Below are 288,358 nucleotides of genomic sequence, written 5' to 3'. Positions count from 1 at the left end.
AATGACACACATGCATGGAATCACATTTTTTAAACAGTTGTTTCAAGTTTATTTTAAAGCAGTAAAACTTTTTTTTTTCCTGGAAATGGAGGGAGAGAGGGTGAGGGAGGGAAAAAGAAATTATGGTTACTGCCTCTGAGAAAAAGTTCAACCCTTTTCACCTAAAGCCTTTAAAAATTCTTAGGTTAGCCAGTTTTACTCACCTGCATCTTCATGCCAAAAAGATTTTAAGAAAAATATTTGACCTGGGGTGCCTGGGTGGCTCAGTCGGTTAAGCCTCCGACTTTGGCTCAGGTCATGATCCCACGGCTTGTGAGTTCCAGCCCCGCGTCAAGCCCCCATAGCGCTCTGTGCTGACAGCTCAGAGCCTGGAGCCTCTTCAGATTCTGTGTCTTTCTCTCTCTCTCTGCCCCTTCCCCGCTCACACTCTGTCTCTCAGAAATAAACATTAAAAAATTTTTTTTCTTTAAAAGAAAAATAATTGACCTAAATAATATAAAATTTTCTAATTGTAATAAGTGTAATAAGCCAAACTAAATAGTTTGGCTATGAAATCAAGATTCTTCACATGAAAATTGTCAAGATTTCCTGTGCCTGATATTTACATTAAAATGCTGTTTAAAATTATAGAGCCCATTTGTTGTACCTTTTGGCCTGTCAGTGTAATATTCACATGAAGAGGGAAAACAATATTTTAACCTAACCAATAAATAAAATCACCTCTTATTGCAAAGTCAATTTGATTTGGATTGAGAAAATCTGGTTTCAAGTCTATTCTCTTCCCATTGCCAGTTCTGTGACGGAGTGGGAAGGCAGGGACTTGCCTCTTTCCGTGTCTTAGGTATCTCCTGGTTAAATGTAGATGGTAATATATAATATACTGGGTAGCCAATAGAATCAAATATGAAATTGTATATAAACATTTTCTAAATTTTGGTGACCTATAAAATATTGTTCACTCAATTATAGATCATCTAGAAAGTTTATAAGTCTCCACAATATGTTGCTGTAGAGATATATCTACAAAGTAAGAGATAGTAACAACATCTAAATGAAAATACTGCTTTGTCATAAAAGCAGATACTATTTTCCCCAAATTCTGATGTTCTAGAACACCAAGACTTTTGTGTTGAAGTTATTATTATGAGTATTGCTATTATAAAAACACTCAGAATCATGAACTGGCTGTGGTTGGATTATACTAATTTTTCAGTTTTGTACCTTTCCATTTGATAGAAACAAACTTAGCTACTCGATATGGTAGTTCCATTTGTTCATGGTTTTTAAAAACTATTGCCATTAATCTGACTTTCCTCAAGGCTTCTTATACCTCACATCAACATTTCACATTAATAAATTAATTTGATGGCGACTACTGCCAGTAATTTAATTTCTCAAACTGCTGGGGTTACATACATAATGTGTGGATGGTGCAACATAAGGCAGCATTGTAATAGTTTCAGATTTATGGAGGTGTAGTCATTAGGGCGTGTCTGCTTATCAAAACCTCCCCATGTAAATTTCTTTGCATGCCATGTTTTTTTCTTAATGCACATCTAAAGTGACAAAATGGTAGATGAATAAGCCAACAGATGGTTTTCTCTCAATGGCTGCATCATGAGATGCGTCATTAGTTTCATGCCTGTGCTACACTAGGAATGCTGGCTTTACTGTGGGCATCTGGCTGGCAGTTCCTTGGGGGGTTGTCACACACATAACCTAAGCATCCCAGCTGTGTTTTCAGTTCCCTGGTGTTTAGTCTGGCATGAAAAGGTGTTCATGAGCCAACCTAATCCTCGTGTTAATTCTGCAAGCAGCTAGCTAAAAGAGGACTTTTAAATCCTAAACCCCTAATATCTATCCTGACTTCCTTCTTTCATTTAAATTGGTTTATTTGTCAGTTTTTTTTCCTTTAGCTTGATCAATGATATCAGGATTATTGCAAAATAGAAGATACTTTATTTCAACTAAAAACATTGATTTAATGAGATGAACATACAGGATAATTAAATAATGAGACCACCACTACATGTAATTACAAAGGGTTTGTTTAGATCACCAAATAAAAGTAACAGCTAATGCAATTTTTAGCAGTACCTTTCTAACTTGCCATACAGATTAAATGTCTATAAAACCTATTTAGGGAAATAACAAGGTTGACCTCATGAGCTCAACAGTTTATGAAATCTCCTGAAACTTCTTGAATGTCCTAGAAAAGTATGGTTAAACAACAGGCACCAACAAAAAAGTATGTATTTTTTTGTAATAAAAAAGTTTTAACTGTAATAAAATAACAAGAATTACACATATCAAATATATAAAAATGGGAGAAAGGGAGAACGCAAGCAGGTGAAATATCACTTTTGCTCTCTCAGGATTATAGATTACTGATTTGACACACATTGTTATGGACTTTTATATTAGTGACATTTTTGGTGATAATAGTCCAATGGCTTACATCAAAAAACATTTTTCCCTACTCACAGGTTGACAAGATAGCTGAGGCATTTTTTCTCCGGGCTATGGGTGCATTTAAATGTGTTCATTATAGCTGTCATTCTGAGATGCAGGCTAACTAGGGCATGTTCCTCTCATGGCAAAAAGGAATAGATAAAGGCCAAGCCAAAACACATAGTGTGTGTTTAAAACCTCTTTATCAATAGCTTATATGTCACATCCCATTATATTTCTTTGATCTAGGGAAATGACATTATCAATCTGAACATCAATACAGTGAAAATATATTCTCCAGTGGTGGAGTGGGAAGAATAAATATTTGTGGTGTAATTATGCAACCTACACATAATTTTTTTTTCTTTTGGTAACAAATATTAACTTTCTTTCACCCACAGAATGTATTCAGTACTATGCAGTGAAGACACCTTCCTCCCCTCAAAGTTTAATGCTTTTATGGCATCAGACTTGAAGTTCAAAATCTTGAGATAATCTCTATATCATATCTGCCCCTCCCCTCAACCAACTTCAGTGGTGGAGTTGGGATATAATAATCTCCAAAAATGTACAGTTTCTTGGCCACCCACATCTGGCCCCAAAGCCAATGTCATAAATTTAACATTTTTCTTCAGGCAACTACCTACTTCTGGTATCAATTTATGTATTAGTTTGCTTTTGCTGTATTGATGATGTATAGCAATGGATGGAGCATGCCAATGATTTACAACACATAGTTCTCACAAATGGTCGTATAGATTGGTTGTGCGGGCTTTGCCCTAGACTCTTGATAAAAATCAAATTGGTGCCACATGTCTGTTATCTTGTGACGCAGGCTGAAGGAATATCACCACCTGGCGAAAATCTTTACTTGTGGAGCAAAACAAGGAACTTAGAAGCATTTTAAGTTTTTCCATGGGATGTGGCTTATGTCCTACCCTTTCACATTCTGTTGGTCAAAGTAAGTCAGGTGGCTGGCCAAAATTGGTGAAGTAGGGAATTCTACTCCTCCCAAAGAAATGTGCAAAGGAAGAGTAAATATTTGTGAAAGTAATACAACCTACCTCAAATGGTTAAGTTGAATACAAATGGTTGTAGCTGAATAAAATGTAATTGTGGACTTCAGGGGGAACATATTTCGAAACTTACCCTGAGAGGAAACTGTTACCTTTAGAATAGCTCCCTTTGTTCTCTTGAATAATTTTCTCAATGCCATCCAGGGTCCTCAGAGTTCTAGTTTCATACAAACTTTGCTTTGCTAGAAGATTCCTTGTAGAGAAAAGAGCTGGGAAGAGGTAGAACCATACAAATGTAAATCACTCAAATTGTAGGCCACAGGTAGTTATTCTTTTATTACATTGAAAAAACTATTTTCAATGAGGCAATCATGCATTTTAGAATTCTAAAATTAGCATTATTAGTTCCTTGGGAGATTATGACCTTTTAAATAGCTTTACATTTCTGTGATTATTAGAAAAGGGAAAGGATATAAAAACTAAATAGAATTTCAAGTATTAGGCTTGTGATTACTTAGATTTGATTGAATCCATATAATATGGCTTTATAATTTATTATAAAATATTAAAAGACAAAGTAGGAGAAATACTAACAAATGCAAAGAAATTAACTAAGTTTGTCTAGTATCATTCATAAATAAAAAGCTTGGTTAAAGAAAATTGTTTGGAGTTTAAAGGTGGGTTAGTATGCTTCTTACTAGCAGCATTATATGTTAAAATATCATTCAAAAAGGTAAAATGTATCAATCATTGAGTAAACAAGGTTATAATTTTGGCATAATTTTTGTCATTATTGACCGAAGTTATTTTTTCTGAAAATTACGTTCTCAAAAGATAGCTGTAAAAGAAGATAAATACAAACCGCTAGAAACACAAATGTTTTTATCTTACGATTTTTCTTTCACTTAAACTTAGAGGAGGTACGTTTATTTGCACATATGTTCCAACCTTTATGATGACTTCGATTCAGTTCAACAAACGTGTATAGCCTCACACATGGACAAGACACCATGGAAATAGGAAGGCAAAAAAAAAATACCTCTTTCATTGATGATATTAAGATTCACTGGGGAGAGTATGTCTGCTGTGGTTTGTCTTCAAAGAAACAACTTTACCCAGCTTTTAAGATTTAAAAAAGTGCTAATCTGTGTCAGAACAAAGTAGCAGTACTTCTAATAAAGATTCTGACAAGCTAACTGCCAGCTGCTTTCCCTTCCTGCCTACTAAAATACTCAATATTTTTGATTCCAACATCATGAAATGACACTGCTTGGAGAGTTCCCTGCTTATTTTATAACCTATTCAGCAGAAATTATTTCCATGGCTGCCGGCCATTGGGCGTGTAGTAACTCTGTGACTTGGCACAACAATGCTTCCTTCCATTTGGCCTAATTTAAGCATCTTTTCCAGCTACACCTTCCAGTGAACCCCCGCACCTTTCTGCAAAGGGTGCTAGAAAGAGCACCCAAATGATCATTTGAATATCCACGTTGTAGCTCCGGGTGCATGGCCATGCGGCTCTGCTTTACTTTTGAATCTATTAAAATGAGGATTTGATATATATCTTTTCAAGGTCTCTTTCAATGTTATTCATCCTCTATGATTGCTTCCCTTCGTCAGTCTCTACTGCACAGTACACAAGTCCTCCAGCTTCAGAATGAAGGAAGCCTGCATATGCACACCCTGCCTACCTTGTGGGTTTGGATTTCCTTGTCTGTTAAAAAGAAGCAATGACCTTCATCTCAGAGTTATTAGGAAAAGCAACCAAGTGAAGTTATTACAATACTTAAGATACTGGTTAGCACAGAGCAGTACCTTCCCTTTCCGGCCCACAAGTGGGACAGTTCTCCATTTTTTTCAATCTTTGTGCATGTTTACTTGTTTGCTCCTGGGGTTTTTACAAAAGAATGTGGCCAGGTGTTCTGAGGACAGGAGGCTCATGAGATCCACTGTGCTCTACATGGGCTTTTGGTTGGTAAGACTACAGCTGAACAATGGCTATAACTGCCTTGGTGCCCCTGCGTTGTTGTGATGGGAGAAAAGTTGTGGTTTTATGTAAGAAAATGGTGGGGAAGTCTAGCTACACTGGCACGGCTAGAATAATTCTGCCTTAGTTTTGCTGAGATACTCCAGGGCTGGTCTACAGGATATTTAGCTTTCTGAGAAAAGCACTACTTGGGTTAAATTTTAGCAGAATTCCATCAGTCACATGCAGTCTTCATGGATTTTGCCCCATTTGTTTACCACCAGTCTTACTATTTTTTTACTTTAAAATGACTTGAATTATTCACTATTTTATGCAGTCTTGTTGAAGCACTGTCAGGTTATATTTTTGATGTGGTAATTATGTTGATTTTTTTAACCTTTTGACCCCCACCCCTTCATTCATTTCTTCCTCCACCTCCACCCCTCGCCTCTGGCTACCACCAATCTGTTCTCTGTACGAGCATTTTTTCCCTAGTTTTTTTGAGATTCTACATATAATTAAGATCATATGGTATTTTTTTCTCTGTATGACTTATTTCACTTGGCATTATGCTCTTGAGGTCTATCTATGTTGTAGCAAAATGGCGAGATTTCATTCTTTTTATGGCTGAATAATATTCCTTTATATAAATGTGTCTCTCTGTGTGTGTATTATATAAACTTAGCATATATATGCTTAGCATATTATATACACACAAACAATTTCATTATTCATTCATCCATCAATGGACACTTTGGTTGTTTGCGTATCTTAGCTATTACAAATAATGCTGCAGTGAACATGAGGATGCAGATAATCTTTTCAAGCTAGTGTTTTCATTTTCTTCAGATAAATACCCAGAAGTAGGATTGCTGGATTATATGGTAGTTCTGTTTTTTAATTTTTTGAAGAACTTCTCTACTGTTTTCCATAGTGGCTGCACCAGCTTACATTCCCACCAACAGTTTATAAGGGTTCCTATGTTAATTTCTTAATACACATACAAGTAAACATATCCATATTTCACTTAATATCATCTCAATCACCTTTGGGAAACATTGGTTTAGTTTTCCATGGAGTTGGCCAATGGGTGGGTGATGGATGAAGAACTAGGTATATGAAGTGGGAGAAAAAAAAATCTACTGTCTTAAGAAACTAAATGGATGCTGTAGTCTTTTTACTTCTGTAGCACAAGAGAGTGTATTCTTGAGAAGTGGCCTGATGTTGTGTTTAAGAGTTCAGATTCTAGAGCTTGACTGCATACATTCAAATCACATCTGTCCTCTTTTAGCCATGTGTGACCATGGGCAAGTTACTTAGCATCCTTGTGACTCAGTCTTGTTATCTTTAAGAATGGGGATAGCAAGAGTGTCATAAGACCTTTGTGAGGATAAACGGAATCATACATATAAACCTTTCAGAAGGTAGGGGCACGTAGTAACTGTAACGTGGTATTATTCTCCTAAGAAAGAGAAGAGCAAATAAATCTCAGCATTTCCAATAGCATCCAGTGGGAAGACCTGAGTTTAACTTTAAAAACCCAGCCAATATTTACTAAGCACCAAACTGAATATTTTGGATCTTTTCTTTCTTTTTTTTTTTTACTAAGATAATTTGGCCTTAATTCATAATGGTTAGGCTGCTTCTGGTAAAACTTTATGCATTCCCTTTTCTGCTCCTCTAAAGTGCCAGTGTAAAGATTTCATATTTAAAATTGCATTCTGTATTACTTCATATTGTGACTTAAAACAATAAATCTATCAAGGTTTAAAAGTTCACGTCCATAAAATACTGTCTGTATTCCAACCACAACTTTTAAAAAACACATTATGCTGAATGCCTTATATTTTAATTCTTTGGTGATATATTGAAGGATGATATTCCAAATTATATTATTTATAAAATGAATCAATAGACTCTAACTTTTTAAAATGCTGGAATAAAGAAAGAGATTTACTATGCTCTAAGCTATTGGTTAATTGTGTGCATTAATATAAGGGCAGGAAAGCAAATCACACCTTATTTTTTTAAACTTTAAAGACAACAAATAAGCTACTTTGTGTGAAAATTGATGTGTGTCCTCATTCAAACACTCTACTTTTACTTTGTGATTGCTGTCAGAGTTGCCCTGTGAGTGAGGGTGGGCATTTGCCATATAAATGTAGATATTTATTCTCCACAGTGGGTTACCTGCTTAGGTAAACCTGTTCGTAGAAGGATATCAAGTGACTTCTTAGGTGCGTGGGGGAAAAATGGGAGTGTAGAATATTTTCTTTTCCTTGCCTGGTCATGAAATCTCAAGACAGCATAGCTGATCGTTAAGCAGGGAAGAAACACCTGTTTTTGTAATTGTTTCTTGATCTTTTAGCCCCTTTGCACAGCTTTCTTTATGTGCACATTTTGAGAGTATGCTAAAGTCTCTTGATGGACAACTCATGAACTAAGGGATTTTTATAACATTTATGCAATATTTGGGTTAAGAGAAGATAATACAATTAAAAGAAAAGTCAGGGAGGGGCACCTGGTGGCTCAGTTGGTTGAGAGCACCCTACTCTTGGTTTCGGCTCAGGTCATAATCTCATGGTTCATGAGTTCAAGCCCCACATTGGGCTCTGTACCGACAGCATGAAGCCTGTTTGAGATTCTCTCCCTCTTTCTCTGCCCCTCCCCCTGCTTGTTCTCTCTCTCTCTCTCTCTCTCTCTCAAAATGAATAAATAAACTTAAAAAATATATTAAAAAAGAAGAAAAGCCAGGGAACAATACATTTCATCTTTCACTCCCCATAGGGTTTCCATACATATTGTATGGATATAAAGTGAATTAACAACGTGTCTCACTGGAAGGCAGTAAGTGTCTGGAATGTGAGTTCTGCTCTGAAGGCTTTTTTTGTTTGTTTGTTTGAAAATTTTTATTTGTCCTTTATTTTTTATTGTTATTATTTTTTAAAATTTAAATCCAAGTCAGTTAATATACAGTGTAATAATGATATCAGGATTGGATTTAGTGATTCATCACTTACATATAACACCCAGTGCTCATCCCAACAAGTGTCCTCCTTAATGCTCCTTGCCTATTTAGCCCATCCCCCACCCACAATCCCTCCAGCAACCCTCAGTTTGTTCTCTATATTTAAGAGCCTCTTATGGTTTGTCTTCCTCTCTGTTTTCATATTATTTTTGCTTCTCTTCCCTTATGTTCATCTGTTTTGTTTCTTAAATTCCACATATGAGTGAAATCATATGATATTTGTCTTTCTCTGACTGATTTCGTTTAGCATAATACCCTCTAGTTCCATCCACGTTGTTGCAAATGGCAAGATTTCATTATTTTTGATCACTAAGTAATATTGCATTGTATATACCTACCACATCTTCTTTATCCATTCATCAGTTGATGGACATTTGGGCTCTTTTCATACTTTGGCTATTGTTGATAGTGCTGCTATAAATACTGGGGTGCATGTGCCATTTGAATCAGCACTCCTGTATCCTTTGGATAAATACTTAGTAGTGCAATTGGTGGGTCATATGATAATTCTATTTGAGGAACCTCCATACTGTTTTCCATAGTGGCTGCACCAGTTTGCATTCCCACCAGCAGTGCAAAAGGGCTCCCCTTTCTCTGCATCCTTGCCAACACCTGTTTCCTGAGGTGTTAATTTTAGCCATTTTGACAGGTGTGAGGTGGTATCTCAATGTGGATTTGATTTGTATTTTCTTGATGACGAGTGATGTTGAGCATTTTTTCAATGTGTCTGTTAGCCATCTGGATGTCTTCTTTGGAAAAGTGTCTATGTCTTTTGCCCATTTCTTCACTGGATTATTTGTTTTTTTGGGGTGTTGAATTTGGTAAGTTCTTTATAGATCTTGGCTACTAACCCTTTATCTGATATGTCATTTGCAAATATTTTCTCCCATTCTGTCAGTTGCCTTTTAGTTTTGTTGATTGTTTACTTCGCTGTGCAGAAGCTTTTTATTTTGATGAGGTTCCAATAGTTCATTTTTGCTTTTATTTCCCTTGTCTCCAGAGACATGTCAGGTAAGAAGTTGCTGCAGCTGACGTCAAAGAGGTTGTTGCCTGTTTTCTCCTCTAGGATTTTGATGACTTCCTGTCTTACATTTTGGTTTTTCATCTATTTTGAGCTTATTTTTGTGTATGGTATAAGAAAGTGGTCCAGGTTAATTCTTCTGCATGTTACTGTCCAATTTTCCCAACACAATTTGCTAAAGAGACTGTCTTTATTCCATTGGATATTTTTCCCTTCTTTGTCAAAGGTTAGTTGGCCATATGTTTGTGGGTCCATTTCTGGGTTTTTATTCTGTTCCATTGATCTATGATGTGTCTATTTTTGTGCCAATACCATACTATCTTGATGATTACAGCTTTGTAATTACAGCTAGTAGTTTTTTGGTGGAGTCTTTTGGGTTTCATAGAGTATCATGTCATCTGTGAAGGATGAAAGTTTTATTTCTTCCTGGCTGATTGGATGCCTTTCATTTCTTTTTGTTGTCTGATTGCTGAGGCTAGGACTTCCAATACTATGTTTAATAACAGTGGTGAGAGTGGACAGCCCTGTCATGTTCCTGACCTTAGGGGGAAAGCTCTAATTTTTTCCCCATTGAAGATTATATTAGCTGTGGGACTTTCATATATGGTCTTTATGATCTTGAGGTATGATCATTCTATTCCCACTTTCTTGAGGGTTTTTATCAAGAAAGATAGTGTATTTGCCAAATGTTTTCTCTGCATCTATTGAGAGGATCATGTGGTTCTTATCCTTTCTTTTATTAATATAATCTATGTATTGATTGATTTGCACATATTGACCTAGTCCTGCATCCCAAGAATAAATCCCACTTGATTGTGGTGAGTAATTCTTTTAATGTATTATTGGATTTGGTTTGCTAGTATCTTTTTGAGGATTTTTGCATCCATGTTCATCAGGGAAATTGGCCTGTAGTTCTTCTTTATAGTGGGGTCTTTGTATGGTTTGGGAATTAAGGTAATGCTGGCCTCGTAGAATGAGTTTGGGAGTTTTCCTTCCATTTCTATTTTTTGGAACAGCTTCAAAAGAATAAGTGTTAAGTCTTCTTTAAATGTTGGTAGAATTCACCTGGAAAGCCATCCAGCCCTAGACTCTGGTTTCTTAGGAGATTTTTGATTACTGATTCAATTTCTTTACTGGTTATGGGACTGTTCAAATTTTCTATTTCTTCCTGTTTCATGTTTGGTAGTTTACGTTTCTAGGAATTTGTCCATTTCTTCCAGATTTTGCAATTTGTTGGCATATAATTTTTCATAATATTCTTTTATTATTGTTTGTATTTTTGCAGTGTTGGTTTTGATCTCTCTTCTTTTCATTCATGATTTTATTTATTTAGGTCCTTTCCTTTTTCTTGGGGGATTTATCAATTTTGTTAATTCTTTCAACGAACCAGCTCCTGGTTTCACTGATCTGTTATACTGTGTCATTGATTTCCATATCATTGATTTTCTGCTCTAATCTTTATTTCCTTTTTTCTGCTGGTTTTGGGATTTATTTGCTGTTATTTTACATCTTTTAGGTGCAAAGTTAGGTTGTGTATTTGAGACCTTCCTTCCTTCTTTGGGAAAGCCTGGATTGTTACAAACTTCCCTCTTATGACTGCCTTTGCTGCATCCCAGAGGTTTTTGAGCTATTGTGTTTTCATTTTCATTGCCTTTCATGTACTTTTTAATTTCCTCTTTAATTTCTTGGTTAACCCATCATTCTTTAGTAGGATGCTCTTTAATTTCGATATATTCATGGTCTTTCCAATTTTTTTTTCTTGTGGTTGATTTTAAGTTTCATAGCATTGTGGTCCAAAAATATGCAAAGTATGATCTCAATCTTTTTGACGTATTGAGGGCTGGTTGTGACCTACTATGTGATCAATTCTGGAGAATGTCCTATGTGCACTTGAGAAGAAAGTGTATTCTGCTGCTTTAGGATGAAATATTCTTAATATATCTGTTAAGTCCATCTGGTTCAGTGTGTCATTCAAAGCCATTGTTTCCTTGTTGATTTTCTGCTTATATGATCTGTCTGTCCCTTGCTGTAAGTGGAGTGTTGAAGTCCCCTACTATTACGGTATTATTGTCAATGAGCTCCTTTATGTTTGTGATTAACTGATTTATATATTTGGGTTCTCTCATGTTGGGGGCATAAATATTTACAATTGTTAGATCTTCTTGGTGGATAGACCCTTTCATTATGATATAATGCTCTTCTTCATCTCTTGTTACAGTCTTTATTTTAAAATCTAGTTTGTCTGATATAAGTATGGCTACTCCAGCTTTCTTTTGATGATCATTAGCATGATAGATGTTTCTCCATCCCCTTACTTTCAATCAGCAGTTGTCTTTAGGTCTAAAAGGAGCCTCTTGTAAGCATAATACAGATGAGTCTTATAATTTCTTATCCATTCTGATACCCTATGTCTTTTTATTGAAGCATTTAGTCCATTGACATTTAGAGTGAGTACTGAAAGATATGAATGTAGTGCCACTGTGTTGACTGTAGAGTTGGTGTTTCTAGTGGTGTTCTCCGATCCTTTCTAGTCTTTGTTGTTTTTGGTCTTTTTTGTTTTGTTTTGTCTTTTCTCTACTCAAAGAATCCCCCATAAAATTTCTCACAGGGTTGGTTTAGTGTTCATGCACTCCTTTAGTTTTTGTTTGTCTGGGACACCCTTTATCTCTCCTTCTATTTTGAATGAGAGCCTTGTTGGATAAAGAATTCTTTGGCTGCATATTTTTCCGATTTAGCACATTGAATATATCCTGCCACTCCTTTCTGGCTTGCCAAGTTTCTGTGGGTAGGTCTGCTGCAGACCTGATCTGTCTTCCCCTATAAGTTAGGGACTTTTTCCCTTGCTGCTTTCATAATTCTTTCCTTGTCTCTGTATTTTGTGAATTTGACTATGAGATGCCTTGTTATGGTCGGTTTTTGTTGAATCTAATGGGCGTTCTATGTGCTTCTTGGATTTTGATGTCCTGTCCTTCCCCAGATTTGGAAAGTTTTCTGCTATAATTTGCTCACATAAACCTTCCTCTTTTTCTCTCTCTTTAACTTCTGGGACTCCTATGATTTAGATGTTAATCCTTTTTAATAAGTCACTGAGTTCTCTAAGTCTTATATTTCAATCTTTTGCCTTTGTTTCCCTCCTTTTTTCTGCTTCATTATTCTCCATAATTTTATCTTCTATATTACTGATTTCCTGCTCTTTGTCCATACTTGCCGCCATGGCATCCATTCAAGAATGCATCTCCGTTATAGCATGTTAAATTTTGTCCTGACTAGATTTTATTTCTTTTATCTCTGCATAAAGGATTCTATGCTGTTTCCAACCCCAGCTAATATTCTTATTATCGTGGTTCTAAATTCTAGTTCAGTCATCTTGTGTATATCTTTGTTAACTGAGTCCCTGGCTGTCATTACCTCCTGTTTTTTCTTTTGGGGTGAATTCCTTTGTTTTGTAATTTTGGAGGAAGAAAAAATTAATAAAATTAAAAAATTAAAATAAAAAAATTAAAATGAAACAAAAAATCAAATAAAGGAAGCTAGATCCTAGGTGTGTTTTGGTCTGCTTGTTGAAAGAAGCTTAATAGAATAGAGAAAAAGGGGAAAGGAAAGAAAAAAAAAACAGAAAAACTTTAAAAATTATATATATTAAAAAAAATAAAGTGAAATAGAATTTTAAAAATTTAAAAATAAAGTAAAAAAAAGAGTAATGTTTTTTTCTCTTTCTGTGGCCAAGAAAGAGGGAGAAAAGGAAGAAAGAAGGAAACAATTTAAGCAAAAACAGAAGCAAAGAAAATTAACAAATAAATGAACCAGCAAACAGAATGAAACCCAAATGAAGTTACATCCAGTTTCCCCTAGAACTGAAACTATGAAGCCCTCTATAGTCTGTACACTAAATAGGTGGAGTGTATTGTTCTGGTCTTCTAGGGGATGTGCTTTGAGGGTGCAGTTGGTTGGGGCTTGGTGTAACAGCTCCACTCCCCACTAAGCAGGTGCTGCTTAGCTTCCTGGGGTGCACAAGAGAGGTGGAAATGGCTTCACCCAGCTCCTGAGTCCCTGGTACAGGAACTTCGCTCTCTCACTGTCCCACAATCAAGCCCCTCCTTTGTCTCAGGCATCTGTCCACTTTCTGCTTCTACCCTGTCCGTGTCCAAGCTGTCCACCTGCCAGGTGGCACCTCTCCCAGCCCCAGAGTTTTATCTCAGATAGAGTTGTGTTTCAAAACCCCACACTTCAGAAACCTCTGCGGCTTGGACCCATGCCAACTCTCTGGGGGAGGGTGTCACTGAGCAATTGTCAGGGGCCAGCTTGCCCCAGAAAACATTCATGTGATTGCGCAGTGGCAGAAGTTCAGAGATTATAGAAAATCATAAAACACAGCTGGAGCCAGGTTTCACCATACTCTGGCATCTTTGTCCCAATACTAGCAAACATGGCTGCTCTCTGGGGTTCCTGGGACCTTTGCCTGAGGGGAGATTGTATGGCCTCTACCAAATGCTCTCTCAGCAGGGGAACTGCTTCTCTCCATGTGGCACATGGACCCTCTCACCCTGCTGCCTGCCTTTGGGGATTCGCCCTACTTCTTCACCAGAGCACCAGCAAGCACTGAGCTCTGAAACTTTAGGCTCTGCACTCCACTCTTTATAGAGTCCTCATGGTATCAAAACTCTCTCCTTTCTTCCTGTCAATGGTTGTGGGGAACAAATTTCTTGTTGAGTCCCCTGTGAGTGTTTTCACCCTTTCTGTCTCTTTCTCTTCCTTTCTCTCCAGCTACTTTTGGAGGAGTGTTTTTCTTGAATGATCCTGATGCACCACACTCTCCCCCTTTCTCTTTCTCTGCCCTTTCTTTGCAAAAATGGCTCCCTACCCTCTGTGGCTTTTTTTCTCTATCAGTATGGGTTCAAGCCACAGGGGTCTCTGAAGTGTGGGGTTTTGAAACATAATTCCATATGAGATAAAACTCTGGAGGGAGGTGCCACCTGGCAGGTGGACAACTTGGACACAGAAAGGGTAGAGGTGGGTAGTGGATGGAGGCTTTTCTCTCCGCTGTTCACCTCTCTGTGCCATGTACCTGCCAAGTTCTGTGGCTCAAGTTATGCAGATTGTTGTGTTAATCATCAGATCAATTTCCTAGGTGTTCAAAATGGTTTGGCACTGATCTAGCTGTGTTTCAGGGATGAGAGAAGCTCAGAGTCTCCATGCCGCTCTGCCATCTTAACTCCTCCACCTGAAGGTCTTTTTTTAAATTAAATGAAGTCCATTTAATTTAAGTTGGTGTTGGGTTAAAAAAGATGTACCAGACATAGTTCTGTTTATCAATGAACTTAGCTTCCAACTGTGGAGGCAAAATAGATACATGTAAACAGCTGAGTGATTTGTGACAATTGATAGCATGAAACATCTCATAAAGTAATAAATATACAAGATATATTCATATAGTAATAAATATATAAGAACTCTATATTTTAGGCGAAAGAGTGTGGCAATCATGGGTGGGATAATTGGATGAACTGAGGCTGGGGAGCCTAAAACCTAAATCCCAGTCAACCCTTTGGATTAATTACAGGCATGTCTGAGTTGAAGTTATTCCTTTTATTGCCTATGAACCTTAAGAGTTGTTTTAAGTCATAAAAGGGTTAAGAAGTAGTAGTCATCAGGAATAATATGATCCCATAATTTTTGTAAAAATAGAAAAATCTGTCATACATATAGCCGACTTACCATATTCCACTTATAACAAATTAGGTGTTCTAAACAGGTTTTCTACCAAAACTTATTGAAAATAACTTTGTTGCTATGACAACTGAGAACAGCAATTGGAAACTAGAATGTTAAAGGTGAGACAGAAAAGACAGACAAATAGTTCATATTTAGCTAGATGGTATTCCTTTTGAGTTTTTATAAATCCAGGGAGGAACTTGAAATTATCAGGGGTTCAAAAATGAATAGTTTTTCCCCTTAAAATAATATAGATTTAGAATGTCCACTTATATTTGCATCATATGTTGGTTATTAAATAAGATGAGTCAAATCTCCTTCATTTTTTCAGAATCTCAAAAGCCTTCTCCATATTTGAGCTATGATTGCCTTTGGTAGATTCTGAACATTTTGACCCTTATCTAGGGCTTTATAGCTATTTATTGATTGAAATTCTGATTTTCAAAGTGTGCTTTGTGAATCCCACGGGCTCAACAAAATATCTCTGAGGTTTCTTTGGAAAGAAATATGGTCATAATGGCCACTTTATTTGGATGTTTTTATTTCTTTTAGGCCTCACCTCAATACCACACTAAATTTTTTTTTTCAACGTTTATTTATTTTTGGGACAGAGAGAGACAGAGCATGAACGGGGGAGGAATACCACACTAAAAATGGCAATTGTGGAGTTCAGCAAATGAGCAAGTAGCTTCATAATTCAGAAAGGTTGTGGCCACTTGATGAAAAATTATAAAATATTTTAAATCCTAATAATTTTGACATGAATTTCAGATAACATTTGAACAATAAATGCATGTTCCTATTTCTATTTATATCTTCAATATCTGACAGTCAGATAGTGAACATTATATAAGAAAACATTCAGGTAAAATTTTATTCTACAATTACCATCTGTAGGCTTTTGAAAAATCTTAATTGATGTCAACATGTATTGAATTCCTAATACTGGGTACTGGGATACAGTATCTTTTATAATGTGGTATCTGCCCTAAAGTGAATTGATGTGTGCTAACGTGGTATCTGCCCTAAAGGAGACTGATGTGGGCACATAAAGGGACATAATGTACTTGCCTGACTACTGGAGGAGAAGTATAATGTGATATTTTTAAAAACCAGAGCAAGAAAATATTCTTTTCTGGCTATTAAAAAATAAATTTCAGGGTGCCTGGCTGGCTCCATATGTTAAGTGTCTGACTCTTGGTATGGGCTCAGATTGTGGTCTTGTGGTCCTGAGTTCAAGCCCTGCATTGGGCTCCATGCTGACTGTGGATCCTGCTTGGGGTTCTCTCTCTCTCCATTTCTTTCTGCCTCTTGCCACCCTCTCAAAAAAACAAACTTAAAAAATATACAAATAAGTTTCATATAGATATGAGGTGATAGTCACATGCAACATATCAAGGTGTAGGTGGGCACTGTTTGGGGCAAATTAAAAGTTTACCAGGAAAATTGGGACATGTGGTCACTGTATTCGTGGAAGATGTTACTGACAGGAGCATATAGCTGTGTGATAGTAAAAAACAAAATTTAGAGTGTCTGACACTAAATTCAGATGTCTGAATTTTGGACTCATGTACACACCGTCTCATTAAGAATACTTACAGCTGAAGTCACATTGATTCCACATTTCTGCGGAATAGGAAGATATATTTAAACTAAGATTCTTGAATCCAAGTGACATGGATTACACTTGAAAACTTCCCCCCCTTGCAAGTCTGACATCCTTTACTCTTAGTAAAGGAAAGGAAAGTTTGGAAATTTAGAAGACTTTCATCTCTGCCACAGGAGTAAGCAAGTGTGGAAGAGAGGAAGGTGTCTTGTGCTGGATGAAGTTATCCAAGTTTCCTCCCTACCCGCCATTCACGTAAGCAGGAAAAGAAAAAGGAGAAGTTACAAAACCTGACTTCAGGTGAAGGTAAAAAACTTAATTCAGAGATTCATTCATTCTTTCAATTATTTATTTGATAAATATTTAACAGGCACCTACAGGTAAGGAATAAAATCAGCTCAAATCTCATACGATCTAGTGGGAAAAGGCAAACATTAAACAGGTAAACAAGTATACCCCCAGTTGTAACAATAAGTGCGATATGTGCTCACTAAATGTATGTTGAATGAATAACAGCTGCAGTCATAAATATAGACTGAGAGACGGATAAGCAGGGGAGGATTTGGATTATGTGGTCAGAGAAGGTCATTCTGTAGATGTACGCAGAGGTAGAAGGACAGTGTCATCTTTTCTATCATGATCATCATAAAGAGAAGAATTCTTAGTGCCCTGAACTTTTAACTTGAGTTAAGGAAAACAATACAGAGTGTGGGAGAAGATTCCAGGGTTCCGGTGGCCCTCAACAGGTTAGAATAAGCCATGCGGAGTAACATGTTTAGGGAGACGTTGAAGAGTACAGGTGGGAGGATTGATTAAGGGATTAAGATATTGAGGCTTTCATTTTATTGCCATTAAGTGTTTTTTCAAAAGTCATTAGAATTACGTGGTAATGAGCTCTAGTGGAGATGAACTTGAATTCACAATGATTACCCCAGTCTTGTTTAGAGAACTTTATATCTTTTTGTAACTGTTGTATTACTTGACTTCATAAATATTTAAAAATATAATCCATTCTTCATCCTTTTAGTTTCAGATTAAATGACTCCAACCCGTTAGGGACAATAGGAGGTACTTATCTACCTACATTCATGATGATTTCTTGTCTGTCTGATCTTGAAAGCTCTTGAAAGTTAAAGCTGCCTTATGAATCTTTGTGTTCATTTCTAGACAGCAATCTTATAGCATCATTTTTTTTAAATGTAATATGATAATTAATTAATTAATTTTTGGGGGGTATAAAGAATTTCACAATAGAAATGTACTTACTTTTATTTTTTTTCCCTTTCTTCAGGTTTCTTTCAAAGGGGTTTCTTTGGAATACAGAATATATAGACTATCTTACAGGTAGATGATAACTTTTACATATAAAAAAGTGTAGTCTAGAAGATAAAGAGACTTTTATGGGTGCTGATATCTATGAGTTATCTGACACCATGTTCCTTGCTGTTCCCCAAATTTCCATTTTGCTGTGCTACAGTATATGCACACATTTGGCATGTAAGCCATTTACCCTTAGAAACAGTATATGAATAAATAGTGAAGTGACAGATGTACCTCCAGAAGGATATTTAAATTGATTTTTTGTCCTAATACCTTTGTTTTCTTTCCCAAATTCCCTCTAACTTGATATGTAATTCTACATTCCCCAGATTATTGCTATTATGGTTGCTTTGACACCAGTGTTTTTTAGTTACTTGGTATTTTTGGAGAAATGCTGAATATTTGTGAATATCATAAAGGCATATTTTATGTTTTCTAGGTCTTTAGCTATTTCTCTTCCTGACGCACTTTCCTTTTCAATAAAGTAGAGCACTTTTATGGAAAAAAATCTTGGCTTATCAAATATTCATTCATAGTTTTATGGTCTCTTAGCTGGATTTTCTTTCACTCAACCTGACACTCAGTTTCAGTTTGCTTTGTTTGAATTTTCCATTTATATGGCATTTGTGGATATGTTGATCTGTTACTCAAAGGACCATAGCAGATTTTCCAGGACTGCTTTTTTCTGATGTATTTGGAAATCAAATAAGAGAGTGTACCCATTCATTATAAATTGGCATAGTCTTTTTTATAGAAACAGAGAAAGAGAGGGAGGGAGGGAGGAAGGTAGAAAAGGAGGGAAAGAAGGAAGAGGGGGATGAAAAAAAGGAAGAAAATTGTTAGTCTTTCTTAATGTTAAAGAAATAGAACTTTATGCAAAGATGAAAAGGCTTTAGAAATAACCTAGCTTAGTGCTTCCCAACTTCTTTGAGCATTTTAACATGCATATTTTTCCACGATACCTACATAATAACTATTGTTTTTCAGCAAGTTTTAATAAAAAATGTGGAAAAAAGTTTTATGAATTTAGTGACATTTAAAGATTTAATTTTCATCTGTATGTATTTGAAAAATTAGTGAATATATGCAGATAAGACTTATTATGGCTGGGGATGATTTAGTGCATGTAAAGATTAAGATTTGAAAAATTTGTGAAATAACAATATTTCTGGGGCAGAATGCCATCCAGTCAGGAAGCACAGCACTTCTCCAACTCATTCTTTTTATATTTTATTTATTTTAACTTTTAATTTTTTTTTTATTTTAGAGAGAGAGAGCATGAGCAGAGGAAAGGGGCAGAAAGAGACAGAAAGAGAGAGAGAGAGATAGACAGACAGAGAATCTCAAGCAGGCTCCGTGCTTGGCACAGAGCTTGAAATGGGGCTCAATCCCACTACCCTGGGATCATGACTTGAGCCAAAATCAACAGTTGGACGCTAAACCAACTGAGCCATCCAAGCACCCCTGCATTCTTTTTATATTTTAAAAGTAAAAACTAAAAAAGTGAAGAAATGTGCCCAAAATCATATTAACTGAAAATTTAGATTATGATTCTGCCAGCTAAGTAATTCTTCCATAGCACAATACTCAATGAAGATTTTGTCAACTACATACCTAGATAATTCAGGCCAGACTCTTGAAGTAAGGATGACCACGGTTTATCCTTTCTTTTTTTTTTTTTCAGTTTAATTATCTCACTTTTGTTCACTTGTATACATGTATATTAACACCAGATTCAGTAATTGAGAAGTATTGGTTCATGCTAGATTGATAGCAATGGTACCCAATTGCATTGCTTTAAATTAATAAAGAAGTGTTAAAAGGAAAATTTAATTTACTGAGTTGATATTTAGTTAGACATTCACATAAATTCTGGTAAGATATAATTGAACTTTACAAATATTTTTAACTGCTCACCTGAATGGTCAGAGCACGTAACAGACTCAGTAGTTCCTAAATTTAAACTTCAAAGGATAGGAAAGCATGTTTTTGAAGTGTATATAATTCTTCATTAAATCTCTAACAACCTTATGAACATTAACGCTGTCTTAAAAAGCGCTGTCAAGGCTAAAACTTCTACTGGAATTATAAAGAAGAGTCGGACTGGCTCCTGAATGAGGTAGGTCATGTATCCTATCGCACAGACGTGTTTTGAAAAGAACGAGTAAATCATAGGGGAATTGGTCCAACTGTTCATTCTTGCAATGAGCCAATTACATGCCTGCACAGATGTCAAGGTGTCATTTCTGAAGAATAGGGAGGATAAACCTTGGATTCAATGCTGTCTTCCTGGAAATGACAACTATTATTTAGAAAATAATAAACTGTTTTTGCCTACTGCAAAAATGGTTATATTGTAGTCGTTTTATTTTTTGACTTTCAAACATTTGTTTTATTATCTCATGGCAATATTTTGATAGTTGTCAAGAGAGTTATTAACCATCATTAAATAAAGTGTAATAGAATGAATAAATTAGTTAATTTTGGATTTCAATACCATTTCAGATATATTAGTTATAATAAGTTTAAGCATTCTAATAAATCTCTTTTGTAGGCCAGTGCTCTGGACTGAATGTTTATATGCTCCCCCCAAATTCATATGTTGAAATCTAACCCCCCAGTGTGATGATATTAGGAGGTGGGGGCTTTGGGAGGCAATTAGATCATGAGAGTGGAGACCTCTTGCGTGGGACTGTGCCCACAGAAAACTCTTTAGTTCCCTTTTCATCATATAAATATCTAACCGCAAGTTGGCAGTTTGTAACCCAGAAGAGGGTCCTCAATGGAACCCTACCATGCTGGTACCCTGATCTCTGATTTCCAGCCTCAATGACCGTAAGAAATAAAGTGCTGTTGTTTGTAAGTCACTCCGTCTATAATACTTTATTATAGGAGTCTGAACTAAGACAACCATATTTGTCACTTTTTGCTGTAGAACACCTATGAATGAACCCTGCTGTGGCTGTGGCTAAAACCACTGTACAGAGCTGCTCAAGTGAGAAGCCACTGAATGCAAATTGGTGCCTGGAATTCAGACTGTCTGTCCTTGAGGCTTATTAATGGACATAAGAAACAGATGCTCACCGGGAGTTGCAAACATCTGAAAGGAAATAGGGACAGTGAAGGAGTAAGTTGTATATTTGGGACAGACAGATTCCACAGCACACTATTAAGAGGCCTGATGTCACTTTTCAAAACTTTGGATGTTGCTTACTTGATGTTTTAGAGCCTCTGGAGACTCAGTGGTTGAATAATGCCTGAGATTTCTTTGGGACCATTCTTATTGAGATTACCTGTCTATTTTGGGACTTGAAAAGACACATTTTAAGTTGTTGAGTCAACGTTGAACTTTTTAGCTTAAACGGTTTGAAGTTCTTGTTTGATTTTTTTTTTTTTAAGTGGGCAGAGAATCTTAACTTGCAACCTCTCAGGATTGTCACTGATGTGGTGTTATCACACCTTGGTTCAGGAAATCTGGAGGCTGAACTCTACACATGTGCAAAAATTCCTCACATAACCCTAGCTTCTCTTGGTTGCCCTTAAGGGAACTCTTATCTCCTGATTGATCGGAAAGCAGTTCTTAAATTTCTGGAACTGAAATGTGTTTGCTATAAGAAAGTCCTTTGTCTTTTATGATAACTTATGCATACTCACAGGGAAAAACAGCCATTTCTTTAAAAATTAATATTTGTTGCTGTCCCCTAAACCCCAGGTTTTTTAAAATGGAATTTTGTTGAAAATTTTAAATTTATATCTCCCACTTTGCTATATAAAAAAAATTATTTCAGAGAGATTCCCCCCTCCCATACTGTCTGAAGAGAATATCAGGTGCCACTAAAATTCCATATTTATGACTATCCAAAATGTGCTCTCTGAATTTATTTTAATGATGATTCATCCAGATGTTTTCTGGTGATGGAGAAACAAAGAAAAAAACTGGTATTATTAGCCAATCCCTTTTAAAAACATTACATCTAAAAAGACCTTTTAATGATTTGTTGTCTTGATAAGTCAGACAGCTCCTAGGATAACTTCTGAGCAGCCTTAGTTAATGGGTGCAGCCACTCTGAACCGATATAATCGTAGCCTAAAGATAACAAACTATATTTTAGAAGTCTGTGCAACCATATTGAGGATACAGTTTTTACTGTAATTTGGATTTTCTGGAGTACTAAAACAACAGAGCTCCCTCTTGCCAATAGTAGCTTCATGGACTGGCTGACTTTTTAGGCATCTGAGCCATTTAGGACATTGGGGTGTATGGATATGTAGGAAATCCACTGGTATTCCTTCCCAAACAGAGAACTTTCCATGACAGCCCTGGGAGACGTGAATATCTGGGAATAGGATGGCACAGAAGGAGAAACAAGCCCCTGTTAAGAATCCTAATTCCGTAGGCATGTGGGGCACTCAGGTAATCAATCAGCCATTGAGGGTTATCATGCTCAACCTGGACAAATGCTAGAGAACGCCTACGAAAATACCTAATTCCTCATTCCTCTATGCTAACGATGACACTGCATTCAGACTTCCACTCCAGTCATTATTACATTTCTTTCTCCACACTGGACTCTGAGTCCCTGGAGCAGCTTTCTGACCACAGCCACACCCAGTGACACTATGACAGGATTTACAGGGCTGAGCTATATACATCTCCATGCCTTTGAGGATTTATATTTTCCATTTCCATTCAAAATCCCAGCAGTTCCTGCTTCTTTTGGACATCCAGCTAGTAGTGAAACAAGATCCATACTCTCTGTAAGATTTATTAATTGCCCATGGCCCTGCGACAAATTAGTAATTTAATGGTAATACAAGGAAAAATAAAGTGATAGACATTATTATGATTATTGTGAAATTACACTTTCTTGAGTAGGGTGGATTTAATAATCCTTAAGGTCTTTATAAGTGCTGAAATTTTTATTCTGCAAGACTTATTCTTACTGTAGCAAGATTTACCTTCTTTTTCCCAAGAAAGCCGCTCAATAAATGTTCAGAGTGTACTTGTGGCTTATGAAAATCAAAGACAGGGAGGTGTTATCGGAAAATGCACCACCCATTAAAACCAAAGGATTTTATTTCACAAATCTTGGTGCATTAATTTTTTTTATTTTTTTTTAACGTTTATTTATTTTTGAGACAGAGAGAGACAGAGCATGAACAGGGGAGGGGCAGAGAGAGAGGGAGACACAGAATCTGAAACAGGCTCCAGGCTCTGAGCTGTCAGCACAGAGCCCGACGCGGGGCTCGAACCCACCGACCGTGAGATCATGACCTGAGCCGAATCGGACGCTTAACCGATCAAGCCACCCAGGCGCCCCAAATCTTGGTGCATTTAAGGCATCCTAATGAGAAAATACCAATTCTACCGAAGCTCATTATAAGAGTATCCTCAGGGTTCCTATCAGGGACTAGATATAGATGAAACACCTTTTTTTAAAAAAGTTTGTTATTATTGAGAAAGAGAGAGAGAGACAGAGAGAGACTGCAAGTGGGGTAGGGGCAGAGAGAGAGGGAGACAGAATCCCAAGCAAGCTCCACACTGTCAGCGCCGAGCCCCAATGGTGGGCATGAACTCACAAACTGCCCAGATCATGACCCGAGCGGAAATCAAGAGTCCAGTGCTTAACCAACTGAGTCACCCAGGTGCCCCTCGATATAGATGAAACTCTTGGGAACTTCTTTCCAATACTGCAGGTTAAAATCTAGCATCCTTGGCGGGACTGAAACAATGAAGACCAAGTCAGGTAAGGGAAAAAAATGTCTTTGCGGGTTTTAGAATGCTTTACTTTTAATAGAAACCACAGGTCAGGGAGAGATGAGTGCAAAGAAATACATACATTTACATCCAAGAAATTCCCAAGTATTCAGAATATTTGCGTTAATGGTTTTCTCTGGAGCTGCAAATACTGAGATGGAAATCAGTTGGGAAAACCGTGCTTTAAATATTCTTCTCTTCAATTTGCTCCTGTGGCAATTTAGTGAAACAACCTGCTTGGAAGTAATCTATTTGCAGAACCTAGGTGGGGAAAAACCTGCCACGTTATATAATTCACCGAGCAGGTTTTGGCTCCCGCTTCGCCAATCCATCTTGAATAGTGGCTAGTGCCCTGAATCTAGCAATACATATGATCAAGCAATTTAGCACAAAAAGAGAAAGGCCCCACAACTTGGCATCCCCGTGGACATTAATCTTTGAGAAAACCAAATGGATCCAACTTTTGCCAGAGTTTAATAGCAAAGCTGTCACATTTCACACAAATGAGTATCGGGTCTGTTAGCGAATGGGAAGAGGGCACCCGGGGAAGCGGAGGGGAGGAGGTGGGGCTGCTGACTGCACTCTTTTTCAAAGTGGCTCTAGTTTTTAGGGGAGGGGCTGGGATGCTCCGCATAGCGGGAGAGACGAAGTAGTTAAAAATCCTTGCTAGCGAAAGGGGCTGGAACCCTGGGATGTGGGTATATAAGACCGCGCCGCCAGCACAGCGCCGCCGGCGCTGCTGCTGCTGCTGCTGCCGCTGCCGCCTTGAGAGCCGGGACTAGGCACACGGGCTCATCCCTACGCTAGCCAGAGGCCGGGGAGAGGAGCACAGGGCGCGAGTGGGGTCCAGCCCGGGGGTCCAGCCCGGGGCTTCCGCTTCACCTCTGGGGCAGACGCGGGACCCTCTAACTTGTACTTCCTCTCCTTCAACGCGCACCCGCCGTGTGGTGCGCTCTAGTCCATCACACCCGCGCGCGGCACGAGCGCGCCCGGCTGCAGGCCCCGCCAAAGGCAATGAGTGCAGGCGGCCGGCCAGCTGGGCTCCGGCGGTGGGAGTAGGGCCCGGAGGGGAGGCAGGGAGGCTCAGAGGTTAGAGCTACCGCTGCGCGGCGGGCAGAGGCCGTCTTCGCTCCGCGCAACACCTGCTGCTGTCGCCGCGCCGCGATGAGCCGCGTGGTCTCGCTGCTGCTGGGCGCCGCGCTGCTCTGCGGCCACGGAGTTTTCTGCCGCCGGGTGGTCAGCGGTGAGTCAGGGGGCCGCCCGTCGGGCGGATGAGCCGGGAGAGGGGACCGCGGGGCGCGCGGACGAGGGTGGTGCGGGACCTCCCGTCCTGGGGTGAAGGCTCTCCTGGAGGTTGGAAACCTGTGCAGGGTACGGGGCCGAGATGAGCAGGGGGCGTGGGGGTGGGGGGGAAAGATCGTATTCCGCTTTCTTCCCCTCCCCCACAAAACACGCACAGAGAAAAGTTTCAATTTTTTTGGAAGTGCCTGGTTCCGTAGCTGCGAAGCGAGCTCTGCTTCATCATGAGCACTACAGCGTTTTCCAGGAGTAATTTCCACCTTCTTTGTAAGGGAGTTGGCCACCGGGCAGGGCTTGGCACCTGCAAAAAGGGGTGGGGTACCATGGAGCAGGCAGAGGAAACCCAAAGCCGTAAGAACCACTGCAGAAATGTCACCCCCTGTTGGTCTGGCTCGACTTCAGTCCCTGCACGGTGTTCACTCGGATGATTTCCCAGCCCAGACCTGCTAGCTGTGGGGCGCTCACAGACTCCCGGGCGCACAGCCTTTGTTCTCAGGGAGAGCTGACGAAGAACGGGGGACTGACCGATCCTTGTAGACTCCTTTCCTTTGCACGCCTTATTCCAACTTAGGGACTTCTCAGAAAATGAAGTCAGCTCCAGTTGGGCAGAGGTGTACATGGTAATGACCGCAGGTCCATGCACACAGTAGGTGCCCATTTAGGTGGATTGAGTCAGTGTCAGGGAAATGGGTCAGAATTGGCAAGCTTCCCAGCATTCGCTCTGATTTTAATTTTTCTTCGACTTCTGTTCTGTTGTTGAGTAATTTATATCGTATTCACCCTTCCTTACTTTTGGGCAAAGACTCTTAAAGAAAACACGAAGAGTCTCAAAAGCTTAGGATGAATGAGTCGGGCCTTACAGGAAACTTGAGCATAACCATCCTTATTGAAATTTCTTGAGATGCTGATTAAAGTGTTTCTGTAAAAACGGGAACCCTCTTGCACTGTTGGTGGGAATGCAAATTGGTGCAGCCACTCTGGAAAACAGTGTCGAGGTTCCTCAAAAAATTAAAAATAGATCTACTCTATGACCCAGCAATAACACTGCTAGGAATTTACCCAAGGGACACAGGAGTACTGATGCATAGGGGCACTTGTACCCCAATGTTTATAGCAGCACTCTCAACAATAGCCAAATTATGGAAAGAGCCTAAATGTCCATTAACTGATGAATGGATAAAGAAATTGAGGTTTATATACACAATGGAGTACTACGTGGCAACGAGAAAGAATGAAATATGGCCCTTTGTAGCAACGTGGATGGAACTGGAGAGTGTGATGCTAAGTGAAATAAGCCATACAGAGAAAGACAGATACCATATGTTTTCACTCTTATGTGGATCCAGAGAAACTTAACAGAAACCCATGGGAGAGGGGAAGGGAAAAAAAAAAAAGGTTAGAGTGGGAGAGAGCCAAAGCATAAGAGACTTAAGAGAACAAACTGAGGGCTGATGGGGGTGGGGGAAGGGGAAAGTGGGTGATGGGCATTGAAGAGGGCACCTTTTGGGATGAGCACTGGGTGTTGTATGGAAACCAATTTGACAATAAATTTCATATATTGAAAAAAAAAAAGAGAAAGAGAAACCAGAAAAAAAAAAGTGTTTCTGTAAATATTTGTTGAATGTAGGTGAGCATGTGTTTTAAGTGTGGAAGTTTTTTTTTTTTTTTTTTTAATGTAAAAAGCACAAATTCCCTTTCACATTCTGTGCATCTGTATAACAGGTGTCACTAGAGGTAGAGATAGATGACAAATGACATGTACTTAATCAGTAGTGAAGCCAGACCTTTAGAAACTGACATATTAAGCTTAATTGTTGCTGATCTTCCCCTCAGCAATATGTGATGTTCTGCATCTTAAGAATATAATTCTTAAATGTCTAGTTATCAATCATTCTCCACTAACTTTTGGCCCTCTGGAGACACTGGAATTAAATACACTGTGAACTATCATTTGGACATACATGCTGCTTATATGGGGCGTGGGGGAGGAGAAAATCAGAGTCTTTATATTTATAAAATGAAAACTTTACAGTATCAGGTAAGGATGTCACAGGAGCCATAATATTAGATCCTTTCCCCCTTAATTTGGCTTTGAAGAAAAAGTGTATTATATAGACCTGAGTGTGTCAATTACATATTTGGCTGACTTTGTGTTCATTAGAATTACTCTTACAAATAAATGAACAGCACAGACCAGGCTTTTAGCATATGGTGTTTTTTAAACACATAGAAACACTCCATTGACTTAAATAGTATCCATTTGGCATATTCTTGTTTACATGCCATAAACTTTGTGGAAAGAAATATATAAAGTAAAAACAGAACTTAAAAGATTATTGATGAGAAGTTTATTTTGTGTTGTATTATTGCATAAATTGTTGCAAACCTTTTGCTGTGTTTTCCTATTAAATATTTATAAGCATATTGTAGGTGACATCTGGAAAATTTCTAATTAACTGAACATGATTTATTTGATTTAACATAAATGATGATGTTTACTTGATATCAAAACAATTATTTAGTTATGTTTTTCTTATGACTATTTTAATTGCCTTTGGCCCTAAAAATCACATTAAAATTCGATCATTATAAACTTGTGACTTTATCCTTTGAAGACAAATTTTTAAAAATATATTTTCGCCATAATAGCATGAGTGCAGACAGTCTAAAACATGACATGTTGAAAGTTGTAGGTCTACTGTCTGCCTGATCAGTGTTAAGTTTTGAGGTATGCATCAACTTTTTCCTGCCACTGGGGGCTATTTACCAAAATTCTAATTGAGTGTCTGCCCAATGCAAGAAGCTTTCAGGGCCATTATTAGGAAAATACTTATATTCTATTTGCTAAATATCAGTACAGCTATTAGTAATTAAATACTACTAATTAAACACCAGAAAAAAGACAGGAACTTGCAAAATAATCCTCTATAAAAATTTTCTTTGTTTTAGCACTTTAAAATATTCAATAAGATACTCTCCAATACTTTTAAATACATCACTGTTTTAAAAATAGAAAGCATTATTTATAAATGAAGTTAAGATATTTTAATAAGAAATTACATTTCAAACTTCATCATCATAATCTGTCCCATAAGGGTTAATAGCATCAAGCAGTAATAGTTAAGTGTTTTTATACGTTAGTGGTCATGCTTATTCTGATGCACAAATATGTAATAAAAATAGATAACCACGAGAGTAATTTCATGAATTAAAAAGTATTTAATGCAAGACTTAATGAATTTATGAGTCAAAGTTGTGAACTACTTTTAGGATTTTAGATTTGTACTGATTTGTTGCTGAACACAGATGTGTAGAGAATATTTGTAGGAAGTACAATCATTTAATTCTGTGACTTTACTGGTAGATAATGACATCTTCTTTAGGGCAAAGATAGGAGGATTTTACTTATGGTGACATGGATACATATGAAAAAGAAGTGTTCAAAACTCAGGTTTCTAAGATGGGAAGATATGTCTGAAGAGCATGTGGATACTTTTAAACATTTTAAGTGTTTTAAAGTAATGAATTTTTTTTAATTCTTGCTTTTTCTTTTTAGTACACATAGCGGTGATCCCCAATTTGTTGATGCAGCAAAATGGCACTAAGTGTATTTCATGGTACCTCAAAATTTCTGCAGAAAAATGTAATATGTATTAATTTGAACTCATTAAAATTGGCATGCATTTTACATTGGAGACTGGGTGATTTAGACATATTTCTTTTATTGTGCAGATGCCACAGAATTATGCAAGTGCGTGGGTGGTGACCAGTAGTCCGTAGATTATTATGATAGCAAAGGAGATACAAAAAAAATCTGCTGAGCATATCTCAGCCTGTGGTACTATTGCATGACATCATCAAAAGCATAAAGTGATGACAGAGCAGTTTTCAAAGATGCAATTACTTTAAGTATCTCTTGGGCAAGAAAGGAACACATTAATCTTATTACTAGTCAATTACTAGTCATCTAATAAATTACACATCTATCGTAGCCATTACTCCTTAACTGCTATTTTTCATTATTTTATAGTTTTGTTTTTATAACTCTTCTTCCTGAGGAAGGTAATATCTATTACATTAATGTTAAAAAAGAGGTAGTATCATATAAAGGGGTCCAGGGTGGAAACCCAGCTGATGTTCTCACTAGATTTTATAACAACTTTCTGTGCTAGGCATTTGACATACAGGTGGATGGCTGCACACAACTTTCAGGCGGAATTGTTTCTTTCACTGTGGTAACATATTACTGGTAATAAAACATGCCTGACAACTTGACTGAAGTTACACTTTTTGTAATTGGGAAAAATTCATTTGGGCTTTGCTTTATTTGGAAAAATGAAAGAACTAGATAAAATAATTAAGGCTGCATGTGGTTTGAAAATATGAGATAGATGTCCCAATATTAATCCCATGTCTAATTGTAGAGTAATAGAAAACTCACAAGCTGCTCAGAAAAGCAAACTCTCAAGGCACAAACCCTTGCATATAGTAGCAGTGCTAATCAATAACAGATCAACGCTAATAATTATAACAAGGAAAACCCGAATAATGTGTATATTCATCAGTCCCTTTATTTATTCATTAAATATTTCACTTTAGAAAAAATACTACACTTGAGACATATATGGAGGCAGCATAGACATCTGGGTGAAGGCATGGACTGCGGGGCTAGACTGCCTGATTCACAACCCCGATTTATGAGCTGTGTGAATCCGTCAAATTATCTAACTTTTCTATGCCCCCTTGCCTCATTTTTAAAATAGGATGAGATCTACGTGATGAGACCAACAGCACAGGATTGTTGGAGGGTCAAGGGGTTTGAAAAGATTTGTGCAGATTGTGTCATGCACAGAGGTGTGTCCCAAGAAGCTGAGAGGGAGCTCAGTATGCAAGTTCTGCTCCTGGAGCTGAGGCCACCTAGAGGAAAACACTACTTTTTCTAGCTCAACAGCCTGTATCACCAGGAAAGAACATCTTTTCCTAATTTACCCAAAGGTGTGGATTGCGCTAGCAGTGAGAACATCCATGCTAAACTACTGATAAATGTCTGGCTATTATTATTTATTATTTAGAACTCCTAACCACGCTCCCTTTAGGTAAGAAAACTGAGGCCAGGAACATTTAAGTAATGTTCCCAGTGTACCTACAATTCAAGTATAGCTCTGGGATTCAAAACCAGTTCTTTCTGATTGAATGCTTGAACTTTTAAGTCACAAAGTTACTTGGTTTACCATTTGCTATTTAGACCTCAATTTTAAATATGCATAGTAGGGATGCCTGGGTGGCCCAGTTGGATAAGTGTGAGTTTGAGCAAGGAGTCCCGTTACCTTCTCAAAGCTTGTGGTATTTCCCAGTGGGAGAGGTAGGACCTTGCAAAGCTGGCACTACCATTCACGAAATGACCCAGGGTTCCAGTTTTGAGTTTGTTTATTAATGTAAGAAAATAGATTCCAGCACACTCATAATAGCACATTATGTATTTAATTGCACTATAAAATCTGTTACAAAAATGAGCGTTTATTATAACAAAACTTTTTTTTAAAATAAAGAATAGCTCTTAAGAAGTAGGTGTAATATTGAACACGGAATGCTTCAAAGAATTTCTTTTTAGTTCAGAAATGTTGGTATTGTTATCAGAGGTCATGTCGCTCTGTATAATGTGGGATCTACCCATTTACCAGTTTGATTTTGAGGAGGGGTAAGAAAGAATTAGGAAAAACAAATTATTTTGTGGGATCTGGTAACATGTCCAAAGTTCAGTCAGTCTGCTTTGGGAAAGATTTATCATGTAGATCCTCTTTTGTACAATTTTTTTTTCTTTTTGTAACAAAAAGTAGATCATGATTGAGCCATAGGAATTCATACAATATCTTCTATATTTTTATTAAAAATTATGATATAAACTCAATACTCAATATTGATAATATATGATGCTAGTGTGAGGTATAAGAAAAATGTTATTACTTTACTAACAGAGGACTCAACTGTCAGAAAGTTAATAAACATAAGAAAAATAAAACTAAATCATAGATCCTTTCTATTCAGAAAGAAAAAAGTAAACTGCCATAACTTTATGAGTTTGGCTCCACTTTTACATCAAGGTCAAAAGCATTCACTGCCAATATTTAGCTCTAAAGGAATTTCATGACTATAACAGAAGACAAAACTATCTATTCATGGGAATAATAGAATAGCAGAATCTTAGCTGTGACCGTGATAGGAATGTTTACTCTAGTAGGCAGTCCTGAGAATTATCTCTAAACAAAAGTGCATGTGGATACATGTAGTTCTGTATGCATGTATGTATAAAATTAACAGGTGCAGAATCCTAGGTGGAAAGTCTTTTGTCATGCTTGTATATAAAACAACAATCAAAGGATGTTTGTCCTTGGAGATGCTAGGTGACATTTAATAAATTATTGTTAGTATCAGTGTTGCCTTGTGTAATAACACTGTGATATGGTTATTTGAATATTCATCTAAATATTTTATGGGTAGTAGAAAAGTAGATGGAAGTCAATGTTGTGGGTGGAAGCTTGTAGAATTCTTATTGTTCAAAACAGTCAATGACAGATTTTATTTGAATGTAACATTTAAAGATCAGAGAAAAGGATTCTCCACGTGATCTCACAGAATGAGAAGAGAGGTCATCTCGATGGTTCTCTACGAAGATGAGCCTTTACAGAAGTGGGAAAAGTTGCTTCCAGAAGATTTGTATTAATGGAACTTTTCTGGGAATTAGGGCAACATTTGTTTCCCAGCTGTTGGAGTTCCACTGCCATGACAGCCAAATGTGACCATCTGAAATGGTGGTGAGCATTCAATAGCTGCTTTCGCTGGTTTTGCTACAGCTTGGACCAAATGTGCACACAGAAGCCGTAGTCCGTAGTGAAATAGAATTGGATGTAAAGAAATTCACACTGTCAGCTTTACTGATGATATGTAAACGGTAGTAAAAGTGGACAATGTATGTGTATCCTTTTGTGAAAACAGACTTGGTAGATCTGAACTGCTAGTGACTTTTCCGTTCAATGTCTGAGGACACAGCTGATATTTGGTGGATACTTTGGCATGAATATCTGCCTGTTCCAGTACCTGGCCCCTGTTCTGATCCCCTGAGGGTCCCTCTGTTGTGCAGCCACCACAGTCTCTACCCCCTCACCTACGACCCTGGACCACTCCATCCTCCACAACTAAAGAGAGAATACCTGTCATAAACAATGCCATGCCAGCTACCACCTAGGGCCTGTGCAGTACTAGTAATTACTTTAAATATAATCCCTACCTTAGGTTTTTCTTATATCAGCATTATTTCTCTGTGGACTCATGTAGTGGTGTTAGAAATTTCCACATTGCACTAAAGTTCTCTTAAGCATTTTATTCAAATTACTATCTTTTTAAATTAATTAATTAATTTTTAGAGAGAGAGTGTGTGCACATGAGCAGAGAAGGGGCAGAAAGAGAGAGGGAGAGAGAGAATCCCAAGCAGGCTCCATGCTGACAGCATAGAACCCGATGTGGGGCTTGACCCCACGAACCATGAGATCACTACCTGGAGCTGAAATCAAGAGTTGGCTGCTTAACTGAGTGAGGCACCCACATGCCCCTCAAAGTGCTATCATATTTTATAAATGAGTTGATTCTTATCATCATTTCTGTCCCCTCACCATAAATAAATCTGTGTTGCACTTATATTTTAATACATTAAAGATCATGAACAGAGACTTTTAGCATATCAATCCCACGTAGGCACTCTCTGAATTTGTGCTAACCTTGTTACATAAATAATGTTTACTCTTTCAAATTTCTGGTGATTTTTTTTTTAATTTTTTTTTCAACGTTTATTTATTTTTGGGACAGAGAGAGACAGAGCATGAACGGGGAAGGGGCAGAGAGAGAGGGAGACACAGAATCGGAAACAGGCTCCAGGCTCTGAGCCATCAGCCCAGAGCCCGACGCGGGGCTCGAACTCACAGACCGGGAGATCGTGACCTGGCTGAAGTCGGACGCTTAACCGACTGCGCCACCCAGGCGCCCCTGGTGATTTTTTTTTTTTAAGTCAGCTTCTTTTTGACATCTTGCAAAACAATCTTGTTGGACAAGCTTAATATTTCAGAAATGCTGGAGTCAAATCCAAGTCTGAGAGTTAATGGAGTGAAAAATTGAGCAAGTTGAAAACTCAAGGGAATGCAGTTACGATATATTTTGAGACTTAGAAATATGTAAAGGATGTAGGAGATGAAAATGGAAATAGCTTGCGTTAAAAATGCAGGCACAACACTCACTGGGCTTAATGACATTTTTAGAATATCATCAGGAACAACCATTTTAAACAATGAAGTCATCACAAAATCTAATAATAAATTAGGAGAAATTAAAATAAATAATTGTATTAGAATCAGCCACTGGGACTTCCATGATCATCTCTCAAGGATTATTTATCTGAGACTGATTTGTCCTCTTGAAGTCTCTTTAATTCCATTTTCCTATGGTCAATCATACTAGCATTTTCATTTTCATTAACAATCAGTTGGGGAAGTCTGTTAATTTGTTCATATTATTCAGTGTGTTGCTTCTGGGTCCAGATCACAGTTAATGAGACAGAGAGGACTACTGGGTGTTGTGCTTGCGTTGTTCCAACTGCTATTTTATTAGATGGCTGTTCTCAGCTTGTGTCATGATACTGAATGCCTATCACTCAAACACCGTTGTGAGTTTAATGGCCTCTGGATTTCTGCTCCCTCCTGACTTGAGTGTCATCATAGGTCATTAATTGCTGATTCTGGGGGAGAATGGATGTGGTACCAATGTTGACTCAGTGTGGTGTACTATAATTAAGAATCCAATGTTTGAATGCTGTAGTTTTTAGCCAGTGTTTAAGTACAATAACACTCCCTCCCTCCACTACTGACAAATTTTTTTCATCAGCCACAAAATTAAATATCAAGTGAAAAAATACCTTCAATCCCAACAAGAATAATGTTCATGAAGATGATCTTAAGAAAGCAGTAAAGCTATGCCTTAATTTCTTAGCCTTTGACTTTATTTTACATTTACAGTTTGACTTTATTTTACATTAAATGCTTCATAGTCTGTTTTCTGAGGCCAAATCTAAACTGAACTCAGAAAAAGACTAAGAAAGGAGTGGAGGCTATGGACAGTGGGTTGGGATAAAGAAATAACAGAGAGGGATTCGTGGCGGTTTTTCAAGTTGATAGCAGAGATCAGAAGTGACCCAAAGAAGCTAATGAAAAACAAAATGAAACAGGTTGGTCATTCTGGAGATTGTCTATCATTTGGCATACATGTCTGGTGATAATAAGGGGGCAAATCTAAACAACAGAGCGATAGGACTTCCCTTGCTGGTGGTTAGCTGAATCCTGTACACTCTAATATCCCTGATATGTAGGTGGATTTATTGTGGCCTGATGTTATTATCATCCATAGTGTAGTTAGGAGAAAGTCATTCTGCTTCATATGTAGACAAATGTGAAATTCACATGTACAGGTGTATGAAATTTGATTCTGAGAGATTTTTTTATTTTTATTTTTATTTATTTATTTTTTTATTTTATTATATGAAATTTATTGTCAAATTGGTTTCCATACAACACCCAGTGCTCATCCCAAAAGGTGCCCTCCTCAATACCCATCACCCACCCTCCCCTCCCTCCCACCCCCCATCAACCCTCAGTTTGTTCTCAGTTTTTAAGAGTCTCTTATGCTCTGGCTCTGAGAGATTTTTTTAAATCAAACTTTTGCCTGTGTCTTTAAGTCTTCACAGATGTTGTTAGAGCAGAAGTAAACTAGTGATGTCACACAATGAAGTTTTATAAAAGATGATATTCCATTAAGAAGTCTCAAAAATTATTCTAAGCTTCATTTGTTGTCACAAACACATATATGACTTAAAAATATATGTATATATGTGTATATATGTACACACACATATTTATGTATATACTGACTTTGAAAATCTTTAGAGATATCAGAATAGGTGGCTTAATCAAGTGCTGTAATTCATAAAAACCTTTAAAATACAAGTATAAATATAAATTACATTTTAAACTTCCTTTCCAAATTCTGATTATTCTATTTATTTATTCATGGATTTTGGACATTTTGTGGTCCCCAATCTTTATTCCTAAAGAAATATGCAATAAAACTAGCAATAGTTAAGATTAACTGTAGGGAAAGGTAAATTTAAATGAATTTGGATTTGATTTTAATGAAATTCTAATTTAGGAAAAATTTAAAAGAAATGCAGTGTTACCCCTTTCACACTCATAAAGGAATTAATCTCAACCAGTCTAATAGGGCATTTTTTATAATAAATTTGAAGAAGTCATTTTTATTTGGTGTGTGTTTAATACATAAATGGAGACTCTAAAGCTGAAAAATAATTTGTTCTCAAGTCTGCTAAATATTTATCACCTAATTTGTTTTTAGCTCATTGTTTAACCATCTTTGAAAGATGAGTTTCAACAAATTTGAGCTTACTCTGCTCTCTATCCAAGTTATAGAAATTGACAATAATTGCAATTGATGAGATTTTTATTTTTTTATTTTTTATCTTTTTAAACTTTTTAAACATTTATTCATTTTTGAGAGACAGAAACTGAGTGTGAGTGGGGGAGGAAGAGAGAGATGGGGAGGCACAGAATCCCAAGCAGGTTCCAGGTTCTGAGCTGTCAGCACAGAGCCCGACGTGGGGCTTGAACCAACGAGTTGTGAGATCATGACCTGAGCCAAAGTCAGATGCTTAACCAACTGAGCCACCCAGGAGCCCCATCTGATGAGATTTTTAATAGCTCCTTTATTTCCTGATGTGTTTATTGCAACCCTAAGCCATTTGGCTTTTTCATATTTAAAATGCACTTCTTTTCTGTTTGTTTGTTTTAAGTACTTGATTCTCTAAGTTCAAATTTGGGAAATTTTATTTGGAGTTTATGACTCATTTGAGCTGCCTATGTAAAAAGAGAGAAGTCATTGGCTGAGCAATTGACACTCACACATAGCATGTCCTATAAAACCAGAAAATATTCAGAGAATTGATAATGAGAATTTTTTCAAAGAGTACTCTAGAAATCTCTCCTGTCACTTCTAATGCTGTATATTAATAAGTTAATTATTACTAGAGTTACCTTCATTCTGGTCTCTATTAACTTTCAATTTCAGTGTATTTGCTTTCAGATATATACAATAAAAGCAAATGTTTACACCTTAAATTTTGCCACCTTGTATCTTTTTTATGATACCTTCTATACATTGGTTTTTACTTGTTTTAAAAATTAAGTTCTTTTGTGAATTATTTTTCTTTCATAACTTTGACCTTTTAGCTCTCTTTGCTCTAAAAGAAAAAGCAATTTCTTTTGCTAGTTTCGTTTGCTATGTAATTGGTTTGTATCTAAGCCAGAAGAATCATGAGTTCTCTTAACAAGCGTTTTTTTGGAGTCCTGTGTTTAAAAGTTCATATTACAAGTTTACCAGGGAATCATTTTGCTTTTATAAATTGATAATAATAATTAAAAAATAAACTATAAAATGATTCCATGGAGGAATCATTCTTGGGAGAGTGTATCCTGTTTTGATTGGTTCTTTTTTTAAATATTTATTTACTTTTGAGAGAGAGACAGAGAGTGACCAGGGGTGGGGCAGAGAGAGAGGGAGACACAGAATCTGGAGCAGGCTCCAGTCTTTGAGCTGTCAGCACAGAGCCTGATGCGGGGCTCGAACTCATGAACTGTGAGATCATGACCTGAGCTGAAGTTGGAAGCTCAACCGACTGAGCCACCCAGGCGCCCCTTGATTGGTTCTTTAATCCTAATTCATAGTAGCATTATGAATATAGTTCAAAGAATCAATGCATGCTATCTTTTTTCCAGGCCAAAAGGTGTGCTTTGCTGACCTCAAGCATCCCTGCTACAAAATGGCCTACTTCCACGAACTGTCCAGCCGCGTGAGCTTTCAGGAGGCACGCCTGGCTTGTGAGAGCGAGGGGGGGGCCCTCCTCAGCCTGGAGAATGAAGCAGAACAGAAGTTAATAGAAAGTATGTTGCAAAACCTGACAAAACCAGGAACAGGGATTTCTGATGGTGATTTCTGGATAGGGCTTTGGCGAAACGGAGAGGGGCAAACATCTGGTGCCTGCCCAGATCTCTACCAGTGGTCTGATGGAAGCAGTTCCCAGTACCGGTGAGTAGGGATCTTGAGGAGTTAAATGTGCTGTGGGGGACTCGAAAGGGAGGAGGGAGATTTCTGGGTTTTTTTGTTTTGTTTTGTTTTTTTTTCTTTTTTTTTAAAATTCAAATAATTTCTATAAATTGAAAAAAATTAAAATTGTATTTACAGTCAAAACCCTTTAGTGATGAAAATCACAAGTATTTCTAGGTGAAGGCAGAAATATTTCTAGGTTAACAAGACCAGATTTGACTTTGGACTTTAAACAAATTGTAAATAATGGAGGAAGAAATAGGTTATTTACAGAAAATATCTACATATGTCCTGAGAGGTACAAATTTGGTGACAGAAGAGACTTACATACATGCTGGCATCTCGGAAGCAGTTCTCGAAGAGCTTGATTTTATTTTGTTGGATTTTAAGAATGCCTAAGGTCCTTCTTCCTCCTCAATTTTGGGAGCCAAATAGAGCCTTACATGTACCATAGCAGCAATTTTATACTCTACAACAAGGGGTCCATCTGCAGACGTACTGAGTGTTACTGTAGGAGAGAGTGCTGGGCTTTTGTAAAGAGGTTCGGGTATCTCAGTGCAAAAGTCAGCTGAACTGGCTCATTCATCTCTATGGTAACAGCTTCTTCCTCTTTATGGACATTACTTGGTTGAGGATGTCAGAATAGAATGGGCTAAATGGGTGATGGATATTCAGAAGGGCACTTGTGATGAGCACTGGGTGTTACATGTAAGTGATGAATCACTAAATTCTACTCCTGAAGCTAGTATGGTACTATATGTTAACTAACTGGAATTTAAATACAAAAAAAACTTGAAACAAAACCAAACCAAAAGAATAGGATGGTTGAAATCACTTAGAGGTGTTCCTGCTGCTCTGTTTGCAGAAACTGGTATACTGATGAACCTTCCTGTGGAAGTGAAAAGTGTGTTGTGATGTATCATCAACCAACAGCCAATCCAGGCCTGGGGGGGCCCTACCTTTACCAGTGGAATGATGACAGGTGCAACATGAAGCACAATTACATCTGCAAGTATGAACCAGGTAGGAAGTCCTGTAAGGAGGTACAGCAGATGTTGGGCGTATTTGCTTCTATTTTTATCTTCACTATTTGTATTTAGGCTTCACTTCCTTTGGATCCTTTTGTTTCTCTGCTATGAAACGTGGAATTACTTTGTACCTTGTCACATCACTTCAGTGTACTGAATTATACTTCATGCTCTAGAGCAAACTGTCCAATCAGTCAAATAGAAGGGAGTAACTAGACACATCTGGAGACATGTCTTTAAGAGAAAAGAACATTTTTCTGTGAACGTCAGAGTGTTTTGGAAATAGGTTTTACAAAGAACGTGTATCTATTTTTAAATATTGTAAATAGTTAGTGTAATGTGTGTGAAGTAGGTATAAGTCACCAGAGCACCTATAGATTTACACACGTGATCTTTGGGTGATTATCTGGTGAGTTTAAGGGAACAAAGCAACTTTCTCCTGGAACATTAGCTTATCATTTGTTGGCATGTGCTTCTCAGTGAAAGTCAGACTGATTATGGCTCATTGAACCACAGTGGAAACAAAAGTGGGGACCTGTGCCATGTTCCTCCCATGATTGTCATTCTTTGGAAGATACCTCCTTAGATGGCTTTTGTTTGAAGTCTCCACCTTCTTGCCCGTGAAGCACGTGGGAAGATTGCATTGACCTGAGCTACACTGGTGTGTTTTCCTGTTGAAATAGTAAATTTGAATTAGTGTGAAGAGGACAGATCGACTAAATTAAAATTTGACCAAAAGTAGACACTCAGCAAAAACTATGTAAAGTAATTCTTTTTAATGACCTAATAAAGTCAAACTAGATACTTAGGCTTTAAGATTTTTTTTTTGATGTTTTTCTCCTCCTCAGTGTTGGGAAGTATCATTTTAAATCTTTTGAGGGGCTGTCTACTTGACCTCATAATGTGTTCATGGAAGGCAATTACCATCAAGTACTGCTATTTCCATTATTCTCTTGAAATTACATGATTCCTTTTCTCATAAGACCTTAAAGCCCAAGGGATTATTTGGATTAGATTTACCCTTCTCTTATATTTATCCTGCTCTTGAGTATATTAGCCAGCTTTCTATATCCCTGGTGAGTTTATTCTTTAAAGCCGTAAATCCATCATTACCATCCTAGAAGCCTTTGCAAAGCCAAATCTGTTATGCACTTATGTTCTTTGTCTTTATTTTTTTATTGGAAAAATATAAAGTTGAAATTCTCTGAAGTTTTAAATTTGTGACACTATGTACTTGAATGCAACAAAGTATGTTACAGAGCATTCTTTAATACAACATCTTTTTCTCCTTTCTTTGAGCTTTTAGGTAAACTATTTGACCCTTTGTACATTTGTCTATTTTCTTTTATTTTGCATTCATACTTGCCAAATTATTCAGGACACTATCAACCTCAGAATCTTCTTTACTTGTTTTACATTAGGTAATTTAGGTTCATATTACTCAGGAAAGAGCATTTAAGATAAAAAATATTTTCTTCTTTATCTTCTATATTCCACCTAAATCTTCAAATAACCTGTGCTTTGTGAATAAGATTCCTTTATGTATTTTTTTGTTTTTGATGCACATGTACAGTTTTATAGTTACAAATATATAACTATGTGTATAGCATTTTTATTCTTTATTTTAACTGGAATATTTTCATCTTTGTTTATTTTCTATTTGTTAACCTTCTTTGAGCTTAGTGTTTTGTTTTTAGGGGATGCTGGTTTGATGAAATTTCTTGCTTATATGGTCAGTGCTTTTTTAGTGGAGAATGATTAATTTCTGGTGGCGAGGGATTAAAGGAGTAAGCAGTGGGATTTATTAAAATTTGTGAATTAGACCACTTATTTTGAACTTTATTCTCCAGTTACACCTGAAGTACTGTGTGATTTGAACTTCATCTCCTCTTTCTGCCCCTGCATGCCATCTAATATGAGCAATGATATCTGAAATAATAAACAATTAACCTAGTAATTAATGAAGAAACTGAATAACTCACTACTTGATTTTTTCACTCTTCTCTATTTTTTTGTTATTGTTCTGTGAGTTACATATCTACTCTTTGTGACTGTCAGTGTTTTCCTAAGACATTTTTAAGGGGATACTGCTGAATCTAATTTTTGTATTCATTAAAATTGCATTATGCACTCTTGTTCTTAGACATTAAATATAGTATACATGGGATTAACTTTTTAAAATTTTGTTAATCAGAAATTACATCAATTAAATATTTTTAAGAGTATTTTCAAAAATAACCAGTTCTGGGTTGCCTGGGTGGCTCAGTTGGTTAGGCATCCAAATTCAGCTCGGGTCATGATCTCATGGTTCACAAGTTCAAGCCCTGAGTTACGCTCTGTGCTGACAGCTCAGAGCTTGGAGCCTGCTTCAGATTCTGTGTCTCCCTCTCTCTCTCTGCCCCTCCCATGCTCATGCTCTCTCTCTATTTCTCAAAAATAAATAAAAATATTAAAAAAATTTAAAATAACCAGTTCTATGTTTAATAAATAGAATAATATCTGTATTATTTATTCAGCAAATACCAGTTGAGCACCGCCTGGCATAAGGTGCCTCAGTTCTGTAGAAAAATGAGTGTAGGATAGGACCATATCTAAAACCTCCAGGAGGCTATTAAAGTGTTAGGGTGAGATATGTACACAAGGGTAATAAATATTATTACAGGATGGTGTATGGTAAACTTCCAATAAAGAGAGACTACGTGGCCAAATAAAGAGTAGCAAATATGGTATTAAAAATAACTTAACATTATAAACTAATTTAAAATGTTGCATGTGTGTTTTCTTTTCCATCATTTGACAAACATAAACAAAGAATTATATTTTTGAAGCAAAAGACAAGTTTACAGGTTTTTTTCTTACTAATTCAGTTTACTTTCACTGAACTGTTAATTTAACAAACAGTGCCCTAGGGGGAAAAATAGGTGGCACAGCAGTATCAGATCATGGTAAGAAATTTTGACACTTTTTAATTGCATGGCCACTGAGGAGGTCTTGTCTCATAAAACCAGGAAAGAAATAACCTGCAAGCCTTAATTTATTATTGTTTTTTTTAAAAAGAAATAGACACTACTCGAAAGCAAATCTAAGTATGGCATTGTTTTTCTGGGACAGAAATGTGCTTTAGAATGTTGTTCCTTGAATCATCAATTCCCAGTGCAATCCGTGTAGTCATCTGCTGATTATTACTGCAAGGAGAAATCTAAATATTATACTGATATGCTTGTCTTTTGAATTGCAGTTAGCGTCTCACATTCTTTTATTATTTTTTTTCATGTTTATTTATTTTTGAGAGAGAGCGATAGAGCATGAGCGGGGTAGGGGCAGAGAGAGAGGGAGACTCAGAATCCAAAGCAGGCTCCAGGCTCTGAGCTGTCAGCGTAGAGCCCTACACGTGTCTCGAAACCACGAACCATGAGATCATGACCTGAGCTGAAATCAGACGCTTAACAGACTGAGCCACCCAGGAACCCCAGTGTCTCACATTCTTATGCTCTCAATTCCTGCTTCTCTTTGCCTTTCTTTGTACCTGCTTGGTTTCATTACTGCCAAAGCAGGCTGTCATCAGTATAGATGCGCTGTTGATTCGTAAATGCAGATTTGGGTTGCAAGGATTCACCAAGTAGATCCAGTTGCAAAGATTCACCAAGTGGATACTTTATTCAAAGATAATTAAATGATGACTTTACAGTTGAATAATTTCATGTACCTTTTTTACTCTGAAATAAAAGCTATGATGTTTACATTGTTTTATAATAAACTTTTATTTTCATCTACATTTGTATTTCTTTTTTTATCATTGTATATGTTGTGTGTACTTATTATTTACAGAGATCATTCCAACTTCTCCTGTAGAAAAGACGTATTTTACAAATCAGCCAGGAGATACCCATCAAAATGTGGTTGTTACTGAAGCAGGTAATGAATTCACGTGTTTTTAACTCCTCTATCAAGAGCAGAAACTGTAGTTTTAAACTCTGCTTCATGTTAGCCCTAACTTTTCTTATTGCTTATTGATGGGGGCAGTAAATTTGGCCTCTGGAATTTACTTTTGAACTAGGTTAAAACAGATAATGCTAAGCTAGTTTTTTGAATAGAAGAATCTATTTTGTTTCCTTTTGATTTTTCACCTCAGGTAGATGTATCTAGTAATAAACCAAGTAATCCACATGGAAACCTGGATTCACAGGGAACTTCCCCAACAACATGTAAGCGTTATGATGTACATCAGCACATTCAGCGGCCGGCAGACAGTGGTGTGCTGGTAAATGTTTAGGGAGAGACCAGTGTGGGAGTGGATATAAAAGAAAAAGCCTGATTTGTAGCCTTTGCAGATTCCTGTGGTGTATTATACTCCCACCATGGCTGATTTCAAGCTATCAAGGTGACATCACTGGTGAACAGGGTGGACAGAGTACGTATAATTAGCTCTCAACCCAGCTGCCCTGAGCACACCAGTCTGCAAAAGAAATCATGAAATCCCAGTGCAGATTGCACATTCCGATTAGGATTTGAATCCCAGTCAGAAACTGCTCTAAGAATTAGTTTGGTGCTCCTTTTTGCATGGTCCTGTGATTTTTGGACAGAAATCTTGATATTTCCTAGTTGCTTTGTGAAGATTGAGCCAAAGAGCCAAAGTCTCAGAGTCTTTCCACAGGTGATCTAAAATGTGAGGAAGAGTAGGACATACTTTCTCTTTTTCTTTACTGTTCTATATAAAGGATCATGATGGTATTTTGAAAAGGAACGAAAATATTTCCTGAATCCTTAAAATGCTTGAAGTTTCATGTCAGGGGCTCAAGAGTAGGTAAAAGCATAGCAAATTACTCTCAAAATACCCCATCACTGGACCTCAGATAATAATATATCTTTAGTTAATAAAGGACGTGCTGTACAGTAAAATGGATAGTTTGATCTAAGTCTGGTCCATTTTGAACAGAATTATTCAGATTGGTAATGATGACAACTTTTGATTTGCTAGCTAAATGCACAGTTTTTCAATTTGCTTTTCTTGTATGAACATGACATTAAACCTTAGTGCTTTTTACTTTTCAGGTGCCTGATTTTAAAATCATTCAGAACATCTAAACCTAATTAAAAATATTAGTAAATAATTATATTAGGAATATTTTCCCTTTTATGACATTGAAAAAATGTTCAATAAAGTCATTTTAGTCTGTATGGGACTGAAGTGTGGCAGTTTTTACTTTTCCAAGAATACTTAATATTGTGTAATGGAACAGGACTAAAAAATGATTCATTTTAGAATTTAATTAAGATCAAGTCTTTATGCTTCTGGGGTCTTGTGTCTCTGGTTTATGACTGTATCGTCAGTTAATTTTTTTGTATTTTGATTTAATCCCAAAGTCTTAAGTATCATCATGGCACTGACCTTATTGGTTAGGATGATTATATGACCAATAAATCAACAATTATTTTAATAATCAGTGCTTGTTTTTCTAAGTAATAGCTGAGAATTAATGAAGTGAGATAGATAAGATTATTAATTTGTTATGAAAACTAGCCTCTATCTGAACTGTAGATTTAATCGTAGTTTTAGAAATATAGACACTGAATTGAAGCATGGCAACCAGTGAAATATGATTTTGTTTTTAATTTTTATTAAACCTGAATATATTAGTTTATTAGGTTATTTAATATTTTGGGAAGAAATTTATTTGTAATTTAATTATAATAATTTTATTTTACCTTGAATTTTTGGGCAATTTTATATAATGTTAGTGTGAGAATTCTGCCTCTGCCATCTTTTTTACTGACTGTTTTATTTCTGTAGGCATAATTCCCAATCTAATCTATGTTGTTATACCAACGATCCCACTGCTTTTATTGATACTGGTCGCTTTTGGAACCTGCTGTTTCCAGATGCTGCATAAAAGGTAAATAATTCATGTATGCAGAGACAACTTAAAAAGTTTTGTGTAGGTTTTTATAACTCTTTAAAAATATTAGTGTAAATTATAGTTTTACTTTGTCTCAAGAAAGTTCTGAATTTTGGAGCACCTGCGTGGTTCAGTCAGTTAAGTGTTTGACTCTTGATCTCAGCTCGGGTCTTGATCTCATGGTTATGAGTTCAAACCCCAGGTTGGGGCTCCACTCCCACTTAAAAAATAAAGAGAGAAAGTTCTGATTTTCCTGTCTGTCAGTACACACCCCGTGTATCCAGTCTAATAAGATAGGCCTTGAATACAGGTTTCATGCATTACCTCACTTAATATTCACAAGTCATATGAGGTAGGTGCCCTTTTGTTTCTGTTTTTCGGTTGAGAAGATGGTGGCTTAGATGGGTTACACAATTTTGCTTTGGTTCTCACAGCTTGTGTGGGTGGTGGATCTGAAATTTGAATCTTTGTAAGCTTACAACATATGCAACTACTCTATACTGACTCTTGTTTCTGACATATAAGCATTAATGCTAAGCCTTTCAATCTTGACCCCAAGTTGTATGCAAGACTTGATTTTTGTAAGTGCACTCTATAATACTTTTTCAAAAATTTAAGTCATAGGCTTTTGTTTATTTCCAAAGGGTCTTCTGAGTAGAGGAAATAAAGTACAATGGTAAAAGTAGGTCACTTTTAGTATGCATCTTCGGCCAAAATGATATATCTTAACAGCAAGATTCTTCGGAGTATTCTTTTATATCTATTTAGCCATATACCCTTGAGTTAGAAGTGAAATTTTTTTCATTTTAATATATGAAATATATTGGTGCGCCTGGGTGGCGCAGTCGGTTAAGCGTCCGACTTCAGCCAGGTCACGATCTCGCGGTCCGGGAGTTCGAGCCCCGCGTCAGGCTCTGGGCTGATGGCTCAGAGCCTGGAGCCTGTTTCCGATTCTGTGTCTCCCTCTCTCTCTGCCCCTTCCCCGTTCATGCTCTGTCTCTCTCTGTCCCAAAAATAAACGTTGAAAAAAAATTTTTTTTAAATAAAAAAAAATATATGGAATATAAATATATATTAAAAGAAAAAGGAAAAGATGTTGGATTTAAATAAGAACATATTTGCTAGAATAAACTAGCCATCTTTGTCAGTATTTTAAACAAGAACTGATCGAGACAGTGCCGTCATCAGGGAAGGACTGCAAATGAAGTCATTTTTCTCTTTGGATTTTAGTTTATCTTCATCTGTTCTGAAATAGACCATAAAGAATCCACTAAGTAAAAAAAGCCCCAGAAAAAAACAATTAAATAGATATAAACTGTAAATGGTTCACATAAATTGTTTAAAGGATCCAAAGTGTGATGTACAGGCTGTTTAAATAAGACATTTTGAGTAATGATAAATAAAGCCTGGCAAATTAATACTACACTTTGTATCCTCTGGGTTTTCCAATATATATGTGAAACACAGTTAGAAATTTTGTAATATTTTGTACAGAAAAAAGATGATAATAAATATCTCATATCTTTCTTCACGTCCTAAGACGAGAGATGAAAAGATGATTAGTCATTGTGAAAAGCAGAGAAGTAGAGGAAGGATGTGATATAAATCCCCCCTTAACCCAGAAAACTGTTAAGGAAGAGCTGTAAATAACAAATCAGCTTGAAAAACCGATTTTAGGGTGTCTCAGTTGGTTGATCATCCTACTCTTGGTGTCAGGTCAAATCATGATCCCAGGGTGATGGGATCAAGTCCAGAGTTGGGTTCCGTACTGTGTGTGAAGCCTGCTTAAGATTCTGTCTCTCTCTCTCCTCTGCCCCTCTGCCCTGCTCATGCTCTCTCTCTAAAAAAAATTTATATATATATATATATATATATATATATATATATATATACACACACACACACACACACACACACATATACATATATACACACACACACATATATATAGATAATAGATCTATAGATAGATCTATAATATCTATGGATAGATCTATTATCTATGGAAAAACATTTATAAAAAAAGAAAAATTGATTTAAAAATATTATGCAGGCATTGTCATCTCTAAAATAAAAATTACTATAGTGCCAATAACTGAGTTTTCTTTAAAGTTTGTTTTCCTTCTTCCAAATAGTGTATTATTGTGGAGATTCTATTCATGCAAAAGTCTTCCAGGTTTTTGAAGATCTATGGAGTTTTCACTTGTTTGAAATTCCCAGAGTGAGAAAATAAACCAAAGTAGGGTACCTCCAGATGCCCGACTTAGATGTAGTGCTTAATTCATTCGTTCTTAGATCCTCCCCTTTTCCTTTCTTCCAGGAAAGCAAGGAGAACCTTCATCAAAGACTCAACTCCATTATCATCTGAGTGCCTTGCAGAAAGTTTAAATTCCAATCTGGTACACATGATGGTTTATATCATTCCATGTCATGTTCAAAATAGTAACTCTTGTTTCCTTAACTGGTAGTAACTCTTAAATGAAATACTAATGCTACACAAAAAAGTTACCTTCATAACTTAACTGCCTTTATTTACCATTTAAAAAATGTCATGTTATTTATAAACTTTGCTTTATTTGTTTTTTTCCTTCATGTTAGAGGACTTCATAGATAAAGATGTGTTGATCTTACTTATTTGGAAGCAAATCTCCAAAACATATAATTTGGACATATTTTATTAGTAGTAAAATTACAGTTAAACTGAAGTCAATTAATATTATATTGTATTGTTCAGGCTTGTTAGGAAGAGTTCTTTTCTTTATTTGAAGGAGTTCTGCCCTCCCCACCTACACTGAGAGTAACTGGAATGCAGTACCTGTGGGGAGTGGGGCAGATGCGGGGGAAGGGAGGTCTGTGTGGGGCAGGAAGTGCATGACACAGTGTACAGGGACCAGAAGTGGTTACTTGATCCAGGTGAGGGTTCATTCTCTGGAAACTAGACCCAAAGGAATCTACATCTTGATAAGTAGCCTAGAGGAGGATGACTTACATAAACTCAGGAATGGGCACTTCTGCAGGAGCCTGAGCAGTGGCCATTTTATGGAAAGAGTGAGGAGACAGCCAACTCTGATACAGGGGCTGGAAATGTGGGCTCAGATTCCACGTCCAAGGAGAGTGAAGTTCAGTCTCAGATCTAGAGGAACAAAGTTATCAAGGCCTGAATCTACTTTGAACTACATTGGTTGCAAAGACTGAAGTCAAACCAAACTTTCAGGGATTAAGTGACTTAACTATAAAAAAGGAAAACTGAGGGATGGAGATTAGGAAGGTCTTTATACTTAGGACAAAAACACTGTTTCAATCCTTTAGCATTAAATGCAGCATATGTGAATGGAAGAATATCCACAAAGCAAAATTTCAAAATCACTTATCAAATAAAATGAAGATTTATTGGTGATTATAATGAAAATTGTTGGTATTGTTTCAGACATATTTGTGGTGTGTGTGTGTGTGTGTGTGTGTGCATGCGTGTGCGTGTGAATGTGTCTGAATTCTGTACTACAAAGGGTCAAACAGAGATCATTCTATTTTTTTCATTATTTTACATGGTCTATTTACCATCTTCACATTCTGGAATAATCTGGAATTTTTTGTAGATATGCTGGTGAGAGAAGAAAGACCCTTTCATAAGAAGGGTTTGCAATATCTCCCCTGGGACCAAAACATGCCTATTTCAGTAATAAGTCTCAGGCATTGAGCTTACTTCTTCTTATGTTTTTCAGTAAAGGAAGAACAAAAACTAGCCCAAACCAGTCCACCCTGTGGATTTCAAAAAGCACCAGAAAAGAAAGTGGCATGGAAGTGTAAGAATCCATCGACTTGGCTCCAGCACAGAAAATAGAATTTTAGAATTCTGGATCTGCATAAGGAATGGCATCTAGAACATTCGCTTGGAATGGCTTGAAATCTCAGAGGATCTGCAAGATGAACTGTAAGCTCCCCCTTGAGGCAAATATTAAAATAATTTTTATATGTTGGTTATTTCATTTACAAAATACGCTGTGCTGACAATGGAGTGAGACATGCTTATCGCTAAAGGATGCACCCAAACTTCAAGTAAATGGAATGGACCATGCAAATAAAATTGCTGTCAACACATTAGAGAAATGTATGTGTTGGAGGCAGTTATTTTTGTTTCTTTCACCTTTCATAAGTTGTAATCTAGTTCACGTAATGTAAATTGTATTAAAGTTTACAGTGTGCAAAAATATTTTACCTTTACATAAGTGTTTGATAAAAATGGACTGTTCTAATATTTATTTTTATGGTGTTTCATTTTTCAATACATGCTGTTTTGATTAAAGAAATTTATCACTATTTTCAGCTGAATCCACACACACATAGATATATTGTCACAGAAAATGTTTCTTTTCTAGAAATGGTTCATCTTCTTTCAGTTTCTCTGCTCTGGGGTCAGACAGTGTTTAGGAAATCTCTTCAGAAATAAGAAGCTATTTCATTAACTGTGGTGTAAATTTACTCAAATATTTTACTTAGAGGCAAGAACTGTCTAATTTCAATTGTGCAAGACATGTGCCTTACAATTATTTTTAGTTTAAAATTCAACAGATTTTGTAATAACTTTGTTAATAGCTGTATAAACAATATTATACTCCGTCTAGAACAAAAACATGGCATACACAATATAAATCATATGTCTTCACATGTTGCCTATATAACCACAAGTAGCTCTCTAAGGGGTTCTGGAATCAAGTTGGTCCTTCCCTTGCCCACAAAACAAAGACAGTTGTTTGGGGGTGGGGATTAGCAGTGAAAGCAGCTGCAGAGTGTGCCTAAGGTTTTCCATAGCTCTGTTCAGCCTCCATTAGCATGTAAGGTGGTCTTATGGTTGGGACCAGGTGCGTCGTCACCACCGTCCATGTGGAGGTAAGCACAGCACACCGACATTTCATGAAGGAGAGAAACTATGATTTAGTGTGAAAATGGGTTGGAGGGCATCAGTGATCAATCATGTGTTCGTGTTGAGGATTCGTCTGAGAGAGTGAACTGCGGCTCCTCTTGTCTTATCTTCTGCTAGTTTCTTCAATGCTTGTGTCTCCTTCTCAAGAGACTTGTAACTATCTGGTCTTCAAATGTCCCTGTGTTCCTTTTAACTAAATAAAAAGTTCTTGTTTCTGACGAATGGCCGTGGGTGTTGTCTAAATCTTTTAAGTGAACAAAATATAGATCTGTTTGCATCAGCACATGAAGATGAAAACAAATTACTGTTAAAGTATGGTATGAATGGAAGTTGGAGTTATAGAGCATTTTAAACCCCATCTTTGCCCTGTTATACCTTTGGTGTTAGAAAATAAAGAGCTTTCATTAAGGCAATCATGACTAGTGTTGGTTGGTGAAACTTAAAGACAAATAGAGATGAGTGGGCATTGGCCCCCTTTCTGCTGCTTGGAGACTGAGGGCATGGACAGCTGTATTGTAAACTTCCATCTGCCCACACTTAGCACCCCCTTTCTCTGCTTGGCTACCCACATTGACTGGGATCTACCTCTTCCCTCCAAGCTCCCGCTGTGCACTTCTTCCTTCAGTCAGGACTTGATGGGAAGGAGACAGCGCTTTCCCCCACTTCTGTGCCACCCATGACTACAACAGCTGCAGGTCAGGAGAGGAAAGGCAATGGGCAAGGGCTGTGGTTTTGCTTTTGTCTTGATCCAGATCCGCGTAACTGTTCCAGTATCAATTACTAACCCCATACATTACGAGGAGTGGGGCAATCAACTTCCCTTTTTTTTTTTTTTTTAAATTTTTTTTTTTTCAACGTTTATTTATTTTTGGGACAGAGAGAGACAGAGCATGAACGGGGAAGGGGCAGAGAGAGAGGGAGACACAGAATCGGAAACAGGCCCCAGGCTCCGAGCCATCAGCCCAGAGCCCGACGCGGGGCTCGAACTCACGGACCGCGAGATCGTGACCTGGCTGAAGTCGGACGCTTAACCGACTGCGCCACCCAGGCGCCCCTCAACTTCCCTTTTATTAAAAGATGACAGTGACACTGTGCTTAGGGGTTCTTAAAATTTTAGCTGACCTTTGAAAAATGAAAAGGAGTACATGATGTATCTGTTGTGTTTGTATTTTCAGAGCATAGTTCTCATACGTGTTTTGGAATGTAGGTGAATTGTGGAACAATATCCAGGTAGTAAAATCAAACAATACCTGCTGCTTCATCCTTTCCAACTGCTCCTAAGATCAGGTCATTGGAAAGGTCTTAAAAAGAGTAGTGTGTTCAGAGACTCCTGACTTTTGTCCTAAGAATAAATACCATGATTGTTTACCAGGAATTTGTAGTCCCCAATTATCTGGCCACACCTTTTTATGTGACGTTGTTTTCTGTTTCTCTGTTCCCCCCAAGATAGTGACTTTTGGTACAACACCTGATTATCTGAACTTCCCTAAACCTCCACCTACACAGAGGCCCTAATTCTCTTCAATACCTCAGTAAGAATCATTCCTTTCAGATGTAGCCCCATCTTGTTTCTTGTTTGGTAGGGCCAGTCTACAATCCCTTAACCTTATTCTTTCTTCTATTACTTGTGATTATATAGACGTGTGTGTGTGTGTGTGTGTGTGTGTGTGTGTATTAAGTAGGTGTGGATTTTGTCTTCCCAAATAAATCAGTAGATTTTGTGTGGAAAGCTAAATAGAAGTTTGCACATACTCTGGAAATGATCCAAGAGATTAAAGCAGTGAAGCAAATTCATTTATTCCACATTTTTGGCCTTCTAATGGGTGATTCAGCTGCGTCTAAGTAAGTTTTGCTCATGTTAAAAACATTCACTGTAAGACACATAGATCAGAAAAAAACATTTGTAATAGTTGCATTTTTTGGATATGTCTGATCACTTTTTGGAAACTTAAAAAAATATTAGCTTAAAATAAATGGACGGTGCGATTAATGCAGGTAAAAAATGATCCAATAAAAGAATGGAAATATCATTTAATTTCCTTTTTATTTTGATACAGGGGTGATCTGTAGACTTGCACTTGTTTGCTGTTTAATTATCTTGAGAGGAATGTGTAATCAATTTAGTCCAGGTCTGTGACATGAGCCTAAAGTACATATTTGTTATGAGTGGGGAAGATATTAAGGATATGCTCAAGATGAATTGGAAATTGGAAATGCATTTAGATAGAAAATCAGGAAGACTACTGAGATTCTGAAAATAGCAAGGTGGAACTAGATAATTTACAGCAGTTTACTTCAAAAAATAACATACTGTGCAAAATAGTTTATTTTACTTCTTTTCTTAATTTTGCCAAAACTTTAAGAATGCAGTATATGCTTTAACATAGCATTCCTTTAAATAAGAAGAGTATGATAAAGATAATGATTACAGAGGAAAGATTGTAAAATCTCTGTGAAAGATTAACTGTTCACAATGAAAAAGTTATTTTGTACGGTACAGATTATTTTTTTGTCTTCACCCTTAATCCTCAGCATTTCGATGGCTTAGGTAAGAATAAAGCCTTTTGGAAATCTTTTTTGTCAAACTCTCAATTCCCATGCTCTTTAGAGTGGAATGGGAAAACCACATGGCTTTCATGTTGGTTTAGGAAACACTCTACTGCAGAAAGCTTTGTATCCATTCTGTGAACCTCGGGGCCAGGGCATACACCCCTGGACGATTAGGCCGTGCACATTGGTATCCAAATGATGTCACACCAGCCAGGAACCACCTGTTGTTTTCTTGGCACATCAATGGTCCTCCTGAATCCCCCTAAAGAGTAAATTGCAAAAGAAAATTATAGATGTGTTTTCTTTTTTTTTTTTTTAATTTTTTTTAACGTTTATTTTTTGAGACAGAGAGAGAGAGACAGCGCATGAATGGGGGAGGGGCAGAGAGGGAGACACAGAATCGGAAGCAGGCGCCAGGCTCCAGCCATCAGCCCAGAGCCCGACGCGGGGCTCGAACTCACGGAGAGCGAGATCGTGACCTGAGTTGAAGTCAGACGCTTAACCGACTGAGCCACCCAGGCGCCCCGTAGATGTGTTTTCAATTGATAAGATTATTTTTTAGCAAATCAATTCAAAACTACATGTCAAAAATATGCTTTAATTGAAAGTCATCTGTATACATCTTCACCAGCACTCTCTGTCAAGAAAGAGAACCTTTTGCTGCTTGGTAAGGACCCAGAGAAACTATGAGAACTAAAACATAATTTATATGTAATTCTTCATGATGTACTTTCATAGCAAGTTTCCTTACTTTCATTATGGCATTTTGATAGGGACTAAGAAAATCTCTAAGGCACAACTATGAGGAGCATCCTAACCAAAATATATATTAAAATCTGATCATTTAGTAAAGGAGGTATGACGATTTCATTCATGTAGAATTTAAACGAAGATGAACATGGGAGGAAAAGGAGAGAGGGGCAAACCTTAAAACAGACTTACTACAGAGAACAAACTGAGGGTAGCTGGAGGGGAGGTGGACAGGTGGATGGGTTAAAGGGGTGACGGGTATTAAGGAAAGCACTTGTGATGAGCACTGGGTGTTAGATGTGATGAATCACTAAATTCTATTCCTGAAACTAATATTACACTATATGTTAATGAACTGGAATTTAAATAAAAACGTGAAACAAAAAAAAAAAATAAAACCAAAAAGAAGTATGTTCTAAGTATTAGGGGTGACTTTGCAGAAAAGGCACTTATTACACACATTGTGTGTTTACAGAAACTAAAAACTCACACATGAAGTTGATTTTAGTTCTTTCGGGTAGCAGTAACTTTTGGGCATTAGACACCATCCGAATTGAAAAAAATCTTAACATTTCAACTGAAATTGGCCTATGATATAACCTGTAGTGATAGGCACACATATTTTCATAAGAGATTTTAACTGATGAGTTGTTTTTAATTTTTGAAAATCTTAATTATAGCAGTTTCTAATAGAGTTAATTACATATATTTGATTTGCGCATGAATATTTGTGTGTAATGCAAAAGAACATGATACAAACACATAGTGCCATTATTTAATGATGGAATTGACAAATATCTCTCTTATACTAATTGTGCGATACTTTTAATCTTTTCTTATATTTAATATTTTCTTATATGAAGGAATTAAAGCCTTGTGTACTTTGGTTGCAATCATTGGTACAATAGTTCATCCCAAGTTTGTCTTAAACATTTTCCTGAGAGACTTTTTGCCTGAATCTTTATTGTCTTTGGGATCATATTTAAGGGGAAAAAATGCAGTATGTGGTGTATAAAACACCTTTTCTTGCTTGGGTACAGAGGAACATAAATTGTACTGGCAAACACAGGTTACCTCTTTTCTAGATGTAACAAATGTGTTCAAACTGTTGGAAGGCCAGGACTGGGGGTTTTATTTCTGTACCCTAAGCCCTTAGTTTATAATATGGGTCCAGAAATAATTATGGAACGATTAAGGATAAATACAGGCTCAAAGTTATATGTAACTTAGAAATTATTAAACAATAAACTTTAACAGTTTGGATATTTTTTAGAGGAGTCATTTAGTTTTCTTCATATTTTCTAATATATCTTAATTTTTAAAAAGACAATAGAATCTAGACCTTGATTCCATGAACACGGATTTTAAATCGCCCAACATGTCAGTTGGAGGTTATTTCCAATGAAGATATTTCCTTCTTCCACTATCTGAGGGGTATGTATGTACTTAAAAAATATGAGTGACTGTCCAGAAAATAAAGCATTAACCTAAAATTTATGTTTCTATACCAGTGGTTTTAGTATGCTAAAACACACATTGCTGGGCCCCAGTTTCGAGTTGCTGATTCAGCAGGTCTGTGCTGGGGCCTGAGAATTGGCACCTAGAGCAGGCTCTCAGGTGATTCTGATCTGCTGGATTGGAAGCTGTGCTTTGAAAACCCCTGGTATATGGGGTTCAATGGGTTAAGTGGCCAACTTTGGCTCAGGTCATGATCTCATGATTCACGAGTTTGAGCCCCGTGCCGGGCTCTGTGCTGACAGCTCAGAGCCTGGAGCCTGCTTCAGATTCTGTGCCCCCTCTCTCTCTGCCCCTCCCTGGCTCATGCTGTCTCTCTCTTAAAAAATATACATTGAAAAAAAAAAAAAAAGAAAAAGAAAACCACTGGTACAGAATAAGGCTCTACATAGCAAAATGAGTTTGCTCTTTGTGTCATTCACTTAGTTTTATAGAGAGAGGACCTCTACAGCCACTTGTGGTGCCTTAAAATCCAGACATCTGCCCCCAAAACACAAGCCCTTGGTAAGCCAGAAGATATTTAAGAATATATGGAGGACTAAAAAGGCAAATTCTTTGCAACTATAGGGAGAAAATAATGCTTCGTAGAGCTTATTCAAATGATATATCAGTAATGGCATATTCATAATTTTAATGTATTCTAATTTTTAAAAAAATTTAATGTTTACTATTTATTTTTTTAGAGAAAGAGTGTGAGTGGGGGAGGGGCAGAGAGAGAGGGAGACACAGACTCAGAAGCAGGCTCTAGGCTCTGAGCTGTCAGCACAGAGCCCCACGCGAGACTAGAACCCACAGACCGCAAGATCACGACCTGAGCCAAAGTCAGATGCTTAACCGACTGAGCCACCCAGGTGCCCCACTGTGTTCTTATTTAGTTAATCCTCTTGTATAACATAGTATTAAAGTTGAACAAAGAATATCATGTGACCCTCTAGACTACTGATTACTCAATCACGATACCATGTTACACAAGACATTTCCCTGTGTGGGAGCTTCCTTACTTGCTAATGAACAACATACTTCGACTCCCTAGAAATCAGAGCCAAATATAAGATTTCAGAGATTTGGCATGAGTTACTGACTTAATATAACCCTAATATCAGTAGCATCGGCAGCCCTATTTTTTACCCGTGCATGAGGCTCCTGCCACACAGCCCCCATTAACTGTAATTGACGTTGTACAGCTGATTTCCCTCCTGAATGATAATTCTATAAATCTCCCTCTAAGTGGCAATATATCTTACCTTTGCACACTTTTCATTTTAAAACGAATAAGATCCAGAGATAAATTTTAAACAAGAAGAAAGCTATCCTATCTGTCTTAAATTTGCAAGTGTTCATGCAAGCAGAATAAATGCAAAACCAAGCTGAAAGTTTAACGTGATTTGAGACACAGACTTAACTATATAGATACATATAAGATATATATAAAGATATATATAAAGATAAAGAAGATATATATATTCATCTGCTTAAGTGTATGTGAAAAAAAGTCTTGTATCAAGTCGAATTATGGGTGACATATGTGTGTTAATATCTGTAACAAGTTGTTTACACTTTAACAAAGTGAAAGATTTTCTCATGGTATAAATTACTACGTTTGCATTTGTATATTATTCATTTGCTCAATACTGCTATCAGGTTTAATTTAATTCAGTAGATGTTAATGCATCAATATCTTATTAATTTTCAAATACAAAAAAATGCCAGAAACTTTATTTACAAAGTCTTATAATGAAAATTGTTAATATTTTTGAGTGCTTACTTAAATGCCTTATATGTGTTACCTTATTTTTAAACCTCTAAAGAAAACTTAAGTGACTTGCTGAAAGTCTCACCCATAAGTATTAAGGCAAGGGTGAAAAATAAGTGTAAGTGAAAAATAAATCTGAGCACAGAATCTACGCTCTCCGTGACTACTTCATGCTGCACCTAAAAATTAATAATTGTTCTAAAATCTCACAGAATTTTGGGGCACCTGGGTGGCGCAGTCGGTTAAGCGTCCAACTTCAGCCAGGTCACGATCTCGCGGCCCGTGAGTTCAAGCCCCGCGTCGGGCTCTGGGCTGATGGCTCAGAGCCTGGAGCCTGTTTCCGATTCTGTGTCTCCCTCTCTCTCTGCCCCTCCCCCGTTCATGCTCTGTCTCTTTCTGTCCCAAAAATAAATAAACGTTGAAAAAAAAATTTTTAAATCTCACAGAATTTACTTTTTATGTTGAGTGCATGTGGATTGCATGGTGCTAACAGATAGCTACATTATTTCTAGGTGGTAAGATGTTTTTGCCCTCGATGAGGGTAGCTTGTGGGTGGAAGTTTCTCTGATGGTCACACAAGTCAAAAGCTATGGATACTTCAAATATATTGCCCTGTTGGCATTCAGTGAGTTCATGTTATTACATCTCTAAAATGGCATGTAAATAAGATGAAAATTCTACCATAGGTGTTCCAGATCCAGAGTTATGCCAGGCTGTTAAGTTCTATTTTTTAACCTTCCTACAAGTGGTTAGCTGCAAACTAGCTCTAGCCAGGTTATCCAGGTTGGTTCTTGTGCAGAAATTATTTCTTGTCACTGGAGGGGCGCCTGGGTGGCTCAGTCGGTTAAGCATCTGAAATTTCATTTCACTCAGGTTGTGATCTCTCGGTTTGTGAGTTTGAGCCCCATGTTGGGCTCCACACTTATACTGTGGAGCCTGCTTGTGATTCTCTCTCCCTCTCTCTCTGCCCCTCCCCTGCTCATGCTGTCTCTCAAAATAAATAAACCTAAAAAATTTGATTGTTACAAAAAAAATTATTTTTTGTCACTGGACCTTTGGCCTATATTCAAAAACAAGAGTTGAAAATTAGAAGCCATTAGGTGATATTGGCCTTCAGATTTACTTTTTGTTTGTTTTAAGTTTGTATAGGGTTTTAAAGAATTAGAATTTGATTTAGCTAAGATGTATACTCTTCAGGTTAACAGTGGGCCCAGCACTACATATTTCACCTATCTCACATATTCAAATTTTATGCCTCGTCTCTAAAGACTCTATCCGATTTTAATACTTGTTTAAAAATTAATTTTATTTGTAATGCTCACATCCACCCAGAAGTTCTATGCTAGTAGGCCACAAATAAAAAACAAAAAGTCACACTTTCGTAAAAGAAGAAATGACGATTTCTTTATTCCCTAATCATTGTGAAGCAATCAAATGATTACATAGCAATGCTTTCTGGAAAGGTAGGATGAGCAGTTTTACATATTTACCTGACAAGAATCTATTCCTCCTTCTTCGTAGCCTGCACATACCATGTTTTCTGTAATGTTATATTCTGGCATCTGTTGCTGGCATTTCTCGTTTGATAGAAGAGGAACATTAGCTTCTTGTAATATGTTTGCAGTAGGACCTGTTCAAAATGGTAATGCAGCCAGCCAGTCAGAAGTGATCGACATGCATCACTGAATGAGCCACCATCAGTCTTATTTATTCCAACAGTTCACTCTCATTATCGAGTACTGTGTGTATATATAATGGAACTAAATGCTAAACCTTAGTATTTTAAAGCACATAATAAAGCCCATCTGTGGATCTTGCCAAATGGATAACAGTAAAGTACTTCTTTAGTGCCCAAGGGCTAGCAGGAATGGTGGATTGGACTAGACAGTCTTTAGGCATTTTCAGTATTTGTAAATGGTTACAGTATTGCTCATGGGGAAAAAAAGCCCACCAACACAAAACGTTTCATTTACAGAAATTAGCAACAACTCAGAAATCCAGGAGGCTTTTCATTTGGCACCTGAAGAGGTGCTCCCTCATAATGGCATTCAGCAACTTTGTGATGCTATGTGAATGAGCAGGTGCACACTGAGCAAAAGACAAAGCTCAAATGAGCTGTGCCCTGGTCTAAGGGCAATCAGCTTGTCATCCACGTGCAGGTGAAGAGAAAGGAGGCGTTTTGTAACAGAGTGTATTTCCATGCTCTTTATAAAATGACTCATCTACTGCAAGCATGGATCTCTGTTTACTGAAATACTACTCCCAAGAGGGATGTGAAACAAGCAGGTGTCTGTCTAGTGCCTCAGAAAAGGCACATGATAAGCACTTTCTACTAATTAGCAATTCTATTTGGTTCCTCAAGAAAGGCAGAAGGTTGATGATAACTTAGTGCATATGACAGCTAAATGTATGTGACTTCATATGTTGCAGTAAATGTTGCTGCAAAAATGTATGTGATTTCATTTCCAGCTAAGTTTAAGTTTAATCCACACACTAAAAAGACAGGAAACAAATGTGTGTGTGTGTGTGTGTGTGTGTGTGTGTATGACTCAGTGGTGTGTTTAATGTTTAATAACTGGTTTCAAGAAAAAAATCCCTGATACGTATCATTTGCCTGATGTAAACACTCCAACCATGGCCATTTTCAAGGTACCAGCATGACAGTGAACAGGAGTTGGGAGGAGATATGCACAAACGGCAATTTCCAGCTGGTGCCGGTGACTCCAACAGCATACAACTGGTTGACTTTTGAAGTCTGACAATGGGTTTTGAAAGGTGAAGATGGAGAGGCACCTGGGTGGCTCAGTCGGTTGTGTCCGACTCTTGATGTTGGCTCAGGTCATGATCTCATGGTTTATGAACATGGAGCACTGTGTGGTCAAGCCCCGTGTTCTGGGCTCTGCACTAACAGCACGGAGCCTGCTTGGGATTCTCTCTCCTGTTCTCTCATTCCCTACCCTGCCTGCTCTCTCTCTCTCTCTCTTTCTTTTAAAAAAATTTTTTTAAATGTTTATTTTTGAGATAGAGAGAGACAGAGTGTGAGTAGCGGAGGGGCAGAGAGAGAGGGAGACACAGAATCTGAGGCTCCAGGTTCCGAGCTGTCAACACAGAGCCCGAGGCAGAACTTGAACTCACAAACCACGAGATTGTGACCTGAGCTGAAGTCGGATGCTTAACCAACTGAGCCACCCAGGCGCCCCTCTTTCTTTCTCTTTCAAATAAACATTTAAAAAATTAGTAAAAGAGGTGAATATGGAAGAGGAAATTCAGCATCTCAATGCCATTCATTCATTGAGGATGGACCAGTAGTTTTTATTGTAAACTATCATAAAGTCAAAGGCAATTTTGCTACTTGTCAAGGAACAAAACATGGTTGGGTCTAGGACAAACTCTTCGGTAAAGAAAAATTTGAGCTGTATTTTTATATTTAATATTTATTTGTCAACGTGAATTGCCATTAGGATAATTAAGAATGCACACAAAAAGACATACATAAAAATATCAGTAAAGTTATTTTAAGTTTACTAATTGCCTTAATTTAGTCAACTAATATCACTTCATTTCTTCCTAGTAAAGCAATGTTCATGGTTTTCCTAGATGATTAGTGTAATATATTCAAAAGGTGGAGGGGAACTGGGTTTTACACAACTAGGTATCTGGAAATCATAAGGCAAAATTCATAAAATTCATTAAAATTTCCATTACCCAGGAAGTATTTAATTATGACCTGACCATTTATTCCTAAATGAAACTGATCACAAATGCAGATTTCCCTTGGCTCCATACCACTCTTAGCGACCTTTCTTAAGCCAATTAAATGCATGTCTTTAGTAACAATAAATAAATGAGTCAAGTTTACTCAGCTCTTAAAAGAAATACCCATTTCCTATGGAATAAAGAGTCTTAAACTTTGTTAGTGGATAATTTGTTTTTGAAGAGTCTACATCATGGTCATAAATGTCTTTTAGTTTGAAGTCTGATAGAGAAAATATCTATCTAGGAATCATTTTTACTCTGTAGCCTTCAAATTTAATAAATCATGGCATTTTTCAAGTGAAGGAAATACAAGAATATACAGTCTTTGACTTCAATATACTTTATGGACAGAAGACATGAGGCATTTCAGCAACATAATGTAATTACAGTGGAGAACCTTTGTCGAAATCATTAGGCAAAGATTTGACTTAGAACATCATCCTTTCTTTTACAAGGAATATGGGAATTTTAACTCTGGATGCTTTGCTTCTGGTATCTGCATCTCTCCACACGATTCTGTGACTTTTCATCTTGTACAGTTAAGATTTTTAAATATCTTGGCCATGATCTGTTGGGACTCAAGAGGCCTGGTTCTTCCACCAGAGTATATAGTGCCTTTCCTTTTTGCTTAATATTTAATAAGTTGCCAAAATTCTGTCCTAGAAGGAATAACTCCTATTAGGAATCCAAAAGCAACATGCCTTGTAGTTACATTTAGAGAGAATAAAGTACTGGAATGTTTAAAAAATATGTTCAGTTAGTTTTAATATGCATCTTTTCTGTGTTTGGAAAACATCTTATTAAATAATGCTAACGAGTCAATTTATAATCTTCAGTGTAAGATTTATGCCACATCTGAATCTGCTCATCAGTAGAGTGAGTCAGAATGTTCAAGTTAAAAGGGATTCTTTTCTCATTTCTTAGGGAATGTGAGTATGAGGACTTTATGTGATAAATGAAGATAGTTTTATTGATTTGGAAAATGAAACAGGTAATAATTTGGCTTTTGATCAGACTTTATCTATGTGATTTACAAAAATAAATTTTATAACCTTTGTAATATTCATTTAAATAAATGTATCTTTTCTCTTTATCAGAGTATTTATAATACTAAAATTACATACTAAGTTTGGGGAATGCTTAAACTCTCTTCCAAAAAATATCATAGTTTTATAATATGTTCTACACAACCTGGATTAAAATATATATATATATATATATATATATATATATATATATATACACACACACACACAAATAGATACCATATGAATATAAACCTGACAGTGCTTTTAAGAGCTATTGCAAAACTTGTTATAAGAGTTGCAAAAAATATTGAAAATATTCACAGAATAGTGCAATAGCATACTTCTTAGTAGTAGACATTTTCTTTTTATTGAGTCTGATAATTTACCTTGATGTATAAGCCTCCCCCAGCCAGCAATGGAACAAATTCTGCCTGGAGGAAAAACGTGATTTTCTTCCAGTAAACAAATAGGTTGTATATAATCTGGAAAAACAGAATAAGAATAGACACACATGCATTTCTAACAGATTTTAAAAATCAATTATTTTCAGCACGTTATCTAAAAAACCTGTATTTTTGTTTTTGTTGTTTGAACATTTTTTAGACATCAATTGCTTGAACATTTTTTAGACATCAATCTTACGGGAAAGAGGCATCTCCAGGAGGCACTCTTTGATAATGGACTAGGTATCACTAGTGGTCTTTTTGGGATCTTTTTCTACATTGTATCCTAATTACTCTTTAATAATGTAAACAAGGTCTTAGTTCTAGAGTTGGTCATTTATATTTGATTTTAAGTAATCATGGTATTTACAGTGTCGGTTCTGTAAAAATCTTGGTATGGCTCTTCTTTAGGGTCAATTAAGACACTTGGACAAATGTTCTGATTTTCCCCAGTTATCTCCACATTTAAAAAAGCTTTTAGGTGATTGTTTTACAGGGTACTTATGGAAGCATTAGCATTGGTCACTGACTTTTAAAGCCCCTTTCCAACAATTTACAAGCTGCCTGACATTTATTAAGCACCCACTACATGTAAGACCCAGGGCAGACACAAAGATGAGTAAGATATGGTGCTTACCTTCAAGGACAGGGCTACATAATTAATAGTCTGCCTTTAATAAGTGCTCTAATGTGTGTGTAGACCAAATTCCAAAAGAGCACAGAAATGGTAGCACTTTCTCTTCACTGGGGGTTGGAAAAGTCTTTGGAGTAAAGGATGGAGTTGAGCAGAACCCTTCGTGTAAAGTTCACTGCCTCAGATGATTTCTAGCATGTTATCTAGGTATTTGGAGGAAGTCTTCCAGCTGCCACTCTATTAATATTGTTAAAACTCCTTTAAAATCTTCATTCTATGGATATTTTAATTTTTACTCACTTTACTCTCAGAATATATGTTCTTCTCTGTTTGTCCTACACTGCCCTTTGTGGTAGATGGACCTGCCTTTCTTTGAGAAATACAGAAGGCATGCATCGTAATGACCTATTTTCTCCCAGCTGCTCCTTTGAGTTTACTATTACAGAGAGCTTGGAATGTTTTATTCTGCTGGCCAACTTTCTAGAAAGTTGGATTTAGACACCTTGATGAAGATAATTGAATATGTTCCACTCCATTCCCCAATTCCATTTAAGTTATAATGATTTCTATAACAAATTATCCAACTTTTATGCACTATTAATTCATTGGTACTAATAATATTTCAAATCTAACTTTGAATGCATTTGGCCAGATAAGATGACTAAAACTGATTTCTTTTACCTGTGTAGTTCACTTTAAAATCCAGATGCATCATGGCGATGTCACTGTCCTTTATTCGTTTATTGTAATGTGGGTTTATGACAATTTGATCTATCAACCGAGTTACTATGTGAGGAGAAGTCAGATTCGATGTCATCTGCAGTCCTAGGATTGCTTTCCACTTAGATGGCTCTACATTTCTCCTGAAGATTATGAAAAAGACATATAAGGAACTTTCCATCCACCACAGTTACTTTCTACAGATCTTCGTAGTAGGTATTTCAGAACTATGTGTGCCCATCCTAAAATATGCTTGAATTTCTCTGAACCAGTCTTTAAAAACATTCCTTTAACTTTTATTCTTCTGATCAGATCATAGAAAGAACCTCAGTTAGTGTTAATTTCTATCAGTTATCTTAAATCATCTCGATCTCTAGCTCGATTGTGGTTCTCAACTTCAGTTTCACAATAGAATCACCTGGAGTATTTTTAAAGAACACTGTCGCCTGCTTCCCTTTCTCTATCTCTGATTTTATGAGTCTAGAATGGAGAGAGGACTTTAAAAATATATATTATTTTTACATTAAATCTCTAAGTTTATCCTAACATATGGCCACGTTTGGGAACCATGCCTTAGATCACATTCCACTGTAGAGATTGCATCTTGGTCCAGGGTTTCTTCAGGCAACCACAACAGCTATGGTAGTAAGGGAAAGGGGTTTCAGGAGAACTCTCCTGTTTAGCGGCTCACTGAATTTACACAGAGTTAAAATCAGCAAATAAAACCTATTGTGATGCTTACAATCTAACCTAAAAATTTGAGTAATTTTCATATGCAACAAAGTTGAAAAATTTTCCATACATAATGTCCTTTATTAATGTATTGGTCAAGGCTAACATTTGTGTTATATGCAGATGAAGTTACAGTTCAAAAGTGCGAAGGGCCTTCTAAATGTGCTTTTGGCCTGCAACATCTTCATACCAAGAAACTACTAGTGAATAGCTGGAATTAAGCCATTTAAGCCATATTCACAATGAAGTCAAAATTCAGTAACTGCAATTTGAGCAGAGCTAGTGATTTTAATTCTTCATAGTTACAAGTGCCTCGTTTAATGTGGCATTTCAACTGTTAGAATCCAAATCACTTACAAATACACAAAGGGCATGAAGTTATTTTAAGTCCGTTTGTTCACCTTTTTACCTGTCTATTCATTATTTTGTTTAAATTAAACAAAGGATCATGTTTGATTAAGTCACAGTCATCAGTAAAGCCAATGAATGCCCAATTATCCAGGCGACATCCACGGATAACCACACTGCATTAAAATAGCCTAACACCCATTTATGGACAACTTATTTTGTGCCAAGGCCAGTGCCCTGCACTTCACATCAACTCTTTTCATTTTTGCTTCAGTGCTATGGATTTTACAATGAGAACAAACTGGGTACTGACAGTTTACGTGGTGGGGCAGAGACTTGAACTGGGGCTGTCTGACCTCAGAGGCTGCATCTGCACCAGCATACTGGGGTGCCTCCAGTGGCCATGGGTAGGGTTCTGTGGGCAGGGTTGAGAACATGAGGGTAGGGTTGGGAGAGAGATAGGATCTGCCACTGAATTATCTGGGCTCAGGTAGGGGGGACGTGTCTGCCCTTAGGGGCTGGTGATAGCTCCTTACGTGCCCAGATGCCGGGCCAGGAGGGTATTATGGTGCTGTAGAGGCCCTGTTTGCTTGTCAAGAGGGCTTTTTGATTCTTCCTGTCTGGGTCAGAGGAATCATCAGTACTGACTGGACTGGTCAAACTGGACACATTGATGTTTTCAGACATTCTGCCTACATGCACTCCCACCGTACCCTGGGACTCCCCTGCCCACACTGGCCTACTCAAAGACGGGATAGAATGAAATCTCTTTCCTGGTGTCCTATCTCTAAACTTCTTGTCGTATCACATATTTAAACATGTTCCCTAAAGCTCAGCTGGTCATGGTTGTCTCTTGATTAGTATACCTGTTACGGTTGATGGGTAACAGGTAGCTACTCTTTTTTAAGAATTGTGTTTTTTATTAAACATTTAATATATACCTAATATTTACAAAAAACTGATTTTACAATTACCACACCATGTTTCTTACTTTACGTTCAATTATATCTACTTATACGCTTTACATTTTGCATTATCATTATATTTTACATAAACAATGTGTAATATTAATATTTCATATCATAAATAATATTAATCACATTAATGGTATCATGTTGAAAAAATAACTATCAAAATCTGCTCAAAAGGCGTATGAGCCCATTACAGAGGTTCAATTTTAAAGTTGCCAGAATGTATTTATTTTCAAAAATGATAGGATTGTCTTCTTAAGTGCTTTCTACATATTTTATCTTCAGCAAAACTTACATGAAAGTTCAGACAGACAATGCAGTTATTCGCTATAGGTTTAACTCAATGATAAAATAATGCAGTTCCGTAGCTAACCTCCCAAATTCTGTTCTTTTTTTTTTTTTCTTTTGAGAACGAGAGAGAGGGCACAAGTGAGCGAGGGGCAGAGAAACAGAGAGAGGGAGAGAGAGAGACAAGAGGGGCTCACCCAAAGCAGGGTGGGAGCTCACCTGATGCAGGACTCAAACTCATGAACCATGAGATCATGACCTGAGGCAAAGTCAGATGCTTAACTGACAAAGCCACCTAGATGCCCCTAACCTCGCAAATTCTTGTCTTTTATAAGTACTATACTCCTTCTGAGAACAATAAATATTAGTTACTGATATGAGGGAGCTTGCAGGCAGCACAAAGCTTAGTAATCACCATTTTGTCTTGTTATTTTAAGGTTTGAAGTAGAAAACCAATCCATGATGCGTGAACTGTGAAAATTAAACATACATGCTTCAAGCTACTGGTCTAATTAAATACAAGTTACAGCAATATTAATCTGACACATTCTTAACGATTTCTGAAGTTGTTATAGCACTACACGGAAAATAGCCTTTTTTTCATGTTTTTATTTCTCCTGTATCTATAGACTGTACCATAGGAAGGAGATACCCCTCCAACTTATCATTTGCATTTCTCCCTCAAGTCTTACTCCACATAGCTTTTCATGTCTATGTGCTTAGCTTCCCCACCACAAGCCAACATCAGCACAAGCACCATTAGAACAACTACATCCTATTGCAATCTTAGTGCCTTCTCTCAGAAGAAAGGCTTGAGAATACAGAAGTTATAGCCAATGGTACTCAATTTTATGTATCACCTGAAGAATTTTGCTAAAAATCTTGATTCCTAATTTCCACTTCCAGAGATTCTAATTTGGAAAGTTGGAGGGGGACTCAAGAATCTGCCCTTTGTTATTACTGTTGGGATAGTGAGCAATACAGAATCCTCCCCGGCTTATCCATTCACCCAAAGCTAAGACAGAGAAAGAAAGCCCTCAGAAAAATCAGTGTAGATGAGGAAGGGGTACTTATTATGTTTTAAAAACATATTTGTCTCAAAATATCTGCATTCTAGTGAAACAAGAAAAAGCTATAGGACAGAAGACAGGTGCGGATGAAACAGGAAATAGCCCATTGGATAGGCAAGTCCCAATCTGGCACAGACTAAAGAGGGCAGAAGTGAGTACCTTAAGGTAGGGGACATTGGTTGAATTTCTGCTGCATTTCGCCTGTGCCTGCCTTGTTCAAGCAAAATATGTTTCTTAGTAGCAAAAGAAAGAAAGGCACAGGTTTGGGGGCAACAGAAAGGCATGTATTCTTGACTTCTATAACCTCAAAGACTAGCACACTTCCTGGTGCACAGTAGGTGCTCCTTCAATGCTGCACCAGATGGGAGGACTAGCACTATGCCCACTCTAGGTTGCCATGTGCTGGTGTATAAATAAATTCCCTACTCAGAGTATGGGACTTTCATTGTGGTAAAAAGTAAATATGGTAAGACAGTTATGATAGAGCAAGATGATATGCCGAAAGGAAGAAAAATCAGTGGGAACCTGTAACTCTGAATTGCAATATTTTTCTGTTCTACCATTAGCAAAGATGGTACTTTAGTCAAGTCCACCCATGGCCAACCCCAACGTTTACCCCCAGCACAGCATTTTAGGTCTCTATTATTATTCTCCACTGAATGGAAAAAAGATTCCCATGAGGATACCCAATTCCATTTTTTAAGGCAAGGAAAAAGTAGAATGCCTCTGAAATATGGTGCTGTCAGAGAGTAAGAAAGTCTTCAAGGAATGGAGCCCAAAGGTCCATCGACTGATTAATGGGTAAAGAAGATGTGGTAGATATATATGCAATGGAATATTTCTTAGCCACCAAAAAGAATGAAATGTGATCTAGATGGCATAATGCTAAGTGAAGTAAGTCAGTCAGAGAAAGACAAATACCATGTGATTTCACCCATATGTGGAATTTAAGAAACAAAACAGATGAGCATAGTGGGGGACAAAGAGAGGCAAAGCAGAAAACAGACTCAACCATAGAGAACAACCTGAGGGTGGATGGAGGGTAGGTGGATGGGGTATGGGCTAAATGGGTGATGGGCATTAAGGAGGGCACTTGTTGTGATGAGCACTGGGTGTTGTATGTAAGTGATGAATCACTGAATTATACTCCTGAAACCAATATTACACTGTTTGTTAAATAACTGGAATATAAATAAAAACTTGAAAAAAGAATGTTTTCAAGAATATCAGGGGTAATTTTAAAAGAAAAGAGGAGCTAGATTAAATGGGATAATACTGGTCAGTTTTAGTACTTTAAGTATCATATGGTATCATAGTAATATTGAATAATGATTTATTTCAATAAGGAATGAAATAAATGTATTTGGTCATCTCTAAAGAGCTAAATTAAAGAATGGGAGATTGGCAAGAGGCCTCTCTATGGATAATTTCATTATTGATGTATGTCAATTTAATAGCTGTGATCCAGAGTATAAATCTATATATACCTGTCCACCCAAGAGGCTGAGTAGTGGTTGCTTCTGGAAGCAGGGATGGTGATTGGGAAGGGGGAATAAGAGAATTCTGCATGTGATGGAAAGTTTCATGTCTTGATAGGAGCGTGGGTTACACAGGCATATGCCTTTTCAAAACTCATCAGATTGTGCACTTAAGATTATGCAGTTGCTCTCTGTCAGTGGGAAAAAACAAATATTAAACTCTAGGTGGTGAGTTTGCTTAACAGCGGCAGGGTTAGCAATTCTCAAACTACTTGTGTTCTAAGCTTGAACAAATCCATAAATATTTTGTGGATGGTAGGAACAGGTTTCTCATTATTGGAGATGAGCTAGAATGGATCTTGTGGCAATCTATTTTCATTGGAGCTGCCACTTTGAGTTCATATTTATAGGTATATGGCTGTATCTACTGAGAGGGTCTAGGAGCTCGACACACCAGCAGTAGCAAGGAGCACACAAGACCTTGATTTGTAAAATGTAGAAGAAACTAAAATTACCTAAACAGAACTGGGGTTTCTTAGAAAGTTTGATTTGAGGACTAGGGGGGAAGAAGCACAAAATGAACCTGGAACATCTTATTTTGCAGAAAGTAAAGAAATTCTCAAAGAATGGACATACATCAAGGCCAACGCGGGGGCAAGCTTACAGGGTTTCACCAAATATGAGGACTTTCTATAAAATAACTTGCCGTAATAAAAAATATCAAAGACAAGAAAGACATAAAGATAGCAAGCCTGGCAGAAAGTCTATTCCAGATTGAAAAAGATGAAAGTGTTATAGTAACTAAATGCAGTGCATTATCCTGGATTGGTTCTTGGGTGGCAAACAGACAAACAAACTAAGAAGGTTATAAAGGGCATATTTAGGACAGTAGACAAAAATGAACACATATTATAGATTAGATAGTGGTATTGCATTAATGTTAAATGTCCATGACTTTCTGTGATTATGTAGGAAAATATCCTTGTTCTTAGTAAACATACAGAGTAAAGGGGCACAGTGTCTAATACACTATAAAGAGATTCAGAAAATAAATATTTATCCAGATTGGAGAGAATGAAAGAATATTTCTCCAGATTGGAGAGAAAGATAAGAAAGTTTTCATTGCATAAAATGTAAGCAATTGATGAATCTCAGTGAAGGCACATAAGAGTTCTCTGTGCTAGTATTTGCAATTTTTGTTTGTGTTTGAAATTATAGCACTATAAAAAGTTTAGAAAATAAATATGCTGAATGTCTCCTGGGCAAGAATCAGACTCTGGACCTTTTCTGCACAGGAACAGCAGGACAATAAAATTTTTATTGCACATTTATGTAATTCACAGTACGCAAAAGTATTGCATCATCTTACTTTTGTCCTGATAATCACTCTAGGGGGTGGGCATCCTTAGGAACCCCCTGTGGGTGAGGATACCTAAACGGAGATACCAAGTCACATGAAGTCAGTAGCGTAAGTAGGATCAAAATTCTATCCTCTGGTTTAAAGTCAACCTTCCTTTTAAGGCACAGTAAAGTTGGTCCATACTCTCCAAATCTCTGTTTTAAGGTTGGAAAAGAAGACAAGTCGGTGACAGAGAAAAAGAACAGGCATAAGGAAGCTTAATGACATCCAGGAACACTGTGGCTGATAGATGGGAATAGGAGTGTGGACTGTGGTAGACAGAGAAGAGCTGTCCAATTAAACCATTTAACCACCTGCAGATTAAAACGCCTGGACCAGGTTTACATTTTTTGGGAAAGAAGAAATAATACAACTGAATGGGTAAGGAGAGCAAAATGCAAGGTTGGTGAGGATGAGTTTGAATTCATCACAATTCTGTTACAGTTTACACTTGTTTGCTTGGGTTCCGATTGAAGCTGTGTGAAAAGACATTTTATGTCCTATATAACTAAACATGCGTTTATAGTAGACCAAACTGCTTTTCTATTTCGTTTGAATATTTGTGGTTTAAAAAGCTATGATATTGGTATCATTGACCTACAACAAGTACATGTGTAAGGTAGATAAATGAAAGATGCCACTAATATTACTGTAAGCCTGGTTGACGTTTAGAAAGCATATGTTCTGCAAGAACATCAAACGGACTAATTTACCAAATCCAAGGTTAATATGGGAGGTTGCTAACTTAATAAGACCCATCTTTGTGCAATAGAAAACAATGAATCTGTAGGTAAAGATACCTTTCGCTTGTAAATTGGGATATAGGTAACCCACCTGTGGCATCTGAAGGTATAGGTTATGTACAGGTAAAAGTTAAATTCATGTTTAGCAGGGGATGGGAAAATATTGACTGCTATGGACATTTTTTTGTGGTGTGGCTGAAAACAGATTAAAATATTATTATCAAGAAGCAGCAGAGTAACGAAGGTGCAGTTTAGCTATGGGACAGGCTGTAGTTTACTCATCTAGATACAGGGTGTGATGCATAGAATAGAGAGCTTGGATGTAGATGGGCAGTAACTTGGGTAGTCCTTTTGGAGCCCAGGTGATTAGTCCAGCTCTGGCTATGGGTCCTTATTTCAGATTCCTCGGGTTCTGAGTTCAAGTTTGCCCTCACACTGGTCCAATGGGATCAATCCTTTAATACTCTGCTCCCCGCCCCCGTCTCCCAAACAACTATCATAACCTGCATCTGACAATTTGTCTCCATCCATCAAAGAACTTTCACTATCTGGGTTGGTAGGGAGTTAGTCTTTTGATCTGATTATAGCTATATCTTACATTCCTGAGCACACATACTTCATTTCTCAGAGATTCTGGACACTGACCACAGAGGCTTATTCTAATCCTCACAACTCAGGCCATTCTCTGGAGGTTCCTTTTACTCAATTAAGGTCAGTAAATTACCTTAGGATCAGGGCTTATGAATCTTCTATGAGGAAGCTACCTTTTACTTGGGCCTAATTCAGAAGTGTCAGAATAAGACTGCCTAAGAAGGTGCCTTCTTTCAGGCAGAAGCAGAGAATTAACACGTTCTTGGGCCCAAGAATAGTTCTTTTCTCCTCCTTTTCTCCCCGTCCCTCCACTCTCTCTGTTTTTTCCCTGTGGCACTGCTTTGGAAATGGCTGCTTCTAGAAGGAGAAGGCAGATCCTAGAATTCAACATGTATTTTGTCATACTACATAACAAAAAAAGAGTTAGATACGGTTGATATTGTTTCTAAGATTCAGTTATGGGTAGCATCAAACTAGATGTGACTTGAGAAGGAAATATTTTTATTCTAAGTCACAACAAAGTCCTTACCCATGAATTTCTAGAACACAGTTTATTAGTCACTTAAGGGCTATTTGAACGTGCTTTTTTTTTTTTTTTTGATACTGACAATTTCTGGCGCTATTGGCCTGATTGAACGATAACCAGCACAATTTATGCATTAAATACGAATTTCATGCCTTTAAAAGTGCTTACCTTGTGTAGGTATGAATTTCAATTTTCATGTATGTAGGAAACATAATGCTTGATGCAAGTATCTAATGAAGAATTGATTTTTAATTTAGCGTTCTCTATGTTTATATATGATTTTAATGGGAAAAATGGTACTATATAATGTCAGAATGGCAGGAACATTTCCCTGAGGGGATGATTTTGTGAGGCTGCAGGAAATGGCATGCAGAGTGTCTGCTGTGGTCATCTCATCTGGGAGAAGCCACTGTGATGTCACACTCACCCATACACACAGTGGGCGGCCGACACCAGCCAGTCGTCGCTGACGAGAGATGCACCACAGAGCAGTTGGCCGTTGTAATAAAGGGCGACGACCCAGGGCCAGGCTCCTTCTTTGGCATTATTTCCTCCAACAATCTTTGGGCTGACTCGTGGAGTCACTAGTTTTTTCCCACATGCTATTAAAATAAATGAAGAAATAAAATAAATGAAGACATAAAATAAGTGAATTAAAATAAATCTATTTTATTTTGGTGGATTTCCTTTGCTTACGAAAATTTAGTGGATCACTACAAAATAGTGATAGACCAACTCCATTCGGAATTTTAAATGGAAGGCATGAAGGAAGAAAACATGACAAAATATTTACTTACGTTTTTGGTTACATTGTAACAGAATCAGTGAATCCTGTAAACACTGTTTACTGTAATAGAAGAACAATTATATTTCAGAAAGTGTGCACCTAACATTTTAAAACAAAGTATAGTGTATCTATTTTAATCTTATTATCTTATTTTTTTAGTAGAATTAACCTTCAGATGTAAGTAGGTTATATGAAATGTGGGGACGCTGACATGCACAGCAGGAAAATCCTCAGTTTAAAGTCAAATAGAACGGAGTTCGAGCCCTTAACTCTCTACTACTTACATTTTGTGATTTTGGATAAGTTGTTTAGTGTCCCTGCGATTCAGTTTTGTCATCCATAAAATGGGAGCAATAGTAGTTACTTTGTTGGAGTTTTGTGAGAAGTTAAATAAACTGGAGTTATTGTGCCATACACACAATGAACATTCAATAAATGATAGTTATTGTTAGTTTGCTTGAACCAACCTTGGATATCATCATTCTATAATACAGAACATGTCTCAGTATTGCTAATCAGGCAACTATAAATGCCTCGCATTGTGTGTGAGGCTGTGTATCTCATTCAGAAAATTCACTGATTGATGAATCACAGGCCCTGCTTTCAAGCGAGATAAACATATAAACAGCAAAATATAAGACGAAGTATAGGCATAAATACTTTAAAAACTCACTATCTGTTTAAATACTTGGATACCAACTTTTTTCAAAGCCAAGAATTCTATGTTAAACAAAAATTTAAACAAAGGAAAAGAGTTAAAAAATGTGTTATACCTATTGACCACTAGAGATCAGTATAATACAAGGCATTAAAGTACTTTCCCACACTGTTTCCTGATTCTGCCAGGGCAGATAGTGGTCACATTGAAACAAGCACATACACACATATATAACTTTAATAATTTCTATTTATATATTTAGCTACATATGTTGTGCATATTAGTTAGGTGTTTGAAATTTCATGTAAAAACAAAACAAAAACACAAAGCAAGACCCAAGATTTGTATGCGATCACAAGTACAATCAAAGCAATTCAGTGTTTCTGGAACATACGTGATAAGGCTTATTTGAAAGCACGTGCATTCATACTGTCCAATTGACATATCACTTAGAATAGAAGGTAACTTCAATTGAAATAAAAGAAAATATACTTATATTTTATTAATAAGCAATGTGGATGTGATGTGGGAAACCAAGGCAGAAGGAAATGGTAGATAAAATAAATTTCCTTATAACCTGCAGCCTATTGACAAATGCTTGAGGCAGGGGAGGACAACATTTCTCCAGGAACTCCCTAATATCTTAATGTTAATGCTTTGCTAGAGACTGACAACAGCTAGGCCTCCATATAAAAGTCCTTTTGGAAACTCCTCATTGCCTTTACTTCCCCCAGCTCCCAAGTATATAATCAGTCACCCTTCACAATCCTGGGGAAGCTCTTCCTGCTCATGGGTCCTGTCCCCATCCTTTTATAAAATTACTGTTTTGCCCCAAAGAAGGTCTTAAGAATTTTTTCTTGGTCGTGGGCTCCGAACCACCCCCTCCCCACCAAATCCACAACCACATCACATGCATGTATATCCATCTAAATATGGGTATATCAATATATAGTCATAATGAACTCCCCTTCTATTATATACTCATCTTTGGGAGAAAAGCAGTTTCTAGAATGCTTTCCAACATACTTTCAAGTTCATCCAAACTCTTTCTATATCTATAGTACTCATCAGTGAAAATCCATATTCAAAATGGTTCAGCATTCTTAGATATTAAAGATGCCTAATACTCTGTGGTATGGACAAAACTGATGAAATTCTTTTTAGCAAGCATAGAAAAGCTTAAATAAACTTTTAAAATAAAAAGTAACTATTAAATTAACCAGAAAATGGACCTGAACTTTGCCCCTCATTCTCCATGCATTTCAGCCAAACTTTTCATGCATAAACACACACATGCAGTTTCTCAGTGTAGAGGAATAAATGCCTTAGTCTCTGGTCAGAATGAGCAGTGACTCCACACTTTGCCCAGGTATATTTAGAGAGACTGGAGGGAAACAGAATTATTGTCCCGGCCTTTGGTCCTGGAATCAGAGCTAGGTCAGCCCTCTGGACAGGAAGAAAGACGAGGGCAGGATCCTATGTCTTTCTCTCAGCCCCATTAGTTGAGGGGCTATTGTGATATAAATGGATGGGTTTATATCTAATGTATTGACAAAATAAATGTTTCTCTCCCATATATGCCCATCAACATCGTCTTTTTTCTCGTCGATTGGCTATGCTTTCTCTTTCTTTCTCCTTTCTAGAACTGCTATTTATTTATTTTTTTTCTTTTTAGTTTTTTTTTCTTTTTTTTATTATTTGAGAGAGAGAGAGGGAGAGAGAGAGAAAGAGAAAGAGAGAGAACAGGGAAGGGGCAGAGAGAGGAAGACAGAGGATCTAAAGCTGGCTCTGCTCTGTCAGCACAGAGCCCAACCTGGGACTTGAACCCACAAACCCAAAATCATGACCTGAGCCAAAGTCAGAGGCTCAACAAACTGAGGCACCCAAGCGCCCCTTCCAGAATTGTTATTTAAAGTGAGCTGTTGACTTTGGCAATTTAGAAGATTGCAAGGTAGAGTGGAAAATCGAGGAATGTGGGGTTGCCTATGGATTTGTGAGCACGTCCAGGTCATGCTTTAGTTTCCTAGGCCTTAGAGTAGAGTAATACTAAGCATATATATGATAACATAAGCATACGTACAATAACATAGCATATGTAAAATAACATAGCACGCATACAATAACATAAGCATACACACAATAGGGACATCAATGATACCGTCATTTTGTTGATAAGCATGGAATAACAGACTTCTGCTCTGAAACATGCACATAATTGAGATGAATTTTTAAAAATATTTTTTCCTGGGGCGCCTGGGTGGTGCAGTCGGTTAAGCGTCCGACTTCAGCCAGGTCACGATCTCGCGGTCCGTGAGTTCGAGCCCCGCATCAGGCTCTGGGCTGATGGCTCAGAGCCTGGAGCCTGTTTCCGAGATTCTGTGTCTCCCTCTCTCTCTGCCCCTCCCCCGTTCATGCTCTTCTCTCTCTGTCCCAAAAATGAATAAACGTTGAAAAAAAAAAAAAGACCAAGGCTGCTTGGTATTCTAAAAAAAATATATATATATATATTTTTTCCTTTGTTCTTTTTCTTATCCTTAAAGTCTATAAGATATAAACAAAAGAAATTTTCGGTGTACAAATTGCTTTTGATCTACAATGCTAATGTAAATTTAAACATGCTTATAGAAGGAAATCTAGAAATCTGCTTTCTCATTTGAAAATGCTTTGCTTCACCCCTTATGAGACTAATAATATCAGTCAAGGCCCAGCAAACATTCATATAAAACATTCAATTGCAAAGTCCTTGGTACTGAAAATACTCCTTTATCAATTTGTTTTACTGGTTGAGCTCACAGATATAACGTTTCATGAATAGCTGAATAATTACATAATTTCATTTTTTACCATTAAGTATGTTATACAAAAAAAAAACTGCAAGCTAATGTACCAGCAATGACATCTTAAATCTTTGTCTGTAGTTATGGCTTCTTCTTGAAGTTACTCTCTTCCTACCTGCAGCTGGTCTTTAATGGAACTTTAAAATTCAAAAGCCAATCTCAACCAAAAAAAATATCATGAATGCCTAAACAGGAGAAATGACATAATTTAAGATAAAATAGACGTTTGAATACAGGAAGGAGGTTGCTTTTTAAACAGTAGTAAAAATTATAAAAATGAACCTAACTTAAAACTTTTTTTAATGTTTATTTATTTTTGAGAGAGAAAGAGAGAGAGACAGAGAAAGAGAGAGAGAGAGAGAATGAGCAGGGAAGGGGCAGAGAGAGAGAGAGAGACAGACAGACAGACAGACAGAATCCAAGTGGGATTCAGGCTCCAAGCTGACAGCATAGAGCCTGACAGGGGGCTCAAACCCACAGACTGTGAGATCATGACCTGAGCCGAAGTCGGATGCTTAAGCTACTGAGCCATCCAGGAGCCCCAAAATAACCTAATTTTAAAGAGCATAAGAGAATATGCAGGCACAACTAGAAGTCAAGACTCCTTCCCTCAATATTCATGTTCTATTTGCTAAATACCATGACTTTCGCCCCTCTCTTCTCTTTTCTTGATAACTAATTTGTGTCACCCTTTTTAGTCTGACTAACATTGGACCAATTTATCCCAACTCTCAGAATTTTTTTCTTTGGGATTTACTTGTTACTGAATTTGAAGGTAAGGATAGAAAGGGTATAGAAGTAAACTTATTGAATCTCTATGTGCTGCACAATTTTATATGCAATATCTCATTTGACTGCCTTACCATATACATGAGGGTTAGATGATGTTATCAAGTAGGATCAGTTAGGTAGTATTTGAGATTACCTGAATAATACAAAAATTAAATAACTTTTAAGATTATATGGCTAGTATGTGGTGGCATTAAAATCTGATTAGTTTTAAAATCTATCTTCTTTCCAGTCCATGTACAAATTAGTCCAAGAACAGATTTTGGGACCCACCTTGGTGTTAGTATTAAGCTGCCATTGGGGGCTGTGTTTAATTTTACAAATGGTCCACTTCCAGTAGAGAAGATTGGCATCGATGAGTTTCCACTCCTAGGGAAAAACACATAGAGACAAAACAAAAACACAAAGAACCAAAACCTTAATTTATAGTTATTTATTGCTGTGGACATTGAAAGAAATGATGGGATTCCATACAAAAAAAGATGAACACTTTAATATAACCCTTCAAAAGTTTTGCTGTCTAAAAGATGGTACAAATCAGAATCATCCATAATAACATAAAACGTAATTTAAGTTTTTGTGTAATCCCTCTAGTTCTTGTTTTCATGCTCATATATTATTTAACAAAGTTAAAATTCAGTGCATGTATCACCTGAGTATCTGATTTTTTCATTTGACTCTTCTATGTTCAATAAATTCCATAATGATCAATTTTAATAACAACCTCATAGAATTGCTGCACCATAATTTATTAAACTTTTTTCCTGTTGAGGGTAATCCATCTTTTTAAAAATGCATGTTGCCTGAGAACAACCTAGAAAAAGAATGTCTTCAGTGTTTACTTTTCCAAATGTTGCTTTGTTCTCGGTATCTCATTCAATTTAAAGTCTAACAAGCCCTAATTTAAAGCCAGAAGCTACGTGATGGCTCTAAAAAGGGAGTCTGTAGCCTGGTCCTCTAACTCTAAACTCATGGGCCAGCATGAGATGGAGAAAGAGACATTCTGCATGTAACAAAGACATTAAATTTCTAGTCTTTCTTATCCCTGAAAACATGTTATATCCACGCTCTCCACTGTGAAACTTAACTGAAGATTTCTCTCAATCATCCTGACCCTCTTCCGTAGGCTTAGCTGGAAACATTTAGCTTCTTACTTCCTAATCTTTTTTTCCTGACTTTTATTTATTCCAGATTTTAATCCTCATAAAAAATACGCTTTTTGATTGGAAACATCCTGATTCCTGCTAACTTCTGCCAGTTGGCAAGGAGAGGATGCAGTTCTTATCTTTTGGAATAACATGAAGTTTCCACCAACTGCATCTTCAAAAGAAGGTCCAATGTCTTGCCTAGACAGTCCCCAACACTGGCCCTTTTCTGTCTGTGTGTAGGGAATTTCCAAGGGAACACCCATGACTGTTGTGATCAATAAGAAGAAAAGAGGTTGAGAGTGTTTCCTATCTCTTTCAGATGGGACAGCATCTTAAAAAAAACTGAAAGTGTTTGTTTCGTACCTTTCATCCACTGAACAGAGAACCGGAACAATGGAGCCTGTATTTAATGTCCCAGAATTCAGCATGTTGCACTTTAACTTTATAAACAGATAAAAGTAACTCTAGCACACAAATCAATGACTATTCATTTAATAATACCCGAAATGAATTTGCCAAAGGGAGAATAAGTGCTGTTACTGTTATTGTTAAAGATTAAGATATTCCCTCTAGAGAAGCAGAAGCATCATCTTATTTAAGTATTTGTGTAAAATGTATTTGTTATAGTTCAGAAAAACCGAATAGGCATAAGGACTTCACAACAGGCAGGGGTGTAGAGGTCAGAAATGCTCTGCTCAGGAAGGACAATAATGCAAAAACATTATATTTAAGGACTCCCATATTTAGAGAAGACAGAGTGTGCATCAAAACAGATCTTAGAGGACTTTGAATCTACCATTGTTGCAGCTTTTTGGTAGAATTCATCACACCAGTCTTGGCTTTTCAGACTATCAAGGAATACCTATCCAATTTGAAGAGGCTCTCATTGAGTTGACTTTGCTTGAGGCTTCAGAAACATCCTTAGTATTGGTTGATTGTGCTCATCTTTGCTGCAAGGGTGGGTCTTAGTTACTCTCTGTTCTCTCTTTTAGACTTATCTCTTCTTTTATTGTTTTTGGTCATATTGCCAGTGTCCTTATTCTGCTGAATTCCTACATGTGTTGGACATTCTTCTAGGTAGTTTTATATGTTCCTGACTCTCCATGACCAAGGATTTCCAAAGTATGTTCTCCAGGCAAGCAGCAGAGAATATATTAGAAATGCAAATTGCCTAGCTCCACTCCAGACCTACCGACACAGAAACTCTGGAAGTAGGGTCCAGCATCTATGTGTTAACATACCTTTCAGGTGATTTTGACACTTGGAAGTCAGGGACCCCCTGTCAAAGCCAAATATAATATCTATTTTTACTTGTTCAGGGGGTCTGCTTTTTAGCTTCTGAAATGATTTCTCGTTATTTGATAGGCAATTCATTTTAAGGCACTGATGAAATTAATTCGTATTTCAGGACCCACAAAATGGAGCCCACTGCAGTGGCCCAGTCCACTTCACAAATCTCAACCTGTCAGCCCACACTGAGGAATGGCCTCATTGTCAAGAAACCCTAATATACACCAATCACAATCTTCCAACTCAGCTTCTGCCGGCTTGCTTTACCCTAAAATAAGACCTGCTAGGGTTAAGAGGAAATCCTGATCTCCTAGCCAGTCATGCCCCGTTGCCTCTTCTAACAGTCCGTAAAACTCTCTCTCCCCCAGATCACTCAGGAAGTCTGCTCTACTGCTTGTGAGACACTGCACTCCCGCAATCAGTGGATCGTTTTCCCTTCAATAAAGGACATCAAACTCAATACTAAATTGTTTTAGTTTTGCCATTTGACCATATTCATAACTATGTGGGGGAACATCCTCAAGGGTAATTCATTAAAAATACATCTCAGAGACGTGGGTTTAACACTTTTCCATTTTTTCTACCTGTTTTTCTTCCATCCCTTAACTCTCTCTCTTTTTAATTAAGTAAGCTGTACAAACCACTCACGACCCTGAGAGCAAGAGTTGCATGTAATCTTAACGACTGAGCTAGCCAGGTGCCCCGACTAGCTCTTTTAATACAGACCCCGAGAAGATGCATTAGTATCTCTGGAACTTCAAAACAAAATTTGGACATAATTCTTTTTCTTTTTCTTTTTTTCCTTTTTTAAAAATTCGGACATAATTAAAGTGAAAAAGTATTGAGGTGTTATTTATAAATCAGTTTTTTTAAATCTGGTGTCTATTTATTACACATTTACAACTGGCATTAAACTGTGATGGGATTGGCAGGTAAATTTTTAAGCCTATTCTAGGAGAAAAAAAGACTAGAGGCAAAGCTTTCAAGAATATCTAGTGAATGCCAATTCTTCTACTCTTGGAGTCTCAAATGCAGTCCCACAGTGATGTTTTCACTATCTGGCAGAGGAAAAAATAAAGATTATGCGTGCATATTGAAAATAAAAAAAACAGACACACAGTTTATATTCTGAGATCGTCTTCTCTATATTTTCACTCTCAAAGTTACATGAGGAAACAGACTGCAATTAATACTACAGACATATTGTTTGGAATACAGAATATAGAATAGAATATATTAAATGCTATACATAATATATATAGATATATAGTATATAAATGCTATATATAGTAAATGTAGTCTATATAGTATATAGAATATATTACAAGCTATAATATAAAATAATTAAAATGCTCTTTTGGAAAAAAAATTATAAAGTATTAACATTATTAATTTTTTGTCGCTCATACTGATGTCAGCAGCCTGAAGTGCTATATAGAGGCTATCCGTTCATACAACTTTCCAGGTGTCATTGCTGGATGTTAGAATTTGGAATTTAATTTGAGAGTGACTACTTGTGCTTCAAATCCTGCCAAATTCAACTCAACCTTTTCTGGACTGAACACAATTTATTCCAGCTTGTATTCACAGTACACAGAAGATAAACCGCAGAGAAGGTTTACAACAAACTATTTATTATTTTAAGAAATGATGGAGATAATAAAAATATATTAATAATGTTCTTGGCAAAATAACAGGCTAGCAGCCTTTTATTATCACATTTATTTTCGAAAAGCAAAATCTCGTAACAGCGAAAAATTGAATTGTTGAGAGAGAATAAATTATATTAAGTTCTGCAGTTAAAGCATGTCACTGAGTCTCTCCCTGCCTCGGTTTCCTTTTCTTGCAACAAAACTAGCTTTTAATTTTTAGAGAGGAACTCTGGCAAGATTATGACTGGGGTTTGCATTTTTTAAATCCTGAAAATTTTAGCTCTGCAGATTTAGATAACTCTACCCACACATTTGCACAGCTGTCTGAAATCTGTACAAATTTGGTATCACATAGAAACATGCCCATATAGCATTACCTTGTTGACATGCTAATGCCTCCTGACTACCTATTTCTAAACCTTTATTACCATTTTTATAGGTTATGCATCCTGAAAGGGCTCCCCTGGCTTCAGGAAAACCTTATTCTATGTGAGAAAAGAAGCATACAAATGCAACCCACCATCATTATTTTTAAGGTCATATATGGAGTATAAAAATATACTCGGAGATGAATTCTAGGGAGAAAAGGAAGGATATCCTGGGGCGTCTCGTACAGTATTAAATCTTCTGTGTCTCTTCTCAGGCCTGCTTGGGTTTCCCCTCTTTTGTCTTGCTCCTCAGACTGTATTTGCTGTGATAAGAATTCCTCCCTGAAGCAGAAGCTTAGGTAGGGATGTTTGAAGCTTTTGGACACACTAAGCTAGAAAGAATAATAACAAATGTTGCAAATACTGCAGCCAGGCACTGTAGCTCATTTCACACCCCAAAAGGTTTAAGTAATGAATGGAGCCAGGTGGGATTAGTTTGAAAAGGGTTTTAGAGAAGGATGGACCTTCTTTTTTTCAGATTGGAGGGAAAGAAGGGGATTGATTTGGCAGGACAGAAGGTGAGGAGAGCACTTTAATAGGCAGGGGAAGGGCGAATGAAAGGAGTTTGAGGCAAAGGATGGCAAAGCATCCTACTAGAAAAGTCAGGACATACAGGCGGTTAGGTAAATAGAGTGGCTGAACTGGACACACTTCAACTACAATTGCTTATTTCTTATCACGTTTATAGTAACACATGTAGGCACTTCCCTAGAACTATGGTAGCTCTTAGCAAACAGGTAACCTGAATTATTTTTAGATTTTCTGACCTCGACTCCTAACATTTTGTGGTATGCAGAAGGAAAAAAAATGCCACTAGGAAAAATTATCTTCACCTAATCAATTTCCTCCTCTGTGCAAGCTGCTGTATTAAGAACAAGAGAGAAATTGATGGGTCAGCCTGGTAGCTGTTCTACATTATCCTACAAATGTAATGGTATTAGAAAGGAAACAAGGTCCCGGCATTTGGTACATCAAATGCGGCTGAGAGAAATAATACTTAGAGGAGATTGTCAGAGACAGGATCCTCATGGTTAACATCTTGGAGAATGTGGTCTTACCCCTTTGTAGTAAATCCTTGACTCATTCCTAACTTTATTTTCTTAGGTGCCATTGGAGTTTGTTTATTTTTCAGGAAGAAGAGTATGACATTCACCTCTACATTTACTATGAAGTTTTCTCTGTGCACATATTTTTTCAAAGCATTACTACCTTATAAGGACATGCATGCAAACTTTCCTTTAGAATTTAATGTCAGGAGAAATGTGTCTTCTCTATGGAACTGGTAGTATTTATCTTATCTCATAATTAAAGTGATGCCCTTATTGATGTTTTCCTTTTTTTTTTTTTTTTTTTTTTTTTGCGTAGGTTTCCAGGAATCTCAGACACAAATATTAGTAATTATGTTGATCCTGTATGTTTTATAGATTTGCCTCCTTATTTCTTCAGACCTTATTTTCATTTACTATTCTATTAATGTTACTATACATACTCTGTTACAAATCACCTCAGATTGTTTTGAAAAGGTAAGGGTATAAAGAAAAAAAGAGAATGGAAGACAATAAAGGAGAAAAGAAGGAAGGGAATAGGAAAGTGAGAAAGGAAGCAAAAAATAAGGAAGAATGAAAATAAGGACAGGAGGGAGAAGGAAAAAATATTTCTATTTTTTAAATTTTTTAAATGTTTATTTATTTTTGAGAGAGAGAGAGAGAGAATGAGCGAGGGAGGGGCAGAGAGAGAGGGAGACACAGATCTGAAGCAGACTCCAGGCTCCGAGCTGTCAGCACATAGCCTGACGTGGGGCTCAAACCCACGAACTATATCATGACCTGAGCCGAAGTTGGATGCTTAACTGACTGAGCCACCCAAGTGTCCATCTTATCCATTTTTTAAGTTTATTTATTTATTTTTGAGAGAGAGAGACAGAGAGACAGAGAGGGCAAGTGGGGGAGGGGCAGAGAGAGATGGAGAGAATCCTGCTCTGTTGTCCGTGATAAGAAGTTTGTAGGTAGGAAGGAAATAATTACATACTAACTTTTACTAATCTTTAATTGAAGTTTAATATTTCCTTCTTATATAAATGTAAATGACTAATTGCAACACTGATAGCAACACCTATAATTTTGTCACCAAAACGAACATTGCAGTTGCTGCATACACCTAAAAATATCATTTATGCTAATTTTTTATCTTACAATAATCATTAGAACCACCAACATATCTTATTGAATACTCCATAAAGAAATACATATTACCATATCACATTTATAACATTTTGGTAATTATTTTTCAAGGTGGTTGTTATTTTCCTTTCTAATCACGTGTATTTTATTTTATTACACTTAAATATATGAATCTAAGAAGAGGTTGGTAAGTTTCAGCAGACCACCAAAAGTGTTCATGACACACAAAAGAAGGATATGAAAGCCTTCCCTGGAGTGCGGTTCTCAAACTTGGCATCAGAATCACCTGAAGGCCTGGTTCAAACACAGACTGCCGACACTACTCTGGACTTGCCTCTGGGTAGGACTCAGGTGGGGCACTCAGGTGGTGCATTTCCACGCTTGCATCCCAGGCTTTGCAGATGCTGCTAGTTTGATCTTAAAAACACACACGTGAAAGCCATGGACCTAAACCCTCCTGATTCCAAACATCTGGGAAAAAGACCAGGTGATTCTAACGTATAGCCAGGTTTGAGAGCTGCTGAGCCAGCCCTTGGATTACAAGTTACTGGTATGCTTGCTTTCAGTCCCTCGCCCATAGCAGACAGAATTTCCTAACCACTGTGCTTTTCATAACCTAGTAATATGAATCTTGGAAAGTTGTAAATTTACTATGCATTGGTATAATTATTTTCTCTTTACCTGTTTTTAGTTAATTCATTTCTAGTTTGAAATAGGAAGAACAGGGGCACCCGGGTGGCTCAGTCGGTTGAGCGTCCGACTTCAGCCAGGTCATGATCTCATGGTTCATGAGTTCGAGCCCCGCGTCGGGCTCTGTGCTGACAGCCTGGAGTCTGTTTCAGATTCTGGGTCTCCCTCTCTCTCTCCCCATTCCCCACTCACACTCTGTCTCTCTCTCTCAAAAAAAGAATAAACATTAAAAAAAAAACAAAATAGGAAGAATATGAGAGTTACAGTTTGTATATCAGGCAAATGATGAACTTTTTAGGTTGGTCAATTAAACTAAGTAAAATAATTTTTTTCCCACCATCTTTCCCATAACCTGCCCTCCCCATACCATCCCACCTAGGAAAATAGATAAGAATACTTTTGGTGTTGAATTTGCAAATTAAAAATAACAGAAAATAGTATTTAATTATTTCTGTATAAAGTTAGCAAATAAAAAGGAAATCATTTAAAGTAGAAAGTAGTAGTTACATTTTTTCTACTGATTCCCATATCTTATCTTTGTTGTTGTTTTATGTTAAGGCTTTTTCCACGTAGTTGAGAATTTGAGGACAATGACTGGAAACATGGGCAAGAACAGGAATATTTTTTTGCCTACCAATTTTTAAAACTAATATGAAACACTGGTTCTATATTTTCTATGTTTCAGTTTTCTAAGACCCAGTGTCAAATTGTGGATACAAATTTGTGGTGGTACTTACACAGGATATTAAATCATTATGCTCCGTTTATTTGGAAGGCTTATTAAAACAATATTCCCTCCCCATCCCACCCCCAACATTTTCAAAACCCCTCTGAAATGGAAGACCTTGCAATAATTCCATTTCTTATTTTGGATTTGAGAATGAGAGGCTCAACATGAGGTTTCTGACATTTGAATTGAGGGCATCTTGCACAGGACTATTGTGGGATTTAAAAATTACCAGCAACTCCTCACAAGCAGGCTAAGAGGGGTATGTATAACCACCTCTATTTTAAGACATTAGCCTTTCCTAAATTCTGCAAAGCTGCACAGACCTGATGACTTCTAGTTTTTAATGGCTTAGTGGGGCAAGTCAACCACATAGTTCATTTATTGGGTTAGTAACGAGGTAGTGTGCTTTCCTAGGAAATGTTTTAAAAATCAATACTCTCAGTTTCTTTAACATTTATTCTTTCATCAGTGTAAAATGTTTTCTTTCATACTTTGATCAGAGACATGAAAGTGTTATTTAAAGTACTTTTTTACTTACGCATGCTATAAATGGCAGGGAATGAAAATGCTTCATTTAAAAGAAGGAAGGCTGATGAAATCCACCTCATATGATTTACTAGAATCTTTGGGGAATTGCATTTTGTACCCTATCTGCATAAATAATCTTGAGAGACCACAGTGCTTTTTTTAATAAATTGACTCCTAAATTACTTTCCACTGTACCAAACACATCATTTTAAAGTCACTAAGTTCTCTTTCGGGTACCATGCGCCAGTCTAGACACATTCTCATTAAGGCTATAACTTTCGTTCAATTACTAGGGCACTGTGGAGACTATTTGATAAGTGCAGGCCCAAAGATTAAAGTCTTTGAAGAGATTACCTGACTCATTTCTGAAGAAAGCAAGTGCCTGACCTTCATCAAAAATATTGTATCTAAGGCAATGGGATGTACTATTTGCTTTCTACACACTAAAAAGTCTAGTTCTTTGTCCCTGTCTCCTGCTGGAAGGGCTGTGATTCATAGGAAATGAGGTCAGTGAACTAGACAGTAAAATCTGGCTGGGAGAAAAACATGTAAATAGATAGTATACAGTTGTGTGGAATTGGCTGTCATCCACTCAGCTCAAGCCATTTTCTAGAAAGCCTTCCTTGACATTCCCAAATTGAGTGGTTCTCTAATAGCATATTGCATTTATCACGTTATATTGTCATTATCTACTTACGTGTCGATCCCCAACATATCTGAAGTAAAAACCATGTTTTACTCATCCATGGAACAGACACAACATTGTTGCTAACGCTTCAATTTCTGATCCAGGAGTAATTAAAATAATACATTTATATTAACAACTGTTAAAAAGTAATAAGATATATGTTCCCTTTCCAACACATTCTCTCGTGCAATTGCAGGAATCAGTATTGTGCTATCCCTCAACATATTTCACTTAAATTTTAAAAACTTCTGTCAAAGAGGATGTTGATCCTTTGGTCTTTGTAAATGATTCATCTTGAACCCATATATCTCCCTGGAAACTATTTTAGTTAAGATTCACAACCAGAATGAAAACACACTCCTGTGTCTATAACCATATAATGATGCTTGGCTAGATGGTGAATTGGAACACAAGCTCCTGTGCATTGAGAGCTCCATCATCTAGATCATTTGGATTTGTCACTTGTGGAAATAAGGTCAAGTTACCAATCTCCTTAGCTTAATCTTTACTAAATTCCTGAGTCTATAAAAGTGTTCCTAAGAATTACTGACAACTTCAGTAGTGACAGCAAACAACTTCTTCGGGCCTCACCTGTATGAACTCACTGTTGAACTAAAATCAGAATTAAAGTAGGAATCTGGAATCAATGCCACTTACCCAGTGCTTTACTTGAAGTGGGAATAAATCAACAACTGTCAGTTTCAGTGTTCTGTTGAGTCTTCATCAAAAAACATTATTCCCTCTACAGCCTACCCTCCTCCAAGACCCCCTATGTCTCAAAGCCTCCCATTTTGAAAAAGTTTTTGTTAGAATACAGGCTATGATGTATTATAAAAACGATAATATATATAAAGTGCAGGAAGCTTCTGATTAATGCACATAAATCAAATTGATGATTATTTACATAATGGGCGACAAATCACATCCTCCCTTTGCTCGTTGTAGGAATTGTCTTCCTGATAAGGCTGACATCACTTGAATGAGGCTTGAAACTGGGGAGTTCGCAATCTTAATGACAGCATTTTAGGAGGTAAAGGGAGTTGAAAACTCTCAATTCAAACTGCAAGAAATTATGGGGTGTATCTGATACCCTGAGTAGGACCTCACACATTTTCCTATGGTAAAATCTGGCTATGTGGTGGTTAGATGCTAGCCTGGCATTAGTATACAATGTAACTCTCCCAGTCAACTAGAAATGAAACAGCTCTTACAGATCACACCAAGACCTAATCACTCATTAATGTTATTCTTGTGGAAAATATGTCTTGGGCTAAAAAAATAAACATTTTGAAATAAATTTTGAAAACCTGTGTATCGCATGAAGACTATATGATTATTAATCAACTAAGGAGGAGTCCCCTTATAAAGAAAGCACTCAATTACTTTTGATTTTGAGGAGCTAGGAATAGCTGGGATAATTGCCAAATGCTGAGGGTATGTGTGGATGTGGACTTAAATTATTTTTAATTTTATACAAAATTCCCCAGTTCAGGACAGAATAAAATGATAATGAGTTATAGTTGGGCAACTTTGGGCATTTAGATAGGTAGGTATTTCTATATTTATATGCACACATATATTTATATATAATGAATAATTTATTACTTCAAATGTTTATTTAGTACCTATATTTGGAGACAATGATAAGTTTGGGTGTTAGCAATGAAGTAATGGATAAAATAGGCATACTTCCTACATTTAGATTTTATAGTTTAATATGATAAAACAAAGTGGTAAATAATATAGTGCTACCAATGACCAAATAACCATGTGTAATCTAAAATGGTTAAATCTCCCAAATTATGATTTGGTAAATCACAAGTACCAATGGATCACAATGCTGAATTAGAGTCGACTATACAACTAAAAAGAAGCAAATTATTGCTACTGTTCCTTTCTATTTTAAACCTCATTACTTTTGAGATTACGGGAAGGTAAAAAATGAAATTGTATATTTGATGCAACATGTTATGACAAACTGAAAGTATAATAAATTTTAGTTGAGTCATTGATATGGAATTGTCATTTGCACTACAATTCTTGAAAAAGTCTTGAAACTTTGCATGTCTTTTCTCACAATAATTATACTGTTACAGATTTTCCAAAGGAACTATTGTAGAAATTGTTATAGCTATTTGCTATAGAAAGATATAGCAAAAGCATGTTCTCTAGGGACCTTTGTGATCAGTTATATATATTATGATATAGCACAAAATAGAATATTTTATTTTCTTAAAAATGATAGTCTATAGAAATTTAATGACATGAGAAATGCTCATGTGTAAGTATGCTACAAAACAGAATAGTATAATAATTTGTATGATTTTATAATACAGTATTTCTATATACTTATATTTATATCATATTTATAAAAAGGATGTTAAGTGGTTATTTTTGAGCATAGCATTAATCAATATTTTTATTTTCTTCTTTTTGCTAACATGTATTTTCTGAATTCATAACTTCCATAAATTTTAAATGTCTTAATAAACCCAGTTTCATACCAATAAGAAAGTTCAAGACTTGCTTAAAACAGAGCTGAGTAGAATTACTTACCCTAATCCCAGCAACTGACAGACATCATTTGAAATCTGTGTGGTCCAATTGTCAGCACAAGCTTCATGCCATGTGCTCAGGATTCTGAACTGCACCAAACCATTGTTGTTCCTGGTGCCATTGAAAAGACGCACTAAAGAAATTAGATCACACACAGGGTCATTTTGACCTAAGTTGTTAAAAATAAATGATGGGTTGTAAACTACATGTGCAATGTTCTTACTGTTTAGAGTTTAGAGATTGTAATTTTTTTAAAGAGTGTGTTAGAGGGCGCCTGAGTGGCTCAGTCCATTGAGCGTCCGATTTCAGCTCAGGTAACGATCTCACAGTTCTAAGCTGGATCCGTGTGTAGGGCTCTCTGCTGTCAGTGCTGGGCTTGCTTCAAATCCTCTGTCCCCCCACTCCCGCTCTGTCCCTCCCCCACTCACGTGCACTCTTTCTCTCTCTCTCTCAAAAATGAATAAACATTTAAAAAAGAGGATGTTAGAAAGCTTAAGTTGAAAAATATAAATGTGATAGACTTTACATTGCTCTTTTCACATAACTACAAAAATGAAAAAGGCAGAGAGATATGGAAGTTTAGTGCATATCAAAATAGAAAATAAATGGAAAATAATATTTATTGTGAGGAGTATGTCTCACAAGCTTGGTCTCTCAAACAAGGACGATTCAAGTTCATAGGCACTTTTTTTCCTACTTCTTTCTCTAGAGGCTATTTTCTTTGGCCTTGTTCTTACGCTATTTGGTTTCCATCTCTTCCCCACCATCTTACAAGCATTTTGGATACAGTATAGATGCTATTAGTGGCTAGGTAGGGACTGGGCCAAGCTAAGCTAGTTTATCAAACAGGTAAAACATCAGAAACAATAGTTTTACCCACAATGGGTAAATTTCATGTTATTGTTTACATTTTTCCCCCTATTCTGAGAAAAGCAAGAGCGTTGTTAGAATTAGACAGACTTAGGTTGAAAATGCAACTCTAGCCCCTACTATGTATGTGATCTTTGACAACCACTTAACTTCTCCAAACCCGTTTTCTCATGGCTAAAAAGAGCTAATTCTTCTTCTGTTAAGATTGTTTTGCAGCAATCAGATATAGTGCATGGCATGTAATAAGCAGCACTAAGTATCTGCTTAGAAATAAAAGCAAGATATAGTGAAAGTAGCCACAACTCATTATAGAGGTTCAGAAGCAGATGAGACTAAAGACTCAACTAAGCAGGAGGAGAAGTAGATACTGAAGAACCAAGAATGCAAAGGAGCAAGTGTAACATAGTCAGTTATAAGTAAACATGAGGGTGCCTCCATATGCAGGCAAAGGAGTATCATAGTCAATATGGGCGGTGCTAGAGGGCCTGGTGTGGGCCATTGTCTCCCAGTACTACTTTATGCTTCCTACCTGAATATGGGTTGTCCTAGACTTAAAGTTACTAAATGTAGTCAAATTTAAATAAATAAACTAACAATAAACAGGGGTCTGCTTGTTAATTTTTCTCCTAACCAGAGTGGCATCCAAGGTGCGGAAGTCACAAGGGGAATGATGATACACAAAAGGAACAAAACACGTCCTGATAAATACATTTCTGATCTTTCTTTTACATTTGGAGGATCCAAGTGTAGAGGCTAAAGTGATGAGTGTTTTCTTAAAATCAAAACATACCGCAATGTGCTTCATCTGAGCCATCCTTACAGTGTAGATGACCGTCACAGAGGTTCACCAGTGGAATACATTCTCCATTCTTACACTGAAAATGGTCTTCCTTGCAGGGCTCTATGGGGAAAGAATATTAACATATAGGATAAAAAGGTGACAAATAGATGATCCTGTAATATCCATCCCATTTCTGCCTCTTTACACATCAACCTTTTACTACAGTGCATTGTTGACCTCGATCTAATATCAAGTGAGACTATATACACTTAGTTGCTCAGAACGCCTCCACAATAGTAGTGTCAAAGCCAGAGATGTGGCTTGAGGAAAGGGTGGCTAAAACCTTAGACATCTTCTTTATTTTTGTTTTAATTTTTCTTCATACTTCTTTATTTTTGAGAGAGAGAGAGAGAGAGAGAGACAGAATGTGAGCAGGGGAGGAGCAGTGAGAGAGAGGGAGGCACGGAGTCTGAAGCAGGCTCCAGGCTCTGAGCTGTCAGCACAGAGCCTGACACAGGGCTCGAACTCACAAACTGTGAGATCATGACCTGAGCTGAAGTCAGACACTTAACCAACTGAGCCACCCAGGCACCCCTAGGCATCTTCTTTACAGCAGAGCACAGAGCAGTTCCAAGGGATGGCTGAGAGGTCTAGGATATACCCCTCCCTCATAAACTCTGTTAGTTTCTCTTCAATAAACTCCTCCTCCCATATAAATATTCAAGCCTCAACCTTTGGAATGTTACACAAGCATAGAAGATCTGTTGATTTCGCCCTCCAAATGATACATCCAAACCTACATGATTTAAAAATGTGTGGGGCGCCTGGGTGGCTCAGTAGGTTAAGCATCTGACTTCAGCTCAGGTCACGATCTCACGGTCCGTGAGTTCGAGCCCTGCGTTGGGCTCTGGGCTGATGGCTCAGAGCCTGGAGTCTGCTTCCGATTCTGTGTCTCCCTCTCTCTCTGCCCCTCCCCCGTTCATGCTCTGTCTCTCTCTGTCTCAAAAATAAATAAACATTAAAAAAATTTTTTTTTTAAATGTGAAAGTTGCCTTTTGGTGGGACCAAAGTTGGATGAGGCTGGATACTGAGTTCAATTAAATCATGAGTCAGGTGGGGAAAAGTAGTCACAAAGACATGGAAACTCTGCAATAACAGTCGTTTGAAAGGAACTTAAAGATGGGGCCCCAAACAAGTAAATCAGGATTGGAATTGGGAGAATATAATTTGCATGTGAAGAAATAGAAGGAAAATGAAGAAACTGGACAGGGAAGAAACTGAATGGATCTGCAGGCAGTTGGTGGTTTCCAGGATTTGGGTCATGCAAAAATAGGCCAACTGGAAATATTGTTTGAAGAAAGTGGTGCTGCTGTTTCCTGGACCTGTTTGTTTGATCTTACAGGGTTTTGCCCTGGGTGACTCCTCATGTCACAGGGAGAGAGGGGTTTGCTCCCTCAATGTTTTGTAATTATGGCTTAGGAGGGATAGCTACATGGCAGTACTAGGACCCTGTTGAGGCCACATGAGATTTGACTTCCCTGAGAAGGGAGATTATAGTGGCTGGGTATGGAGAGGCTTAATGTTTCTTCCCCTACATTGTGTATGGATAAGCATAATGGGGAAGCAAAAGCACTTGATAAAATCAAGGAAGAGGGAAACCTGTATTTTGAAAGCTATTATGAATATTAATTATAAATGATTATATTATTTTCAAGGAGCCACAATTCATGTTAAAGTAGGTTCAAAACTGAATTGTATTAATCTCCGTAGAGACTTTTTCAATTTATGATGACCACATGTAATAGTACTTGAAAGGAATCATTCCTGTTGTTTTAGAATCTAGGTTGTAGCCCCAAATCTGAGAGTACTGATAAATATTGTTACACTCTAAATAGAAGTACTAAATATATCCATACTACACTTAACTAAAAAATAGATCAAAATTGGTCTAGCAACTATTAACACCCATCACCTATTTCCAGCTCTATTTTTATATAAAAGAAGATTAAAGTTTTTTTTCTAAAAGAAGACTGTGTAATGTTCCTTGAAGAAGAGTGGGAGAAGGGAATATGGTGCCATCCAGCGCACCAGCTGAGGAATGCTCCAAGGCAACCATTCATATTGAGTTGACTTAAAGGGAGAAGGCCATCCTATCACTTTCAGCCTGAAATTTTTTCAGCCTAAAGAATCACAAGGACCAGTGTTTCCATGGGATTAACGCAGGGACTTTCAGATTTTTTTTTCCAACAGATGTGTGTTTCTGTGTGCTTGTGTGTGTGTAACTGAACACAATTATTTAGTTCTATTCTATTCTAAATTTTATTCTATTCCATTTTATTCCATTCCATAGTAAGAAATGTTTATCGAAACCAAATAAATTGATTTCATGATCCACTTTTTGAAAACAATCAGACTAAACTGAAGTATAGTGAATGACTTCACAGAAGACTGTGACTTTAGTTTCTTAAGGTTTGTGGGCATATAACTGTATAATTAAAGACCTGTGTTCTCTTCCTATGTAATGAATTCAAAGTCAGAAAGTTAGGCTGGAGCATCTCTTGATGGTAATTAGGGGCCAGGAGAGAGAGTGGCAGTGGAAAGAACCTACATTTTCTCCATGCGAGAAAAGTGTGTAAGTTTTTTTTGTTTGTTTGTTTTTTTTAATCAGTGGACACTGGACAATGTAATGGAGGGACAGCTGCCTTACAGGACAAGCAGGCTCAACACAAAGAAGTGGAGTGATGGAATCTGAGGTGGGTTAGGAGCTCAGCAGGGCTAGAGATTGGCTAGGAAGAGTACCACCCATACCTACAGTGCAGTAGGCCTGGGGAAGGGGGGTGGGAGAGGAATGCTCCGAAGAACTCACAGTTCTGTTCTACAAAAGAGCTAGCTAGCATTTGGCCAGGAGCCACTGTAGGCCAAAAGAAAAATACAGTGATGGTAGATTTTTCTTGCTTGCCTTTCCTCTGACACTACAGCTATAGGAAAATGAAAGGGAAAGAAAGTGAAAAATGAGTCAAAGGCAATATTTCTACCTCCTCTACCTTAAGTTATTAGGTTAGGTTATTAGTTTACAGAGTTGGGAGGTAAAAGAAACTTTGAACTAGATGATATTAAAGTTTGGATGCTGTATTTGACAGTATATCTTAATATCTAAAAGTGAATCTTAATTAACCAGTTAAGAAAAGTTAACACCTAAAATAACTGGAAAAGTGAAGAGATCTGTCTGAAATATCCAGGGGCCAAAAGAGAGATTTGAAATAAAGTAGGTGGAGAAAAAGAAAACGTTTTCTGTTTACACTCTTGTTAAATCCATTCTTTAAATTGAATATATAGTTTACTAGCTACAATATCTATATGCTTTGTTTGTTCATCTTTACATGCCCAGGGCTTGATCCAGTGCCTGGCACATCTGATAAAGTGAATTAATTTATGTCAAATGAGTGATATGCCTCAAAGATCAGTATGAACCCCAGTAATAGAGTTGACACAATATAAAGCAATCTTTAAAAGTACAATTCAAAAAATACATTTTTAAATTGGGCAGTTGATCTTCTAATGGTAACTCTATTGAAATGTAAAATAGGAATTGATTCCATGAATTACCAAGATAAAATATACTTGTTTGTTTTTGAATGGTGGCTAAAACATAAGCTCTGGAATCTTATGACCTTGGTTTGATCCGCAGTGTAGCTATTTTCTTTATGTTTATTTTTAACCTTGAGCAAATAAGTTAATCTTTCTGAACCTTAGTTTCTTTGACTGTCCAATGGGAATAAACAATATTATGTCTTAGGTATGTTATGAGATTCAGTTTAAAAAAAAAGAAATTTAGTATACCAATATGAATATATTGAATGCTCAAGGAATAATATTAACAGCAAAAAGAGTAACACTTAGAAAGCATCCCTTTCACTAACTTTCAGATAACCATATAAACAACAAGAAATCATACCTACTCTCTTTCTCTGGGTATCTTAAAACAACAATTTTGTACTTTGTTTTGAACTTTGAAGAATTCTATACTTTGCAACCCAAATCTAAGTTCCATTAATAAGAAATATTTTAAGGAAGACATGGCTGGTCTAGTTGTTTCTGTAAATCTTTACCCCATGAGAGAAGTACGTTACATACATCAACCATAATACTATTAAGGATGTTCTTGTAAATGTAATTATCAATTTGTTTCACAAACACGTATTTTTTAACCAGATTAGTGAGATGATAAATGGGCGAAGACAATTATATATTCTACAAGCAAGCGTTAATATTTTAACTGACTTTATATTTTATCTATTATTGATTTTCCTTTACAAAGCAGGAAGGCTTAAAACTATGTATACATGTGTTTGTATTTGTATATTCTATTTTAAATCTATGCTTTGATACATATTATATTTATTTAAAAAGTTGACAGCCTAATTACATATCCCTTATTAAATACCTTAATATAGAAGGGTAGTCAGCATGAGTTATTTTAAAATTATCTCATTACTTTGTTTTCATAGCTTATTAAAATCATTATGTAAAAATTGAGTTCTCAATAGCAATAATTTATTTCACAGATAAGTTTATTGATAATTTTACTCTTTTACTAGGGTAGTCAGGCTACATTCAATTGGAAAAGCACATGTTTGCCAAAAGGAAATATAAATTTCTGAATGAAAATATGAGTGAATACATGCATAGAGATCTGAAATTATAATTTATTTTTGTGCTGTAGCCTGAAGCTGTTAGGGTTATACCCCGTGAATCCAAAAAACTAACTTCTTTCTGTAAAATGGATGCATTGAATGAAAAAATACTGAATGGGACAAAATGATGTATTGTTGCTGACCTAAGTAGAAATTATAAATTCTGAAGAAAGCTGTGAATAAACTCTTTCAAAATTTTCCTTACATGCATGAACTGGATTCTGATTCTTTGCCACATATAACAGTTCAGCTTCATTAAGAAGTCTTTAGTCCCAAAGTGTAACTCTCTGTGGCCTCTGAAATCTTACGTCTGATCATTTTATGCCCATAGAGAGAGAGGGAAAAAGAAATATCGCTAAGAATTGAATTTTCCCATCTTCTTTTTATGAAGTCTCCAGTAGCCCTGCCTCGTTTAGTCAACATATGCTTGGCTTTAAATGGAACTGAATTGATCTCTAAGGCACATGCCACACAATCTGGGGAGGGCTCTAAACCCCTAAATGTAATCAGCTGCCGCTTCCACAGTTGCCTGATAAGCACTATTGAATTCCGAATTAAGACTCTGAGTATGAGAAAAGAGCAATAAGGGGACGTTTATGGGAGACACATCTTAATAAATCTATATTTCATATGCTCTAGTTTAATTTACAGGGAAATGTTAAAAATAGGATAAGGAAAAGAGATACAAAAATGTGTTATACAATTGTTTTATATTTCAGTTGAATGCATTGGAAGGTGCCCTTAAAATATCACACAAGATAAATGAAGTACATAAATGCTGAAAATTTGTGATATCCCTTTCATACTCCTTTCTAAAATGATCACCAAAGCAGGGCACCATATAAACAGATAAGTGTGCTCGAGCTCTCTTTCCATTATCAGCTTGATTATCTTCCACTGCCAATTCCCTGTTTCTATAATTGCTTTTCAGTCTTTTGGTGTAAAAATCTCTCTGGGAGACTGTGCTGATGACGATTCATTCACTCCATTTTCTACTCCCCAACAGCATCTGTCCTGTGTCCAGGAGGGATGAGAAATCACATTCCCAGCATATTCACCACACAGTGATGGTCATGGAAGATTCCATTCTAGCAACGATTGGGAATTCTCTCTAAATGATTTATTTCTTAAATATCATAACCACAGTAACTGAAATCTAGTGAATGGGCAACTATGAATAACCCCTTCACCAAAAACTTGGTATCTGTTTTGTGTTGAAAGTAACAGATTGTGCTCTTTAGGCTTTTATCTTGAATAGGATTACTTGTAATATTTTTCAAAATCCTAGGTGTTATATTTATCTCATTATACAAATAATGATAATGATAATGATATACAAATACTAATAAAAACCAGTAACTAATATTGTTGTTGGAAGAGATTTGTTACCATATTCCTTTTCATAATTTATTCTCTTTTCACTTTTCTCCTCTCTTAAATGTTTTTTAAAAGACCTACATTTGTCTAAAATTTTGTTGCAAGATGATTTCTTTTTGCAGACGGTGGAATGCCCAATAATTATTCTAATTGTTTGGAGACATGAAAAAAATCCATTTCCTTATTGATAGAGTTATTAGTTATTTTATCTCATGAATTCAGTTGGTTTTACAGTTCATCTCCGTTTCTTTAAAAATATACGATTTATTTATTTATTTATTTATTTATTTATTTATTTACTGATTTATTTTCTTTCCGTTTCTAAGAGTTTGGCTTTTTTAGATTCCACCTATGCAATATGCTGTAGTATTTGTCTTCCTCTGACTTATTTTATTTAGCACAATGCCTTCAAGGTTTATCCATGTTGTCACAAATGACAGGATTTCCTTCCTTCTCATGGATAAATAATATTCCACTGAATACAATATACCACATTACCTTTATCCATGTATCTGTAGATTGGCACTGAGGTTGTTTCTATACTTAGGCTATCGGAAATAATGTTGCAATGAACGTGGAAGTACAGATATGTCTTTGAGATTCTGATTTCATTTCTTTTTCATTCTTACCCAAAAGTGGGATTGCTGGATTTCATGATATAGCTTTTTTTTTTTGTTCTTCTTTTTTTTTTTTTTTTTTTTTTTTGGAGAGAGAGTGAGCACAGGAGAGGCAGATGAAAAGGGAGAGAGAGAATCTTAAGCAGATTCCATGTCCAGAGCCAACTCGGGGTTAGATCTTCACACACATAAGATCACGACCTGAACCGAAATCAAGAGTTGGTTGCTTCACCAAACAAGCCACCCAGGCACCCCTGGGTTATATGGTAATTCTGTTTATTTTTTTAAATTTTTTTGGAAGTTCTATTTTTAAGTTTTGGTGGAAACTTCATGTTTTCCACAGTGACTAAACCAAGTTGCTTCTCATCAGTAGTATACAAGGGTTCCCTTTACCTCACATCCTCCCTCACCAGCACTTGGTTATTTATTACTTGTCTTTTGAATAATAGCCATTTTAACAGGTGTGAGTTGACAGCTCATTGTAGTTTGATTTGCATTGCCCTGATAGTGAATGATGTTGAGCATCTTTTCATGTATCTATTGGCTATTTCTATATCGTTTTTTGGAAAAAAAAATGTTTGTTCTGCTCTTCTCCTCTTTTTCCGAAATTCAGATTGTGTGTTTTTTTTATTAAGTTTTTAATTTTAATCGCAGTATAGTCAACACACAGTGTTTTGTTAGTTCAGTGTTGTGTTAGTTTCAGGTGTACATTATAATGATTCAAAAAATATAATACTTTTTTCATAAGTTTTTTCCATGACATCATTCTTGGAAAAAATTTGGGAGGCCCTCTTCTCCAGCAGAGTAGTTATTGGGTATTTTCTTGCACTATTTTAAGATACTTTGAAGAATTGAGCACTTAATTCTTTTGCACTCAAATATAGATGATATTGATGCTTATACATTTAATTATCCACAAATCTTAGAAATATAACCATATCGTTTTTAAGTATCATCATGAAATGAGTAATATATTGTTGAGAGTGCTGCTATAAACATTGGGGTACAAGTGCCCCTATGCATCAGTACTCCTGTATCCTTGGGTAAATTCCTAGCAGTGCTATTTCTGGGTGATAGGGTAGGTCTATTTTTCATTTTTTGAGGAACCTCCACACTGTTTTCCAGAGTGGCTGCACCAGTTTGCATTCCCACCAACAGTGCAAGAGGGTTCCCGTTTCTCCACATCCTCTCCAGCATCTATAGTCTCCTGATTTGTTCATTTTAGCCACTCTGACCAGATGGATGAAGAAGATGTGGTTTCTATATACAATGGAATACTACTTGGCAATGAGAAAGAATGAAATCTGGCCCTTTGTAGCAACATGGATGGAACTGGAGAGTGTGATGCTAAGTAAAATAAGCCATACAGAGAAAGAGAGATACCATATGGTTTCACTCTTACGTGGATCCTGAGAAACTTAACAGAAACCCGTGGAGGAGGGGAAGGAAAAAAAAAAAGAGGTTAGAGTGGAAGAGAGCCAAAGCATAAGAGACTCTTAAAAACTGAGAACAAACTGAGGGTTGATGGGGGAGTGGGAGGGAGAGGAGGGTGGGTGATGGGTATTGAGGAGGACACCTTATGGGATGAGCACTGGGTGTTGTATGGAAACCAATTTAACAATAAACTTCATACATTGAAAAAAAAAAGAAATGAGTAATATATGAGGCTGATCTGATTTTTAACACATTTGAAAAATGATTATATTTATTTTGCTTAGAAATTTGCCAAAAAATTTTCCTCTTTAATTTAAAAATGTAAATAGGAAATTTTATAATACTAATTACTGCTTATTAATATTTTACAGACAGCAGTAAGACTTTGTGATTTTTAGTCATTTAATCAGATCCAAAAGTTTTTTTCCCTTTATAGCTTCCCCTATTAGTTTCAACTGGTTCTTTCCCTTTGGGAATGTTCATTATTTTTAAATTGTAGCTTGGTGTTTTTTCCTGCATCCTCATTCTAGACTTTCACATCTTTCCAACTTTTTATATATTGTTTTTGCATTCTTTTTTATTTAAAAAAATTATGTTTGTTTTTGAGAGAGAGAGAGAGAGAGAGACAGAGAGAGAGACAGAGAGAGGGGGACGCACAGAAACCAAAGCAGGCTCCAGGCTCTGAGCTGTCAGTACAGAGCCTGACCAAATGGCAAGATTATTACCTCAGCTGAAGTCAGACGCTTAACTCACTGAGCCACCCAGGCACCCCTGTTTTTGAATTCTTGATCACGCTTTTGTGCAGCAATTATTTGTGGAAATGTGGATATTTTGGTGCTAGAGTATTTGAATTGGTATGCAAGCAACCAAGAAACTGTGCCTTTTACACCATTAACAAAGACTTCTAATCAAACCAGAAAAAAGAATTTGGTTGTGCTAGAGTTTAAACAGGAAATTCCTCTGCCTCAAATAGAAATGGTTTTCCAAATATCTTAAGGGGCAACTAATTTGTAATATCATTTTTGGGGGGCAGTGTTCACCAAGATATTAGGAGCTAAAATTAAATATTAATATTTTGTAAAAAATTACAAGTCATAATTTTAGGTATAAAAATAATGTTGAAACCATTTTGTGTCTTCTACTATTAGCTAAAGTTTTTTATTATATCATTTGCTTTCTATTAACAGTAAGAACCAATTAGGTTTTATCAATAATACACATTCAAAGTCCTTTTTACCTTAGAAGGACTAAATATTATATACCAAAATTTCCTTATCCATGTCCATTATTCATCTACATCAGATGTATCATCAGAAAGTCAAACTATTAACCTAAGTTAAATCAAATGTTGGATTAAATTAAAATATTAGGTTCACTCACAAACAGAAAAAAACTGGAATAAAATACTGGCAGACAAATATAGTTACCATAGTAAAATCAATAACAACAGAATTATCAGAGAACAGAATTAGTAGCTTAATTCAAAATGATGGTCTCTTTTCATAATTTGGCTACAGTTGATAATGCTGCTATAAACATTGGACACAAATGTCCATTGATTGATGAATGGATAAAGAGGATGTGGAACACACACACACACACACACACACACACACACACACATACACACACTGGAATATTACTCAGCTATAAAAAAGAATGAAATCTTGCCATTTGCAGTGATGTGGATGGAGCTAGAGACTATTGTGTTAAGTGAAATAATTCAATCAGAGAAAGACAAATACTATATGATTTCACTCATATATGGAAGTTAAGAAACAAAACAAATGAACATGGGGGAAAAAAGAGAGAGAGAGGCAAACCATAAAACAGACTCTTAACTATAGAAAACAAGCTAAGGATTGCTGGAGGGGAGGTGAGTGGGGGGATGGGTTAAATAAGTGATAGGGAATAAGGACGGCACTTGTGATGAGTACCATGTGTTGTACGTAAGTGGGGAATTACTAAATTCTACATCTGAAACTAATATTATGTTGTATTTTAAATAAATAAATCATTGGAATTTAAATAAAAATCTGAAGCTAAACAAACAAAAAATAAGACAAAATGTTAGTCTCAAAATTGCCTTGATTAATATTTTTCAAACAGTGATATGATTCTTTACTAAGTTAGTTCCTTATTATATGTATGTATATATCATACAAATATATGTCATAAAAATATATATTTATAAATGTATACTTACATAAATATATAATATCTATTGCTATTTTCATGTCACTATATTTTCTTTTTTACTCCTCTGAAAAATAATTATAAGTATGACTTTAAAATAGTCTTAATTTATAAAATAAAAATAATTTAAATCCTGTCATTTTCTCCATTTTCTCCTTTGTCATGGACTGTATTTTAAGATAAAAATCTAATTTTCAGTAGATCTCAAACTCTTTATTCCCATCATTTTATATTACATATTTATCATAGGTTGAAAATATTCAAATCGCACTGCAAATATTCAATTCACTAATTGAATATTTTGATTGATGCATGTCACTGTTGCTTACAAGTCACAAGTCGCTGTGTCTAAAACCAGTCACAAAATCCAGAAGGGCAGGTCAGTTGATTGGGCTACCACACACTCCTACCTAAGTAGGTTGGCTAATAATTGATGCGGCTTATTTTCATGGCAGGTTGGTAGACAAGATACAGATCAACTTTGCAGTAAATCTGAAAGCATTCAACTTTCAGAGATGCAGTCAAAGGTTTAGGCCAGTTGTAAGTGGAGGAACAGATATTTGCACAGCTGGATCTGAGATTAGATAACAAGCCAGATGAGGATCAGTGCCTTGACCCCTACCTCTTTTCTAGACATTATGGTCAAAGACAAACTGACCACAATCTCCTATGGAAAGGAAACATAGATAAAGGAAATGACATATATTCTGTCTTCCTGACATATTATCCCCTTGGAGAGGACCACAGAGTTGTGGGCGGGGGTATAAGAAAAATCACACTCCAAGGGGAGCAGCAAGTGATCACAAATTCACTATAAATTGTCAAATGCAAAGAGTTATACCATATCCTCTATCTGTGCTTATAGAGATACAGATACATGATAAGCAGGCAGGCAATTTTGTTTTGGCCTGCTGATTATGTTATGGTCTAATAAAAAATGTAGGATTAGAAGATTATATATGCCAGTAATATCAGCATCAAATTCCTTCATCCTTCACGGCAGCAGCTTTACACTGGTTTGTCTTTAAGAAGTTAGTGATGTTAATTTTTTAATTGGATGTTGTTGGAATCCAAACAGCTCACTTGCCTGACTCCCCGCTGTTCTCTGAAAATGCTTTTGGCAAATGACGTGACAGATAATTCTCCTTCCTCATAGTCCCAAGTACCCTGCTTTTAACATTTAAAATGGTCCTCTTCAGTGAACAAAATTCACGACTCTACACCCCAGAGAAGTACAAGTAGGTCTGCTGAAAATATGGATTCTTTCTTTGAACTGACTTAAGCAGCAGTTATACAGATGTAAAGGCAGGAAGAAAATCTCTGATAAAATGAAGACAGATGAATGTATTTGAATGCAAACAATGAAGTCGTATTTAGGCTTCAAAATACTGTCTGGTTGTATCGTTTTGCTCCAAAAGTTACAATTTAACATGTAACCCTAAGTGCACATACCTGGAATCCCCAGGTAGTAGCCAGTAGTGAAGTTTGCTTTAAATCCCCCTTTTGCCAACAGATCGTCAGTGATGAAAAGCACCGTCATTCTACTGGTGGTTGAGAACACATCCTTTACTGGACCAGGCCCTGTGTACACAGCTGCTCCAAATGAAAACAAGATAATTATTGAGGGGATTCTTTGAATCTAGAAGAAAATAGACTCGTTTCTGTCAGTTCCACCTTCTAGATGTATGCTACATGCAGCGTAGCTTGCTTGGGAAGCGACCACATATAAATAACTATGCTTTTTTTTTAGATTTTGGACACTGCTTCTAGGAAAGCCAACTTCTCTATTGATCTTTTCCACTATTGCTGTGGCTCTATAATTTAACGATGAATTATTTATACTATCTGGCTTAGCACCACTACTATTCAAAGCTCATGTTATCCCAGAAGAAATGATTATATGTCTGTTTTAAAGACCTTTGGAAAATAATGGAGATTATAGCTTCCCTTAGTAAATTTTTGTCCAAATTTATTTGGTTTTCTTTTGTGTGTGTGAGTTGAATCATTAAACTAAGCTGAAGGATTAGATTAATTAGAGACAGATAATATAAACCTAAGTTATGTTTTCAAAATGTTTCCCACTAACCCCTGGGCTATGGGGGTTTCACAAATAATGAAATACTCTCTACTGCACAATAAAGACTTAAGCTAATTAAAAATACGTTCATATTATTAGATATTTTATGTATTAGAATCCCCTAAAGTGACTGTTTCAAAACAACTTCTTGCCTAAAATTTTGAAAATTATGATTCTGGGATCCTCTGGAATACTTATTTACCTTTCAATAATTAATGTAAATATTAAGAGGTGAAATGACAAAAAATAATTTTTCTTAGATCATAAGAACACTGAAATTTTCATTAGAGGGGCAATATAACCTAAACATGGGAAAATAACTCAAAATGTGTTCATAACTATGTATATAAAAATCAAATTTGAAGTTCCTCAGTTCTTATTAACACTAGCCTCCCAGCCCCACCGAGATTTTCATTGTTGATACGTTCTTTGTGTGGCTCTCAAAATCTTCTAGGAAGCCTGTACGTCAGAACTTTGTGGGATTTTGCTGAAGAACACTGTGTAAGCAGCAATGGATTAGTATTGCTGGGAACCCTCCCCACCACCCTGCACCTTTACTGTAGAGAAAGTTCCCTCTGGTCTTCTCCATTGGTTGCAGTGTTCATGTGATTGCACCCTGATTGCATAGTTACCTGGTCAGACTTTGTAGGAAATGATTAATATGAGTCCAAAGCACAGTTAGATAAAACATTTTTACTTGTGAAGTGTGTTGTTTCATGCATTCCAGTTGACTCTATAAGCATTTTCATAATTTAATATATCACTTATCAAGAGACACTTTCTTAAAATATTGGTAGTAGTTAAGTAAAATAATAGCTATCACATTTGACTGATAGATTTTTATTATGTTACCATATATTTTATGACCTACGTACAAGAATTTCCTCTAGAATAGTACACTTTCTCCCATGTTTATTAAAAAAATAGTAATCAATAGAAGTTAGGGAAAAATCAACTTTGATCAATATTCGAATCATTTTCAGATACTTATATAGAAGCAGCTGGTACTAGAGACACAATCAGAGTAATAATGAAATGTAAATAAAAAATCATAAAACATTTTTGCATAAAAACACAATTTGTTCCTTTAGTTTGAAGTGAAACAAAACTGGATTTAATAGCTACTTTTGGAAATATGATGTATACATAATGCATATTAAACTCAGTAATGCATGTTTTTAGCTCTTAGTCTCCAAGGTATAATGCTCACTGTAGTGAATTAATATAGCTGGTAGAAACTACTCATGCAAAAATATTAATTCTGGTTTGCCAAGAATGCTCAAGAAGAATATTACTCTCTCATTATTGCAAACACTCTCATTTTGGAAGCTCCACATAAAATTTGACATGTTACTCTGCTGTTGTAATGTCATTTTGCTTGTTGTAAAAGACTATTTTTATTGGGAAATGCTTTCTCTATCATTCCAACATCTTGAGCCATACAACCTTCACAATACTTAAATTGCAGACTTACCTAAGAGCAAAGAATCATCTCCTCTACCATCTCTGATTTCCACTACATCTGCAATATTTTCTAAGTCAAATTCTTGAAAATGAAGTTGTATATTCTTTCCCTTTTGTGCATTTAAATTCCAAATACCTTAAAAGTAAAACATGACAACACAGTTTAGAACACACTTCTTTTGATTTCCCTCAAAAGCTTTACTCCCTTGAGAATTTCAAATTTCTCTGAACTTTCGTATATTAGGTAAATATCATGTCCCTCCACAGCACCCTGCCTTTCCTTTTATTGTTACACTACCTTGGGTATTTTGTAAAGCCTGATAATTTATCTACATCTTCATCTAGACTGTGTCATGTTTGTTTCTTCTTTTCTCATTTCAGTGCCTAACAAAGTGCCCAATAATATTTATTTAATAAATCAACAAATTTAATAAATTTATTCAAATTGTTCTTTTAATATTCCACTGATGTTTCAGAAATTTTGGACCATTCCTTTGTACAAATGATATGTTTAAAAGATGTCTTCAATGTGGAGTAGAGATGATAATCTCTGGTTCCCCCTACAAGTCAAATGAGATTCATGGTTGTTTATTTTTTTGGATCAGATAAGCCCCTGGAATAGTGACTTTATTCTCCTATGAAAGTGATATTTACTTATCTCTGGGTCATTTCAAGGAAGAAAAGCTGACATTTTCTGACAACACATTTTTCACTGTCATTAGAGCATTTCTTTTACTGGTAGATTTTCCCATTTAGATTGGTGTTGCTATCTTAGATGCGGCCATGTGAGGAACATATCTGTTTCCCAGGCCTACTGAAGTGGAATATTTGTAGGATGGGCTGGAGAATTGGCATCTTTAACATAATTTCTATGCAGTTTGAATGAGCTACTCTACTTAGAGATATTGACCTAGATATAGACTCTGTTCAGTTTTAGCAAACTATTCTTCCCTCTACACTTAATGATTTTCTAGTGAATCCTCATTATTTCATCTTTTATACTGAGAAACTAGCTACCTGACTCTAGCTGCCTGCTTTATTGACACTGGTCTATATTTACAAAAGGTGTGGATGTCACAGTTGGCCCTTTACTTTTTGCACTTTCGCTGACTTTATTCTATGAAATTGCAAACTTGTTATATATAATATAGACACTGTATGTATAATCAAGATGAGTGATTAAGAGAACAGTATCTGGAGTAAGGTACTTCTACTTACTGGTTTTATTAAATTTTTAAATTTTAGAATTATAATAATAACACCTGCTTCAAAGAATTATTGTAAGAATTGACTGAAACAGTATATTAAGCACTAGCACAGTGCCTGGCATGAAATAAATGCTAAGTAAGTTAGTAATCATTATTGTTATTGTTGCTATCATTATATTATGCAATACTATAGATGTGATAGTTGTAGTCAGGTTTGGAAAATTTCTAATCCACTTTGCTGTGTCAAGGTGGGAATCTAGCCTTGAGATATATATATATATATATATATATATATATATATATATACACACACACACACACACACACACACACACACACATCTGTTTCTCATGGCTTGGGAAAAGAAACGACTCACAAAAAGCCTTATTAGGGTAGCTGTTTGGAAAGTTCATAGAAGTGAATGTTGTATTTGGCTCCCACAGTTCAAAAGGTCCTCCACAGTCCGCTGAAAAGGAAATAACAAAAAATCATTAGTAACGCAATGCTTATTTCAGAGAAATAATATTATATCTTAGCAAATTTCCAATTATATTTCTTGGAATACTGATTTTGACAGATAAAATGCATAGTGTGTATAAAAGAAAACCTTGCAACTTAAGTAATGAAAAACTACAGGTAAACTGGTCTCCTTACTGAAGAACTTCTCAAAACATTAAATATTCTTATGTTATTTATGAATCTCCAAGAAGGCATAATAGTATGCAGCATTTCCCAAAATTATTTGGGTAAGGAATAATTTTTCTGAGCATCTTTTATAAATAGGCTTCATGAAATAAGGTATCAGATACTCCTTGCTATAGAAAAAAAAAGAATCTTTATAATAGAACAGATCTTATATCTGCCTTTCTGAGAAGGGCTAGTAAATGACTCATTTGGCCATTTTTTTACTTTTTTTCCTTCTTTTTGTTTTTCTATTATTTTTCCTTTCTTTTTTTCTTCTTTCTTTCTTTCTTTCTTTCTTTCTTTCTTTCTTTCTTTCCTTCTTTCTTTCTGTCTATCTAGCTTTCTTTTTTTCAGTAGAGAGGAAGCCTCACTGTTCTGTATCCTGAGTTGTTTTACTGTCAAGAACGGGAGACAAACTGAAACTTCACTTGCTAAATAATTGGCCTAGAGTGATCTGTACTTAACATTGTCTAGGAGTCAAGTTGAGGAAACACTTATTAGAAAAAATAGAGCACAGGTATCCTAGTGAAAACTAAGATGATTTAAGTAGGCATATTAACTTTATGAAATTCTTAACCTATTTTAAATTTATCCTCCTGCTTAGGAAGAAAATTCTAGAGTAATATAAAATTTTACCAGCTAGTTTAAGTATCCTTATTCTATCTTATTTTTATTAGCATGTTACATTTAAAATCAAGAGGATAAAAGTAACCTAATTCTAAGGATATAGGAAACTGAGATTAAGTATATATTTTTACTGTTATTAAAGGCAGATGATACTGAAGTTATTTACTCCCAATATGATAAAAATCAGATAATAGGAGGGATAATTAAATGTCTCTATATCTATAGCAGTGCCTTCAGTCATACCCTCTTCTTTGGTCCCTCTTTTATTTCTGTTTTATTTTTTAAAATTAATTTTATTTATTTTTGAGAACGAGAGAGAGTGCACATGGGGCAGGGGGAAAAAGAGAGGAAGAGAGAGAATTGCAAGCAGACTCTGAACTGTCAGCATGGAGCCTGAAGCAGGGCTCAGTCTCAGGAAGCATGAGACCATGACCTAAGCTGAAATCTAGAGTCAGACACGTAACCGACTGAGCCACTCGGGCTCCCTGGTTCCTCTTTTATATGTTATCTATCTCATTTATGTAGATCTTTACAATTCATGTGCTTCTTCCAAATTTGCATGCAATGAGCCTCTTAGGTTTGCGTGTCATGACGTATACGACTGGGCGGAGAGGGGCAGTTGCTGTGGCCCAGTAGTAGTGTTGCCATCCCATCCTGTTTTGTAAGGTGTGGAGCCTGGTCTACCTTACACACTCTCCTGGGCAGGCTGGGCCAGATCCGGATGAGCTTAGCAAGAGTAATATAATCTCTTATAAAATATTACCATTTGCACATTGTTTCCATGCACATCGTCTCATCTGGGAGGGAACATGATGTATAAAAGGAAGATGTGCTGGAGCTGGTGGATTAAATTTTTGCCCTGAGTTAGCTACTTGACTTTTGGAGAGTTGGTTTTCTCATACATAAAATAGATATATATTAGATATTTTCAGGGTTGTTTATAAAAATTAGACATAATTATGAAAAGTGCCTACACATTACCTGGCATATTCAGTACTGATTTCCAATACATACTTGTGGGTTAGGTAATAACTTTTATTATTTCAATTTTAAGTGGAAATAAAAGCATTGGAGATATTCAGTTACTTGCTAATACTGTACACATCCATTTAGTGTCAAAGTCAAGACTTCAATTCAGTTCATCTCAAGCTCATCCCTCAATATGTCTTCTGATTAAGTTGATTAAACCCTGCATTATTTCCACTGTCTGGTCTAAGCTATAGACAGGGTTTGACTGTGTCTCAGTAAGTGCCACTTGATGGTAGGTGACATAAAACTTGTTGGGTATAGACAGCAAAAAGGAGGGTAGAAAGTAACATAGATGAAAGTACTAACAAGTAAGGTCAATGATGGATAGATCTAGAAGAAGGAAAGTACTGTACATAGGTTGTTGAAGAAAATACTTAAACCAAAGAAAGAGTGATAATGGGGAATAAGAGTAGGTTCTCCACTGGGCAGGAGGAAGGAAAGGCAAGAGGATTGTGTGCTCCCATCTCTGAGGCTAATACTCTCCTTGATTATGTGATTAATTGTCCAGTAAAGATTTCTGAAGAAGGATCTATGGCAATCCCTCCAACCCCACTAACATACAACTCATTTAATTTTAATAATTCTTGGTGCCATGAAAATCTCCCATAAATCTTCTGTGAAACTAATGGGAAAGGGGGAAGTATAATTGCAGGGGCAAAACTAACATTGCAGGTTGCAGATTGGGGAAAACCAGTTCTTCCCATTTCACAGATTTAGACGTGGCCAGTGGATTTGTTTTTGTTTTGTTGTTGTTGATTTTAAACCGTCATTCATATTTTCTTTTCAAGGAATAGGAAAATCTCAAAATGTATTCTTCTAACGGAGTAAAAAGCTGACATTTTGGAGAAGGTATTGAATTTTCACATAACTGAACACAACAGTACGTTATATTAGATATAGATGAGTAGGTAGGACTTTAATAAATACACAACTAGAACTAAAATGTTGTCAAGCGTAATTGTGAAGCCTGTCAAGGCAGACAGTTCACTTAGCATTTCTCCACTAAACAGAAGTCTTAGAAATTCATTATTCTGAAATACTTAAAAATCCCTTTTTTGAAATTCATCTCACATATAATTTCATATCTAATAACTCAGTAGTAAGATATCTCTGACCCTTGGCCTGATATGATATGTCAGTGACTCTGTATACATATGATAGTAAGGAATTGGAAAAAGCACTTTCAGCCATTCTAAATATGAAGAAAATGTATTTTAAGAGTGGTGTTGCTATAGTAAAGACATAGCTTCTTAATAGAGGGGCTGAAGACTCATAAAACATACTTTTGGGTATCACAGTCATACTGTGTCATTAGATAAACTCTCTCCACCCAGAGACTAAAGAGTTAAATTGTCTGGTACAGGGAACTCTATTCATTTACAGTTGTTAAATTTTTTCATTTTTCTTTTTCTTGAAGCCGTTCTCTCAAAGATTTGTATTCTGATTAATTCCTTACTATGCCAGCAGGGATTTTCACTCCATACAGTATGTAAATAGCATGCAGTATTTTGCAAAGTGGTTGTCAAGGATAGATATTTTCCTTGAGGTATGTCATTTTTAATCCATGCTGAAGCCTCTGACGTTCATGAGATATGTGTCAGTGTGGGGTGAAAAAAAAAAGCCCAGCTCTCACTTACAAGAAGAAGGTTCAAATTAAAGGTATTTGTGGAAAAACAATAGATGCACCTTGAGAAATAGTATCTCTCATTGATGTTTAAATAATGTTAAAGTCAGCAATTACTTTTCATCATCATAGTAATAGACAAGTCTTACACTATTACATATAACATTTAAAAAATTTAGGTTGTAATATAAAATGGAGTCTCCCATGAAAATTTTGTGTTTGGTTTCTCAAAATTTATATTCCATTCATATATTCTAGTGACCTATGAATGCATGTGAGTGCAGTTAATATGGAATTTGCTAGGGATTTAAATATCAAGTCATACTAATGGTATAAAAGGCAAGTAGCTCTGCTAGAATATGAGCCTCATATAATTATAAGACAAGTAGATAGGTACCGATTCATTTCTATAGAAATGAAGAATTTAAGTTAGATTATTTAACTCAAAGTATAACGTCCTGTCTATGAAACTTTCCAAATTAACTTTGATTTGGTCTTTGGACATGGAAAATGGCCTAAATGATGGCCAAATAGAGCAAAATTGTGGAAATAAAGAGTGACTATTAAAATAGCTGAAACTATGGCTTATAATTTTTTTTCTTAAGTAGTTTTAACAGTTGCAGAAATAAGTTAGGGACCTGAAGTGTGGATTTCTTTTTGTTTCTTCTTATTCTATTTAGTAGGTATCTTGTCACGAATCACCCAAATTGTGTTGCAAGTTGACATGATATTTGTTTAATGGAATGTGTACTTTTTAAAAGTGTTCTCAATACAATCCCCACGCTTAAATTATTTGTGTTAATGTCAGAGGGCAACAATTGTAGAGCTAATGCAACAGCAAGTGATTGAAGCCACAAAATGGAAGAATCCCTGTACTTACGAAAACTGAACTTAACAATTCTCCAAACTAGGCACAATGTGGATGCCTAGGAACAAAGGAGGAATTTTGCTAGTCAGCTACTGGTCTGGGATTATTTTCTTATTTAAATGCTCTATAAGAGCTAAAGAAAGGCTATTAGCCAGTCAGCCATGGTTTCCTTTTATTCCTGCTTAAACAAATCAGTGATCTGGAACCAGAAAAGCTCTGCTCAAATAAGAATTTCACTGAACCAATTGCAAATGGCATTAGAATGAAATTGTTCAGAATGCATTTGATGGTAATTAACATTTTCTGCTGTGCTAAATATTGCCCTGAAGTGAACCATTTGGAAACTGGAACAAATATACTTTGGGAAAATTCTAAAGTTTATATTTTAAAATCAGATAGGTCATTCTACCGTTATAATATCCCTATTGTTAAAATATGCAAGGATATGCTTCCTTGACATTGAAGTATTATTTTTTCTCTTTCTGACTAGAATAGATATGAGGACTGAATGGCTTATGTAGTTAAAGTTTTAATGTGGGAAATTATAATGAAGTTTTACTTGTATGTATGGTATTATGAACAAAAGTTATCTTGCATTTTTGATTTCAGATAATGATGAAATTATTATTTTAAAAATACCAAGCCTATGAAACTTAATTCCACTGGAAAATTTTTCTTGACCACTTATCTATGAATAGAGAAACACACCAGCAGAAAGGATTATGAAAATTGTTTTTAAATGATTGAAATATCAAAATAACAAGATGTTGGGGCACCTAGGTGGCTCAGTCGGTTAAGTGTCTGACTATTGATTTCAACGCACGTCATGATCTCATAGTTCCTGGGATCGAACCCCCTGTCAGGCTCTGTGTTGACAGTGCAGAGCCTGCTTGGGATTGTCTCTCTTTCTCTCTCTCTCCCTGCCACCCCCTGCTCTCTGTTTCTTTCAAAATAAATAAATAAACATTTAAAAAAAGGCAGGATGTTTCTAATATTTGGTATCCATAGGAATTATTTATCAAACCAGTAGTAATTTTAATAATTAAAATGTGGTGGGTGTTTTTGCATCAGAATGTTTTATATAAGAATGTAATATATAAGTTTTATAGACAGATAAGGTATGGGCTACCAACAATGAAGTCAAACAATTATTTTTAAACAGTGCTGGATAGCCCAAACTATTGTATTCATGGTGGTTTTTTCTCTATCCCATCCCTTCCTTCATTTCCAAATCTTAGTTCTGGTATCAAAATTTTGTTTTACAAAAATGTTTGTGTCACAAAAGAAATTTACAGTCAACATAAAAAGAAAGAGAGATCGGTTCAGGTCTAATAATATTTATTGATCTATTTGTGTGATGTTAAGAACCAGTCAGATAATTGTGAAGCAAAGGTGAGTAAGAATCAGAGTTTGGTGCCATGAAAGTCACTCCTTGCCACAATCTTGTGGCCAAATTATTATGTGAGAATGCGTGCTACTTTTCTGCCTTTGTTTCAATTTTATAAGTGTTCTACTGTCTCTTAATGTTTCCTTAAAGACTTCTCTAGTTCACACTTTCTTCTCCAAAGTCTATCACTTACTTTTCTAGTTCATTACTTTTAGGGGTACATAATTATATTTTGTCTTAAGTATTTATTTACATAGATTATATTTATTTTTTCCATGTATTAGTTACTGCTATGTATTACATTTATTATGCAATGCTTTTTACATGTAGATATTTATAAAATTTGAATGAATGTTTGAAATATTGAGGAATTTATGTATAGTCTATTCAAGCATCTAAACCTGTTAATACGAAAGATGGTAAGAGTAAACTAGCCTTTTGGTAGAATGTAAGTACATTCACTATGGTGGCATGGAATCAGTGTGACAATGTAATCACTATTCTCATCTCAATTGCAGCTCACTTGTTATATGCTCTTAAACACCAGTAATTTATCTTTAGAACTTTTGAGTTGTTAAAGCCCCTCATCTGAAAGTCTGCTTTCTTTTTCTTTTTTTAAGGTAAAGATTGAAAGCAGAAAAACATGTAGTTTTGGAAGTAAAGTCAAATTTGGATATGTTCTCCAAGTTGATTTGCTGGTGTGATTATGGGAAGAGTTTCAAGTGCACTTGGAAGGAAATGGGAAATGGAAGAAGTGCTGTTTGTGGGCTCAGATCCATGGCAGAAGAAAAACATCCATGAGGTCTGATACAAGCAAAGTTGTAGAGCTAGCTCAGCTTCCAAGTACCATAATCCAAAGAAGGATAAAAGGTATGTTTTTTTTTTTACATCAAAACTGCAATGCAGTGAAGACATCTCAATAAAGGCAATACCTGTTTTATATAATTTATCATTGTACCTTTTTTTTTCCTGCCAAATCCTGTAGACTGAAAGTAGTATGTAGTTATGGTCTCCTTTGACATGCTAAGATGGATAGTAATGCCCCTTTTTCCTCTGAAATGTCATGTGTCCAATTTGTATTAAAAACACAGGTAGACACAGGCTCCATTTTGGTTTTTTTTGTCTTAAAAGAACCCATAAGACAAGGGAAATCCTGGTCACTGCTCAGCTGAAACACGTTAGTGGCCCCATGAAGGGAGCACATTGCAGGGCCTTACGAAGGCATCATTTCAGGATAAAAATCTTTCATGTGATCTTGGTGTGTTTGGTCAAAGTCCAGGCCCAATAATTACTATTAAATTATTCCAGAAAAAGCCTGGGTGGGTTTCAAGCTTAACTAAACTCTTCTTGAGATCTAACATCATTTTTTAAGAAGACCATGAGAATCTTAAGGTTTTTTTCCCCAAAGATTCTCAGCCATGCCACATGGTCAATACAGCCTTAATTTGTATTTTAATGAAAACAGGATGGAAATCAACACCTTAATTATTAAAAAAATATACTAACATTATTATAAATATGATGCATAACAAAGTACCAAATGATTTCTTTATGAGTGTATGCATAACATGTAATATTTTGTTAGCTTCCATTTTACTTATATTTTGAAGTCTTAGATTTTCAGTGAAAAAATATTAGACTAAGATAATTTAAAAAGTCAAAGGAAGATCTACCTGAAAATATTAACGATTTAATTGGTAAAATACATGTTATTGTTACTTACTAGGAAGTTCTGGTGGAGGAGTTGGGACCAAAGTTGGTTCTGGATAAAGACTCACATTGCAAATCCCATATGTTAGGCTAATGTCATCCAAAGCTATATCACTCAGGAACTGGTTTTTAAAAGCATTAAAAGCAACCTGCAATTCAGAGAAGGATATGAAATCATTCTACTCTAATCTTCTCTGACTTGGTTCTTGTGGCCCAACATTCTCTGGAGAATCAGTATTACCAACTCTAAATATAAGAGGGCAAGTGTCTGTACAATGGAATATTGATAGATCATGCTCTTTTATAATCCTTCTGCTGAGTCCACTCCTTTACTTATGTCCACTGGTGTCTTCCTTCTGAGTTAGGTAATATTGTCACAGTTTCTCTATGTCTCTGTCTGTCTCTCTCTCTCATGATTTGTCATACTCTACTGGATTCTGCCACACATCCACATTTTCTGGCATTTTCTTCTCACAGATTCCTCCCTGCAACACTATTAGAAATCCAGGTAGCTGTCTGTCTTCTTATAGCATACAAACCCTAAAGGGAAGACATACCAACTGAATAATTTAAATGAGAAAAGAAAGGGACAAGGGAAAAATGGGTATAATATGATCATTCAGGGCCAACTAGTTCTGATATAGTTCACCCAGAAAGCTGGTGTGAGATCCTGTGTGAGGGTAATGCCCAGAGGACACAGACCCAGACTTGGAAGAAAGTTTCAAGTGGTCAGATGAAACATATTAGGTTCTTAAGGACAGTGAGTATTTTAGCTGAACTTTCCTGGATCCTCTTCTGTAGGAAAGACATAAACAGAATACCTGCTATACGCTAATTGCTATGCAAGGCACATTGTATACATTATCTCATTTAATTCTTTCAACACTATTATACAGTCATCCATTCACGCATTTGTTCATTCATCCTACCTACTTTATGCTAGACATAACTCCAAAGAAGGATTATTTTCTCCCTTTCATGTACGTGCAGGTTGAATTTCAAAGAGACTAAAGTGACTTAAGATTTCATAACAAAGTGGCAGAGGGAAGGTGCAACTATTTGTTGAACTTGCTGCTCTCATTCTGCCTGATAAGCTAACTTGGAAGAAGTGGGTGGAGTTATACTACTTTAAAAAAATGTTTAATGAGTTGAGACAGATTTTGCCACTGCAATGCAGCTGTCCCCCCTTATCTGAGGTATTACTTTCTGCCATTTCAGATCCTCATGGTCAACCAAGTTCTGAAATAGATGATCTTTCTTCGGTATTGTTAGAAGGTCAGTAGCAGCATAAGGCCATGTCACAATGCCTATAACATTCACTTCACTTCATCTCATCACATAGGCATTTTATCATCTCACATCATCATAAGAAGGGTGAATAAAGTACAATAACGTATTTTGAGAGAGAGTGAGAGGCCAGATTCACATTACTTTTGTTATGGTATATTGTTGTAATTGTTCTTTTTTTTTAATTATTTTTGTTAATCTCTTACTGAGTATAATTAATAAATGAAACTTTTTTGTAGGTATGTATTTATAGAAAAGTACACAGTATATATAGGGTTTGATAGTATCTATGTTTTCAGGCATCCATGGGGGTCTTAGAACATATCCTCTGTGGACAAGTCGGGTACCATACTTATTTTCCTGCTTCTGCCATTTCCTAGTTCCCTTGATGTCCTATTTTCCGCTATTCTTCTCCGAATTATCAGAAAACGAAGTTGGAGAAGAAAACTTCACAGAAAAAATAAAAAAGACTTCAGCAGAAAGAAAAATGGAAGGAATGCAGACAAGTGTGGTTGATTATTGCCTGCCTTACATGAAATCACAGGGGCGAACTGAAGCCTTCACAATGACGATGTCTGTCCAAACAGACACCTACTGAGAGTTACACTCTCTTGTCTGAAATGACCCGATTCAAACATTGTTAATTTGGTCTGACTATTAGCCTGTATTATCCTGTATTTTAATTGCAAACACCCTTAGGAAGAGAACACATTAAGCTGTTATCTGAAAAATTAATCCACTTTAATGTGAAATAAATGATCAGAAACTCCCCAATGATATAGCTTGTACAATTTGTTTCTAAAGGAAATATATAGATTAAGTCAAAGTAAGGCAAGGTGGATGGATACTGATGGGTGTGGATGTTCTAATAGGAAAGGATGATTCCCTAGAAAGTGCAGGGTTGATCTAGGTAGTGTTTGTGAAAGCTGAAGTCCTTGGTATGTAGGGGACATGGGAAGACATGGTCGACTTGTGCTAGAAAGTTGCTGAAGAAAACTGAAATAGATCACAAAGTTTCTATGGATTTTATCGCTCATTATAAGCAATAGTTTCATGCAGTAAGTTGTTTTTCTATAAGTGGTTTTTTTTTTTTTTTTCAACGTTTATTTATTTTTGGGACAGAGAGAGACAGAGCATGAACGGGGAAGGGGCAGAGAGAGAGGGAGACACAGAATCGGAAACAGGCTCCAGGCTCCGAGCCATCAGCCCAGAGCCCGACGCGGGGCTCGAACCCACGGACCGCGAGATCGTGACCTGGCTGAAGTCGGACGCTTAACCGACTGCGCCATCCAGGCGCCCCACTATAAGTGGTTTTAAATAAATGAATGGACAAATGAAAATGTAGGCACTCAAAATTAAAAAAAAAGATGAAGCAAGTATAAAAAGTGACTTGGCTATATTCAGAAAAAAATAATTTTTTCATCATGTTACCTTAGATTATAATTGTATCACCATTTGTAGAACACAAATACATGATTATAAATCACAAGGTATTTTGCCAACCTTAAATTCCACTGTTTCATTTAATGTTACTTGTCCATAATTCCAATTTTCTCCATAATTTCCTTCCTTTTGGAAAACTGTCTTCTCCATGTTTTGGTTACTGCTGATATTAATGCTTAATTTATAGACATTTTCACCATACATATAATACCTAATTGGGAAACAAGCAGAAATTATTGGATTTCTACAATATTAGAATAAATGGAACTTAGGATTTTTCTAAATCCTTTACTTTCTCTGAAATACTCTATTTTTCCTTGAGTGAGAGAGTTCCTAGAGAAGGGGAGGGAGTCTCCCATCATTTTGCTATTTTATCTATTGGATAAATAATAGCAAATGAATTAAAACTTGGGAGCCTTAGTAAAATCAGAGTCTGGCAATGTGACAAAGGCAATGTTACTCATTAAATAAGGCAGTATTTATTTCCACATATGTCTATGACATACCAGAAACTGAGGCAGACTGGTTCCAAAGTGGGGTCTAAAGGGAGACTTAAGAGCCCTACTCTTTCTCGTCTCCCTCCTGGTCCAGTTGGGGTGGAAATGTAAAATCCTATAAAAACAACAAAAAAAGTTTTACTTCATTTAAATTTCAGCAATTTCACTGTGTGAGATACATCATGTATAAGCAGAAAAGAGCAACTTTAAGGTAAAAATGTAAAGACGGAAAGGGCAGTAGATGTGAATCCAGAGGGCACTATCTCTGCCATAAAAATTAGTATTTAGGAACTCAACTCTCAACTTCCCAATTTATAAAACAAGACCCTTGAATTGGAGTATCACTAAAGGTATATCAATCTCTGACTTTTTATGAGTCCAAATGATTATTTCATCATATTATCATATCTAAATGCCCATTTACTACATGTTTTGATCAATTCCCTTCTTTAGAGACAATGAGTACATGAGAGTATTTAGATATGCTACTGGATTAACTCATGATATATGCAAGTATTTATGCACAAATTTGAAGGCAATGTTAAGAGTTTCAAAGACAGTCAGTTTTTTCTTTCATGGACTATACTGCATTTCTCTCTATAAGAAGTTACCTGATTTTATAATGGTTTCATCTTTTATATTTCTTTGAATGAGAACTAATCAGATCACAGAAGAGCAGGAAGCATGCTAATCTACATAAAAGCTTTCTATAATAGCTCAAGCCACTGCATAAAGTCCTTTCTGGTCTGGAATTCATTATTCCAACCAATGATTTGAGTTATTTGAAGTGTGGAAAGAGTTGCTTGAGTGAGATCATCTTGAACACTTTCTTAGGGAAATTTATTTATTTTATTCTTAGTTTGCAGCTTATATATTATGACAGAAAGCAGGAATCATGTAACAAAATATGAGATAAAGCAAATGATGTATTGGGTAAATCTAATTTTATTAGAATGTTATTTTTTTATGAAATACTGAAATTTAGTGCTTATTTGAAATCAAGCATGTTCTCTCTTTGTGCTTTCCAACAGAAATTTTTATTTATTTATTTATTTATTTATTTATTTATTTATTTATTTTTACTTATTTTTTTTAATGTTTTTATTTATTTTTGAGAGACAGAGAAACAGAGCATGAACAGGGGAGGGGCAGAGAGAGAGGGAGACACAGAATCTGAAGCAGGCTCCAGGCTCTGAGCTGCCAGCATAGAGCCCGATGCGGGGCTCAAACTCATGGTCTGTGAGATCATGACCTGAGCCGCTTAACCAACTGAGCCACAAAGCTGCGCCCCAACAGAAATTTTTAAAAGCAATGCTGTATAAAATTCAACTCATTCATTTACAACATGCAGCATAAGGACAAGATACAAAGTAAAGTACTAGTAAAACTGCCAATAGATATATCAATTTATATGTAGGTAAGTAAGGCAAAAAATTCAGAATAAATTAGTCTTTTATCAAGGTGAAATCATAGTCAAGTATATATATTTAAAAAAAATTTTTGAGTGTATACTATTTTTGAAGGAGAGAAAGAGAGTGTGTGAGCAGGGGAGGAGCAGAGAGAAAGGGAGACACAGAATCCAAAGTGGGCTCCAGGCTCTGAGCTGTCAGCACAGAGTCCCACGTGGGGCTTGAACTCACAAACCATGAGATCGTGACCTGAGCCAAAGTCGACGCTTAACTGCATAGTCAAATATATTAATAAATGTAATATTAAGTACATTCACTCGACTTAGATTATAAAATGTAAAATGGAAATGAATGAATGTTTAACATTTTATATTAACATGTTACTAATACTTTATATAAGGCTGTGGCATTTCATGAGTACTTATTTTAGCTTTACAGTTAGTGCTCAATTATTCAACCTAATAAAAAATGTAACATAGGAGATGATCCAGAGTCCATCCTTTAAATGCCAAATTCCAAAACCCATTTGAATTGACCTTAATTTTAGTTGATTATAATATAGTTGGGGAGGAAATGATTAAAATACTATTGAATGCCATGAATCAATAGTGAAATGGGTACCTTGTTCAGAAATATTTCTAGTTAGCAGCAATTATATACCATGAAAACTATTGTGCTTCTATTTATGTTTGGCCACGTTCATAGTCAATTAGTTATAAGAAATATTTTGAACCTATTGTTTACTCATTGAGCAGTAATATATATGGGATTTTTAGTCTGATAAAGATATCATGACACTATGGGTTTTGTACCACTGTTCAGATAAAACTATTAATCATGTGGATCATAGTACCTTATGAATTTTGCATAAATACATTTTAAAAAACACAATATATTACATATCACATAGAATTGCATGTTTTGGAATATAACATAAAATAACATTAATAAATATACAATAATAAAAATGGAAAAATAATATATTAAATATTTCTGTGATATCAGCTAAATTCTCTACTTAACAAATCAGAAGATGAAGAAAATTCTTCATAAAATTACGAATTTTTAAAATAGAATATTGTTTACATAAAAATTTACTTGTCTACCTCATGTCCTTAAATTTCATCTACAATATTTTCCTGTGGGGGTCATTTGCCTGTCTTTAACATTTGTCAGATTTGCAGGAATCATTGCATTCAAGGCAGCCCATTCCATTTCAACACAATTAGAAAATTCTTTTCTTTTCTAAGAGTAAGTTATCATGTGCTTATTTTTTCAAATTTTCCTCCTCAGCCCATTAAGGATAAATGAATTTATGTTAACTACAAATGTTTAAGCTACTATTTTGACTTTTCTAAGTCTTCTCAAGCTTTTTTTCATCCTTTTGGCCTTCAATAATTTTAATATGGCACAATTTCAATTGCCTCACATTTGATAAGCTCTCAGTTGTACATCCATCTGGTTCCACTCAGAATATGGAAACCAGAAGTTCCCACAATATTTCTGTTGGAGTATCTTAGCAGGTGGACTAATAAGGACGTAATACCTTGGGAGTATAATTTAAGTTATAATATCATTGACACTATTTATTTTTAAGTGTGTCTCATTCATAGTTCTCTAACTCTCTATGAGAATTCTTCACCTCTTCCATCCTTGCCCTATAATGCCTCCTTCTGCACAATCTAATTGGTCCCTTATTTACCATCTGTTTATTTCCTACTAAACAAACATAAATTTACAATGATGGTTGAAGCTACTATACTATGACTTCAGTGTCATTTTCTAGCCATAGTTCTTATAATTCATCTATTTACAGGTAGCACTTCTACAAAATTACATTATTTTGATTTTTTTCACCCCCCAGAAATGTTAAGACATATGGGCCTTTTTCCCCCCGTTTTTCTGTCCCTCTACATCTCCTTATGATTGTACTTGTCAAAATCTTACTAATTTTTTGAAATCATTTAGCTCATATTGCCATTTCCTTTAGAAAGTGCTTATTGATCCTCCCAATCATATGTGTCCACTCCTTTTGAATTGTCTGCTGCACATGTACTTTCTCTGATGTCACTTAGTTTATCTGTTTTTCTTTTCTTTTCTTTTTTTTAGTTTATTTCTTTTGAGAGAGAGAGAGGCTGAGAGAGAGAGAGGGTGGAGAGAGAATCCTGAGCATGTTCTGTACTGTCGGCGTAAAGCACCACATGGGCTCCTTCCAGCTCACGAACTGTGAGATCATGACCTGAGCAGAAAACAAGAGTCAGATGCTTAACTGACTTAGCCACCCAGATGCTCCTCACTTAGTCTATTTTACTGTGTATTATATTCATATTCATATGTGACCTTTAAAACTGTTAGATTTGGGGAGAAAAATACACTTGGTTCATTTTTGAATTTTCAATATGGATTAGCTGAATGTTGCTTAATTTATTCTTATTACACCAATTTGACTTGTTCATTTTAAATTTGTTAAAGTAATACACAAAAGGAATGATTAGATAGATGTTTTTCATAATCACATGGGAATTTCTATGGTGAAATGATAATTTCTTCTAAAATCTTACAAATTTCTTGAAATGTCTTCAAGAACTCTTCAATTAGCCTCATAGCTTAAAACCCAGAAGATTGAATTTATTTTGTTAGCCTAAGCATATAATGAACCTGTTTGTGGAGCTTTGGTTTTTCTTCCTTCTTTCTGTCCCTTTTACTGCTTATTTCCCCATGAACCAAACCTAACTGTTTCACACCCAACACCTCAAGTAAAAGGAGAAAAAGTGTTGGACACGTGCTAATGTGATATAGACACAGCAGCAGCTGGACAGTCTGTAGAACTTTGTGGAAACTTGGAGATCCCTCTCAAGAGGAAATTAGCCTGAAACAAACCGTTTTGTGGGTTGTGAGCACCTATGTAAAATTAACTGAACCTAGGAGATAAATATTGTAAGTTTTACATTACAGAATGCTTCAAAGTCAAGTCTATCAATATTAATAGACTTTCTATTAATGAATTTCCTAAAATTCAACATCACAGGAAAGCTAAGGGAATAAAGACAAATATTACTTTGAAAACACTAAAGTCATACTTATGTTAGAAGAAAGTATCTGTGCTACATGAAATGCAGATATCTAAAAGGCTTAATATACTTTCAAAAATTGAACAGTATAACTATTTTTCTCCCTAGCCTAACACTGAAAACAGTTCTGCAGTCAATTTTTATCTGTTGAATGCTTTTGCAACATGAAAAGAAAATAGTTATAATCCCTAGCATTTCTACAGCACTTTTTGCTTGCCATTTTCTTATTATATTTATTTACTTATTTTTTGTAAACATAGTAACCAATTTAATGTTCAAAATATGCCTCTAAAGTCAGATCCTATTATCATCAGCCCACTACCTAGATGAGGGAACTGAGGCAAAGAGGACAGATACCTTGCCTAAAGGGCAGAGCTGATTTAAACCTAGCTGGCTTCAGAGTCTCTATTTTAATGATGTTTTACCACTACACTACACTAGCCCCTGAGCATTAGAAACAATTAGGATTTCTCCGAGAAAGACCAACAAAGAAACACTTGCTTTGAGCTGTCTAGCCCTTTTGTGACCCCTACATTTCTGAAGTTTTCACCTGTTACTGACCTCATTTTCCCTGAATGTTCTGAACAAAGGAACCACTTCTGAGCTCCCCAAGATGCCGCCCTGTATCAGTGCCACCATTTCCACTGACTCCCTTTGCTTCTAAGAGGTACAGAGAAACTCTGAGCATCCACACTGCACACATTTGGAGCCGGTGCTCTACCAGGAGACAGTTCTTTAGAAGGAACCGAAAAGTTAAGGGGCTTAGATGTTCTTCCCTAAAGCAATGTTAATTCAAAGTTTATCTGTTTCATTTAGACTTTTCTGTCATTTAAAGTGAAGGCAAAGAACAAAAATCCCCTGCATGGATAAGAGGAACAGCAGGAGAGATTTAATTCTCTTCCATTTCAGAGGTAGGATGTTCTGACACATAAAAAAGCAGGTTGGAAGAAAAATGCCCCTGGGGGCGGGGAATGTCTGGTAGATTATGAAATCACTGGTAGGAGAGTTGGAGAGAACCTATTAAATCCTATCATCCATTCTCATTACACCACTGCCTCTGCTGGGCTCTGAACCGCTCTGACTTGTCTCATTTTAAATAACTCCTGCTACATGACTTTCTCCTGAGACTCCATTTCCGACCCAACTATTTAAAATTTTCACCTGACATTCAACCTGTTTCACTGTGGTCATTTTCATCTTATTTCTTTAGTTATTTAATCTGTTGGCAAGCTGAAACCATTTTTCACCTGTAATGTACTTCTATTCTTCAAATATCAGTGGAATTATTTTATCTCTTATTATGATGACATAAAAGTAGAAAAATGATCATTTGAACATCAAAGACTTCAACTACATAAAAGGTATCTGTCATAGTCAATAGATATAAATGCTTTCTGTACTTTCCTCTAACTACTCTTGTCCAAGTGTGGTACAGACATTTTTTTTTTTTTTTTTTTTACAATAAAGACAAAAACTGGTCAAATGATTTAACTGTTTTAGACCAGGCTTCTTCAGTGGGCTGGGGTGATTATCGCTTTGGGGTTAGTCTTTAGCTGTGCAGATTACTAATTTATCCATAGAGATCAGGCTCTGGGAAATCACTTATTCAAAGAAGAGTAACTATGTATTATACTATGCATGTCATTATTTTCAATACTAAACATGTTTGGTCTAATGGGATTGGCCAGCTACACAGAACACATTTTTGTTCAGACCTCTGTATCGGTAACTAATTTAGCAGAATCCTGTTGCCTTTCCTTTCAGAACCTGACCTCTTCTTACTGTATCTGGTCCCACTGATCTGAAAGTCCTATGGCCTCTTCTCTGGGTGGGGTGATAACTCTCCTCTGGTCTCCCTGACAACACTCTTGCCCTTCTATTCACTATTCTACGAGCCAGTGTGAATCCTATCACTTCTATGCTCAAGAACCTCCAATAACTCTTCATTTCACTAAGGAAAGAGCCAAAGCTATAGAAGACCCATCATTATCTGCACTCCACTGGCCCTGTTTATTCCACATCAGCCATGCTGGCCTCCTAGCTTTTTTTCAAATAGGTCAGGCATACTCCCTTTAAAGTTTTTGCTCTTCTTCTTCCTTGTCTGGAATAATCTATATAGTCAATTCCTTCCATTCCATAAAGTTTTCTTTTGATTGTCACTTTTCTATGAGATCCAACTGATCACCCTCTTTTAGTCTACACCAGCACTCCTGCACACCTGCCCTACCCGCCGTCCTTACCAAACTCTACATTTTCTCAGAGCACTCATTCATATTTACAATACCCACAAATTGTAATTATTTGTCATGCAGATTGCTTAGTTTCTATTTTGTTAAGTATTTAAATTAAAAAATTTTCCCCCTTACTATATATGTTACATAATCTCAGAAAATCTGGTTTCGTTTTACTCAAAGATGTATACTGAGTGCCTTGAATAGGTACTGGGGCTCAAAAAAATATTTCTTGAGTAAAGGAGTGGAAGAATTATTCAACTGGGGCTTTTAATGATGACTATAGAAATAGATTAAAAATAGATCAAAAGTAGTCATTTTTTATTATGCAATATTTTGATCAAGTTGAAGTAGTGTGATGAGCCATATTTTGTTATTCCAGGGAGGCCATTGTCCAAAGGAACAGGACTAGTCAGATACATTTTTGCCCTGAGAAAACAAACTCTTTAATGTCCTCTTTCCAGATGTCATTCCCAATAGACATTAAATCAGCTATTTACTTTTTAGGTTATGAAAATGAGAATATTGATGTCTGCAATAGAAGTGGCCACTGATAATATATTTAAAAGACATTTTTTTAATGTTTATTTATTCTCAGAGAGAGAGAGAGAGAGAGACAGTGCAAGCAGGGGATGGGCAGAGAGAGAAGGAGAGAGGGAAGCAGGCTCCAGGCTCTGAGCTGTCAGCACAGATTCCTGATGCGGGGCTCAAACTCAGGAACCATCAGATCATGACCTGAGCCAAAGTTGGATACTTCGCTGACTGAGCCACACAGGCATCCCGGCATTGATAATATATTTAAATGCACATGTCACCAGGTTATTTTTATGTTACAAGCAATTTCTCACAGTCAATAACTCATTCAGAAATTACTTATTGAGTCAGAGTTGAAGACATTCATTCATATATCCAAATATTTTTACATGTTAATTAGATTCAGGCACTGAGAAGGCACTAGGAATTCAAAGATGAAAAAGACAAGTTCCTCATTTCTGAAGAGAATACTGTAGTGAAAAGAAAAAAATAAGTAAGAAAATGTAATACTACATAACAGGAAAAACAAAAGAGGTGTTTAAAATGCTTAACAGAAAGAAAGATTTTGACTTGGAGGTTCCAGACAGGCTTTATGGTGATAAGTAGTGATATGAGATCTGTGTGTTCAATGCCTAGAGCCCTATCAGGTTAGAGGCAGATTATAATATGTGTTTTTGGAGTTGAACCATATTCTCATCCGTAACCTATTGACAAGTCATATTGTTGGATGGATTTTGTTTAAGAAAATTGGCTAAATTCCAAAATTGCTATTCTGCCCTTTCTGTAATTTTCCTTACTTTGTAAAATATGCATTACTTCTAGATTTGAACTCTCCATTCAGTGATTAATTTGGTATTATAAATACATGCTTCTAAGGTTTTCATGAGCAGTCTTCCCAGTATGATTTCCTTATCTTCTGATAATTCCCCATGATTTCTGGACTTCTCCATCAACTATTATCGTCTCCAATGTTATCTTTCTACCTGAAATCCAACTGATATTCACATGAAGAGGTATTTACTAATCACAACCATTTCTCTCAGGACCATGCTTTAGAATCAGCTCTTCCACAGTCTTTTTTCTATGACTGATGTTTGTGTCTCCACAATTTATATATTGAAACCCTACTCATCTTGTGACGGTGTTTGGAGGTGGGTAATTTGGTCATGAATGTGAATCCCTCATGATGGGATTAGTGACCTTATGAGAAGAAATAAGAGACAGTGCTCTGTCTCTGTCTCTCCCTGACTCTCTGTCTCTCTCTGTTGTGTGAGGACACAGTGTCAGGGCAGGTGGCTGTGGCCCAGGAAGAGTGTTCTCATCAGAACCTGTCCATGGCGCCACCCTGACCACAGACTTCCAATCTCCAAAACTGTCAGAAATCAATTATTGTTTAAGCCAAGCGGTCTTGGTATTCTGTCATAAAGGCTTACACAGACTAAGCAGACTAAGACAGTTCTTCAGAAGAAGGAGATCTATCTCTATATCTGCATTCTAAGATAGCATGACCTTGTATACTGAAAATTGTAGGAAAATCTTTAAAAACTATCAGAGTTAGTAAACAAATTCAGCAAAGTTGCAGGGTCCAAGACCAATATACAAAACTCAACTGTATTTCTATATGCTAACAATAAACAATCAGAAAATGAAATAACGGCAAAGTAAACCAAAGTTCAGGAAAGTTGATTGTCTCCTATGCATCCAGTTAGTAAATAATTAGTGGTAAATCTAGGACAAAAACCTATGTCTTTTTTTTTAACTGCTTTTATTTTTTATTTTTTAAAATTTACATCCAAATTAGTTAGCATATAGTGCAACAATGATTTCAGGAGTAGATTCCTTAGTGCCCCTTACACATTTAGCCCATCCCCTCCCACAACCCCTCCAGTAACTCTCAGTTTGTTCTCCATATTTATGAGTCTCTTCTGTTTTGTCCCCCTCCCTGTTTTTATATTATTTTTGTTTTCCTTCCCTTATGTTCATCTGATTTGTCTCTTAAAGTCCTCATATGAGTTAAGTCATGATTTTTGTCTTTCCCTGACTAATTTCATGTAGCATAATACCCTCCAGTTCCATCTACATAGTTGCAAATGGCAAGATTTCAGTCTTTTTGATTGCCGAGTAATACTCCATTGTATATATATACACCACATTTTCTTTATCCATTCATCCATCAATGGACATTTGGGCTCTTTCCATACTTCAGCTATTGTTGATAGTGCTGCTATAAACATGGAGGTGCATGTGTCCCTTCAAAACAGCACACCTGTATCCTGAGGATAAATGTCTAGTAGTGCAATTGCTGGGTCGTAGGGTAGTTCTATTTTTAGTTTTTAAAGGAACCTCCATACTGTTTTCCAGAGTGGCTACACCAGCTTGCATTCCCACCAACAATGCAAAAGAGATCCTCTTTCTCTGCATTCTCACCAACATCTGTTGTTGCCTGAGTTGTTAAAGTTAGCCATTCTGACAGGTATAAGGTAGTATCTCATGGTGGTTTTGATTTGTATTTCCTTGATGATGAGTGATGTTGAGTATTTTTTCATGTGTCGGTTGGCCATCTGGATGTCTTCTTTGAAGAAGCATCTATTCATGTCTTTTGCCCATTTCTTCACTGGATTTTTGGGTGTTGAGTTGGATAAGTTCTTTGTAGATTTTGGATACTAACCCTTTATCTGATATGTCATTTGCAATTCTTCTCCCATTCTGTCAGTTGCCTTTTAGTTTTGCTGATGGTTTCCTTTGCTGTGCAGAAGCTTTTTATTTTGATGAGGTCCCAATAGTTCATTTTTGCTTTTGTTTCCCTTGCCTCTAGAGACGTGTTGAGTAAGAAGTTGCTGCGGCCAAGATGAAAGAGGTTTTTGCCTGCTTTCTCCTCGAGGATTTTGATGGCTTCCTGTCTTACACTGAGGCCTTTCATCCAATTTGAGTTTACTTTTGTGTATGGTGTAAGAAAGTGGTCCAGGTTCATTTTTCTGCATGTTGCTGCCCAGTTTTCCCAGCACCACTTGCTGAACAGACTGTCTTTATTCCATTGGATATTCTTTCCTGCTTTGTCAAAGATTAGTTGGCCATAAGTTTGTGGGTCCATTTCTGGGTTCTCTATTCTGTTCCACTGATCTGATTGCCTGTTCTTGTGCCAGTATCATACTGTCTTGATGATGACAGCTTTGTAGTATAGCTTGAAGTCTGGGATTGTGATGCCTCCTGCTTTGGTTTTCTTTTTCAAGATCGCTTTGGCTATTTGGGTCTTTTCTGGTTCCATACAAATTTTAGGATTATTTGTTCTAGCTCTGTGAAGAATGCTGGCGTTATTTTGATAGGGATGCATTGAATATGTAGATTGCTTTGGGTAGTATCGACATTTTAACAATATTTGTTCTTCTTATCCAGGAGCATGGAATCTTTTTCCATCTTTTTGTGTCTTCTTCAATTTCTTTCATAAGCTTTCTACAGTTTTCAGTGTATTGATTTTTCACCTCTTTGGTTAGATTTATTCCTAGGTATTTTATGGTTTTTTGTGCAACTATAAATGGAATCATTTCTTGATTTCTCTTTCTGTCGCTTCATTGTTGGTGCATAGGAATGCAACCTATTGCTGTGCGTTGATTTTATATCCTGCAACTTTGCCAAATTCATGAATCAGTTCTAGCAGTTTTTTGGTGGAATCTTTTGGGTTTTCCATATAGAGTATCGTGTCATCCGAATAGAGTGAATGACCTCCTCCTGGCCGATTTGGATGCCTTTTATTTCTTTGTGTTGTCTGATTGCAGAGGCTAAGACTTCCAATATTATATTGAATAACAGTGGTGAGAGTGGACATCCCTGTCTTGTTCCTGACCTTAGGGGGAAAGCTCTCAGTTTTTTCCCATTGAAGATGATATTAGAATTGGGTTGTTCATATATGGCTTTTATGATCTCGAGGTTTGCTCCTTCTATCCCTACTTTCTTGAGGGTTTTTATCAAGAAAGGATGCTGTATTTTGTCAAATGCTTTCTCTGCATCTTTGATAGGATTATGTGGTTCTTGTCCTTTCTTTTATTGATGTGATGAATCACGTTAATTGTTTTACAGATATTGAACCAGCCCTGAATCCTAGGTATAAATCCCACTTGGTCGTAGTGAATAATTTTTCTAATGTTGGATCCGGTTGGCTAATATCTTGTTGAGGATTTTTGCATCCATGTTCATCAGGGAAATTGGTCTATAGTTCTCCTTTTTAATGGGGTCTCTGATTTTGGAATCAAGGTAATGCTGGCTTCACAGAAAGAGTTTGGAAGTTTTCCTTCCATTTCTATTTTTTGGAACAGCTTCAAGAGAATAGGTGTTAACTGTTCCTTAAATGTTTGGTAGAATTTCCCTGGAAAACCATCTGGCCCTGGACTCTTGTTTTTTGGGAGATTTTTGATTACTAATTCGATTTCCTTACTGGTTATGGGTCTGTTCAAATTTTCTATTTCTTCCTGTTTCAGTTTTGGTAGTGTATATGTTTCTAGGAATTTGTCCATTTCTTCCAGATGGCCCATTTTATTGGCATATAATTTCTCATAATATTCTTTTATTATTGTTTTATTTATGCTGTGTTGGTTGTGATTTCTCCTCTTTCATTCTTGGTTTTATTTATTTGGGTCCTTTCCTTTTTTTTTTTTTTTTTTTTTTTTTTGATCAAACTGACTCGTGGTTTATCAAGTTTGTTAATTCTTTGAAAGAACCAGCTTCTGGTTTCATTAATCTGTTCTACTGTCTTTTTGGTTTTGATAGCATTAATTTCTGCTCTGATCTTTTTTATTTCCTGTCTTCTGCTGGTTTTGGGTTTTATTTGCTGTTCTTTTTCTAGCTCCTTAAGATGTAAGTTTGGTTGTGTATCTGAGATCTTTCTTCCTTCTTTAGGATGCCCCGGATTGCTATATACTTTCCTCTTATGACTGCCTTGCTGTGTCCCAGAGGTTCTGGGTTGTGGTGTTATTATTTTCATTGACTTCCATATACTTTTTAATTTCCTCTTTAACTGCTTGGTTAGCGCATTCATTCTTTAATAGGATGTTCTTCAGTCTCCAAGTTTTTGTTACCTTTCCAAATTTTTTCTTGTGGTTAATTTCGAGTTTCATAGCGTTGTTGTCTGAACATATGAACAGTATGATCTCAATCTTTTTGTACTTACTTAAGACTGATTTGTGTCCCAGTATATGGTCTATTTTGGAGAACGTTCCATGTGCACTGGAGAAGAATGTATATTTTGTTGCTTTAGGATGAAATATTCTGAATATATCTGTTAAGTCCATCTGGTCCAGTGTGGCATTCAAAGCCATTGTTTCCTTGTTGATTTTTTGATTAGATGATCTGTCCATTGCTGTGAGTGGGGTGTTGAAGTCCCCTACTATTATGGTATCACTATCAATGAGTGTCTTTATGTTTGTGATTAATTGATTTATATATTTGGGTGTTTTCACATTTGGCACATAAATGTTTACAATTGTTAGGTCTTCTTGGTGGATAGACCCCTTAATTATAATATAATGCCCTTCTTCATCTCTTGTTACAGTGTTTATTTTAAAGTCTAGATTGTCTGATATAAGTATGGCTACTCAAGCTTTCTTTTGTTGACCATTAGCATGATAGATGGTTCTCCATCCCCTTACTTTCAATCTGAAGGTGTCTTTAGGTCTAAAGTAGGTCTCTTGTAAACAGCATATAGATGGATCTTGTTTTCTTATCCATTCTGTTACCCTGTGTCTTTTGATTGGAGCATTGAGTCCATTGATGTTTAGAGTGAGTACTGAAACATGAATTTATTGCCATTATGTTGTTTGTAGGGTTGGAGTTTCTGGTGGTGTTCTCTGGTCCTTTCTAGTCTTTCTTTCTTTCTTTCTTTCTTTCTTTCTTTCTTTCTTTCTTTCTTTCTTTTATCTTTTCTCCCCTCAGAGAGTTCCCCTTAAAATTTCTTGCAGGGCTGGTTTAGTGGTCACAAACTCCTTTAATTTTTGTTTGTCTGGGAAACTTTTTATCTCTCCTTCTATTTTCAATGACAGTCTTGATGGATAAAGAGTTCTTGACTGCATATTTTTCTGATTCAGCACATTGAATATACCCTGCCACTCTTTTCTGGCCTGCCAAGTTTCTGTGGATAGGTCCGCTGCAAATCTGATCTGTCTTCCCTTGTAGGTTAGGGACTTTTTTTTCCCTTGCTGTTTTCATGATTCTCTCTGTGCCTGAGTATTTTGTGAATTTGACTATGATATGCCTCGTTGATGGTTGGTGTTTGTTGAATCTAATGGGGGTCCTCTGTGCTTCCTGGATTTTGATGTCTGTGTCTTTCCCCAGGTTAAGAAAATTTTCTGCTATGATTTGCTCCCCTACCCCTTCTACCCCTATTTCTCTCTCTTCCTCTTTTGGGACCCCTATGATTCTGATGTTGTTCCTTTTTAATGAGTCACTAATTTCTCTAATTCTTAAATTGTGCTCTTTTGCCTTAATCTCCCTCTTTTTTTCTGCTTCATTATTGTCTATAAGTTTGTCCTCTATATCGCTGATTCTCTGTTCTGCCTCATCCATCCTTGCCATTTCTGCATCCATACGTGATTGCAGCTCAGTTATAGCATTTTTATTTCATTCTATTTTTTACTTCTTTTATCTCTGCAGAAAGGGATTCTAATCTATTTTTGACTCTAGCTAGTATTCCTATTATTGTGATTCTAAATTCTGGTTCAGACATCTTGCTTGTATCTGTGTTGGTTAAATCCCTGGCTGTCGTTTCTGCGTGCTCTTTCTTTTGGGGTGAATTCCTTCATTTTGTCATTTTGAAGGGAGAAAAGGAATTAATGATGTAGAAAAATTAAAATTAAAAAAATTAAAATTAAAAAATATTAATATTAAAAAATTAAAAACACACATATACACACACATCTAATAAATGATGCTAGATCCTAGGTGTGTTTTGGTCTGGGTGTTGAAAGTGGTTTGACAGATTAGAGAAAAAAAAGGTGGGGGAAGGAAATTGTTTGAGAATTTGAAGAAATGAATACACGGAAGTAGACTAAAATGAGACGATGGGAGTAAAATAGAATTTGAAAAAATTTACACAAAAGTAAAGAATATAGTAGAAAAAAATTGAAGAAAAATATTTTTAATAAAAATTAAAAATAAAAAATGAATTTTTCTCTTTCTGTATTCAAGAAAAAGAAAAGAAATGAAAAAGAGAAAAAAGAAAAAATCGTTTGAAAATTTGAAAAAGTGAATACACTGTAGCAGACTAAAATAAAATGATGGAAGTAAAATATAATTTGAAAAAAATTGCATAGGCAAAAAAATAGTAAAAAAAATTAAAGAAAATATTTTTAATAGAAATCGAAAGTAAAAATGAAGTTTTTGTCTTTGCATTCACGGAAAAGAAAAGAAATGAAAAAGAGAAAAAAGAAAAAGTAAAAAAAAAGGAAATCATTTGAAATTTTGAAAAGGTGAATACACTGAAGTAGACTAAAATAAAATGATGGAAGTAAGATAGAATTTGAAAACATTTACACAAAAGTAAAAAATATATTTAAAAAATTAAAGCAAAATATTTTTAATAAAAATTGAAAATAAAAATGAATTTTTTCTCTTTCTGTATTCAAGAAAAAGAAAAGTAGTGTAAAAGAGAAAAAAAGAAGAAAAAAACAAAGAAAGAAAATTGAATAGAAGGATCTGCTAACAGATTGAAATAGGACTGGAATTACTTCATTTTCCCCTAGAAGTCAGACTATGTAGCACTTTATAGTCCTTAAACTAAGTAGGAGGTGAGACTTGTGTTCTTGAAGAGCGAGGTTGGTCCAGTTGGGTGGGGCTCAGTGTAATGGCTCCATTCTCCTCTAGATGGCGCTGCTAGCCTACTGGGGTGGATTGTTGCCGCACTGGTAAATGCATATGCGCATGCGCGGGATAGGTGAACCTTGCGTCACCCAAGTATCCAGTCTCTAGTGTCGGAACTGTTCTCCCGGATTAGCAATCGCTCACCCATCCTCTGTCTTCAGGTTTCATCCACTCCCTGCTTCTTCACTGTCCGTGACCAAGCCCCAGGCCGTACCTCTCTGCCGAGTTTTGTCTCAGATGCGGCTGTTTCCCCGGCCCCTTACTTCGGAAAGACTGCAGCTTTGACCCGTTCCGCCCCTCTGCGGGAGGGTCTCACCGAGCAATGGCTGAATGCCAGCTGCACCCAGGAACGCTTGCGGGACCCTGCTGCTGCCGGTTCCTCGAGACTGCAGCCAGGTGCCAGCCCGCCCAGAAAAACTTCAAGCGATAGTGTAGCAGCAGCATTTCAGGGATTATGGGAAATCACAGCACACATCTGGCACCAGGCTTCACCCTTAAAGACCTTGTTCCAGCACAAGCGAATGTGGCCGTTTTCTGGGATCTGCTGGGACCAGGTGGCTTCAACAGTCTCCACCAAATGTCCTTCCAGCAATGGAACCGCTTTTCTCCGTGTGGTCCGAGCACCCCCTGGACCCCGTTCTGCTCCTGAGGATTCGCCCTTCCCACCCGAGCACCGCCAGGTAGGGAGCTGTGGAGTTGCAACCTTTGCGCTCCCCTTGTTTACAGTCTTAATGGAATTTAAACCCTCTCCTTTCTCCTTTCTCCCTTCTCCCTTTTTAGTTTAGTCCCTGTGGCTGTTTCCAATTTTCCATTCTCTCCAGCTGCTTTTGGGGAGGGGTGCTTTTCCCGTATGCTCCCCCCCCCCCCCAGTCTCCATCCTCTCTTCACCTGCAAACGCCGCTCCCTGCCTGCCACCGGCTTCTGTCCCCAAGTTCACCTCTCCACACCACGTACCTGCTGAATTCTGTGGTTCAGGTTGTGCAGATTGTTGTGTTAATCCTCCAATCAGTTTTCTAGGTGTGTAGGACGGTTTAGTGTTGGTCTGGCTGTATTTCATGGACAAGAGACACACAAAAAACTTCCATGCTGTTTCGCCATCTTGGCTCCTCCCAACAACCTAAGTCTTATCTGGAATAGCCTCTGTGTACTTTTCCATATTTCATGCATATACTGGGTAAAATAATGTATCTTTTGAAATATTCTCATTTGCTGGCCTATTTGATTACCATTTTCACTTCAAAACATTTGTTAGTCCATGATTTTTTTAAAAAAGAAAATCTGAAAAGACTATTTTTAATTTAATGCTGTTCACATTAAACTGCAGAAAACACCAGCTTCCCTTTGATTTTGAATTAAATATGAATTATACCTGAATAATTGCCAAAAGTATGGTCGAAATTTGGTCCAGTAAAAGGAGGAAATGTGTTTCCCTGAATCCTTTCCCATTCGTTATCATCATTTAGATCCTGGACCCAGAAACAAAAGCCATCTTCAAAATCACAGTTAATTTTCTCATAATCTGTGAATTAAAAAAAGAGGAAGAAAATACTTCAAATTTAGTCCACAGTGTGACTAATTGTAACTGATTGCATCAAAAATAATCTAGTCTTATACAGTGTTGTATATCTATAATTAAGTGTCATGCACATAGTCTTTTTTAATTCATCTTCATTCTGTTTCATTCCATTTAGTTGAAAAAAATAGCTTTTTGTTGCCAACTGTCTTAAATTAATATGCTTCCTATATCTCAGTAGGCCTTTAGCAAAGCAAGCTTCTTTTTCTTAGTATTCTTTAATTTTACATCTGATCTCTATTGTTTTACCCAGAATATGGGTCAATATTCTGGAATATTCTCAGAATTAATTTTATGCATATGTGTGTGTATACATATATGAAACTTTGTAATTTTTCTGGAATTGATTATTTGATTCTTTTGAAGAACATGAACTATTTTCTAATTTCTCAATTTTCCTAAGTATCAAGGGGAGAGAGCTATACATGAGATACTCATTAAAGAACCTGCATAATAAAACAAATTATGACATTGTTCTAAAACTTTAAATTCTGCTACTTTTAAAATTCCATTACAATATTAAAGCATCTTAAAATTCAAAGGCTAAATAATAAACAATACTTACTATTAAGCTCTGTGCTATTAAATGCAGTATATGTCACAGTAAATCCAATATAATCATTTTCATCAGATTCTATAAGGAAGGTGGCAGTAACCTGGTTGGAAAAGACCCTAATTGTGCCAGGATTGGTTTCCCAGAGAGAAGCTACAAAAAAAAAAAAAAAAAAAAAGAATGACTATTATATACTTATAGATCTGTTCATCCATCTATCCATCCATCCATCCTTCTGTCCATCCATCAATTTATTATTCTATCAATTGATTCATCAATCTATATTATACCACTCAGTATAATGAGCATTAGTAATGATTAATTGGTTAATTGAAATATCTTTTCTCCTAAGTGTTAGAAAACCTCAAATTATTATACATATTTATGGTTTGAAAAAGCTATATTTTTGTTTTTAATTATTAGCTGCACAACACTATATACTCATAAAAAGAAAAGATGCATCCCTTTATTGAAAAAGTTCCTCTAAGAAACACATAAACTAAGCAGTTATAAAACTAAAAATTTGGCTCTATCAGGTATTGCTCATGCCACACTAATAATGGCTAAAGCTTGGTCACAATAATAGAAGCAAGCGTATTTTTTTGTCTTTCTACCCATATAACGGTTGGACCAGACAGAATAGAGTGGGCGCATGTATATTAATGAATTCCCCGCCCTCTATTCGGCTTCTATTACTGTCCATGTATATAATGACAATGGTTATGAAAGGACAATACCACCTATACCTATCATTTAATGAGCCTACATCCTGGGGTAGCCATTGTTTTACTTGCTGTATTCATAATAGTCTTGCAAAAGACTGAATAGTAGAGTGCATGTTGAAAATAGGAAGACATTCTGTGAGTTTATAACCAATGCAATGTTAGAGAAAATGAGAACAATGATTTTCGAGGTTTGTCTGAATTTTGCTTAATGGGGAGAAACAAACAAAGCATAGTAGCCAAAGACACAATTATATTTCTTTGGAAAATTCCATCTTATTTTAAAAAATAGTTAGAAGAGGGTAATGTGAAGTAGTAACCATTTTACTACTAAGAAGATTGATCACATAGGGAACTAAATTGTTCATTTTTATAATGAAAACCAGTTTTGCCTTTTCCTTTCAGTAACTTAAATTTCAAGTCCATATTCAGTTTAAAATCAAAGTCAAAACACATCACTTCAAAGAGTTTACTACATATTTTCATTTTGATAATGGATTGTATATTTGTTTTAACTTACCTCTTAAAATCTTGTTTGTACCCACACCTTCATAAATATTTAATACATCTGTATAATATGTATTAAAGTCATCGAAGCTCAGTTTAATGGAGAGTCCTTGATTTACACTAAATTAAGCAAAAAATAGGTTACTACACTCTTAACAAGTTGTCAAAACTCTTTATGCATTCTAAAATTTGGATGCATTTTCTAATTGTGATTTAAAAATCACATAACATGAGATTGATGCTCAATGAATTTTTAAGCTTATGATACAGAACTGTTATCGATAAGCACAATGTTGTACAGCAGATCTCTAGGACTTTTTCCACTTTGTGTTACTGAAACTCTATACCATTGAACAGTAACTCCCCATTTCACCCTCCCTCTGTCCCTGGAAACCAGCATTCTACTTTCTGTCTCTATGAATTTGAATAGTTTAGATGCTTCATATAAATAGAATCATGCAGTATTTGGCCCTCTGTAAAAAGCTTATTTCACTTCGCATGATATCCTCAAAGTTCACCCATGTTGTTGCATATGACAGGATTTCCTTCCTTTAATGACTGAAAAATATTCCCTTGTATGTATGTACCACATTTTTTTTATTCATTCCTCAGTCATGGACATTGAGGTTGTTTCCACTCCTTGGCTGTTGTGAATAATGCTGCAGTGGGAGTGAACATGGGATTGCAAATATCTCTTAGAGATTTTGATTTTGACTCTTTTGGATAAATATCCAGAAATGGGATTTCTGGATCGTACAGTAGTTCTATTTTTAAAATTATGAAGAACCTCTCTGTATTGTTTTCCATCGTTACCACATCATTTCACATTCTATCAATGGTGCACGTGGTTCTATTTCCTCCACTTCCTCACCAAATTTATAACATTCTGTTTTTTTTTTAATCATTGTGATTTTAATTTGCATATCCTTGATGATTGTTGATGTTGAGCAACTTCTCACATGCTTGTTGACTATTTGTATGTCTTCTTTGGAGCGGTACCTATTTGAGATTTTTGTCCATTTTTTAAAATTAGATACTTGGTTTTTGTTTTGTTTGGTTTTGTTTTTTTGCTATGTAGTTGTAATAGTTCCTAATATATTTTGGGTATTACCACTTTATCAGGTATATGGCTTGCAAATATTACCTTCCATTCCGTAGGTTGCCTTTTTACTCTGTTGATTTCTTCCTTTGCTGTGTGGAATGATTTTAATGTGACATAATGCCACTTGTCTATTTTTGCTTTAGTTGTCTATGCAACTAAAGGAAATCACTGTGATGACTAATGTTATGAAGAGTTCTATTTTTTTTTTTATGTATGTGAGATATGATTGTGTGGTATTTGGTTGATATGGGTGTGATGGATTTGTGGTATGTGTGTTGATTGCATATTTGTTGTTTATGTGTGGGGTGAATATGGTGTTTGTATGTATGTGTGTACTGAGTGTGTCTCATGTGTGTGATATGTGTGGTATTCCAAATGGTGTTTGTGTATGATACATGCAATAGGTATGTGTGTTGTATTTGTGGTGTTTGTTGTATATGTGTTGTTTATATGTGGTGTGTGTGGTATGTGTCTTGTGTGAATATTATGTGTATTTGTGTGCTATATGTGTGATTCATGTGTGGTATGTGGCTGGTGTATGCATGATGTATTTCCCATCTTTTCTTCTAGGAATTTTATGATTTCTGGTCATACATTTAGGTATTTAATCCATTTTATGTTGATTTTCTATGGTGTAAGATAAGGGTCCAATTTTAGTTTTCTGTATGTGAATATCCAGTTTTACCAACACTGTTTGTTGAAGAGATTGTTGTATTCCCATTATGTAGTCCTGGAACCCCTAACAAAGATCATTTAACCGTAGGGTGTGGGTTTATTTCTGGGCTCTCTATTCTGTTCTATTGGTCTATGTACCTGTTTTTATGCTAGTACCATGCTGTTTTGATTACTGTAGCTTTGTAATGTATTTTAAAACCAGGAAGTATGAGGCCTCCAGCTTTGTTCTTTTTCTCAAGGTTGCTTTGGTTATTTAGGGTCTTTTATGAGTTAATATGAATTTTAGAATTCTTTCTTTTCTATTTTTGTAAGAATATGGCATTAGGATTTTGATAGAGATTGTATTGAATCCATAGATCATTTTCAGTAGTATGGACATTAATATATTATTACATTTTAACAATATTAAGTCTTCCAATCCATGAACATGAGATGTCTTCCCATTATTTGTGTCTTCTTTAAATTCTTTCAACTATGTTTTGTAGTTTTCAGTGTACAAGTCTTAACCTCCTTGGTTAAGTTTATTCCTAGGTACTTTATTCTTTTTGTTGCTATTGTAAATAGGTTTGTTCCTTAATTTCTTTTCTGGACTATTCATTGTTAGTGTATGGAAACACACATGATTTTTTATATGAATTTTGTATACTGCAACTTTGTTGATTTCTTTTATTAGTTCTAACATATTGTCTGTATGTGTGTATTTTTATGATTTTCTATATATGCAATCTTGTCAGTTCTTATGTGCTCTTGCAAATGGTGGCAGCCATTTTTACAAATTCTGCCTCGGTTAGGTCAGTTTAGAGGTGGGTGAGTGAGCCTGGTAGTGCGACCTCAGGACTCCAGTGTCAAAGTTTAAGAAGACATGGGAAGAAGAAATGAAGTAGGCTTCAGAGTGATTTCTAGTTTTTTAATTGAACTTTTGATGTCTTTAGGGAAGAATAAAATGAATTTTTCTTCATGTGTTATTTTTTTTTAATTTTTTTTTCAACGTTTATTTATTTTTGGGACAGAGAGAGACAGAGCATGAACGGGGGGAGGGGCAGAGAGAGAGAGGGAGACACAGAATCGGAAACAGGCTCCAGGCTCTGAGCCATCAGCCCAGAGCCTGACGCGGGGCTCGAACTCACGGACCGCGAGATCGTGACCTGGCTGAAGTCGGACGCTTAACCGACTGCGCCACCCAGGCGCCCCTTCATGTGTTATTTTTAAGCTATAAAGCTGAGAGATACAAGAGAAGCTCCTTAGGAAATTTTGCTTTCAGGATTCCTTTACTTTTCTTTATGTATAAAGTTGAAGGTACAAGAGAGAAACTAGTGAGTATTTCTTCTGACTCAGAAAAGCCAACTTGCAATAAAAATTTGGTCATTTATAGATAGAAGACTAATTAGAAAATATAGTATCTGTTTTTTATAATGTAGACATGGTTATCTTTTGATTTTTAAGGGAATGGGTATTTTTCTAAATATAACTTATGCATTTTATATTTTTGTATCAATAGCTAATCTTTTTAAAGCCCAGTTTTTTTGATAATTTAATATGGGGCTAAGCCCTTTACATTCATTACTACGTTTAATAATGACTTTGGCCTCTGAATTTAGAGATGTTGAACTCTAAGGATGTAGAAATTTTGGGTCAAAGAGATTTAGTTATTAGCTAGAGATCACATATTTTGAATCTGTAGAGGGAAGATTTGAATTCATACAGATTGTCTCGGGTGCTCATATTCTTCATATTTGATTCTCTGCTAAATGTAGTTTTAATATAATTCCAACGATGGGCTGGTCTAGCCCAAAATATAGTTTAATTGCATCTTAAACATTTCTCCACCATTTAATGGTCTTCAAGCTTATAGGAAACATGATTATCTTTATGACCCCCTTTGATCATAATTAGGAAAAACAAACTTTCAAAGACAATGTATCATCATTGTAGTAACCAGTTTCAAGAAGAAAAACAAAATACTTAGGTTGTTTATATGATTAATTAATTCATGATTTCATCTTGAAGTGCAGTGTTTAGGGTAACATTTTAGGTCCTTTGGGGTTTGGAAATCATTGCTGCCCTAATGGTGTATTTCTTAAAAATGGTTTTAAAAATTAAGTAATGGAAAAAAAAGTAATAAAGGAATAGAACCATACAAATCCTTAATTAACATAGTTTGATTGTTACATAAATGATATTACTACTATGGCAAAAGTTTGTTGGGTTCTCCTTATAAACTCTCCTACAAGTTTGATCCAGTTTTATTAAGCATTTAACGATTAAATTTAACAATTAAATTATATTTATTTGGTGTGAATAAAATTTCAAAGATTGCATGAAGAAATAATTTAGGATTCATGTTCTTTCCATTTTCAGAGAAAGTAATTTAAGATTTTTCTAAACCTTTCTGCTGACATTTTAAGTAAGGAATAGAATATTTTTCATTTTACTTGTAATCAATGCTAATAGCCATTTATAAATGCTTATTTTTAAATTTGATCTGATTCTATTAGAAACAATATCCCCCAAATTGGTTAATTCTTCACTTGACAAGTGAGCTGTCATTTTGAATACAAAATCTTATCTTTGGCATACAAGTAACATGTCTAGAGCATGAAAACATATCTTACATGTGGCTGAACTCCAAAATAGAAATTATTTAAAGAGAACAGAGTGTTCTTCTTCCCTTCATGAATTTGAAGGGAAATACGAATTTCCCTTCATATCCCATCTTATCTCTGGGGTATGTACACTAAGAAACAACACTGTGAATCTTTATGGAACCATTTTCTATCATACATGGTTGGCAAGAATGTGTTTGGCATTGCCTTATAACCTTCTTTAATCAGTCGTAATGTTGATTCTCCTAGTTTTCTAGTGAGTCATCACAATGATTAAAACTATTATACAGTAAGTTGGATCGGGAAACCACAGTCCTACCCAGCTGTTAAGAGAAATGAACTAACTAGAATGTCATTTATCAAAGTGAATTCCAGAGAACGTTTATTCTTCATGCTCTGTGGAGAAAAACGATCAGTGGCTTAAGATGATTTTTTTTTAATGTATATTGCTCATTAACTTATTTAAACTGAACTTAAAAAGTTATAACGAGTTTATTTCAGCTTTGCTTTTATTTATTTGAGTACAAATTATTTTCCTTTGGAATCTGGGAGGAACATCAGATACTGCTCCTGTGTGCAAAATGCTTAGATAAGCATTAAGGTCAATCAGTCTTCAGCAGTTTAATTATTTGGATCATCATAATGATTGAATTAGTGGATTTAATTAAGAGCTTGGAGGTCAATATCATGTATTTGACATGCTAACTGATCTTAGTGTTATTCAAGATCTAGCTACTATTGTCTAGTAGGATGTGTATAGAGGGTGTCCCCAACTCTTAATCTGCCATGACTAAATCACATCAGAGGACATTTTCATATAGATGCTGGCATAATGAGACAAGAATCCTTGGTGGCCAGGATGCAAGTAATGGGAAATATTATATATTGCAGTATATAGATATAAATGTGTGCTGTTCACTTTGGCAACCCTTGATTTGTGCCAATCATAAGGGGGGGAAAGTTTGCCACAGAATCCTACGATGGCCCCATTAATTAGACAGTATTACCCATAGGATAGAACACCTTTTTGAAGAATGAGAGAGAAACTTCTAGGACAGGTTATCAGTTGGGAAGACTGCTTCATAGCCAGTGAAAATGATTGTTAAAAAATAGACTACAATAGGTGGTAAGACTTATTGTATCAGGGAAAGACTTTATGACTTAACAGGGAATAGAAAATGATATATTACCGTATAATCCACTGGCAAACAACACTTGATTTAGAAGGCTTTGGGTAATGAACAGCCTGGAAGGACCCAGAAGTTCCAGTCAACAAAAACCTGCCATCACAAGCTGTGGCTGTGGAAAAAAATGAGAAGTCGTGTTAGACAAAAAACAGTCCTGGAAAGTTTTATCAAGTGAAATGGGATTCAAATTGGCTAATGAACCCTTCACAGAACAGTTATGACTGAATCTGTATGACTGAAATGATCCAATAGGAGTAGATCAGATCTCATGTTTAAAATCTATTGCCAATTTTCATATACTTGCTCATAACTCACCATAGATTCCTTTAGAAAAGCATTTTACTTCTAAATACCCATACCTAAACTGCATTTTTAGTATTTGTCACATTTTTTTTAAAGTGAGTACCTTTCAAAAAATTTATTTAATGTTTATTTATTATTGAGAGATAGAGACAGAGCAGTGCATGGGAGAGGCAGAGAGAGGAGAGACACAGAATCCGAAGCAGGCTTCATTTTCTGTTAGCACAGATCCTGATGCGGGACTTGAACTCCCAAACTGCAAGATCATGACCTGAGCCCAGGTAGGACACTTAACCAACTGAGCCACCCAGGTGTCCCTATTTTTTCACATTTTTAAGGAAATAAATATATTTGAATTATAAACTCCTAATTTAGACAAATAGCTACTATTTTTTGGTCTTATTTTCCTGATTAAATTGGAGCGAGGGTGAATTTTAAATATATGCATTCTGTGCTATGTCCTCCTGAAAATGATCACACTATGGCCAGGCAAATGATATATGTGGTGCCAGTGGCCTGTAGCAAATTCCATCCATCTGATCTATTCCACCCATCTTTTAAACTTCTTGCTTCTTTTGTATGAATTTGCTATCTCAATATTGTCATACAATATTCCTGAATATGTCTTCTGCGTTTCATGACTACTCATTTTCCTCTTTTAATTCTTGTAGCATATTTACTTCATATACTCTCTTTGATGTCTCATGTTATTAGTTGTCTTTAACTTATGTCTGAATCATTTCCAGCTAGTTTAAAATCTTACTAAAGGCATAAACCAGGAACCATACCTCACTAACTTTTGTGTTCCCCTTACAGTTACAATGCATACTATGTGTTAAAAAATAAAAGCCATTTTTTCACAATCTTTAATTTTTCTTAGATTATTTTCTATATACTTTTTACTTAATACTCCTGATACTACATTTTAAAATAATTACTCCTAGAATGTGTCCTTTTTCTCTTGGTAGGTTGTTAATTCCTTATAGGCCAGAAGAATGGAGGATAGGGAGATTAAAAAAAATTACTAAAGTTAAATTTCTGCGCTTAGAACGTGAGACTTAGAATAAGCTAATGGATGGAAAACCTCATTGTAACATTATACAACATTTCTGTCAAGTAATTAAATACAAGCTATTATAGGACAACAAATATTTTATATGGACAAAGGAAAAAATTGACAAATTAAACAGCATATAGAAATCTTGGCAGAACTCTCTTGCTTTTGGTTGGCTTTTTGCTATTTTTGGTATTTTTTTAAAAAGCATAAGAAATCACTTTATGATTGTAAGAGTGTAAGATTGTAAATTGTAAGACGCAGTCTGTTTAAAAACAATGAGCTAGGAGTTAATTGCATTGGATTATAACTTGATAACCTGACTCCCAGCTGAAGACAAAAAACAAAACAACAAATAAGCAACAAACTTGGAGAGCAGAAAAGATAATCTAAGATAGAAGCATTAAGCACTGAAAAATCTTCGGAGATCTGGGAAAGGAAATGCAGAGTACTGTGACTTGTTGAGAGAATTGAATCTCCTTATGTGTAATTCTTACTGGAGCAAATAAAGATGATTAAGGATAATTTGTATGATTTGAAAATAAACAGCAAAATATCTGATTATTTAATGCAGATTTAAGTAATTTTCTAGTTGTAAAAGGAAACCTCTCATTCACCCTCAACTCTCTGCAAACCATGCCAAATAAATGGGACAATTAATCCCTTAGCTTCAATGACCAGAAAAGTGAAAATAGTGCCTGCTTATATTTTAGGTGATATATGGAGCCTTCCAATCACTTTGTCAAAAAAGCATATGGACTTCAAGATTACACAGGCAGTGCAAGCAAGTCCACTGTGATTTTAAATAGTTTATATTTGATGAGCAATCAATCTTGACAGTCCTAAAATGTAACTGCTATAATTGATGGAGTATTTACTATGTGCCAGCCACTATTGTAAAGGTGTTATGTATGTATTAATGTAATCTTCACAACAACCTTACAAAGTTATGGGTGGGAAAAGTGAGGCACAGAGGGGTTAAGTACCTAGCAAAAGTTTTCCCAGATTATTAGTGACAATTCAAAGCCAGGCATTCTTACTCCTGAGCATACAGGGGTATACTACCTGATACCTCAATATATACAGCTATGGTGATGTTATCATTTACTCTTTGAACTTAAAAGGGGGGGGCATGTGTGTGCAGAACTGTAAATAAAAGAAGAAGCAGGATTTTTAAAAAAATTCCATCATCTTCACTGTTCTTAAAATTAAAATAGGGTACATTGCAATAGAATTCTATGACAAATAGAAAGAAGCAAAAAAGATAGAAGGAAAAGGGAACAAAACAGGACTGGCTTAAGAATTTATAAAACCAACTCGCAAATCTGGAAACATTTTAGGAATTCTTCACTTTTGTATACCCATTCACTACACATTTGGGAGGTGGATCAGCGGCTCTGTGTTGTACAACAAAATTCAAAGTTTTCCAACAACCTGAGTTATGTCCCTGGTGGCAGGATAGTTGTAGGTTTGTCACACCCTTTTTCAGTCCCTTCTGGGTCCATCACTAGGCTGCACTTCCAATAATGGGCCATGTGACAGATCCTGGCCATGAAACTGTTGCGGAAGTCATTATGTTTATTTCCAGATGTGATTCCTAAAAAGATCTTCTGAGACAGTCTTCCTTGTCTGTCAGTGGGTTGCAAAGGATCCAGGGGAGGACAAGAGACAGAGGGGATGAGAAAGGAGCTCGTTTCCTGGATGCCTATACAGAGGGCAGCCCCTTGGATCAGGATGTGATAAATAAACTGTTATTATCTTAAATTGCGAAGATTGTTTACCCTAGTACTTAGCCTATCCTTAGAAATATGATCAATTTTTCCAGTGTGCTATGAATTTGCTGACTTTCAGTAGGAATGGGCAATCTGCACACCCAGTTCTGGTCTAAAGGGTCATTGATGAATTCTTGCATGTGACTGTTAAGCGTATTCTTAAGAAGAATATTCTGAAAGCATTTAAAAAAAACCCCAAAAACCACGATAGTATTGAGGTAGTTATAATAGAAATGTTCAGAATGCCAAAATATTATTATTTCAAGGTGTCGACTCGTTCTACGGGCCTTCTCATACATTCTTTCATTTAATTTCAGGACGTTTCTGGAGAACCTAATATTACACAAGACAATGAAGGGGGATAGCCTTTCAGCAAAATAGATCTAACCCAGCCATGGATAAGTATGATAACTGGCGTTCAGGATTATGACTTTTTAGACTGCATAGTGCTTTATGGTGCAGCATGAAAAAAAATCCTGAGTGGGAGATAAATGAGCCTGTCAAATAATATCAGGCATTTACTGAGTTCTCTGAAAGGTGCCTGTAATGGGAGGGGATTCCTAAAAGTTATGCTCTCAGAACCTACTGAGAGCTCCCTCTGCTGGCTGAATATTTACTAGTTGTGTGCTTGCATAGGGCACTGAACTCTCCAGGATATGTAAAACAAACATGATCTATGCCCATCCACCGAAGTCTATTGTGCACACATACAGAGGCATGCAAACAATCTATAGAGACGGTTGACAACTTCCAAATAGGTCTGAACATTGGTCTAAAGGCTGTGAGTCAGCATCTTTCCTTCTCATAGGTCAGCTAAAAAGCGAACTTTCCTGCTGATGCCATTCTAATCAGAGGAGAAAAACAATTTTAAAAACTCTTGGTTCAGCTACAGTCAGCTATAAGTTGCATAAGACCTAAATAACTAAAGACTAAAAAAGGAAGCTATGTGAGGAAGTCAACATTAATGTGACTCTATTAATAACACATACTAGAATTAGAGCTCACAGCTGGAGAAAAAAGAAAGAGAGAGAGAGTGCACAAGGGTCAATTTCATAGAGAGAGAATTCTCTTAAATTAATTTTTTGGGAATGTAGATTGATGGACACAAGCTTTCACATAGAAATTATGCTATTAGATGATCAGGTTGGTGCTGAGGTGAAGTACACTAGGTTTTTGGGCTCACCATCGTTAAGGATGAATGATGAACAAAACAACTTACAGGCCTGAATCCTAGCTGGATAAGGATAGATTAACTGATTGATTAGTCCACATTTATTACACAAAGGCTTTAAATTTGTTTTCCAAGATAAATATAATGCCAATTTTAAAAATCAAATAGCGAAGAGAGCCAATAAAAATGAAAAATGAGCATCTAGAGACTTAAGAAAGTTAGTGACATGGATGGTTTGTTGATACTAAAGTTCACTTAACACAAAACCTCCATGACGTTGAAAACTAAAAATGCAGTCTGATATGTACTTAAGGCAAATTTAAAGAATTAATTCAGTTCTAATGCCAAGGCTCATGCCATTAATTTATAGTGACTTGGAAAAAGAATTCATGACCTTGTAACTTATTTTAGGACAAATTGTTACACTAACATGATACTTCCACGGTTATTTTTGGAGATGCACTGACATTACTTTACCATGAACATTATTAACTCCATGACATTGAAGACCAAATAATAATAGACGTAGTACATTTTCTGATTATTGAACTCATCTTACATATTTCCCTCTACTTAAGTTTATCAATTATCATTATATAGGCTTAAAGCTATGTGTCTAACTTTGGCATTCATTATTCTTTTCGAAAAATTAAGAAACATCACCTTTGTTACCTCATGATGGCACACTTGTATCATATTCTCCCTGAAAAGCTTTTGGAAACTGCCTGGAAACCGTAGCAAAAAAAGAATGTTGCTTTCTTCTTCTTTGAGTAACTTAGTTATATAAAATAGATTAAAAAATATTCTGTAGCCTGCACTTTCTTCCAATATGCTCTGAGTGCACTTCAAAGTATGTAGTTAAACTTTGAAGGTTTGAATTTTATCAAAGAACATTTGAATTGGGATTGCTTAGTAGAAGCCTCTTTAGTCAAGTTGCCTTTTTTTTTGAGTCGCTCCTGGAAAACAGGCCAACTGCCTGTCTTTTAAAGTGAGTACCGAGTGGATAGGTAACTTTTTAAGCTTTGGTTGTTTTTGGAGCACTCATCTTCAATTAATGTCATACAAGAAGCACAAAATGCAACAAATAAAAGAGCAAGTGTAGAAAGTTGTAACTACAACCTTTGTACATTTCAGGAACTAATTGTGCTCATGGTCAAGTTTAAGACTGATTATAAACCACACCACAGATGTGTTCAATTCATGCTTTCTGTTTAATTGTTTAAGAAAAAATTATAAATTAGAATTGTTCCTATAATTCTTCACCTTGCTTATCAATCTGTATTTGTAGTTATGTGATAATCTTTCATATATATGCTGCACAACTATCAAATAAAATAAGTCAAAAAGTAAATATGTTTAAATCACTTAGAGTCATGCTTGGCATATAGTAAGTACTACTTAAGTGTATAATAATAATAATAATAATATTAACACTTAAAACAGATGCCAAAGTTTACAAATAAAACATGGATGTTTTATTCATAAGACAAGATCTTATTCATAACTGTTTCTATTATTCATAGAACTACAACTCAAGTACATTTTTTGTTACTTGTCTCCATGTCAAAGATCAAATAAAAGCAACAATCAAAATTAAGGAGCAGCAATTACTGAGTTAGAAGCCATTGAAATCACACACACACAAAAGGTTGATATTATGGTGTAATGCTAAAAAACCATGAAAGTGCATTCAAATTCATAATAGTTTGGAGTAGTTTATTAAAGGATGAGAAACAATGACATTCTCTTCCCTCATTTATGACAGACATTAATCACAGCATTGTTTCCATAAACATCAAATAGAATTCCACTTAATCAGTGTCTAATATTGCATAAAATAGATTAGAAAAATATTAATATAATTATTTTTTAGATTTTGTATTAAATTATAATCATGTGTATTGGAATATCTCTTTCTCCAGTAGTTTCTGGTATCTGAGGGATATGTGTTTGTGTGTACACAGTGAGGGAGGATGAAAAAGCAGTGGGGTGAGAAAATGTGGGGGACATTACTTACCACAAGTGTCATTGTCTTCATCAGAGCCATCTGGACAGTTAATTTCTCCATCACAAAATAAATCATTTGCTATGCACTTTAGAGCATCAGCACAAGGACTAGAACCAGGCAGGCATTCTATTGAGACATTTCCTTTAGAAAAAAAAGATTGAATTTGTAAATTTCTTGCATAGTACATTTAATTGCCAACCATATGTACAACGTTTGGATATTTATTACGTATTTTTTGTTATTTAGGTCTTTACTCAGAGCATGTATTTCAATTTCCAAAGTAAATATTCATTTCATTTAATTAATTAGTCATTTGTAAAAGAAGCTTAGAATTTTAAATTTGGAAAAGAAGATATATATTCCTTCAGAGATGTTGAATATGAATGTTTAATTTCTTGATTTTAACCTTGATAAATTAATACTATAGTTTGGACATTTAGCTCCTAATGATTACACCTCCTACGATTGTTTATACGTGTTCTGCGGGGCAATTTGTTGGAATGTTTTTCACATTATCTGCAGTATCCAGTAACCACTTCATTTACTTATAAACTTATTATTTGAAAATATGGGGGCTGAAGTAACGTTTACATTCTGCAGAACAAAATTTGTTGGTGATGGCCATTTTATAGTAGAATAAAACACTTAAAATTCCCAGTACATGGCTACATTGAGCAGTGAATAAACCCAATCGCTATTTCCATTCAGTATTTCTTTGCTTCTTGAGTCAGAGATTCTTAGTGGGAAAGATACAAACATTGCCCTGAAGAATTCTATGCCATTCTCTGACCAGAATCCGATCCATTTGCTCTCCTCAGCCTGTCTTGTGCTTCACCTGCTCCTCTTCCATATGCCTACATGCAGGCATGGATCAAGAAACACATTTTACTTCTAGAAATTAACTTGGAAAAAATTAAGTGCGATTCTTAAAAATGGAATATTCTGCACTGCACTGCCATCTGCTGGGTTTTAAAAATATATTTGATTCTGAAATTTCTCCTTGTGTTCCACAAAATTAATTGAGAAAATGAAAGTGCATGTGTCAATTAATCTACTAAGGTAATACCTAATTTGGGACATTTATGGACAGTATTGCTGGGAATATATTCAACTAAATTAGACTTTTGTAATTGGCTCTAATTAAAATGAATATAAACCAGTGGGAAATTCATGGATCGATCACCTAACATCTAAAACAGGACACGATAAAGATCACAGCCATTGTAAAGGACAGAGCACCCCCATTTAAGGGAATAAAAAAATGGTAAACATGGTATCGAATAAGCCCAAAAGCATATTACAACTGTTGATATATATGAGATACTTACATAAGAGTCCTTAGTCATTGAATCCCTAATCTAAAAAAGGCATAGCATTGATAGTATTCCATAAATGCTTGCTAAATAACAAAAAAGCATTATTCTAGGAAATCTATATATAATTTTAACAGTAGTTAACAGAATTCTAAGTATTTAGCATTTAAAGGAACAATTGAGGAATACAGCTAAGAAGATGTATAATTTTGTCTGTCCTAATGCTTCTCATGGGATCTTAACTTCATGATGATTCACATGTCTGTCTGTGGCTTTCTGAACTCTATAGATTGAACATCAAAGCCACACTTGCAAGTGATAACAATTGGGATCTTTTGATCTTATTAATGATCATTTATTCACTACACAAGTATTTATTGTTTATTTATTTAGGTCAAAAATTTTTAAGGAATGGAGATAAAAGGATGACTAAGACATAGACTCTATTCTCATGAAGCTTGAACTTTAGTGAAAAACTAGTTCATTAACTTTTTTTTTTTTAAGAGGTATAAAAAAGTGCAATGGGAGCACCAAGGGTTACGCAATTATTTTCCTTTTGAGTCAGAAACTGAAAACATCTTCATATAAACTAGGTTTTAAAGGATTCTTAGAAATGTACCAGGAAGAGGGATATATGGAATGCATACATGGTGATGTGACAAAACACATCAATATATGGAACACAGGTAAGTCTAAACTTATCTCGATATTTGTGAAGGCCATGGCAGGAAGGGAGTTTGGTGTCAAGTCTAAAAGAGTTTTCTTTAATTTTTGTTAAATGACGGAAATATTTTTTCTGAAATTTTTTGCATATGTGTGGTATAGTCAGTCCATGTGTCATTAAGGCAACCCTGGGACCAAGTGGAAAATCAAGTAGAGTAAGGAGGCCAACTGAGAAGCTGTTTTTATGGTCAAGGTGAAAGTGGTTAAGGATTGGAACTCTGACGAGCTCCTACTAGTGGATAAGGGTAGGAACTTTGCCCTGGTAGAGGAGAGTACAATTGCTATTTTACAAGTGGAAGAGATGAATTTTGGTGACTAGATGTGCTCCTGACTGGAGAGTTGAAAAAAAAGACACTTTTGGAGTGGCCCATCGAATTATTCACGGTCATTAGTCACCACAGTAATTATAAGAGGAACCCCTGGGGGGATTAGAAAATGATTCTAATTTGAAGTATTTTGATTTGAAGGTGGAAATATTAGGTACTCTAGTTTGGGTTGTACTCTATTTTCCCAGACTCTGTTTTACAAGCACCTTTCAGCTGCCTTTGTCCATGAAGAAAGAGAAGTTCTTCATATCAAAACCGATATAGAAAATATAAATATAATTGTTACATAAGGATGGAACATTTGGAGATTTTATCAGATTGTATTTTTACCTTGTGTTCTGTCTTTCTTTCATCTCCTTGTATACACATATATGATGATAATTTCCAACAAAACGATTCACTACAACATTAACTTTCACAGAAATTAGCCAGTTTTTAAAAATGACCTTCCATTCTTAAAGCTAGAGTTCTTCAATTTGTGTACTACTTTGTTTGCCATTTCATTCCACAATTTTTTGCTCTGGTATTTCTCTTCTAAGAAGTCTGTACTGTACTTCTCAATAGGGAATTTCTAGGAAAGGAGTTAAATAACTATATTTAAAGAAATGTGCACAGAGAGAATAATAATTGGCTCTGTTTACTAGAAGGTGAACAAATTACCTGAATATTAATTACTCTTATCTTGAGTGGGCAAAAAAGGTGTGCATGCATTTTCATATCTATATGGTATTTTATCATTCGCATACTATTTTTCTTTTGGCATTTTGTAAGAACCTACCTATTAATTAGTATTATTTAGGATTCTGCAAATGGAAGGTTTTAATTGTCCATTTATATTTGTACCATGAAGGATTCAGTATAAACCGAATGTGATAACTCCAGAATGATCCAAAGCCACAACAATTTTCAGTGATTTGTGGTGAGGAATCTCCTGTGCTTACTTTGTGCAGGCCCTGTCCTAGGCAGGTAGAGGATAAGAAGACAGAAATCCATTTATTTTGTTTTTCAAACCAGTTACAAGGAGTGTTACCTACAAGATAATAATTTTTAAATCATGTTTTGGAAATCTTGGATTTTTATTTTTCCTGTTACTTAAATGGAGATAATAATTCTTGGTGGACAAAACTGTTTGGGACAAGTTCAGCCCAAGGCCCTTATAACATTCTTAGCAGTGAAAGTGGAGTCTGAATCCATGTATGCCTGCCTTTAGAGACTAAGTTTATTTCTCTACACTGTATTGGAAAAATAGATATCCCCTTACAGAAATTCTTATAAACTTCGATATAACTAATTTCATCTTTTTAGCAAGACCATGGCTGTTCAATCCAAATAAAATTACAGTGGAAAAATACTTTAACAGTTCTGGTGTCATATGCAAAGGGATGTTTTAGGAGTGTGCTTAGCAATATACATGCTGTTCTCTCAAATGCAGAGAAAGAAAAATACTTAAAGTTCCATTTGGTGTTGGATAAAGTCCCTGTGTCTTAGTCCTTGGGCAATTCAACTGAAGAGTGTAATTCTACCTTAGCTTCTCTTGACCCAATTTCATGTTCTTTACTAAATCAGCCAATTCTTTTCTTCCAATCCCCAATCCCCTCCACATAGTAGTATTGGAGCAAGATTGCATTTTGTATGAAACCGAGAAAGTCCAAAATAGTGAAACTTTGTTTTTCTGCAATCATTGCCTACGTAGTAAGCAACAAAAGACTAGAACAAGCTATATTCTAGAAATCCTTCAAGCATTTGAACAATTGCCCAGAACAGCCCCTCTTGGCTGTAGCAGCCAAGAAATCAATCAGTAGAATTCAATCCCGGTTCCCATCTCCCTCCTCCAGTGTTCCAAATGGGTTAATAAAACTTTACAGTAATTGGCAACAAAGGCAGTTGAACAATAGGACATAATCCTCATGGACTTTGTACTCGCTATCATACAAAAATTCTCTTTGGCAGAATTTATAATAGCACTAATGCCAGGTATATGATGCATGCATTTGTTGATTTTTCTCAAACTCTGTCTTCCAGGCACATAAAGATGAGAATAAACTTAACATCCCTGAAAGGCATATTCATAATAAATTACTGCTTGGAAACTGGTTTTCAAGTGTAATTGCCTCGTTCCCTCTATAAATCGATAGCATCTCGCTGTATGAGAGGCACAAATGGAATGGATGACTGGGGACTCATGGATCCAGTAAAAAAGGGAATATAAGATGTTCCCACTTCCTTACCTTAGTATGATTCTTTGAGGATTGATTAAAGTAATTCGATACAGTTTCCAATAATAAGAAAGCTTTGGAAATGGAGTTCTTTTAGTCAAATAAAAGATCAGATTAAATGAATATTACCAGGTACAATGATCTTGTTTTAACCTTAGTTTATTTTTTGAAATATTTCTAAAAAAAGTATTGCAACTCTTTTTTTTTCCTGTTTAACTCAGAAGGGGAAAGGGAGAAGGAATCTAACTTTGCATTAGTCATGAATTGAGACAGTGCAGTGTTATCGGTGTTATCTCTCTTTTAATTCTCATGATTGTTCTCTCAGATATGTATGTTAGTCTAAAATTAAAAAATAAAGACTAGGTAGCTTGTTGAACACCACATATAGTGATTGGTGCAATTAGTTAATGATGGACTTGGCTATGCCTTTTCAATGATTGTATGCTGTTTTTTTGGTCTTCATTTTAAATATCCAATGCCTAAAGTGTGAAAGATAGGACTAAATGTATATTGATCCCATTCCTGTAGCTTACATGTGGGAAAGGAGATTTTTGCTTCACTTCCCAGGAAAGAAGGGTATGAGGGAAGTATCACTCCCATGATTTTTGTGTCCCCCGTTCACCATCTCCTCTGGACGGAGAAAACTGATCACAGAGTTCAACCTCTTCTTGTATTTTTGACAAGTTTGTCCTCAGGATAGGAGGGGAGAAACACTTACATTAAGTCCAAGGCTTTCTTGCTCTAACATGGATTTTTTTCCACACATTTCTTTTAAGACATTTTAAAACACCTATGATGTCCTCATACTATGGTTTATAGGAATCACTCAGTAAACCAATAGGCAAATAGAAAACTGGCACAAATTTGGTTATTTGTTGCTGACTTTCAAAGTTTTAGAAAGATATTTCTCAGGGGTGCCTGGGTGGCTCAGTCGGTTGGGTGTCCAACTTCAGATCAGGTCATGATCTTGCAGTTTGTGGGTTCGGGCCCCTCGTTGGGCTCTGTGCTGACAGCTAGGAGCCTGGAGACTGCTTTGAGTTTTGTGTCTCCCTTTTTTCTCTCTTTGCCACTCACCTGCTCATGCTCTCTCTCTCTCTCAAAAATGAGTAAATGTTAAAAAAATTTAAAAAAAAAATACAAAGAAAGATATTTCTCAAAATATACTAAATTTACTTTTTCAGCTTATTTTTAGGCTAAAGGAATTAACCATTATCAATCCTAAAAGCATTTGTTTGAAAGTGTATTGTAAGGTTGTTTTAAATGCTGTAAATAGGGGCGCCTGGGTGGCGCAGTCGGTTAAGCGTCCGACTTCAGCCAGGTCACGATCTCGCGATCCGTGAGTTCGAGCCCCGCGTCGGGCTCTGGGCTGATGGCTCAGAGCCTGGAGCCTGTTTCCGATTCTGTGTCTCCCTCTCTCTCTGCCCCTCCCCCATTCATGCTCTGTCTCTCTCTGTCCCAAAAATAAATAAACGTTGAAAAAAAAAAAAATTAAAAAAAAAAAAAAATTAAAAAAAAAAAAAATAAATGCTGTAAATAGTCTTCCACATTGGAAAAGAGATTGTGTGATAAAGAACAACTTTATATTTTAGTAAGCTGTATTGCTCTATGGGTTCACACCTAAATACAACTCCAGGAGCCTTTTCCTACTGTAAACAATCTGTGTGGATTTTGAGGTGTGATGGATTGGTTCATAAGGATTTTGATTAATGATTCATGTATTGCTTTGCTTTTCAAACATCATGTCAACCAGTTTACTCAAGAATTATTAAGTCTTACTCAAAAGGGCATTTATAGTTTTACAAATATTCTTTCTTTGCATGTATATAACATTTGATATGAATTCTAATGACATAAAAATGACAGTATTACCTTAGGAGCTGAAGATATGTACAATATTTCCTTTTTGGAGTTTATCTGAAAGGTAAGGGTCACACCCAGGCCATTCAACATGAAGATTAAGTTGGGACCTGAGAAGGCACTTTAGTTGACAAATAGACACAGTAGACAATTACCAGGAATGCAGAGAAATGGGCACATCAAAGGTACATATTCAGAGTTAGCACAAGGTAGCCACTTACTGAAAACGTGTTGAATGAATGAACCTAAGGTTATTTTGGTGTTGGTTTGGCAACCTGGATTGTGTTGAGAGAGCTAGGATTTCTATTTTGTATGGAGACAGAATAATCAAAGAAGAAAAATCCCTCACATCTGGTGAAACCTACATCCCTCTAGAAAGCATTTTGATCCTATTGGTGGCATTCTTAGTGTCAGATAATAACCAGAGTTCTAATGGACGACTAGCGTGAGGTCAGATAATCCAAGCATAAGCCTTAAATTATTGCTCACTTTTGGTGAAATCTTAGGCTAAAGCTGCACACTTTTATGCTGCAATTTTATTATTCATAAAATAAGAGTAACATTAACTGCTGTGTTAGCAGAGAATTCTCAAGAGCCTAAAATAAAACAAGTAAAAACTTTTTTAAAAGGTATGAATAAAATTACTTAAACTGACCTGGAGTTTCCAGAGGACGGCTGGTTGTTAGCCTGCCTATAAAAAGAAATGGTGTTAAGATAATTATTACCTTTTTAAACTGATTATTAAGAATTTATTGTGTATTCTCTGTGTTTAATGTTTAACCTGAGAGTTTTTAAAGTTACTGTGAATTATGATTATCTATTAACTTAAGAAAATGTCATTTGTATCTGGATCCAAGAATAAGTCTTTTATGTTTTCATTGGTTTTTAGAATTGTAGAGCAGAGGTATTTAGATTTTAAGTCATCTTTTATTTTCTAAGTAGGGAAGATGTTACTCAATGATCAATAACCAAACACAAGGATTCATTAATATCTTAATGATATTAGACTTAAATTTTCTAGGTTAATCTGATGTTATGTGAAGCTGAAGCTTGAGATATGCTTAGACCATGGGCTTTGAGGCCCAAAGGAATTGCTTTTAATTCCTCAGTTTGACACGTAGTAGCTATGTGACTCTGGGCACATTGCTTATTATTTATTTCTTTTTAAGTGGAAAAAAAATATTACTTCTCTAAAGGATCATTCTGAGGAATAAATGAGGCAATGCTGGTAAAATATACTACCTGGCCCAAGAAGACACTTTTAAAAAATGTAGATCTTTCAAATATTATAAAAATGGTCATGATAATAGATAATACTGAAAGTAATATATTTATAGTTTCTATAACAATTTATACTTTAAAAATCATTTATGTATAAATTTGGTATTTGGATGACTTTGAAATATTCAGAACAATTTTATTATCTGCAATTTATGGGCAGTAGATTTTTCAGAGAGGTAAAGAGATGTGTCCAGTGGTTCTGGTAATTGGCAGAGCAAGGATTGATGTTTAAATCTCCTGAATTTGATTTAAATAATTTTTCTACAACATAATAATTTTACATTATAAGATCAGCTAGGTTAATTTTAGAATTATTAACAATTTCTCAAAGCAAACTCTTTTGATAGTGGTATGATCTTGGTGAGACAAAGTGAAGTTCTGAATTTTATGAGCAGTAGTAATCAATTATAGTTAGAAAGATGGAGTAAGAAAATGCTGGAACAGAGCAAAGGTAACATTAAGCTTTGGATTTTCCTTTCTCAAGAATGCAATATATTCTGAAAGTCATCATTTGTTTCTCTTTTAAATGCTGTTTTCTTTATTCCTAGTGATCTTATAAATGTTAGGGATTCATCGCCAAGCCTGTAAGATTAGAGCCACATTTTAGAATGCTACACATACATACACACACAAACACTCTCACACACACATACATACAGTCATACATACACCATATGTAAATAGAGTTTAAAATATGAAAGGAACATTGAAATTAAAGATGCATGCCCTTGGTATGTGTAACTAGGTATTATGAACTCTGCAATATTATGAACTACATTGTTCTTAACCAAATGTACACTTCTTAATATGAAGAATAAACGTCTTAGAAAGGGCTATTAAAAAATAACATTTTCTAATGTCATGGAGCTTGATGACCACCAATATATGCATATATGTGTGTGTATATATGTGTGTGTGTGTGTGTGTGTGTGTATGTGTGTGTGTGTGTAGGTGTATATAATTTTGTTTGTTTGTTTATTTATATATTTTTGAGAGAAAGAGCATGAGAAGGGCAAAGAAAGAGAGAATTCCAAGTAGGCTCTGTTCTGTCAGCACGGAGCTCAATGTGGGGCTCAAACTCACAGACTTTGAGATCATGACCTGAGCTGAAGTCCAATGCTTAACCAACTGAGCCACCTAGACACCCCCAAGTTACATTTAAAAAAATGCCATTAGTACTTACCTGAAGTTGTGGCAGGAATTACTGTAGAGAAATTCTCCAAAGATGCTGGAATAAAGCAAAGTTGATTTGAAGTTTGGGATTATAATAGAAATATATTACAAAACAGTGAATGCAGTTTGAATATTGTTCAAAGGACAGCTGATCCTATAGAGTTCCCATTTAATCCTATCTTATGCTGGATGTTTCTATTATTATTTGATTGTGATACATTTGATGAATTTCCAGAATCTGTATGTGCTGTATATAAAATTTACCTATGCAAAAAGTTTGCTTTGTTTTACTCATTTAAGAAAGATATCTAGATCTATTTTTAATTTTTTGAGAAACCTCCACACTGTTTTCCAGAGTGGCTGCACCAGTTTGCATTCCCACCAACAGTGCAAGAGGGTTCCTGTTTCTCCACATCTTCTCCAGCATCTATGGTCTCCTGATTTGTTCATTTTAGCCACTCTGACTGACATGAGGTCATATCTCAGTGTGGTTTTGATTTGTATTTCCCTGATGAGGAGTGACGTTGAACATCTTGTATACAATGGAATACTACTTGGCAATGAGAAAGAATGAAATATGGCCTTTTGTAGCAACGTGGATGGAAGTGGAGAGTGTTAAGCTAAGTGAAATAAGTTATACAGAGAAAGAGAGATACCATATGTTTTCACTCTTATGTGGATCCTGAGAAACTTAACCAATGACCATGGGGGAGGGGAAGGGAAAAAAAAGAAAGGGAAGGAGCCAAACCATAAGAGACTCTTAAAAACTGAGAATAAACTGAGGGTTGATGGGGGGTGGGAGGGAGGGGAAAGTGGGTGATGGGCATTGAGGAGGCACCTGTTGGGATGAGCACTGGCTGTTGTATGGAAATCAATTTGACAATAAATTTCATATTAAAAAAGATATCTATTCATCATAGTTATATAGGATAACTTATATTTAAGACAGCTAATATAACATTGCACATCAGAACATGTCAAAATTAGAATCAGTAGTTTTTCACTGAAATATATGGAAGATGTCAAAATAATCTTGCACATAATAATATCTACTGAGAATAATATCTACTGAGAATAATTATATCAGAATAATATCTACTGATAAAAGATAAAAACTAGCTGTTTTATTCACTTTTTAAAATATTTAATAGTTTTAAAAACATAATGACACCTATGTACAGTATAAAGGAAACCAAAGCATTCCTTATGAAAAACTCCCATCTGGTCAATATGTTTTTATTTAAAACTGTATTTAAGATAAGTATGTTATGAGGTATATTCTTTTCTACTGACTAGGTTATTTATTCCAGTATTTCTTCATTTTTGCATTGTCTCATTCCTCCAAGGTCTATAGCAGCTCCATAAACAATGTTTGGTAGATTGATGAAGACAACAAAACAAGATTTATAAGATTTTTTCATAAATAATTTAATATTTTATTTTTTTATGATTTGATTTGGCTGTAAATTATATAAAAATTCAAGATATTTATAAAAATTTCAACCAATTTTAAATGTAATAAATTAAAAAATTCACATGATACAAGTAAATATTAAACTCATTAAACTTAAATATCTGAAATTAACCTTGCTATCATGTTCATAAATATGTGCTAACAGAGTTCAACAAATTAAATGTAACTTTTATGTGTGGAGCATATTCTTGAGTTGATGATACAGTTTATTGCATCTATGATATTTATTTCAAATAACTCAAAGATATACTTTTATTGAATAAATAAATATTTTTAAAAACCACCCATAAATAGCCCAACTGTAGGGAGTCATGAAAATAAGTTTCAGCATATCTGTTAAAACATTTGCCAGAAGAGACTTTCAGAAACTGGTGCATATTCAACTAAAGATAGTAAGAACCCAACTTTCTAGAAGAAAGTGACTATTGAGAAAATATCAGTCAATGCTGTTCAAAGATAAAACCATCGTAAACAGGGCTGCCCAGGAGACTCAGTCATTTGAGCATCCGATTCTTGATTTTGGGCCAGGTCATGATCTCACGGTTGTGAGATAGAGCCCCGATTTGGGATATGAGCTGAGCGTGAAGCCTGCTTGGGATTCTCTCTCTCTCCCTCTCTCTCTCTGCCCCTCCTCTGCTCATGCTCTCTCTCTATCATAATATAAATAAATAAACATTAAAAAAACATTGTAAACAAACTAGCATAATGGTTAAGAGCACAGACATTGGGGTCAGATCAGCTGGGTCAGAATCTTCTATCTAACTCTAAATACCTATGTAATTTAAGGCTATTTATCAAAATTATCTGTTTTTGTCTTCTCGTCCGTAAAGTGAGGGTTAGTAAAGACACGATGTAATAAGATTAATGTAAAGATTAAATGTGTCATAGATAAATCACCTATTCTAACTCATAGTAGTAGTTTTTAGCTCAACTGAATCAGACAAAGATCCACAACGTCCCTGCTCCAGCTTTTGCGCCAGAGGGATCCAAGCCATCAGTAGAGAAAGCTCTTAAGAGCATTAGTTGTCTTCTCCCTAAACAGCAGGATACAGGAGGAGACTCAATGAATGAGAAAACTATGCTTGATGAGCCAATACTGTAAGGAGAAGCAACTTTCATATCTAGTATTACAAAATGAAAAACAAGACAAAAAACTTCTGCATGTTTTTATATATTTGATTTAGAGACAAACCTGTACTGACTGATCTCATTCTATAGCAAAACTGCTTCAACTGGTGTTAGGCTATTTAAATTTTGTCTTTATTCCACTCGATGTGGGTATTTATATACTGGTTAACTTTCTGAAGTCCCAAAATTTCCAAATTCCGGAACTTACCTGACTCCAAGGTTTACAAGTAAGGGACGGTGGACCTGGATAGATCTGGTAAATTAGTAGTATTGTTTTCAAACAAAATGAAGATATGTGTAAATGTTTGTTGAACTGAATTAGATGGAGGATAACTGGAATGGAAAATTTAGAATAACCTAGGTGTTGATAGACATTATTGTCCTACTATTATTTTTAATGCCTTATATCTCTTCCCCTTTGATTTATTTTTATTTTAAAATTACTTATTTTAGGGGCACCTGGATTGCTCAATCAGTTAAGTGTCAGACCTCAGCTTAGGTCATGATCTCGCGGGTCATGGGTTCAAGCTCTGCATTGGGCTCTGTGCTGACAGCTCAGAGCCTGGAGCCTGCTTGGGAATCTGTGTCTCCCTCTCTCTCTGCCCCTCCTCCACTTGTGCTCTCTCTGTTTCAAAAATAAATAAACACTAAAAAAATTAAAATTACTTATTTTAAAAATGAAGCTTTATTTTTTTATTAATAAATAACTGGGATGAATCAAACTCATTGAGCTCTCTTGTTTTTTCCTCTCCTTGTAAGTTCTTAATTAGAGTTGGCTTGACATGTGACTTCGTAATTTAATAACATCTATGACTCTATCCGAAAGTAATGAGTGTTTCTTACTATCAGAGGGTTCCTGGAAAGTTAGGGTGTACTTGACAAATGCCAAGAATGTGATGTGACCCACAAACATTTATGTATGCCAATATTTTCAGAACCTTTTTGATATTTTACAAACTTTTCCTCACTGGTATTTTTCTTCAAATATGATTTCTCCATATTTCACATTTCTCATGTAAATGTGTTACCTCAGGCAATAAGACATGTTCCTAAAGTCAAGGACGATCCCACTGCTTCCCTGGTATATAGCTAGAATTTTAATTTCATAGCTTAATGATTCAAAGAAATCAAATAATGTTCACAGATACCTGTGATATCAATGCTGTTTAAATCAATATGGAAAGTGACCAGTTGGCTGGATTTATTTGCTTCAATGCCTTGAATCAGTTCTTCTTTTACATTTTCATCTGACACCCACTGGGCAAAGAAAAGGTCAAATATAACTATAATGCTGCCATTTCTGTAAAGCAAAAGATGATATAAGAGGAAAAAGTCAGCCTTCATCAAATGATTCGTATTTAATTCATGTAAGGGGTCTTTGAAATTCTCTACAGTTATCACCTTATTACACTTGTGTAGTAAACCTTGGTAGGTTATGTCAAATATTACCTTAATTTACAGGTGGAAGAAAAGGGGATTGGAAAACTAAGTGTTTGTCCAAGAACACAGACATATCCAGAATTAAAGTTTTCTGAGTTCTACATTAGCACCCTAATCCTCAGGCCAGGGTCTTCCCTAGGTTACCTGTGTCAAATTAAACAAAATCACATGGTATCATGATATTTACTCTTAATTTACTGTGCAAAGGAAAGAAAAGTGTGGATCTGTAATTTTTCACAGATGATTTCTAAATTGGGAGAAGTCTAAGATAGTTTCACTAATTTCAGAGTTTACTATGTACTTTATAAAAGCCTGATAGCAAGCTTAGAGCAATGAATCATATCTACTTTTTCTTCTCTATTCTTAATATAAAAATATCAAAATATGCCCTGATTTCTAGGGATAGAAAGAAGATTCATACACGTGGGATTATTGGGGAAACGCAGTCCGTCTCATAGTCAGGAGTTGGGATTATTTTGCCTACATTATTTCTGACCATAACATTAGAATCCAATTATATGGCCCAAATTATATTCCCTTTTATTTACCCCCTGCTCTGTAACATACATTTAAAAAGTTTGATTAATTGGTGATTTGTTTACAGTTTAAACAATAAAAAAATGAATAAATTTTTGGCCCAACAGGGATACTTGAGAGACTTTTGCTCTCCTGCCTACACTTCTGCTTGGCTCATGGTATTCTTCTGGGGTAAAACCACTTGGGAACCAAACTCTAGTCTTGATCTCCATCGTGTGCCCCTCAGAAAGCTGAGGGTACTCAGAGTATACTTGGACCCTAAAGAGGAAGCCTAGGGAGAATCAAATTTTCCATTGTATGTTTGCTGGTTCTGAAATTTGGGCAGTTACACTCATACCCTGTGGTATCTATAAGTTAATAAGATTCTTCAAGGACTTCCTCAACTCTAAAAATGTTCTTTATCTGTCCATACCATTGTCTTGGTAGAGCTTGCAATGTTTTTCCCTCCAGGACTATATATTGAATCAGAACATTCCTTGAATATCATAGTAGATCAGCATGTCCTCCAGGTACAATATTCTTTCTTAATATCTGTGCCACTATTCAGGTTTCACAGTTTAGCAGAGGGATTGTTGTCTTTGTAGCTGGTTTCTCATTTTAGAAATAAGTGGCTTACTCTGATGTAATAATTTCACACTTTACCTCTATTAAATAAGTTATTTTTAGAAGTCAAAATGTTTAACTTCGCATAAATCATAGTAACCAAATCTTGTAAGTGAGAAGATTCCTCAGTGACTGTTTAGTTCAGAGTTCCCCAAATTTACCCCTACATGGAACCACTTGCAGTCTTTGAAACAGGTACATTTTGTCACACATTGTCTTTTTATCTACTCTTCCACCTTCATTAATTTTTCCATGCTGACTGATCCTTAATTTTATTTGAGAATAACTCTCTATTTTCTCAGGAAATGTGATGTCTTCTCCAACCATTCTTCATGTCAATGGCAGTTTTATCCAAGGCCATATGAATGAAATGGAATCTGAGGGGACACTGGTGAGATGGAATCTGAGGGGACACTGGTGAGAAACTTCTGGAAAATTTGTCCATATCTACCTGGAAAAAAGCTCATAGTAGACTACTACTCTTCTTTGTTCAACATTATTATATTTACATGTGATTATCAGAACTGCCACTACCATCTTGGGACCTTGAGACAAGCTATGGTTGATAAGCTAAAGATGGCATAGTGAAAGAAGAAAAGCACCCAAATTCCAGCTTATGTCATTGTCATTGTACCATTGACTTAACCTCTGCTGAAATCTCCAGTTTTCTTGTGATGTCAGATGATAACAGCTTTTGCTGTTTATGGCACTTTTTGTCGTGTGTGTGTGTGTGTGTGTGTGTGTGTGTGTGTGTGTGTGTGGTGTGTGTGTTTGGGGAGACAGCAACAGCATGACAGGGGAGGGGCAGAAGGAGAGAAAGAGAGAGAGAGAGAGAGAAAATCTTAAGCAGGCTTTACATTTTGGGTGGAGCCAGACATGGGACTTGATCACAACTCTGGGATGACCTGAGCCAAAATCAAGAGCAGGATGCTAAACCAACTGAGCCACCCAGAGGCTTCTGGTCATGTGTTGTTAATTGGAGTTCTAAAAATCCTAACTGGCCAAAGAATTATTCACCGTGATCAAGTGGAATTTATTCCTGGGCTGCAGGGCTGGTTCAATATTTGCAAATGAATCAATGTGATACACCACATTAATAAAAGAAAGGATAAGAACCATATGATCCTTTCAATTGATCCAGAAAAAAAACATTTGACAAACTACAACATCTTTTCTTAATAGAAACCCTCAAGAAAGTAGGGTTAGAAGGAACATACGTCAACATCATAAAGATCATTTTTGAAAGGCCCACAGGTTAATACCATCCTCAATGGGGAAAAGCTGAGAACTTTCCCCTAAAGTTAGAAACAGGGATATCCACTCTCACCACTGTTGTTCAACAAAGTACTGGAAGGCCTAGCCTCAGCAATTAGACAACAAAAATAAATAAATGTTATACAAATTGGCTAAGAAGAAGGCAAACTTTCACTTTTTGCGGGTGACATGATACTCTAAGTGGAAAGTAAGAAAGACTCCACCAAAAAACTTCTAGAACTGATATGTGAATTCCGAAAATCCAGGACATAAAATCATTGTACAGAAATGGGTTTAATTTCTATACAACAATAATGAAGCAGCAGAAAGAGAAAACAAGGAATCTATCCCATTTGAAGTTGCCACAAAACCCATAAAATACCTAGAAATAAACCTAACCAAATAGGTAAAAGATCTGTACTCTGAAAAATACAGAAAGCTTATGAAAGAGATTTTAAAAGGCACAAAGAAATGGAAAACATTCCATGCTCATGGATTGAAAGAACAAATATTGTTAAAATGTCAATATTACCCAAAGCAATTGATGCATTCAGTGCCATCGCTATCAAAATAACACCAGCATTCTTCACAGAGCTAGAACAAATAATCCTAAAATTTTTATGGAACCACAAAAGACCCCAAAGTCAAAGTAATATTGAAAGAGAAAACCAAAGCAGGAGGCATCACAATCCCAGACTTTAGCCTGTACTACAAAGCTGTAATCATCCAGACAGTATGGCACTGGCACAAAAACAGACACAGAAGTTAATGGAACATAATAAAGAACCCAGAAATGGACCCACAAATGTGTGTCCAACTAATCCTCTACAAACCAGGAAAGAGTATCCGATGGAAAACAATTCAGCAAATGGTGTTGGGAAAACTGGAAGGCAACATGCAGAAGAATGAAACTGGACCACTTTCTTACACCATACACAAAAAAATTCGAAATGGATGAAAGACCTAAATATGAAACAGGAAACCATCAAAATCCTAAAGGAGAAAATAGACAGCAACCTCTTTGAGTTCAACTACAGCATCTTCTTACTAGACACATCCCCGGAGGCAAGGGAAATAAAGCAAAAATGACCTATTGAGACCTCATCAACTTAAAAAGCTTCTGCATGGTGAAGAAAACAATCAGCAAACTCAAGGGCAACCGGTGGGATGGAAGAAGATATTTGCAAATGACATCAGATAAAGGGTTAGTATCCAAAATCTATTAAGAACTTATCAAACTCAACACCCATAAAACAAATAATCCAGTGAAGAAATGGGCAGAAGACATGATTAGACACTTTTCCAAAGAAGACATCCAGATGGCTAACAGACACATTAAAAGATGCTCAACATCACTGAGCATCAGAGAAATACAAATCAAAACAACAATGAGATATGACCTCATACCTGTCAGAATGGCTAAAATCAACAACTCAATAAACAAGAGATGTTGATGAGAATGTGGAGAAAAGAGAACACTTTTGCACTGTTGGTAGGAATGCAAACTGGTGCAGCCACTCTGGAAAACAGTGTGGGGGTTTCTCAAATAATTAAAAATAGAATTACCCTATGACCCAGGAACTGCACTACTAGGTATTTATCCAAAGGATACAGGAGTGCTGATTCAAAGGGGCACATGCACCCCAATGTTTATCTCAGCACTGTAGACAATAGCCAAAGTATGGAAAGAGCCCAAATGCCCATTGACTGATGAATGATAAAAAAGATGTGATATATATACACAATGGAATATTACTCGGCAATCAAAAAGAATGAAATCTTGTCATTTGCAACAACGTGGATGGAACTAGAGTATATTATGCTAAGTGAAATAAGTCAGTCAGAGCAAGATAAGTATCATATGATTTCACTCACATGTGGAATTTAAGAAACAAATCAGATTAAGATAGGGGAAGGGAAGGAAAAATAAGATAAAAACAGAGAGGGAGGCAAACCATAAAAGACTTAAATACAGAAAAGAAATGGAGGGATCTTGGGTGGGGGGATGGGCTAAATGGGTGATGGGCGTTAAGAAGGGCACTTGTTGGGATGAGCACTGGGTGTTATGTGTAAGTGATGAATTACTGGGCTCTACTCCTGAAGCCAATACTACACTGTATGTTAACAAAGTTTAATTTAAATAAATAAATTAAAAAAAATCCTAACTGGCATACAACTTCCAGGCTTTATTCCATGTTTATTTAAACAGAAGCTCCAGAAAAGAGAGATTACTCTGTTTTTGCACCTAATGTTGGCCAACATTGTTATTTTAGCAACAAGGAGATTGAGGCCTGGACTAATGTAGGTAACTTTGCCCAGAGTTACACAGCCTATTACTCTCAGAGATAGGAATGAAGTCCAGAGTCTCTGTTTACAGGTGTGGTTTTGTATAGTTCCCATTCCCATACTGCCAACACCATCACTATCAACACCATAGGAACTATTTGTTGAGAGGAAAGACAATACAGTACGTTTGCTTAGATGCAGGTCCAGGTTTTTATTTTGCATTTTTACTAGATTTTTATATCAAATAAATGGGAAAGGTAGCTAGTTGGGTTTGGGGAGGAACAGATAGATAATTTTTCCCTCCATAATTTCAGGAGATAGAATCTTCTATTTTTCTCTTCCTTCACACTTCATCTCTATTAAATAAATAATTTTTAAAAGTCAGAATGTTTAGGGGCGCCTGGGTGGCTCAGTCGGTTAAGCGTCCAACTTCGGCTCAGGTCGTGATCTCGCGGTCCGTGAGTTCGAGCCCCGCATCCGGCTCTGTGCTGACAGCTCAGAGCCTGGAACCTGTTTCAGATTCTGTGTCTCCCTCTCTCTCTGCCCCTCCCCTGTTCATGCTCTGTCTCTCTCTGTCTCAAAAATAAATGAACGTTAAAAAAAAAATTAAAGAAAAAAAAAGTCAGAATGTTTAACTTAATTTAATCATAGTGACCAAATTTTATAAATGAGAAGTCTCTCTCACCTTCTGCTGATCTCCTTCTTCCTTCTCTCTCTGACACTCTCTTCCCTGTCCTACTTCCTTCCCACTCCATCCCTCTACCCTCCTCCTCCTCCTGCACTTCCTCCTCCTCCTTCTTCTAATTATGCCTCCGTAACCGCCCTTTGCCCCCATATAGTTAAATGGACAGGATTAAATATGGACGGGATTAAAATACATTTCTCGGTCTTCATATCAAAATTTTAAACTTATCCTTGATTGCACAGTAGATAGTTTAATTCTTTAATTCAATTCTGATTAAATCTGAGACGTCTCTTTTAAAAAAATGTTCATTTATTTTGAGAGAGAGAGAGAATGAAAGAGTGAGCATGCATGAGTTGGGGGAGGGGCAGGGAGCCAGGGAGACAAAGAATACTTGGCAGCCTCTGGACTGGCAGCACAGAAACCAATGGGTGGGGCTTGAACCCGTGACCTATAAATCGCGACCTGAGCCAAAATCAAGAGTTGGATGCCTAACTAACTGACTGAGCCACTCAGGCACCCCTAAATCTGAGTTGTTTATGTAATCTCCACATGTTTAATTTGGCTGAATACTTGTGTTTATTTTATTTGAGTTAGAGAGTGAAGAAGTAAGGCATTTTTGTTAAAGAAAATACAAGTCTGGCATTTTCCTTCATTGCATTGAAAATGACTATATTAGTTCATAACCAGGCATAAAAATACATAAAGATGTATCTTCTTAGCTGCAAATTATACTTTTTATTTAGTTATTTGTACTTTAGAAGAGCAAGAGTTACACATTCTATATCTGCATCTATTTGTTTATTTTTACAAATATCTTTTTGTGTTTTTAAGCTTTTTATTTTAATTCCAGTTAATTAGCATATATCACATACGGTTGTATTTTTTAAAATTTCTCTTCCTCAGTGTAAATCTTGAGATAAGAGACATATATATAGAAATCAGGAAAAAAACATAATAAAAATTTGTGTTTTACCTAATGAGAAAGCTAAAGCTGTTATTTGATTGGTATGATACCAATCTCTATCGCTGCTGTGAGATTGATTTTATTTATTAAAGTAAATGAGAATTCTTCCTTTAGGGAAATAACAGCAACAACAACAACAACATAGCGATGGCTGTTTTCATTTCAAAGTACTTATTCCAGTGGAATATCTGAGTTTTTTTGTAAAGCAGATAAATCCTATCACTGTACGGAAAGCCTGTGTGCAATAAATCAAAATGTTTCTTATCTCTTATTTTCTTAATGATATTGATAACCTCTAGGGTTGCTGAGTAAACAAAAGCCTTTCCTTTCCTAACTTTGTGACTTGTCTGTGCTTAAAGGGCAAAATAAGCTGCATATCGCCACAAAGGGTAAACAGCACTTTATTAAAAGAATCAACTGCTAAATGCTCTCTGAATCAAAGCACTTTCCACAAAGCAGAATAACATTAAGTGTTCCCAGAGGAGAGCAAACCTGCAGAGTGGCCACACACACACACACACACACACACACACACACACGAACAGAGGAGCAGGAGTTGATATTAAGTAAAACAATTTTTTAAATGTTTATTTATTTTGAGAAAGAACATGTGCAAGCGAGGGAGGGGCAGAGAAAGAGGGAATCCCAAGCAGGCTCTGTGCTGACAGCAGAGAGACTGATGGGAGACTTGAACTCACCAACCATGAGGTCATGAGCTGAGCTGAAATCAAGTCAGATGCTTAACTGACTGGGCCCCGCAGGTCCCCCGATATTGAGGGATATTTTTAAAAGGAAAGAAGGATACCTTGATGATTAAGTTTAGTTTTCTGAGTGCTATAATGTGACCATATGCATGTGAATGTAATGTGAGTTTAATTGAAATCAGTAAGAAAAAGGAAAATAGGTATTTTAAGGGATTTTTTAATCCACACTGTTGGTGGGGATATGGTTAGTTGAGAATTCAGTTATTTCTGTTGCCCGTTTTATCAACTGGAATTTAAAATTAAAATAATTTATAAAGGTAATTAGGAGTCTGCCGCTTTATTCTGAGTATGTCATTTTATAAATGATTATTTAAAGTAAATCTAAATGTTTGCTAGTTGCTTTCTTTCCTGCTTCTGAATTTCTTTCTCTTCTCAGTCTTGCAAAGAACTGACCTATAATTTATCTTACAGACATTTTCATGAAATTCTTTTGCATTGCACCTTTCAAATCTTTACTTCTGATTTAAACGTAGTTCAGGTACAACTGGGTGAAAGTATCTCTACATTGATACAGTGTATTATTTGTGAATCATTATAAAATACATAGCAAGATTTAGGTACTACATTGGTCTTCTAGGTAGCTATGAAGGAAGAGAAATAATTAATTCCTCAGCTCAATAATTTATGGTTTCCAGTATAGTGGCTTTACCTTCTAGAGAAATAAAAGATTACTTATTAAATATCAAAGAAAATGCTGGGTTTGATAAATGGGGTTTTGATCATCCATTAGGCCTATATATATAAAAGTCTATATTCAGCAATTTTTCCTCATCTGGTAAAAATAAAGTTATCCAGCATGTTGTAAACATGTGGATATGAAGACTTCCATTAGCAAAACTATCCTAATAAACTCTGCAATGGACTCTGTGCTTTGTATGGATTTCACTGAGCAGAGCCTGATATGAGAGGCAAGTACCTGGGGTAACTCTCCTTAAGGAATGCTAAAATACTTGAAAAAAAATCTGAGTTAAGGCTTTAATGCACAGATCCACACTCAATCCTCTACAAAACTGGAAAAGAGAAATTGAATCTACATACTCCAAAATAGACAGATTGCTTGAAGTGACAAAAAAAAAAAAAATCTTGCATGCATGTTTTTATTATCACAGAATATTGAATAAATATTATAAAAATACTCTTTTGAGAAAGACAAAACACAACAACAAAAACCTAAACCAAACAAACATACAAACAAAAACCTTTCCTAAGAGTCCATATGTCTCCTTCCAGTTCTGATATTGAGCCCATAAAAGAGGCTCTTGCTGATAATAAGTCCTGGAAAACAAGGGTAGAAGCCTCTGTATGGTAGGTAGGAATGAAGACAGTAGATGGGTGTAGGGTTGTTTGGCCATTGGGACTAAGATGCCATGAATATACAATTCGATCAAGAATAAGTACAGGTAAATAAATAGACGAGAAAGAAGTAAGAAATGAAAGAAAGAGCAAAAGAGATTTTTAAACTTTTTTTCTATTGTTGTTGTTTTCATTATGACTTCCACTGATAGGATTAGTTTTGTTCCAACAAGAAATGGCAAGTCCCCGAATTTTCTTCTGCCCATTAAATAATCCTCATTTGACCTTGTCATTGTTTTTCTTTTCTTCTTCTTTTTTTTAATGTTTATTTACTTTTGAGAGTGAGAGAGCAGGAGTGAAGGGGAGGAGCAGAGGGAAAGGGAGGCAGAATCCAAAGCAGGCTTCAGGCTCTGAGCTGTCAGCAGAGCTCCACATGAGGCTTAAACCCACGAACTGTGAGATCATGACCTGAGCTGAAGTTGGCCACTGAGAGATCATGACCTGAGCTGAAGTTGGCTGCTTAACCAACAGAGCACCCAGGCGCCCCCATACCTTGTCATTGTTTTTCTAAATGAGACCTCTGCCTTTGACTTGACCTTCCTTCCTCTATTTGGTCACTAGGACTTAAAGATTCTTTTATCAAGTGTCTTTGTCACAAGGCTCTCTGACTCAGTTTTTCTTGATGTGAGGTAGTAGATGAGACTCACTTTACAGTTAGACTCGCTAAATTTCTCCAATGACCTAGAGTCCCTTATGGCTTCCACTTGAAAAAGGTTAAACGTCAGACTCCTAGGCTTATATTCAACACCTTCCTGTTGTCTCAACATCTTGTTGGACACTCACTGACAGACAGAAAACGTCATTAATATGCAACAATCCTTTCTGTAACAGAAATAGCTTCCCTTTTCTTCTCTCCTGAAGTAGTCTTGTCTCATGCTTATCAGACGAAACCTTCCATGACTCTCCTTTCCAACCTGAGGGGCTCTTGAATTTGTAACACTTCTGTGCTCCCAGAGAACTAGTTTAGATTTTTTTTTATTAAAATTCTATGATAACAAAAAGTTAACGCCCCGGTCAGAGTATAGTTATTTTTATATCTGTAGGACAAGAGCTAAATAAAACATGTGGCACCTAACATAGTACTCAGTATATCAACATCAGGTGCCAAGGAAATGGTTTATTTACTTTCTAGGACTTTATAAAGTACATCCTCTGAGGCAGACATTAACTAGGTTCTGGAAATACAGGTATCAAAGATATTCTTTGCCCTGAGGGAGCTCATAGTCTAACAAAGGAGACACATTAACGATTATATTATAGTATGACAGTTGTTACTTTATTTGTAGGTACAGGATGCTAAGTGAGCAGGTCTGAGACATACCTAACTGGGGCGAGAGTATCATGTGACCCTCCCTGTGGCAGATGCATGAACTGGTTCTTAATGGCTTGTAAGGATGGATTGTAATAATGGATGCAATATATAGTAAGGAAGAAATGCAGGTCTAGGCAGTGAAAAAGTATACAAAAGAGAGAAAGCAGGATATTTTTGCGAGTGTACAGGTGATACGGTAGGGCTAGTGCAGAAGCCTGCACGGAGAGGGGAAATAAAAATAGAAGGTCAGAGTGCTTTTCTTAGACAAAACCCCAGAAAGTACCTACCTGCATTTAAAATGGTAACACTAGAAACAGTCTTCAGGTATTTGAAAGACTGAAATCTAAAGATAGAGATATATTTATTCTGTAAAACCTTAAGAAATACCATCAGGATCAGTGGGTGAGAGTCAAAGAAATAAAGATGTGGTTGAGAATAAGAAATAATTTTCTAGAAACAAATTATAAAGAAACAAGTAAAACACCTCAGTAACAATGATGTTCACAGCAACGTTGAGAATGGATTCCTAATTTTTATCAGATATCCTTGTATAATGGAATCCATTTTAAGCAGTGTGAATCGCTTTCTCTTATTGGATGACAATGAATTTCCCACTGAAGCTGTGGGCATTCCAACCTAAAGCAGGCAAGCAAAGGCAGACTACATCATTTAAAGTCTTTCTCTCTCCTGAATTCCTATTCTACTAACTGCATATACAACTTGCCATGTAATGTTTAGTAACATTAGTCAGTACACAATAAATGATATATGTGTAGTAAATGATAAATTAATAAAAGTAAAATTAATGAATATTCACATTTTATAGGTAGTGACTTTGCTTGCTGAGTGCAGCAGTGAATAAGTGTCTTTTCTCTGTGACTTTCAGTGTAAATGGAGTGTGATGAATGAGCATCTTTTACACATTCAGAGCACATGAAACACTCTGTGTGCATTTGCATACACTCAACCTCAGCCCTATCCACGTGTTTTTGAAAGATTTTACTCAGAAGAGAGAAACATGTTGACTTAAGATAAATTATCCAGCGTTATTATTTGCTACTAATATGAAAGTTTATGCCATGCCACTTTCCTCATAAAATCCTTAGAAAAATGTTGAAAATTTTAAATGTTCCTTTTTCTCTTGACGGTGGGTCACCCTGTTTCACATTTACCAAATATTAGTAAAAAAATAAAATAAAATCACCATTTTGTGATTCTGGGCCTTCTTTCTAACAGGAGAAAATTTTTGAGCTGTACTTACTCAAATCTTAAAATTCTTGAGTTTTTATATTCATTTTTCAGATTACTTGATTGAAAGACATCATCTATCTAAAAAAAAGTTTAAAAAACAGTGTATTTAAGATTTAAACTTTTATAAAACATTTTAAACAAATTGATCTTTTTTTTTTCTGTTTAGAATTGGATCATAGGCCGTTTTCTTCTCTGCGGTGATAGGACTCATATATTTAAGCATTCTGGGCACATTTATTTACCACATGTATAATAAATACATTTGTTACATTTATTTACTAATTTTCTCAAAGTAAGAAAATGGGATCTATGTATCTTTTGGCAAGTAGTTAGTGAAACTATGTTTTGAAATTTTAAATCAGCTGAAAAAAAAAAAAAAGACAGTCTCCTACCATTTGCTGAAGGTCAAAAGCAAGAATTTTGAAATCTGCTGAGAGTTTGTCTTGCAAATTAGGATTATACATGGCTCCAGCTGTTATTTTCAATGTCCCTCTGGCTTTGTGACTTTTTCCAAACACTGCATCTAAATGAATTAATAAGAAATAAAACACTAACAGTATGAGTCATGAATCAGAGAGAATATGCACATTCCTGTTGATACTTAGACCTAAAGTTCTTGCTTCCTGTGTTGGAGTGGTGGTTCTTGTTTTTTCTTTGCAGACTTCATGTTCCATAATTAGGTGCTTTTTTTTTTTTAAGCTATATGGTTGTTTTACAAGATTAAAAATAAACTTCTTTATCCTACCATTTTTTTCCTTTTCTTTGAAATCTAACCCACAGTCTAAGCTCCAAGTGTTATTTTATTTTATTTTATTTTTTTACTACTGAGATTCCTGTTGGAAGATAAGGGATAAACTTCCACCAATTTGGAGAACTGATCCAGGGACTCATGGTGAGAAATGGACCATTAAAAGTTTTAGAAGTTTGTAGTTGCTTTCAGGTACTTCTTGAACACCCAGCATCCAGGGACACTGTTGGTTTTCTACATGCGGATTGCTGTGAAGATTTCAGTGTATGTGTTACTTTGAAAGATAGATGTGAAACTACTTTTTTCATTCTAGTAATTATAAAGTTGGCATGTATGACCTTTTGCCATTAAATGGTGACTGTTTTTATTGGAAAAGTTGTTGAGAATGCTGCAGGAAATATATTATCCCATATAATAAAAAATGTAAGTGGAAAGGTAATAAATTGAATATAAACATGGGTAATAAAATGTGCCATCAAGTTTTGCATAATCCCTTTACCAGAATATCTTTTTTGACATATGTTTAAATGAAAATGAGACACTTCAACTGAAACACAATGATGAAATCATTAGTAAATATGGTAATAATGATATATAATTCTTACATTATGATATAAGAAGATGTTAGTTCTCCTTTTCCCAGATGGGGAAATTGGGGCTAAGATTCATTGTGAACACTTCCCAAGGTGATAATGACACAGATGACAGATCTGGAATTTGGACACTGACTGACATACTTTAGAACCCGGGATCTGTCATACATTGACACCAAACTTCCCAGACCAGAAAGAACATTAGAAACAACTTAAGCAATAAAGTTGCATAAAGTTCAGTCTAAACAGGTATCATTGCATAATTGGTGGAATATATTATCATTTATGCTATTTCATTTGTTTTTAAAAACTCAAAATTACATTTAGACTTGCATATTTAAATGTGAAATACAAAGAAAGACTGAGGAACTGTCCTGCACTGGAAGAGACTGAGGGAACAGGATAACTGTTCCTGTGTAGAAATCTGGTTTGAATCCTGAGCAGGTAAAGGACATTAGTGGGAAAACTGGCAAAATCTGAATAAAAATGTGTGGTTCAGTCAATAATATTGTACCAACGTTAATTTCTTGGTTGCAGCAATTGTACTACGGATATACAAGATACTGACATTAGGTGAAGGTAGGCGAACGTTATATAAGAACCTACAATTTTTGCAATCTTTTTGTAAGTCTAAAATGATTTTTAATAAAAAGCAAAGCAATGCATTAAAAGTAGCATGGCTTTGTCCTCTAATATTCTATTTTAGATGTAACTCAACTCCTTTTTTATATTCAGTTGTTCTATTAAATCGCATTAACATTTATAAATATTTATTTTTGTTTTGCTTGTAAAATAACTTTTGTAACTTCATTGAGCATTAAGATTCCAATGGACTCTTAAATAATTACACATTGTTTCAGTTACTTTTAGTGTTTAATTAAGACCAGAGCAGACGCTTTTCTAAAAGTCTAAGTGAACCTCTGTATAAAATATCCCAAATCTTCTTTTTCTTCTAAATACATCCCTTGTATACAGTATTTAAATGGAATTATATTGGACTTATTTTTTTTAAAACTATAAAGTACTGATACAAATTTAAACAAATTATTCAACTTTCTTTGTTTCTGATTCCTCACCTCTAAAATAAGGGTAACAATAACAACTAAATCATAGATTTGTTGTAGCAAGAGAATATATTTGAAGATCTTTGAAAAGTTGATGATATAGATAATTTAGGTGTAAATAAGAGTTACCTTTCTTTATTTCTGTTTATTAAAAATTGCTATTCAGGCAGTTTGAGACCTAAGTCTACAATTATATCTAAGTTCCCTTGTATTCTTGTAGTGCAAAGTCTACAATTATATCTAAGTTCCCTTGTATTCTTATTGTTGGACTAATAAGAAAATGAAACTGTTATTCCCTAGAAATAAATAATATATTTCCTTTAACCTTGCCTACTTACTGACTTGAATAGTCAACAACATTTTAATATATTTATGATTTAAATTCCATCAGAAGAAATCTGGGCAATGAAACTTACTTTGTTACATGTTAAAACTAAAAAAAAACAAAAACAAACTTACTTAACATCTTTTATTTTAAAAAGCTTAGTTTCATGCTTGAATTCTGAATTAAATTCCAAACTTGATACCAAAAGCATCTGAATGCGACATAGGTGTCTTGTCATGAGAGCACAGAAACGGATAAGACATCCTGGTGGGATAACTGAGATTAACCTGGGCACATTCATCAGAGAGTCTCTTCCTAAGCCAAAGCCACAGGGCTTACCTCTTTCTGATCCCTCGATTGCCAGCCAGGACACTGCAAATAATCCAGCACAGAGTGCCACCAGTAATGCAAAGAGAGCTGCAAACAGGACTTCATAGGTGCTGAGAGAATGGTGCCTTGAAGGTATACTTCTTTTTGACACCATTTTTGGGTTTTGAAAGTATGCCAGTCTAAGAACTGTGAAAGAACATAGACCCCTGCACCAACTGAAGAGCAAAACCTCTCAAGTTGTCAAAGATTTGTAAAGCAACAACATAGGTCTATCTTACTGTTACTGGCTGGTGTAAATGAGTTGTGCATGACCCTTTAGCAACATTATGCCTCTATACATTGAGTAGCTTAAAAAGGGTGGTTAATCTTTAAGAAGATATTAATGAGTAAAGATACGGCCAGAGTTATAAACGTTAATCACATGAACAGGCCATTTGTTGAGGTGAATGAAATTAAATGCATGTTGTAAACAAAAAGGACCCTTTATCATTTCCGGAACTATTAGGAAAAATAGGAAATTCATGGCAGGCCAATTAGTAATTAGCCACATGCAGTTCATATTTGTGGTGACTTTCTAACAGATCAACTTTGTACTCTCTGTCTCATGTCCTTATTAAGGCATTTCTAACGTTTTATGTAGGTGTAGGCATTCTAAAAATAACTTTTATATATAGGTGTATGCTAAGCCCAACACATATATTGGTACATCTCTGTACATCTCTGTCTCTCCCTCCCTCCCCACGCTGTGTGTGTGTGTGTGTGTGTGTGTGTGTTTCTTATTGAAATAATAACACATTTTGTAATCTTTGTTATATTACCCATGTGAAGTTATGCAATGTAAGGTAGTGCTGATTTAACTTAAAACAAAGTCTGTTTTAACAAGGCATCACATGGCTATTCTTTATGGCCTTGTGTGGTTACCAATGAATGGGAGTAGCTGCTGAGAGAGAAAAAAACACAAAACATTTGTTCTATTTTAAGGAAGTATTCTGGGTGGGGAAGACATTGCTCACTTGTCCTGAACTTTATCTTTTTAAACACACTAATTATAACAACAGAACAGGTTAGAGAACAGGTCAACCATAGCCCTTTGCTTTATATGAAAATCAAGATGGTTTTCTGATAATTAATGAACAGTTTATCACTGACACTTCCACATTTTGAATAAATAATGAGTCTAGAATTAAAAATTAATAAACAAAACCTAAACCTATTCGTAAGTAAACCAGTTTGCCTCCCATTCTGTCAGGTGAAGCTGGCCAGAGATAAGGATGTCCTACGTCAGGTTCAGTGCTTGAGCACTGAAATTGTGGCATATTATAATTGGCTGCAATAAGCATCAACCACTTTTCTTTCTTCTTCTGTACTCTTGAAAGAAGATAATTTTATGTTGCACTCTGAAATTCTTGCTGATAAAAAGTAAGATATAAATAAATACATGTCATGGGATACGTTTTTGGTTTTAATTTATCTAAATTAATACTAACTAAATTGTTAAACTCTTTCAGATATGCTGAAGTGAGAGATACTACTGATAGAGTTGGGAGAGGTCCATTTTACTTTTACCCCAGGAGATGATTCTAATAATAGACCAGACCCCTCAATAAAATTGGAGTTTGAAGAGGGACCCATGAATCTGGGGAACCAAGAATTTGGAAGTGAAATTGCTGTTTTCTACATTACAGCTGATACAGATGCGATTGCTTTTGAGAAATCAGGTAGAACTTTGTTATAGTTCTTTGGACTTTGTTATATAAGAGAGGAGACAAGAGCACAATGCGTTCACATGCTCTACTCCAAGCACAGGGTAAAATAGATTGAATATAAGATTGAATACCAAAAATTATATACTTGGTTTCAGAAATGAAATCGGCATTCATATTACAAATTCTCCTGAAATTATATGCTTTAAATAATTATACTTAATACGTTCACATAAATTAGTGGGAGAATAGCTTTCTTTAAAAGAGACAATGATTTATGAAGGAAAGACTAAAGTAGAACAAACAGGTTAATGTGAAAAAGAAGAAATCATATGTCTTAAAATTTAAACAATTACTAAAATAAAAATGGAATTTACTGTACAAGATAATAAAACTCATTACAGAGTTATAATAATAAAGAGTGTATGATATTGGTCCAGGAGTAGAAAACATCTTGGTGGGGTAGAATAAAGAGCCCACAAACATTCCATTCACATATGGAAACTTCATGGATCAAAAAGATAGTTACTAATAATAGGTGAGGAAAGGATGTCTATTCTATTCAATAAATGATGCTGGGTTGGTTGTTTATCCCTCTCAGGAAAAATAAAATAGACCTTTATCTCACACCATAAAGAAAAATAAATTCCAGGTAGGTTACATGTACACAAAAAGTGTAGAAAAAAATTTGAACGAAATATTGAAATATGTCTTTCTGATAATAGGGCACTGAACGAGTTAAAAACAAACAAACAAAAATAATATAAAAACAGGGAGGGGGACAAAACAAAAGAGATTCAAATATGGAGAACAAACTGAGGGTTGCTGGAGGGGTTGTGGGAGGGGGGATGGGCTAAATGGGTCAGGGGCATTAAGGAATCTACTGAAATCATTGCTTCACTATATACTAACTAATTTGGATGTAAATATTAAAAAATAAAAAATAAAGTAAAAAAAAATAAAATAAAATACTGATACACAGCCAAAAACAACCCCGAGGCTTTTTTTGAAGCAAAAGATATCAAAAACAAAATAAAAATCAAGACACATACTAGATCTTTTCTTTTCTTTTTTTCTTTTTTCTTCTCTTTTCTTTTCTCTTTCTTTTTTTCTTTTCTTTTTTTGTTTTTTTTTTTTTACTGTGAATGTTTTAGTTTGGCTACAAACAAAACAGAATTGAGGCAAAAATTTTTGTATAAATTTCTCAAATTTATTTGGGGGATTACCAAAGGAAACTCTATGAGAGGAGCTGGAAAATAAAAAGGGGGAAAATAAAGCCAATAAAGGGTCTATAATCAAGCCATTTACTACCATTGACTCAGGAACATAATCTTGCTGTGTACTGTGTGAGACAGTGAGGAAAATTCTCTGACTTATTCCAACTAAAGGGTAATAACTTCTAAGCAGGAAAGAGAGGAGGATAGTGTAGGAATGGAATACCAACCATGAGGGCTTCAATTGTATTTGTATTGTGCTCATTCTCTTAAAATTTTTAAAACAAATTAATGAACCATTAATGGCAGAGCTAGATGATTAAGAAATATGAGTTAATACTATTCTGCATTTTACCACTGTGTGTGTGTGTGTGTATGTGTGTGTGTGTGTGATTGAAGTTCCTGTGATATTTTCATTTTTATTAAATGCTCATTAAATTTTTGAAACTTTATGTGTAGAACTTCCTACTTTGAGAAATACAGAAGTTACAAAAAAGCTCCCGTTAACTTAAGTCTTTGAATATCAATGGGAGAGCAAACATTTATTTTAAATGTACACTTAAAATATTTAACCATAAGGGCTAAGTAATGATCTAGATAAGTATAGGTATAATATATTTGGGATGGTGAGTAAGAGAATATATAGCTTTGGATAGGTAAGCATTACTAATACTCTTTTTTTAAAAGTTTATTTATTTACTTTGAGAGAGAAAGAGAACAGCATGTGTGGGGGACGGAAGAGAGAAGGAGAGAGATCATCCCAAGCAGGCTCCGTGCTGTCAGCACAAAGAACCCCACACAGGGCTTGATCTTACAAATTGTGAGATCATGACCTGAGCTGCAGTCAAGAGTTGGACACCCAACTGACTGAGCCACCTAAGGGCCCCAGCATTACTAATATTCTTAATGATGCTTTCAGTGAGGATATAAAAATTGTGGCCATCTCCGTGATGGGAATGACAGTTTCTGGTTTGGTGAATAATGAAGGAGGAAGAGACTTGAAGATCATGAGAGATGGTGTAGGTAGGGCCAATGCTGAACATTTGGGGACTTCTATGAGAGGGTTATAATTATCTTTGTCTGGAATGAATGAAAGGATAAAAATAGGACAGCTAAGAAAATTAAACTCTTCTTAATGTTATAGAAGCAAAAAGACCAGAAGGTTAAGTTTCATGGTGCACACCATAATCTATGCATTTGCTCAACAAATACATGATTTTATACCCTGGCTCTCCTAGAGAGCAGTAGTAATTGCAAAAGATCTCTAAAGACTAAGGCCATGAGCACTATAGAAATTTTCTTTCCCTATTCAGCACAATGTAAGAAACTCCTGGCAGCTTTCACCTTTAAATGATTTCCTGTGACTGGGTTGTTATCAAACAAATTTCTTGAATTAGGTTAAACAAAAAAATAATATAAAACAAAAAAATATATATTGTTCAACAAGAATACTTTTGGAGTTTTTGCAGATAATTTTTGTCTCTGAAAACATGCCCACATGCCCAGTGTTATAAATCAATTAACACTTAGCTTAGTCCTGTGATTCATGGTTCAAAGGTGACAGAACCTTAAGAAATTCACACTTGCTTCTCTCCAAGACTGCTGTATTTCTTTTCTTTGATTCCCATACAATTTTAATACATTATCCTAATATCTAGTTGATAAGCTTCTTCATATTTTAGGTATTGCAAGAGGACAGTGATCTTCCTTTGTATAAAGTTACGGGACTATTTAATAAACGTCTTGGGTTAAAAAAAAAAAGGATAGGAGGAGTAGGCCTTTAAATATTACTAAATATCTTTTCAGTGAGGATCCTTAGGTACTATAATCCCAGAGATTTGTTTGCTGAATATTGTTTTCTACTGTTTTGACAACTTGAAGAAGAAATGTGTCTCAGTATAAAAATGTGGTGGCATCTTGTTTTTCTCTCAGAAGCTTGTAGCTGTTTTTCTGCTTTCTCTAGCCCTGGGTATTGAACTAGTCCTCTTTTACGACTGTTCCATTCATCTTTTGTTTACATGTATGTCATCACCAACCAGCTGTTTGTTTGCTTGTTTTTGTTTTTGTATTTTTTTTTTTTAGAAGGGCAGGCTGATGGGTTCTATATTCCCTGAGTTCCTTTGTATATGACAAACCTTTCTCTTTTCTTTTATACTTGACTGATACTTTTCTAGGGATAATATGCTTGGGCAAATGACTAGCTTATTTTTGTCTTGGATTTCTGAAGATATTTTTCTTATGTTGTTTTTCTAACACAGAACATAGTTGTGGAAATGTCTAAAGCTAACCCTGTAACTTACTTTTGTATGTGACATGTTTTACATTTGCATGAATACTTGCAGAATTATTTTTTCATACCTGAGGTTCAATGGAGAATCAGTTGGCATTAATTATTCTGAATGGAGTTTTCTTGGAATGTGTGTATATACCTTTGCCAGTTTCCCCTTGCCCTAAAAATTAATATCCTTTATTAAAGTTTTGAAAAAAATTTTTGGTTCAATTTACCAGATGTCTTACTAGGGTTGGGGTCTAATTGTCTTGAATTCTCTTCTCATTCCTTTATACCTATACTTTTCTCCTAATTGTTACAGTACCTATAACTCCCTTACACATTTTAATTATATGCAATGTTCAACTCTGTGTTTTCTGTCCTCTGCTGCTTCTAATTTATTGTTTCTTTGTGTAATATTGTTGATTCAGATTGCTATTGGTTTTCTTAATTATAATCTTTCTCTTTTAATCTAATTCTGTGTTTTATTATGTTGTTGGAGTTTTTAGTGTCTTGACTTATTTTCATATTAACTTATTCTATAATAAATAATGCAGATAGAAACCTTTCCTTTGGCTGAATTTGATTCCAGATTCATTTTTTGGCAATATTTTACATACTATCCTCTCCCTTCTCCCTTTCTTCCTTCTGTGGTATATTTACATGGCCACCATACTATTTCTTCTTATTTGGTTCATGCGTCATTTAGACAGCCCTGCTCTTTTCCATGGTTCCCCCAGAGAGTGGGTGAATTCTCCTTGTGTTTGTATGAGCTACATTTTGAGGTATGCATACTATATGCTTTTCCTTTTTTTTTTTTTTTTTTTTCCAAACTGAGGGCTTAGGGGAGGCTCGTGAGGAAGGAGCCTAAGCTCTGGCAGCCTTCCTGTGGTGACTCACATCCCTTTCTCTCCCTGCAATTTTGTTAAACACTTTGTACTAAGGTCCCTATGCAGTAATATGGGATTTATTGTGTGGGCAAATGTGTAATGTGTGGGATGTTTCTGTGCTGCACAATATTCCCTGCAAGTAGGTGAGTAGCCTTGAGAAATCACAAGCCCTTGTAGTTTCCTCTCATCTCCACTGAGCTGGCCACTAGGAGTTGCTAGTCCTGAGATATTTTCTCATGCTGTCTACTGACCAGTCTGACCTGCTTTCCTGCAAACTGCAAGGTATTAATAAAAATTAGAACTTATTCGAGTTTTTTTTCAGCAATACTGATGGAAAGAAGAGGTTTGTAGGCGAATGATAAGAAAAAAGAACCATGTTGAGCCTCTTAATATTCTTGTCATTGGACAAGGTTTATGCTATGAACTTGTTTGTTGTTTTGTTTTGCTTTTGGGGGGGGCTGCTAGTTTGTTTTTGACTAGCTCATAACTAGTTTATAACTCATTTAATTAGATTCTAGAGAAGGATGTTTTAAGCTTCAGCTCTACTTCGGACTTGATGCAAAAGTCCATCTAATGTAATTTTTTTTATATTGAAGTATATTTGACACAATCTTGCATGAATTTCAGATGCACAACATAGTGATTCTACACATCCGATGTAATTTCTGGCTTAGAGAAGATATCAATTTTACTCAGCTAACACGATACCTAAAACATTAATTCAGATGTTATCTCAAAGCTTTTTGGCTCTGGGAGGTCTGAGTTAGACAATATAACTTAGTTCATATATGTACAATATTTTCAGGTTAATGCTATTTTTTAAAACGTTTTATTTATTGATTTGAGAGAGAGAGAGAGAGAGAGAGAGAGACAGACAGACAGAGAGAGAGAGAGAGAGAGAACAAGCAGGGGAGGGGCAGAGAGAGAGAGAGGGAGAGGGATAATCCCAAGCAGGCTCTGAGCTGTCAGCATGGAGCCCAATGTGAGGCTCGAAATCACAGTGAGATGGTGACCTGAGCTGAAACCAAGAGTCAGATGCTTAACTGACTGAGTCACCCAGGCGCCCCCAACTGAGTACTATTCCAAAGAAAGATACATAAAAACTGAACACAAATGGATTGTAAATCTGTTTAATTAATAGTAATCTCTCACATTGTTTAACAGTCCTGTCATGTAGGAATTGGAGTACTCCACTACTTGCAAATTGATAGTAAAGAGCGAGTTTAAAGATGTCACATTCTGGAATATTCTGTTTAAAATGGCAAAACTGCACTCCTTCAATTGGGAAAAAAATATGTTTGCCATTCAGAGGTGTTGTGGCATGATGTTGTGGACACAGCATTAGATGTGTAGACAGTGGACCCACCTTGGTGGGCAACCGTGGGCATTTCACTAATGCTTTCTCTGAGCTTCAGTTTTCTCATCTGCAGAACGAAATTACTGATCTTAAAATCACTTCCATTTCTAAAATTTCGTGTCTTGATGATTTTTATGGTCCCTTCCTACCAGTAAGGATTTATGTCTCTTCACATTAAAAAGCCTTTCTTTCCCAGATTCCTTTCAGAGATTCACCTAAAAATCACCCATGTGAGACAATGTCCTTTAAAAAATTTTCCTAAGATCTTTTCCTCCCTTCATACCTCCCCCTGACCTTCAATTGTCATTGCAGCTTCTTTTTATCCTTCTCTTGTCTGACTACAGGAGCCCATATTTACTTCCCCCTTGCTAATGCAAATTCTGTTTCATTCTTTCTTCCTGCTCCCCATGCAGCTTCTTACCTTGTCATGTGAAAGCCACTCTCACCAAGCAGATCTCCCTAATCTACTTTTGTCTGTAAAGTGGATTATGAAACTTTTGAATAAAAGGTATTGTGCCAGAACATTCTGAACTGTATAGCACTGAACTGTTCCAAGGGAGGGAACTCTATTCATGGTAGTGTTCAAAAATAGACTGTATTTCAGGAAAGAAAAATGAACTAGGCTGGGAGAGATAGGCTTTTCCTGGTAGGGGTTACCACACTTTTTATAGCATCTTAGTTGGTTAGTAGGGAGCTTTGAAAAAATATCAGCATGTTCTTCTTTATCAGCTGCTAGTTTAGGTCATTTTCAGAGCACCCCCCTTAAATATCCAGAATCCTAATCCATTCACAGCCCCATGATTTTACATTGTTGTGCCAGCCACATCTGTAGCTTAGGCAGGCTTTATCTTCTCACCGTGTTACTTTTTAACTTAATCATCTTAGTGCCTGGAGGTCAAAAGAATTTTTTGATATTGAAAGAGAGTCAGCTTACTTGTCAAATTTTCTCGGTGCTTTTTAATCTAATTGCCCTGCTATCATCACCAAAGTATTAGATCGGCTTTACTTTTTTCCATAGAATAAGTTTTCCACATCAACTTGCTAAGTTTTCATTGTCTTGTTGTTACAACAGTTCCAGAAGCTCATCTTCTTTTCTTTTCTAACTGAAAGAATAAAGATAAGATCCAATTAGTACATTATCTAATTAAGGAAACTGAAGTTTCCTGGCCTGATTTGGGCCTCAAAGTTCTCAAGTACAATCTTGCATTTCATTTTTATGACTCTGCCTTTTTGTATCACCCAGATAAATCCTTTGGGTATTTTTTTTTTTTTTTTTTTTTTTTTACTGAGGATATGCAGAAGTTCTTTATATGAATGTTATTTGCCTCTTTCTTATTATTAAGAGTGTCAGTTCCTAGATGAAAGTGGCCAGGTATTTGGGGAGCTTTTGCTTAAGTAAAGCATTGCACCTACAATTCTGTATTTGATGAATGTTTCTTGCTTCTGCAGCTAAGAGTTAGGACTATTAATATTAAAAAGATAATAATTCACAGCAACTAGGAATATAGCTTTATTGTTAAGTTATTAGTGAAGGATGATAAAGTCAATGGCAGAGGCATGAATTTGGTGAAGTTGGTTAGACAGAAGGAATTAAACATGACCAATTTATGGTATGTTCGAATTTTTACATTAGATCCTTGGAGAGAGTGTGTAAAACTAAGAGAAGTTTTGTATAAACATAACCCTTCCCTGTTTTCATTCTCTCCTTCCCCTTTTAGTGATGAAATTCACTGAGTTTCATCTTGGGCCACCAGCAACCGCTGCTCCTTTTCATTCTTCTTTCAGTTTAGTGGCCATGTGATTAAAATCAAGAGGATGGGCTATGGCAGAAAGTGATATGTGTAACTCCTGGATCATCTCCCTGAAGAGCCTTGCTGGAATTTTCTTCTTTCCTCCTGAAGGCTATAAAATGGGGAAAAGTAGCAGTGTTGGAAGCTACTTGCTGGGAATAGCACAGTCAAGCCACAGGTCCTGACCCTTTGTATCTGCACTATTATGTCAGAGGAAAACAGACATCTGTTTTATTTAATTGACTTACTACTTCCTTACCTTGCTTTTACAGTAAACCCTAACTATGGGTTTTGGAGTTCAAATAGGAGGAGTTCAAATAGAATTCATGATGCACTTTAAAAAAAGTTAAAAGTCATTTCTCTAGAAAGTACTTAATGAGTTGAAGGCAGAAATTCTTTAATTATAATATTTTAATGATGTTTTTCTTTTCCATGAATAAGCATGCCAGTGTAAGAATGTACTAGTTCTGAACTTAATAGATTGCCATAGAATGTTAATTAATATATAGTGTAGACTGATGAATGGATAAAGAAGATGTGGTACACACACACACACACACACACACACACACACACACAATGGAATATTGCTCAGCCATTAAGAAGAATGAAATCTTGCCATAAGCAATGACATGGATGGAACCAGAGTGTTTTATGCCAAGCGAGAAGTCAGTCAGAGAAAGACAGATACCATATGATTTCACTCATATGTGGAATTTAAGAAACAAAACAGATGAACATAGGGGAAAGGAAGGAAAAATAAAATAAGATAAAGACAGAGAGGGAGACAAACCATACGAGACTCTTAATTATAGAGAACAAACTGAGGGTTGCTGGAGGGGAGGTGGGTGGGGAGATGGACTAAATGGGTGATGGGCTTTAAGGAGTGTACTTGTTGGGATGAGCACTGGGTGTTATATGTAAGTGATGAATCACTGGGTTCTACTCCTGAAACCAATATTATACTATATGTTAACTAAATTGAATTTAAATAAAATCTTAGAAGAAAAAAAAGCTATAATGTCTATTTGGTTTTTTCTTAGTTTCTTTTAGAATTGTCCTAATCCTTATAATTTATAGTCCTTTGTAACCTTTCACTTTCCAGAATATTCTATATTAGAATTTAGTCATCCTAAAGAGCTTTTGGACAGTTGAAATGTGTGTACTTACCGTTAATATAAGGCATTTGTTTTAAGAGGACAGTATGCCATCTCCTGGTTTGCAATAGTATCCCTGGCTTTCTGTGATTTGTCTATATCATTGACAAAGCAGAGATGATATTGGCTGTTTCACTAAGTGAATATTTATCCAACATGTGAAGTCCTTTGATAAAGTGACAAACTATAGTGTATTCTAAAGCATTAAGAACATGTCTTTCTCTTGCTTTGGGCTTTAAAACGTCTAGAGCTTTTGACTTTGTCTCTTGTCATTGAACATGATAAGCTCAGTCATTCAAGAATATATTCATTTCATAGTGTAGCCGTGCTGACAATACTGACTCCATCTTTCTCTCTCCATCTTGCTTGTGTTCACTCAATGACCTCTCTTGGGGCTATGTGTTCTGAGTCCCTTGGAGATTTCAATAAACATAACTTAGAAATGCCGGCCAAGGCTGGAACAGGGGGAGGCTTGCCTTGAGCTCTCATGAATCTGTGGGAAAGAACACAGTCTTTCCCCTTCCTGATGAACAGGTTGCGCGACAAGATCTAATGAAAGATTAGTTCTCAATTATCCTTTGAGGTATGCCTGAATCTTGATCTCACTACAGTGTCCCCTCACTCTGTAAAATCTGTAGACTGAGGTCAGGACTTTGTGGAGAATATCTATGCACCTGCTTGGATCATCACCTGCCTAATCTCCCCTCTTAGTGAGTTAGCCTGACTAAAACTCTGTGTATGGAGTCACCTGTATGGAGCCACCTGCTTTGTTGTCTGGTCTCAAAGTACTTTATCAGTTTGGGGGATAGTCTACTGTTCCCCACCCCACCTTCTAACACATATGCTTCTAACCCCTTAGATATACTTATCTGTTGGGAACAAATTTTCTGTAATTGTTATGTTGTTTTAATGAGGTTTTAAGACATTCACTCTGAACACAAAAGCTTTTCATATCAGGTTGATTTGAAAGAAACCAAGCCAATCAACACTCTGTGAAGAAAATGGTAAAATGACCACATCAGTTTACATTTTGGTTAATTATAAGATTGATGTTTATGTGTGAGGTAGCCCTTTTAACTTAGAGTGAACATAGAGCAAACAGTAATCAAAAAGAAATCACATCAATTGTAACATTTCAGCCAAATTTATATAAAACACTTCAAAAAATAATATCAAGATTTTTTTGACATTTTGATTTTAAATTTTTTACCTTTTCTCACCAAAAAATATGTTATTAAAAATTCAATCCAAAAGTCTACACTTTGTGAAGGTAAGAAGGCAATGATAAACCATTCCATCATTTTACATAATCCTACTCTTGTCTCCCTTATGTAAAAAGTCCTGCCAAAGAAAATAAGCAGGTTCAGTGAAAGCTAGACTGAGATCTCTGGAAATAAAGAAAAAACAGAGATATTATGGAGAGATCCCAGAACCTTATATAATTTAAATGTGTAATTAAAGCATGCAATTAAAGTAGCCAATAAATTTCCTTTTAGTGGTAGGAGTTTACCAATTATTTTTTGAAACATTTTAAGATTCTTACTACATGAGCTAGTATCTATGCTGAACAGGGTTTGGTGTGTTCACAATTCAATTACATTCAAGCTCAATAACCCTGTAAAAAAATAGAGCCTAAGCTCTTCAGATGTCTATATCCTTTAGATGTTTCTTATCCAGAAAATAAAATGAACTCTTCAGTGAAATGATCCAAATAGATTGTCAGGAACTAATCTTGCTCAATGTGAATTGATCCAAATTAGAGAAATAATTAGGAGAATGCTGTTATATGCACATATATAAGCAGCTCTATGTATCAGTCAGAACTTCAGCCTGTGCCCCCATAAACACACACATGTGCATATACTCACATGTATAGGCATACACAGAAGCACATACACACATGTACACACATGCTCAGAATTGTATACACATTCACACAAAAACAAATACACATATATTTACACACACTTAATTGGAATATAATTGTCAAAAATGCTATACCCATTTCACATGGAATTTTTTAGAAAAATTTAAGGAACTTACCTGTTCTTGGCAGAATTGCTGAGAGATGTTGACTTTGCCTAGCAGTGTCAGTAAAACAGCCAGTTTGCATCCTGGTCTCTTTTTTCAGCTAGAAGGTAACTAAGTGTGTTACCCATTTGTTTTCTTGGTCATGATCAATCAACACAAGAGAAATGATACCTTTTCTCCCTCTCTCCCAAACACACCCACCCCTCTGGTTTCATTTCATCTATTAATTTACACTTCATACTTTCTGGAAGACCATATTCAAAATAGAGGATCTAAGGGTTCCCTGCTTCTGTGGATTATACATAAGGGAGTTAAGTGCTTTATTCTGAAAAGTGTCCTGTGGTCTTTTCTGCATCTCTTGTCATTTTTATCTGCTGTAGTTGTGGTAACCTGAAGTGCGAATGTCATTTTGAGCAAGGGCTATTAAGATTTTATAGGTAGGTACATATAGGTAGAGGTGACAGTAGTCACATATTTGTGAGAGTGGAATTATCCACTTGTACACATCTGCTGGCTGGGCTATAACTTAAATCTGAGTCAACCTAACTTAAATCTGAGTCAACCAACCTTCCTGAGTCCCCAACCTTTGGGGCCTGCTATCTGTGCCTTGCTGACACAGGGAACATGGCACCTCTCCAATCATCTCTCATCCCCCCATTTCTGCCCATTCATTTTTTTGATGTGATCTATGTATCATTTTGCTCCATAATCTACTAACTCTAAAATGGTATAGCTGCTACTTATGGCTGTTTTCTTAGTCCACAAGAGAGAATATTCCCATTTAAGTACTTTAGAATGGTTTTGACCCATGTCTTTTAACAGAAAACTGTTAAAATTGGAGCCACAGGGAAGGAAGATGTCATGAATATGGGCTGTTTGCTGAACGTTTGCTGCAAGTGTTAGATCCATGCAAAAGCACCAGAGTTCATACCATTTGTAATTGGACAAGATTGTATCATTTAAAAGTAGTATTTCTACTACCCTGGTAGAAAAAGTATCCTTCTCTGCTCCACTGACATCAAGGTTGATCATGACCCTTGGAGTGTTCCTCCCTGCAGGTGGAAAATACATCCTGACATTTTATGTGATTTTCTTGATTAATGAAATGTGAGTAAAAGTAACTCATTTTTCTTCCCTTTACAATGGGAACAGCCATCTCCCAGATAGGGCTGTTCTGTCAAATTGGGTCACAAAACGAAGATAACGTGAAGCAGAATCACAGCTGAACAACAGCGGGTATGCAATATGGGCAAGAAATAGACATTTGTGTTATGTGCCTCTGAGACTTGAGAGTCATTTTCTAATGGAGCATAACCTAGCCTATTGTGACTGGTATTGTAACATTGGGGGTACATATATGCAAATGGGGGAATGTTCTTTTCTAACCACCAGAAGTCAAAATCTAATGTTCTCTTTTTGATTTTGTTAATTTTACCTTAAACAACTCACTGAATTCTCCAAGTGTCAGTTTCTGCATTTATACAATGAATGGTTTGGACAAGACAATGCTAGTCAGCTTTAATATTGCTGCATCTATGATTAGAATAGCACTAAGTAGCATTACTAAAGTCATTATTTGTCTAATTTCAGCCCGCTACAACAGAATACCACACAGTGGGTGGTTTATAAACAACAGAAATTATTTTTCCCATTTCTGGAGTCTGAAGTCTGAGATCAGGCTGTCAGCATGATTTGGTAATGGTTAGGGATCTCTTTCAGGTTGCAGACAGCCATTTTGTCATTGTATCTTCACATGGTACAAGAATAAAAAGAGGTCTCTGTGGTCTCTTTTGGAGGAACACTAATCCCATCTGTGAGGGCTTCACCTAATGAATGATCTAATCATCTCCCAAAGGCTCCACCTCCACATGCTTTGGGGGGTAGGATTTTCACATCTGAATTTTGGAGGGGACACAGTCCTTAATGCCATTATCCAGCTTTACTGGAATTTCTTTTTTCTATTTCTTTCTTAGGGAGCTGGGAGGTATTTTGTGTTTGTATAGAATACAAATTGAATTGAATTTGTTATTTCTATGTGGTTAACAAAATATCTTCAACATTTGGAAGGTATAATAAAAATTTATGGGTTTTAGTGGGGGTCAAATTAATCACTATCAGTACCTTGCAGGTGATAAAACCTATACATTACTTAAAACAATTTGCAGTGTGATTTAGTGGTAATTGTTATTCTTAATGACATCATACTATATCAAGATGCATAACATGTAACAAGCATATTTCATCTTGCTACTGAATGAAATAAGCTTTTGATCTTTAATTTCCTAAGTATAAGTAGCATGGCCAGGCTTGAGCAGTGAGGAAAATACAGCCAGTGGCCTTCATCAGGTAGATTTCACTTTGGGTCTTGGTCACATTAGAGACATCACTGCAGTGAATTCCAGCAATATATAACCAAAGAGTTTCCTATGCAGGTACTTCCTCCCTCTCACCCCCAAGAAATATCTAGAAAGAATGTGAAGAGGTCCTATCTTCAGCACTCAAAGTTTGGTCTCTGAACATCATCTGCAAACTTGTTAGAAATGCAGAATCTCTCCAGAATTATTCACCAAGGATCTTCATCTTAACAAGATCCCCAGGCTACTCATATGCACATTAAAGTTATAAAAGCAGAGAATTATCAAAGAGTAAGCTTGGGAAGAAACTCAGAAATTCTTTTTTGTAACTGTTATTTTAAATATCTGACTAAGGACTACTATGTGGTTAAAAACCACAGCACTAATACTGGAAATCATTACATACTAAGAAATGTTAATATTGAAGATATTAATAGTAATATTAATACTAATAAATACTAGTCTTGGGAGACAGCACTAACATGGGATTAATGTGACCTACAATGATATAAAAATATGCAGTATATTAAACATTTCAAATGGACACTCAGTCTTTGCACAGAAGAATCTGGAATTTGATTTTCAAGACCTTGGTCACAGTTTTCAGTGCTATATCCTGACTGTATAAGGGAAGACAATTTGCATAGAGGTTGAAATCATGGACTTTGTGTCTTATTACTTAGTTCAAATTTTGGCCTCCTGTTAACTGTAAAACTGTGGATAGTTGTTACTTAATTTCTCTGAACTTCAGTTTCCTCATCAATATAATGGGGATAACAATTACCTAATTGTTAAGGGGAAGCCTCAGAAAAGTTCTCCTGTGAGACCAGATCTTCTTATCCTTGGCCAAGTAACAATTTTCTCTTTCTTAGGGTTCACTAATCAATTATACCCAGTATTCTTAATTTAGGCATTTCAGAAATCAGTAAGTTTCTTGTAAGATCATTATGCAATTTCATTAAAGAAAAATAGACAATTTCCATGCCTTTTTGGGGGAATTGTAGTCTCATTCTACTGAATGCACTTCTCCTTACTCTATTTATAGAACGGTTTGCTCCTTTGCTTAAGGTCTGAGTAGGAATTTTTGATATAAAATTTTACCCAGGAAGATAATGGATTAAGTCCCATGGAGACTGTAAGTAGATTTCATCGCCTGCTTTAAGTTTAACCTTCATTGCCCTCAGAAAAATTATTGTTGACACATCCTGTCAGTTATGTCCACTGAAAATTACAATACCAGCTTTGGGCAAAAGACTTCTCGGACTATTGGTGCTTCTGCCTTCAGGTAGAGGGCTGAAAGCAATATATTATCCTTAATAGAGCATAAAAGGAAGGTGAGACCCCTGGCATGTTGATATTTTGTCATACATGCTTGTGATTTTTAAATATTGCAGTATGCTCCAACTCAGAAAAAAAAAAAAAAACATGTAATTTAGCAGCAGATCCCAAGGCATTACTTCATAAGATTATTTAGAAAATAGGGTAACATAAAGTAAACATATAAAGATAATTACTTACATGTAATGGGCACTTACTATGTTATGTGTAATTCTAGGAACTTTACATGTACTTGCTTATTTAATTTTCACAATAATCCTCTGGATTAAGTGCTAATATTGTCCCCATTTTGGAGATGTGGAAACTGAGGCACAGAACATTTAAGTAAATAGCCTAAGATCTCAGAGCCGATAAGCACCAGTTTCTGAAAACAGATTCAGGTAGTCTGGATCTGAACCCTAAACTCAATGGTTTCATATGTATCATTTTAGCTGAACTCTATTTTCCAAATGTTCTTTTGTGTATGGTTCTGGGCTAGACTGGCCACAAGAAAAACTTGTGAGATTTAGTAGAGAATTGTGAAATAGTAGCTAGTAAGCTGGGAGGCTGGTGCCTGGGCTCCGGGCATCACTGCAGATCTCCCGTGTTGCTGATCTGCTAGCTCATCTCATTGGCCTGGGGCTATAGTGAGCACAGAGCTCCTTTGGGTTCTTTAAGTTGTGGGTCAGGCTCATATGCAGCCCCACGGTGAAGAGCAAGGTCCTCTGCAGGTCACCCAAGGCAGGTCAGTTAAGACTTCATGTAAGTTCAGAAACAGTAAGAAAAGCAGTGAATGACAGGTGTGGGTTTCCACTGAGCCTCCTGCATCCAGGTTTCCTCTCACGCATTCTTACTTGGTTTTATATCTCATTTTAGGTTCAGACTTTATTCACCATGATTCTTGCCCTGCTGATCTACAAGCTGTCCACCCCAAAGAGGCAACAGTCTTCTATCGACTTTACCAGCCCTTGTCCATGATTCCTTGCTAGTTAGTGGCTTTTCTCTGATCTACCAACCATGTCTTTCCTGATTTTTCCTTCCATGGGTTCTCTAAAATAATATGGAGATTCAAATTCCTCAAATATATTCCTTATCTCATAGTGCTCAGCGGTTCTCCTTCCCTGACATCCCTCACTGACACACACCTTCATAAAACATAGGTCTTGATTCTTTGTAAAATGAGCTCTTTCTTGATATTCGCAGATTATAGCTCAGATTTGTTTAGCGAAATGCCAGGAACATTACGATCACTTAGCTGCGTTTGGTATTGTCCTCACTTCCATCTCCATCCACATCTTTCTCAAAAAATTCATTGAAGTATCATCGTATTGTAAACCAAAAAGGAGAGGCTAAAGTCTGCTTTAGTTAAAGTAGAAATAGTTTCAGTGTGACATCAAGGGTTTGCCTAAATGTTTTATATCATTTTTTAATTTGTTTTTTAAGAAATTTACTTATTTGTTTATTTGAGAGAGAGAAAGAGGGGCAGAGAGGGAGAGGGAGAATCCCAAGCAGGCTCCATGCTGTCAGCACCGAGCCCCATGCTTGGCTCGACCTCACAAACTGTGAGATCATGACCTGATCTGAAGAGTCGGACATTTAACTGACTGAGCCACCCAGGCGCCTCAGTTTGCCTAAATACTTTAATGGAAAGAAAATTCGGTTCAAGTTCTCAAATGGAAAGCCACTGTATTTTCTATCTCTAAAGCAAGAATTTTAAAAGTTCTTTACTGATAGGTTTATAGTGTTATCTGAGGTCTATATTTCTTCTTTAGCCTTCTCTTTGCCTTAGCAATAATTTCCAAACATCATAACCTCTGCTACCTTGAGAGAAGATTCTATTTTCCAGCTATTTCACACTTTCTTTCACCCCCTTCAAATCCTGAACATCTTGCTTAAACTCTGATGCTCAAAGTTCTCCCGAATGTCTAATAAACTGGAAGTCCAGCCAAACATTGTGGAAAACTATATAGAAATTCTTTTATGCAGCACTCTTGTTTTGACATCTCAGTGAGTCTATTTACACGTAGTAATTTCCCAGTGCCAGTTAAAGTCAGAAAAAGTGATTCGCTGTGGCATTCTTGCAAAATATGACAGATGGGCTCATTAGTCTTTTGATTCATAAAAACCATGATTGTTTTTGCTTCAAATAGGGAGCAAAAAATAAGCAAGTCCCTGATAGGTTTAATTCAGAGTCAGGGCTAAGTAATGCCAACTCTGCAGATTCACATAAAGAGCTGACAAAAGGAACAGAGAAGGGAAAAAAAAGACTGTATAAATGATTACATTATGCTTTGTGAAGTTACGAGCTATGAGCTGATCCAATGGCTAGACAAAAGAAATAAGGCAAGAATGACTGCTAAGTTACATGTCATTCGTGTGTTCTTGATAAATGCAGAAGCAGGAAGAATGAAGAAATTAAACAAATGAGCCATAATAGAATGCAAAAAAATAAGATGCCACAGATTTTAAGGGAACATAAATCCCTATCAGTGATGCGTGATACAATACAGAATAGTATTCTGCTCACAAAGAAGCCAAAATTAAAGGAAGATTTCTTTGGAATGTCAACACTAGATCTTTTTAAGGAAACTCCAGTAGACTAGCTGCACGCCAGCTGAAAAGTATTCTTATTGAGATTTTCATTCATACTGATTGGCCATCCACGTTTTGTTGCAATCAGCAAATCTGCCTTGTAGAAGGACTCCACAGTCAAATCTGAATTTAAAATTATAGACAGTAGGTCTCCAAGTATTATCTGCCGTCTCGCCTTTGAGTGCTGTTCAAAGAAAGACTGCATAGATTGCCATATTTCTTATACCCTCAAAATAATTAAAGAATCAAGAGATTAGTAAAAAAGGAAGTCCCATAATGTAAATATCATAGAGCAAAAAGTCCCTGTCAGTAAACTAAAGCATTTTTAATGCTGCAGAAGAAATGGTGCTTTGGTTTCTAGTGGTTTGTCTGTTTCTATCACTGTCTTCCATGCTATGTGATTCATAAGTTATTTCTTAATCTTTAAAATTACTTAGGTAGCGGGGTGCCTGGGTGGCTCAGTCGGTTGAGCCTCTGACTTCAGCACAGGTCATGATCTCACAGTTGGTGAGTTTGAGCCCCGCTTTGGGCTCTGTGCTGACAGCTCAGAGCCTGGAGCCTGCTTCAGATTCTGTGTCTCCTTCTCTCTCTGCCCCATCCCCACTCATGCTGTCTCTGTCTTAAAAATAAATAAAACATAAAAAAAATTAAAAAAATAAAATAAAATTACTTAGGTAGCTACATAGATAAGTAATTAAAAAAATTTAAATATATATGTAGATAAGGAGTTCTCAAGGTTTCAAATGTTGTGACAATATTACCTTAATGGAAAATGTTTTGCCTTATCCCAGATTCAGGAAAAAAAATGTTAAAAAATGTCTTTGAAATCTACTTGTACACATTTCTCTTGGATACGCTGATGATCCAGACACATCAGTATTCTGAGCTGCAAACAGGCTTGGTGTCAAAAGCCCTTAATAACATGAATGAAGTATAACAAGAATACATTATTTGGTGGGAAAAGAAAAAGAGAAAGACATTAACACTCATTGTAGACTCTTAATAGGCTCTTTGTTATGAATATAACAAATGTTAACAAAGTATCTCTTTTTATTCATATATTTGTCCCCTCCCTAAATATTTGCGTGAAATCTTTTTTTTTTACTCTGCATACCTTTTTTCTGTAGCGATAGTTTTGTTTTTGTTTCCGACCTCAAAAATACACAATTACTTTATTTTACACACTCTGATTTAGCAACTATATATACATATGTATGTGCACGCACATATATGTGATATATAAATGCACACACATATGTATATGTGACAAGTACCATAAGTAGTAATACTTTACACATATTACCTCATTTAATCCTCATATGTATTCTATGAAGTAGAAATTAATACTATTCCCTCTCTTTTATGGAGGAAGATACCAACGAATAGAGAAGTTAACCTGCCCATTGTCACTTAGCAGGTGAGTGGCAGATTTAGAATCAAAAGTTCAGAAAGGTGACCTAGCTACAGGGTGATGCTCTCATAAGTGATGTGGTGTTGTGGAGAGCAAGAGGCTCCATGAGGAGCCTCCAGGAGGAGCTGGGTTCAATGATTTTCACTTTCTGGTTAGAAAATTTTCTATTTCTTGGTATTATTAAAATATCCTTTCTGATAAATTGGTAATCTCAGTAATCTTTGCTCCGTTACCAAGTTCTGTTAACACAGCTTACATTATTATCGGGCTTACCAAAGATTTCTGTCATTATAAAACTGAATTTTCATTGATAAAATTTGAATAAAGAAGTTAGAAAGCTGTGTCACCAAATAATAGATTACCCATTAATAGCATGATAATGTATTTCAGTTCCTCCCAGCTTACTCATATGTCATAATGAGTCCTTTTTATCACAGACATTAAAAGGAAAAAAAAATTAATTGAATGTTATGAAGCAAGAAAGAAAAAAAAAAAGAAAAGAAAGAAATTATTCTCACCCCATTGTCACCTTCCAGCATCCCTGGTTTGAAGTGATTAATCCCTTTTGGAGTGTGTGTTTTATGATAAAACACAATGTTATTGGAGACCGTTTCATTGTAAGGTAGCTCTGCTGGTAGGTTAGTTGGTTCTTGTGGGGAAAGTGATTGCCTCTAAGCATCAACTTAGCAGGTAAGTTGTACATGACATCAGCCCTCTGAGAATGGATTCAACTCTGCCCACTGTTTACTCATTTGTGTCTGCCTGTAGCTGACAGTGTTAGTTATGTAGCCAAAATTCTGCCCCCTTCTTTCCCAACAGAATCTTAATTTTGATCAGGGTGTCAAGTGCACACTCCCCAACAAAGAATTGTGATTTCTATTTCCCTTTAAGCCAGCCACGACCTCCCTGTTTCCCATTTTCCCCACCTCACTTGCTATTATATCTCAGAGAATAAAATCAATACAGTAAAGATGAGGAAAGAAAAGCCTTAACTATTTAAGGAACTGTTCTGATGCAGGTAGACCCTCCTTTTGGACTATGTTAAATGAATAAAAAATACTTGTTTTAATTACAGCTGGTAGGAGACTTTAGTTGCAACCAAAATCATTGATTGCTTGTTCACCATCAGAAGCAGATCTGTTCAGAAATTCTCCATTTGCCCAAAGGCTGTCCTAAGGATAGGACATTTTCATTCATTGGCTTGTTTCCTCCGAAGACACTGTCATAGATGTGGGGTTCTAACTGCTCCTGATTTAACAGCTTTGTGGTATATGGGAGCAGATTTTGGCAACATTCAAGACCAAAGCACTTCATAGCACTTTTGCTTCCCCTATGGTACTTTTGTTACATCTTTTTCTTCCAGGTCCTTAAAATTCAAACAAGTTTCACCAAGGGATGTCTGGCTGGCTCAGTCAGGAGAGCATGCAACTCTTGCTTGATCTCAGGGTCATGAGTTCACGCCCCATGTTGGGCACAGAACTTAAAAAAATTTTTATTGAAATGGGTTAGAGATTTATATTTTGTCATGAAATTTGCCTAATAAATGTGGTTACTCAAATCTTTCTTCAAATCGAGAACTTTTCGATTATTCCCTTTTCTTCAATGTAGTTTTTTTTTGCATATAGGGACATTCCTGGTTTTATTACCTATGCCTCTTAAATTAATGTATTTTCACAAGTATAATATTTAATACTTAATAAACATTCATATGTAAGTGTATATATATATATATATATATATATATATATATATACACACACACACATTTACATACACACACATATATATAAGCATTTTTCTCTGAATTTTAAATGTCTTAAGTTGGTCTACTACGTCCTTGATTTATATTTCTTCAGTATTCAATAAACTTCTTTGAATTTTCCAATCGGTACTCATGTTATTCATCTAACAATAACTTTTAACTGCCTCAAAGTTTTCTCTTACACTTAATCTAGCTGAAAATAATAATGAACTATTTCTCTGGAAAGAAAGAATTGTCATTGGATCTGTGAAATCTCCTCTGGCCAAATGCCTCTTGCAACACTAAAGGAACATTTACAGGATCATAATAAACTGTGGAAAAAACCTGAAGAATATACTCTGAGCCAGTTCAGTGTCTGTCCTGTGTTATCAAAATTCCCATTGCGAAATTTATAAGCAATGAGTAATTGCTAGTTGATGAGATGCAGTTACACTTGGAGAATAGCTCCAGAAAGCACAAGGAAGCTGTGTAACTAGCAAGGTACAAAGATTGAAGGGATTCCAGAGCTGACGACCGACCTCTGTGTGCTGTGGTGGTGCCCACCCAGTCAGCCTTTTCTCTTACTAGCATACTCATGTCCCAGATGCAGAGTGATTTAGAAACGAGTCATTCTGCACATGGGAGTCACATGACCTCTGCTAGCTGTCACTGCTTTGTTTCTTTTCTTAAAGGTCAGTTAACTTGGTACTGGGTGACATTTATTGTGTCTCAGGAATCTTGTCAATACGAATGTAAGACCACTGTTACTAGTAAAGGAGAGTGGATGTTTCATTTTTTAAAATCTATTTAAAATGTTTTCTTTTGTATGTCATAGGGGAGATTCGTATTTGTGGGAGATTTGTATTGATTCTTCAGCTCTAACTATCTTTTATTTTGCTTTTGAATAACTGGCATCCCCCTCTTAAGGTCCTACTTACAAGAACCAGTTTTCCAACTGTAGTTCTGGTAAGCTGAGATCACTTGTATGGCACTTACAGCTTCCTCCACTTTTCTTCTAAAATCAAATATAACTTACTGTCATTAAGCATATTGAGATTTCTCACATTCATTAAGAATTTTAAAGAGATCTTTTTTGCTCAAATCATTTATTGATCTAGATACGGTTTTAGTTCACCAGAGCATGCTTCCAAGTAATTAAAAATATGTCTGCGTGTATGCATGTATTTCTAGCACATAAATCATCCCATTATGTTTATTGTTACGATTGATGGGCCTTAGCACCTATCAACTTCATACAGCATTACTATCAGTCTTTGTAAAAACTGTAGTTCTTAGTTAATTAAAAAAAAAGAAGCAAGAAAATTTGGGGTCAAAAGTTAAGCTACCTGTTAGCTATATATTCATGCTAGTGAATAATATATACCTTAGTCACTACTTTTTTGGTTTGCTTGAAAGTTATTATTATGATATTGCTGGTTGAAATAGTTTCTCTCAGAGAAAGTGTAGGTCTCTGTTTGAAACACTTAGTTCCAGAAAAAACAGAAGAGGAAAGTCTTTCTTTCTTGTGGGTAATTTTATGTTGGTTGATCATGGATGTAGTTACAGTTAGGGTGGCAGGAAATATACTGGAAGGAAGATTCTGTTCTGAGTGAGTAGATTCATCCTTCATCTCTGCTGTGGTAGTTCAATTATACCTGGGCATTTTTCACCTTGTCCAACTGGTGTGTCTTTATTAGGGGCCATCTTGAGCAGTATCTTCACCACTCATGACATACATAGCAAATGAAAGATGGTCACAATCGTCACAATATGCTGCTCTGTGTGCTGGTGAGTCACCAATCATTGGACTATCACAATCAGTCTCACACACATTTGTGATCTTACCTAGTTTCCAGTTTCCTAATAATTTCAAGGACACAAGGACTCAGGAGAGACAGGCAAAGCAGTAAGAGGTCATGGACCACCGATGTAAATCCATGTTATTCCCATAAGTTAAATAGCTTAGGTGACATTTTCCACGTACCTGTGCTTCATATGTCCATAGATAGCTGTTTTGTTTACCATATATCCTACAACAGATCAATCCATCTAAAAGCGGTTCATAGGATGGGACTTTCCAGTAGAAAGACCACTGGTTGATTTAATAGTAACATGTCTACAAGAAAATTGTCGGGATGGCTTCCCTTTCTTTGCTGAGGAGACCCCCAGTAAACAGAGAAAGAATTGTATACCTGCTGTAAGAGTTTATAGAAAATAAATGTGTGTTCCACTGGCCCTGAAAATGCCCAGGAGCTAGATTAGCATCTTATTGCTTTATCCTGGCATGTTTTAGATTATGATAGTGCTCCTGTGAGCTCTCTTCCCAGGGACATTTTTCCTCCACATATGCTGAATTTCAGTCAGCTTGACCTATCCTCCATATAGTCTTATACTGACAAGATCGTGTAAACATTTTTTATGGTTCTCTCCTTCATTCCTCTCTCCCTCTTTCCCTCCCTCCCTCCCTTTCACCTTCCTCTTCTCCCCCACTTCCCCTTTTCCTTCTTCTTCTCCTTCCCCTTCTTCTCCTCCTCCTCTTCCTCCCCCTCCATTCTCCCTCCTTCCCCTTTCTCCTCCTCTCCTCTTCTTCTTCTTCTTCTTCTTCTTCTTCTTCTTCTTCTTCCTCTTCTTCTTCTTCTCATTCTCCTTCTCCCCCTCTTCTCTGTTCCTCCCTCTCTCCTTTCCTTCCTTCCTTCCTTCCTTCCTTCCTTCCTTCCTTCCTTCCTTTCGTCAGGCCCCCCCCCACCCCGACACATGAAACAAGAAGAGGTTTTGGCAGCAGCAGGATAAAGCCAGCCGAACAGGATCCACATGTGGTGCAGTCCTGTATGGAGAGTAAACTAGCAGGAGGAACATTTTGATTCATATTCTGGAGTTTTTGTCCCATCGTTTATCCTAAAAATACCAAAGTTTGGGCCACCCCCCCCCAAAATACATAGTCATCTCATCATCTCAGATTTTGGTAAGAGCTGAGTATATTCAGATGTACCTTCTGGTCATTGGTGTTAATTTTGTACATTTTCATAAAACCCTATGGTTAGTACTTTGTTCAGAAGTTTTGCAGAGATTTTATTTCAACTTTTCTGTCATTTTGAATACTTGCAAAACACCTGTCCATCATCTTAGTCCACTTTCTTCAGATAAAATCCAAAAATTGCAACTATTACAGGAAAGTTACTAATTTGTCTCCAGATCATCCCTCATGCCAGCCAATTATAAGACACATATACAAAAGTGGTTAAGGAACCACCATAAATATTGCTTCACATTTGTATGGTGCTTTATTCTCTCTCAAGGACCTTCATATCGCTTCATACTATACATTATGTCAACACTATAAACTACACCTGCTTCTGAGTCATGGTAGGAACATTAACAGAAACAAGAAATATCTAGTAACAAATTATGCTCTGATCATATGCAAAATATGTGTGCATGCATATATGCATTTATTTATATTTTGTGGAAATTTGGTTGGTGTGGTATAGAAAACTGCCACACTGTGAGCTTTGGTCTAGAAAATAAGTCAAACAGAAAACCTCTGTGTCAGTCATGGTTGCACATCAACTTGTTTCTTTTTGCACCCACCATTTAGCGGATGTTGAAATCTCACTAATGAAGAGATCACTCAAGTAAATTTAATTAACAACTTCCAATAATCTTTGCAAAAGAATGCTTTAATGCAGAATGTTGTAGAACATTCATTCATTCTTTCTCAAAGTCACGAAGCCCCTTAATCCATACGGTTCTCTTTGAAATCTTTTAATTAATCTGTGCTCTGTATTCTTTCTTATAAATCCTTTCTTATGGTTAAACAACATTGAAAACAATCTGCTCTAAAAGTCAATTCTCCCTTTATATCCATTTCCAGATAAAATCTCTTATATGATCCTCAGGAATTGCTGCTGGTCATTGGAGGTTTACACATATTCATCTCTGCATTTGCTTTTACAAATTCACCCATGGCAAATGGCCTTTTTGCCATAATGCTTTGCATTTAAATAGTTCATTACATTAAAAAATTTCAATTAATTCTGCTAATACCTCCATGTTAAAGAAAGAAATCATTTCTGTGATCATATTATTGATGGAGAAACTGTAGTTCAGAGAGTTTAAAAGATGTACCCAGTGATAGCCAGTGAGGGAAGTTCAGTTGATGATAACAGGCAAAATAATCTACTGTTCAGCAGCCTTCATTCTTTCATTAAAGCAGACTTTTCTCAGCATGTGTAATAAAGTTTGGGAAGAATCTCAGATAAAAACAGTGAATGACTTTTTTATTTTAATATAAAACATTAAAGTATTAGAGTCATCAGAGTATAAAGTATATAGCCGAGAACTTTCACACGTCCTGCATGATTTTTCCAATTCAAATAGTACTCGTCATCTTTTAGAGAAATAGGGTTTTTGAAGAGAGGGAGTTTCTATTTCTAGACACTAGAACTTATAAAAGCATAATGAACAAAGTAGCAATAATCAATGACAGGGAGGCAAGTTAAAGAGAAGTATACATTAAACTCAATTTATGCATGGACAAGCACAGACTAGTTAGATCTAGGGCAGAAAATTATAGCATGAACAGAGAGTGGATATCATCTTAAAATCTCCTATTAAAGTGTCGAATATTCTGAGTAGGTAGCAGGGTAACAAACCACTTCAATGGGTTTATCCAAAGGTAGAAATCACTTGTAACAGAGAGCAGGGGTCTGAGATACTGGCTTAAAGAATATAGAATATTTTCATGGACAGCCATGAAGGGGGCAGGGACTGTTGTCAAGTCCCACAGTTAAAGAGCACTGGGAGACACTGGATTCCTAGGTAAAGTGCTGAGGGAAAGTTACAGACAAATCTTACCTATGTGGAGCTCTAATTAGACACAACTACAGTGACACATCTTTGCATGGGGGTCAGAACAAAGAGTGTATGTAAACTAAAAGGAGCAAGCCTTGAGACCACGAGTGCTGGGACATCCGTTTCTGGGTCAGTTTCATAGATCTGGTACATATCAGAATCCTAGGCATATTTTTTTCTAAATTTGATTGTTTTTATGCTTGAAATTAAGTATTAAAATCACCTCAATTTTTTAGACAATTAGACAATGTTCATGCATTTTGAGTAACTGCGTGTTTTAAGGTTTAAATAATGCTTTGTAAAATTACTTGTCATGACCTATCCATATGAATATTAGTAAGGCATTCATTGTAATATCTTACATTCTTTAAAGATCTGATTAGAAAGGCAATCAACATAGTATAGTGATTGCTAATAATAGTTGTGTGTGTGTGTTTTTTTCCTGCTTAAAAGATAATTATTTCATGGGCTCCTGGGTGGCTCAGTTGGTTAAGCATCCGGCTCTTGATTTTGGCTCAGGCCATGATCTCATGGTTCGTGGGATGGAGCCCCACCTTGGGCTCTGTGCTAACAGCGTGGAGCCTGCTTAGGATTCTTTCTCTCCTTCTCTCTCTGTCCCTCCTCCACTCACACACTCACTCTGTGTCTCTCTCTCTCTCAAAATAAATAAATAAACTTAAAAAATGGTAATTATTTCAATATTGCAAAAATGATCAATGAATTGCCTAAAAAAATAGCTAGGATGAAAAATTTGAACAAGTGAATATTCAGGAAATTCTTACAAAAAAGTATGATTATAAAAATTGTCAACTTTAGGATTCATTAATTTTATTCAATCCCCTGCTCTGGTGAGCATAATTCTTCCTCAGTTTAACATAATTTCCTACTCATTTTATCCCTCCTCTTCCTGCATTCTTACTTCACTATAATTGTGTTTTCCATTATTAAAATTCCTGTCTAGTGATACAACTTAAATTTGAATACCAATGAACCGTTCTTTCTTAGTTATCCTATTATTTTGATTTTATTAAAATAACCCATATTCTCTCTCACAGCTTCTCTGCTCTTCCCATCAATTATGGCTCTTTCTCAAGAAGGATCCTTATCATACTTTGCTCCTCATTAGCTCTTGGCATGGATACGTATGATGTACTTGCTAGCAGATTTTCTACCATAGGCAATAAAACATTTCAGCACCACATGACTATTAATGTGACTCAAACAAATGCTTTCTGTGCTTTTTTTCTTCTTGCATACATTTTTTATTCACTCATGCAAACTTTTACTCCAAGTGGGAATTAAGCTATAACATAGTTATTTGTATTTTTAAACAAATTATTCAAGATAATCAATGCTAGGTTTTCTTTAATGACATACAGCTTCCCCAAGTGTTCTTGGAAGAGGCAACTCACTTCCACCACACCTGGCAAAAACACCACTACCTTGAAAATCACATTTATTATTAGGGTGAGTTTGAGACAGCTAAGAGTTCTCTTAGTTATTCAGCTTGTTGAGCAAGAGTTCAAAATATTGCTATTTATTCTCCTATTCAGGTTGTCAATAGTAATTCCTCCCAGGCTAAAATCAAACTATTTATTGCAGTGTTTATCATGACTATTTCATTCTGGGGTTCACATAGATAGTGTTCAGAGTGAATAAAGTAGTGTGAAAACAGAATATATTTTAGCATGTTGCTCATTTATAAGATCTGTTTAGCCTAAAAAATCAACTCTGGAAATGATGGATAGTTAGTTACCATAAAAAATTGTGAAAAACAAATTATTGAACAGGTTGGAGAAACAGGTGGCTCTATGTATGTTGCTGAGAATTAAATTCAAATATGCTGGCCTCGTGGATTCCTTCCCCAATCCCCCAAGGCTAACCGTAGACATTTTCTTTGTGTATATTTTCAAATTACAGTTAAATTGGCAAGCTAACCCAATTAAATAAGTGTAGAGAAATAAGAAATGAGGAAGCAGAACAGGAGAACAGACGAAAAGAAGAAATTGAGCTAGATGGAAAAAAATAATACAGGACTGGATAAAAGCAACTGATGCCATCTTTCTAAAATAAAGCTCAGAGGCTTCTGTTGGAGATGGGGGAAGATTCTCAACTTGTTCCGAGTCTCCTTCCCCCCTGGGCTAACTTCCCCTTAATGAAATTCGCTATTCTTACCTATCAAACCTGCTCTTCCTCAACACTATATTCCACAACTTAAGACTAGAACATTTAAGTAATAATTAATAGCCACTAAAAGATAGCCAGTTAACATAAAATTTCAAAAGAGAATGATTTGGTTTAAAGAACTTATTTAGACTGAATGTTTGTGTCCACCCAAAATTCAAATATTGAAACTTAGCCCCCAGTATGGTAGTATTTGGAGGTGTGGTATTTGGGATGTGATTAAGTCATGAGAGTGAGGCCCTCATCAATGGGGTGGGAAGGGACCCCAGAGAGCCTCCTCACCCCCCTCTGCATTATGAGGATAGAGAGAGAAAACAGCAATCTGTGAACCAGGAATGAATTCTTACCAGAAACTGAAACTGCAGGCCCCTTAATCTTTGAATTTTCAACCTCCAGAACTGTGAAAAATAAATTTTTGTTGTTTATAAGCCAACCAGGCTATCATGTTTTGCAATAGCAATCCGAACAGTGTAAGACACTTAATTAATTAGTTAATTAATTGTAAGATACTTATTTTTTTTTTTCAACGTTTATTTATTTTTGGGACAGAGAGAGACAGAGCATGAACGGGGGAGGGGCAGAGAGAGAGGGAGACACAGAATCGGAAACAGGCTCCAGGCTCTGAGCCATCAGCCCAGAGCCTGACGCGGGGCTCGAACTCACGGACCGCGAGATCGTGACCTGGCTGAAGTCGGACGCTCAACCGACTGCGCCACCCAGGCGCCCCGTGAGATACTTATTTTAAGCTTATAGCCCAGGTAAGGAATAAAGCCCAGCAAAGGAAAGCTTAACGTTCTGGTCTGCCCAGGTAGGGCAGAGACCATCATTAATCAATACCATCCGGAAACAATCAGAATCATCTTTGATGTAGAAAACCATCGTTTAGGGGCGCCTGGGTGGCGCAGTCGGTTAAGCGTCCGACTTCAGCCAGGTCACGATCTCACGGTCCGTGAGTTCGAGCCCCGTGTCAGGCTCTGGGCTGATGGCTCAGAGCCTGGAGCCTGTTTCTGATTCTGTGTCTCCCTCTCTCTCTGCCCCTCCCCTGTTCATGCTCTGTCTCTCTCTGTCCCAAAAATAAATAAACGTTGAAAAAAAAATTAAAAAAAAAAAAAAAAAGAAAACCATTGTTTAGGGTAACCGTTTGCTCATGGTTGGCCTTCCAAATTTGAGTTTCCTACTGGAGGACCTGTCCAATCATCACACAATTAACCCAATCACTTTTAGGGAAAGCTACAGATAGCCTTAGTTGTATGGCCTTCTCTAATGATCATTTCAATTCAACATGATAAGTCAAACATTTAAAAGACATAAATATCTAATGTTTTAGATGAACTGATTCTTTTATTATAGAGGGCTAAAGAGTGCCACCAGGGCCATGTTAAATTTTTGTACTGGGATTCTTAGTCATATATGTAAATGCAATTTTAGGAATTATTGGAGAAATTAAAAAGAAAATGAGAAATACAATTGCTTGAGAAAGTTGGCAGTGAAAATTACAGTAATTTCATCTTTAAAAATGAATTTCTATTTCCTTCTTTATGTTTAATTCTAAAAACACCAAGTGTTGTGCTTTTGATATAGGTCCACAGGGAATTTTTGTTTTGTTTTTCAAAGTGGTTAACTATATATTTAAAAATTCCAAACTCTCTCACATCTATGTTTCATAAATCCTAGAACTATATAAAGGTGATTGTCATGGAAAGGTGATTGTCGTGGAAAAAATGGTTTGTTGGCACACTGATTTATTCTTTTATAATTTATTTCACTTAACATATTTACTGAGCTTACTTCCTATGTGTGTCAGGAGTGCTGAGAACACAGACATGATCCTATTTTAAAAGCATATGGTGTTTTTCAAATTTCATGTGTTTGAGAATCATCTGGGTATTTTGTTAAAGTTTTTTGTTAGTTTTAAAAAAGTAGACCTATCAGTAGGGATTCTGATTTAATTGGCCCTGGGTGATCCAAGAAGGTGCCTTATTGTTGTTGTTGTTGTTGTTGTTATTGTTATTATTATTATTTTACTTTTACATCCAAGTTAGTGTATAGTGCAATAATGATTTCAGGAGTAGAATCCAGTGATTCATACCCCGCATATAACACGTGCTCATTCCAACAAGTCGCCTCTTTAATGCCTCTTGCCCACTTAACCACATCCCCCCACCAACAACCCCTCCAGCAACCCTCAGTTTGTTCTCTGTATTTAAGAGTCTCTTATGTTTTGTCTTCCTCCCTGTTTTCATACTATTTTTGCTTCCCTTTCCTTATGTTCATCTGTTTTGTATCTTAAATTCCACATAGGAATGAAGTCATATATTTGTCTTTCTCTGACTGACAAATTAATTCTAATTTCAGTTAGCATATACATTCTACTTCCATCCATGTTGTTGCAAATGGCAAGATTTTTATTCTTTTTGATTGCTGAGTAATACTCCGTTGTATATATACACCACATCTTCTTTATCCATTCATCCATCAATGGACATTTGGGCACTTTCCATACTTTGACTATTGTCAATAGCACTGCCATAAGCTTTGGGGCACATTGCCCCTTTGAAACAGCATATCTGTGTCCTTTGGATAAATACCAAGAAGTGCAATTGCTGGTATATAGGGTAGTTCTATTTTTAATTTTTTGAGGAACCTCCATACTGTTTTCCAAAATGGCTACACCAGTTTGCCTTCCACCAGCAGTGCAAAAGGGTTCCTCTTTCTCTGCATCCTTGCCAACATCTGTTATTGCCTGAGTTGTTAATTTTAGTCATTCTGATAGGTGAGAGGTGATGGTATCTCATTGTTGTTTTGATTTGTATTTCCTTGATGATGAGTGATGTTGAGCATTTTTTTTTTCATGTGTGTGTGAGCCATTTGGATGTCTTCTTCAGAAAAGTGTGTAATCATGTCTTTTGCCTGTTTCTTTACTGGATTATTTTTTTGGATGTTGGGTTTGAGAAGTTCTTTATAGATTTTGGATACTAACCCTTTATCTGATATGTCATTTGCAACTATCTTCTCCCATTCCATTCGTTGCCTTTTGGTTTGCTGATTGTTTCTTTTGCTGTGCAGAAGCTTTTTATCTTGATGAGGTCTCAATAGTTCATTTTTGCTTTTGTTTCCCTACCTCCAGAGACATGTTGAGTGAGAGGTTGCTTTGGTCGAGGTCAAAGAGGTTGTTGCCTGTTTTCTCCTCTAGGATTTTAATGGCTTCCTGTCTTATGTTTTGGTCAAGAAGGCGTTTTTTGATCCAATGTCCTAACATGGTCCACAGGCATCTGGCTCTCTGAGCATAATTTGAGAGTACTGGCCTATGCATCAGAAAAATGAGTTATAACACTGTGTCTAATTGATTTTAGAGATCAATATACTTTACTATAGGAGTGGCAATAAGAAAGCTGAGTCTGGAGACAGATTTCCTTCTTGCATAGCCCAGTTTACTTGACACTTACAAGCTCTGGGAACTTGGGTAAGGTAAGTAAATTTTCTGCTACACTTCCACCATCTTCAAAGTAGAGATAATAATAGTACCTTACTCATACGGTTATTTGATGATTAAATGAACCGATGATGGAACACACTAAGAAAATACATGCCACGTTTTGAGGAGTCAGTGTTTGTTTTTATACTTCTTTTCTCCTTTTCTCCTATTTTGAAAAAAATATCAAAATTCTCAGCATAGAATATGATCTAACTTAAGCTTATTAGTACATGACTTATAATGGTAACAGTGTTATTACATGACACATTTATATAATTTAAATATATTATATTGTGGTCCCATTCTATTATTCAGAATCCTAGAACCCATTATATTTGCATTTGTTTCACATTTATTAATGTATGTCAAAAATACTGCTTGGATTAGCAGTTTTATAGTGTTTCTATTAGGTTTAGTAAGCAAAAATAAATTACCTACCATATATTAACACAAAATATTTCTATCAATGGTTTGAAAGTTGCCATGTATATTAAGATACATTTAAGATACAATCCAGAGGCAAGAAGACGGGCAAAGTGACTGAAGGGGAAAGGGAGGTACAGACTTCCAGTTATGGAATGAATAAGTCATGAGGATAAAAGGTACAGCACAAGGAATATAGTCAGTGGTATTGTGAAGTGTTGTATGGTGACAGATAGTAGCTATATTTGTGGTGAGTGTAGCTTAATGTATAGAGAAGTTGAATCACTATGTTCTACACCTGCAGCTAAGGTAATGTGTTTCAACAATATTCAAATTAAAAGAGTAAACAAAAAGGTACATTCCAACATGCATTATTCTCTTTCTGAAACGAAACCAGCTCTCAAAACATACCTGATAATTATGCTGCTTATATAGGTGAGCTATACGAACCTAGTTGATAAGTGAGGAATAGACATTCTACTAATTACATATAAATGGAATTTGCTTTTCTGATCTAAGGGCCACACCTGAGAAGAACTGTTGCTCTTTTTGTTCCTTTACTTGGGAAAAGGATGGGAGGAAGGTAATATTTATCAAATGAATTATGACCTCATTCCAGGAGCTTTAGAAAATACAGTTTTATAGAAAACAGAATTTCTCAATATAAAATACAAACTGTAACAGCTCACAAAAACAACCTTTATGCATGCTGAGTCTTATTTAAAACAGTTAGTAGTATTGTGGGATGGGGATTGTTAATCCATTTCACAGATGGGAAGGAGCTCAGAGATGGGATCACTTAGCACTATTTGCACACATGTCTTCTGACTTCAGGAAAGAGCACTACACATTCTACCAACCTTCTCTGTTTTGGGTGTGTAAACAAGAATTAACATCTTAAGTTTAATTTCTGACATTACCACTTACTATGTGACCTTGGTCAAATTATTGAACTTCTATGCACTTCAGTGCCCTCCCCTGCAGGATGGGGGTACACACTGAACCTCCTTCCATGGGTGTTTGTGACTGTAATTGAGTTAATTTGTGGAGAGTGTTTAGAAAAGTCCTTGGCACATAATTAGCACTCAATACCTACTAGGTCCTATTATGGTCATTTCTTTACTGGAAGCAAGTTTCTCAAAACTGTGAGTATCTTAGCAATGAGAAGTTTTCATTTCTTCAGTGTAATGGTGGAGCGACTCTCTGATCAGTGGACACAGGCTCTAAAAGCCAATGTGTTCCTTCTGAGGTAACCCAGGACACTTAACCAAACTTCTCCTCAAAAATAAACACAAATCAACACAAAATGAAAGAATAATCTTTCAATTACAAAGACAAGAGAAAAAAAAACGTATCATTTATAAGATTCAGCCCATTTTTTTTCCCTCAAAACATTTACTTTTCAGGTTTCCATCACCTGCATTTCACTTAAGTATTGCATTTTCAACTCGTGGAAGCAATTGATTGACTAGAACTACAAAGGAATAAACAACCACAGAACACAAGCTATTCAGTACATATTTTTGCATTCTTTTGTATACAATGCTCAAGTTAATAAAATAATCTTAACTTCCTATTTTTGTTGTTTGTATGAAATATTATTTTGAATTAGATGGAGTTCACATTAGAATCACGTTGAATTAGATGGAAAGATCTATTTTCTCCTGATACCTTTTGTCATAATTTGAAAGGATCAATGACTATTCCCTGTGATTCAGTATTACATAGCTATTTCCTATGAGCCCTTACAACTTAGAATCTCAATGCATTTTCATCTGCTTAAGAATTTTAAATCTTCTTACTTCATTCTGTGATTATGCCATCCCTTGACAATGGTTTCACTAAAAGATTTTCAAAAGCTGAATCCTGGGAGTAGAGACAGGTTTCAACTTTGATTGCTATTTTCTGATCAGTTGGAGCTCCTTAATCCTCTTCTTCCTTTCCTTGACTGTGTTCTGGTAAATAGCTGTCAGCAAGGGAAGAAGTTCAATACCTTTGGGCCATGACCCACTTAAATGCTCCTTCTGCTGGGGAAAAGATCCATGGTAGCCTTAAATGTCAGTATTCTCCTGGTATGCCCTGTTATCAGCCTCCGGGGTTCGATTGCCATGTGTATATATACGTTGCAGCCTTTTCAAATAAAATACTGGAAGTTATTACAGCTTCAGGAGAAGCAGAGGTAAATATGAGTCTGGAATATAAAGGTTTAGTCCATGTATACATTGTAAACAATAACAAAGCCAGGGAGACATTCTAGTATTTGAACCTGGATAATACATTCAATACTTATGTGTGATATGCACTACAAATTGGCTGATTATTTTTGTCCTACTCATTTCAAGATAATCCAAGATTAATCACTGTCACAACACTACAATGCAATGTTCTATCAAATTTATGCAAAAGATTGACCTACTTTTTTCTTCTTTAACACTGAATGCTTCTTTTTCACTTCGGATATAATGATCTTGTCAGGAATTTAATAATCATAAAGTTCTTCATTTCCCTGGGAGTTTGGACCTAAGTACAAAGGCATTTCTTTTTTTTTTTTTTTTTTTAACGTTTATTTATTTTTGGGACAGAGAGAGAGACAGAGCATGAACGGGGGAGGGGCAGAGAGAGAGGGAGGCACAGAATCGGAAACAGGCCCCAGGCTCTGAGCCATCAGCCCAGAGCCCGACGCGGGACTCGAACTCACGGACCGTGAGATCGTGACCTGGCTGAAGTCGGACGCTTAACCGACTGCGCCACCCAGGCGCCCCCAAAGGCATTTCTTAATAAAAGGTCCATCATGAACATGAAAAGGGTAAGATGAAATAATGTGCCAAATACTGCTATCAGTTTACCAGTTGTTAGGGAGTTGTTTTAACTGCAAACAATACACACACACACACACACACACAAAACTACTGAATTAAATGTCCATTTTTATTTTAGCAAATTGGTCATAGATGCATCTGCCACATCTCTTTTATAATATGAGGAGTCATGTTATTGTGCAAAACTGCAAATGTATACATTTTTAAAAAGTAAAACTCCCCAAAATAAAAAAATACCAATCTTATTAGGAGAGATAAATCTTAGCTTCCTGATATGCAGCATTGAGGTCTTCTCCAAGCTAACTTGGGAGAGCACTATAGAAGAGTCTTGCATGTTTAACTGAGTCCTGATTTGTCTTTCTCTCAACAATTTCCCACAATTACAAAATATATTCAGAGTAGAGCTTGTGCTTTTTTGGACAGTTAACATTTTTTACTCATTATTAAGTTCACTTTTGCTTTCCTTTCACTCTCTTTACCTCCATGGTGGAACAGGTTCCGTTTTTATGCAGCAGTTTAAGATGAAAACAGAATAACAGACTGTAAGTTTTGGCTCAGCTAAGTTTATGGCCAATAATAACTGCACATCCAATGTTAGGGCTTAGACTTATGGCATGCATAAGGCAGTCATTCTAGTTGTGATTTTATTCTCTCATTGTGATTTTTGCTTCCACCTGAAGCAGTTCAATTAAAAAAAAAAAGATTTGTTACAACTTTACTGGAGACCAAATGCTACCCCTGAATTTTCTGGAAGGCAATGCAAGATCAAGTGACTACCTCCTACTTTGTGGCTCTTGGAGAGAGATCAACCAGCAGAAGGTGAATTAATATATATGTGATGGCACCCAAGTACATAAGTGTTGCATGGGTTTGTGACATACTTAAGCTTTACTCCAGGCCTCGCGATTCTTTGGATCTACAATTTTTTAAGCACGGTTTCATGAAATTAACACGCATAGGCAGAAGAGTAGAAATAACTTATTATCTACTTACAACCTCAAGTATACACACGCGTGCACACATCCAGAAACAGAGAGCACATACAATGCAACATTTAGATTCAATAAAATATTTTGATTTAGAATGCTGCATTATTGAATAGAAATTTAAAGGTGAACTAATTGAGAAAAATTTCAATGCAGTGCTGATACCATAAGCCAGTAGAAAGTATTTTCATGCTTTAGTTCCCTGAGACCTAGGTATCAAAGGTAGCAATGTGAGTATTGGAAATTTAATATTGGAATATTTAAAGTGTTTTATCCTACAATGGAGACAGCATCTTATTCAAAACTCTATTTAATTTACAAAGTTACAAAGAGGATACTCATACTTGTAATATAAATTCTAATTTGGAATTGAGGCATTCTGAAGATCATTTTCTAGAAAAACTGATAGATGTTAAATGCACCACTTTTAATTCTTTGTTAATGTGATACTTTTGTACTTAGATAATTCCAAGTAATTAAATTCTTCAGTTATAAGACAATGTTTCTTTTTCCCCCAAAGCCATTTTAATATAAAAATACATAGCTTTTCCTAGGAGCATGTGAGATTAATTTCAATATTTTGCTAACGCTTCATTACTGTCAATTGGGTCATGTTATTGTAATTCTTCAAGGATAGTTGTTAGATGGGTTCTCAGTATTTTCCTAGCAGTATATGAATTAAATGAAAAATGTATCTTGAGTCAGGAAATATCTGGGCTGGTGAAGTCATGACCTCCACTTGCCAGAAGTATCAGAACTTCAGTTCCTAAATCCCTATTAAGCTCCCAGACCTTGGAATTATTCATTTGTCAAAATTCACTTCTGAACATTTGCTCTTTGCAAGGGAAAGAGCATCTTTTAGGTCATCTTTTAGTCCTGTGCTCAGAGAGAAACCTCCTTACATTCTTCAGCTTCTGGCTGTATGTCAGATATCAAATGAAACTCAGCAAGTTTTGAGCCCCCAAAGTACAGTTATTTAACTCTTTAAAACATTTTAGAGAAGAAAGGATAACAAATAATTGATACTAATTTTAAAAATTGAGAGGAAATGGGTCCAAAAAGGGAATAAAAGTAAAATGTCTTTCCTTGCATAGTATTGAGTAACAATCTAGATAAAATTTGATTTGGGTTTCTTGGAAGAATTAAGTTCTGGCTACTTGTAGATTATTAAAATGAATAAACCAATCCTTTTGCAAATTATTTAAGGTAAAATGAATTCCTTGAGTAAAACTGAATGAATATAATTAACATGGGAAGTAAATCCTTTAATTAGAAAAGTCAAATAATTATTTTTCTTCAAAGAAATGAAATTACTGCAATTACTTCTTGAACAGATAACACAGAATTATTTAATAGATAACTTTAAGGAACCCACAAGGAGGGAGTTTAACTAGTCAGTAAAATATTTACAGGGCATTCAGGGATTAACTTTCTCCTCCAGGAGTTTCCTTAGAACGTCAGCATTTATTTCCAAATCCTAAAATAAAATGATTGTTCAACAGCACAGTTTCAGTGAACAACTACTTAGGCAAATTTATTTTTATTTTAGAAATCATTAGTCAAATAGATTCTGAAATTAACAATTAAAATGATGTTACTTTGAATTCACTTTAATCACACACATGCATGCATAAAGTCCACTTATTTAGCCAGTTACATTTCTCAGCATTTAGAACATTTAAACTGAGCTACTTCCTGTTTTAGGAGGAATTTTGTAATGGAGCTGAGGAAGGGTATCTCGTTTCCTAAATTCCCATGTGATACTCAACCCCACCAACTTTATGTAATCTTTTAAAAAATAGCATGGGGAAGAGTACAAATATTTAGCAAGATTCTTACTACAGAGCTGATTAGAAATATTAATTATAGCTGGATATTGTTCATGAATTTAAATTATAAATGAATAATTTAATACTGCAGTGCTGCTGCATCTAAGAGTAATCAGAGTTTATACTTGGAATAAACATATTATCCTTGGTGCATACACTTCAAAATTAGCAGAGACTTTTCCAGAGATTTATTTTTTTCTCTTTATAAAGGATGCAATTATCTCAAAAGGGCAGATAGCATTCTTTAAGATATACTATTCCACACAATGAGATGTATAAGTAGACTGAATTAGACAGTCAATATCCAAATTCAAATTCTCTATATTGTTGACCACCACATTTAGGCAACGTGGTATTGTGGTTTAGAAAGTGGGTTCTGAAATCAGTCTTTTGTTTGAATTTGTTCTGTGTCTCTTACTGTGTGACCTTTAGTAAAACACTTGTCCCATCCAAGTCTCTGTTCCCTCACTGTGAAATACAGAGAGTGACTGTTTCAGAGGGTCACTGAAAGAACTGAGAAAATTACAGGTAACTTGCTGAGCACGGTGTTTAGCAAGTGGCTCAATCTGTGTGGTCTGTTATAATCATTTTTGTACAGGGTCACACAGGAAGAAAGAGAGTATGTGGCTGGAATCAGCCTTAGAATATTTGAGGGTTTTCTGTTTCATTAGGCTAGAAAGAATATTGGAGACACATATGTTTCTCTCCCTCATCCCAACTCACTTGGGAGAAATAAAGTTCTGCCTCAGAGCATACACACAGAAGTAACTTCTTACACCTCCACTTAATTTGGAATGGGTGCTGATATGTGGTTGTCATTAAAAACCCCAGGTGGTATAGCTTTGCACAGGAAATTGCTTAACTTCCTCTGTGTGATTATCTTGCCCTTGGAGGTTTACAAATGCAAAACATGTTTAGCATTGTTTTGCTTGTGAGAGTAACAATCTTATAATAGTCATTAATAACACAAGTGAGTGTAAAATACTGAAGTATAAAACTTGGTTTCAGCAGGGAATATAAAACAGTCCAGCTAAGAAGAAATAGGCTCTCAATTCTAATGAGAAGTCTTGATTATAAACAAGCAACAAGATTCAGCCTTCTCTTCAGGGGGTGATCGATCATTAAGGAGCAGGTGCCAATTTCTAATGCTGGTAGGTTAAAATCACTAAAAGATGACTGAACCTTTATCAAAGAACATGGCCACAATTGACATATCTTATTCTTTTGTTTAACATTTTGTGATCTGAGCACTCAGGTAAACTTTGAATAACCAAATGAGTCTGGGGTCCCAGATTATTATTAAACTCAATTCTAGAGAAGTGACCACCATCCCTTTACATTGTTAGTAATACTTTTTTTTAAGAGGGATTTTACCCACCCTGGGAGAGGATCCTGTGTTGTGACTCAGGCTAGGAGTTTAATGGAAGTATATGGTTTGTGCCTCTACTTCTTTCTTGGTCCATTAATCAGAAACAAAGGAGCCTATTTTTCACCAGCTTTGTATTAAGGTGGTTCAGTTAGAATGACAGAATAAGGAGAACTGAGAGCAAGCTGTTCCCCACTTTTGTTGTTTAGCTAACTCAGACACTACTTGGGAATGACCATGGGAACCTTGCACATGAGGGGAAAAAAATGGAATTGGGTGGGCATTCTCTGGCAAATCACAGAGTAGAGCTGGGAAGAAATGACAAAGCCTACTTTTGGCATCCACGTTCAGGGTGGGAAGATTTAATCGCTTGAACAAACACTGTGCCAGAACTGTGTTAGAAATTTGAAATTTCAAGATAAAAATCTCAAGTGGTTCTTACAAGGATTAAGTTGGGTAATACCTTCTGGATATCTTTTAAAACTTTTTTTTTTTTAATGTTTATTTATTTTTGAGAGAGACAGAGACAGAATGCAAGTGGGTTACGGGCAGAGAGAGAGGGAGACACAGAATCTGAAGCATGCTCCAGGCCCGGAGCTGTCAGCACAGAGCCCACCGAGCAGGACATGGGCCTCCAACTCACAAGCTGTGAGATCATGACCTGAGCGGAAGTCGGACGCTCAGCCTACTGAGCCACCCAGGTGCCCCTTTGCTGGATATCTTTTAATAAAAGTCAGATGATTGCTCAGAGGAATTGGGGCTTTTTTAAGAAAGTAACTAGGCAAAATATCTCCATGCTGGAATTTCTGACATGTGGCAGCCGCTAACATCTTACTCAGAATTAACATCTTAATCAAAGGCTGTGTGTTTTATGGTCAAACAAGGGATTAAAGGTGAGTTGGGAATGCTGTCTCTATAATAATACCTTTAGAAGAAACTCAGTTTTACCAGATTCATGACATTTTCCCCCCAAATAAAATTTGTAGTTGAGGAACAAATGCAGGTACCACAAATATCTTGAGCAGTATTTCTCTTGATCATATGAGCTTTCTGAAGTGATAAGCATAGCTTACAAAGACTGGACCAATCTATTTTTAAGCCAATATCTCATCTTTCGATTACTACAGCTTTAAAGTAAATGCATATTTCAAAGAGTATAATTAGTAGAAATGTATTATTCTGTTTTCAATAATCTTGATCTTTTTAATTTTCATATAAAATTTACAATCAATTTGATAATTTCTATTAAAAATCATGCTGGACTTTTGATGAGGATTGTTTTGAATGTATCAATCCTGGGAGTATTAGCACCTTAAAAATATTGGTTCTTCTAATCTATGAAGATAGCATATCTCTCCATTTATTCAGGTTGTAATAAATTAGTTCAGAGATGTTTTATAATTTTCAACATAGAGGTCCTGCACATAATTAAACTGATTTCCAAGAATTTTGTTTGATGCAATTTATACGTGGATTCTTAAGAGTTCTATAATTTATTGATAGCATATAGGAACACAACTGATTTTTATATTTTGACATTTTCTTCTGTGACTCCTAAACAGTTTACTTTATCACTGTTGTGGTTTCTAGATAGATTCCTTTTTTTTTAATGTAGACAATTATGTTGTCTAGGATAGAGATTGTTTTACTACTTTTTGATATTTATGGCTTAGATTTTTTTTCTTGCCTTATTGCATTAGATTGAATGTTGAAAAGTAGTCATCAGAGACAATATCCTTGCTTTGGTTTCAATCATAATGAGAATGAGTTCAATATTCATCATTAAATATGGTATTAACAGTAGGGTTTTCATATATCTCATTTATCAGATTGAATTAGCTAAAAATTTTATCATGAATTGTTGAATTTTGTTACTTTTTTCCTTCATCTATTGAGAGGATATATGATTTTTCTTTTTATTCTATTTAGATGGTAAACTCAACAGTGCTTTGAATAGGCCTCTAGCACTTATACCATTTTAATTAAATTATGAAATATTTATGTATAGTGTGTATTAATCAGTGTTCTCCAGAAAAATAGAACCAATGGGATGTGTGTATGTGTGTATAAGGAGACATATTTTAAGAAATTTGCTCACGCAGTTATAGAGGCTGGCCAGTCCAAAATCTGCAAGGTGGTTCACTAGGCTGGAAACCCAACAGAGAGTGGATCTGCAGTTCATATATGAAGGCTCTCCACTGCAGAATTCTTTCTTGTCCAAAAGAGGTCTGTTTTTATTCTATACATGCCTTCAACTGATTGAAGGAGGACCACCCATGCTATGGAGGGCAATCTGCTTTACTCAAAATCTACTGATTTAAATATTAATCACATCCAAAGACATTAATCACATCCACAGCAACATTCAAAATAATGTTTGGCCACATATCTGGGTCCTGTAACCCACACTGCTTTGCAGTTTTCTTCACTGGATTATGTGCTCATCAAGAATATTAATATACTGTATGCATCTTGTGTTATTTATAATAGCTAGAATTTAAGAAAAAATAATATCTTCATCTGTTCTCTTTTCCCAGGAAGTAAAAAAAAAAATCAACACTTCATCAATGCAATGTTTGTTCTTAGAAAAAATGCATAACAGGTTATGAAATAAAATGTATCTCGTAGCTTTTAGCTTCTTTCTTCACAACAGCATTTTATTCAAATATCCCTCCCTCCTGTTAACTATTTACTATAATTTTGGTCATAACTTAAAATGGATTTATTTTCAGTGCCCTTTTAAACTTACCAATTATCTTGTCTGGAATTCATGAATTATAAAATAGGCATAGTTTTCCTTTCTGAGAAGAGGAGTTTCTTCCACTGTCTTTGTTTATTAAAATTATTCATAAAAATTTTCATAAATCTCCTGTGAAAAACTGCTTTTATCAGCATCTATTAAATTTTTAAAGTTAAGTAGTTTTCACTTAATGTGAGTCATTTATCTTGCTCTCTTTTTATTGATATTTCTGGTATGAATTTAATTTTTTCTTCTTAATGCAATTGTGTACATCCAAGTTATGGTGAAAGAATCCCAACTGAGATCATTATGCGTCACTGAAAACACAAAGAAAATATATTTCCAACATGAAAAGAGACAGGGGCACCTGGGTGGCTCAGTTGGTTAAATGTCTGACTCTTGGTTTCTGCTCAGGTCATGATCTCATGGTTTTTGAGATCAAGCCCTGTGCTGGGCTCTGCACTGACAGCATAGCACCTGCTTGGGATTCTCCCTCTCTCCCTCATTCTCTCAGAAAAAAAAAAAAAAAGAGACAAAATAGTTAACATTCAAGGTCACTGAATGCTGCAGTTACCTGGACTTTTGAAAAATAAAATGTTGAAACAAGATTAAAAATTGCACTAATTATTATTTATGATCATGTATAATAGCAATACAAAATGTGGTGTGGTAAATTATAATAAATTCTAATTGTTTGATTGTACAAACCTTTGCTGTATATTAGAGACTGTGATACAGTCTTATAATTTCTGTTTGGAATTATTGCTTTTTGTTTTCTTTTTTCTTTTTTTCTTTTCTTGACATCTTTTCTTGACATCTCTAATGCAGATTTTGCATCTGAGGGGGCTGTTTTATACATTGAAGAGAATCTATTTAGTGAAGAAAATTACTGTTAGATACAATAAAATCACTTTTGTGTTTGGAAATGGTCATATATGAGGAAAGAACACCATAGTTTTGAATATTATCTCATACATTATTAAAATAAAATAAGAATTTTGAAACATTTAGGCAGAATGTATTAAAAAATTCCCTAAGACATTGAGAATTTGCAGTTGGTCTAAGGAAAATAAAAATGAGAAATGCAAACAAGAAAAGTTGATGTGCAGAAATGGCTTTCCATTAAAAAATATACTTGCCTAAATATCATGGTTTTTAGGACTTGAGAAAGTCTCAGATGAAGAAAAACAAGGCCCTACTCACCTATCATGAAGCTATAATGTGAGGACAAACATAAATCTGTTTAGTAATAAATCATGATGAATTCAATGTTGAGATGCAAATAGCAAATAGAGTAGTTCACTTTTAATTATTTTAATTCAAACTATTTAATATATTGGGTTTTCACAAAGTCTGTTTGAATTCTTGGGCCTGAGAAATAGTTTTAATCATGAAGGAGAGGTTGTGTGTTTATCCAGTCATTTGTCAGCAGTCGCTTAGGTTGCTTCCATATCTTGACTATTTACTGTAAATAATGTTATAATGAGCATGGATGTGCAGAGGTCTCTTCATGATACTGATGTCATTTCCTGTGGATATATAATCAGTAGTGCAATTGCTGAATCAGAGAGTATTTCTACTTTTAATTTTTTAAGAAACCTTCATACTGTTTTTCATAAAACAGGGGTACCAGTTTACATTCCCACTACCAATATATAAAGATTTTCCTTTCTTCACACCCTAACCAACAGTTGTTATCTTTTGTCTTTCTGGTACTAGCTGTCTCAAGAGATGTAACTTGGTATTTTATTGTGGTTTTGATTTTCCTTTCCCTTATAATTAGTGATTTTTAGCACCTTTTCAAATACCTGTTGACCATTTATGGTGTGTATACACACCACACACACACACACACACACAATGAAATATTATTCAACCGTAGAAATAGAAATCCTAACACTTGTGAAAGCATAAATGTAAGTGGAGGACATTATGTTGCTGACATGATCTGAAAGTAGACCTTAAGTATTCTCACCACAAAAAAGAGTTAACTTTGTGAAGTAATGAATGTTTTAAGGAACTTGATTGTGGGAATCATTTTATAATTATATCATCGTATTTTACACCGTTAGAAATAAACAGAGCCGTCATGTTGCACAACCTAAATATATACAACTTTTATTTGTCAATAATACCTCAATAAAGTTGGAAAAATAAACAATTACTTTGTTTTCATTATGGGGACATGCCAGCCAATTCAGGTTCATATATAATTGATGTGTAATTTCTGGTTAATGAAGGAGCTATTTCTTCTGTTCATTCATTGGCTACAATATCTTTTACTGGCTTAACCTTCCAAAATCTCTGGAAATTTTAATATTTGGTGCATATACAGAACAGAACAAGCAAGGAAAACATCTAGTCCTTTTAGAAAAAAGGTAATCAAGGAGAGTTTTGCCTTTTTAAAAATTTGCTTCATCAATTATTTCTAAGAGCTTTTCCTTTATATATGTTTATAAGTCATATTTGACTTACAAATTGACTAATGAAGCAATGCTTGAAAAATATATGACTGCTTCAAAAAAGGGTAGTTGTTCCCTTTGCCCACACTCAATAACAATAAATGAGTGGGGCGCCTGGGGAGCTCAGTCGGTTAGGCGTCCGACTTCGGCTCAGGTCATGATCTCATGGTCTGTGGGTTTGAGCCCCGAGTCCAGGCTCTGACAGCTGAGAGCCTGGAGCCTGTTTCAGATTCTGTGTCTCCCTCTCTCTCTGACCCTCCCCCATTCATGCTCTGTCTCTCTCTGCCTCAAAAATAAAAAAAAAATTAAAAAAATAAAAAAAATAACAAAAATGAGTAACTAACTGTAGTTTGTATGTGTACTTAGTTCCTTGCCTTTTAATTTACTCTTTATAAGACCTCCTGGTGGTACCATATGTAATTCTACCTTTCACAGCGCAAGCTGCACCCTGTTAGGTTTCAGTAAATGTGTTCTGGTAATAGCTTACAGTTTGGAAAAGGAAAACAAAATATGGAGTATGCTGGCATGGTCTTAAATTACGACTTCCTCTGAATGAAAGAGAAACCTTTCTGGTACTAATAAATTAAAATTTGCATGTATATAAAGTGGAAAATCACATACTTTAACCTAAATGCCAGAGGAAAATGCCATTGCAGCCGGCTGTTGGAAGCTTGGCTCTTGTGTCCACCTGGCTAGTGAACACAACCCTAACTATGGCTGCACTTCCAGTAATTCCCTTTATTTATGTATTTATTTATTGAAAAGGAAAATTTTTCATTAAAATACGCATGCATCAACATACATTTTTTTTGAATGAAATTTATTGTCAAATTGGTTTCCATACAACACCCAGTGCTGATCCCAACAGGTGCCCTCCTCAATGCCCATCACCCACTTTCCCCTCCCTCCCATTCCCCATCAATCCTCAGTTTATTTATTACAAATATGCATTTACATGCAGAGGAATTCTATAATCACTATGCCCTCCTCCTACCTCCAAACTGTAGTCAAAAATAAAGGGAATTCTCATTTTTTATTCAAAAATAAAGGGAATTCTCAGTTTTTATTCCCTTTATTTTTGACTACAGTTTGGAGGTAGGAAGAGGACATAGTGATTATAGAATTCCTCTGCATGTAAATGCATATTTGTAATAAAAGAATGAGGTCACTTTCTTCCTGAGTGTTTGAATGCCTAAATTTAGGCTTCTGATTTTTGAAGGTTATGTAAGGTTTATACTTTCTTATCTAAATTTAATTATACAGTTTGATACCTTAAATATTGGAGTTTCACTTGAATTCAGTTTGTCACGTTTGGTCTCGAGGAGAATTTTTATCATAAAAGAAGAGTTGTTTGGGTAAACTATTAATATTTATGATTTGTTAGGTGATACATATATTAAATTTTATGTTTCCTTTTTTTAAAAAAAATTGTGAAAATTTTAGAACCTGTGTGGTAAATCACCATGTCATTCCACCCAGATCTATGTTTTCTTTCCCTCATATAAACTCATTATAATATTTTTTTCAATAGTTCAAACTTTGATTGAATCCAGGGAGAAGTAAACAGTATAAGAGTCATGTATTATAAAAGATTTTGGTGAAGATTTAATGTTATTAACAATCAAAGTTGATTTTGAGAGTATACTATACACTATGTCTATAACCCCATGGAAAAGACAACTCAAGTATGTCGTAAAAGCCTTATTCCTGTTGGTCTTTAGGGTAGCTCAGACTCATCACTATATACTCTCCGCAGAGGCAATATAGTCCTGTATCTTTATTAAAGCTAAAAATAACTCTATTTTTCCATATTACAAATAAGTAAAATGATTGTGAGTTTTCTCAATCACCATGAAGGCTAAAGTAGAAATAGGATCCTTGTTAGCTCTTAGTAAATTTGATAAATTGTCCTAAAAATATTTTACTTTCTTATTTTCTTAGATCTAAAATAAAAAAAAAAAAAGGTAGTTGGGTATTTTAGCGAATGTTCTGTTGAACAAATTTACTAGGGTTATAGTTCTACTTTCTGGAGCAAGTGAGGATTACTTGGGGAATATCTTTTGTCTCATCTCAAAGAAAGTGATATTAAAGTATCCATATTAGGCAATATCCATTTCTCCTATTTCCTCCAACTTTTCTTTGGGTCTCCATGTCATCCTTAGCTATTCTTTTCTTTTCTTTCTTTTTTAAATTTAAATTTAAATTTAAATTTTATTTTATAAAGAGAGAGAGTGCAAGAGGGAGAGAGAGAGAGATTTCTAAGCAGAATCCGTGCTAAGTGCAGAGCCCCACATGGAGCTTGATCATGACCTGAGCTGAAATCAAGAGTTTCTCACTCATTGGCTGAGTCAGTCAGCCACCCCCTTAGCTATTCTTTTTAAAAATTTTTAATTAATTAATTAATTAATTAATTTAGACAGAGCATGCACTTTGTGTGCACGAGCAGGGGAGGGGCAGAGAAAGAGGGAGAGAGGGAATCCCAAGCTGGCTCCACATTGTCAGTGCAGAGCCTGACATGGGACTTGATCCCACCACCATGATATCATGACCTGAGCTGATACCAAGATTCAGATGCTTAACCAACTGAGCCCCCCAAGCTATTCTTTTCTTACATATAATTCCAGATACTGGTACTTGGTCTCATATATTCCATACTAATATACAAAGCAAAAATTAGGATGTTATTTTATGAGCTTTCTTGTTCTTGTAAAATTTTTAAAATATTGTAGAAAGTGGCTAAGAACTATAAATTTCAATATTACTATGTGGTGTTCCTAGGCCTAAACTATACCTGTATTTAAACTGACCTAAGCCAAAGTAATTTTGAAGAAGAAGACCAAAGCAGGAGGCATCACAATCCCAGACTTTAGCCTCTACTACAAAACTGTAATCATCAAGACAGCATGGTATTGGCACAAAAACAGACACATAGACCAATGGAATAGAATAGAAACCCCAGAACTAGATCCACAAAAGTATGGCCAACTCATCTTTGACAAAGCAGGAAAGAATATCCAATGGAAAAAAGACAGTCTCTTTAACAAATGGTGCTGGGAGAACTGGACAGCAACATGCAGAAGGATGAAACTAGAGCACTTTCTTACACCATTCACAAAAATTAACTCAAAATGGATAAAGTACTTGAATGTGAGAGAGGGAACCATCAAAATACTTGAGGAGAAAGCAGGAAAAGACCTCTCTGACCTCAGCCGTAGCAATTTCTTACTTGACACATCCCCAAAGGCAAGGGAATTAAAAGCAAAAATGAGGGGCGCCTGGGTGGCGCAGTCGGTTAAGCGTCCGACTTCAGCCAGGTCACGATCTCGCGGTCCGTGAGTTCGAGCCCCGCGTCAGGCTCTGGGCTGATGGCTCAGAGCCTGGAGCCTGTTTCCGATTCTGTGTCTCCCTCTCTCTCTGCCCCTCCCCCGTTCATGCTCTGTCTCTCTCTGTCCCAAAAATAAATAAACGTTGAAAAAAAAAATTAAAAAAAAAAAAAGCAAAAATGAACTATTGGGACCTCATCAAGATAAAAAGCTTCTGCACAGCAAAGGAAACAATCAACAAAACTAAAAGGCAACCAATGGAATGGGAAAAGATATTTGCAAATGACATATCGGACAAAGGGCTAGTATCCAAAATCTATAAAGAGCTCACCAAACTCCACACCTGAAAAACAAATAACCCAGTGAAGAAATGGGCAGAAAACATGAATAGACACTTCTCTAAAGAAGACATCCGGATGGCCAACAGGCACATGAAATGATGCTCAACGTCGCTCCTCATCAGGGAAATACAAATCAAAACCATACTCAGATATCACCTCACGCCAGTCAGCGTGGCCAAAATGAACAAATCAGGAGACTATAGATTCTGGAGAGGATGTGGAGAAATGGGAACCCTCTTGCACTATTGGTGGAATGCAAATTGGTGCAGCCACTCTGGAAAACAGTGTGGAGGTTCCTCAAAAAATTAAAAATAGACCTACCCTATGACCCAGCAATAGCACTGCTAGGAATTTACCCAAGGGATACAGGAGTACTGATGCATAGGGGCACTTGTACCCCAATGTTTATAGCAGAACTCTCAACAATAGCCAAATTGTGGAAACAGCCTAAATGTCCATCAACTGATGAATGGATAAAGAAATTGTGGTTTATATACACGATGGAGTACTACGTGGCAATGAGAAAGAATGAGATATGGCCCTTTGTAGCAACATGGATGGAACTGGAGAGTGTTATGCTAAGTGAAATAAGCCATACAGAGAAAGACAGATACCATATGGTTTCACTCTTATGTGGATCTTGAGAAACTTAACAGAAATCCATGGGGGAGGAGAAGGAAAAAAAAAGAGGTTAGAGTGGGAGAAAGCCAAAGCATAAGACTCTTAAAAACTGGGAACAAAACGAGGGTTGATGGGGAGTGGGAGGGAGGGGAGGGTGGGTGATGGGTATTGAGGAGGGCACCTTTTGGGATGAGCACTGAGTGTTGTATGGAAACTAATTTGACAATAAATTTCATATCATAAAAAAAAATAGAATAAACTGACCTATATCTCTCTGTAACACTCTGAAGGGTGATCAATGTGTAAAGAACAAACAGTATAAGAATAGCTTAATATTTAAATATTTATTATTTATATTAAAAAAAATTTAACGTTTATTTATTATTGAGAGACAGAGAGAGATAGAGCATGAACGGGAGTAGGGGCAGAGAGAGGAGGAGACACAGAATCCAAAGAGGGCTCCAGGCTCTGAGCTGTCAGCACAGCACTGACGCGGGGCTTGAACCCACAAACCACGAGATCATGACCTGAGCTGAAGTCGGATGCTCAGCCGACTGAGCCAAGCAGCCATCCGTATATTTATTTATAATTCAAATTGATATTGATAAAATTACTCAGAGTTTCCACACATTTCTCACTTGAGCTGCACAGCTTCTTTGTTTTTATTTTTATTTTTATTTTGCAGTTATCAATAGTGATAAAGTTTATTATATGTTGACATTCTGAAGAGAGGAAAGGAAATATGAAAGAATGGGAGATACAGGGGTAAATAACCTTATCTTGAAAATCCAACATTGTGAAAAGCTAAGACAACCTTAAAATGTAGTATCAAAAACTTAAATACGTGTAAGATAAGGCTTTTCCACTGATAGATATTTTAGTCTAAGTACCAACAGGATGCTTTTTTTTTAGGAAACAATCTTTGTATCTTTATTTTCATTTATTTTAATTTTTTTAATTTTTTTTTCAACGTTTATTTATTTTTGGGACAGAGAGAGACAGAGCATGAACGGGGGAGGGGCAGAGAGAGAGGGAGACACAGAGTCGGAAACAGGCTCCAGGCTCTGAGCCATCAGCCCAGAGCCCGACGCGGGGCTCGAACTCACGGACCGCGAGATCGTGACCTGGCTGACGCTTAACCGACTGCGCCACCCAGGCGCCCCTATTTTAATTTTTTTAATTGAAGAATAGGTGAAACACAATACTTCAGGTGTGCGACATAGTGATTAAACAAGTCTATAAGTTATGCTATACTCACCACAAGTTACCATCTGTTATCATAAAATATTATTCAAATATTTGTATCTTTAAAAAGACAAGTCTGGGAGTAGAGACGTCATAAGGTCTATAAAAAATAGGCTTATTATTTTCAAGACTTCTTAAATCTCTTTCAACTCTGGATGATTGATATATGAAAGAAGGCACCTGAACACCATATTCTACAGTGGAATAAACTGTAGTGTGAACTAGCAGAGATGGAACTCAATTTTTCTTGCTGTCTAGGGAAGAAACATTGGGTTTCAAGAGTCTAAAGTTGACTAGAACTGCATCAAGTTTGCAAGTTACCTCCTAAAAGAAATTAGGCTGGCTTTGATACAAACAACAGCAAACCATGTAGTGTTCTATTTGTAGGTTTGTAAACTCCTGTCTATGAATCAGTTTTATTTTCCTATTTATAGTATCTGTTTTGCTATTGACTTAGATAAATTGTTCCCCTACTTAGTCACCACTCTCTTGGTTATTTTAGCTGTTGTTTTTTCAACACTTTCTACAACCAAATGAAAGTAAATTGGTCTAAATCTCTAACTACTTGTGTCTGTAATTCCTGCAGTGACTGCAGTTTTCTCAGTTTAGGTTTTGAAGGGAAAACAGCATAATATGGTGTTTTTCATGGCACTTAAGGGCCAACTAATGTTTGCTCAAGCTAGCAAGAATATAGCGCAGAAATAAGCATACACCAATGGATAAGCATATGGGATAGATACAGGGTCTTAAACATGTTCTACAATAGTGCATATATTTGAAAACTTAATGATGATCTTTATTGAGACATTTGCAACCAGACCTAGTCACTCAAATGGCAAAATCACTTGAAGTGTGAAAAGTTTGCATGTCCATATGCCAGGGACATCATTGCAAGTTGTCTGCTCCAGTAGGTCTTTGCTGTGTGTTTGCAAGGCAGTGGCCAAGAAATTTTTCCAACTGGCCACATGGGAAAAAGAACAGACAGGATAATTAAGAACATCCAGTAACCTGAGGAGGATCAACAAGTCAGCACAATCACCGTGGTTGGCCTGATGGGGTGAGAGCAAGGGCAAGACAATTTGGGCAATGTCCTATTGTGTAACAGTGGGCTAAAGCAAATGGATTAAATGGAAGTGAAATTAAAATTCTGGAAAAAGACAGTATAACCCATCTATTTTAAGGATGAAATTGCTTTAGTCAAAAGTTGCTTTGAAAGTGGATATCACTACATAGAGAAATAACAACATTTAGATGGAAAACTTACATTATTTAAATGTTAGTAAGTAATTGTTGCACAAGGGACACCCCTTTATGAGCAATTACCTGAGATTTTATTTTCATATTGTTAAAAACTATCTTTTCTCAATGGAAAGATAGGTTGGATTTAGAAGTAATGAATTAGTGTCATAGTTTTTATATCGCATCCTAACAGAAAATAATCTGAAATTAAATAAATGAGTGGTACTCCAGGGCTGAATTTATTCCTTTTAATATGTGGGACTCAACTCAGGTAGTCAATTATTTGTGTGGTATTTTTAATACAGCCGTTATGTGTAATTGCTTATTATTATTATTATTATTAAGTGTAATTTCTAATTCAGAACACAAGGTAATGGGAAAAATTTAAAGCCAAAGAGTGAAACATATGTAATCATTTAATTGGCTAGGTTTGCATTAACTTCAGGATTTTCAAGTAACATGGCTCAAAGTAATTTCACAAAGCACCAAAGTAAAGAAAGTGTTGGATGAGTCAAGATGAATGGCACAAGCATGAAGAAAGCAGGAAGTGAGAGCAATAAGAAAGCAGGAAATATGTCCAGAGATGCAGTAGAAACCATACACAAAATTTCAAGTACAGTCATTCCAGAGGAATAGAAAAATACATTGCATAAATGTTGAAATCAATAAACAGGAATTTGTGAGGTTGGGGCAGTAAGAAAAACTACACTATAATTACTTTAGAGTATGCTGAAAATGTGAATTCTAGGTAGTCATTTCAATAAGGCACAATAAAAGCGTATAAGATTGATAAGACTCCTTTACAAAGCATGTGATAACAGTGATAAGTAGTATGAAATGGATGTTTTTATCCAAATAATATTCTATTACACTCACTTTTAAGGGTTAGATAGGGAATCTGTTCAAGTTGTAGCCCTAACCCAATTTTTGAAGTCCCAAGGGAGAGAGATAATAAATGAAGTAGGTGTAATAACAATGCTCTTTTATCTAAAGATGAGTTTCTGGCACAGCATAAAAAATCAGAAACTCTTTTTGCAAGGTTGGATTTATCAAAGCATAAGTTTCTCTTTGCCTTTGAGTAACTATCTGTATAAAAGACAAGGGAGATTATTGACTGGGGGAAAATATGGTTTATTTTAAAATTCAGCTCAGGTTGGTTAGTAGAATGTCATTTTATAAAATATGCATTTTGTGATTATGACCATTAAATTTGTCCCTACATTTATGGATAAAATCTGCAAGCTGTAACCATACCCATGGCCAGTCAGTTATATTGATTATAGTTAGGAAAAGCGTGCTAGATAGATCAAAACAGGACTTCACAATTGTGTGAAGGAGCAAGTAACAGGCCTAACCTAGTCTTTTCTTACAATACTTCTGTATTCTTTTCATTGCCTTTCTGTTTATTATATTTGTGATAAATGATTGTGTGTGTGTGTGTGTGTGTGTGTGTGTGTGTGTGTGTGTGTTTCAATCCCTCTCCAGGTTATCTGATCTTTTCATAAACATGTTTAACAAATAATTCTTTAGGAAAGATTCTTATAACAACTCCAGGGAACAGGATATGACAACTACTCTTTTAATAAAGAAAATAAAATTGGCCGTATAACTGATCATACTATTCATTCACATCTTAAGAATATCCATTTCTGGTCTTTTTCTCCCATCTTAGTGCCTTCAATATAAGGAGATTTTTTTTTAATAAAACATGGCAATGTCCTGGTTAATATACTTTTTGTTGTTAATGAACAGGAAAGTTGAATTTATTTACTTCTCAAAATTTTTTATTTTTTGAGATATAATTGACATTCAACATTATATTAGTTTTAGATATACAACATAATGATTCAATATTTGTGTATATTGCAAAATGATCAACACAATAAGTCGGGCTAACATCTATTACCATATGTATAGTTTTTTCTTGTGATGGGAACTTTTATTTTATTTATTTAAAAAAATTAATGTTTATTTCTGAGAGAGAGAGACAGAGTGTGAGCAGGGGAGGTGCAGGGGGAGAGAGGGAGACACAGAATCCCAAACAGGCTCCAGGCTCTGAGTTGTGAGCACAGAGCCCAAGGCTGTAGGGCTCAAACCCAAGGACCGTGAGATCATGACCCAAGCTGAAGCTGGACGCTCAACCGAGTGAACCACCGAGGCATCCCGTGATGAGAACTTTTAACTTTTGCTCTCTAAGCAACTTTCAAATATGTAATACAGTATTATTAACTATAGTTGCCATACTATACATTACATGCCATGACTTATTGATTTTATAACTGAAAATTTGTACCTTTTGACTCCCTTCATCAGTTTTGCCTGGCCCCCATTTTCTACTTCTGGCAACAAGCAATCTGTTCTCTGTTTCTGTTGTGGTGGTAGTGGTGGTTGTTTTTGCTTTGTTTTGTTTTTATTTTAGATTCCACACATAAGTGAGATCATTTGTCTTTCCCTGTCTAACTTATTTTGTTTAGCATAATGTCTACCACTTACATCCATGTTGTCACAAATGGCAAGATTTCATTCTTTCTTATGGCTTAATAATATTTCATTGCAAATATGTATCACATCTTCTTTACCTATTCATCCATCGATGGACACTAAGATTGTCTCCATACCATAGTGGTTGTAGATAAGGCTACTATTAACATTGGGTGCATATATCTTTTTGAGTTAGTGATTTTGTTTTGTTCAGATAAATACCCAGAAATGGAATTGCTGGTTGATATGGAAATTCTATTTTTAATTTTTTGAGGAAACTCCATAATGCTTTCCACAGTGGCTGGACCAATTTACAACCCCTTCAACAGTGTACAAGGGTTCCCTTTCCTCTACAACGTTGCCAACACTTGTTAGTTCTTGTCTTTTTGATAATAGCCATTCTATCGGGTGTGAGTTGATAACTTGTGGTTTTAATTTGAATTTCCTGGTGATTAGTGATGTTGAGCATCTTTTCTTGTATCTGTTGGCCATCTGTATGTCTTTTTTGGAAAAACATCAATTCAGATCATCTGCCTAGTTTTTTAATTGGACTAGTTTTGTTTTGCTATTAAGTTGAATGAGTTCTTTATATATTTCGGGTGTTAATCCCTTATCAAATATATGATTTGCAAATAATTTCTCCCAATTAATAGGTTGTGGAAGTTGATTTAATTGATCTAATTTACTATCTACTTTTCTGTGTTTGACAATTCCAGCTAGGTTGCTATCAATATTTGTGCCATGTTGTTCAAAGTATCATTGGCATGTGATTGAGTCTATTTATTCACATAGATGGAATTAGATAGATATTAACAGAGGCCATAATCCAGTAACCATTAAGTTATTCAGTGTAGTCAGGGACTTTTTATTTTCAAAGAGCATTTCTTAAATTCACTGTATCCCTTTGTATAATATGAAACATATAACATAAAAGGTCATGTATATCCATATATTCATATATATCCATACATAGAGAGACCATTATAAGTATCCATATATATCCATATGTCATATGTGTCATCTATGTATCTATGTATCTATGTATCTATCTATCTAATCATCTATCACTATATCTGTATATGCACAGAGATACATGGAAGAATAGGCAGATAGAGATATAAAGTAAGAACATAATTTTTTTCTATATATGTCCATATATGGTTGTGACATGATATCTGAATTGGTTATCATGATCAAAAAAGGGAATTTTACAAAAAACCCAAGAATAGCTACATTCTGTGAAGGTGAGAAGTGAGAGAGGTTCCAGAGGTACAAAAAGCAAATTTTCATGGACACCCCAGAGTGTCAGCAAAAGATGTGATTGGGCTCTAGTAATTTTAGGATCCATGATTCTCCAGCCCATGAATTTTCTACTTCATAGAAGAAGGGGTTAGATTAGCCTAATCTTACTCTGCCTATACAAAGGGATTTTAATCTTCTATAGTCGGGAACAATGATGAATTTAGCAGTCTCTCCAGAGACACTCATGTAGGTAGGCTGAGACCACTCAGTTACCAAGTAGGGGAAGATGTGAGACAGTGAACTAGAGTGTCTCCATGTGAATATCGCCTCTCATACTGACTCTTTTTTTTTTTTTAATTTTTTTTTCAACGTTTATTTATTTTTGGGACAGAGAGAGACAGAGCATGAACGGGGGAGGGGCAGAGAGAGAGAGGGAGACACAGAATCGGAAACAGGCTCCAGGCTCTGAGCCATCAGCCCAGAGCCCGACACGGGGCTCGAACTCACGGACCGCGAGATCGTGACCTGGCTGAAGTCGAACGCTTAACCGACTACGCCACCCAGGCGCCCCTCATACTGACTCTTATAATTGCAACATTATTTCTAAGAGAGCTGAAATGCTAATGCATTGTTTTCTTTCTTTGTTTTTCAAAAGAGGCTGTAAATTATTATGTACTCATGTAATAATCTATTAGAAACATTGAGTTTTTATTTGATTTGAGTCATGTATAAATGCCAATTCCAAATTATTATATCTATTAGGCAAATGCTAATAACTTCCAAAATTAAAGTAAATGTTCAGCTAAAAATAAAAATCCATCTTTGGAATGTTTGATGCTAAAACCAAAAGAACTAAACACAGTAAGTTAGGATCAATATTTTCTTATACAAAGTATAATTTTCCTCCCAATAATTTCAAAATGAGGGGGACAAAAGGGATTTCAATACCAAAAAACCCATATTATTTTCTTTTGTTCATTTTGAATGATTAATAATAATAAATTAAACAATAATAGGCTGAAAACTGCGAAGTTTATCAGTTACTACTAGCAAGTGCTATAATTTTGGAGACAAAGCCCATACTACAAACAAGGGAGCAATTACTGTAGCTTAAAGCTTGCAGTAGTTTGAGCTTTTGGCTTTTTTTTTTTTTTACAAGATCATTTTTGGACTTTGTACAGATTTTATTTTCCCATGTAAAATTATGATCCTTATCTACATCTATTAAATGTAAGATTTAATTTTATTGACAGAAAGGTAGAAATGCTACATTAATTGCTAAGGGCTTGGTGATGCAGAATATGGTAAGTTAAGTATTAATGAGAGTTGTATTTTACTCTGTTCCACAGAAGCCAAAGAAGTGTTTGATATAATATGTGCAAGTCTGAGTTATAGGAACATTCACACAGCATTAAGAAATTATATATGAAAAAAGAAATTATATGCCATAAAACTATTTTATCTGAATCATATTTCTTAGTATTCTTCTCTATTAAAGAGCTGACTTAAGGCCTTGTAGCATCCTGAGAAATGATGTCCTTCTAAGTAGGATTTATAAATATTCCTTGACAAGAAAAGATACATTTACTCCATATTTTTAGTATGCATTATTTTATGACTTCAAACTGCAATCCCAGATTTTTACCCTTATTAAACTATTTTTAGATATATTGTAGAAAATATATTTAAAATCTTTGTGGGAGAGAAATGTTTTTGAAAAGGGGAAATGAGCTATAATCTAAAAGAAAAGAGAAGTGATTTTTTTTCACTCTGCATGTTTAGCTAATAGGAGAAATTACATGAAAGCCTTTTTAATGCTTCAAAGCCCAAACTATGTGATACTGAATTCAAACTACTGCTATCATTTATCATTAAATCAGCAGAAATTTATTGAACATCTATTGTGTTCCAGAAACTGTACTCTGTGCTGTAGCTTTATAGGACCTAAAGCAAAATGTTGCTGCCCTAAAATAATTTATAGCCACAAGAATGCTTTTCATATCAGTTGCAGTAGCCCATTTGTAACCATCTCAAGCAGAATATTTAGCTAAAAGTAACAAGAGTACCTGACTAATGGTTGGATAATAATAACAGCATTGATTTGCCTGTCATATCAAGAATTCTGAAAGAAGCCAGTCCTGGGGCTGGTCAGGGCATTGGAATGAGTACGTTGGTAGTTCTCTTGGCTTTTTTTCTTGATTCCCATATGGCTCCAGGGACCACATTCTCTCATTGCAGTGTCCAACACTGGAAGAAAAAGATTAGAAAAAGGTGACTCTATTACCCTATTTCTTTCTTAAAACAGTGAAAACATGTTTCTGGAAAGCCCCTACTTGAGTCACAGAGAGAAATGAGGATCAAAGGTGAATATTATATGCTTAGGGGCACCTGGGTGGCTCAGTCTGTTAACTGTCAGACTCTTGATTTTGGCTCAGGTCATGATCTCACGGTTAATGAGACTGACCAAATCGGGCCGTGAGCTGACAGCACAGAGCCTGCTTGGGATTTTTCTCTCCATCTCTCTCTTTGCCCCTCCCCTACTTGTGCATGCTCCCTCTCTTTCAAAATAAATAAATACACATTCTTTCAAAAAAAAAAAAAAAGGGTGAATATGAGATGCTTAGACCGGTGGTTCTGAAAGAGTCGTCTGTGTGCACTTGTTAGAAATCCAAATTCTCAGGTCCCAAACCCATCCCACTTAGTTGGAAAGTCGGGCAGTGGAGACTGCAGATAATTAACAAGCTTGTCAGTTAATTTTGATGTAGTCTAATGTTTTAGAACCACTGACTTAGACCAGTCATGATTCACTCCCAAAGGCTGGGTATGAATTAGAGTGAGATTTCTCATCATATGTCTCAGAATTCTCACTGAACCCTAGGCTGTTCTACACTTTTCCCTGTGATTTGAATTAATAATTAGAAGTCATAAAAGTCCATCAAATCTATAGATACAAAGTGCATAAAAATGATAGAGTTCATTATTATAGATATCATTTATCCTTCAGAGTTTTCAGTTGCAGGTAATAAACATGAAAATTTATCATAAACTGGCACAAGTAGAAAAGGAGAAGAAATGTAATCCATGTAATTCAGGTCATGTAGGGTCTGAACAAGAAACACAAGGAGCTGGTCTTCCTTGATCTATTCTTTTCCATGCTGACTCTGATGATGGCATTTGGTTTCTAGAAACTCCAGGACTATATTTATTAATGTGCACATCTAGGGGTGGCTGGCAGGTTCAGTAGGTGGGACATGGGCCTCTTGATTATGGGGTTGTGAATGAGCCCCACGTTGGGTGTAAAGATTACTAAAAAATAAAATCTTTTAAAAAATGTGCACATCTGCAGAAGATACACTTACTTTCCTTCTCCAAGAGAATGATTAAAGGTCACTATCCTTCCTGACTTAATCACCTTTACCATGCTAATGTTTCATGCTAATGGTTTTGGCTCAGGTCTAAATTACCTGGCCATTCTTAGATTGAAGAATGGATATGGGCTCCAGTGCCATTCTTACAAATAGGGGAGATGTGGTTACTGCCCAAACGCAGGAGGGCCTCTCTTTCCAAGACAACAGTAAATGGATTTGAGTGGCAAAAGTAAATATATATCCATTCAAATATGTAAAGTCATCCATGAGGAGCAGAATTCAAAAGGGTAAAATCTGATCCTATACTTAGGTCCATAAGTATAGTTGTATCTGTAGAAGATGTTGAAATCTCTTAATCATGATTGTGGAAAGGCTAATATTTTTTTCCAGAGTAAATTCAATATATATTAACCATGTGATGCAGTAGCTAGAAAGGCTAATGTGGCTTTTGAAAATATTACAAATAAAAAAATAACATCACTGAATTATGTCATTTCTGACACTTAACTTTCAAATCAATTATTTTCCCTCTTCCATCCACACTGCTCCTACCCAATTTTATGATCTCTCATCTGGGTTAGGCTGTGCTTCCACTGTGTTAAGTTTAATCTTTCTCTATTTTATTCTCCAGGCTATGAATTGTTTTTAAAGTAGTCTTTTTATTTTGGAATAATTTTGTATTTACAGAAAAATGACTATGGTAATACAGACAATTCTCCATTATTATCATCTTACATGGCCGTGGTACATTTGTCATAACAAGAAATCAACAGTGGCACATTACTTTATCTAAACTCCAGACTTTACTTGGGTCTCATTACTTTCCCATGAATGTTTTCCCTCTGTTTCGGAACCTGTTCCAGGATACCACATTGTGTCCATCTTTCACGTCTCTCCAACCTCCTCTGGTCTATGAGAGTCTTTCCTTGAATTCTTGTCAGATTTGAGGAATATTAGCCAGAGATTATATAGAATATGTCACATTTGGATTTGTCTGATGTCTTCATGATTAGCCTGGGGTTATGGATTTTTGGAAAGAGTACCACAGGTATGAAATGATCTCATTACGTAGTATCAGTGAAAACATGATTTTGACATAAAATCACTGGTGATGCTGACCTTCATTATTTGGTTAATGTAGTTTCTGTCAGGTTTCTCTGTAGCAGGATTCTTGCACAGAAAGTCGTGACATCAAAGCTTTTCTTTCCAGGAAGCAACTTAATTCGTGCCAGCACCGCTCAGTTGGGTTTGCACCCAAAGCACTGAGCCCCGAATGCCACGTGGCATAGATTTCAGATACATTTTCTATTTCTTTGTCTCCCATATATGGTAGCACGGAAACATGTAGTCGGTTGTGAGGGATGTTGTCAGTTATGCATAGCCAGGTTGCTTTGAGTTTTTTTTTTTTGTTTGTTTGTTTTCCCTCTCCTTAGAGACGGGACCCTACCACATCTCCACTGTAAAATTACTATTTTTTACTTTCAATACTTCCTTCTTTGAAAATGTGGATACCTATATATCTCTGTCTCTATCTCTATATTTACCTACATCTATATCTACATTTATATTTATATCTACCTATTTATCTCTATCTTTCTGTCTATGTCTCTCTTTCTCTCTCTTCAGTCTTATGCTATGATTTGTCTCTGTAAAATGCTTCCACATATTAATGGCCCCTAAATATGAAGTTTTTATGTGTTGAATCATATACATATATACACACATACATACATTCATACACAAAAATACATACACTGATTATTATTGTCAGATGTGGTCTATTTAGAATTGACCAGCTCTCAGAAAACCATAGTTTGGTAATCAAGTCAAAATTTCCTCTCAGGGTAGATTGTTTACTACCCAGCTAGGCGTCATATTCAATGGGATAGTTTGGAATCACAAATGAATTTAGGTAATTTTCTCTTATAGTCATTTTTCTTTGCCTTTGAAGACTAAAAGAATATTTAAAGATTATCCAAAATGAGAGTCTTTCAGATACTGGAAGACTTCTGTTATAGACTGAATTGTGTTCCTCACCCAAAATTTATCTATTGAGGTCCTAACCCCTATTATCTCAGAATGTGACTGTATTTTAAAACAAGGATTTTAAAGAGATGATTAAGTTAAAAGTGAAGTCTTAACTAATTCAAAATGATTGAAGTCCTTACAAGAGAAAGATTTAACACACTGGAGAAAATAGACACATACAGGCACTGGTCAAAGACCACCATGTGAAGACACGAGGAGTGAGGCATCTGCAAGTCAAGGAGGGAGGCTTCAGAAAGAACCAAATTTTGACGCTTTGGTCTTTGATTTGTAGCCTCTAGACCCGTTTGCGATATTTTGTTATGGGAACTCTAGAGAACTAATAATGTTTCAGTTAGAATTGTTTCACATTAACTTTTTCCAATTCTTTCAACTATCTGTCATAATACAGCAGTCCTCCCTTACCTAAGGGGGATACCTACCATGCCCCCACCCCCCATGGATGCCTAAAACTGTAGATAGTACTGAGCCCTATACTCATGTATAGGTTTTTCCCTATACGTACATATATATGGTAGTTTAATTTATAAATTATACACATTAAGAGATTAACAACAATAATGATAAAATAGAACAATACACGTTGTAACAATATATTGTAATAAAAGTTATGCAAATGTGTCTTCTCTCTCTCTCTCTCTCTCTCTCTCCAAATGTCTTATTGTAGTATACTCACTCTTCTTCTTCTGAGGATTATATGAGATGATAAAAGACCTACATGATGAGATGCAATGAGGTGAATGACGTAGGCATTATGGTGTAGTATGAGGCTACTGACTTTCTGAGGATAATTCAGAAGGAAGACCATCTGCTTCCAGACCATGGATGAAGGTGCTTGACTGTGAGAACTGAAACCCCAGAAAGCAAAGCTGCAGATAAGGTAGGCTATTGCAATACAGGTGCCAACCATCCCAAGTTGTGTTGGACTATGCTGTTTTAGCACTGGAATTCCCACATCCTAGGAAACCTCTCAGTCCAGTTCTTCTGTGGCTGTTTACGTATCTTGGGATTCCCTTTTGAGTAGTGCTCTACGTTGATAATAGCCTTCTTATAATACAGTTCCCGAAGATTTTACTAGACTTTCTATAAGCTAATTGGTCTAGGTTATGTGAGATTATGTCATGTGTACTGTACATGTACAAAAATTTTAAGGCATAAATAGCATATTCTTAAATTAGGATTGAATTTTAGTAAAACTAAGTTTCATGTATAAGTAAAGATGAAATGACTGGTACCATCGACTTTAAGTGTTTTGCCAGTGTGATAACACAAGTCTATCTATAGGTTTCATTTTGTCTCTCTTGTGACCAGTGTATTTGTTTGCCAAGAAAAATGACTAGCTTGGATCTGAGAGGGCATTTGGTAACTATCTGGACTAGAAAATTTACGTGACTCAAATGGGATTTAAATTCATGACTCTGCTTCATTAATATTAACCTCAAAGTGAATGAACAAGATAAAGGATATTAACTCTTGCCTCATTTTCATGTGCTCTTGTTATATTACTAAGGGTCAATGGAGTTTACCTGTCTAGTCATTAGTCTTAAAGTGACAGATTCTTATCAAAAAGATAGCATAATGCAAGAATAAAAAGGAAACATACCCTGTTCTCATTAACATTAGGAGTCATGAACAGTCCCACTGAAATCAAGTCTGAATATTATGATCTGGAATCAAACTTGAAACCAGAGGTCTATAATGGGAGGGAGCATGAAGTAATGAATTCTGGGGTCAGATTACCAGAATTTAAATATTGTCTCTACCATTTGATAATTGGGGTCTTTGGAAAGGTAACCTTTTTAAGATTTTGTTTCTTATTTATAAAGTAGTATTGCTAATAGTTTTTCCCTCATTTGATCACAAGTCAGCTGCTTATGTCTGTTTTCTTGACTATTCTGAGCTTCCTTTTGCTCATTTGAAAAATACTGGATTTGTTGGCATCACTTAATTGTTGTGAGAATAAAATAAAATAATATATGTAAAGTCTCTAACCAATTCTTATTATTCACTAGGTTATATATATATATATATATATATATATATATATATACACACATATATATATGTATGTATATATATATTATGTATAATCCATTTTTTTCTAACCAAAGAATAAATATATGATTAATTATGGTATAATAATTTTCACTTGTATAATAATCTATGTTGTTCCTTGAGGTTTTCTTTTGCTGACACATGCTTGATGTCAGGAGCAGGGGCATTGCCTGATAAACTTTGTACAGAAATTATCAATCTGTCAAAAACAAAAGCTAAAGGAGATAGATTGGAAAATAAATATTTCTTATCTTGAAGTCAAACAAAAAGGCAAGTCTTAAGCAACATTTTTCCAACCCCATATACAGTACGACTGCCCTTTCTTTGGATTATTTTTTATTCCTTTCTCCTATTTTAACTTAAAACAGCCTTTCCTAATTTTTCTTGTAGTAGGAATAGACAGTTGAAACAATGCAAACATTATTTAATCATGGGTCTATTTCAAGGCTATATAACCACGGGACAGATTTGTATTCTGTAGAAATTAATCTTAATTTATCTAATCAAATAGGGAGTAAAAAAATAAAACACAAAAGCAACCTCTAAGAAAATAGTAGTTTTGTGAAATAGGTTAGCAACATTTTTCTTCAGATATAATTCAGTAGTAATATTTTTTGTCTTATACAAAATATGTTTTTTTGTTTTCTTTGGAAATTATGTGTTGATATAATTTTACCTATAATAGTTATGATTTACTTATATATTTACATTTCTAATTATACCAATTGTATTTAAACTAAAATGAAATTATTTCACTTTATTTATTTTCTTCCCTACTTCTTATTTACATCAATATATTTGAATCGCAATGTAAAGAAACCTGGTAAACTGAGCTTAACTAACAGCTATCCAATTTGAACATTGATTTGATGACATCTCTATGAATTAATTACATTGCAGAAAGTATATTTGCAAATCAATATTTTTACACTTCTTTTTAAAAAAATTTTTAAAGTTTTTAAATTTATTTTGAGAGAAAGAGAGAGAGAAAGATAGCCAGTAGGGGAGGGTCAGAGGGCTCCACGCTGTCAGCACAGAGTCTGATATGGTGCCCAAACTCAGGTGAGATCATCACTGACCTGAGCCAAAGTAAGAGTTGGATGCTTAACCACTGAGCAACTCAGGTGCCCCAATATTTTTACACTTCTAAGAATAATGTATCTCTTTTGGAGTGTGTATAGGAGAAATAATGCAATTTCGAATGTGAGGAAAATATTTTATTTTGTTTTTTTCTATTAAGGTTTTTATTTTATTTTAATTTCAGTATAGTTAACATAAAGTGTTAGATTATTTTCAGGGATACAATATAGTGATTCAATAATTCTGTGCGTTACTCAGCTCATCACAATTGTACTCTTTAATCCTGATCACCTATTTCACCCATCCCCCCACCCTCCTTCCATCTGGTAACCACCAGTTTGTTCTCTAGAGTTAAGAGTCTGTTTCTTGGTTTGTCTCTCTCTACCTTTTTTCCCCCCTTTGCTCATTTGTTTTGTTTCTTAAATTCCACATATAAGTGAAATCATATGGTATTTATCTTTCTCTGATTGACTTATTTCACTTAGCATTATAGTCTCTAGTTCTATCAATGTTGTTGCAAATGGCAAGATTTCATTCTTTTTAATGGCTGAATGATATTCCACTATCTATATCTATATCTATATCTATATCTATATCTATCTATCTATCTATCTATCTATCTATCTATATGTTATATGTATATACCACTTCTTTATTCATTCAGCAGTCAACGGACACTTAGGCTGCTTCCATAATTTGACAATTTTAAGTAATGCTGCTACAAACACAAGGGTGCATGTATTCTTCTTGAATTACTGTTTTTGTATTTTTGGGGTGAATACTCAGCAACACAATTACTGGACTGTAGGGTAGTTCTATTTTTAACTTTTTGAGGTAACTTCATATTGTTTTCCAGAGTGGCTGCACCAGTTTCCATTCCTACTAACAGTGCATGAGAGTTCCTTTTTCTTCACATCCTCACCAACACTTGTTGCTTTTTGTGTTTTTTATTTTAGCCATTTGACAGGTGTGAGGTGATAACTCATTGTGGTTTTGATTTGTATTTTCTTGATGGCAAGTGAAGTTGAGCATCTTTTCATGTGTCTATTGGCCATCTGTATGTCTTCTTTGGAGAAATGTCTGTGTATGTTTCTGCCCATTTTTAAATTGGATCATTCGTTTTTTGGGGCATTGACTTGTATCTGTTCTTTACATATTTTAAATACTAACCCTTTACCAGATATGTCATTTGAAAATATCTTCTCACATTCTGTAGGCTGCCTTTTAGTTTTGTTGATTGTTTCTTTTGCTGTAGAGAAGCTTTTTATTTTAATATAGTCTTAATAGTTTATTTTTGCTTTTGTTTTCCTTGCCTCACGGGACATATTTAAAAAAATGTTGCTACAGCTGATGTCAGAGAAATTATTGCCTATGCGCTCTTCTAGGATTTTTATAGTTTCAGTTCTCACATTTAAGTCCTTAATCCATTTTAAGTTTATTTCTGTGTTTGGTGTAAGAAAGTGGTCCAGTTCATTCATTATCATGTAATCTTCCAGTTTTCCCGTTGCGTGTTCTTGCCTCTTTCATTAAAAATTAATTGATGTTATAATTGTGGGTTTATTTCTGGGGTTTCTATTCTGTTCTATTGAAGTGTGCATCTATTTGTATGCCGGTACCATACTGTTTTGATTACTACAGCTTTGCAATATAACTTGAAGTCCAGAATTGTGATACCTCCAGCTTTGCTTTTCCTTTTCAGGATGCTTTGTCTATTTGGGGTCTTTTGTGGTTCCATACAAATTTTAGGATTTTTTCTTCTAATTCTTTGAAAAATACTGTTGATATTTTGATAGGGATTGTATTCAATCTGTACATGGCTTTGGGTAGTATAGACATTTTAAACAATATTTGTTCTTCCAACCCATGAGCATGAAATATCTTTCCATTTGTTTGTGTCAATTTCTTTCATCAGTATTTCACAGATTTCAGAGTATGGATCTTTTACCTCTTTGGTTAAGTTTATTGCTAGGTATTTTATTATTTTTGGTGCAACCGTAAATGGAATTATTTTAATTTCTCTTTCTGCTACTTCATTATTAGTGTATAGAAATACAACAGATTTTTGTACATTGATTTTTTTATCCCGTGACTATCAAATTCATGTATCAGTTCTGGCAGTTTTTTTGGTAGGGTCTTTTGGGTTTTCTACAAAGAGTATCATGATATCGGCAAATAGGGGAAGTTTTACTTCTTTCTTACCCATTTGGATTTTTTTTAATTTCTTTTTGTTATCTGATGACTGTGGCTAGAACTTCCAGTACTATGTTGAATTAAAGGAATGAAAGATGAACACCTTTGTCTTGTTCTTGATCTTAGAGGAAAAGCTCTTAGTTTTTCCCATTGAGCATGATGCTTACTGTGGGTTTTTCATATAAGGCCTTTATTAGGTTGAGATATGTTCCCTCTAAACCTACTTTGTTGAGGGTTTTAATCATGAATGGATATTGTGCTTTGTCAAATGATTTTTCTTCACTTGTTGAAATAATCACATTGTTTTTATCCTTTCTCTTATTGTAATGATGCATGATATTGATTGTTTTGCAAATATTGAACCACGTTTGCATCCTGGGTGTAAATCCCACTTGATCTTATTGAATGATTTTTTTAAAATGTATTGTTGATTCAGTTTCTTAGTATTTTTTTTGAAGATTTTTGCATCTATGTTTATTAGAGATATTGGCCTGTAGTTCTCTTTTTTTGTAGTGTCTTTATCTTATTTTGGTGTCAGGGTAATGTGGCCTCATAGGATGGATTTGGAAGTTTTCTTTCCTCTTCTGTTTTTTGTAATAGTTTGAGAAGAGTAGGTATTAACTCTTTAAACATTTGTTAGAATTTGTCTGTGAAGCCATCTGGATTTAGATATTTGTTTGTTAGGAGAATTTTAATTATTTCTTCAATTTTATTCCTGTAATCAGTCTTTTCAAATTTTCTGATTTTTCTTGCTTTAGTTTTGGTGGGCTGTATATGTCTAGAAATGTATCCATTTCTTCTAGGTTATCCAATGTGTTGGCATAATATTCTCTTATAATTTTTTGTATTGTTGTAGTGTCACTTGTTATTTCTCCTCTTTGATTTGTGATTTTGTTTTTACAAGTCCTCTCTCTCACTCTCTTTTTTCCTCTCTTTTGATGAGTCTGGTTAAAGTTTTATCAATTTTGTTGATATTTTCAAAGAACTAACTGCTGGTTTCATTGATCTTTGTTATTGTCTTTTTAGTTTCTGTATCATTTATTTCTGCTCTAATCTTTACTATTTCCTTCCTTCTGCTGTTTTTTTTTTGTTTGTTTATTTGTTCTTTTTGTAGCCTGTTTAGATATAAGACTAGATTGTTTATTTGAGATTTTTCCTGCTTATTGAGGTAGGTCTATATTGCTCTAAACACCCCTCTTAGTACCACTTTCCTGCATCCCAAAAATTTTGAACCATTGTGTTTTCATTTTTCTTTCTTTCCATATAATTTTTTATTTTCTCTTTGATTTCTTAGTTGACCAATTTATTGTTTAGTAGCTTGGTATTTAACCTTGATGTGTTTGTGCTCTCTTCAGATTTTTTATTGCGGTTGATTTCTAGTTCCATAGTGTTGTGGTCACAAAAGATGCATGGGATGACTTTAATCTTTTTGAATGTGTGACTTGTTTTGTGGCCTAATATGTGATGTTTTGTGGCCTAATATGTGATGTTCCATGTGCACTTGAAAAGAATATGTATTTTGCTGTTTTAGAATAGAATGTTCTGAATATATCTATTAGATCCATCTGCTCCAGTGTGTCATTCAAAACCACTATTTCCTTGTTAATTTTCTGTTTGGTTGATCATTGATGTAAATGGGATGGTAAAGTCCCCTACTATGATTGTATCATTATCAGTGGTTTTCTTCATGTGTGTTATTAGGTGTTTTATGTGTTTGGCTGCTCTGATGTTGGGTGTATAAATAGTTACAGTTGTTATATTTTCATGTTGAATTATGCCCTTTTTTATTATATAGCGTCCTTCTTTGTTCTTTTTTATAGTCTTTGCTCTAAAGTCTATTAAAAAAATTTTTTTTAACGTTTACTCACTTTTTGAGAGACAGAGACAGAGTGCGAACAGGGCAGGGGCAGAGAGAGAGGGAGACACAGAATCAGAAGCAGGCTCCAGGCTCCAAGCTGTCAGCACAGAGCCCGATGAGGGGCTCAAACCCATGAACCATGAGATCATGACCAGAGCCGAAGTTGGATGCTTAACTGACTGAGCCACCCAGGCACCCCGATTTTTTTTCTTTTTGATATAAGTATTTATACCTCAACTTTCTTTTGACATCCATTTGCATGATAAGTATTTCTCCATCTCGTCCCTTTCCATCTGTGAGTGTCTTTGAGTCTGAGATGAATCTTTTGTAGGCGGCATATAGATTTTTTTTTTAATCCATTCTGTCACCCTATGTCTTTTGATTGGAGCATTTAGTCCATTTATACTCAAAGTAACATTGATAGATATGTATTGCCATTTTGTTACTTGTTTTGTGATTGTTTTTGTAGTTTTTCTCTGACACTTGTTTCTCTTCTTTCATGGTTTGCTGACTTTCTTTAGTGATATACTTGGAATCCTTTTTCTTTACTATTAGGTTTGTATATAACCTATACATATGCATATAGCAGTCTGTATGAAGTTGATCATTACTTAAGTTTGAACTCATTATTTACTCTGTGGAAAACATTTTAAATAGAAATAGAAAATATTTTTTTGAAGTCTAGAATGAGGTTGCTTAAATCTTCCGTGCCTTAATGTATTTCTCATTTCTCCACCATCTCCGTGAAGTCCAAATGCTAAATAAATAATTAGAGTTAGGAAGCATTTCCATACTTACTTTAATATAAAAAAATTTTGAAATATGCCTTGGCATTTTATAAGTTAGATTTGTTTTCTTTCTTTCTTCGAAAGAAAACACTTTATTCCAATTTGACATTTTAAGGTGCAGTATTTTTCTAGGAAATTATTCTTCCCTAAATTCAACTTAAATGCATTCTTTCTCTTTTCTAATTTATTTTCTTAATGCTCTGTATTCTACTAACATACACCCATTTCCTTACCAAAAGTTAGTCAAATAAGTTTTTTTAAACCCCTTTGATTTTTTTTCTATACTTTTAGATTATCTCTAAAGTCTTGGGCCCCAAATATCAAAATTTATTCTTTCCAAACATCTTTGATTAGTACTATTAGCATCTATATTACTCAGATATACGTTAATTATAGAAATACCCCATTTTTGGGACAGGTAGCTCAGTCAGTTAAGTGTCTGACTCAAGTCATGATCTCGTGGTTCGTGGGTTCAAGCCCCATATGGGGCTCTGTGCTGGCAGGTCAGAGACTGGAGCCTGCTTCAGATTTTGTCTCCCTCTCTCTCTGCCCCTTTCTCACTCATGTCCTGTCTCTGTCTCTCAAAAATAAATAAAAACATTAAAAAATTTTTTTAAAGGTGAAACAGTAAAAAAGAAAAGAAATACCGCATTTCCTCAATATAATTGTTACTTAAATTTTCCATATTCCTTACTAAATTTATTAATATTTTCTTGTAACATTTAATTTTCTTTGCAATTCTTAAAAAGAAAAAATTCTGTACATGTACTTTTTTTTACATCTTTTAATTTTAACCAAAGCACACTAGAGCTGAGAAAAAATATGATTTTTTCAAGCAAGGAAAAAGCATAGGTAGTCTTTATTTGTCATTGCTATTTATTACTTTTCCAAACAGTTAGCAGTTCATTTCTCTGTACCTTGGGCTATTTCTCAACTAAAATAGATTGTACTCTGATGTTTAGCAACTGCTTGTGATTCAACCCTTTGGTTCTAACATTAGAATTTTGGTGTTAACATTTGTTACATCATGATATTTTTAAGACCCAGGGCAAATCTTTAAAGGTGTTCCATGCAATTTTTTCCCTGTTGGTTGTATTTTCATAGTAAAACTTTTTTTGTTGTTGTTGCCAAATCCATCAAAATTATTAGTAAATTGCAAGTACAAACCTTCTTTAAAGATTTGTATGTTTGCTTAATAAATGTTTTATTCATGTATGTGTACATAATTAAAACAGTAGAACAAGACCTGGATATTATATCAGTGCTTTCCCTTAAAGTAATTGTGTGATCATTGACAACCCCCCTCAGTTTTCTAAATATTTCTTTTTAATCTTTAAAAATTCCATACAAAAAATACAAAAATGATCATGTATACCTTGATGGAATTTCACAAAGTGACTACACCTATGTAACCAGAACCCAACGGTGAAAATGTAATCAGCATCCCAGAAATCCTTGTGTCCACATTTAGTAAATGGCTCTCAAGGATAAACAATATTCTGACCTCTAGCCCAAAGGTTAATCTTGTTAATTAAGCCCTGAACTCCATATGATTGCAATCATAGCATATAGAATTTTTTACCTTCTGTCACTTTTTTCTTTTTTTCTCAAAGTTATCTTCCTAATGTTTATCCATACTGTTGCATATATTTGTGGCTTGTACCTTCTCTTCTATGTAGTATTTCATTGTGTGACTGTATGCAGTGCATTTATCGGTTCTTAGAAGGGATTTGCTGCCAGGTGAACTAGGAAATCTTTTCCTACAATAAAGATCAAATTGTCAAACAAGATACCGTATGTGTGTATATATATATATATATATATATATATATATATATATATATTTTATTTATTTATTTATTTATTTATTTTTTTTACCCAGTACCAAATTACCACTAATTCAGAGTATACAGAGAGTATCAAAAGACATGACAAGTCTTTGAGGAGGTTCAAGATTGTCAGATCTACCTCCCAAATGCTCTTCATCCCTTGCATTCAAACATGTTCTAGTTTGGATTTCACAAAATAGTTTAAAGAATGCCTTTATAATAGATCTGTTTTGCGGTATAATTGCAAGGGAGTTTGATCAGACTATTTCTTTCCTTCTTAAATGTCTCCACTAAAGGGACACAATAGGTTACAAACCTGCATTTAACCTTAACTGTCTCCTTGTCACTCAGAAAGATGTTATTTATTCATGCATTCTTTCATTCGTATGCTTTATATATTTAGACATACAAATTGTCTGGTATGTTTTTATAAGTAATATGTTGTATGGATCAAGACATAATGTTTTACATTTAGATTTTCAATTGACCCAGCACCATTTATTGAAACAGAACTCTTGACTTAAATAAGGTGATCATATATGTGTTGGTTTGTTTCTATATTCTATATTCTGTGTTCATTATTTATTTTGTACTGTAATTACTTAGCACCATCACCATGCATTATTACTGACTATGGGTTTAAAAGTATTTGCAAGTGTATGTTTCTATTTTTAAAAATTCTTCAATATTGTTTTACTGATTTTCATTCCTTTGCATTAATTTGTAAATTTTAGAATCAGGTTGTCATTTTGCTCATAAATAAAAGATTTTTATTAGGGGTTGCATATTTCAATCCTATGTATTTTTCCTTTCTTCCTTATACTGACTAGGACCTTCAGTACAATATAGAATAGAAAGGATTATAGTGGGTATTATTTTTTTCATAATGTCAACATGAAAAGCTCTTAATATTTGACATCAAATATGATGTTAATTACCTATAGGTGTTTGGTAGTACCATTTATCAAGTTAAAGAAATTCTGTACTATTCTTACTTTGCTAAGTAATTTATTTGTTTTTAATCATGAATTGGTATAAAATTTTGTTAAATGATGTTCAGCTCCTCTTAAAATATACATGTTATTCTATTAACATGGTAAATAATATTGCTTTATGAATATTAACTTAGCTTGTCATTCCTGGAACATACTATACTTTCTCATAAATTATCATCATTTTTTGTGTATACTGTTTTTCTATATTTGATAATATTTTGTTTAGGCTTAATGTTTATGAGATAAATCTGTCATTTTCCTTTCCTGTCACATCTTATTCAGATATTGATTTCACAATCACTCTAGTCTTATACCTTTTCAGAACTCTGGAAGTTCTTTCAAAACTAGTTGGAGTTTGTACATTTGTATTACTTTCTGTTTAAATATTTTAAAGAAGTCTCAGGGAAGCCATCTGATTCTAGGGTTGGATCATAGTTTTTAAACTACTAGTACTAATAGTATTAAATGTTGCCCTGTAACATAATGAGGGCATGTAATGAGGGCATAATGAGGGCAACATAATGAGGTCTTATTTTACTCCAGGAAAAGCACCAAAATGGGTTATCTTACTTTATCTGTACAGCAATTCTCTGAGGTATTACCAATATTTTAAAAATCATGGAATCAAAGTTTAAAGAGGACAAGCAACTTGTCCAAAGTTACATGGGTAGTTAATTAAAGAACACATTTTTATAAACACTGCCTCTTTATCTGTCAAATGAAGAAGTTGAGTAGATCTTAAAAGTTCTCATCACAAGAAGAAAAGAAAAGTTGTAACTATGTGTGGTGATGGATGTTAACTAGGCTTATCGTGGTGACCATTTTGCAGTATGTACGTGTTGAATCATTATGTTGTATACCTGGAGCTAATATGAGATTATATGTCAGTTATATCTCAGTGAAAAAAATGATGACAAGGTGAAGTATTGACAGAGATAAGGAGGTATTAATCAAAGTAAAGAGTCAGGATAAAAAGGATAAGTCCACAGTATTTTGTATAAATTGCTAAAAAATGACTAAAGAAGACAATTTAGATGATGCAAACAGACTTTATTGAACACTTTAAGTGGACAGTCTTTATCCAGAGCACTGCAAAATGGGGCAGAAGGCAGGACACTTTTATAGGATAAAGAATAAAGAACATGGAAGAGACAATAAAAAATAACTGATTTGCTGGGCCACATAATCTACCTTTTTTGGGGTGAGACGGTATAAGGAAATAAGTATGGAGCCTAGAGTTGCCTTGGTGTTTGGGGACTGACTGACTGATATCCTGAATATTTGGTCAAGTGGAGCATTTATAGGAACACTAGGTTATATAAATTTTATTTTGCTGGCTTGGCACCCTGGGCAGAAGTAACTTCATCTTGGGCCTAGAAACTTATTTCAGTAGCACCTAATAGCATAGCTTCAAAATATATGAAGCAAGAATTGAGAGATCAAAAAGAAGTAATAAAGGGCGCCTGGGTGGCTCAGCCCCTTACGTGTTTGACTTTGGCTCAGGTCATGGTCTCACAGTTTGTGGGTTTGAGCCCTGCATGGAGCTCTGTGCTGACATCTCGGAACTTGGAACCTGTTTCAGATTCTTTGTCTCCCTCTCTCTCTGCCCCTTCCCCACTTGTGCTCCCTCTCTCTCTCTCTCAAAAATAAATCAACATTTAAAAAAGTTTTTAAAAGTAGTAAAAAAAAAACACCCCAGTATCATATTTGGAGATGTTTACTCATCTTTCTCAACACCAGAACAACTAGACAGAAAGTAAATAGATATCAAAGAATTAAACATTAGTCAAACTGACCTAATTGGTACATATCTACTCAAAAATTGCAGAATACACATTATTTTCAAATGCATGTGGGGCATTTACCCAAATTGATGCTATCCTTAGCCATAAAGCAAATCCAAACAAATTTTACATGTTTGTTTGTTTGTTTATTTGTTTGTTTGTAAAGCAAGCTCTATGCCCAACAAGAAGCTTGAACTTACTACCCTGAGGTTAAGACTCACATGCTCTACTGACTGATCGAGGCAGGCACTCTGAAACAAATATTAAAGAATAAGGATTGCCCAATGGATGCACCTCCAGTTTTTGCTTCGGTATGTAAAGAGCTTGCAAATTATTACTCTTATCCTCACAAAAAGAAAAAACAACAACAACAGAAATTGAACATCTACATGTCTTCTGAGGTCCTTCTTCCATGATTCATGGATAGTTACATATCTCAATTTTTGAGCACTGAGTTTTTGTTGCTACAGATTATCTTCCTTTTGTACAATTATAACTGAATGGTTGGTTTCACACAGGAAAATATTGAAGAACACTCTGAATTGGTGCCAACTACATTCATCTTCAGTCTTCTCAGTGTTTCTTAAAGAGATTGCTACCTGGAGAATTTCCTTTTCTCTTTTCCCATTGGCAATTTTAATTCTTCAGTTTCTTTGAGGGTTATATTCCATGATGTCTTAACTCTCAGTTTTAGCTGATATTTTGGCCCAATGACTTCACTTGGAATAAAATAATATTAGGTTGCAAAACCCTATCAGCCTATAATATTAAAATATGAAGACCCCCATGTATAGCCAAAATTACTCCTCTATTAATTTTCCCATTGTTATCGGTAAAATTGTCTTTCCACTTATGTACTTGAGAGTATTTTCTCCTGTTTCCTCTCCCTACTTCCTTAGCAGACTTTTTGCACCAATTATCTATGCCTTTATTATTTATTCAGCATATATGAATTCAAACCTTACTGTGTATTAACACTACACTAGATGTTTTGGATACATTCAAGAACAAAATAGACAAAGGAATGTGCTCTCTAGGTGGATACATTATAATGGGAAGGAGGAAACAAAACCAATAAATAATTAGAGCTAATAAAATATTAGAAGCTAGAAAGAAAAAGAAAGAAAGAATAGATCAATGTAATGGAAATCAGGGGTACTTAGAGAAGATAAGCTGGTTAAAACATTAAATAGAGTATTATGGTCAGCTCTAATTTCCCCTTAGTACCTAAGTAAGGTATTTCAGTTTCTTCATTAATGAAATGATGTAGTTGTGTGATATCCAGGCTTTCTTCTGCCTTTAAAATTCTATATAAGTCTATGTAAGTCATATACAGTATAAGTATATATAAGTCATAAGTGATTATCATAATAAAAATATAGAAAAATTATTTTTATTTCTAGGATAATTATTCAAGTCTTAGCAACACCATGATGTTTTCCAGTCATGGCATTTCTTATTTCAGGAATAATTTCTAGTAACAGGAATAAACATTTAACAAGAGATTCCTAAGAGGAAAACTAAGCTTCTAAGACTAAAACTCAGGGGAGTCACAATTAAGGACTTGAATAATTAGTCTATTTCTCCAGTGCTGTCCACCTGTCATTCTTACTCTTTAGTCTCCCTCTAAAGTTTAACCCTAAAAGTATTGGTTATTCCAGAAGTCATTATTATACTGTCTATATAACAAATGTTAGGTAACAAATAATTCGTCTTGTAAAGTAGAAGCACCTTTTAATTCCCCCCCCTTCCCAGATCTCAGCAACTTAATTGCAGTGAGTCATGAGCTGAGTCCGTTTTTATTTTATTTTATTTATTTTATGTATTATTTTTGCCTGCTTGCAGTAGTGCTGATGTGCCACAGAACTGTGACTACAACTTTTACCATAATTGATGGGAACAAATTCTTCTGGGATGTATTAATACAGCTGCAGGCAGTGAGGCAAGCAGTGAATGGAAAGTAAATGGGTTCGGGAGCTCTAGAGACATCGATGTTGCTGGAGGCGGGGAGGTAGGCAGCCACTAATAACTACAACTGCACAGTGGGAAGAGAGCATGCACTAGGTTTGTTTCGCTAATCATTATATATAATGTGCACTTGGCAGTTATGATCAAATGTTGCTTTCCCAAACCAATTAGCGTTCTGTGTGGTGCTAAGTAGTGCACATGTAGCTGCTAGCTGTAATGATCACTTCAACTTTGATTTTAAGCACCCATGTTATGGATACAGATTTTCTCTGGGGTTTTGAAGACAAAAGAATTTTTTTTTTCTTGAATACTTTTTGCAAAGACCAAGATTCCATTTAGTTTGAAAGTGTAAGACTAACCCTCTCTGTTTCTTAATTAGGAACTCTAAACTTGGACTCACATAATTTTAGTTCTGATTAAAATATTTAATTTTGCTGATTAGAAGCTACTCTAGAGAGAATGAATGAATGACTTGCCCAAGGTCCAAATCTGCTTACTGGCAGCATTCGGATAAAAGCAAATTATAAGGTTCAGCATGGTTGGACCTACCAGCAATTCAGTAAAATATACTGAGTGCTTATGGTGTGTTAGGCATCATGCTCAAGGGTAGGGATATGAAGACACATTTGATTAACACTCAGGAATATACACACAAATTATTTCAAGGTGTGTGTGTATTATTTTCTAGTGACATAAAGAAAGTGGGAGCAAAAAGGAGGGGATTGTTAATTGTGATCAGTGGTGGAAAACAGAGGAAGTATCTACAGGCAGTATCAGGCATTCCTGAGAGGAAAAGCAGGACACCTGCTACAGCAGAAGCTACAGCATCTTTGCAGGGCATGGTGGAACAGTGTAGAAGTCACTGACCCAGATATGCCTATAGTCATAACCATTGTGCAATGTGCTCATACTACGAGTTTCACAAGTATTTAAAGCTGCAATTTTCCTACCTGCAATTTGCATTGGTCCCATATTATAGTGAAGAGAAAGAAGATTTACTTAGCTTTTATATGAAATCTTTAGATATTAAATCCATCTTATTTTCATACCTCCAGAAATAAGTATATTCTATGCTTTTATCATTGTAAAGGCCACTTTACTAAATAATAAAAAAAAGAAAGGCATCCTGTTTTATTCATGGCTTTCCTACCCTTGACTTTTCAATGAATTGATGACTTTTATGGCTGTCCCTATAGTCTTGGTTTTGATACTGAAGATGGCATCTATCAGTGGTCTTACATGGATGATTGAATAGAAATGCCCTTGTAATTTCAAATATTTAGCAATGATTTCTTAAAAGAGCTATTTCTTTGTAAATAAAGAAGGCATGAAGTTAGCTCACATGTCCAGCTAGAAAAAATTTAATGACTCCATCACCATATGGCATCTTCCTAGAGAGTCAGCAGTCACACTAAGCATAAAAAAAATCACTGCACCACAGTGTCTGATGTGGATTGCAGCCTCCTGTGGAAATACTCAAGGAGTATTCAATTTTTGTGTCGATTTTCAGCAGGCATTTTGATGAATATGAATGCAATAGAAATATCTGAATCTGTGTATGAATCAAATATAAACCAAATATTAACTACTTCCCAAGAGGAAACACTTTGATTTCTTTTTACTTTTTTATTTCTGCCTGGTCATTTCTTGAGGCATCAGATATCAAACTGGCTTAGTGCTGGCATCTCATTCTCCTGGGGAGAAAAGAAAAGTTCAGGGAACACATACAAATAAAATAAAAATGAAAGCATCTTAAAGGCGTTACTTATTGAAAAGCCCACTATAAAGTTTACTATCTTCAAAAGAACTGATAAAAGAAGGTTTTATTTGCAGGAGGTATGTTATAATTATATGCTGAGTGAGGCAGTCATGAAACAATACTAAACATTCTTCACATATCAAGTGTATTCTTCTCAAAATAATTTTAATGCTAAAGATTATGCCTGATTGAAATGTTAAAGAATCATCATATCTCATGTAAACATCTCAGAGGTTATGGAATACCATTCTTTAGTCCTTCTTTGGGGGAAAAAAAAGAAAATAAGCTGGGCATATTAACATAGAGAAAGAGGAAATAAAAAGAAAACACGAAGGTTATACAGTTGTTAGTTTCCTTTCATGGACCTTGTAGGACCAGAATTTTTATGGACTGCTAATTTGTGCACAATGGGTTCATTAAGTGCTATGATCAAATTTTAAAAGAATCTCTCTTTACAACATGATATTTAAAAACCTGATAGGGTGCCTTTAGACCATAAGTCCTTAGGGACAAATGATTTCTTTCAAATGAACGATTCCATGAAAAATACCTAGGGATACAGTTCTCTGGTCATAATTGACCAACTACAGTTTTAAGAGATGAAGTCCTGGCTTGTATTTTTTTTTTCTTTAAACAATGCCAATCTTTATAGAAAGAGAATAATTACACATGTTCTCTTTATAGAAAGAGAATAAGTACAAGTGCTCAATTTTTTCCCGATTGGCCAAAAATAAATAAATAAATAAGTAAATAAGTAAGTAAGTAAATAAATAAATAAATAAATAAATAAATAAAATAACACACTTAATGTGGAAAGAGTTAACATGTGGTATAGAACCTGAGTAGGAAAACCCAAGACTAGATGAAGATTTATGAATAGAGATTTGAATTTCTCATGTGAAAAATGAATGATTACATCAAATGAACTTGTTATTTTATGTTCCATGGCATTGATTCTTATAAACCATAACTGTTTTACATTTTTTTCATAAAACAATGTCTTGAATATAGTAGATATAAAATACATTCTGTGAATGAGTCAACAGGATGCTCTTTTTAAGTAACTATGGTTTCTTTTTAAACAATTTTTAATATGAAATTCATTGTCAAATTGGTTTCCATACAACACCCAGTGCTCATCCCAACAGGTGCCCTCCTCAATGCCCATCACCCACCCTCCCCTCCCTCCCACTCCCCATCAACCCTCAGTTTATTCTCAGTTTTTAAGAGTCTCTTATGGTTTGGCTCCCTCCCTCTCTAACTTTTTTTTCCTTGCCCTCCCACATGGTCTTCTGTTAAATTTCTCAGGATCCACATAAGGGTGAAAACATATGGTATCTGTCTTTCTCTGTATAACTTACTTCACTTAGTGTAAGACTCTCCAGTTCCATCCATGTTGCTACAAAAGGCCATATTTAATTCTTTCTCATATTTCATACAAAAGGCTGAATTCATGTATCAGTATTCCATTGTGTACATAATCCACAATTTGTTTATCCATTCATCGTCTCTTTCCATAATTTGGCTATTGTTGAAAGTGCTTCTATAAACATTGGGGTACAAGTGCCCCTATGCATCAGTACTCCTGTATCCCTTGGGTAAATTCCTAGCAGTGCTATTGCTGGGTCATAGGGTAGATCTATTTTTAATTTTTTGAGGAACCTTCACACTGTTTTCCAGAGTGGCTGCATCAGTTTGCATTCCCACCAACAGTGCAAGAGGGTTCCCATTTCTCCACATCCTCGCCAGAATCTATAGTCTCCTGATTTGTTCATTTTAGCCACTCTGACTGGTGTGAGGTGATGTCTCAGTGTGGTTTTGATTTGTATTTCCCTGATGAGGAGCAACATTGAGCATCTTTTCATGTGCCTGTTGGCCATCTGGATGTCTTCTTTAGAGAAGTGTCTATTCATGTTTTCTGCCCATTTCTTCACTGGATTATTTGTTTTTTGGGTGTGGAGTTTGGTGAGCTCTTTATAGATTTTGGATACTAGCCCTTTGTCCGGTATGTCATTTGCAAATACCTTTTCCCATTCCGTTGGTTGCCTTTTAGTTTTGTTGATTGTTTCCTTTGCAGTGCAGGAGCTTTTTATCTTGATGACGTCCCAATAGTTCATTTTTGCTTTTAATTCCCTTGCCTTTGGGAATGTGTCAAGTAAGAAATTGCTGCGGCTGAGGTCAGAGAGATTTTTTTCCTGCTTTCTCCTCTAGGGCTTTGATGGTTTCCTGTCTCACATTCAGGTCCTTTATCCATTTTGAGTTAATTTTTGTGAATGGTGTAAGAAAGTGCTCTAGTTTCATCCTTCTGCATGTTGCTTTCCAGTTCTCCCAGCACCATTTGTTAAAGAAACTGTCTTTTTTCCATTGGATATTCTTTCCTGCTTTGTCAAAGATGAGTTGGCCATACTTTTGTGGGTCTAGTTCTGGGGTTTTTATTCTATTCTACTTTTTTTTTTTTTTTTTTTTTTTTTTTTTTGCCAATACCATGCTGTCTTGATGATTACAGATTTGTAGTAGAGGCTGAAGTCTGGGATTGTGATGCTTCCCACTTTGGTCTTCTTCAATATTACTTTGGCTCTTTGGGGTATTTTGTGGTTCCATACAAATTTTAGGATTGATTGTTCTAGTTTTGAGAAGAATGCTGGTGCAATTTTGATTGTGATTGCACTGAATGTGTAGACTGCTTTGGGTAGTATTGACATTTTAACAATATTTATTCTTCCAATCCATGAGCACAGAATGCTTTTCCATTTCTTTGTATCTCCAATTTCCTTCATAAGCTTTTTATAGTTTTCAGCATAAGGATCTTTTACATCTTTGGGTAGGTTTATTCCTAGGTATTTTATGCTTCTTGGTGCAATTGTGAATGGGATCAGTTTCTTTATTTGTCTTTCTGTTGCTTTATTATTAGTGTATAAGAATGCAACTGATTTTTGCACATTGATTTTGTATCCTGTGACTTTGCTGAATTCATGTATCAGTTCTAGCAGACTTTTGGTGGAGTTTATTGAATTTTCCATGTATAATATAATGTCATCTGCAAAAAGTGAAAGCTTGACTTTATCTTTGCTACTTTTGATGCCTTTGATTTCCTTTTGTTGTCTGGATGCTGTTGTTGCTGATGCTAGAACTTCCAACACTACGTTAAACAACAGTGGTGAGAGTGGACATCCCTGTCGTGTTCCTGATCTCAGGGGGAAAGCTCTCAGTTTTCCCCCATTGAGGATGATATTAGCTGTGGGCTTTTCATAAATAGCTTTTATGATGTTTAAGTATGTTCCTTCTATCCCGACTTTCTCAAGGGTTTTTATTAAGAAAGAATGCTGAAAAAAAAAAAGAAAGAATGCTGAATTTTGTCAAATGCTTTTTCTGCATCGATTGGCAGGATCATATGGTTCTTATCTTTTCTTTTATTAATGTGATGTATCACATTGATTGATTTGTGAATGTTGAACCAGCCCTGCAGTTCAGGAATGAATCCCACTTGATCATGGTGAATAATTATTTTTCTATGCTGTTGAATTCGATTTGCCAGTATCTTATTGAGAATTTTTGCATCCATATTCATCAGGGATATTGGCCTGTAGATCTCTTTTTTTTACTGGGTCTCTGTCTGGTTTAGGAATCAAAGTGATGCTGGCTTCATAGAATGAGTCTGGAAGTTTTCCTTTCCTTTCTATTTTTTGGAACAGCTTGCGAAGGATAGGTATTATCTCTGCTTTAAATGTCTGGTAGAATTCCCCAGGGAAGCTCTCTGGTCGGGGACTCATTTGTTGGGAGATTTTTGATAACTGATTCAATTTCTTTGCTGGTTATGGGTCTATTAAAGTTTTCTATTTCATCCTGATTGAGTTTTGGAAGTGTGTGGGTGCTTAGGAATTTGTCCATTTCTTCCAGGTTGTCCAGTTTATTGGCATATAATTTTTCATAGTATTCCCTGATAATTGCTTGTGTTTCTGAGGGATTGGTTGTAATAATTCCATTTTCCTTCATGATATTATCTATTTGGGTCATCTCTCTTTTCTTTTTGGGAAGCCTGGCTAGAGTTTTATCAATTTTGTTTATTCTTTCAAAAAAACCAACTTTTGGTTTCATTGATCTGCTCTACTGTTTTTTTAGATTCTATATTATTTATTTCTGCTCTGATCTTTATTATTTCTCTTCTTCTGCTAGGTTTGGGGTGTCTTTGCTGTTCAGTTTCTATTTCCTTTAGGTGTGCTGTTAGATTTTGTATTTGGGATTTTTCTTGTTTCTTGAGATAGGCCTGGGTTGCAATGTATTTTCCTTGCAGGACTGCCTTTGCTGCATCCCAAAGCATTTAGATTGTTGTATTTTCATTTTCATTTGTTTCCATATATTTTTTAATTTCTTCTCTAATTGCCTGGTTGACCTATTCATTCTTTAATAGGTGTCCTTTAACCTCCATTCTTTTGGAAGTTTTCCACTTTTCCTATGGTTGATTTCAAGCTTCATAACGTTGTGGTCTGAAAGTGTGCATGGTATGATCTCAATTCTTGTATACTTATGAAGGGCTGTTTTGTGACCCAGTATGTGATCTATCTTGGAGAATGTTCCATGTGCACTCGAGAAGAAAGTATATTCTGTTGCTTTGGGATGCAGAGTTCTAAATATATCTGTCAAGTCCATCTGATCCAATGTCTCATTCAGGGCCCTTGTTTCTTTACTGACCATGTGTCTAGATGATCTATCCATTTCTGTAAGTGGAGTGTTAAAGTCCCCTGCAATTACCACATTCTTATCAATAAGGTTGCTTATGTTTGTGAGTAATTGTTTTATATATTTGGGGGCTTCCGTATTTGGTGCATAGACATTTATAATTGTTAGCTCTTCCTGATGGATAGACCATGTAATTATTATACATTGCCCTTCTTCATCTCTTGTTACACCCTTAATTTGAAGTCTAGTTTGTCTGATATAAGTATGGCTACTCCAGCTTTCTTTTGGCTTCCAGTAGCATGATAGATAGTTCTCCATCACCTCACTTTCAATCTGAATGTGTCCTGAGGTCTAAAGTGAGTCTCTTGTAGACAGCAAATAGATGGGTCTTGTTTTTTTTTTTTTTTTATCCATTCTGATACCCTATGTCTTTTGATTGAAGCATTTAGTCTATTTACATTCAGTGTTATTATTGAAAGATATGGTTTTAGAGTCATTGTGATGTATGTAGGTTTCATGCTTGTAGTGATGTCTCTGGTACTTTGTGCTCCTTGAAACATTTCACTCACAGAGTCCCTCTTAGGATCTCTTGTAGGGCTGGTTTAGTGGCGATGAATTCCTTCAGTTTTTGTTTGTTTGGGAAGACCTTTATCTCTCCTATTCTGAATGACAGACTTGCTGGATAAAGCATTCTTGGCTGCATATTTTTTCTGTTCATCAAATTGAAGATTTCCTGCCATTCCTTTCTGGCCTGCCAATTTTCAGTAGATAGGTATGCCACTACTCTTATGGGTCTCCCTTTGTAAGTTAGAGCCTGTTTATCCCTAGCTGCTTTCAGAATTTTCTCTTTACCCTTGTATTTTGCCAGTTTCACTATGATATGTCATGCAGAAGATCGATTCAAGTTATGTCTGAAGGGAGTTCTCTGTTCCTCTTGGATTTCAATGCCTTTTTCCTTCCCCAGATCAGGGAAGTTCTCAGCTATGATTTGTTGAAGTACACCTTCAGCCCCTTTCTCTCTCTCTTCTTCTTCTGGAATTCCTATGATACGGATATTGTTCTGTTTGATTGCATCACATAGTTCTCTAATTCTTACCTCCTACTCCTGGATTTTTTATCTCTCTTTTTCTGAGCTTCCTCTTTTTCCATAATTTTATCTTCTAATTCACCTATTCTCTCCACTGCCTCTTCAATCCATGCTATGGCCACTTCCATTGTATTTTGAACCTCATTTATAGCATTTTTTACCTCCTCACGACTATTTCTTAGTCCCTTGATCTCTGTAGCAATAGATTCTCTGCTGTCCTCTATGCTTTTTTCAGCCCAGCGATTAATTTCATGACTATTATTCTAAATTCTTGTTCTTTTATATTGCTTAAATTGTTTTTGATCAATTCATTAGCTGTCTCTACTTCCTGGAGTTTCTTTTGAGGATAATTCTTCCATTTCATCATTTTGGGTAGTCCCTGTGGTGGTTCCAAACTGAAGGGCACTTCCCCTGTGCTGTCTGGAGTAACTTGTGTTGGTGGGCGGGGCTGCAGTCAGACCCGATGTCTGCCCCCAGCCCACTGCTGGGGCCACAGTCAGACTGGTGTGTACTTTATCTTCCCCTCTCCCAGGGGCAGGACTCACTGTGGAGTGGTCTGGCCCCTGTCTAGGCTATTTGCACACTGCCAGGCTTGTGCTGCTTCGATGGGATCTGGCATATTAGTCGGGATGGATCTGCAAGGTGCACAGGGGCAGGGGGGCAGGCTTAGCTCGCTTTGCTGTCTGTGGTCCCCTGTGGGAGGGGCTCTGCAGTACCAGGAGGGTGGCAGGCCCGTTGGAGGGATGGATCCACAGAAGCACAGCGTTGGGCATTTGCAAGGTGTAAGCATGTTCGGTGATGGGAAATGGCTCCCTTTGGAATTTCGGCTGGGGGATGGGAGAGGGAGATGGTGCTTTCCAGCACCTTTGTTCCCCTGCCAAGCTCAGCTCTGTCTTATAGGGCTCAACAACTCTCCCTCCCAGTGTCCTCTTGCCCTCCCTGCTCTCTGAGAGCAGAGCTTTTGACTTTCAACATTCCAGAGGTTAAGTCCTGCTGGCTGTCAGAACTCACAGAGTCCGGCCACTCTGCTTTTGCAAGCCAGACTTCGGGGGCTTTGCCTTGCTAGGCAGGCTGCCCCTCCGCCACCCTGGCTCCCTCCTGCCAGTCCGTGTAGCGCACACCGCCTCTCCGCCCTTCCTACCCTCTTCCGTGGGCCTTATGTCTAGCTTGGATCCAGAGAGTCTGTTCTGCTAGCTGCCTGGTGGTTTTCTGGGTTATTTAGGCAGATGTGGGTGGAATCTAAGCGATCAGCAGGAGGAGGTGAGCCCAGAGTCCTCCTACCCACCATCTTCCGACTGCTCCCAACTATGGTTTCTTATATACACTTGTTAAAATTCACTAACTACATATTCTATTTATTAAAATTCTTTATTTAACATTTTTATGTGCTCCAAGTGCCTTATTTTGACTTAAGAAAGGCAAGTTGTATGCACATCATACTTATCTTTACTTGTATATTAATTATATGGGATCCTATGCTTTCTAATAATGATAGTTTTCCTTTATTATTTTTCACAAGAGAGATGTTACACTGAACAGATGGCATCAGGCAAGAAGATAGTAAATTCCTTTTGAGATTTGTTCTTCTGTCTGTAGTAGTTTGAGTGGTGCTCCTTCAAAAGCGGAGCCTATAAATGTGACCTTCTTTAGAAAAAAGATCTTTGCAGATAGAATTTAGGTGAAGATTTTGAGATGGGAATATGCTGGATTAATTAGGCCAGGCTCTCAATCCAACAGGCATGCTTAGAAGAAAGGATAGAGAAGACACAGAGGAGAAGGTCATGTGAAAATGGAGTCAGAGATTAGGGTGATGCACCCCAAGGAACTCTGGAGTTAACAGAAGCTGGAACAGGCAAGGCAGGGTTCTCTTTTAGAGTCCCCAGAATGAGTAGAGCTCTGCTGAGATCTTGATTTCAGATTTCTGGTTCCCAGATCTGTCCTGGGAAACTGATACATATCATTATCATTGCCTTAAAGACAACAAAAACAAAAACAAAAAACAAAACAAAACAAAAACCCTAGGACTAATACATAGAGGGATGAATCAGAACTGTATGGCACCCTCTAACTGGGTATCCAAGGCAATATAAGAGGTGACTATTTACAAAGTTGTGATCGGGGTGTAAGGAAGCCACAAGGTGCTAGCTTGATGAGGGTACCTGTATTAGTTTGCTGGGGCTACCATAACAAAATGCTACAAATTGGGTTGTTTGGGGGCACCTGGGTGGCTCAATCAGTTAAGCTTTTGACTTTGGCTCAGGTCATGGTCTCAGGGGTTGTGAATTTGCGTCTGGCATCAGGCTCTATACTGACAGCTGGAACCTGGAGCATGCTTCGTTCGGATTCTGTGTTTCCCTCTCTGCCTCTCCCCTGCTTGCATTCTGTCTCCTTCCCTCTCTCTCTCAAAAATAAATAAACATTAGGAAAAAAACTTAAAAAAATCTCACTTCTTATGGAATTATTTTTCACAGTTTTGATTGAAATATACATGTACATGTGTTTATAAGCACTATGTATTTTAAAACATCATGCAAGTTGTCAGATATTGTAAAATTTAAATGCAGACTAGTTAGCAGGGTTCTACTTCTGGTTTTCAAAATGCATTTGGGGCACCTGGATGGTTCCGTTGGTTAAGGGTCCCACTCTTGATTTTGGCTCAGGTCATGATCCCAGGGTCGTGGTATGGAGCTCGATGCTGAGTGTGGAGCCTGCTTAAGATTCTCTCTTTCTCTCTGCCGTTCTCCCCTGCTCATGTTCTCTGTCTCCCTCTATAGTATTTTTTTAAAAAACCAAAATAAAAAACAAAATGCATTTGAATACATTTTAAAGTTTCTATACTCTAGTTGTCTTATTTGTGAAGTGGAAAGATTATTGATATGCAAGAACCTAATAAAACTATTATGGGATATTGTTTTAATAAAACTAGGGCTGGAGAAATGCTTTTTGTGATTGTAGCATATTTATTAGTATATCTTCACCACCCAGCAGTAACTGATATTTGATCAATATTTACTTAACTGAATTAACCCACAAATAAACATCTTCTCATTTTCCTATGTATATAAATAAGCCACTGTTATGTATTCTGGGAAACTTAGTATTGGGGGGTAAATATTTGGACTTTTTGTTAACCTGGTCTTTTCCCTCATGGGCCCCTTTAGTCATTTTATATTAAAATTATTCACAGACAAAATCAAGGAAAAAATTTTTTTTACAAACTGCTTCAGTTTCATATGTATGTTGAATTTTTGGTTATATTTGACAAGAAAACACAACTACTTTGGGTGGAAAGTTGTGAGAAATGTTCTAGATATTTGATTTCTACATTAAAAACAAACAATGACATCCTTGAAAATAATTAAATTAATGACTGTATATGTTTTGATATATTTTATGAAAGATAGACAACTTGAAAAAATTATATGTAATTATGATGTGTGACAAACTTCACTAGCAAACATTTATGGAAAAAAAATAGAATTGAAAAAGCAATTGAAATTACTTCAGGAAATAAAAATATATGCAGCTTCTGAAAAGACACTCACCACTAGAGGGTGCTGCTGCTCTATTTCAAACCAACTTGTAGCCATAATAAATACTGAAGATTTAAAATCTAGGAATTCAATGTAGCAAATTTGGATTGTGATATGAAATGCTCTAAAAGAAGAATAATAAATTTGCTACAGTTAATATTATTTATCAGACAATTTAAAAACTATGAGCACTTAAATTGGCACTTCCATCAAACTAATTTTACTAGTCTTTGAGATGTACATTTAGGAAAAAAAAAATACATGTAAAGAAAAAGATATTAATGGCACTCCATAGTAGCTTTGCTTAGATAAATCCTGTTATATATTCCATCGTAAAGATTTCTACTCCTCATAATGTAAGATAATGGCAATAATAACTTACCTGCAAAGACTGGTTTTCCTCTGAAGTGCTATGCTGTATTTATAGATACACAATATATCTTCATTACATAGTAGATATTTATGTTTACATCCCAAAGTGAGAAGGTAAAGACCGGTAGTCTAATTCCCAATTCAAAAGGAAAGACTTTGGGGTGCCTGGGTGGCTCAATTGGTTGAGCATCTGACTCTTGATTTCGGTTCACGTCATGATCCTAGGGTTGTGGGACTGAGACCTGCATGGGCCTCTGTGCTGAGTGTGGAGCCTGCTTGAGATTCTTTCTCTTTCTCTCTCTGCCCCTCTCCCCTGCTTGTTCTCTCTCTCTCTCAAAAAAAAATTAATAAATAAAAGGAAAGACATTGAAATACAGAATGTCATTGCTTGTCTAAGTCACAGAGGAGTTGAGGAGGGAATATGCATGTATGTATCACACACAAGTGTAAAAATGGAGATAAAAATATTATTTTTATAAAATTGAAAGAAAAATACGAAAAATTAAATAATGGATTATATACACATATATAACTCACAAAATTTTAGAGAGAAAAATGAAAGTTCATTATTACATGTCTTATTACAAGTAAGTATTATGGTCTTCAATAAAATCAATAAAAATACTAAGCTTACTACGAATTAAAAAACAAATGGCTAATATAGATATATAAGACACATTTTCTGAAGTAGAAGAAATGAAAAAGTTGAAGAGATATTATATGTCAAAATAGCATGCATTGCATGGTTTATACAAAAAATATGCAGAGTATTGTATATACAGATTTTAGAAGATCATTGTGTGTTGCAGGACAATAAATACTCTATGGAGAGGACAGAAATGTGAACTTGGTCTTGAAATTTGAGAAAAATTCAGATAGGCGGTGAGGATGTTACAACATGGGAAAAGACTCAGAGATCTCAGTGGTCCAGACATATACAGATGTCAGTGAATATAAAGATCTGTTCATTTTGGTGAATTGGAGTAGGAAGGAGTAATTGGAGGGCTCTAGAAAGATTGGGATATATTGTGTGTAATTTTGAATTCTAGGCTTAGATGGTTTGATTCGATCCAAAGTATTTAAATCAGATGTGTAGCATGATCAAACAGCATTTAGAAAGACCCATCTGTTTGCAAGATAGATTCGTATGAAGAGAAACCTTAGTGATAGAAGACCTTTGAAGAATCTGTTTCATAGAACAAACTTGAGATGGTACGAGCCTTAATTAGGACAGTGGTGACGGCCATAGAAAAAAGGAAAGGGCTAAAATAGAAGTCATTCAGAAACAGGAAACAGTATGGATTTTGGTTGATTAAATGTGGAGGTCTCAGAAGGCAGAGATGAGAAGCAGTCACGAGAATTTAAGCCCAGAGGACATGAAACAAAAGGAAGAGGAAGTAGATTTTTACCAAAGAGAAAAGAGAAAAATCTGTTCAGTTTTAGATATGTTAAAATGTCTTTCATTAATTAAATATAATGATTCTCCTCAGAGATGCAAGACAGAGCTGGAGAATGAGTTAGATTATGAGTATAGATGTAATAGTTATATTTAGCAATGCTAACTTAACCAGAAGGAAGAGATACATTTCTGAGGAAAGGGAAAAGAAGAAATAGGGGATGAAAGGCTAAAATTGTGTTAATCCACATTTAATTAGAGAAATAATAGTCACCATTGAAAATTCAACATTATCATCTGAGATGGGCATAGGAGAGGAGAAATCAATTTATCAGAGACAAAAAATGAGAAATTTCCTCCTGTAAAACTCTAAAATTAGGTCAAGAGGGATGGGGAAAATATCATGGAGTTAAGTAATTAAGAATAGGTCAATGCCGTATTGGAAAATGTTTCATCAAACTGATAGAAATAGAAGAAAGATGTTGATGAGTTTAGAATGGAGAGGAGGGGAATTATAAGCTGGAGTAAATCACTGTTTAAAAACATAGGACGTGAAATGACATCAAATAGGAAATTAGGAACAGAGCATCAGCTATTAAGTTTCAATATTGCGTTATATATAATATTAGGAAATATATGTTACTTAGGAAATACTGTTACAATATTTAGGGAAGAATGTTGCATGCTTGCAGACAAACAGGAAAGAGAGAGAAGGAAGAGGAAAGAAAGATCTAAAATAAAGGGAGAATAATTGAAGGACAGAGTGTCAGGGGAGTCAGAAAGGAGCCTGGGGAGAGAGCTGAAGCAATAAGCCTGGAAAGCTGTGATGATACACATTGTGATGAGGCTGAAGAGGTATGTTGGATGATGGGTTTAGACAGGGATATTCTTAGCTATCTCAAATCTATTTTGAAATTATATACGGGACAAGTCAATCAAAAAAAAACCAGGACTGCTTCAGTCATCTCTGTGTCCTGGGAGATGAGATGACACTAAACTAAGGTGGGGTCGGGGGGCAGAAATAACTGCCTACCTCACAGTTGAAGACTGTATGGTCGATGTGCCTATTTAAATCCAAGAACAAATGGAAAGCACACTGAGCCTTCTGTAATCCTGAAATGAGTTTCCACACGAGAACATGTTGACCAATGATCTAAACCTACCTGTGTTTGTCATTTTAGCCTTATGGGCTTCTATTTTTAAAAAGGAAATTTCTGGGGCGCCTGGGTGGCTCAGTCGGTTGAGCATCCGACTTTGGATCAGGTCATGATCTCACTGTTCGTGAGTTCCAGCCCTGTGTCAGGCTCTGGTGCTGAAAGCTCAGAGCCTGGAGCCTGCTTCAGATTCTGTGTCCCCCTTTCTTTCCGCCCCTCCCCTGCTTGTGCTCTGTCTCTATCTTTCAAAAATGAATAAACATAAAAAAAAATTAAAGAAAAAAAAAAGGAAATTTCCATTTCTAAAATCCAGACATTAAAAAGTCTGAGGTATTCTGTAATTCAGGAACAACAAAGCTACAAAACTCTTGGTTTTATTTGATCATGACCCAGTGAAGAACTGTGGGTGAGATTTCCTGCCTGTCAAAGTTTCTCTCCTTGTGCCCATCTGGATGCAGACCCTGTGACCTTGCTCTGCTCTTTGCTTCGAGTTTTCAGATTCCTGACTACCTGCTCAGCCTTTCACTCACCCAGCATTTTTCTAGGGACTATTTACCTGTGTGCTTTTGATCCCCAAACTGCCTGTCTAGCTGATTGACTACCATGCTCTGACCTCCTGTACCTAAATTGTTGTTGATCAAATATTGCTTCCTTTGGTGCTAAATTACCTCCACCAACTCGGTGTAGGATATGTTGATGCATATAGAATGCCCGTCTCAACTCCTGTACTGTATATTCATCTTCAAGCTTTGCTCAGCATTTCCTAATTCTGATTCATCATTCTCCTTCAGAAAAATCCTTTCCCCCAAGTATGAGCAGAACGGCAATTGAATATTGTGGCAATAGGTTTTTAATCCTGGGTACTGGACGCAATTACGATGGCATCAAATGGGTAGGAACAGTGCAAAAGGTAACCAGCTTGCTTGTGGACTTATTTTATTTCTGATTATAATAGATGTATTACCTTATCTAATTTACATTGAATGCTCACCAGATTTAAGGTATATTTGCTACTGTTTCACCATCAGGGAGAAAACTCACCATATGATTCCATTATAATGTATTAACTATTAGCCAGTTCTGGATACTGAAGTTCTATTTTAGATTTTGTTTAATTTTATTTTTTTAATTTACATCCAAATTAGTTAGCATATGGTGCAACAATGATTTCAGGAGTAGATTCCTTAGTGTCCCTTACCCATTTAGCCCATCCCCCATCCCACAACCCCTCCAGTAACCCTCAGTGTGTTCTCCATATTTATGAGTCACTTCTGTTTTGTCCCCCTTCCTGTTTTTATATTATTTTTGCTTCCTTTCCCTTATGTTCATCTGTTCTGTGTCTTAAAGTCCTCATATGAGTCAAGTCATATGATATTTGTCTTTCTCTGACTAATTTCGCTTAGCATAATACCCTCCAGTTCCATGCACGTAGTTGCAAATGGCAAGATTTCATTCTTTTTGATTGACGAGTAATACTCCGTTGTAGATATATACCACATCTTCTTTATCCATTCATCCATCGATGGACATTTGGGCTCTTTCCATACTTTGGCTATTGTTGATAGTGCTGCTATAAACATGGGGTGCATATGTCCCTTTGAAACAGCACACCCGTATCCCTTGGATAAATACCTAATAGTGCAATTGCTGGGTCGTAGGGTAGTTCTATTTTTAGTTTTTTGAAAAACCTCCATACTGTTTTCCAGAGTGACTGCACCAGCTTGTATTGCCACCAACAATGCAAAAGAGATCCTCTTTCTCTGTATCCTCTCCAACATCTGTTGTTGCCTGAGTTGTTAATGTTAGCCATTCTGACAGGTGTAAGGTGGTATCTCGTGTTGGTTTTGATTTGTATTTCCCTGATGATGAGTGATGGTGAGCATTTTTTCATGTGTTGGTTGGCCATCTGGATATCTTCTTTGGAGAAGCATCTATTCATGTCTTTTGCCCATTTCTTCACTGGATTATTTGTTTTTTGGGCGTTGAGTTTGATAATTTCTTCACAGATTTTGGATACTAACCTTTTATTTGATATGTCGTTTGCGAATATCTTCTCCCATTCTGTCAGTTGCCTTTTAGTTTTGCTGATGGTTTCCTTCACTGTGCAGAAGCTTTTTATTTTGATGAGGTCCCAATAGTTCATTTTTGCTTTTGTTTCCCTTGCCTCCGGAGACGTGTTGAGTAAGAAGTTGCTGTGGCCAAGATCAAAGAGGTTTTTGCCTCTTTCTCCTTGAGGATTTTGATAGCTTCCTGTCTTACATTGAGGTCTTTCATCCATTTGGAGTTTCTTTTTGTGTATGGTGTAAGAAAGTGGTCCAGGTTCATTTTTCTGCATGTTGCTGCCCAGTTTTCCCAGCACCACTTGCTGAACAGACTGTCTTTATTCCATTGGATATTCTTTCCTGCTTTGTCAAAGATTAGTTGGCCGTACGTTTGTGGGTCCATTTCTGGGTTCTCTATTCTGTTCCACTGATCTGATTGCCTGTTCTTGTGCCAGTACCATACTGTCTTGATGATGACAGCTTTGTAGTACAGCTTGAAGTCCGGGATTGCGACGCCTCCTGCTTTGGTTTTCTTCTTCAAGATTTCTTTGGCTATTCGCGGTCTTTTCTGGTTCCATAAAATTTTTAGGATTATTTTTTCTAGCTCTGTGAAGAATGCTGGTGTCATTTTGATAGGGATTGCATTTAATATATAGATTGCTTTGGGTAGTATCAACATTTTTTTTTTTTATTTTTTATAATATATGAAATTTATTGTCCAAATTGGTTTCCATAAAACACCCAGTGCTCATCCCAAAAGGTGCCCTCCTCAATACCCATCACCCACCCTCTCCTCCCTCCCACCCCCCATCAACCCTCAGTTTGTTCTCAGTTTTTAACAGTCTCTTATGCTTTGGCTCTCTCCCACTCTAACCTCTTTTTTTTTTTTTTTTCCTTTTTTCCTCCCCCTCCCCCACGGGTTCCTGTTACGTTTCTCAGGGTCCACATAAGAGTGAAACCATATGGTATCTGTCTTTCTCTGTATGGCTTATTTCACTTAGCATCACACTCTCCAGTTCCATCCACGTTGCTACAAAAGGCCATATTTCATTTTTTCTCATTGCCACGTAGTATTCCATTGTGTATATAAACCACAATTTCTTTATCCATTCATCAGTTGATGGACATTTAGGCTCTTTCCATAGTTTGGCTATTGTTGAGAGTGCTGCTATGAACATTGGGGTACAAGTGCCCCTATGCATCAGTACTCCTGTATCCCTTGGATAAATTCCCAGCAGTGCTATTGCTGGGTCATAGGGTAGGTCTATTTTTAATTTTCTGAGGAACCTCCACACTGTTTTCCAGAGCGGCTGCACCAATTTGCATTCCCACCAACAGTGCAAGAGGGTTCCCGTTTCTCCACATCCTCGCCAGCATCTATAGTCTCCTGATTTGTTCATTTTGGCCACTCTGACTGGCGTGAGGTGATACCTGAGTGTGGTTTTGATTTGTATTTCCCTGATAAGGAGCGACGCTGAACATCTTTTCATGTGCCTGTTGGCCATCCGGATGTCTTCTTTAGAGAAGTGTCTATTCATGTTTTCTGCCCATTTCTTCACTGGGTTATTTGTTTTTCGGGTGTGGAGTTTGGTGAGCTCTTTATAGATTCTGGATACTAGCCCTTTGTCCGATATGTCATTTGCAAATATCTTTTCCCATTCCGTTGGTTGCCTTTTAGTTTTGTTGGTTGTTTCCTTTGCTGTGCAGAAGCTTTTTATCTTCATAAGGTCCCAGTAATTCACTTTTGCTTTTAATTCCCTTGCCTTTGGGGATGTGTCGAGTAAGAGATTGCTACGGCTGAGGTCAGAGAGGTCTTTTCCTGCTTTCTCCTCTAAGGTTTTGATGGTTTCCTGTCTCACATTCAGGTCCTTTATCCATTTTGAGTTTATTTTTGTGAATGGTGTGAGAAAGTGGTCTAGTTTCAACCTTCTGCATGTTGCTGTCCAGTTCTCCCAGCACCATTTGTTAAAGAGGCTGTCTTTTTTCCATTGGATGTTCTTTCCTGCTTTGTCAAAGATGAGTTGACCATACGTTTGTGGGTCTAGTTCTGGGGTTTCTATTCTATTCCATTGGTCTATGTGTCTGTTTTTGTGCCAATACCATGCTGTCTTGATGATGACAGCTTTGTAGTAGAGGCTAAAGTCTGGGATTGTGATGCCTCCTGCTTTGGTCTTCTTCTTCAAAATTCCTTTGGCTATTCGGGGCCTTTTGTGGTTCCATATGAATTTTAGGATTGCTTGTTCTAGTTTCGAGAAGAATGCTGGTGCAATTTTGATTGGGATTGCATTGAATGTGTAGATAGCTTTGGGTAGTATTGACATTTTGACAATATTTATTTTTCCAATCCATGAGCAGGGAATGTCTTTCCATTTCTTTAAATATTCTTCAATTTCCTTCATAAGCTTTCTATAGTTTTCAGCATACAGATCCTTTACATCTTTGGTTAGATTTATTCCTAGGTATTTTATGCTTCTTGGTGCAATTGTGAATGGGATCAGTTTCTTTATTTGTCTTTCTGTTGCTTCATTGTTAGTGTATAAGAATGCAACTGATTTCTGTACATTGATTTTGTATCCTGCAACTTTGCTGAATTCATGTATCAATTCTAGCAGACTTTTGGTGGAGTCTATCGGATTTTCCATGTATAATATCATGTCATCTGCAAAGAGCGAAAGCTTGACTTCATCTTTGCCAATTTTGATGCCTTTGATTTCCTTTTGTTGTCTGATTGCTGATGCTAGAACTTCCAGCACTATGTTAAACAACTGCGGTGAGAGTGGGCATCCCTGTCGTGTTCCTGATCTCAGGGAAAAAGCTCTCAGTTTTTCCCCGTTGAGGATGATGTTAGCTGTGGGCTTTTCATAAATGGCTTTTATGATCTTTAAGTATGTTCCTTCTATCCCGACTTTCTCAAGGGTTTTTATTAAGAAAGGGTGCTGGATTTTGTCAAAGGCCTTTTCTGCATCGATTGACAGGATCATATGGTTCTTCTCTTTTTTTTTGTTAATGTGATGTATCACGTTGATTGATTTGCGAATGTTGAACCAGCCCTGCATCCCAGGAATGAATCCCACTTGATCATGGTGAATAATTCTTTTTATATGCCGTTGAATTCGATTTGCTAGTATCTTATTGAGAATTTTTGCATCCGTATTCATCAGGGATATTGGCCGGTAGTTCTCTTTTTTTACTGGGTCTCTATCTGGTTTAGGAATCAAAGTAATACTGGCTTCATAGAATGAGTCTGGAAGTTTTCCTTCCCTTTCTATTTCTTGGAATAGCTTGAGAAGGATAGGTATTATCTCTGCTTTAAACGTCTGGTAGAACTCCCCTGGGAAGCCATCTGGTCCTGGACTCTTATTTGTTGGGAGATTTTTAATAACCGATTCAATTTCTTCGCTGGTTATGGGTCTGTTCAAGCTTTCTATTTCCTCCTGGTTGAGTTTTGGAAGAGTGTGGGTGTTCAGGAATTTGTCCATTTCTTCCAGGTTGTCCAATTTGTTGGCATATAATTTTTCATAGTATTCCCTGATAATTGTTTGTATCTCTGAGGGATTGGTTGTAATAATTCCATTTTCATTCATGATTTTATCTATTTGGGTCATCTCCCTTTTCTTTTTGAGAAGCCTGGCTAGAGGTTTGTCAATTTTGTTTATTTTTTCAAAAAACCAACTCTTGGTTTCGTTGATCTGCTCTACAGTTTTTTTAGACTCTATATTGTTTATTTCTGCTCTGATCTTTATTATTTCTCTTCTTCTGCTGGGTTTAGGCTGCCTTTGCTGTTCTGCTTCCATTTCCTTTAGGTGTGCTGTTAGATTTTGTATTTTGGATTTTTCTTGTTTCTTGAGATAGGCCTGGATTGCAATGTATTTTCCTCTCAGGACTGCCTTCGCTGCGTCCCAAAGCGTTTGGATTGTTGTATTTTCATTTTCGTTTGTTTCCATATATTTTTTTATTTCTTCTCTAATTGCCTGGTTGACCCACTCATTCGTTAGTAGGGTGCTCTTTAACCTCCATGCTTTTGGAGGTTTTCCAGACTTTTTTCTGTGGTTGATTTCAAGCTTCATAGCATTGTGGTCTGAAAGTATGCATGGTATAATTTCAATTCTGGTAAACTTATGGAGGGCTGTTTTGTGACCCAGTATATGATCTATCTTGGAGAATGTTCCATGTGCACTCGAGAAGAAAGTATATTCTGTTGCTTTGGGATGCAGAGTTCTAAATATATCTGTCAAGTCCATCTGATCCAATGTCTCATTCAGGGCCCTTGTTTCTTTATTGACCGTGTGTCTAGATGATCTATCCATTTCTGTAAGTGGGGTGTTAAAGTCCCCTGCAATTACCACATTCTTATCAATAAGGTTGCTTATGTTTATGAGTAGTTGTTTTATATATTTGGGGGCTCCGGTATTCGGCGCATAGACATTTATAATTGTTAGCTCTTCCTGATGAATAGACCCTGTAACTATTATATAATGTCCTTCTTCATCTCTTGTTACAGCCTTTAATTTAAAGCCTAGTTTGTCTGATATAAGTATGGCTACTCCAGCTTTCTTTTGGCTTCCAGGAGCATGATAAATAGTTCTCCATCCCCTCACTCTCAATCTAAAGGTGTCCTCAGGTCTAAAATGAGTCTCTTGTAGACAGCAAATAGATGGGTCTTGTTTTTTTATCCATTCTGATACCCTATGTCTTTTGGTTGGCGCATTTAATCCATTTACATTCAGTGTTATTATAGAAAGATACGGGTTTAGAGTCATTGTGATGTCTGTATGTTTTATGCTTGTAGTGATGTCTCTGGTATTTTGTCTCACAGGGTCCCCCTTAGGATCTCTTGTAGGGCTGGTTTAGTGGTGACAAATTCCTTCAGTTTTTGTTTGTTTGGGAAGACCTTTATCTCTCCTTCTATTCTAAATGACAGACTTGCTGGATAAAGGATTCTCGGCTGCATATTTTTTCTGTCTAGCACACTGAAAATCTCGTGCCAATTCTTTCTGGCCTGCCAAGTTTCAAAAGAGAGATCAGTCACGAGTCTTATAGGTCTCCCTTTATATGTGAGGGCACGTTTACCCCTTGCTGCTTTCAGAATTTTCTCTTTATCCTTGTATTTTGCCAGTTTCACTATGATATGTCGTGCAGAAGATCGATTCAGGTTCCGTCTGAAGGGAGTTCTCTGTGCCTCTTGGATTTCAATGGCTTTTTCCTTCCCCAGTTCAGGGAAGTTCTCAGCTATTATTTCTTCAAGTACCCCTTCAGCACCTTTCCCTCTCTCTTCCTCTTCTGGGATACCAATTATGCGTATATTATTTCTTTTTAGTGCATCACTTAGTTCTCTAATTTTCCCCTCATACTCCTGGATTTTTTTATCTCTCTTTCTCTCAGCTTCCTCTTTTTCCATAACTTTATCTTCTAGTTCACCTATTCTCTCCTCTGCCTCTTCAATCCGAGCTGTGGTGGTCTCCATTTTGTTTTGCATTTCATTTAAAGCGTTTTTCAGCTCCTCATGACTGTTCCTTAGTCCCTTGATCTCTGTAGCAAGGGATTCTCTGCTGTCCTGTATACTGTTTTCAAGCCCGGCGATTAATTTTATGACTATTATTCTAAATTCACTTTCTGTTATATTATTTAAATCCTTTTTGATCAGCTCATTAGCTGTTGTTATTTCCTGGAGATTCTTCTGAGGGGAATTCTTCCGCTTGGTCATTTTGGATAGTCCCTGGCGTGGTGAGGACCTGCAGGGCACTTCCCCTGTGCTGTGGTGTATAACTGGAGTTGGTGGGCGGGGCCGCACTCCGACCTGATGTCTGCCCCCGGCCCACCGCTGGGGCCACAGTCCTACTGGTGTGTGCCTTCTCTTCCCCTCTCCTAGGGGCGGGATTCACTGTGGGGTGGTGTGGCCCGTTTGGGCTACTTGCACACTGCCAGGCTTGTGATGCTGGGGATCTGGCGTATTAGCTGGGGTGGGTAGGCAAGGTGCACAGGGGCAGGAGGGGCAGGCTTAGGTCGCTTCTCTTTAGGTGATCCACTTCAGGAGGGGCCCTGTGGCAGCGGGAGGGAGTCAGATCCGCTGCCAGAGGTTTGGCTCCGCAGAAGCACAGAGTTGGGTGTTTGCGCGGAGCGAGGAAGTTCCCTGGCAGGAACTGGTTCTCTTTGGGATTTTGGCTGGGGGATGGGCGGGGGAGATGGCGCTGGCGAGCGCCTTTGTTCCCCACCAAACTGAGCTCTGTCGTCCGGGGGCTCAGCAGCTCTCCCTCCCTTTGTCCTCCAGCCTTCCCGCTTTCTGAGCAGAGCTGTTAACTTATGACCTCCCAGACGCTAAGTCGCGCTTGCTGTCGGAACACAGTCCGTCAGGCCCCTCCGCTTTTGCAGGCCAGACTCTGGGGCTCTGCTTGGCCGGCGAGCCGCCCCTCCGCCCCGGCTCCCTCCCGCCAGTCCGTGGAGCGCGCACCGCCTCGCCGCCCTTCCTACCCTCTTCCGTGGGCCTCTCGTCTGCGCTTGGCTCCGGCAACTCCGTTCTGCTAATCCTCTGGCGGTTTTCTGGGTTATTTAGGCAGGTGTAGGTGGAATCTAATTGATCAGCAGGACGCGCGGTGAGCCCAGCGTCCTCCTACGCCGCCATCTTCCTGGCCAGACTCTCAACATTTTAACAATATTTGTTCTTTCTATCCAGAAGTATGGAATCTTTTTCCATTTTTTTGTGTCTTCTTCAGTTTCTTTCATAAGCTTTCTATAGTTTTCAGTATATGGATTTTTCACCTCTTTGGTTATATTTATTCCTAGGTATTTTATGGTTTTTTGGTGCAATTGTAAATGGGTTCATTCTTTGATTTGTCTTTCTGTTGCTTCATTGTTGGTGTATAGTAATGCAACCTATTTCTGTGCATTGATTTTATATCCTGCAACTTTGCTGAATTCATGAATCAGTTCTAGTGGTTTTTTGGTGGAATCTTTTGGGTTTTCCATATAGAGTATCGTGTCATCTGAATAGAGTGAATGTTTGACCTCCTCCTGGCCGATTTGGATGCCTTTTATTTCTTTGTGTTGTCTGATTGCAGAGGCTAAGACTTCCAATACTATGTTGAATAACAGTGGCGTGAGTGGACATCCCTGTCGTTTTCCTGACTTGAGGGGGAAAGCTCTCAGTTTTCCCCCATTGAGGATGATATTAGAATTGGGTTGTTCATATATGGCTTTTATGATCTCGAGGTTTGCTCCTTCTATCCCTACTTTCTTGAGGGTTTTTATCAAGAAAGGATGCTGTATTTTGTCAAATGCTTTCTCTGCATCTTTGAGAGGATCATGTGGTTCTTGTCCTTTCTTTTATTGATGTGATGAATCATGTTAATTGTTTTGTGGATATAAACCAGCCCTGCATCCCAGGTATAAATCCCACTTGGTCCTGGTGAATAATATTTTTAATATATTGTTGGATCCGGTTGGCTAATATCTTGTTGAGGATTTTTGCAACTATGTTCATCAGGGAAATTGGTCTATAGTTCTCCTTTTTAGTGGGGTCTCTGTCTGGTTTTGGAATCAAGGTAATGCTGGCTTCATTAAAAGAGTTTGGAAGTTTTCCTTCCATTTCTATTTCTTGGAACAGCTTCGAGAGAATAGGTGTTAACTCTTCCTTAAATGTTTGGTAGAATTTCCCTGGAAAGCCATCTGGCCTTAGACTCTTGTTTTTTGGGATATTTTTGATTACTAATTAGATTTCTTTACTGATTATGAGTCTGTTTAAATTTTCTATTTCTTCCTGTTTCAGTTTTGGTAGTGTATATGTTTCTAGGAACTTGTCCATTTCTTCCAGATTGCCCATTTTATTGGCATAGAATTGCTCATAATATTCTCTTACTACTGTTTTTATTTATGCTGTGTTGGTTGTGATTTCTCCTCTGTCATTCTTGATTTTATTAATTGGGTCCTTTCCTTTATTTTTAAATCAAACTGGCTAGTGGTTTATTAATTTTTTTAACTCTTTCAAAGAACCAGCTTCTGGTTTCATTGATCTGTTCTTTTTTTTTTTTTTTTTTTTTTTTTTTTTTTTTTTGGTTTCGACAGCATTAATTTCTGCTCTGATCTTTTTTATTTCCTGTCTTCTGCTGGTTTGGGGTTTATTTGCTGTTCTTTTTCCAGCTCTTTAAGGCATAAGGTTAGGTTGTGTATCTGAGATCTTTCTTGTCCTTTAGGAAGGCCTGGGTTGCTATATACTTTCCTCTTATGATTGCCTTTACTGCATCCCAAGGTTTTGGGTTGTGGTGTTATTATTTTCATTGACTTCCATATACTTTTTAATTTCCTCTTTAACTTCTTGGTTAGCCCATTCATTCTTTAGTAGGATGTTCTTCAGTCTCCAAGTAACCTTTCCAAATTTTTTCTTGTGGTTGTTTTTGAGTTTCATAGTATTGTGTTCTGAAAATATGAATGGTATGATCTCGATCTTTTTGTACTTACTCAGGGCTGATTTGTGTCCCAGTATATGGTCTATTCTGGAGAACGTTCCATGTGCACTGGAGAAGAATGTATATTCCTCTGCTTTAGGATGAAATGTTCTGAATATATCTGTTAAGTCCATCTGGTCCAGTGTGGCATTCAAAGCCATCGTTTCCTTGTTGATTTTTTGATTAGATGATCTGTCCATTGCTGTGAGTGGGGTGTTGAAGTCCCCTACTATTATGGTATCACTATCAATGAGTGTCTTTATGTTTGTGATTAATTGATTTATATATTTGGGTGTTTTCACATTTGGCACATAAATGTTTACAATTGTTAGGTCTTCTTGGTGGATAGACCCCTTAATTATAATATAATGCCCTTCTTCATCTCTTGTTACAGTGTTTATTTTAAAGTCTAGATTGTCTGATATAAGTATGGCTACTCAAGCTTTCTTTTGTTGACCATTATTAGCATGATAGATGGTTCTCCATCCCCTTACTTTCAATCTGAAGGTGTCTTTAGGTCTAAAGTAGGTCTCTTGTAAACAGCATATAGATGGATCTTGTTTTCTTATCCATTCTGTTACCCTGTGTCTTTTGATTGGAGCATTGAGTCCATTGATGTTTAGAGTGAGTACTGAAACATATGAATTTATTGCCATTATGTTGTTTGTAGAGTTGGAGTTTCTGGTGGTGTTCTCTGGTCCTTTCTAGTATTTGTTGCTTTTGATATTTATTTATTTGTTTATTTATTTATTTATTTATTTATTTATTTATTTAATATTTTCTCCTCTCAGAGAATCCCCCTTAAAATTTCTTGCAAGGCTGGTTTAGTGGTCACAAACTCCTTTAATTTTTGCTTGTCTGGGAAACTTTGTATCTCTCCTTCTATTTTGAATGACTGCCTTGCTGGATAAAGAATTCTTGTCTGCATATTTTTTCTGACTCAGCACATTGAATATATCCTGCCACTCCTTTTTGGCCTGCCAAGTTTTTGTGGATAGGTCTTCTGCAAACCTGATCTGTCTTCCCTTGTAGGTTATGGACTTTTTTTTCTCTTGAGGCTTTCATGATTCTTTCCTTGCCTGACTATTTTATGAATATGAGTATGATATGCCTTGTTGATGGTCGGTTTTTGTTGAATCTAATGGGGGGTCCTCTGTGCTTCCTGGATTTTGGTGTCTGTGTCTTTCCCCAGGTTAGGAAAGTTTTCCACTATGATTTGCTCACATGACCCATCTACCCCTATTTCTCTCTCTTCCTCTTCTGGGATCCCTATGATTCTGATGTTGTTCCTTTTTAATGAGTCACTGATTTCTCTAATTCTTAAATTGTGCTCTTTTGCTTTAATCTCCCTCTTTTTTTCTGCTTCATTATTCTCCATAAGTTTGTCCTTAATATCCCTGATTCTCTGTTCTGCCTCATGCATCCTTGCTGCTGTGGCATCTATTTGAGATTACAGCTAAGTTATAAAATTTTTTATTTCATCCTGACTAGCTTGTACTTCTTTTATCTCCACGGAAAGGGATTCTAATCTATTTTTGACTCTAGCTAGTATTCTTATTATTGTGATTTTAAATTCTTGTTCAGGCATCTAGCTTGTATCTGTGTTGGTTAGTTCCCTGGCTGTCGTTTCTTTTGGAGTGAATTTCTTTGTTTTGTCATTTTGAAGGGAGAAAAGGAATTCATGAGGTAAAAAATTAAAATTAAAAAAAATATTAAAATTAAAAATATTAAAATTTGAAAAATTAAAAACAGACACAAATGGAATAAATGATGCTAGATCCTAGGTGTGTTTGGTTTGGGTTTTTTGCAAGGGGCTTCATAAATTAGAGAAAAAAGGGGAAAGAGAAAAAAAAGGAAATCATTTGAAAATTTGAAAGAAATGATTACACGGGAGTAGACTAAAATGAAATGATGGATAAAAGAGAATTTGTGAAAATTTACACAAACGTAAAAAATATACTGGAAAAAATTAAAGAAAATATTTTAATAAAAATTAAAAATAAAAATGAATTTTTTCTCTTTTAGCTGAGTTCTGTGGTTCAGGTTGTCCAGATTGTTGTGTTAATCCTCATATCAGTTTTCTAGGTGTGCAGGATGGTTTAGTTTGGTCTGGCTGTATTTCATAGATGTGAGACACACAAAAAACTTCCAAACTTCCATGCTTTTCTACCATCTTGGCTCCTCCCTCAAAAAAAATATTTTAGGTTTTTTAAGTTCCCATTATGGACAGTTATAATGGATTTCTTCCAGAACTTAAAGCTATGTAACTCTCTTAAAACAGAATTAAAATTGGGTTCACCTGGGTGGTTCTGTCAGTTAATCTCTGACTCTTGATTTAGAGGCTCAGGTCATGATGTTGCTGTTTATGAGATTGAGCCCCGCTGCAGGCTCCATGCTGAGCGTGGAGCCTGCATGGGATTCCCTCTCTCCCTCTCTCTCTGCTCCTCCCCTGCTTGCATTCTCTCTCTCTCTCTCTCTCTCTCAAAATAAATTACTAACATTTAAAAACAAACAGAATTATATTTTAAAAACTTAATTGTATCCACTATACACATGTATATGTTATGAATATGAATTCAATAATGGGGAAATACAACCAATGTTTCTTTCTGAAAGATTTATTATGGGATGGTATTTGGAGAGAGAAAATTGTTCTTATTATTTGTGTCTAAATTGTTTGTAAAATTTCTTTGTGAACTTTTCCCATGCCACATCATTCACAGTAAGTGAAAATATATAACATGCATCTGAAGAAATATAGGAGGCTTCTCAAGGTTTGTTGTGACCTGCTGAGGGGCTCATCTGTCCTAAGTCTTACCATCCTGAAATCGTAGGGTATCAAAATGTCTGCTAAATTTTAATCAATTACCACTTTTGATTGGAAGTTCTGTTTGGGAATCATCATCTATGCAATCAATCTGAAAACATGGAAGTTAGCTTTCAAATCTTCTCCTCACTGACCTCCATCCTTAATCAAAACACCTAAAATCATTGTGAATCTCTTGCTTCCTTTCCACACCTTTATCTCTTGTCCTAGTTCAGGTAAAATCATATATTCCTAAAACTCTTGCCATATGTGCCTTAATTGGTCTTCCTGATTTAGAACTTTTTTCCTTTTGACATTGGTCACGTTGACCCTCTGCATGGATGCGCCTATTTTTTTTTTAAATTAAACAAGTTTTTTTCATGTTTATTTACTTTTGAGAGAGAGAGAGAGAGAGAGAGAAGGGACAGAGAGAGAGAGACAGGGAAGGGACAGAGAGAGAGGGAGACACAGAATCCAAAGCAGGCTCCTCATAGAGCCCCATGCGGGGCTCAAACTCACGAATCATGAAATCATGACCTGAGACAAAATTCGAGGCTTAACCGAGACATGCAGGCTCCTGAAATGGCCTTTTAGCAGCTATTAGTAGGACTAAAGTTTCCAATTTATGAAACTCCTCTCAAAGGTCACTTTGAGATGGCTTTCCAGATACTCCAGATACTTGGGAAGTTGGGTCATTAACTTAGTGCTGCAAACAGGGTATATACTTATTCTCTGTATCTATAAAACCCTGTATATATTTCTGCCTCTGCAGGTGCAACATAGTGTCATAACTGTGCTCCTGATTCTATTTCCTCCATTAAAGTCAGGGATCATTGAGGACAAAGAACATACATTATTGTTTCTGCTTTTATACTTTATTTAGCTTCCATGGGCAGGAGTTTTTATTTTTGTGTTACATTTGGCAAATATGTGGCAAAATGAGTAACAAATATGTGGCAGGTGCTGAACACATATTTGTTCAATAACTACATCAATATACTGCAATTATTTCCTCCTTCAAGGTTTTATATGAAAAAACTCATATCATCTATCTCTTCCCAATAATTTGATTGTACCTTGGACAGTATTTTAGATTGTATTGTAAAAAAAGTGGTGGTGGTTAGCAAAATTTTATTGTAGAAACTTTGGGGCATCCTATACATGTCCAAGACAGAAAGAGGTCTTTTAAGATGAAATGGAATTTGAATGTGAACTATACAGAACATCAATTATCTCCTCAAATACTAATGATTAATAATATAATATGATATGATATGATATGATATGATATGATATAATATAATATAAATGCTATAAATAATATAATATAAATAATATATAGTATAATATGATTACATTGAAAACCACTTTTTGCGTGAGGAGATATCTATGAAGAGCTTGGTATAGGGTGGGAAGGAAATTAATTTTCTGTGGACCTCATACTACCATTTGGTATTTAGGGAACTCAGGACTAAAAATAATTGAGGAGGTGGGCAGACAGGATTATTTCAATTCGATTTAACATTTGACACATGTTCGTTGCTTTTTGTTGTAATTGCACCTTTTAATTGTTTCCTAACGCTTCATGTGCCTGCTATCTTGCTGTGAAATTCTGTTCTCCAATTTTATTCTGTGTTTCATTCATTCATTTTATATCAAGCACACAGCACAGTGCCTAAAGCAGAGTAGGAGCTCACCATGTACATTTTAAATGTTTGGATGAACATGTTTTTTGATCAACATTATATGTCACTATTAAATATTACCAAGCATGCAAGTATGAGTAAGACATATTTCCTTTACTTAGCCAGGGTGGGGAGGAAATGAAAAGGGAATGGGTGGGATGGGTATTACCCAAAGAAACACTCAACAAATGTTGTAGGAAGAAAACATAAATAGTACAATAGCCATATTTGCACAAATGGCCATATTTGCAGCTTCATTTGGATCTCTAATTCAGATTGACAGGCAAAACCCAAAATTAATGCAGACTGGGCTTTTGTCAGGAGACAACAGCATTCTGGATACTAGATTTTGGATTCATCATCAAGTTCCAAAAAGATACTTTGTTATGTTGGATCTATAAGATGAATCTAATACAGTAACATTTAAGAACGATAAATAAAGGGACACTTGGCTGGCTCAGTCAGAAGAGCATGTGACTCTTGATCTCAGGGTTGTGAGTTTGAGCCCCACATTGGGTGTAGAGATAACTTAAATAAATAACTTATTTTAAAACAAGAGTCACAAATAGAAAGCCCTGTGTAACCAAGTGCAAAATCAAAGAATGGGTAAAAAAAAACCCAAAGCCTTAGATGTTTTCGAAACTCTAAGGTCATACAAATCAACAGTGAATTCATTTCTAAAATGTTATAAATATGGGGCACCTGGGTGTCTCAGTAGGTTAAGCATCTGACTTTGCCTCAGGTCACCGTCTCACAGTTTGTGGGTTTGGGCCCCGTGTTGGTTGGTCTCATTATTTGCTTAATTTATATCCTGTCTAATTACCAAAATTATTTGAGACAGCTACGTACAGAGTCAGTGTAAAAGCTAATATACATATATAAAACAGCAAGGGTAGTTCATTTTTTAAAAAATTCCCTAGGCACATCTTCCTTGGAGTATAGTATAATTGACCAATTCAACTCTCCTAGCATTTCTGAGAGTAGGTATAGGAGAGAATATTCTTATGATAGAACTCTCTGATTGGAAATTTATGTAATGGAAAACATGTAGTCAGTGATCCTTATGGAAGCTAAAATTTCTGATGGCACCAAGATAAATATTCTCCTCCTTTTGGCAGAGCAATCAGAGAACATCCTGGAGTGGTCTTCTCCAGAGAGGCTTGACTGAGGAACATTTTCTGATTCATTTAAGACAAGAAATACCTTATTTGTTTGTTTACTTAAAACTTCCCTTTGGGGAAGTTGCATCAATAGACATGTGGTGAATTTCCTCCAAGATTATACACTGTTGGATGGGAATATAACTAGACAGAATGAGAGGATCCAGATGAAAAGGAGGGGAAAGGTGCCACACGGGGGGCAGAAGTAATTTTGCCTAGAAAAATAATCATCTTTGACCAAAAAATAGAGAAAAGGCTGATATACAGACAAAATATGGTGTCTGTTGATAACTGCGTATTGAATAATGTATGCCAAATCCATTTCTCATGGAGGTGAAATTCTACTTCCCTTCCCCCCCATTTCTCCAAAATTATGTTTATGTGTATCCTTTATTTTATCCCACTTAGAATAAAAAGCAAAGAATTCTTATGTGACCTACCTCAGGGTGATTGTGAATTTTATGTGTCAACTTTGACTATGCCACGGGGTGCATAAAAGATTAAACATTATCTCTGGGTGTATATGTGAAGGTTGTTCCAGATGAGATTAATAGTTGAATTGGTAGACTCAGTAGATTGTCCTCTCCATTGTTGGTGGGCATTTTGCAATCCACTGAGGGCCTGAGTAGAACAAAAAGGTAGAGGAGGGAAGCATTCACTTTGTGCCTGTCTGCACAAACTGGGATATTGGTCTTCTCCTGCCTTGGGCTGGGATTTATACCCGTGGGCTCTCCTCATTGTCAGGCATTTAAATTTGGACTGAACTACATTACTGGCTTTCCTGATTCTCCAGCTTGCAGACAGCATATTGTGGGACTTCTCAGCCTCCGTAATCATGTAAGCCAATACTCCATAATAAATCTCTCCCGATGTGTATCTATATCCTCTTAGTTCTCTTTCTCTGGAGAATCCTGACTGATACTCTCAGAACTTCACTTCAGGACACTAGGTTAAATTGTCTTAGGAACTGTCAGTGATTCTTAAGTCTTTGTAAGGTCCTCAGTGTATTGCAAAATGCCCACCAGTGTGTACCTCATTGGACTTGTCTTTTAAGGAGAACCTGTAATTTCTTCTCTCAATGCTACACTGGCATTTGGAAAAAAAAAAATAAGGTTTTGAAGGGGAAAGGGTAAGGATGGCCTTGCTGGAACATTTTCTTTCTCCACAGATGGCTTTTTTCTTTTCCATCCATAAAATCACGTTTTTTATTTTTTTAGGGATTCTCATTCCATTCACCTTTCAACCTGTCTTTCAGATACATTATTATGTCTGCTTCTGTTTCCATTAGCTAGTCTCTTGCTATGCTGGCATAGTGATTACTCTCAGTTGTGTTGGAAAAAAGTACTTTTTGTATTATAATTTTACTGTAACAGACTTCAGAACCTGAAGCTTTTGTATGCAGGTGTCTAAGTGCACATACACATATATACATACTCACACAGATACACACATAACATGCCTATTATGTCCCATGCACCCTTTCTGATCTTATATCATATTAATGTACTCTGTGGCCTCCTTCAAGGTTTCTTAAGGAAGTAAGCTGCTTCTAGAAGCCTGAATGATCTAAATCTCAGCATCATTTTCTCCTAATTGAATAGTATGAGTCCTCCCAAACTAGAGTATGTATTGTTCTATAGGAGACAATAAGTCCAGTTAGATGAGTGGTAGCAGATGTGTAAATGGGGGTACAATTCAAGTGATACCAACTGTTTCACATTCTGTAAATTTAGTCAGCAGCCTTACTTTTCTCAATCCCGTCTTGTACAATGCTTCCTCCATTCGGGTATCTTTAGTAACAATTCTATTGCCCTACACTTAATCATTTTCAAGTGTACCTCCAAGTGGAATCTAATAGTCCCCAAGATACTGAACTAGAAACATACTATCATTCACCAATTTACTCCAAGCTCAGCGGAATGTCTCTAATTGTCCCTCAGAATCAGGCTTCCTTAGCATAACCTACTGTGACTCTGCTTCGCAGTATAATGGCCCTGGCATGTGACCCAAGGAACAAAGGACACCTGCCATTAATACTCTCATTGCAGTGGCCCATTAATGAGTACTACCATAACAAAAATTGGCTTTACCCAATGATCTCAAACATGTGTTTTTGCGTTTTCAGTAACTTCTGTTAAAATTCTCCCTTGTCAATCACAGAGTAAGGGCAAGGGAACACAGACTCCTGGAAAGGGTATGCGATGTGAAATCCGCAATTAGGAGCAAGCACAGTTGACAAAGGAAGAGTCACAGGCACATGCAGAGAGCTTGGCGGGTGGAAGCCGCTCCTGGGAAAGTTAGGAAGGAAACGCTTAGCTGACATTGCAGTACTGGCAAATGTACATGGATTTTTCCCCTTAACTATCCATCCTTTATTGTAACTATCAAATTAGCAAGTGTGTTAGCGAGAGTGCCATGCTCCTGGGAGGGGGCAATAATTTCTTCTCCTCTCACTCATATTCCTGGTTGACAGTTCCCTATGGGGACAGCAGAAATAAATTTAGGCTTGCCCTGATGGAGGCGAGTCAGCTCATTAGCAGCAGCCATCACAGCGCCTTACCTGCAGCTCACAGATGGAGACAAGGGCTCTTTGAAGGCGATTGTAAGGCAGCTTCGCGTGGAGCAGGATAAGTGGGGATCCTGTAAAGTGTCGTTTCCCTGGAAACCAAGTGCAACAAATACCCTGTTGTCATCGGTTCAGGATGTGTATAGTTCACACATAAATGCCGGTTTGTGGTGAAATTTCCACAGTGGATGCCTGTGTTATAGATACACTGAAGCGAGTGGTCTTTAGGACTGTCAGTCAGATCCTCTATGGAGTCATGGACCCCTTTGAAGAGTAGCATGTTAAGGGTCTGAAATGAATTGCTGCTATATGATGTATGTGTGATATAGTGTTCCTGTGTGAAATGCAGTATTCCCTTATGCAATTTGGGAAGAGGTATCAATTTTAATTGAGTTAGATCTTGTTTTAATTTAGAGGCTTATCTTGTTCATTTAAATCCCCAGATTCTTATTTGTGGGAACACCAGTAGTGGAGTTTTATTTTATTTCTCAAGTAACAATATTACCCCAATTTCATTCATACTCATGTGATTCAAGATACAACTAAAGAAGGAGGCATTAATTTCCATAGCACCTTTTATTTAAATCTGTGAAGAAAAAAAAATTATGTGTATACCAGGTTTTAAGAGGTATCTGACTTTAAATTATGTGTGATTTAATCTTTAGGCTATATTAACCCGAGACCATAATGAGTAAAAAATAAGTTTAAAGAGTTAATTGTCTATAATTCTGGATTCCAGCTATCTCATCAGAAAATACACTCAATCACATGATGATACCAAAAGAGAAATTCCTCAGAAAAGTTCAAAGGTGATTGTTCAAATAGGAAACTTTATATTAAAAAAGGGCCCTCATATAAAGTAGAATAGAGATGTTTTTTTTAATAATAGCAATTGAAATGAATCTCTAAGTGCCTCCCCAGTATAAACCCTGAGCTAGAAACTGACCTAACATGGCAGCTTAGTTCTTAATTGCCAAATGTGTTTTTAACTAATAATACAATATTTTTAAGTTTACATTTTGGTATTTATGGAAAATATCAGAGACACCATAGAAAAGCAGTCTTTACCCTGTATAGTCATTACTGATCTTTTTCATAGTTCCTACTTGAACCTTCATTCACTTTGAGTAACATTCATTATTAAAAATGTCCGAACACTATCAGGTTCAGGTAGGTATTATCCTGATGCTAGAGAAATGGAGGGACTGTGAACATTACTCATTTATCTGTGTTCACTTGGTGAGTTATTACTAGAGCCAAGACTTCAGATTTTACTTCGTACTATCTAATCAGCAGTTTATGAGAGGCTACAATTCAACTCTACCTAATTAGTCTGTATAATCATAATGGTTGATTAGTTAATGCAGACACATGTACTTACTTAACTGCAATTTGATCTACTTAGGCATGAAATATGGTTTTGCACTGTCTAGGATGTCAGAAGAAGGAAATTCTCCCTTTTTTATCTCTTGCATATTAAATCTCCCCTCCAGTCTGACATTACTACATCATGACAGTGTTTGGTCTGTGGCTTCTATATGCAAGTAAATTCAAGTCTTCATGTTTTTTTTTTTTTTTTTTTAGCTATGAATCATACAGTTCTAAATGTATTACAAATAATGCTGAAGTTGAATGTTTTTTACTCTACTGTGTGTTACTAATGGGATTTTACCAAAGAGCATGACCTCTAATCACATTAATATTTAATCAAGCAATAAACATGCCTTGCTCTGAAGCTCAAAGCCAACAGAATTCTCTCTGGTGATGATTATTCTATTAAACTGACAAGGACTTTTTTTGCTTTATCCCATTATTGTAAAATTTGGGTAAGTGTTCTCTGTGCTTAGTTCCCAGTAAGTGCTCCAAAGGGCTTTTTTCTTTTTTTCTTTTAATTTTTTTAAAAATCTTTTTTTTTATTTTTGAAAGAGAGAGAGAGAGAGACAGAATGTGAGCAGGGGTGGAACAGAGAGAGAGGGAGACACAGAATCTGAAGTAGGCTCCAGGCTCTGAGCTGTCAGCACAGAGCCTGACACAGGACTCGAACTCACGAACTGTAAAATCATGACCTGAGCAGAAGTCGAATGCTTAACCAACTGAGCCACCCAGGTGCCCCTAAAGGGCTTTTTTTTTTCTTAACTCTTCTACCTAAATAAATGAAGTATCTCAAATTAAACTTTAATATATTTTCCCACAGCTTTGTTACTTTAGGAATAACCTCGGAAAGCATTTACTTATTAGATAATGGGCTTGGAATAAGAGGACAAAAGAAAGGGTGTCATTTAAAAATTTAAGTGCTTGCATTATAAAATATTGAGAAATTTAAAAAAAAAAAGATTGTGCCAAGGAAAACAATGATGATTTATTACCATTATTATATGATTTATTATTTATTATACTGGGAAAATTAACCCAAAGTGAAAACGTTGTGCTTTGATTATACTTAGGTATTTATCTGATAGAGAAAAGTGGGACAGAGACAAGGTTTCCTCCTCTTGAGGACACAGAAAGACATTTATCGTATTACTGTCCACCCAACCCGCAGTCATGATGGTGTGCTACTGGCTAAGTTTCGGTCAATAGTTTGTGGGCAGAAGTGATGCAAGCCAACTTCAGTCCTTGTTCTTAAGAATTGTCCTGCAATATCCTCCAGGCTTCTCTTCCCCATCTGCAGCAACCTTGAAAGCTGCCTGTTCCAGATGGTAGATCTGCAAGACAGAAGCCTGGGACCCTATTGCTTATAAATGTTCTGTCTTCTATCAAAAACACTTATGGGACACAACTAACCTTCACAAATTTCTTAAAATTAATTTATAGATTGATTCTGGCAGTCATTATGCAATGAACTAAAATGCATAGTTCTTAAGTTACCTTTTTTTGAAGACGATCTAACAGCTACCGTGGTCATGGCAGAGCTTCGTTTCTTTCATTGGTCAGCATCCTTATTTTTGTCTTTAACTCTGTCTAATGAAGAAATTAAATTTATGGGTAACTAAATGTTCTTCAATATCAAGTAAATGTGTGTGTGTGTGTGTGTGTGTGTGTGTGTGTGTGTGTGTGTGTATTTTACCAATGTGGGGATATATTGCTCCTCTCACTCCTAGCCTCTGTGTGGCATTTGTGGCTTTACTTGTGAAAGGAGAAGTCCTGTTTTAGGGCTCAGGAAGCAACCTGGGGCTGCATGAGCCTCAGCATGGCTGGTCTTCAGGCTTGATCAGATCAGGGACGATGCTGGAAAGAATAGAGATATACTGGGTTGTCTAATGTTGAACGTGACATTGACATGCACTGGTGTTGCTAGCAAGACTTCCTTTTCTTAAATATTCAGAGGAATATATTTGTTATTGTTCAGCATCTGCTCTTACAATGATAACAGATTCTCAGTGGTTATTATGAGAGAGCCATTTTGATCAAAACATTGGGTTCTTTTTTGGTTTGCTTAATACTTCTCTCAGCACACACGATCCAGGACTGACTCTTAGGAACTAACAGAACAATAATTATTTGTTTGAAAGAAATTACTTTCTAATGTGGATGTTGTTTATTTCTTCTCTTTATCCCACCAATGTACAATGATTTTTTTCTCTCCATATCAAATTATTAGTTTACAAAATGAGTGAGTGTGAATATATTTGGATCATTGTTCTCTCTTGGTTAAATTCTATCCCACAATTTTCCTTTGAAAGAGTCAGGAGATCTCTCTATTTTATGAGAATTGTAAGCAGGGGGCTTGGGATAAATGGTCTAGAAAAGTATTAATTCTGTAGTAGATTTATTAAGTACTAGTTCCAAACAAATGCCATGGAGTACAAGAGTAATTGCCAACATTTGCGCTTTTAACTCAATTTCCTACAGAAAGAAGAGATGAAAAAAAAACTATTAAAAATCCATTACCTGTTGTTTAAGAAGCAAAATAGCATTTTTCAGAAGCTCCTTATCAAGCAATTGGATGCAGCAGGATGATGTACAGTGGGAGTGAGGGTTAGGCTAGCATTGACATTTGCTTCCTAACTTAAATGATTAAACCTTCACTAAATTAGATCAAGGAATTTAATTTCTTTTCAAGCCTTTATGAATTTTCTCTAATACAGAAATGATCCTAGACAGAACACTCAAGAAAATTAAACAGAGACAACAATAAAAAAAAAATGTCTGCATTGCACCCTGTGGAGGGCAGTCATGGACCATCAAACACACGGAGTTTCTTGGGCAAATTTCTAAGTACAATTTTCAAGGCAAATTCAGATTTGTTTGCTATATATTCACAATGTATTCATGAGGCAAGACTTGAATAGTAGAGCTAAACCTAAAATGGAAGGAAGCACTCTTTATTAAAGTCTTGTAAGCACTTTTATATACTTGGAATCTAGTCACGGTGTTAGTTACTAGGTAAATTCAGTATATGTAATAATTTTTATCTACATCTGACAGGGCAGAACTAAATACACAAGGAGGAAAATCAATAGTAAAAGTGCTACGTGTTAACATGGGTCACACTGCATATGACACAGACCAGAGGGGCTTGGGGCAAGGCAGTATCTTTCAGAGCAGCTAAAGACAGTCTGTCCCTGGAGTAAGCAAGGTCAGAAAGCTGTCAGGCTTTTCCGTCTAAGGCCAGGGCCGAAAGATCACGTTCTGTCCATGAAAGGAGAGTGAATGTGGCCCCCAGGTCACCATGATTACTGCGAGTTTGTACCTTTTTATCATCTAAATAGTGGAGATGCCAAGGGTAGCTTCTAGAGGGTTTTTAGATCTTCCCTCAAAAGAAAAATAAGTCTCTATTTGCCTTAAATTCAAACACTCAGTTTGCTATCTGAATGTTGTTTCAAGCTATTTAAATAGAGGCACAATCCAAATTTAAAAATCCAAATTACTACAATTTGAGGACAGTCAACAAATTGAATGCTGTCAACCTCCACCCCATTTCCAAACAAACTGCCCACATTTTAATCCCTTCTTGAAGCAACTTCCACACCTTAGCCATAATGTGATAAGCAAAAGAAAGACATTTTTTTTTCTTAAGAAAAGAAAAGAAACAAACGACAGAGCAGACCAAGGATGTTGTCCCTTTAAGTCATGCCTCTAAAGACAAAATAAAACACATCGCTGGAGAATAGTATATAAGCACATACACACATACATATACCTGTATACATTTAAGGAGAATTTTATCTGTGAGGATTAAGAGAGAATTGGTCTGTCTCAGTGGAGAGAGGGTCAGAGGAAGCAAAGTGCATTTGTAAAAGCATTTTTAACATTATATAGAAAGTCAGTGAAAGTGGTATGTTCATTCACTGAAATGCTACCAAATTGATAAAATGAAGAAAAACAACACTTAGAAGCATCCAATGCCTGCAGTATTCTCTACAAAAGCTTGAAAACTTCCATAGTCTATAGGTTCTCTTTAGCGAGACTCACAGATGCTGTCGTAACTTGCTGAGTGCTGTGACTTAAGAAAATATTAAGGAAGTTGTTTTTATCATTGCTTTTTCATGTTCTCCAACTTCTAAAAATTAACAAACATTGGCATATTTAAAAACTTGCTACAGGGAAGTCTATTGAGGCCTTCTATGAAACCAGCAGAATCTAAAGCTAACTACTGTGACAAATGAAACTGTGAAAAAATGGCCATTCTTTTGTAGTTTACTTATTATATCTGAGTGATATATTTTAATATCACAAGCACAGATAGTATATAATCTATATATATAAAAAGAACATGCAAATCAATAAAATAGCCTAAATTATTATTTATTTCATAAAAGACATAATAGTAATGGTAATGGAAAAATGGATGGTAAAGCCTCATGACTCTCTGGAGTAACACTAAATAATTTGATAATTAAGACTGCAAGATCAACGGTAATTTATCAAGCCTTACTTTTCATAATATTTTTGGTAAGAGGATTAAAGTGAAGTGCACTAAATTTTTTGTTTGCAAATGTTTAGTCATTATGGAAAAATGGCCAAATAAGGTTTTGTTATGATTTTTTTTAACTCTATGAGACTATAAAGTTGGATAATGTGTTAAGCTGTTGTCTTCTGTTCTTAGTGTCTCGGTACAAATAAAAGTAAGAAGATGACACCCAAAAACATTGTTATCCTAAAGGACATTGTTGCACCTTTGTCTACATTACGGAATGCCTGAAACACTTGTCAAATTTGTCAGACTCTGCTTATTGGGATGCTGCAATCTGAATTGAAGTAGGAAAATGAAATGAAAAATGAATGGCTATATCATTTTGCTTCTTTACAGTTCCAAACATGAGCTCAATACAGAGAGAGACAAAGAATTCTCTAGAGCATCAGAACCCTGTAAATCATGACATATATCTTGTGCCAGCCACTGATAAACTGCACCCAGCTCTCCTGATGAAAGTAACAGATCTGCCTCCCAAAGCATCAAGACTGATGAAATCAGACAGAAGAGCCACTTCTCCTAATTCCAAACCTTACAGTGGAGAGGGAGGTGCGCCCGGCATTGTGGCTATTTCCTTTTTGTCCTCCACGTGAAGGTGTGTGAAAAGCATACATTTTCAAACAAACCCAGGGACTCATGAGCATTTTATATTTCAAAAAATTTTCAGAGAAAGATATTTGTCAGCATCCTGTGTGAATTTGAGTATTTATTTCAGGAACTTTGATGATTTCACTGAGTCCTGCTTACACTTTCATTGAGAGACATTTTTACCTGAAGCTTAATTAAATCCATCATCTTTAGGGACTGATTGGCATCACTGCTCCTTCCTCAGGGTCCCCAGGTCATATTAGTCTCCTTAAAATATCCTCAGTTAATGACAGCTGCCAAAGGGATGTTTTCTCACAACAGAAAAATTCAAATTATTCAATATATCATCTTAGGTATGCTACTAAATTTTCAGCTATGATGTTGACCTTGCCATTTTTTAATAATAAGCCTTCTCATTAATTCTGGCCAGATATTAATTGGAAAGTCTTCTGTTTTTACATATAGTTTAGCTATCTTTACAAATAAATTTAGTGAGTGAATGACTTGGTCACAATGTTATCAATTATATAATTAATTTTAATAATATTATTACAACATTTAAAAGCTTTGGAATTTTCTCATAATAATGTAGAGTTGAATGGATAGCAGTTCAGTGCAAAAGTTTGAAATTTTGTGCTTAAATATTAGAGAGGAAAAGGAATGTAAAATGTAATACATAATTGTTTGCCCCAAGTAAATATAATCTATTAATAGCTACAAAACTACCCTAACAAGCTTATTTCCACATTTTAGTATAGCTTAAATTTTGTGTATTTTACCTAGATTGGTTAAATGCTATATAATTTGTTATTCTTTAAAAATGCATTCCAAATTATTATATATATATTAAAATATATTAAGTTGATCTATGTTTATTGTGATCTATGTTTATTCTTTTTCCTTCCTCCCTTCTTCCCTTCTTTTGTTTTTCTTTCTTTCTTTCTTTCTTTCTTTCTTTCTTTCTTTCTTTCTTTCTTTCTTTCTTTCCCTGTTTCCCTCCTTACCTTCCTCTCTCCTTCCTTTTGTCAGTGGTATCAACTTTGTCTAAAGGCTGAACTCCACTATGCTGGGTATTTTGCAA

At 35.9% G+C, this 288,358-nt stretch overlaps 2 protein-coding genes across 4 annotated transcripts; one reads left to right on the top strand and one right to left on the bottom strand.

The window, feature by feature from the left end:
• Positions 1-17,003: 17,003 nt before the first annotated feature.
• On the top strand, positions 17,004-49,458 carry CHODL (chondrolectin). 3 transcript variants are annotated; one of them, XM_045501595.1, is made up of 7 exons: positions 24,493-25,121; positions 37,063-37,372; positions 38,256-38,413; positions 42,247-42,333; positions 44,210-44,312; positions 46,636-46,714; positions 48,038-49,458. In XM_045501595.1, exons 1-7 carry the CDS (start codon positions 25,043-25,045, stop codon positions 48,038-48,040), a joined length of 819 nt encoding a protein of 272 aa, XP_045357551.1. In that variant the 5' UTR covers positions 24,493-25,042; the 3' UTR covers positions 48,041-49,458. The 3 variants fall into 3 exon arrangements, with proteins under 3 accessions (XP_045357552.1, XP_045357551.1, XP_045357550.1); XM_045501596.1 differs by lacking the exons at positions 24,493-25,121; positions 46,636-46,714 and adding an exon at positions 17,004-17,106; XM_045501594.1 differs by lacking the exon at positions 46,636-46,714 and having other exon boundaries at positions 24,512-25,121.
• A 1,550-nt stretch (positions 49,459-51,008) lies between these two features.
• On the bottom strand, positions 51,009-172,984 carry TMPRSS15 (transmembrane serine protease 15). The gene is made up of 26 exons (XM_045501593.1): positions 172,693-172,984; positions 170,016-170,146; positions 169,634-169,701; positions 158,323-158,474; positions 154,583-154,627; positions 152,774-152,809; positions 145,693-145,824; positions 139,382-139,490; positions 133,825-133,931; positions 132,595-132,735; positions 131,826-131,975; positions 115,376-115,481; positions 114,930-115,080; positions 112,153-112,288; positions 104,587-104,676; positions 103,013-103,138; positions 100,914-101,054; positions 89,153-89,263; positions 87,493-87,625; positions 75,876-75,971; positions 71,329-71,378; positions 70,959-71,133; positions 62,347-62,528; positions 60,975-61,070; positions 57,295-57,434; positions 51,009-52,048 (listed from the first exon to the last, which is right to left on the bottom strand). Exons 1-26 carry the CDS (start codon positions 172,835-172,837, stop codon positions 51,893-51,895), a joined length of 3,105 nt encoding a protein of 1,034 aa, XP_045357549.1. The 5' UTR covers positions 172,838-172,984; the 3' UTR covers positions 51,009-51,892.
• Between the last annotated feature and the right edge of the window lie 115,374 nt (positions 172,985-288,358).

This window comes from Leopardus geoffroyi, chromosome C2 (genome assembly GCF_018350155.1).
Source record: "Leopardus geoffroyi isolate Oge1 chromosome C2, O.geoffroyi_Oge1_pat1.0, whole genome shotgun sequence".
NCBI classification, from domain to species: domain Eukaryota; kingdom Metazoa; phylum Chordata; class Mammalia; order Carnivora; family Felidae; genus Leopardus; species Leopardus geoffroyi.
Note: the sequence above shows the minus strand (reverse complement) of the source record. Positions and strands in the feature narration are given on the sequence as shown.

Excerpts from the sequence above, each read along its gene's own strand:
- CHODL (XM_045501594.1), top strand. The coding sequence starts at position 25,043 with ATGAGCCGCGTGGTCTCGCTGCTGCTGGGCGCCGCGCTGCTCTGCGGC. Across the intron at positions 25,122-37,062 it reads CTGCCGCCGGGTGGTCAGCG|GCCAAAAGGTGTGCTTTGCT; the intron begins GTGAGTCAGGGG and ends TCTTTTTTCCAG. Across the intron at positions 42,334-44,209 it reads TGTGGTTGTTACTGAAGCAG|GCATAATTCCCAATCTAATC; the intron begins GTAATGAATTCA and ends TTATTTCTGTAG.
- TMPRSS15 (XM_045501593.1), bottom strand. The coding sequence starts at position 172,837 with ATGGTGTCAAAAAGAAGTATACCTTCAAGGCACCATTCTCTCAGCACC. Across the intron at positions 145,825-152,773 it reads CCGTCCTCTGGAAACTCCAG|GAAATGTCTCAATAGAATGC; the intron begins GTCAGTTTAAGT and ends TTTTTTCTAAAG. Across the intron at positions 103,139-104,586 it reads CTACCCTAATAAGGCTTTTT|GTATTTGGAATTTAAATGCA; the intron begins GTGAGTCGTTTC and ends TTTACTTTTAAG.